Below are 288,358 nucleotides of genomic sequence, written 5' to 3' on the forward strand. Positions count from 1 at the left end.
TTTTAAACAAATGACTTTTTAGGGTAGGTCATGGATTAATATTAGGCACCAATTTTCATTAGTTTTTGTGTGAATTATTCTCTCAATGTTATATTTTTGTGACTATCATTCCACATTTGCATACTCCAAGACTCTCTCTAGATGGGAGTCAGTCACACCACCAGTGACTAACCTTTAATGTTGAGAAGTACCCTAAGGGAATAACTTCTATTGCAAAATTTAATGTCATGGGTACAGTTCCTTCAGAGAAACCTCAAAGTATAGGGCACTTAATTTCAACAACTTAATAATTATCTCTCTTTTGCTAAAGTTGCAGATCCTTTATTTTGTCAGATCTCTTTCTCCCTATCTCATGCCACTCCACCCCAACAGCTACACTGCTAGCAAGGTGCAGGGCAGCTGACTTGATGTAATATCTTGTATGAGAAACAAATGATTATAAGGCCTAGCCCATAATATCACTGGGAGAATCACAATGGAAATGGTTTTATATAAAGTAACATCTTAATTTCTGTTTTTTATAAATGTATTTCCACACACCTTTTCTTAAAACAGGTTTTTTTCAGGCGTGAGTTACATGCTATAAAATTCTCTCATTTCGAATGTACAATTCAATATCTTAGTAAACTTACAGGATTATAAAACCACCACCACAATCCATTTCTAAAATGTGTCCTTCACCACAAAAGCTCCCTGTACCCCTTTGTCATCAGTTTCTGATCCTGCCCCAGCCCAAGCCTCAGGTATGTACTGATCTGCTTTCTGTCTCAATAGATTTGCCTTGTCTAAACATTTCATAGAAATAAAAGGAATCATACTGGTGGTCACCTATGGCCTGGATGTGTAGAGTGGGAAGGGGACTGGGGAGATCAAACTGCTTTTTAAACAGGCTTCCATCCAAGCCTCCTCATTTTAGCACCTGCCCTGCTTTTGCACTTACTTCCCAAGTACCCGGTGTTGCTCACTCCTAAAGCTGCAGAGGTCAGTCATTCACAGCTGAGCCTGGAGTCAGAGTGGCTGGAACTGAGTCCTGGCTATAGCCTTAACTGGCTGTGACCTTGGCAGGTTACTTAGCTGCCCCATGCCTCAGTTTTCTTATTTGTGAAACAGGGATAATGATAGTACCTACATCATTAGCGTGAAAACACATTTAAAGTACTTAGAAGAGTACCTGGCATATAGTTTTTGGCTATTCCTATTATTTTGAGGGGTTCTTGGTTTAAATTCTTGGCTTTTTAAATTAGGATGTGACCAGGGCTGGGAACTCTGTTGCAGAGGGACTTTGTGTCACAGGGTTCTCCTGAGCTCCATGAAGCTGCCGTGTCAGCAGCTCCACTAGGATTTTGTCTTGCTAGCCCTCTCAAGGCTGACCATCTTGCTGTTCCCCAGATTCTGGGCAGGTGGATATGTTCAGTCTATTCTATCCTATGCTTGGAATGTGTCCAGAAATTTTGTTTTCAGTTTGGAATTACAGAATTGCACAGTGGCTGAGCGGTCAGAAGGCCTTGTTTAGGTGGGAATCAACTGAGTGTCACTGCCATCACCTGGGAGCCACCCATACCTACTGAGTCAGGAACCCTGGGGTGGTACCAGCGGTCTGTGAGTAAAGAGCCTGCTGGAGCATTTGGAAACTTGCTTAGGTTTGAGAACCACAGAACATGGAATGGCTGCTCATGGCTTGTAGTGGGAAACACAAAGTCTTGGTGGTCTCCGCCTCTCTAAGTTCTTCAGGTGGGGAAGGCCTTTCTAGAGTGTCTGCTATCTACAGACTGACGCCCCTGTGTCACTGTTACTGATTCTCATATGAAAGACAAATAGAACATATGTAAATATTGTACCAATGTAGGCTTTCTTTGCATATGAATATATAATTATGCACATAAATTAACCACATGAAAGTAAAATAATACATATAATTAATTTACATAATTATTATACCAATATAGGTTATGTGTAAGTATATATAATTATGTATATATCCTAATGCATAGCATGTTATATGATATGTATAAATTATATCACATAATGTAGCTATATTATACATAATTATATGTGCAAAAATATTTTATCAAGAAAGATAAAAATGGTAAACATTTGACAACTATAGGGAAAACTCACACAGAATCTAGCAGAAATGATCTAATTAAAAGTAGCTTAAACATTACTGTGTCTCCAGAACTGAGACTCAAGTTTAGAGCAGGCCACTAAAAATTTTTTTGTATTTAAAAGAATTTAAAATATATATTATATAATTATAAATTAATACGTTTATCTAATTATAAATTAATATATTTATTCATATATAATATTATATAAATATATACATAAATTTAGAGGCAGGCTGTCACTCTGTCACCCAAGTTAGGTTGCAGTGGGGCAATCATAGCTCACTGAAGCCTCGAACTGCAGGGCCATTTGTTGATGGAAGGTGTAGGTAAAGTTAAGCAAGTTTCAAGTGTACAGGCAGACTGCCTCCCACTGAGGTCTGGTAAATCTCAACACTTTTTATTTGGAGCCAGCCAGTCAGAAGGTAGTCAGAATGTAGTCAGAAAGTTGACATTCCTTCCACCAATCAGAAGCCACAAATTCTTGAATAACCATATTACAACTACTCAATATGAAACACCATTTGCAACTATGAAGATAGCAAATATAGCAAAAACCAAAGCTGCTGAGGTTGCAGGAAGATTAATATGCTCCTAGTGATTACTGCCAGTGGTGAAAACTGACAAAACATTTAGCAACATCAATCGAGAGTTGTAGAAACGTTCATTTCCTTGTGAATTAGCTTCAGAAATAATTCAGTGGATATACTACAAGCTGCATGCACAAAGGCTCTCTTTTATGTCAACATTTGCAGTATTGATAAGTTACAAACAACCAAGTGTCCAGTGATAACAGAGGGTCTAAGGGAATGATCATGTCTTGACACCATGGACTATTATTCAGCTGTGAAATATATTTGTGGAGATTATATTATACAACAAAAAGTCTCTAAAAGTAGGTCTTTTAGAGGGAAAATGAGGAACAGTAAATTGTTTCTACATGAAACTAGACACGCATATAGTCAAGGAACTGAAAGGAATACAGAGTCTCATTTAAATTTTTCTAAATGAAGCAATTCTTCTTCAGGAAAAACTGTAATTTATTGTTTTACAAATGACATAAGGTTCTTACATACTTCAATCCAGCAACTATTTTTGAGCACATAGTGGCCTCCTAGCTACACCGTATAGTGCAAATTCTTGCAATTCCCTCTTCTTTTTCTGAGGAATTGTCCCTTGGGATTCTCCTTTCTGAAACAAGAATTGATTTCCTAGCATTGTCTGCTTTACAGTGTTTCTGTTTTCTTCCTCTCCTCTCGTATCTCCCCTAACTAGGCCAGCGTGGGCCTGGGGATGGACTTTTCCCAAGGTTTATTTCATCCCTTTTCTATATATGAAGTAGGCAGTGACTTAAATGTTAAATATTTGAGGTAGTGGATATGTCGTCTAGCTTGATTGAAATATTCTACATTGTATTCATAAATCATAACATCTCTTTGTGGCCTGTACATGTATACAATTATAAATTATTACTTTACAGTAAAAAAGTAGGCAGTGACATGTCCATCTTTCCCCAATAATAATAAAAATACCTCATGCTGAGCCCACGTGGCTCTTGTGTTCTGCTCTCTGATAACCATGGCAACAGTGTAAGGCAGTGGTAGGCTGTGTTTTTTTTCTCCCTTCATAAGGGTGGGAACTGAGCAGTGGCAGAGCTGGAATGAGCACCCTCTTTGTGTGATTATTTTTGTGGGAGCACTGGGTCAGGCTGGCTTTGGTGTGACTCCCTGCTCTGTTGCCTGCTAGAAAGCCACCTGGCCTCTACTGGCCTCATTGTTCTCATCTGTAAAATGGGGTGATAATAGGACTGCCATCATAGGGTCATGAGGAATAACGGACCCACAGGAAGTGCTCAACTTGGTGCCAGGCCCAGTGAGCAGTAGCCTTTGAGGAACTGTGGCCCCCACCCCAACTCTCACATGTGTGTGGGGGAGTTGAAGCTGCTTGGAGGGAGGGATGATAATTTGAAACTTAGATCATTGGAACCTTAGAAATACAGAATATGGAGGGCGATGGGGGCTGGTAAGCCAGCGCTCTGACCCATCCTTGGAGCTGGCTGAGGCTCAAGGCCCTTCTCTGAGGACAGGGAGCCTGGCCCCTGCCTCCAGTTGTGAGGAGCTCTCCTTGGTGCTGAAGCATCAGGTTCCACTGTTGGGAGCCCTGTTCCAGATTATTCTTAACCACAGGTATTCCTACATCCAGTCCTGCTCTCCATTCCCGCAGCAGGGAATGGGCATGTGATCACCTGAGGGTCCCTGCAAAGAGTACGTCTGCCCCTCTGCCTGGGAACCCTTCCCTCTACTGTCAATATGAGGTGTGGCTCTTCTGTCTTCTAAACAACTCGTGCCCTCATTTGCTGTTCCCTGAATGCCCAGCCATCTCACCCTTCCCACATTGTCCTGGAGAAGCTCTCTTCTGTTTCAGCTTTCTCCCAGGATGACTCCAAACTCTGGCTTCAACAAAACTGGAACTCCTCACCCCCCAACACTGTGGTGAGGCTTGTCCTTCTCCCCACCTACACCTCAAGAGGCACTATTAGGGACCTGCTCCCATGCACCTCTTTGTGATGTGCACCCCAAGACCCCAGGCTGCAATCTTTCCAGGGCCTTGAGAGCACTGTACCTGCGTTTGATCCTCCTTCAGTGGCCATCCTATCCTTCTCCATCCCACATCCATTCCTGACTCCTGCTGGCTGTGTCCTCCAGGCCCTCCCTCCTGTGCCTTCATCCTAGAATGGACTCTGTAGCTAACAATTCACTGTCTTCCATTTCATACACAGGCAAATGGATGCCCATATCTGGGCTACCCATGGCTGGTTCATGGTGCCGTGCAACAATCCCTTGCTTATCCTGACGCATTGGCAGCACCTTTTGCCCCCGTCAGCGGCCATTCTGTACCTTCAACTGCAACTCAAATGACTTACAGAAATGAAATCATCTCACTTTTTAAGTACAGCCCTGCCTTTTATTCATGGTGAAAATCAGGTGTAACGTACAAATCAGACATAAAAGCTTTGAGCTTCCTACCATCGCCACAGACAAATTGACGTGCAGGCACACTCAGCATGCACTTCCCCTCAGCCTTCCAGTCTGCTCTGTGCCTGGGGGCTGCCTCTCCCCATGGTCCCATCACCAGGCTCCCTGGACCTCTGGCTTCCCATGGATTTGGCCAGTGGGAGGCACCAACAGGAGATAAGAGTGGGGAAAGAGACAGTCTGGGTATTTCCTCTCTCTGGCCTCCTCTCTGCAGTAACTTTTGCCCTCTGAAACTTCAGCTGCCTCTGACAGCCTCCAGTCCAAATTTCCAGCTGGGATTCTATTAGCTCCAGTGACTCAATTCCCTTTCTGTTGCTTTGGTCCTAGAAGTGGAGATGGCCTCTGAGTCTTGTGACTCAGAGGTGATATATCCCTGGTATATCACCATTCTTTGGTGCTGTGTTAACCCCACCTTTATGTCTGTTATATTAAAGTCTCTGCCTTTGAACCACTTCAGAGGGGAGGGACTCCTGTTTCCTACTTTGTACCCTGAATGGTCTGCTCATCAAGTCCTCCCTCCCTCCAGAGGATGAGATATCCCACCATCCCCACAGGGCAAGAGCTACCCACGCTCTTGACCTGTCTCCTTCCTGCATTGATTTCTCCCACTCTGCTCTGCTCCCTGCCCCTAAACACACTCCTAACTCTTCCATCCCCTGCTTTGTACTCTCTGCTCTACTGCTGGCTACTGCCCTATGTCCTACCTTTCATTTCGTTCCATCTTTTGGAAAGTATGATCTTTTCATTCATTTCTGGTCTCATTCAGCTGGCACCATCCTGTTACCTAAGTGGAAGCCTCTCCATCCCCATTGTTAAGATGTCCGGTGATGGCTGATCACCACCTGCCAAGGATGGGTCTCAGCAGGTACCTTACACAAGCTGTCTGAATAGGGGAGGTGCTGGGTCATGAACGTGGCTTTGGAGTAAGACTATTCTGTCAGTTCCTCACTGTATTAGTCCATTCTCACACTGCCATAAAGAAATACCTGAAACTGGGTAATTTATAAAGAAAAAAGGTTTAATTGGCTGACGGTTCTGCAGGCTGTATGGGAAGCATGGCTGGCGAGGCCTCAGGAAACTTACAATCATGGTGGAAGGTGAAGGGGAAGCAGGCACATCTACATGGCAGGGGCAGGATGAAGAGAAAGCCAAGGGGGAGGTGCTGCATACTTTTAAACAACCAAATCTTGTGAGAATCCTATTATGAGACAGCACTGGGGGACAGCTAAACCATTAGAAACTGCCCCCATAATCCAGTCACCTCCCATTAGGCCCCACCTCCAACACTGGGGATTACAATTCAACCTGAGATTTGGGCAGGGACACAAGTCCAAACCACATCACACACCCAGTGTGGCTCTGGCACATTTTGTAACTCCTCTGATCCTTGGTTTCTTTTCATTCAAAACAGGCTGTAAACCATCTATCTATATCTCTCTATAGCAGGCATGCATTGGTGCCTAGGGACACTCAGTCAAGGTGGTTATGACTGTCATCATTGCATTTATTAACTATCACTGGTTTTTCTCTTGAAACTCTCTTCCATGACATTCATCAAACCAGGTTTCCATATTTATCCTCCAAATTCTGACCATTTTTTTTCTTAGCTCCCATCTGGGAAGTCTGGCATTTGCAAGTTTCCACTTCCAGACTTGACTGCTCTTCAGCTCTGGCCATCTCTACGTGAAAGATCCCCAGCCCTCACACACGTTCAAAGCCCAGCCCTTGCCTTTCCCCATGACCTGCCTGTCATGGGGATGCTCCTCATCCTCATGGCTAACACTCAGCTCAACCCAATGGTCCAAGTTAGAAACGTGGGCTTTGCTTGGCATTCCTCTCTTTGGAAGAGGCTGGGCTGCAGGGTGCCATGGGCACACAGCCTTCACATCAGCTTTTTCTGGGGGTGCTCAGCTTCAGGGTGCCACCTGCTGGAGGCTGTTCCTCCCCGGGCAGCCCACACTAAGGAGGTGAATGTGGGAGAGAGTGAGGGAGTGTGTGAGAGTGAATGAGGAGCCCTGCAGGCCAGGGGATACTCTCTGTGGATGGCACTCTTTCTCCAGAACTCTCGGCAGGACCGAGGTGTGTGGGGCCTGGGTCAGGGCCCACTTCTGCCTCTGCTCCATCCTGCAGCCTCCCCTGCTTTCTGTGGAGCTTGATCTCTAATAAGCATCTTGCATTCCAAACTCTGTCTTAGCTTCTGGCTGCAGACAGCCTACCCAGCCTCGCTCTGTCTTACACGTCCTCATCACGGAGACAGATCCTTTACCTTCCCAGCTATCTTGAATCCATCCCTCTCTTTCCAGCCCTGCTGCTCTTGCTTTCATTCAAGCCCTTGTTCTTTTTAACTTGTCCTGTTTTCTTCCACTCCTCTCAACTTCCCAGAGCCACCCCAAGTCACTATCAAAGTGGTCTCCATAAAAGGCAAACCTGACTGTGTGACCTTCTCTCAAGCCCCTTGTGTCCAATTGTTCTTGCATTGTTATGAAGGAATGCCAGAGGGTAATTTATAAAGAAAAGAGGTTTAATTGGCTCATGGTTTTGCCGACTGTACAGGAAGTATGGTGCTGGCATCTGCTTGGCTTCTGGTGAGAGCCTCAATTGTGGCAGGAGGTGAAGGCGGAGCAGGAGTGTCACATAGCATGAGCAGAAGCAATAAAGAGAGTGAGAGGGGAGGTGCCACATTTTTATTTTATTTTATTTTATTTTATTTTATTTTATTTTATTTTATTTTTATTGTTTTTGAGACAAAGTCTCGCTCTTTTCGTCCAGTCTGGAATGCGATGGCGCGATCTCGGCTCACTGCAACCTCCTCCTCCCGGGTTCAAGCGATTCTCTTGCCTCAGCCCCCCGAGTAGCTGTGATTACAGGGGCCTGCCATCATGCCCGGCTAGTTTTGGTATTTTTAGTAGAGATGGGGTTTCACCTGTTGGCCAGGCTGGTCTCGAACTCCTGACCTCAGGTGATCCATCACCTCGGCCTCCCAAAGTGTTGGGATTACAGGCATGAGCCACCACACCAGGCCGCCACATTCTTTTATCCAAGCAAATCTCATGTAAGCTCAGTGAGAACTCACTTATCACCAAGGTAATGGTGCTAAGCCATTCATGAGGGATCCACCCCCATGATTCAGTCACCTCCCACCAGGCCCCACCTCCAACACTGAGGGTCACGTTTCAACATGAGATTTGGAGGGGACACACATCCAAACCTCATCACCCCTCTAAGCCTCTTTGAGTGCCCAGCCTCCTGACCTCCTCACCAACCCAACCAACCTACCAGGGATTCTGGGAAACTCTGGACTGCTCAGGCCTGGAGCCCTTGCCCACACAGTCTCCTCCTGTGAAGTCCACCTGGAGGATGCCTCCACTGGGGTCAGGGGTCACCTCCACATCCTCAGGACAAGCTCACTTCTTTGGTCAAGTTTTTGTATCTCACACATATTACAAAATTCACGTAGCCTTAACTAGGTTATAGCATTAATTTCAGATTTTCTGCCTTCCCGAAGGCAAAGCCACCTTCCCCAGGGCCCAGCTCATGGCACCTTCTCAGAAATTTGTGGATTCTCCCTCAGAGTCTCCAGAGGAACCAGCTCTGCCCACACCCCTGCTGGATCCCAGCATGACCCATTTGGACTTCTTACCTACAAACTGGAAGATAATAAATTGTGTTATTTTAAGCCATTGATTTTGTGGTCATTTGTTATGGCAGCCATAGAAAGCAAATACGTGTTTAAGCATTGATTTAAAAAAGAAAAACCACAACATACCGGAAAGGCTCTCATTGTAAACTACCCCAGACTGCCTGGCTTTGGTGAATCTCAAGGCTGACTTTAAAATGGAGTTTTTTTTCCTGCTTCCTTCCATGGCTATCAAGCAAGCCAGCAACAGAAAATTTCATTTACATTTAGCATTTTCTGTCCCAGTGGTCTCCTCTCTCATCTGTCTCTATGTTGATCAAGCAGATATGTGGGCTTTCTGGTACAGGGTCTAAAATAAACATGAGCAGCTGCCCAGAAAGGGCAAAGGGTTTTCTCATGACTAGAGTATGTGAGCTTCTGTGTGGGCTGCACAGCCTCCTTTTGATGCTGAGAGGCCTTTGGGTTTTTCTTTTTCCACCTTTCTGCTACGTTCCAAAATGTTGATACTATTTTCCAGGTAAGTGAGGTTTTACCATACTATTGTGTTCTTGGAATATTAATTTCCGTCTTTGATTATATATCTTTTCATATATAGTAAATTTATGTTGCTATTTATATTTTAAAATGACCAATTTCCCTCCACTGGCCTCATAATAAAAGAAATAAAAGTCTCCGTTGGCTAAAGGTTAAGTACATAGCTTTAGATTTTTTTTCCTCCCTGGAGCCTCAGGACGTGTACAGGTGTTCTACATGCTTTTCACAAAAAAAGAATCAAGGGCTAGGAACCTAGGTTTTGAACGTGCATTCAATGTACATTCATAATAAAAGCTGAACGACTGGCACATTCATGGTTGCTCCTTGATGTAAATGAACGGCTGAATGAAAGTTTAAGGGCACAGCTCACCTCCGAGACCCTCTTCACACTTAGACCTGACCAAGGGATCTTGAATTCCCTTGTAAAAATAGCTTTTCCTCTCCATAGCAGCTGGCCTCTTCCTCCCGGTATCTTTGTAATCCGGCTGGGTGTTTTTTCTTTTTCTTTTTCTTTTTTTTTTTCCCACACTGCCGTTGGATAAAAGATCCCGCCTTTGATTGAAATGGAATCTTCCACTATTGAGCAAGCCTTTGTTGAATGAGTCATCGGGGCGGCCGCTCATTGGCTGAGGCCGCTGGAGCCCAGGGGATTGCCTGGCACCGGCTGCAAGGCCCTGCTTCATTCACAGAAATGCTGGCTCGCTCGCTAGCCTTTTCATTCACACAAACAGCATTTCATTCACATTTTGCTGTTTTTGTCTGCATCTAATGAAGATCTCGCTTTGGGAATGATAGGGCTGTTTCGCTACAGATCTGGGGAGGACTCTGATAACCACCAAAATCATCTATGGGGTGTGCAATTGCTGTTGCTATGCAAGCCAGGGAAAGGGAACAAATGAGTGCCGTGTGGCTGTTCTGCTAGGGCTGCGGCACAGGAGGCGAGCCGTGGGGACGCGTTTCCTGTACCGGGGACGCCGCGGCTCCTCTGCGCTCTTGCGTCCTAGGAGTTGGTCTCACCCGCTCGCCCGCCATGAGTGGCGCTCATTAAACTCTGCTCCGTAGAGCAGGGTTCAAGATTCAGGACCTCACGTGCACCACATGTTCGGTCATGGGCGTGAGAGGACTCAGGGTGACCTGAGAGTGTGCTAGAGCTGAATTTATTCGCTTGCTCAGAAGTTGCGGGGAAACTGATAGTGAGTGTGTCACTGTGGAGCAGGTGATCCTAATGCATGAGGAAGCCTGGCAGAGCCCACTGAGGTCAAGAGTCAGAGGGCTTCAGTCTCGGGCAGACCTCTGGGGACAGCGAAAGCCTTGCTCTCCTAACTGAGAGGAGGAAGGCCTGTGCATTTTACTTGCAAGCCCGAGCCTGACTCCTGAAAAGAAGGCATATTTTCCTCCCTGTGGATTTGATGTGCAATAAGAACAGCTGCATTTTTTCCTTCCTGACTGCAGGGTTGCAAGCAGCAACTGAAGGAACACTGAAATGTATTTGTAGCATTTCTTAGGCGTTTTTCCAGAGCTTAAACACATTCAGCAGGAATAAAGCTTCAAATGCAGCCCCTTTTTTGGAATGGATTTCTGGAGCCTGTTGCCACTCGTGAAAGAAGCACTTTTCTTCTTTTTTGGAAGTGGATATTCAACTTAACCCTGGCTGAGAAAGACTGCTGTAAATTAGCAGGGAAGACCCCTTGATTGGCACTGTGCAGAAGTTCATATGCAGATTTTTTTTTTTTTTGAGGAACTGCATTGCCACAAAGACACTTGTCATCGCTGCTCTGTTAATTTGAAAAGAAAAAGCAAAACCCAGGAAATTGGTATTTTACGTTCACCTGGGGGTGAATATCCTTTTGGTTTTTTTCTATTTAAAAATTCCTGCTGCCTTCCAAGTCAAGATTCATCAGGATTCGCTGAAGATCTGATTCTTAAAAAGCCTTCGTCACATTTTAACGCATCGCTGTTAGACACTTTTACAGGCTCACACAGATGGGCTGAGCAGGGACGAGCAAAACCTAACAGAATAATGGGTTTCAGAAAGTTCATTTGACGATTTGAAGGAACTGGATTGGATTTACCTTTGGCACAAATGCAGATTGCGGGGGATGGGAAGGTGAAAAATCAAAGGTTGGAAGGAAATATCTGGGAAGGTAGAAAAAGGAAATTTGAGAATTGATTGGCTCTAGTGTGCTGTCAGCGGGTGGATGTCGTGTTTTTCTTCTTTTTTTCCTTTTTTTTTTTTCTGCTACAGGAAGTGATTTGCAGTGCTCACCGAGCCTTTGTTGAGAAGGGTCTCCTCTCAGAGTGAGTCATGCTTTTGCTGTGAGCAGCCCCAAGCAGCTGGGCGCTCCATCAGAGGCAACTATGACTTTTGCAAAGCAAACGTGCAACCCCAAGCAGCGGTCTCCCCGGCCGGGGCTGCGCGGCCGCTGCTGCGCTGGCTTTTAATGGTGGGAGGGCACCATCCTCTTGCTCTACTCTCGCTCTCCAGAAGGCTGTCCCGGGGCCCCCACTCTCCGTCCCGCTCCGGGGACAGTGGCTCGCCTGCTATGCGCGGCAGCCCGCGCCGGGGCCGGCACCAGCAGCGCCTGGGCGGATGCAGCGAGCCCACGGAGGGGCATGCTTCCACGCACCAAGTACAACCGCTTCAGGAATGACTCGGTGACATCGGTCGATGACCTTCTCCACAGCCTGTCGGTGAGCGGCGGCGGAGGCAAGGTTTCGGCGGCGCGCGCGACCCCGGCGGCGGCTTCCTACTTGGTGTCCGGCGAGGCGCTGCGCAAGGCGCCCGACGATGGGCCCGGCAGCCTGGGCCACCTGCTCCACAAGGTGTCCCACCTGAAACTCTCCAGCTCGGGCCTCCGCGGCCTGTCGTCGGCCGCCCGGGAGCGGGCGGGCGCGCGGCTCTCGGGCAGCTGCAGCGCGCCCAGCCTGGCCGCCCCGGACGGCAGCGCGCCCTCGGCGCCCCGCGCCCCGGCCATGAGCGCCGCCAGGAAGGGCCGGCCCGGCGACGAGCCGCTGCCCAGGCCCCCTCGGGGGGCGCCGCACGCCAGCGACCAGGTGCTGGGGCCCGGAGTCACCTACGTGGTTAAGGTGGGTGCGGACGCGGGCCGCCCTGGGGGTTGGGGATTCTGGGGCCAGGGTGGGAGCCAGTTCAGGGCAGACTCCTTCATTCCCTGAAGCCCAGGGTGCGGGGCGCACCCGCGACTGTCACGTTAGAGGCAAGCAAATGCGCACTCCTTAGCAATCAGCTCACTTGAGAGCGGTGAGGAGGGAACTACAAATGCGCTTTTCCCTCATCCATTGGGAAAAGGTTTACCACTCGGGTGACCCGCTCCGTCCCGGTTTTCCCTAGGCTCCACTTTTTTGGCACGCCTTTGCCACCTGGCTTACCAGATGTCTGGCCCGTGTCATGGGCGCCCAACCCTGGGCAGTGGGGGTCCGGCCTGCCTAGTATCTAGGAAACGCGCTGGGGAGACCTGGGCAGCCCCCGGGAGGAGAGATGCACGGAGTGGCGGCCCTACTCCTGCTGTGTCTTCCCCGGCGGGAGGGTGGGCATCTTGTTGCCCCCCGCAGCAAGAATTCCCAGCTCCTTGCAGAGCAGGCCAAATGCTGTGCTGCTTTCTCTTCGACGGGCTTTACTTTCTCACTCAGGCCAGGTTTTCTTGGGGTTTGTCTTTCATTCCCTAAGGAAAGGTTCTGGTTTACAGCAGCGGAATGAGAATTCTGGGACTATTTTTCTGGTGACTGTAGTCTTCCATTTAAATGTGCTAAAAGGGAACTAGGGCGCTGCGCTTGGAGCCACAGGCTGGAAAGGAGTTTTTTCCTCCAACACAAAGATGATAAAATCACGATGTAGTCAATAAAATTCCACCCTTATGCAAGCATGTTATGATATTTAAGGAAAAATGCTCAGCACAGTTCAAGTAATCTGCCACGCGGTTATTTCCTTCTGCCGGTTGGGCAGCTCAGAGCTTTAACAGCCTCCACAGCCTAGCAGACACCCCCTACACAAGGGATTAAGGATGGAAGTTGCAGTATTTCAATCCTGCCACTCCAAGGCATGGCTTTGTATTGAGAAAGAAATGAGACACAAACTCTATCTCTACGGTGTCCTCAATAACACTGAGAAACCCCCAGGATGTCTGTTCCGTAAATATTGGCTGCAGATTCCAGTGTAAAAATTAAACAGAACACATCCTCAGGTAAAATGCAGTATCTGGTAATTTCAGAACCAAAATATTAACAGAAATACTTAACTTTGTGGATTGCCTTTAACTATATAAAAAGTACTTACAGATGAATGTGGCCATTGTTGTTAAAAGAGGGCTTCTTCACCTTTTCAGTCTGCTTTTTAATTTAACCTTCATTTTAGCTTCTAAGTATGGATTATTAAATTTTCCAAAGGGATATAGATGAGCATAATATATGCATATTTGGTTGAGTTTATTTTAAGAGATACTGAATATTCTTCTTGTTTTGCTTACTTAAATTATATAACCAGGGGCCAAAAACAAAAAGAAAAAAACAAACCAAACCAAAAATCCCTGACAGCTTTGAGGTTGTGTTTACTTCTGGGGTGTTAGCATAATTGCTGTTTTAAAAAGCCTACATTTCAAATAGACAAATAGACCTTGGCAAAGCTTTTTCTACCTGTCATATTAAACAGAGTAGTTTTCAAATTGAGGGAGAATTCTCAAACTTACGGCTTTAAATTTTTGTTTTAATCACTTTGCTTAGAACTTTGCTTTTGCTTTTTAAAGAAGGAAGGCGAGCATCCAGTTTGAAAGGTAAAATGTGGCAAAATAATGATGAATGTACGAAAATAAGGCGGCTCTGCATCGACAATCTGTTGCTGTAAGGTTTGTGACTTACTGGCAGCATCAGCAGTAGTATTCATAGTCAAAGGGCTGGATCTACACAGAGCTTGTCTGTGTCTTGGGTTACTTTGTGTTGCCTCAAATTTAAGGGGTTGCAGTGACGGGTTGAGGGGTGCGTGGCATGGCTAATTAGGGCTCTGTACCATCCATGTTTTGGTTCCTTGTTCATTAGCAGCCATGAATGGTGCTGTGATGTGAACATAAACGCAGGCATTGTCCTCTGCTCTCCTTGAGAAGTTTGAAATCACGCAGAAAGAAAACCAGATGCTAAAGTGTGTGTGCATGTTTGATTCAAATTATCACATGGCCCTCTGTTGGTGCACATGTGCAAATTCCCGCATTGCCCATGTTGAGTTTAAAACCTCGAACTTATTTTATTGAAAAATTATTAAACTGAAAACAATCTTAATTTGGCGTTATTTAGAATTTTTGAATAGTTCTACTGGTATCCTTACTTTAAAAGATTTCTGGTAGATAGAAATGGGCCATCTTTATCATATGACTAGGTACCAATCGTAAAATCTAAAGGTTTAGGGTTTGGGAAAGGATGCATTATTCTCTTTGATGTAATTTTTTTCTAAATTAAAAATAAAGCCCCCAAATGTTTTCTAGTTTCCTGGAAAATTTATATACTGTATTACAGATTTTCACCTCTCAAAGAAATACCTACTTACAGGTGATATTAGGATATTGCACATATGAATTATAATTCAAAAATATTTCAACTTAATCTGAGAACAGGGACTGTAAAATACAGAAGTCTGGTGAATTGTGATCATCTAGGAAACATTAAACTATTTGAGCAACAGCTTAGAATGTGAATTAATGAAGGACTTAAAATTTAAACATGGAAGAAGTTCCTGAGCAACAGTAGAATTCAAAGCTCAGAGCATGTCTAATTGGTCCATCACTGAGTTTGCTGCTAAATAACAGAATGGGGCTATGCACACAGGAAGGCTGCAGCTTACTCTGCGTGGAGGTTTATACTCTTTTCAGCTGGGCCTCATTGGCAGCACCTTTTTACTCCCCTAAGTATCTTGATATTTCCTTTTTTCTTTTGGTGACGTAAAAGAAAGAACAACAGACTATGCTCTTGATAGAAAAGAAAAATCCAACAGCAAAGAACAATGACTATTTTCATTAAATTTCCATTTTAAAAGTATTTGATATTTGGACCTAAAAGAAATGCAAAATGAGTATTGATTACGTTGCTGCCCACCTTTAAATTATCTTATCCTAAAGTCAAACCTGGGTAGGACCCCAATCACTCAAGGAGGCTGCTGGTCTTTAGCAGGTTCAAAAGGCAATATCCTGGTCCTCCACCTTCTCCGTCCTCAGATCCACGGTGGGGAAACTGTAGGAAGGAATATGAACAGTGCAGGGGACAGGAGGCAGGGGTTCAGTTTTTAAAGAGCTAGTGGGCCATCTGAAGACAAGCACAGCCTTGACATTCAGCTCTGAAACTGCCTGCTGGAGGGGGTGAGACTGGAGCAGGAAGCAATGCTGTGTGGGCTGCACCGGGTTTGCCTTTGGCCCCAGCGTGGTCCCCAAAAGACAGGCTCCTTCTTAGAGCACATCACAGCACAGACTTCAAAAGGATAAGAAGTGACCATATTTAGAACTGACCCAAGTGCCAAGAGCAAGAATCAGGAGGCCCAATGTAAAAGCAATGGTTTTAAGTGCCCACTGCTCAGAGCTATTCCAACAGAGTCAGCATTCAGTGAGCCAGCAGATTACGCCATTCATAAACACCTGTGAAGGCTCCAGCGAAGTTATATAGGTTTCAGCTTGTGGAGTGTTGTACCCTTTTGGAACAAAGCTCTGTTTTTACAAGGACTCTTTAAAAATTATTTTATTTCTCCCATTTGTGCATCTAATGATATTTGGGGTGGTATAAATAATTTGCTTTATTTGTAAATTACTGCCTTTTATAGGTGGTCTTCATAAATTACATTTACTCAAAAATTTATTCTTAATTTTTTTTCACTTGACAAAGTGTATAAAAATATCTTAAATTTTCGTTTTCTCAGAGCTGTATTCTTTTGGTAACTGTGAGCAAAGATCATACAAAAGTTATTTTAACTATATTAAAATAACTATATCAATTCTACTATAATAATATAGAATTTTATTTTACCTCTAGACTGAAAAATTGATTTTGATGTGGAGTTGAACTTTAAAAGTTCACTTTTTTCTCAAAATTGTTTCAAGATCTTATGATATGGATGGCTTACATGTAAACATCTAAATGGTTTGAAAAATAGTTTAAGAATTTCTTTTGCCATTAATAGATAAATTTATTAATTTGATCTGGATAGTGAGTTGTCTCTTTTTATGTGACACAAGCATAGATGTGTTAAAGGCACACACACACGACACACATACAAACCACACACACACCTCACATATACACACACATATGCACATACACACCATGCACCCACACACGACCATACAGACACCACACACACACAACACACACACACCCACAGCCCACAGGTAGATGACTTGTGATGACTTTGGATGGGGGCTGTTTTCTTTCTTGTTAGAAAATAGGAAATGTCATATTTCTAGAAATACCCAATTATCTCAGTCATTTCTTTTATATTCATGTTTAAGAAAAAGATAAGCTACGACAAAACTTCCATCCTATAAAGAACAGATGGCTGCTCCTCTGCCTCCACACGGTGTCTTACCTTTGAGTATATGTCATAGTTTTGAGGAATATATGATTACTATCACTAAAGCAGAGTCCTGGGAACAGAAAGTCTGGGCAGCAAACACATGAACCCACTTGCAAGACTGGCTTTCCAGCCAACAGGCTGGCCCTGCAGGATGTGCCGGTGCCGCCGGCCTGCAGTGCCTGGCCTGGGGAAAGATCCTGGACTGGTGAAAGGCAGGACACCTGGGCTGCAGCTCCACCACCACCTTAGTGTGGGGCTAGAGCAATCAGCTCACCTCTCTGGATCTGGCTGTCCCCGGCTGCAGCAAGTTGAAGGCAGGGTTGTGCTGGGGTTGGTCTCTATGGGTTGGGGGCCTGGCCGAGGCAGAAATGGTGGCATCCGTATCGTTTTTTGCACCAGCATCTAATGTAATTGGAAGAGATGGGCCCAGGGAAGCACACTGCAGTATCAGGAGTGTGCTCACCTGGTGGACACCTGCTGTTATCACTGGGGCCAGGGCCAGACCCTGCAGTACAAGGACCCAAGTCCATGGTGGGGCTCAGAGGAAAGCAACAAGGAGGAGCCAGCATGTTCAATGAAAATACCCAAGGGTAATAGAGTTAGTGAATTATTTAATTCATAAATAAAATGGTTGCAGATGGAATGGAAAGAAATGACCAGTTATGTGTGTTTCCTGGGTAAAGGACAAGAAAACAATTTTGCAGTGTATCATAAGAGTTCTACAATATGTGGTGGATAAATAATATCTTTAAGGTGGGAGGCAGTGAGCATAGGAACAGCCTACTGAGTGGGTGGATGTTGACCATCGTGTGTGTGTGTGTGTGTGTGTGTGTGTCTGTATGTGTGTGTGTCTGTGTGTGTGTCTGTGTGTGTGTGTCTGTGTCCTTGTGTATGTGTGTGTCTGTGTCTGTGTGATGGGGTGTGGGGATGTGAAGCTGCACAATATGCCTTACAAGTTGGTTTGGGTCTTACAAGTTCATAATTACTCATTTTCTGTTGAGTTAAAAAACAAAACAAAACATTTTGACCCCACTGTGATTTCGCCTCTCCCCTCCCAACCAAAACAACAACAGCGTGACAAGGATCCACTGAGGGTCCACTGGGAGTCATTAGTCCATGTCTCCCAGTGCTAGAATTGGTGAATTTTCCCTGAGTGGCCACTTCAGAGTTGCAGAGCAGTCATGGTTATAAATAAGCAGAGTGACACCAGTTACACTGGGGTGAGAGGGATTAGGCATCCCTGTTTGGACCACTTGACCCCCAGTGAGATACCAGGGGCCAAAGGCCATGTTTCCATGGTTACAGGCCATGCTGGTCTTTGTCTTTGTGAGGAGAGTTAGTGAGAAGGTGCCAGATATACCTAAGCTCTCCTGTACCATCTGACATGACTGGAAGAGGCACTGCTCTTCTTGGCTGGCGAGCATCTTCTCAGCTCTGGATGGCACCTCTGGCTGGGGTCTCTTTTTGAGGCAGTTGACAGCAGTTTAGTAGATCCATGGATTCTATGATCTACAGATTCTGGGTTCAGACATGCCTTGCTCTGCACCTCAGCTGGCCTGGCAAATACCACTGCCATCTAGTGAAGATTTGGGTTTCTAGCCATGAGCCCAGGTGCCTGTGAGGATCTGCAGTGAAGCCTAGATGCTGGAAGAAGCTGCCGAAAAGGGAAGTCGAGGAGACAGCTCAAGCAGGTGCCTTACCCCGTCCATTGGAGCTTCCAGGTGCCTGATGCTCCAGCAGCTGTATGGATATCTGAAGCTCCTCAAAACCAAGAAGAAAAATGTTCAAAGAGCTGATTGTTATAATGCTGCTTACTTCAGACTTGAAGCCATCCTTGGATATCATCTGAAATGCATGGTTTTCCCAAAATGGAGAACCCCCCAAAAGAGGCTTTGCTCACTTTCATCTATTGAATAGGCAGAAAAAGAAGCAAAGAGTCGATTCCAAATTTCAAGAATTTAAATTTGTATGAACCCTTCAAACTCTAGAACTTGGCCTTCACCCAGCCTCACATCAGAAGTGCTCTCTACTCTGAGGTCATTCTGACAAACTTCATTTTATCAAATTCCATTAAATATAATTGCTTGGCAATCTACTGACAGTAGTGCTTTTTGCTGTGCAAACATTAAAAATTTCCACTGCCACCTGCCCAAATAGAAACTTTGTTTTTTTTTCAAAAAAAAAAAAAAAATCAAAATACGGTTCTAGTTCTGTTGACAAGGAATTTACCCCTAAGGTGGTATTTAGCAGACATACTGTATACTCTGGGCCTCTTACAGTTTTTACCAAAGCAGGAGTCATAGAAGGCTTTTATTTCTTACGATAAAATGATGAAAACCTAGTTGTTTTGAGCGTTCTTTGCCTGGAAGAAACAGCCCTTCACAATGACTTATTGTCCCTCTGGAAGATGGACAAAATGTAAGTGAATTATGAGGGATTTGTGTACAATCATCCCTTGAGATCTGAGGGGGACTGGTTCCAGGAACCCCATGGATACCAAAATTCAAACATGGTCAAGTCCCTGATACAAACTGGTGCAGTATTTGCAAATAACTTATGCACATCTTCCGTATACCGTATACTATAAATGTAATATCTCTAGATTACTAATATCTATTATAATGTAAATGCTACACAAATATTTGTTATACTGCATTGTTCGATTTGTGTTATTTTTTATTTTTGTATTGTTATTTTTATCATGTACTTAAAAAAATATTTTCATGAATTTGGCCAACTGTATTCCATTATTCCCTAGCATATGCATTTTTTTATTTTCGAGATGGAGTCTCGCTCTGTTGCCCAGACTGGAATCCAGTGGCATGATCATGGCTCACTGTAGCCTCGACTTCCCAGGCTCAAGCGATCCTCCCACCTCAGCCTCCCGAATAGCTGGGACACAGGCACACACCACCATGCTTGGCTAATTGTTTTACTTTTTGTAGAGATGGGGCTTCCCTGTGTTGCCCAGACTGGTCTTGAACTCCTAGCCTCAAGAGATCTGCCTGTCTCAGCCTCCCAAAGTGCTGGGATTACAGGCATGAGCCACTGCCAGGCCTGCACATGCATCTTTCTAGGATTAAAGTGAGTAGTGCAGGTGTCTCTTCTGGCCGTGGTGGGCCCTCCTTGCTGATTTTGACTGCATAAGCTGTGCTTCAGACTGGTAAAAATACAGGTTGGCCCGTGCCAGGCACATGGTTTAATTCCTGGATGTGCCCCTGGGCTGTACCATGTTGAATCCCAAAGAGCTCCCTCATCACCCAGCGTTTAGTGCATCCCTCCTTGCTGCCTGTCCCTCTTGAGTCTTGGTTTGGATGCCTCAGGTCTTCCCAAGGAAAAGGTCTCCACAACCCACTCAGCAGGAGAGGCCCCTAAAAACTGACAGCAGGAGAAAGACAGCCTTGAGCCCATTCATCCTGCCCATCCCTGACCTGGCAGGACGGGTGAGGGAGCCTAAACTGCCTCACACTGATCTCCACCTCCTCTGCTTGCAGCCCGGCCTGTCTTGCAAGGTCACCTGCCAACCTTGTAACATGCCTTGTAAACCACGCTTTATAAAATTTAAACATTTATTATGAGGATTTTAAAACATATATCAACATACAAAACATATAAACACAACAAAATAGAGAGAATGGTAAAATGAGGCCCCAGGGACGCATCGCCTGCCACGAAACTTCAACAGCCATCAGCTCAGTGCCATCTGCATCCCACTCCCACTGTGCACTATTTAGGAGCGGTTTCCAGACTTCCAGGTTTTGCCTGTTGCTCTTCTGTGGACTTGTGTGGGCCTGTCTTTGCCCTGGTGTGGGTCAAGCAGTGGCCTGGATGTCCAAATTCCTTCTAGACATGAAGGCACTCCTCACGTAGTGGGAATGAGGGCCTCAAGTTGGCACGTGGTGACTGTCCTTCAGGAACTAACTTACAAATGTGTTAGTGGAGCTCTAGAATTGTGCAGGTCTGGGTGGTGCCTCCGCCTCAGTGCTTAGAGAGCACACCATGTTCTTGACTAATAAGTTGCAGCCTTGGGCTTAACAGTGGTACCAAATATGGCCAAGTGGCTCAGGGTCCCGAATGTGCTCAGACGTCCTGGATTTGACTCTGTGGTCCCTGAGAAGCACTGTGAGCTGTGAGGAGGGGCAGGCCTCCTAGCCCTCAGGTGGGGAGGTGGGAGTCGTACATCCCAACCTCTGCTCAGTGTCTGGCAGGGCCTCTTCCAGCATCAGAGGAGCCTTCTGGAAATGGGTGTTCTCCCAAGTTGTTTTTAATAGTATTAGTCAGGGTTCTTCAGAGAAACAGAACCAAGAGTTTCTTATAATAAAAGAGATTTATTATAAGGAATTGGCTTGCATAATTCTGGAGGCAGGCAAGTCCCAAGATCTGCAGGGTGGGCCAGACCCAGGAAAGCTTATGGTGTCAGTTCCAGTTCTGATGCTGTCCTGCTTGAGACCCAGGAAAAGCCAGTGTTTCAGTTTGATCTGAAGGCAGGAAAAAATAGTGTCCCAGCTTGAAGACAGCCCAACAAGAGGAATTCTTATCCGGGGAGGGGTCAGGCTTTTTGTTTTATTCAGGCCCTCAACTGATTGGACAAGGGCCACACAAATTGGGGAGGGCCATCTGTTTATTCAGTCTACTACTGATTCAAATGTTTATTTTATCAAAAAGGAAAAAACTCTCACAGACACACCAGAATAATGTTTAACCAAATATCTGGGCATCTCATGGCTCAGTCAAGTGGACATACAGAATTCACCCTCCGAAATATACATAAACTCTAGACGCATTTACTAGAGTGGCCACTAGCTGACCTGAACCACTTGTAGGGATTTCTGTTTCCTAACAATATGGAAATATGGGATAAGGAATGATCAAATAAACTTGCCTGAAAGAGTCTGAGATGTTATTATTGTTCCTGTGGGCACCAAATAGAGAAACTTTTTTTTTTTTGAGATGGAGTTTTGCTCTTGTTGCCCAGGCTGGAGTACAATGGTGCAATCTCGGCTCACAGCAACCTCCGCCTCCCCGGTTCAAGCAATTCTCCTGCCTCAGCCTCCTGAGTAGCTGGGATTACAAGTGTGCACCACCATGCCCAGCTAATTTTGTATTTTCAGTAGAGATGGGGTTTCTCCATGTTGGTCTGGCTGGTCTCAAACTCCCGACCTCAGGTGATCCACCTGCCTCAGCCTCCCAAAGTGCTGGAATTACAGGCGTGAGCCACTATGCCCGACCCAAATAGAGAAACATTTTTAAATTCCTCAAATGTTTGTTTAGGGTTTACTATAGATGGATGCTAGAGTAGGGGTCTGAGCTATAAGACGGATAAACTGTGACTCTGCCCACAAGGAGAGCTGTAGGTAGGTCTTTATGGGGCTAAGTGGCAAGGGCCCATGGCTGTGGTTCGCAAGCTGGCTTAGGGTGTGGAGGCCCAGGTGGCCGCCTGCCCCTGGAATCACACCTGATATGGTCCCTCGAGGTGGGGGCAAGCCCGCAGCAGGACATGTAGCCACCTTACATTGATGCTTTTGAGTCACAGCCAGAGGCAGAGGCACCCAGGAGGGGAAACACGCTTCTGTGTCAAGGTGTTTCACCAGTAAAATGGAAAAGCCATGGGGTTTTTCCCCCTAATTTGCAAACAATAATAACATAATAATAATTTATAGATGTGATTTTTCTCAATTTAAGATTTGCTGTCACGGAAGTTCTAAAAAGTATATTGGTGCATGTTTCTATTTGGGTTTGACCAAATTAAAGAACAAATGGCAAATAAGTACTCTCAGAAAATGGAACTAGGCAGAGTAGTGCCTCTTTTGGGAAGTTGGGCTGAGAACGGAAGGTCACTGGTCAGGTGGGTGAGCTGTGAGGGCCTGGGGCATGGCAGGTGCCCCTGAGTCCCTCCTGCTTCCCACATGCTGAGAAGCCTCCTTTCATCCTCTGACTTTCCATGTCCATATGACTGATGGGATCATGGTACCCTTGCTTGGTCAGCCGCCTCACCCCTTCCTCAGGCTGCAGTTCTCCAGGGTCTCCTCTGGTCTCTGGGATAGAGAAACTGTTTTTTAAAGGATTGTTATTTGTAAGGAGGTGATGGCTGCACTATCTAGAGAACTGAGCTGTGACTTTTTTCACTGGAAGTAGCAACTCCTGTAATAGATGAGAACCTCATTTGCAGAATGGCTTATTAACTCAGGTGAGAGGAGAAAATAAGACTCACAAATAACAGCCAGAGGGGAGAATTCTGATGTCTGGGTGTTGACCACACCCCTGTCCCCCTCATTGCCCTCCCTCTCTCCCTCCTGCTGGACCCCCAGGGCAGGGGTGTGCTGGCCAATGGTTAACATCTGGCTCTCAGGACAAAAAAGTCATGATTTGAAGTTTTGTCAGCTTTTGTGCTGTAAAGAGCCACTGCCCTGCTGCAACTGGGAGATGGGAAGAGGAGTGCAGTAGCTCAGCTGATAGAGTCTACACCACACGGTACAGTGGATTCAACCTCAAGGTGCAGACAACAGCAATGTGTAATACAATCATTAGGAGGTGCTGCGTTTTTAGTACTTACCACCTTTGCTTGTCTTATAATTACATATACAGGGAGAGGGACACACTCCTTAGGTCTGTTCCCTGCTAAATTAGCCTTCCCTGCATCCTGCCTCCACTTGAAGCCCTCTCTCTTCCCTTGTGCATCCTTTCCTTCCCACTTCACTTCCTCTCTTCTTATTCACATCAACATGCAGTGATCGGCTTCTCCTGGTCCGTGGATAGTGATCTGGAAAAGGTTCATCAGTGCCCCCTCGTATGAAATCTAAACCCCTTTTCGATTCTTTTGCAGCCTGACCTCCTTCCCCCGCAGACTCTGATGCTTTTGGCTCACAGCCTCTCCCTGGAGGACTCCCAGTCTCGGCCCTGAAGGGTTTTCTCCTTTGGTTCTTGTGCAGTCCTCTTGTCTTCCCATTTTTGTTTCTGGATTTTTTCCAGTCTTGCCCTCCCCATCCACCCATTCATTAGTGTATTCCTTCATCAATTCTTAAATCAATTGTTTCATTCAACGGGTATCTATTGAACCCCTATTCTGTGCTAGGCCTGTGCTAGGATTGGGGATAGAGTGGTGAATTTTTTGCTTCCTGCTTCTTCAGTGCCAGTTGGGAAGACGGAGGAGAGAAAATACCAGGGGCCACACTAGTCATGGTGACGTGGAAATCAAGGATGGCTTCTCCCAGGAGATGATACTGAAATGGAGCCCAAATAATGGGTGGGATTGTCTGGCAGGTGGATGGGACATGTGTGTGTAGGTGTCAGTGCATGAGTGTGTGGGCCCATCTCGAGGAGGTGACAGAAGCAGAGTGCGCCTGTGTGGCTGGAGTGTGTGGAACCAGACGGGGTGTGGGGTCAGATCTACAGCTCACTGGACTTTGGCAAGTGTGGTGGGAAGCCACTGGCAATTTTCCAAAAGATTATCTTCTGTGTGCAGAAACCATTGGAAAAGTAAGAATGAAAGTAGAGGCAATTAGAAGACAATTAGGAGTGATGATGGAAGCTGAGACAAGCGTCATGGGCTCAAGGCAACTGAAACATCTACCCAGGTCTGTGTCGCTAACTGGTGGTGCAACCTGCCCATCTACCGTTTTGGAGGCCTCTAAGTGTAGCATGTCTCAAAATAAATTCATGATTTTTCCCTCTGGCATCTGTTTCTTGTTCATGTGTCACTGTTCATCCTCTCCCCAAATCTGAGACCCCCAAGTCATCCCTGAACACTTCCTTTTTCTAAACCTCTTACATCTGTTCAGTCACCAACCTCTAATTTCCACCTCTAAAGGGTTTCAAGTTTTTCTTCTTTTCCCTTCCTTTTATTCTGATTCATGCCCTCACCATTTTTTTTTTTTTTGGCCTTGATGATTGCAATAAACTACTGATCTTGCCAGAAAATTGCTTTGGGAAAGACTTTTCTTATTAAATTAGAGAAAAAAATGATATAGCCTCACTGAAATGTTTCAAACAATACACAAATATTTGGGGTGAAAAGTGAAAGTTTCCTCTCAGCTCTCTTCCTGACACTTACTAATTTTATTCTTCTCAGAGATAATCCCCAACAATGATCTGCTACTTATATTTCCAGGGTGTGTGAAAACACACACACACACACACGAACACGTCTTTTTCTTTTCTTTCATCTTCTTTTCTTTTACACAACACAAAACATTCTACATATATTGATCTGTGACTTGCTCTTCTAACTTTATATGCTTTGGAGATCTTTCAATATTAGTACCTATAATTCTGTCTCTTTTTTTGGCATTCACTTGGCAATCAAATTATGGGTGAACTAAAATTTATTCCAACAGTTCCCTATTGTTAGACAGGTAGGCAGTTTCTAATTTCTCACAAGTTATGAAATAGTGAATATTCTTCTACATTCATCTTTCCACTTGGAGAGATATTTTTCACTGTGTGTATAATAAGTTTATTCCTTTCCTTCTCTTATTGTCTTGGCTGGGGTTTTGAGTACAGTCATCAGTTCTGTTGGTGAAGGCTACGTTCTTGCTCCTGGCTACAAAGTGAGCTCTTCTGTATTCAAATATCAACAACATTTACTATTATATACATTTTTACAAGTTAAAAAAATTTTCCTATGATCCTAGTTTTTTAGAAATCTGAAATAGTTGCTGAATTATATCAGGTTTTTTTCAGCATCTAGTAAGATAAATATGCATTTTTCATCTTTTTCTGTAAATGTGGTGAATTATTTATCTTTCTAAAATACATGTCTGTCATCTCATCTGCCTAATTAAAAGCTCTGCTGCTTGCTTGCCTTGCTTACAGAATTCAATCCAAGTTCCTTATTATGAGTGTAAAAACTTTCAGTTTGGCATCATCTTACTTCTGGAGCCTCATCTCCTGCGCCCCTACCCCGATACTCCAACCATATGGAGAAACTTGTTTTCTCCCAAACCAGTTGCACTTTTGGGCTTAGCTCAAACTCTTCCCCTCTGGGCCCCTTCTCTCCTTCTCATCTTGGCCTAAAATAATGCTCTTTGGCCTTCAAGACTCAGCTCACATAAGCAAACAGTTCTGTCTTTCCTCTCCCATTCAGGCAGCTGGTGCCCTTTGCTCAGGGTCTCCAGAGCTCTGTAGCCTTCAAGTCAATCCATATGAAGTATGACTCTACCAGATGCCCAATGCCAGAGCCCCTGAGAATCCACGATGAATTGGATGAATGGTCCCCACTCTCAGGGAAACCATAATCTAGGTGGGCTTACATGTGTGTGGCATCAGACCATGAATTTTGATATTTGGTGTGTTATGAACTGAGTGTCTGTGTCCTCCCAGAATTCATCTGTTGGAATCCTAACCCCTAATTCTATGGTGTTAGTAGGTGAGGCCTTTGGGAGGTGATTAGGTCATAGGGGTGGAGCTCTCATTAATGGGATTAGTGCCCTTATAAAAGAGGTCCCAGAGAGCTTGCTTGCCCTCCTTCTACTATGTAAGAATGCAGCAAGAAGGCAGTCTTCTGCAACCAGTGAGCGAGTCCTCACCAGACACTGAATCTGACAATACCTTGATCTAGGATGTCCAGACTCCAGAATGAAAAATAAATGTTTGTAGTTTAAGCCACCCAGTCTGTGGTATATTTGTTATGGCAGTCTGAGCTGACAAGAACATGATGTAAGGCCATGGATTGTGGGACGGGTGTTCAGCCGATGTATTAGCCCATTCTTGCATTGCTGTGAAGAAATACTAAAGACTGGGTAATTTATAAACAAAAGAGGTTTAACTGGCCCTGCAGGCTGTGCAGAAAGCATGATGTTGACATCTGCTAAGCCTCTGGGGAGACTTCACAGCAGAAGGTGAAGCGGAGAGCACGCACATGGCAGAAGCGGGAGCAAGAGAGAGAGAAGGAGGGCGCCTACACTTTTAAACGACCAGATCTCACGAGAATTCACTCACTATCGCGAGAAGAGCACGGTGGGGATGCACGAAGAGGGTGGTGCTAAACCATTCATGAGAAACCTGCTCCCGTGATCGTATCGGGTCCCACGAGGCCCCACCTCCAACACTGGGGATTATATTTCAGCATGAGATTTGGGTGGGGTCCAGATCCAAACTCTATCAGCCAGCCTCTCCCAAGGCTTCCCTGGAGCAGGAGCCTGTGTTGAATACTTAATATGCGACGGAGTACAGAGGAATGGGAGCGGCTGCAGGGCACTGGGGGATGTGCCTGATCAACAGCGACTGGTCCAGAAGGTGACCTGGAGCCTATTTGTATACTACTGGGGATTACGAACATAATTCCATGCAGGCACATTTTGAACTCTGTTCTATTAGTAAATTCCTTGGTAATTGTTCCTTCCATGAACTATGTATGCCACAGCCCACCCAAAATCTTTAAAGGCTGTTTGGTAGTTGGAAAGCATTATTAGCAGACCCTTGAATTCTGTGTTCTCCTGTCCTTTCTCTTGACAGCTAATTACAGAAAGGTTTCCGTAAGAGACTCAACTTTAATGACAGCCATGAGAGATCATTATTAAGTCAAAACATTGTATAGCCAAATTTTACCAGCACATTTCCAAACAGAAAGCTAAACTCCTTAACACTTTCACTTGTCCCCACCTCTAATTAAAATTACATGGATTTATGAAAAAGAAAGGGGGAAGTGAATGGATCAACAAGTATTTTTTGAAAGCTCAATTACACGTCTTGTTCTGTGGAAGGTATTGTAGGTTGTTAAAGAGGTGCAGGGTGATTGCCTAAAAGGAACTTTTAATTCAGTTGAACGGGGGAAAAAATCTATGTTCTAAAAAGGTGTTAATTATGTGGTAAGAGATCAGTGGTGGGCTGGGGTTATCAGAAAATGCCTCGCCAAGGAGGTGGGATTTATTCTGGGTCTGGAAGGACTATCCAGATCTGGGTAGGTGGAGGAGTGGAGGGTATTCACAGCAGGAGAATCAGAGTGAGAAGCTCTTTGGAGGTGGGAGGGTGCACAGTGTTTGCCAAGGGGATGGGGAAGATGTGCCACTGAAGGATGGCTGTAGTCAGGGACACCTGACACTACATATCAGCTGTCATTTGTCTGTAACATGGGCTGTAGCCCCTTAGAGCTGGAATGCACTCAATCAGGGTTAAAATCCTTGAGAAGCAGGCTCTGTGTGAAGTCCTCCCATGGCTGGGATTTCCCTATTAAATGAAGTGACCAGTGTGTTGCTGGCTATTGAGCCTTGCACTCCATGACCTCTGTGATGGTTAATACTAAGTGTCAACTTAATTGGATTGAAGGATGCAAAGTATTGATCCTGGGTGTGTCTGTGAGGGTGTTGCCCAAGGAGATGAACATTTGAGTCAGTGGGCTGGGAAAGGCAGACCTTAATCTGGGTGGGCACCATCTAATCAGCTGCCAGCATGGCTAGAATATAAAGCAGGCAGAAAAACGTGAAAAGGCTAGACTGGCTTAGCCTCCAAGCCTACATATTTCTCCCGTGGTGAATGCTTCCTGCCCACGAACATCTGACTCCAAGTTCTTCAGTTTTGGGGCTTGGACTGGCTCTCCTTGCTCCTCAGCTTGCAGGCAGCCTACTGTGGGACCTTGTGATCGTGTGAGTTAATACTTAATAAACTCCCCTTTATATATATGTATCTATTCCATTAGTTCTGTCCCTCTAGAGAACGCTGACTAATACAACCTCCCTCCATCTGGGTGACATTTGCCCTCTCAAGCCTGGCAGAATGGAGCTCCTTCCTTACCAGAAGACAGTCCTTGAAGTAGCTAGAGGTGTTTTTCCTTAGCCTTCTCTTCTCCAAGCCAAACATTTCTCACTTCTTCAACAGTTGTGATCCCACTATATCTAGATTCTCTTATTGTTTATATTCTGCTTTGTAAATTAAATTTAAGACACCCTGCTCATAGTAAGGAATAAGGTTGAATTACTGTGTTGGCCAGATTTGGCCTATATTCTATCTGTAGAGTTTTGTCCTATCCTAACAATAATTTGGGTCTTTAGTTCATATGCCTGCATGACTAAGAGATAATTTAATCTTTGTCTAAGATATCACTACTCTTTTTTAAAGAAAAGATGGTAGTGCTTTCTTTATGGCTTATTATGACCTACAAGCAGAATTATTGACGGTTTTCAAAGTCACACATTCTTTTCTCAAAAGGCTGAATACAGACTCATGTCTACCCTGCACCCTTCTACCCCCTACTATATGCTATGGTCCACTTAACTACTATGAGTTTCCAACTCTCAGCCTCTGTCATGAAAATTCTGGCTTGTAATTGAGAAAGCCGGTGGAATTTTCACTGGGGATTATGTCACCCACCCAACAAAGCAAATGTCGCACTATAGAGTGATAGGGTAAATTCTGGTACATTTACACTATCAGGAATAGTACTAGGTAGCCATTTCTAAAAGTGAACTAGAGTCCTATTACAGTTGATTTGAAAAGATTTTTACAAGGAGTTGTTGAGTGAGAACAGCATGATGAAACAAAGCATGTGTATGAACCCATCCTTGTAACAGAAGCAATCACAAGAAAGCATGTATATATCCACAATTATAGTTGGAGACTTCAACAGCCCACTAGACAGAATAATCTAGTAATTGATACTACTAGCGATTGATGGAACTGCTAGACAGAAAATCAACAAAGATGGACAAAAGCTGAACAAAATAACCAACAGGATCTAATGGACATACATAGAGCCTTCCACAAAATCACAGCAGAATAAACATTCAAGTGTCCATGAAACATTCACCAAGATATACCATGTTTTAGGTCATAAAACAAACCTAACCAAATTTAAAAGAAGTAAAGGCATACAGAGTATGTTCTCTGATCACAATGAAATTCAATTTAAAATGGAACTAAATTAATAATTGATAATAGAAAAACAATAAGAAAATCTCTAAACTTTGAAATTAAACATGGCTGCAAATAACTAATGAGACAAAGGAGAAGCTTCAAAGGAAATACAAAAAAATGCATAAAATTGAATGAAAATGAAGCCACAACATGTCAAAATATATGGGACATAGCAACAGTGCAAAGAGGAAAATTTATAGCACCAAATGCTTACCTTAGAAAACAGAAAAGTTCTTCAATCAGTAATCCAACTGTCTACCTCAAGAAACTAAAAAAAAGGGTTAAAGCAAGCAGAAGGCAGGCAATAACAAATATAAAAGCGGAAATCAATAAAATTAAATATAGGCAATCAATTGAAAAAAATCAATGAAAGCACAATCAGATTTTTTGAAAAAAAAATTGATAAAATTGATACACCACCTGGGCGTGGTGGCTCACACCTATATATATCCCATGCACTTTGGTAGGCCAAGGTGGGAGGGTCACTTGAGGCTGGGAGTTTGAGGCCAGCCTGGGCAACATAGCCAGATCCTATTTCTGAAAAAAAAAATTTTTTTTTAATTAGCCTGGCATGGTGGCAGGATGCCTGTAGTCCCAGCTACTCAGGAGGCTGAGGCAGGAGGAGCACTTGGACTTGGGATTTGGGGGTTGCAGTGAGCTATGATTGCAGGACTGCACTCTATCCTGGGCAACAGAGAGAGATCCTGAATAAAAAAAAAATTGTTAAACTTAGGAAGATTGACAAAAATTAAAAAAACATTTTGGCAATATATTAGTTTCTTGTTGCCAGTCTAACAAATGACCACAAATTTAGTGGCTTAAAACAACAAAAATTTATCTTACAATTCTGGAGGTCAGAAGTCTGCCCTGAGACTTACAGGACCACAATCAGGGTATCTGCAGGGCTCATTTGTTCTGGAGGCTCTGGGGGAGAGTCTGCATCTTGTCTCTGGAAGCTTCTAAGGCTTCTAGCTGTGAGAATGCTTGGCCTGTGGCCACATTAATCTCTGCTTCCATTATCACGTCGTCTTTTTCTCATCTGTGGTCAGATTTTCCTTTGCTTATCTCTTATAATGACCCTGTGGTTACATGTATGGGCCACCCGATAATCCAGAATGATCTTTCTATCTCAGGATGTTACTGAACTGAACTGGGGTCTGCTCACCCGGTGCAGTAGGGCCAAATATTTATTGAGGGTTGTAGTGGGAGAAAGGAGGGTGTTAGTGGGAGGGTATTTAAGTGTAAACCTTACTTGTAAGGGTGCCAAGTAAGGAGAATTGGGTTGCTTACGCTTGAGACCCGACCTCCCAGATGGCTTAAAGGTAAGGGTTTATGGAGACAGGGAGGCAAAAGTTATAGGCAAGGTCATAAATCAACACAGGGAGGCTATACATTGGTTTGACTTAAAAAGACAGGACACCTCCAAGCAGAGGCCCGCAGATCATAGGTGGATTCCAAGATTTTCTGATTTGTGATTGATTAAGGAGGCAAAGCTTTGTCTAAGAATGCGTGATCAGCAGAAAAGAAGGTGAGCTCTGGTTCATAGGCATGATCTTCTCCAGGCCCCTCAGGAAGAAATTTAGAACAAAGAATAGCAATCAGAGTTGAGTCCTCAGCTTCTCCTTATCTGAGATCTGTGTGCCAGTGGCTCCGTTTGGTGGGGTCTAGGTTTATGGAAAACAACTCAGGGACATATTTTAAGATGCTGTCTTTGGTTTTTACAGGGAACCAAACATCCTGTGACTTCAGTTGGTTTGGCTATTATTTTTTTGTTGTGGTGGTTTATTAAGTTTTTATTTACTTTTTTAGGACTAGTTAAGTGCCTGGAATTTTTTTGAATGCACCTAAGATTAAAAAAATTATGTCTGTGGGGGCCCACAGGCTCCTGAGAGGGGTTCCTGCTCTGTTTTAAGGATCCTTAACTTAATCATATCTATGATGTTTCAGTTCAGTTTCAGTTCAGGGTCTTCCGTGAAGTTATTAGATGTCAGCTGGGACTGTAATCGTCCGAAGGCTTGACTGGAGCTGGAGGGTCCACTTCAGGATAGTGAACTCCCAGGACTGGCAGGTGGTATCTGGCTATATGCAGGAGGGCTCAGTTCCTTTCTACATGGCCTGCTCCATGTTTTTCCCATAGGGATTCTTCAGTGTCCATATGACATTGTGGATGGCTTCCCCCAGAGTGTGCAGCAATCAAGGCAGTAATACGTTTTATGACCTAGCCTTGGGAAGCACACACTGCCACCTTCACAGTATTTTACTGGTCACATGGGTCAGCCCCATTCAGTGGGGGAGGGCACTCTATAAGGGCACAGATGCCAGGAGGCCTCAGAAACATAAATGTTTTTGCTATGGGTATAGATTCGTGGGTTTTAGGCTGGAAGAAACCACAAAAATACCCTGGTTGACAGTAAGAATCAGTCCCATTGATGATAAAAGATGGAATCTAAAAGCTTAATAGGGACAATTTTCTTCTGCAAAGAGGTAGATGGGGTGGCATGAATTTCTTGTGTTAGAGACAGTTTTAACAGATGAACCCTCAGGTGCCAAGTCAGTTAACCAGAGCTGGGTTGACAATCAGTAGGGATTTAGGAGGGAAAAACCCAAGGCAAGGAAAGTCCTTGTGAATGTGACCAGGTGGAGAAACAGGTAGATGATGATTTGCCAACTACATGTTCAGGAGCTGAGCTGAGGCCAGAGTCGGCAGCTGGTATTTCATCTCCAATGGGCTACTTAGGGTGGCTTTTTGGGCTCAATGGCACTCAAGAACAAGTCCAGCATATTGGCTGGTGGTAGCAGGACCTTACTGACATTCCATATGGAGTGGAGCTGGAAGCAGTCCTGTGAGGTCTGGGTGACACTCACACATCCTGTAAGGATGGAGAAGCAATGGACTAGGGAGCTGAGACCCCCAAGACCATCATTCTTGCCCAGGCTTCAGAGACAACTGGACTTCTTCTTGGTCATTCACACCAGACCGGAGATGGCTGAATGGTTATTCTGTAAGAGCAAGGAGAGAGAAGCCAGCTCCAGGAATTAAGGGCATGTGGCATGGGATAGAATGCAATTCAAGCGTTCAGAAATGGTCCAATCCAGTGAAATGGAGGCTTGTATTGAGACTGAGGCCCAAGGCTGAGAGAAGGCTGTCTCTGTCGAACCAGAAACAGCACTGAGAACCTGGCTGGTGGCACTGGCTTCAGCTGCACAGAGAGGGGGTCAGCAGGCCACACAGGGTCATCCTGACCAGCAGTCTTTTTTGTGGGGTGTGGTGAAGAAAAGCAATGCTCAAGGGTAGATAACAAATTTTCTAAGACCGAGCAGCCAGCTTAGTGGCAGAATGAAAATGAGAATAGAAATGGAAGGATACTGGAATGAAGATGGCTGCTTAGTTTTATCTACCTCACCCACCAGCTAGAACGTGGCTTTAGCCGTAATACCAATATGTATTTTTGGAATATTCCTTTGCTCTTTTCCTCTGACTTTGGATAGCAGATGTGGTCTATTGCATTGCTGTGATTTTCAGATGAAATCAAGCACCGTGGTTTACTTTTAACCAAACCCCAGTCATACTTCCTCTCTCTGACTCAGCTTCCTTGTCGTACATAAGACTGATGACACACGCCACCAGCTCACATTTACAAAGGCGTCCTAGGTCTTTTGATGAACACCTATATGGCATTTATATTAATATAATTTTCTCTGTGAGAGGAGAGATTTAAATGAGAGTTGTCTTAGTAGCTGAGGAAACAGATACATGATTAGGGGAATAGCTAATTTCTTGCCTGATGTAACGTATGGAAGCTGAGAAAAGCTTGGAAAAGGAGGTTGGAAAACTGAAAGTGGGTGGGCACCGCTTTTCACACCCAACCCTCTTTCCATGCCCAAAACACCATGGGGCATCCCCTCCTCACAGGGCCTGTGTGCCAGGCTGGGCTAACATGCATTCCGGCTCAGAGTTGGCTTCACCCTTAGCAGCAGGTACTGGGACTCTGTGGACACATGGACAACTTTACTTAACTCTAAATCGGGGTGTCCAATGTTTTGGCTTCCCTGGGTCACATTGGAAGAAGAAAAATTGTCTTGGGCCACACATAAAATAAATACATTAACACTAATGATAGCTGATGAGCTAAAAAAAAGAAAATTCACACACACAAAAAATCTCATAATGTTTTAAGAAACAGAACGGCTTCCAACCAGTTAGTAAGCTCCCAGAGGTAACCACTATTCAAAGCCGTCCTGGGCCACATATAGCCCATGGGCCAAGGGTTGGACCAGCTTGCTTTAAGCCCTCCACTTCTCTTGGATGATGCCTGTCATATGGAGGTGCACCTGCACCTCAAGTTCTTTATATGTAAAATGGTTGTAACAGCAGCACTCTGTGAGGTCGTCAGGAGGAATGCAGGGAATGTCTGTGAAAGGCTCTGCGGAGTGCCTGGCAAGTGGCAGAGGCTCACTGAGGGTCCGCAGTCTGAGCCATCCCCGGTCCTATTGTTAAACCCAGAGCTCACTTCTCCAAAGCCCCATGAGTCAGGGCCAACCTCGCCTTTAGTCATATTTCCTTTATTCAAGAGGGAGTACTGTAATATCACATGATAGTGACTCCAGCCGTGTGTCAGCTCAGCCTCTTAGCTCAAGTGAAATTTGTTCTGCTGAAGGCGATGTCGCAGCACCGTTCTTGCCACCCCCGAGGTGGACAGGAGGTTGAGACTTGCTGGGGTGAAAGCTGGAGTGACTGAGGACCCTCCCTGGCCCGAATGAGGGTTCTTAGCTTTACAGCTTTGGGAAATGACTTTTGGGGCCACAGCAGTAACAGCATGAGCCAATCACAGAGGGCAAAGGACAAGGTGATAACCAGGGAGGAGTTTTGAAATGCTCTGAGTGAGAGCAGTGTGGATGAAACGCTGTGAGTGAGAGCAGCGTGGATGTTGGGGTAGGTGATGTTTGTGGTGTTAGTGCTGAAGTAGGCGATGTTCATAAAAAGCTCCCAGTGGCCGCTGCCTTATAAGTAGGGCATCAGACAACATTCTCATAATACCAAGTTATTCTGGGGGGGATTGCCTATGAATGATTTTAATTTTTTGATGCTTGTTTGTATTTTCCAAAATTTTCTGCAATGAACATACATTATTTCCCAGGAAAAGGTGAGTGTTAGAAAGAAAATAATTTCAAGGGACCCCTTAAAATAAATGATTTTTTAATTCTTTTTTATTGAGCACAACATACATAGTAAACCACAAAAACTTAAATAATCAGCTCAACGAGTACATATTTATACACACATCACACCAGTGCAGACATCAACAGACTAAGATCTAAAGCAAATTTCCAGTCCCACCCCCTGAGTTCTTTTGTATTTGATACCTCCCAGGGGTATCCACTATTCTGACTTCTGTCACCATTGGTTAGTTTATGGCAATTATCTTTTAAATTAAACAATACTAATAATATTTGGTCAAATTAGCACTATTAAGTATACCCCATTTTTTCTAAGTATGGATTGTATCTTTTAAATCAATTCAAGGTATTATTTAGAAGGGAGTTCATAAATATACAACTTTGATGGTGCAAAATCCTGTATAAAGTAAATTAGACAAATTAATTTATGAAAAGTAGAGTTTCACTTTGCTCAAATACATATAAATGCTTGTAATAAATCATCTTAATTTTAACATTACTAAATCAAGTCATTTTGGAACTTCACATTATTCCAATGCCAATATCAGACGGATGTGCCATGTTATATAAGCTGGAGAGTGGGCAGTGGTTGACTTTAAAGAATTGTGAGAAGGTGCGATTGCACACAGGCATCTAGAACATGTGTGCTGGACTTGCTAAGACAGTTGGACATAGATATTGAGGATGTCTATGGTGGACACACTAAGACGGCCAAGACACAACTAACTTGAGCAATTCCGAAGGATTTTAAAAACGTAAATATTCTGGAGCAGAATTTTGCTTGAATTTCAAATGGTCCTGTAAATTGATTTCATTTGACCTCTGTTTTTTATAGTGCATGGTAATTGATCTATGCCCGGGCCAACTGGGGAGAGGAAGAACAACCCATAGGATTCGGCTTAAAGAGATCCCCAATTCACAGGGCTGTGAATTTTCCCATTTTTATCAAGTGACAATTCACTAAGTCAGAGTTAAGACTTAGGAGCTTGATTGCAGTGTTAGTTTACATCCCATATCTTTAACTCTAATTTTCCAGAGAGCAGTATGTAACATATGGCCACTTCCCCTGACATAATCTGAAGCTACTCAAATCACTAGGGGCTGGCTCCGCTAACAATATAATCCTAGAAAGAGAATCATCAAACATTATTGCAAATCCAGAAGTCTGGGCACAACCTTACTGAATCTGAATACCTTTAGTTAATAATATTTAGCTTTCTTTTATTAGGGCAATACATGCTAATTGCAGAAAAAGTAGGACATAAAGAAAAACATAAAGAAGAAAATTAAAATCACCTATAATCATAATCCTCCATGATGACGTCTTAAAATTTCCATGAATTATTTTAGCCTTTATTTTTATTTATGCAAACATGAGATCAGGCTCAATGATTCCCCAAATCATTAATATTATTGGCAGACATAATTTTTAATAGCTGCATAATACTCTATCCTGGAATATGTAAATAATACTTACAACTCCACAATAAAAAGAAAAATAACAGAATTTAAAAACAGCCCCAAATTTGTCTTAGTCTGTTCCTGCTGCTATAACAAAAATACCTTAAACTGGGTAATTTACAAACAACAGAGGCCTGAAGTCCAAGATCAAAACACCAGCAGATTCAATGTCTGATGAGGGCTTTCTGCTTCATGAATGGCTCCTTCTCATGGCATTCACACATGGCAGAAGGGGCAAGCGCTCCCTTCAACCTCTTTTATGAGGCCACTAATCCCATTAATGAGGACAGGGCCCTCATGACTTTATCAGTTACCAAAAGGCCCAACCTCTTTATATTATCACATTCAGCAGCAGGTCTCAATGTATGAATTTTGCAGGGACACTAACATTCAGACCTTATGAGGATTTGAATAGACATTTCTTCAGAAAAGACATACACCAGCCTGGGCAACATAGTGAGACCTCATGTCTACAAAACATTTTAAAAAATAGCCAGGCACCATGTCACATGCCTGTAGTCCCAGATACTCAGGAGGCTGAGGTGGGAGGATTACTTGATCCCAAGAGGTCGAGGCTGCAGTGAGCAGTGACCACAGCACTGCACTCCAGCCTGGGAAACAGAATAAGACCATGTATCAAAAAAAGAAAAAAAAAAAAAGACATGCAGATGGCCAATAATCACATGAAAAGATGCTCAACATCTTTACTCATTAGGGAAATGTGAATCAAAACCATAATGAAACCCCACTTTATGCCCTTTAGGGTATAATAAAAAATAGCTATAATTTAAAAAGTGGACAATAACAAGTATTGGTGGAATTGAGAAATTAAAACCCAGCTTAAAATACACAGCTGGTGGGAACATAAAATAGTGCAGATGCTTTGGAAAACATTTTGGCAGCTCCTCAAGTTAAATACAGAATTACCATAAGACCCAGCAATTCCACTCACAGGTATATACCCAAGAGTACTGACAATGTATATTTACACAAAAACTTGTACACAAATGTTCATAGCAGCTTTATTTACAATAGCCCCCAAATAGAAACAACCCAAATGCCCATCAATTGCTGAATAGATGAACAGAAGGTGGTATATACATACAAAGGAATAGTATTCAGCCGTAAGGAGTGAAGTACTGACCATGCTACAACATGGTGAATCTTGAAAACATTATGCTAAGCAAAGGAGCCAGACACAAAATGGCACATATTGTACTATTCTATTTACACAGACTGTACAGATTTGGTAAACCTATAGAGACAGAAAGTAGATTAGTGATTACCAGGGACTGAGTGTGGGAGAGGATGGGGAGTGGTTGTTAACGGGTATGGGTTTTTCTTTGGGGATTATGAAAAAAGACTATAGAATTAAATGGTGATGATTGTACAGCATTGTGAATACAATAGTCTCCTCTTATCCCTGGTGGCAATGTTCCAAGACCCCCAGTGGATGTCTGTAATCATGGATAATACTGAACCCCATATGTGCTATGATTTTTCCTATACATACATACCTTTGACAAAGTTTAATTTATAAATTATTCACAGTAAGAGATTAACAACAATAACTAATAATACATCAGAACAATTATGATGACAAGTCAGCATCACTACTCTTGCACTTTAGGGCCATTATTCAGTAAAATAGGGATTCCTTGAACACCAGCACTGCAGTACCATGACAGTCAGCCTGATAACTGGGATTGTTACTAAGTGACTAAGGGATGGGTAGTATAGGCAGCCTGGAGATGCTGGGCAAAGATTCACGCTGCGGGTGGAGCGACTGGGGCTTCATCACGCTGATCAGAACAGTGTGCAATGGAAGACTTATTAATTGTTTATTTCTGTAATTTTCCATTAATATTTTTGGACCCCAGTTGATTGTGGGGAACTGAAACCATAGAAAGTGAAACTACAAATAAGGGGGAACTACTGTATACTCAAAATCACTGAATTGTACACTCTTAAATGGTGAATATTTATGACATGTGAATTATACCTCAATATAAAATACTTGTAAAAAGTACAGCCATATTAAATAAAATGAACCAGAGGTATGTGGGAATTTGACTTCATTAGCGTTCTAGGCTCTAAAGGTAGGTAGCAGTTATCTAGATGAAGAGGGGAGGAAAAAAAGACTAGATGACAGGATCCTAGTGTGAAAAGGTCTTAGGAAGAGGGGTGCAGACAGATCGATCATGCCTCTTCTTCATGCATTTTTGATTATTTCGCTAGATTAAGTGAAAAGGATGGGACATTAAAATTTAAATAAAATCTAATTTCTGAAGCATTTTATAATGCTTTATTTTACATTGAAGTTCATTGTAAAAATTAACAATATTCAGAGAAGTAACAAAATGAAAAGAAGCTACCTTGTAGTCACATCCTGCAGAGCTGGCAGAGGGAGGAGAAGGAGCCCTAGTGCACTATGAGTGGATGTGTAAATTGGTGCAAGTTTTAGGAAAAGCGAACTGAAAATCCTTACCGCACCAGTGTGCAGTGGAGACTAGTCATTGCTTAGAATGCAGCATGTCTAACTTGCTTTGATTATGCACACAGCGATGCTACTTGTCCAAAATCCATGCCCTCTCATGTAATTCTCACCATACTCCATTCTTCAGGCGAGTAAACAGAGACTCCACAAGCTCAAGTAATTTGCTGAATGTTCACACATAACTCCATGAAGTGGGCCTTTAACTGAGGGCTGTATGACTCCAACTTCTTTTCTTACTAAAAAGCAGAACGCAGAAATACATGCAAGTTTTATAGGGCTTTGTCATTTGCCAGCCCAGGGAAAGTGACGTATGCCTTTCATAAATCTGTAGTCTCAGGCTTTTAAAAGAACAGAAGATAGAGTGAAATTTGGAGTCAGTGACTTTTTCTTCTTCTATGTGAGTGCTTGGCACGTAGAAACAGTTAATCAATGTTGAATGGTGTAATTGTGGTAAATTCAGCTTGAAAGTGTACTGCCAGGTAATATTTACACTTAGAGATTAGGTCATTAACTCATAGAATATCCATTCATCTTACATAACCTGTGATTCAGTTTGGAAAATGTCAACTTATTGATCTATTAGGAAATACATCTGAGCCCCAGTTGAATGTTACCTGTATCCTTTTCAGCGTATTGCTCTAGACAGGAAAAAATGGACACCCAGGTAAACTGAGAGAAAAAGTTGAAATTTATAGCAATGGTGCTATAGTAGTCTTCTTTTCTCCCCCAAAATCTGTGCAGTTTTTTCAACAATGTCTTTTGAAATAATTACAGACTCACAGGAGGTTATAAATAGAATGCACTTTTTACTCCTTTCTTTCTTTGCTAAGATCAGATTCCATTTTTTAACCCTCATTGTTCTTGAACTACAAGGTACAAGTTCTCAAACATCCACCTGAATTCATATAGCTGAGGGGAAAGGCCTATTTAATCATGAAATTTTGAAATTCCAGACTGATTTCACAGAAACACAATCAGACAATGTTCAAGTTCATCACAAATTGCAAACCAATACAAATTGGTGCTAATAAGTGAAATAAAAAGTTAATGAAGAAATTATGATTCATGAGATTCCTGCATTATCAAATGAAGTACTATCAGCTTTCCAGTCCTACTCACTAGGGGTTTATCAAAAGCGTCTTTAACTTCATTAGCCCTTAGTGAATACATTCAACAACGTTTATTTTGTACCCATTACATGTGAGGCCTTAGTCATAGGCAGAGGAGCGAAGGCACAGCCTGCCCATGTGAGTGACAAAATACACACCTGGGTTCTGGAGCCTGTGCTGGGTGTCTGGGTGATAGGGCAAGGCTGACACCAACTCAACATTTCGGAGGTGAGCTGGGGTGTCAGGGTATCATCAGGGAGGAAGGGGATGTCAACACCAGAGAGCCTTAAAGCTTTAGATTCCCTTTGTTTTGAGTTTCAGCAGCATGATTTTCTTATATTCTTGGTACCTAGCTTTTTGGCGTAATAAAAGGGGAAAAAGGCATCATGCAAACTGGCAAAGAAGTCAATGTTAACAGCACACAGAGCATTCTCTTTCAAGATCAGAAAGGTTTTTACTCGAGGAGTGAGGAGGGCTTTCTTGGCCACATGATATTTGATACAGATCATTAAGGATTGAAGAGATCTGAGAAGTGGAGAAGGGGAAGCAGGGAGGGAGGGAGGGAAGGAAAAAAGGGATTCCAGGAAGGAGGAATTTCATATGCAGAAATGGAAGGGGCACGATGTTGCTGAAAATTCAGTTTGGCAGGAGGATGGGTGGGGAGTTGGCACAAGAAAGGCGGAAGGGGGCCGGGCGCGGTGGCTCACGCTTGTAATCCCAGCACTTTGGGAGGCCGAGGCGGGCGGATCACGAGGTCAGGAGATCGAGACCACAGTGAAACCCCGTCTCTACTAAAAATACAAAAAATTAGCCGGGCGTGGTGGCGGTCGCCTGTAGTCCCAGCTACTTGGAGAGGCTGAGGCAGGAGAATGGCGTGAACCTGGGAGGCGGGGCTTGCAGTGAGCCGAGATCGCGCCACTGCACCCCAGCCTGGGTGACAGAGCGAGACTCCGTCTCCAAAAAAAAAAAAAAAAAAAAAAGGCGGAAGGTGGGTGAAGCCAGGCCAGGCCGATTATTTATTCATGTTTATTACCTACTTTCCTGAGCGAAGTGAATTATCAGTGAATGTAGAACCTCACTAATTTTGTTCACTGGTGCCCTACCAGCACCAAGATGAGTGTGGCACAGAGTGGGGCTTGGTCAACATTTACTGAATGAATGGTGAGGGTTGAAGGGCTTTTTTTTTTTTTTTTGCCAGTTACAGAAAGGCTGTTGCATGCAGTTGAGGCTCTTCTATTCTCATTTCTATGTGATATTATATTTCATGAACATATCACAATTTGTTCATTCATTACACTGTTGATTGATATTTGCTTCTTTTCCAGTTTGAGGCTATTATGAGTAATGCTACTATGAATATTTTTATACATTTGTTTTGGTGGATGTACGGGTTAATTTCTCTTGGAGTGGAGCTGCTGGGTCATAGGACATGCACATGTTCAGCTTTGGAAGAAAATGCCAAACATTCGGAAAATGGTTTCCAAAGTTTTTACCCAAATTTATACCCATGCTAGCAGTGAATGAGAGTTCCTATTACTCCACATCCTCACCCACACTTGATAGTGTATATTTCACTTTACCATTCACGTGTATTTTTGCCACTACAAATGACCTCAAATTTTAATGCACACATTTAAACTAGTATTTTTCTGACACTAGTTCTGACATCTGAAGGTAGGCAGGACTCCAGCCCAAAGGAGATGAGGGCCTCCACCTCCTTTCCCTTCCCCTCATTGCCATTCTCCCTCTCTCATGTTCACCCCACCTTCTAGGTTAACGTGGGATTTTACTTCCGGTCTATTCCTATATTAAAACACAACCACAGCACTTATTTAGACCTAATTAATTTCATTGATTATTCAACATTGCTTCTTGCTTTCCATTTCTTTTTCTTGGATTTATGTTAATTCTTGCTTGAGTACAGCCTCAGTTAATTCTTTCAGGGAGTGTTTCTGGGTGGTCAGGTTTTGTTTTGTTTTGTTTTGTTTTTGGAAACGAAGTCTCGCTCTGTCACCCAGGCTGGAGTGCAGTGGCACAATCTCAGCTCACTGCAACCTCCACCTCCCAGGTTCAAGAGAGTCTCCTGCCTCAGCCCGCCAAGTAGCTGAGACTACAGGCGCCCACCATCACCCCCAGCTAATTTTTGTATTTTTAGTAGAGACGGGGGTTTCACCATACTGACCAGGCTGCTCTCGAACTCCTGACCTTGTGATCTGCTCGCCTCAGCCTCCCAAGGTCACCTTTTTGAATCTGAAAATGTTCACTACTTTACCCTCATCCTTGCAGTATATTATAGCTGCATGCTGAAGTCCAAGTTCAAAATTCATTTTCCCTCAGAATTTTGAGGATGTTGCTTCATTGTGTTTCGTGTTTAAAGTTGCTAATGAGAAGTTTGTTGTCCATGTGCTCATTCTTTTTAAAACAGTAATATATTTTTTAAAACTGTGGTAAAATACACATATAAAATTTACCAGTTTAACCATATTAAATGTAAGTTCAGTGGCATTAAGTACATTCACACTGTTGTCTCTTTCTTTCTTACTTTATCTAATACTAATCCCCTATCCCCGAGGACTTTAGAATGTTCTCTTTATCAGTGTTGTTCTAACATTGCACCAAGAATGGAAGATTATTTTCATTTATTTAAAAAAATCTTGTTAGGCACTTAGTGCAACTTTTCAAATGAGGACGTGGGTCTTCAGTTCTGGGAAAGTTTATGTATTCTTACTTTTGTAACTTGTATTTGATGGACACTGGAACAGCTGAATCTATCTTCATATCTCTTACATTTTCTTTTACTCATCTTATCGTTTTGTCCATTTGTGCCGTTTAGCGTTCACTATGGTTGATTCCTCGAGGTCCATTTCCCATTGTGTAGCAGTAGCATGTTTTTGGAGTTATGCACTGTCTCTAGGGGTGGTCTTGATTACTTTAAGCGAATCATTGTAATCACTTTCCCCTTGTAAATAATTGGTTCAGGAAGCAGAATGAAGTCCATCTGTACAAGGCATTCTCTTGGCAACTTTTACTTTCGGTCTCTTGGTGCTCTCTATGCTAATGCATCAGTCCGCTGATGTATGCATGGTGTTTGTGAATTTCCTATTCAGTCCTATCCTGATTGGCTTTCCCTTTTTCAGGGATGCCTTAATATAGCTGGTCCACCAACATGCCGCTTCTTCTGTTTTAGGGATTTGCTTATTCTTTACAACTCTTCTGTACTCCTGGGGATGTGGGTGGAGGGAGAGGCTGCTGTGTGCATGCAGACTGCCAACATCATCCGGAACCTTCAGTTGATTTTTAAATGGAAAAAAGAATTCTCTCCATCATGATATACATGTATTTCCTTCTTGATTTCCTTGGGTTGGTGAAACCTATTTGTATTTTAGGATGCTGCCTTTTGTTAGAGAAAGGATATATCCTCGCCAGCCCCGTATAGTGTGGAGTGAGAGGGCATCCCCACATCCTGGAGTCCTGTTCAGATTCACATCAGAGTTGTCATCTTGGGGATACACTGCATTGAGACCAAAAAAAAAAGGCTCATGACATAATTAACAAAAAGTACCAAAGCAATAAATACTTAACAACTTTGAAAAACTACAGAAAGCATAGTTGTAGAACTTTCAGGATGAGTTGATGTTATATTTAAAAATCCAATAAATACATTAAAAATATATTTTAAGAAAATCATCAAAAACCAAATTCCCCTTAATTCCATCACACAGAGGTAGCCCTGGTCAGCAGATGGTTGAGGTCATGAGTTAGGTCTAATGTGATGTAGTCTGGGCTCAAATCCTGGCTCCTCCAGTGAAACCTGAAGCTGAGAATTCCACCTTTCTAGGACACTATGTGGCCTCTGACCAGATCATTAGCATTAGGCCCCACCCAGAGCTACTGAGTTAGAAATTCTGGGGTGGGGCCCATCAGCCTGCGTTTAACAAGCCCTCCTGGGGTGCCAGTGCATGCTCCAGTTTTAGAGCCATCCTGTTAGGCATCAGTTTCTTTTACTTGTTCTTTCTAATGCATAAGTAACACATGAATACGTTCCTGTTGGAAAAATTTAACACTGTCAGACATACATAAAGCAAAAAAGCAAAAGTCACTCTTCACCACACCAGGCATGAATCCTTCTGACAGTGCGGTTCCTAGCCTGGTGTCTGTCCTAGTAGACTTTTCTGTGCATATGCACACATATTTTATTATGACATACCCTACCATTTCTCAGGTTCATGGAACTTCAAGCTATACTTTCTCTTTCTTTTAATAAGACCTTTTATGGATGGATCCTTGTGAAAACTCAGAATCAGGCCCTGATATTGAAGAGTGAACAGTAGGGCTCAAGAGACAAACCACACCACCATCCTAAGGCCCCCAAGAAGGGTGCAGGACACTTTGATGGAGTCCAGACATATACCAGTGGCCTAAGGGTTTAGTGGTACTTCCCTCTCACCTGAAAATGAGGGATATATATTTTGAGTATGACCTTGCAGTTTACAAAGCACACTGACACACTAACCCTGAAAAAGTCCGGTCTGCCCCTTGGGTCCCTGGAGGTTCCAAGCAACAGGCAATAGCAAGATCAATTTCAGAGTGGCAGCGTTCATTCAGCCCTAAAAGCCATCTCTGACCAACCAGTTCTCCTGTGACTCATGAACACGAAAACAATTTCTGTTATACTTGAACCCCCGTCCCTCCGTCTGTAACTTTTCAGATTCCATGGAAGCTTCTGCAGTTCTGCCTACAATAATGTGTTTCCCAACTCCCTTCACCTTCTGAACCTCCTGGGTGGAAGTGTCAGAGGCATTTGAACCAGAGCAACTCCATCTTGAATAGGGGCTGGATAAAATGAGGCTGAAACCTGCTGGGCTGGATTCCCAGATGGTTAGGCATTCTAAGTCACAGGATGAGATAGGAGGTCGGCACAAGATACAGGTCATAAAGACTTTGCTGATAAAACAGGTTGCAGTCAAGAAGCCAGCTAATTCCCACCAAAACCAAATGGCAACAAGAGTGACCGCTGGTTGTCCTCACTGCTACACTCCCACCAGTGCCATGACAGTTTACAAATGCCATGGCAACATCAGAGAGTTACGCTTTGTGGTCTAAAAAGGGGAGGCATTAATAATCCACCCCTTGTTTAGCATATCATCAAGAAATAACCATAAAAATGGGCAACCAGCACCCTTTGGGCTGCTCTGTCTACGGAATAACCATTCTCTTATTCCTTTACTTTCTTAACAAACTTGCTTTCACTTTTCCCTATGGACTCACCTCGAATTCTTTCTTGTGCGAGATCCAAGATCCCTCTCTTGGGTCTGGATCAGGACCCATTTCTGGTAACATCTTTCTGGCAACCATGGAAGGGACAATACTGAGGAAACCCCTGACCCAAAGGCTAATTTGGGGTAAGTGGTGGGGTCCGGTGACATCTTTCTGGTGAACTCCAAAGGTACGATACTGAGGAGACCCTCGACCCGAAGGAAAATTATCTGCACACACACCAATTGGCTGACTTTGGGTAAGTGGTGTGCATATACTTGAGTAAAGGATGGGATTGGGTTAGAGGCCAACTTAGGGAAGTTAGAATCTCTCCTAAGACAGACTGGGTAAAAGACACCCCCCACCTTTTTTTTTTTTTTTTTTTTTTTTTTTGAGACAGAGTCTCACTCTGTCGCCCAGGCTGGAGTACGGTGGTGTGATCTCACTGCAACCTCCTCCTCCTGGGTTCAAGTGATTCTCCTGCCTCAGCCTCCCAAGTAGCTGGGATTACAGGCACCCACCACCACATCTGGCTGATTTTTCTATCTTTAATAGAGATGGGGTTTCACCATGTTGGCCAGGCTGGTTTTGAACTCCTGGACCTCAAGTGATCCACCTGCCTTGGCCTCCCAAAGTGCTGTTATTACAGGTGTGAGCCATCGCACCCAGCCTTTAAGGCCCCCTTAATAAAAGGCAAGGACACTCAACTAAACTTGGGTTCAAGGCCCAACTTAAGAAGGTTAGAGTCATTCCTAAGATTTAGAGGGTTGGAGGCCCCATTTAGTAAAGTCCCTCTGGGCTAAGAATGGATTTGGCACCACGGGATGTTAACTGCTATTCTTTTTGAATTAATCTGCCTTACACTCTTTGCTGATGGCTGTGGGTGACAGAATTAGACATGTACAGGATGAAGGGACATGAGGAGCTTTTTTCTCCCTCAAGGGGAAACATGAGAGCTGATGGAACTGCTAGAAAAGATCTCTCCTATGACCGACAAATGGCCACCTGAACTTTTCAGTGTTGCTGCAATAGATGGGTCTTTCTCTGGCCTCCCTGATCTCTTCGCCTTCCCCACCCTGCTGCAGGCAATGCATTTCTCTCTCTCTTCCTCCTGTCCTATATTTTTTATTACTCAGGGTGATCATCTTGCCCTGAGACCTCAAGTTGAAACTGCTGGTCAGAGGTTGGATTAACGATGACGGGGACCAATCCGGAGCAAGTTTGAGCCATAATAGTTTGATATTGGGTGCTAAGCAGGGCAGCTAGTGTCTGCTTTGTCACATGTATTTTTCTCTGGCCAGAACAGAAAAAGACAATTTTCCTTTATGATGTGGCTTGGCCCCCAGGGCTGTGGTGCAGCCCACAGGTCACTAGGGCTGCTCACTAGGGAAAGGGAACCCAGAAGCCTGGCATGCTGACAAAAGGGTAAAAATTTCTTACCAGTCAGACTTCTGGCCTCTCTCTCTGTGCAAACCAGTTGAATGAATGGTAAAAATCACTGTTTATCTCCTTTGTAAAGTTTTGATTAATGGAAAAAAGATTTGTGAGGCTAGTCTTAAGCTGTGGTGAATCTGGTGTGATTTGTGTGTCTTTCTGTATTGTTTTGTCATAAAGAAGGGTACCTTAGGATAGAACACGGCCCTAGGACTCCACAAGCCTGCTGTTCAAGACAGCCCAGCGAACTGGTCAGTTATGTCCTTGAGAGCTTGACCTTGTAAATACATGGCAGTACTTTCTCTTGGTCTCTGCCATTACAATGGCATCCCGACTTCAGGGTTCAATTCCCTGGTTAGGGAATGAGTTCTTTCTTGTTTGATATCTGCATGACCATTACCATTTGTTATTCTCTTCTCCTCCAAAAACTGTCTTGTATTTTCCTTTCTCTGAGCCAGAAATATTGGCTGTTTGGCCTGGCTAAAGTCTGGTAATAAGAAATTTACAATGACTTTTTAAAAGAGCGCTATGGTTAAAAATCAGCTTAATTAATTTAAAATATAGATATCCAAACTATATATATTTAAAAGGGCTTTATCTTTTTCCCCTTCTTGAATCTTGTTCTTTCTGAAAAAAGTTTTTCTCCTCAGTTGACTGAACTGTTTTTCTTCATTTTGTCTTTTTGCCATTGTTAATGCCAACGTAAGAGAACCTGAGATAATTACTAACAGCCTGGAACTCCTGGAGAAAAACAGAGGAAGTGCCATGGACCCCGTTTTGGGAAAATTCTCTTTTTTTCCTCATGAAACCCCAGGAATTAAAAGCAGTTAGTTTCCTCTCAAAATCTAAGGCTTTGTTCTGTTTTGCATTGCCTTATCTGATGTTTTTGACTTTTGCAGGTATCAGAAATTGTTTTGCATTATGAGAGAGTTTGGTGTGTAATAACTAGGTAGGAAATATACTTTTGGGGATGGCTAATGGCAGTTATTGGGAAATACTCAGCTGTGCATGCTTGGATCACAAATGCATGCTCTTGGCCACCTAGGAAGTATGGAGATGTCCCCCCACCCCCACCACCACCGCCACTGAGAGATAAGACTTCCATGGTGAGGGGCTGATTCCTTCTTTTTGGGATCCAAGATCTGGTATAAAAGCGGGACCCTTAATCTGGGGGGGGGGATCTGTTTGCCTTCCAGCTGTGCCTGCTTATTAGCCCTAGAAAATGCATGCTTTCCTGGCTCTGGGCTCCACCCTGAAGCCAGTAATCCAATTAAGAAACTGGTAAATGAAAAATCTTACAACTACTGGGTCTTCTTCTGTCATGTATTTATGTGTGTTGTGTGTTTGTGACATAAAAAAAAAAGCTTTCATTGGTTTAAAAATAATGACTGCTTAAATCAACATTTTGTCAGAAAAGTAAAAAGTCTAATGCCTTTTAGTTCATGTGACTTTAGCACTCTTCAAGAAATGACAGTTTTAAAGATTATTGGTAAAATTAAAATGTCTTCAAAATTTAAACATTTGGTCTAAATTACTCAGGTCAGATATTAGGCTTGCTAAATGCTTTAAGGTAATAAACTGTTTATTTAAGTTTTGAAAATTGTTCAATTTACCTACTTTAGAGCATTAGATTCTAAATAAGGCCTAGGGACATGTGGAGAGCCATGCTCCCTAGCTAGGCTCAAAAGTCAGCCCTTATTAGCCCTTTTGCAATAGGACAGAATTGGAGAAACTGGTAATTTTACCAACGCTTTGACTGTAATGGTGTGCTTTCCTTCAAGGAATCAAACTTGATTTGTAAAGCTAATAAAAGCCCCTTGAAGAAACTGGCCTCACGCCTAGTTTAGAGCAGTCTCTGTACAGAATTCCTGACCTGTGTGATAAGTAAAGAATGTCACTTATCTTAGGCCCAGGAGCCCCAAGTTATCTTGGGATTTCAAAAGGAAAGGAATTGACACAACTCATAGGTATTTGAGGGTACAAACCTATGGCAGGGCTCAGCTTTATAAAAGTCTTATCTGAGATTCCTTCTATGGAACAGAGTTTCATGAAAGCCAATTTAAAAACAGCTTATGTGAAAAATAATTATTCTTGCTGCACTTTATACAAGTAATCAGGCCAAGTGTAATAAAGCAAATCAGTCTTACCATGATTTGTCCTTAGTAACAGTGGTAAATTGGGTAGAGAAAGATTATGTTTCAAGAACTATGGTACATTTGTCATTAGATTCTAGTCTCACTGGTTGTTTTTGAGTTTTTTCTTCAACTTAGGCTGATCTGGCTCATTCCTGTGAACGAACCATAATCTCTGACTGCTGCTCAGAAGAAATAAGAGGGATGGGTAATGTAAAAAACATCTGGGTAAAATCAGTATTCTAATTCTGGGTGCATTAGAATCAGCTAACAATCCCATATCAGCCTGGTTCCAACAGTTTCTCAATTCATGGAAAGACTTCTAGTTTAGTTTACTTGAAATAATTGTACTTATTTTGCTTTACTGTTGTGGAATATATTACTGTTGTACTCTGCATGTAGGAATGCAGGATAAGCTTACTCAATGTTTTCTTAAATTGAATACTTATTAATCTTCCAGATACCACCTTTTCTCAGAACTCAAGAGTCATGAATGACCCTTACTATACTGATCCTTCCTGACAGAACTCCTTTCTACCCCTAATATAAGAGACCCTAATAGGCAGGAATATCATCACCTCTAATCATCCTGAAGAAGTTACAGAAGATGGATCTTTGTCCCTCTGCAACCCTTAGGATTAAGGGTTCTCTTAGAAAAGGGAGGGGGGAAGTGTCAGAGACATTTGAACCAGAGCAACTCCATCTTGAATAGGGGCTGGATAAAATGAGGCTGAAACCTGCTGGGCTGGATTCCCAGACAGTTAGGCATTCTAAGTCACAGGATGAGACAGGAGTTTGGCACAAGATACAGGTCATAAACACCTTGCTGATAAAACAGATTGCAGTCAAGAAGCTGGTTAAATCCCATCAAAACCAAGATGGCAATGAGAGTGACCTCTGGTTGTCCTCACTATTACACTCCCACCAGCTCCATGACAGTTTACAAATGCCATGGCAATGTAAGGAAATTACCCTATATGGTCTTAAAAGGGGAGGCATGAATAATCCACCCCTTATTTAGCATATAATTGAGAAATAGCTATAAAAATGGGCAACCAGCAGCCCTTGGGGCTGGTCTGCCTATGGAGTAGCCATTCTCTTATTCCTTTACTTTCTTAATAAATTTGCTTTCACGTAGTTCTATGGACTTGCCTCAAATTCTTTCTTGTGTAGATTCAAGAACCCTCTCTTAAAGTCTGGACTGGGAACTCTCTCCATCAATAGGACAGATCTGCTGTCACCCTTGCCCTCAGATGCATGTTCTTTGTCCCCCAAATCTCTGTAGCTGGCAGCTCACAGCTTTCCAGGGCAAGGCGAGAGGCATCAGAGTCTACAAAGGGTGACATCTATGACTAATCTTTCCCAACTCTGGTTTGGCTTCCTGCCCTTTCAGTGCGTTTGCAGCCTGCACAGACTCATAGTTGCAGAGGAAGGTCTTTGTGAAGACTCTCTGTTACAAAATAATGGCTTTGTCTTTGTACTATGGGCTGTTATCGTTCTTTTCTTATGGATTGAAGGAGCAACGTGTTTCATTTATTTTCCTCTTGCTCCTGATGAATTGAGTTTGCTTTTGGGGTCTTTGTAAGTTGCAGCTCTTCTGATAGCTCTGATTTCTTGCCTACACACTCTCATTATTTCTTTGAATTCTTTAGCAAGCTAGCTCAATTTATTCTATCAGTGACATTCTCATTTCTGTTACAGGAACTCTGTCTCCACCACTAGATGTTTTTGCTTTTAACATTTCTCATTCAGAAAGCTAATTTTATTCTGTACCCTTGAGTTATTATTTTTAATAATAGTGCAGTTTGTTAATATTCCTGTTTCCCAATAAAAAGTTTCAGAAACTTGATTGGAATTTTTTTTTTAATCATGAACTTGAGTTTTCACAAAGTCTGTCTGCCACAATTGTACCATCAATTTCTTAAGATTTGGGATTTTTTGGATGCCCTAACTGGAAGCTGTGTATCTAAGGCTTATTGCAGGAAACTGGAGGTGCCAAAAAGCCATAGTGTGTTGAGATCCTCAAGGTAATCTTGAGTTTGAGAAATAAAACACACTGAAACTTAAGCCATTTTTAGCTAAGTGTGAACTGTTGCTGAGCCCTTAGCCATGTGTATAAAGATGCTCCTGAGAATCTGGACTAAAGTGGAAAAATAATAATGGTATCTCCAAGACATGGTTTAGCTTTGTATCCCCCCCTAAATCTTATGTTGAATTGTAATCCCGATTTTGGAGGAGGGACCTGGTGCAAGGTGATTGGATCCTGGAGGTGGATTTTCCCTTTGCTGTTCTCATGATAGTGAGTACGTTCTCACAAGATCTGGTTGTTTAAAAGTGTATCCACCTCCCCCTTCACTCTCTCTGCATCCTGCTCCAAGCATGTAAGATGTGCCTGCTTCCCCTTTACCCTTCTGCCATGATTATCTTTGCTGAGGCCTCCCCAACCATGCTTCCTGTACAACCCATGAAACTGTGAGTCAATTAAACCTTCTTTCTTCACAAATCACCCAGCCTCAGGTAGTTCTTTATAGCAGTGCAGAATGGTCTAATACACTCCAGCCATATTGTTACCTGAAAGGGGTCCCAATCCAGACCCCAAGAGAGTATTCTTGGATCTCGCACAAGAAAGAATTCGAGGCAAATCCACAGAGTAAAATGAAAGTAAGTTTATTAAGAAAGTGACAGAATAAAAGAATGGCTACTCCATAGGCAGAGCAGCTCCAATGGCTGCTGGTTGCCCATTTCTGTGGTTATTTCTTGATAATATGCTAAACAAGGTGTAGATTATTCATGAGCTTTCTGGGAAAGGGGTGGGCAATTCCAGGAACTGAGCATTCCTTCCCTTTTTATATAGGGTAACTTCCTAACATTTCCTGGCGTTTGTAAATTGTCATGGTGCTGGTGGGAATGTAGCAGTGAGAAGGATCAAAAGTCACTCTCGTTGCCATCTTGGTTTTGGCGGGTTTTAGCCAGCTTCTTTGCTATAAGCTGTTTTATCAGCAAGGTCTTTATGACCTGTATTTTGTGCTGACCTTGTATCTTATCCTGTGACTTAGAATGCCTTAACTTCCTGGGAATGCAGCCCAGTAGGTCTCAGCCTCATTTTATCCAGCCCCTATTCAAGATGAAGTTGATCTGGTTCAAATGCCTCTGACATGTTTCTCCTCTCCTTTTTCTAAGAGAACTCTTAATCCTAAGGGTTGCAGAGGGACAAAGATCCATCTTTTGTAATTTCTTCAGGCTGAATAGGGGTAATGATATTCCTGCCTAACTACTAGGGCTCCTCAGGGTAGAGAGGAGCTCAGTCAGAAAGCATCAGTTTGGGGAGGGTCATTCATGACTCGAGCTCTGACAAAAGGTGATATCTGGAAGATTAATAAGTGTTCAACTTAAGAGAATATTGAGGAAGCTTATCCTGCATTCCTACACAAGAAGTACGACAGCAACATATTCCACAACAGTAAAGCAAAATAAGCAAAATTATCCCAAGTAAACTAAATAAGAAGGCTTTCTATGAACTGGAAAATTGTTGGAAACCAAGCTGATATGGGGTTGCTAGCTGATTCCAATATATGCCGAGAATTAGAATATTGATCCAGATTGTTTCTACATTACCCATCCGTCTCAGTTCTTCTGAGCTGCAGCCAGAGATCACTGATTGATTCACAGGAATAAACAGTCAGTCTAAATTGCAGAAAAAAAACCCTCAAAAACAACTGATGAAACCAGAATTTTATAACAGGTGTACCATAGTACCTGAAACATAATTTTTTCTCTCTCTCTAGTGTCCCATTTTTACTCAAGACAAATCATAATAGACTGATTTGTTTGCAAAAATAAGCCTTAGTCTTATACTTCACCAGATTATTTGTATAAGGTGCATCCAAAATAATTCTTTTTAAATACGCTTTTTAAATTGGCTTTGACGGAATTCCTTTTCTATAAAAGGAATCTTAGTTTTTTAAAGCAAAACCCAGCCATGGGTTTGTACCCTCAAATACCTGATTTAAATAAATTCTTCTTCTTTTGAGGTCTCAAGGCAACTTGGGGCTTCTCAGCCTGTCAGAAAGTGACATTCTTTACTTACCACAGGTCAGGAACCCTGCACAGGGACTGTTGTAGACGAGGTATGAGGCCAGTTTTCCCAAGGGGCTTTTATTCGCTCTACAAGTCAAGTTTGATTTCTTAGAGGAAAGCACACCACTCAAGTCAAAGCCTTGGTAAAATAACCCATTTCTCTAATTGTTTCCTGTTACAAAAGAAAACATGATTGTTGTACTTATGCAAATATTTATTTATATTGCCATAAATTAAGATTACTCACAAATAATTTCTAAATTCTGGAGAAACCATGTAAAGAGAAACAAATATGCTCTGAATTTTGTTTACAGGAATATACTTTACTCAATTGCCAAAGGCTGTAAATAGCTCAAAAGAAAAGTTTCCTTAACTCTGGAAAACAAAACAAAAGATCAGCTACATTTTAAGCAAAAGTCAGAAAGATTACTTTAGTCTTCTATTAGTTCAGCCCATGCAGTTAATTTCTGTTCTGCTTGATATTAATAAACATTTCAGCTCTCCATGAGAGCCCTTAAAGATTTTTCCTCTATTCTAATGTTACAATCTCCAAAGTTATCAGAAACCTGCATTCATTAGTACCTGCAAATTCTAAAGCTGACTATAAGCCACCTTTTGAAGAGGATTGAAACAAGAAAACAATTGTCTGTGGATGGCAAAAAGTCTTAGGACAGCCACTATTAAAGTCACAATTGACAAGGAAATTTTGGTTACATCTATGGCACACAATAATTTAACATAACAACTATAATTATTGGACAAATCTATTCAATCTTAATCAGTTCAACTGTAAGGTAAGATTCTTATAAACCCTTTATAACCCCTTACAATTTTCAGTAAAGAGCAGATCAGTACTCTGAGAAAATCCTGTTGTGCTTTTATTTTAGTGTTCAACTATTATTCAGAAAAACTGAATAATACCCCCTTTAACTCTAGATAATATGTTCACACAAAGAGTCTTTTTAATAATTAATTTTTTAATAAACTTTCCACAACTTGTTCAAACCTTTAATTTTTTTCTATCTCACTTTAAAAGAATCCTTTTACCCTTTAAACTTAGGCAAGAAATCCACATTCCCAGGCCTTATAATCTTTTACCAAAAGTATATTCTACTTTCCTTACACTCCTTGCATATTGTAGAACTCTTTCTTTAGTAGTCTCAAACACATATTGCACTGTTAACTTTTAGCAACTTTTACTTTTGGTGAAAAACCTGGTTCATAAGTGATTGTAATTATGTGCCACGTGTGGAGCCTAGGACACAAAACAGAAGTGTGGATAAGAGCCGACTCTTTCCAGCATGGCTAAGGGGCATGGCACTTCACATGTCCCCAGGCCTTATCTAGAATCTAATGCTTCAAAGTAGATATTCTGAACAATTTTTTTATTATACTTTAAGTTCTAGGGTACATGTGCATAACATGCAGGTTTGTTACATATGTATACATGTGCCATGTTGGTGTGCTGCACCCATTAACTCATCATTTACATTAGGTATATCTCCTAAGGCTGTCCCTCCCAGCTCCCCCCACCCCATGACAGGCCCCAGTGTGCGATGTTTCCTACCCTGTGTCCAAGTGTTCTCATTGTTCAATTTCCACCTGTGAGTGAGAACATGCAGTATTTGGTTTTCTGTCCTTGTGATAGTTTGCTCGGAATGATGGTTTCCAACTTCATCCATATCCCTACAAAGGACATGAACTGGTCCTTTTTTATGGCTGCATAGTATTCCATGGTGTATATGTGCCACATTTTCTTAATCCAGTCTATCATTGATGGACATTTGGGTTGGTTCCAAGTCTTTGCTATTGTGAATAGTGCCACAATAAACATACATCTGCATATGTCTTTATAGCAGCATGATTTATAATCCTTTGGGTATATACCTAGTAGTGGAATCACTGGGTCAAATGGTATTTCTAGTTCTAGATCCTTGAGGAATTGCCACACTGTCTTCCACAATGGTTGAACTAGTTTACAGTCCCACCAACAGTGTAAAAGTGTTCCTATTTCTCCACATCTTCTCTAGCACCTGTTGTTTCCTGACTTTTTAATGATCGCCATTCTAACTGGTGTGAGATGGTATCTCATTGTGGTTTTGATTTGCATTTCTCTGATGGCCAGTGATGATGAGCATTTTTTCATGTGTCTGTTGGCTGCATAAATGTCTTCTTTTGAGACATGCTTGTTCATATCCTTCGCCCACTTTTTGATAGGGTTGTTTGATTTTTTTCTTGTAAATTTGTTTAAGTTCTTTGTAGATTCTGGATATTAGGCCTTTGTCAGATGAGTAGATTGTAAAAATTTTCTCCCATTCTGTAGGTTGCCTTTTCACTCTGATGGTAGTTTCTTTTGCTGTGCAAAAGCTCTTTAGTTTAATTAGATCCCATTTGTCTATTTTGGCTTTTGTTGCCATTGCTTTTGGTGTTTTAGTCATGAAGTCCTTGCCCATGCCTATGTCCTGAATGGTATTGCCTAGGTTTTCTTCTAGGGTTTTTATGGTTTTAGGTCTAACATTTAAGTATTTAATCCATCTTGAATTAATTTTTGTATAAGGTACAAGGAAGGATCCAGTTTCAGCTTTCTACCTATAGCTAGCCAGTTTTCCCAGCACCATTTATTAAATAGGGAATCCTTTCCCCATTTCTTGTTTTTATCAGGTTTGTCAAAGATCAGATGGTTGTAGATGTGTGGTATTATTTCTGAGAGCTCCATTCTGTTCCATTGGTCTATATGTCTGTTTTGGTACCAGCACCGTGCTGTTTTGGTTACTGTAGCCTTGTAGTATAGCTTGAAGTCAGGTAGTGTGATGCCTCCAGCTTTTTTCTTTTGGCTTAGGATTGTCTTGGCAATGCAGGCTCTTTTTTGGTTCCATATGAACTTTAAAGTAGTTTTTTCTAATTCTGTGAAGAAAGTCATCGGTAGCTTGATGGGGATGGCATTGAATCTATAAATTACCTTGGGCAGTATGGCCATTTTTACGATATTGATTCTTCCTATCCATGAGCATGGAATGTTCTTCCATTTGTTTGTGTCCTCTTTTATTTCATTGAGCAGTGGTTTGTAGTTCTCCTTGAAGAGGTCATTCACATCCCTTGTAAGTTGGATTCCTAGGTATTTTATTCTCTTTGAAGCAATTGTGAATGGGAGTTCACTCATGATTTGGCTCTCTGTTTGTCTGTTAATGGTGTAGAGGAATGCTTGTGATTTTTCACATTGATTTTGTATCCTGAGACTTTGCTGAAGTTGTTTATCAGCTTAAGGAGATTTTGGGCTGAGATGATGGGGTTTTCTAAATATACAATCATGTCATCTGCAAACACGGACAATTTGACTTCCTCTTTTCCTAATTGAATACCCTTTATTTCTTTCTACTGCCTGATTGTCCTGGCCAGAACTTCCAACACTATGTTGAATAGGAGTGGTGAGAGAGGGCATCCCTGTCTTGTGCCAGTTTTCAAAGGGAATGCTTCCAGTTTTTGCCTATTCAGTATGATATTGGCTGTGGGCTTGTCATAAATAGCTCTTATTATTTTGAGATATGTCCCATCAATACCTAGTTTATTGAGAGTTTTTGGCATGAAGGGCTGTTGAATTTTGTTGAAGGCCTTTTCTGCATCTATTGAGATAATCATGTGGTTTTTGTCTATGGTTCTGTTTATATGATGGATTACATTTATTGATTTGCATATGTTGAACCAGCCTTGCATCCCAGGGATGAAGCCAACTTGATTGTGGTGGATAAGCTTTTTGATGTGCTGCTGGATTCAGTTTGCCAGTATTTTATTGAGGATTTTTGCATTGATGTTCATCAGGGATATTGGTCTAAAATTTTCTTTCTTTGTTGTGTCTCTGCCAGGCTTTGGTATCAGGATGATGCTGGCCTCATAAAATGAGTTAGGGAAGATTCCCTCTTTTTCTATTGATTGGAATAGTTTCAGAAGGAATGGTAACAGCTCCTCTTTGTACCTCTGGTAGAATTTGGCTGTGAATCCATCTGGTCCTGGACTTTTTTTGGTTGGTAGGTTATTAATTATTGCCTCAATTTCAGAGCCTGTTATTGGTCTATTCAGAGATTCAACTTCTTCCTGGTTTAGCCTTGGGAGGGTGTATGTGTCCAGGAATTTGTCAGTTTCTTCTAGATTTTTTAGTTTATTTGAGTAGAGGTGTTTATAGTATTCTCCGATGGTAGTTTGTATTTCTGTGGGATAGGTGGTGATATCCCCTTTATCATTTTTTATTGCATCTATTTGATTCTTCTCTCTTTTCTTCTTTGTTAGTCTTGCTAGTGGTCTATCAATTTTGTTGATCTTTTCAAAAAACCAGCTCCTGGATTCATTGATTTTTTGAAGGGTTTTTTATGTCTCTATCTCCTTCAGTTCTGCTCTGATCTTAGTTATTTCTTGCCTTCTGCTAGCTTTTGAATGTGTTTGCTCTTGCTTCTCTAGTTCTTTTAATTGTGATGTTAGGGTGTCAATTTTAGATCTTTCCTGCTTTCTCTTGTGGGCATTTAGTGCTATAAATTTCCCTCTACACACTGCTTTAAATGTGTCCCAGAGATTCTGGTATGTTGCATCTTTGTTCTCATTAGTTTCAAAGAGCATCTTTATTTCTGCCTTCATTTCGTTATGTACCCAGTAGTCATTCAGGAGCAGGTTGTTCAGTTTCCATGTAGTTGAGCAGTTTTGAGTGAGTTTCTTAATCCTGAGTTCTAGTTTGATTGCACTGTGGGCTAAGAGACAGTTTATTATAATTTCTGTTCTTCTACATTTGCCGAGGAGTACTTTAATTCGAACTATGTGGTCAATTTTGGAATCAGTGCTATGTGGTGCTGAGAAGAATGTATATTCTGTTGATTTAGGGTAGAGAGTTCTGTAGATGTCTATTAGGTCCACTTGGTGCAGAGCTGAGTTCAATTCCTGGATATTGTTGTTAACTTTCTGTCTGGTTGATCTGTCTAATGTTGACAGTGGGGTGATAAAGTCTCCCATTAGTGTGTGGGAGTCTAGTCTCTGTGTAGGTCCCTAAGGACTTGCTTTATAAATCTAGGTGCTCCTGTATTGGGTGCATATATATTTAGGATAGTTACCTTTTCTTGTTGAATTGATCCCTTTACCATTATGTAATGTCCTTCTTTGTCTCTTTTGATCTTTGTTGGTTTAAAGTCTGTTTTATGAGAGACTAGGATTGCAACCCCTGCTTTTTGTTTTGTTTTATTTTCCATTTGCTTGGTAGATCTTCCTCCATCTGTTTATTTTGAGTGTGTGTGTCTCTGCAAGAGAGATGGGTCTCCTGAATACAGCACACTGATGGGTCTTGACTCTATCCAATTTGCCAGTCTGTGTCTTTTAATTGGAGCATTTAGCCCATTTACATTTAAGGTTAATACTGTTATGTGTGAATTTGATCCTGTCATTATGATGTTAGCTGGTTATTTTGCTCATTAGTTGATGCAGTTTCTTCCTAGCATCGATGGTCTTTACAATTTGGCATGTTTTTGCAGTGGCTGGTACCAGTTGTTCCTTTCAATGTTTAGTGCTTCCTTCAGGAGCTCTTGTAAGGCAGGCCTGGTGGTGACAAAGTCCTCAGCATTTGTTTGTCTGTAAAGGGTTTTATTTCTCCTTCACTTATGAAGCTTAGTTTGGCTGGATATGAAATTTGGGATTGAAAATTGTTTTCTTTAAGAATGTTGAATATTGGCCCCCACTCTCTTCTGGCTTGTAGAGTTTCTGCCGAGAGATCAGCTGTTAGTCTGATGGGCTTCCCTTTGTGAGTAACCCGACCTTTCTGTCTGGCTGCCCTTAACATATTTGCCGTCATTTCGATCTTGGTGAATCTATCAATTATGTATCTTGGAGTTGCTCTTCTCGAGGAGTATCTTTGTGGCATTCTCTGTATTTCCTGAATTTGAATGTTGGCCTACCTTGCTAGGTTGGGGAAGTTTTCCTGGATAATATCTTGCAGAGTGTTTTCCAACTTGGTTCCCTTCTCCCTGTCACTTTCAGGTACACCAATCAGATGTAGATTTGGTCTTTTCACGTAGTCCCATATTTCTTGGAGGCTTTGTTCATTTCTTTTTACTCTTTTTTCTCTAAACTTCTCTTCTCACTTCATTTCATTAACTTGATCTTCAATCACTGATACCCTTGCTTCCACTTAATCAAATCAGTTACTGAAGCTTGTGCATGTGTCACGTAGTTCTCGTGCCCTGGTTTTTAGCTCCATCAGGTCATTTAAGGTCTTCTCTACACTGTTTATTCTAGTTAGCCATTCATCTAATCTTTTTTCAAGATTTTTAGCTTCTTTACGATGGGTTTGAACATCCTCCTTTGGCTCAGAGAAGTTTGTTGTTACTAATCATCTGAAGCCTTCTTTTCTCAACTTGTCTAAGTCATTCTCCATCCAGCTTTGTTCTGTTGCTGGCGAGGAGCTGCATTCCTTTGGAAACAAAGAGGTGCTCTGATTTTTAGAATTTTCAGCTTTTCTGCTCTGGTTTCTCCCCATCTTTGTAGTTTTATCTACCTGTGGCCTTTGATGATGGTGATGTACAGATGGGGTTTTGGTGTGGATGTCCTTTCTGTTTGTTAGTTTTCCTTCTAACAGTCAAGACCCTCAGCTGCAGGTCTGTTGGAGTTTGCTGGAGGTCCACTCCAGAACCTGTTTTCCTGAGTATCACCAGCGGAGGCTGAAGAACAGCAAATATTGCAGAACAGCAAATGTTGCTGCCTGATCCTTCCTCTGGAAACTTTGTCTCAGAGGGACACCCAGCTGTATGAGGTGTCAGTCGGCCCCTACTAGGAGATGTCTCCCAGTTAGGCTGCTTGGGGGTCAGGGACCCACTTGAGGAGGTAGTCTGTCCATTCTCAGATCTCAAACTCCGTGCTGGGAGAACCACTACTGTCTTCAAAGCTGTCAGACAGGGACGTTTAGGTCTGCAGAAGTTTCTGCTACCTTTTGTTCTGAACAATTTTTAAAAGTCAAAGTAGCTATTTATGACTTTAAAACCATTTAGCAAACCTAATATCTGACCTGTGTAATTTAGACCAAATGTCTAAATTTTGAAGACATTTTAGTTTTACTAATAATCTTTAAAACTGTCTTTATTTCTCAAAGCTTACTAAAGTCATGTGAACCAAAAGGCATTATATTTTTTCTTTTTCTGATATTTTATTTAAGCTCTTATTATTTTTAAATCAATTAATCAAAGCCCTTTCATATGTAGACATCACACACACAACACATATAAAAACACTGACAGACAGAAGAAGATCCAGTGGTTGTATTTTTCAATTCAATTAAGTTTCTTAATTGGATTACTTGTTTCAGGGTGGAGCCCTTGGAGGAAGAGTGCCAGGAAAGCATGCAGTTTCTACAGCCTAATAAGCAGGCACAGCTGGAAGGCAAAACAGATCTCAAAAATTAAGGGTCCCATTTTTATACTGGATCCTATATCCCCAAAAAGAGGGAATCAGCCCATCTCCTTTGGGAGTTTTATTTCCCAGTGGGGGGGTGGAATGGGGACATTGCCATACCTTCTAGGTGACCAAGAGCATACTTCTCTAATACAAACATGCGAAGAGGCAAGTATCCCCCCATAACTGCCATTAGCTATCCCCCAAAGTATATTTCCTAACTAATTATTATACACCAAAGCCCTTTCATAATGGAAAGTAATTTCTGACACCCCCCAAAGTCAAAAACATCACATAACACAATACAAAACAGAACAGAGCCTCAGATTTTAAGCAGGATCTATCCACTTTTAATTCCTGGGGTTTCATGAGGAAAACAGAGGTTTTTTCCAAAACAGGGTCTGTGGGGCACCTCCTGTTTTTCTCAAGGAGCCCCAGGCTGTTAGAGCTTGAATATCCACTTTAAATTAAGCTGACTTTTAACCATAGCACTGTTTTAAAAAAAATTCTTTTAAATCTCTTATTACCAGATTTCAGCCATGCCAAACTGCCAATATTTCTGGCTTTTGAACTGTACCAAAGGTAACCTCCCAGGTGCTTAGAGAAAGGAAAAATTCAATAAGGGAAGCCAGAAGTTGTTCATCATGGAGGGAAAGAGAATTTAAAAAATGGCAAAGGTCACACAGATATCAAACCAGAAAGGACTCATTTCTTAAGTCAGGAATGGAACCCTGAACCCAGGCCACCATTTTGCAAAGAAAACCTTTAGCTACTGAGCTATAGCACTGGGCAGTCTCCATTGCTTTTCCCAGAAGGAGTCTAAAGCAGTGAATTTTGCGCTTGCAAAGGCTTTTAACTGCTTAAGACAATTTTTAGGGCTAACTATGATGTGAATTCCAAAATTCCTGTTCCCTGGATGGCAGAGACTAAGAGAAAGTACCACCACATGATTACAAGGTCAAGCTCCCAAGGACATAACTGACCAGTTTGTTGGGTGATCTTGAACAGCAGGCTTATGGGGTCCTAAGCCCATGTCTATACTAAAGTACCCCTTTTTCATAGCACAAACTACAACATATTCACGACAGCTTAAGACTAGCCTCGCAAATCCTTTTTCCAATGAATCAAAACTTTATAGAAGAGATAAACAGTGATTTTTATCATTCATTCAGCTGGTTTGCACAGAAAGAAAAAAAGGGAAGGGATAAAAATATTGCCTGCATCAAGGGTGGGGAAAGTGAGGACCCCAGGGAGACCAGAGAAAGACCCACTCATCTCAGAAATGCTGAATCAAGAGTTCAGGAGGCAACTTGTCCATAGCGAAGAGATCTTTTCCAGAAGTTCTATCAGCTCTCAAGTTTCCCCTTTTGGGGAGAAAAAAGCTCCCCATGTCCCATGATCTTGTACATACTTAATCCCATCACCCAAGCCATCAGCAAAGAGTGCAAGGCAGATTAATTGAAAGAGAATAGCAGTTAATAGCCTGTGGTACTAAACCCATTCTTAGCAGAGAGAGACTCTACCGAATGGGGCCTCTAACCCACTAAATGTTAGGAAGAACTCTAACCTTCCTAAGTTGGGCCTTGAACCCAAGTTCAGTCACTCATCCTTGCCCTTTATTAAGTGGGGTCTTTAACCCACTTTGTTTTAGGAGAGTCTCTAGCTCCTCTAAGTTGGGTCTCTAACCCTATCTCATACTTTACCCAGGTATGGGCACGCTGCTTACCCATAGTCAGCCAACTGGTGTTGTGTGCAGATGATTTTCCTTTGGGTTAGGGGTCTCTTTAGTATAGTCCCTTCCATGGTTCACAGGAAATATGTTGCCTGAACATGGTCCTGATCCAGACCCCAAGAGAGGGTTCTTGGATCTCGCACAAGAAATAATATGAAGCAAATCCACTGAGTAAAATGAAAGCAAGTTTATTAACAAAGTAAAGGAATAAAAGAATGGCTATTACATAGGCAGAGCAGCCCCAAGAGCTACTGGTTGCCCATTTTTATGGTTATTTTTTGATTATTTGCTAAACAATGGGGAGATAATTCATGAGTTTTCTGGGAAGGGAGTGGGCAATTCCTGGAACTGGGTTCCTTCCCTTTTAAGACCATATAAAGTAAGCTCCTAACGTTGCCTGGCATTTGTAAACTGTCATGGCACTGGTGGGAGTGTAGCAGTGAGGACGACCAGAGGTCACTCTCATCACCATCTTGGTTTTGGTGGGTCTTCTTTACTGCAAACTGTTTTATCAGCAAGGTCTTTATGACTTTTATCTTGTGCTGACTTCCTATCTCATCCTGTGACTAAGAATGCCTTAACCTTCTGGGAACGCAGCCTTTTAGGTCTCAGCCTCATTTTACCCAGCTCCTATTCAAGATGGAGTTGCTCTGGTTCAAACACCTCTGACAATATGGTGTGCCAGGAGTTGTGTGAGATACTTAGACTTTAAATAAATCCAGGAAGTAGACACCACCATCACTATTCTCATTTAAGAAAAATGAGGCTCAAGGAGACTTAACTGAAAAAAAAAAACTAATATTAAACAGTTAAAGAACCAAGAGTTGAACTTATCTGGCCTGAATAAAACACTGATAAGACAAAGCAAGCTCGGAAATTTAGATGTCTCATACAGGCAGATCTCACACTTGACTGGACATCAGAATTTCCTGGAAAGCTCGTGGGAGGTTTGGGATTTGTGTTCTTAACAAACTCCTGGTTGATGTTGATGCTGCTGGCCTGAGCACTTGGAGACCCACTGCTGCAGACCCACAGCTCCCATGTAAGTTGTTCCATGGTACCCTTCCTTGAATCCCAGAAGTTTATCTCTAATTCTGGCTTCTGTGTATTTCTTTTGCTGCCCCACGTGTATTTTTTTTGCTGCCCCACATGATGACTTTCTCGGGCATGACTAGTAAATTCTAAGGTCTTTGAATGCAATGCAAGATTTAGTTCCTGCCTACCAGAACATCCTAACAGGTGCTGATACACGTTTATTAATTGAGTGATGAGGGAGATATTCTTTTCCTTTTTTCAGATTTCTTACTTTTTTTTTAATTTTACTCTAAGTTCTGGGATACATGTGCTGAATGTGCAGGTTTTGTTACATAGGTAGACATGCACCATGGTGGTTTGCTGCACCTATCTACCTGTCATCTAGGTTTTAAGCCCCGTGTGCATTAGGTATTTGTCCTAACGCTCTCCTTCCCCTTCCTCTCACCCTCCGACAGGCCCTGGTGTGTGATGTTTCCCTCCCTGTGTTCATGTGTTCTCATTGTTCAACTCCCACTTAACAGCGAGAACATGCGGTGTTTGGTTTTCTGTTCCTGTGTTAGTTTGCTGAGGTTGATGGTTTCCAGCTTCATCCATGTCCATGCAAAGGACATAAACTCATTCTTTTTTATGGCTGCATAGTATTCCATGGTGTATATGTGCCACATTTTCTTTATCCAATCTATCATTAATGGGCATTTGGGTTGGTTCCAAGTTTTTGCTATTGTAAATAGTGCTGCAGTAAACATACTTGTGCATGTGTCTTTATAGTAGAATGATTTATAATTCTTTGGATATATACTCAGTAATGGGATTGCTGGGTCAAATGATATTTCTGGTTCTAGATCCTTGAGGAATCGCCACACTCTTCCACAATGGCTGAACTAATTTACACTTCCACCAACAGTGTGAAAGTGTTCCTATTTCTCCACATCCTTGCCAGCATCTGTTGTTTCCAGACTTTTTAATGATCGCCATTCTAACTGGCATGAGATGGCATCTCATTGTGGTTTTGATTTGCATTTCTCTGATGACCAGTGATGATGAGCTTTTATTTTTTCATATGTTTGTTGGCAATGCAGGAGTTTTTATATGTAATTAGGAAACAAACACTTCTATTATTAGCTACAATTGAATGATTGCTTAAATATTTTAAAGTCATTTAAGAGACCCTTTTTGCCGAGTACCAGATGCCTAAAAGGCAAATTAGTCAGCATACTAGCAATAAAATGTTCGTATTATAATAGATTTTCCGTCAGGTCTAGCATGGATGACATTCCCATTTATGGGCCCTGCTTGAAAACAACAGGCCTGGGCACACCATGATTCCAAATGGACCTCAGAAGATGGCTCTAATAGACACTGAAGGTAGAAATCACCAGGGTTAATTACCCATGAATTCTTATAAATTCCTCTGGCCAGGAAAGTTTGGTGGCTGAGAAACAGGAGGATGGAATGATGTGTAGCTCTCTGAAGCTGGGTTTGACTTTGTCAAAAACAAAAAGCAGTAGGTGCTCCAGGCAGTTCTAGTGACACCCCCAGATCTTGACACACTGGCTTGGCTGGGATCACACACCCATCCCTGAGCAATTCCTGAAGCCAGGAGGATGGATTTCAATGATGAACATGGACAAGCCCACCTGAGTCTTATCGGAGGAAGAGGGCTGGCTGGTCTCACTGCCTCCCCTTCCCTCTTCCATCTCTCATCAGAATGAGATGACCCTCAAGAGGATCATTGAGGAGGGAGGTTCCAGATAGTTTCTAATTGGAGTCACCAGACATCTGTTGGTTGCCCTGTGAGCAATTCTGATCACACCATGGAAGTCTAATTTTATTAAGCATGGTCTTTTTTGGTGGAAAATATTTTTAGTTTTTTTATTATTTGAAGTTGTGCAAGCAATTAGTAAACACGTTCTTGTTACAACATGTTTAAACAAAACAGAAGTATAACCACAGGACCAGCTGAAGCTGATTAACCATTGCTTAAGTTGTTAGCAACGGTGGAGAGCCGAAATTGCATCATATAGCCCATGCATGTGCAATAGGGAAAAGCTTCACACTCCTAATTCGTAACATCACCCACCTGGCAGATCGGCTGCATTGGTATCACCTGGGACTAGTTAGCAATGCCATAAAAGCATGACCCACTCCCAGTATGGGGAGTCAGATTTGAGCCTTGCCTCCTGTCTCCTTGCCAGTTGACTTGCCATAAAGCCTTTCTTTTCACAAAAGCTGGCGCCATAGTACTGATATCTATGCTGATCGGGAAGCAAGCCCATCCCTTGGTAACAGAAGGATTTAGAGGTAAAAGGCCTCCTTCCCACAATTCCTACTCCTCCACCTGACTTCCCACCCTGGCAGCACTTGCTCCATCCAAGTCTCCTCTCTGCTCACTTGTCTCCAAAGGTTGACTCAGTGAGCCAAATCTTCTCAGGTTCATACCCTTAGGTGGCCCTTTCCCATGAGTCTGGCTGACCCCATGACTTGCTTTAACTAATAGAATGTGAAGGGAGTGCTGGTGTCTTTTGGAGAATCTAAGTGTGCATCATTTTTAAAATGGCTGCATTTGGTCTAAAATCCCCAACATTTAATTGAATCCCTAAGCCATAATGGTAGATTTGGAAATAGGTGTTGTCAAGCCTTCTAAAAGTGAATTTCAGGGTATTACCAATAAAGGTTTTTTTTCCATTCAGCCCAATGCATTTGGTAGACAATTTAGATGAGTGGATTGGCCACATGATATGGCAATGACGACAATTTTTAAAATGCATCATTTCTCTGCATTGGCATTCCTGCCAGCTAGTGACATTCCAGGAGCTTTTAGTGAATTAAAGCTTCATTTGCTTGAAGAGGGTAGCAAAGTTACTGACTGCTTCAGAAATAATTATGTGCATGATAGGATAAGAGGACATTTATGCAATGGTGTTGCTGTTCTATTATTTTCACCAATAATGGTCTGTGTATGAGTACATGTGAAATGGATTTCCAGGTGTCCAAAACAACATAGAAGCATGGCTCAGAAGATGAAAAAATTTAATAGGGAGTGCTTGTGTTGGGGTATATAGAATTATGGAAGAATTTCAAGAGCATCACCATGGAGAAAATGAATGTGAATTTATTCTCCAAGGAGAGCCATGACCTAAAAGAAAAAAGCAGTAGTTTCTCATGATGCAAGACTTCCAAATATAGTTAATGATAGTGAAAGTTGGCCAGCTCTTATGGACTACCTCTGTGCAATGGCTGTAATTTATCCTTATGATACACTTCTTCATGTCAAATTTTCTTTTTAGGTTTATAAAGTCTTTAATATCTTTTCCCCCACTACTTTAAATTGTTAGCATTATTTGTTTATAATTCACCATGCTATGCATTTCATCTTTGCATCATTTCCAATACTGGAAGTATAAATTGTATAAAGACTTTTAGAGAGTTCTAATTCTTTTTATGCATTTTCATGCAAATTTGACTCTACACGAGTGCAGTATCACAACATTGACTTTGTGTGTAAACATTGTGTGTGTACTTAAAAACATTGAAACTTCCAGCCAGCGCAGTGGCTCACACTTGTAATCCCAGCACTTTGGGAGGCCAAGGTGGGCAGATCTGCTGAGGTCGGGAGTTTGAGACCAGCCTGACCAACATGGAGAAACCCCATCTCTACTAAAAATACAAAATTAGCCAGGCATGGTGGTGCATGCCTGTAATCCCAGCTACTGGGGAGCCTGAGGCAGGAGAATCGCTTGAACCGGGGAGGCGGAGGTTGCGGTGAGCTGAGATCGTGCCATTGCACTCTAGCTTGGGCAACAAGAGTGAAACTCCATCTCAAGAAAAAAAAAAAAAGAAATGGAAACTTCCTCCTTTTTGTACATTTGCATTGGTGAAAGAATTTCTTGATCTCAGTTCTTTGGGTGACTGCATATGTGGTAGTGACCCATCACAGTTTTTGATTGATCTCATTAAAAGACTTAGGTTGTCCATCACAATAGTTCAGATGACAACAGTCATATAAGCTTTAAGAATATCAATATGATTTGTAGGCCCGTAACTTATGCCCATGTAACTGTTGTTAGCATACCTAAGTGTTTATGCTTGCAAAAATATGTATGTTATTATTGCCTACTTTATTGTGTAAAGTGGGCTATGAAGTGTTCAGTGGTTTTTATTTTTCTCAAATAAATCCTCTTTTAAAATGTAAATAAATTTCTTTTAAATAATTTTTAATTTTTATTTTAAATAATTTTAAGTTTTAAATAAATTTTATGATTATTTTATTTTAAATAATTAATTTTTTCCAGAATTATATCTTTGGGATTTTGATCTTTCTGGGATTTTAACATTTGGGGTTATGGCATTCCAGATTGTGTCTCTTGGAATTATGGCCCAGATTCTAAAATTTCACTCTATGTAGGAAAGAAAGTAACAAATATCTTTACGGTTTTATGCACTTACACATGAATAGAGTTCTACAAATAAAGTTAGTGGGTCAGAGGGCAAGTGCATCTTGTACATCCACAGATACTTCCATATAGTCTCCCAAGAAGGCTTCATCAAAGTACATTTGCTTGAAGAATATGTGAGAAGGCACATTTTCCTGTGTTCTCACCAAATTTGACCATTCTTCTGGGTGAAAAATTCTATCTTTTTCAGTGTTAATTTTAATTTCTCAGATTACTAGTCTTTACAGATGTATATTGGCCAATTGCCTTTCTTCTGTGAATTTCCTTTTTGTACCCTTTGCCTATTTTTTTCTATGGAGTTGATGGGCTGACTTAATGACTCACAGAAACTCTCTGAGTACCCTGGATATTCAAGTTTTTGTTTAATTTATTACATTTTTCTCAGTCTTTCACTTGCGTTTTCATGCTACCTATGTCATTTGCTTTGTTTTACAAAAACTATTGATTTTCATGACTTCATTTACGGCCTTTGAGTTTTAGGTCTTGTTATAAAAATATTATTCTCTAGTTTCTTATAATGCTTTTATATCTTGTTTCTTAGGTTTGGCTCTTTAACCATTTTAGCCTTTATATTTGTGTATGGGGCATGCTGGACCTGCTGGGGAGAATATCCCATTCTACACCACAGTAACACATGCCGTACACAACCTTGCACAATGGCACTGGGCTAGGCTGGGTTGCTCCATGGATTCTCTTCTTAATGTACTAGCTAATCACAGCATCACCTTATGGCTCATCTTTTCTTCAGTGGTTCCCATGGATATGTGTGCTCTTTCTCCTGGACTGTCTTCTAATTCCTTGTATGACTCGCCTGTTCCCACATTATTTTCACCAGTTCCTTTTTATCTTCTTCAGAAATTTGTTTGTGTTCTTAAGGATCATCTTTTATTATATATGCTTTAGAATTAATTTCCCATGTTCTGGGGGAAAAGTGCTGTTGGAACTTAATTGTCATTACAGTCAAATTGTAGATTAATTTGGGGAAGAATTGGCATGTTTTCTATTGAATCTTCCAATCCAGAAAGCATGGCATGTCTTTCCACATAAGCAGGTTTTCTTTTATTCATTCATCTTTCATTAAAGTTTTCTTCAATTTGATTTTATACATTTCTCATTAAATTCATTTTATGTTTTTTCTTTCTTGCTATTGTAAACAAGATATTTCCCCACATTAAACCCCTGTTTTCTTTTGCTAGCATTTGTCTGATATAGAATATGTTTTATGTATCTAGTATTTCCTTTGTCTTCTTTTCATCACTTTGTTTAACCGATACATATTTTTAACCAGTGTGAAGGGCTTTGACTTTTAATTGGCAGGTTTGATGCATTTATGGTTATTGTAATTACTGAGGTATTGGGAACTATTACTGATGTTTATACTTTATCTTTGCCTTTCATCTGTGCATATTCTATTTGTATCCCTTCTTTTTCCTGGCTGGGCTATTTTTGTTTCTTTTGTTCTGTAGTAGTTTGAAGGTCTCTTATTCTATTCTTATTTTTACAGTGGTATATAATTTTTTACACACATATATAAACATAATTTTTTACTGCTACCTAGAACTAATCAGTTCTGGATCTACCTCCACAAAACTGAACAGTGCTTGGCGTGCTTTACCTTTTCTTCTCCCACCTCTCCTTGCCATCGTTCCCTTACCATCCATATTTAGATCTCCTGAGATACTAGTTTCTGATCATTGTAAAAAATACATATTTAAAGTTACGCATCAATAATTATTAAGGCATAAGGTGTATCTGTAACTTTTACTGATTCTTTTATCATCATTGTTTCTTGCGGCCCACATCCTCCTCTTCTTTGTATTCATTGTTTTTCTGGAATAATTCCTTCGGAGTGTCTGTGGGTGGTTAACTTTCTGAGTCCTCGCTTTGCCCTCCTACTGGGATGCTAGTTTGGGTGCATATAAGATTCTTGGCTCAATATTTCTATTCTTCGTACTTTTGATGATGTTATTTGTCTTCATGTATTTGGTGCTGAAAGAGAACATTAACATTATTCCACACCTCCTTCCTTTTTAAGTAACTTTTTTTTTTTTTTTTCCTACTCCTCAAAAACTTTTAGAATGTTTCTGTCTTGATCTGTGTGTCTGAAATTAGGCAACTGTGGTCCATGAGTGCATCTTTCTTTGCATTTCTCCTGGGAGCCGTGAAAATGTGACCACCCCTGTCTCTAACACTAAACATTTTGTTTTGCTGATATTTGAATATTTCTTTTCTTCTTTTTAAGATTTTCTTTTTCTGGAATTCCTATGAGGCAGATGGATCTAAACTCTAACACTTTACATTTCCATTTGTGTTTCAGTCTTTTTGGCACTAGGAGATTTTCTGGGCTCCATTGTTTAGCTTTCATAATCCCGTTTTGTACATCTCTGGAGCCCACTGCTTGAGTTTTCTCTTTTTACCCTAAGTCAATAGATTTTGTCTCTGTTAGCAAAAAAAAATAGGTAGAGACGGAATGTAAAAAATTGAACTCTCACTCCCAGTGGTGACCAACGCTTTAAAAAAAAAGTGCCTTGGAATACAATGTAGAAGAAAAGTATAGACTGTAATATGAAATTTCAATCAGAATCTACATCATTTTTGAGGGGTAAGGAAACTTCACAAAATGATTTTAAATCTCTTCAGAAAAAATACATACAAGAGACAGCAGTTGACAAATGAAGAGAATAGAATTCAGGTAAAAGTCCATACAGAAATAGGTATTTAATATACTGTCAAGTTGGCACCTCAGTTCAGGAAGAAATGGATGACTTATTAAATAAATAGTATGAACATGAGTGACAGTCCATCTGGCAGCTAAATATCATAACTCTTCCCATATCCTATGTAGACAAATGCATTCCGAATGAATTGAAAAGCTAAATGAAAAACATTAAATAAAACAAATGAATGCATAAATAATAAATATTATTAAAATAAAGTTAGAAGAATATTAGTAAGAAATTAAGGTTAAGAAGACCTTCTTAAGCAAAACAAGACTCTCAGAAGCCATCTAGAAAATGACCAACATATATGATTATTGTAATTACTACAGTCATAATTTTCTTTTTTCCCAAAATACCTCTAACAACTGAAAGCAATAATTTTTGTCAGATAAAATGTAGATGCTACCAAAAGAAAAATGATTGAATAAGAAGTTAACATCAATTAATCTAAAAGAAAAAGATAAATAACTGAATTGAAAACTGGGCAGAAAGATATGAACAATCAAATAACAGAAAAAGAAATGCAAATGGCCAATAAGCATGTGAGAAAAATCACCTTATTAGATTTGAGGGAAATTCAAACTAAAACAGAATGAGTTACTTTTGCTCATCCTTGGCAAAGATTCAAAAGATTGACACTGCAGTACTGAGAATGACAGAGACCACTATGCTTGCTTATGCTGGGTGATGAGAAGACAAATTGCTGCACATCCTTGAGAGGGCAATTCAGGTCTGCGACGTTGGTGCTGGTATTCACATTCACTGCAAAGGTGGTGTTGCTGGTAATATAACTCCAAGAAATTAGGCCCAGGCTACACATAACTCTGTAAAAGAAGTGGTGGTATTTACATAATTCTGTGACTATATGTTAGTGGGTGGTAACCACATCACTCTTCAATGTACATTGTGATATTTACATAAATCTGCAACCTCAGTTGTGATCTTAACATAACCCTATGACAGAGGAGCAGGGCATCATCCCGAAAATCTGTGATGCTGATTATGGTCATATTTACATAACTCTGCAATGTTGATTGTTATTCATGTGATAGTGGTGACGGTGGCATTTCCTTGATTCTGTGCTGGTGGATGTGGTACAAACAGCACTCTGTTATGGTGTCGGTGGTACTTACATAACTGTAGTATTGTCATGGTATCCACATAATTCTGCCATGTTGTTCATGGTATTCATTTCACCTTATGACATTAATGGAGGTATTCACATAATTCTGTGATGTTGTTGGTGATATTTACATAACTCAGTGATACTGCTCACGGTATTCACATAGCTGTGACATGGGAGGTCATAGTATTCATATAACTGAGTGTTGATATTGACATAGTTTTGCATCATTGTTTATGGTGCTAACATAACTGTGACATGGGAGGTCATAGTATTCATATAACTCTGAGTGTTGGCATTGACAATTTTGGATCATTGTTTATGGGGTTCACATAACTGTGATGCCAGTTGTGGTTTTCACATCTGTGTTGTGGTGTTGGTGTTTGTGGTATTCACATATTTCTGCAGCTTTGGTTGTGGTATCCACACAACTCTGTGGCATTAGCCACAATATCCATAAACTCTGGCGGTGGTGGTAGTTGTACTCACATAACTCTGTGACGGTGGTGGTGGTGTATCCACATCACTCTGTGATGTTGGTTGTATTCACATAACACCATGATGGTGGTCACAGACTGCAAAGTTTGTCATGGTGTTCACATAACTCTGCAAAGTTTGTTGTGGTGTTGACATAATTATGCAACACTGTGGTACTGTTAGTCTCATAACATGGTGACATTGCTGTTGGTGATGTTTATGTAATTCTCCACTCATGGTTGTGGTATTTACATGACTGCAATATTGGAGTTGATGGTGGTGTTCACATAACTGAAATTTGTCGTAATAGTCCCATACTGCAACCTTCATCACAGTATCACGTAATTTTGCAACATCGATGGTGGTACACACATAACTGTGCTATGGTTCTGCTGCTGATAGTCACATAATTGTGACATTAATTGTGGCACTTGCCTAACACCGTGACATTGGTGGTGGTGGTATTTACATATTTCTGCAATGTTTGTGGTGCTATTCACATAACTGTGATATTGATCATTGTATTCACATAGTTCTGTGATGATGGTGGTGGTTGTGTTACTCTAAGTGCAAGAGTGGTGGTTGTATTCAGGTAAATCTGTGATATTGTCATTGCTGTTCATATGACACTGTAGTGTTGTTGCTGGTGGTCATATAACTCAGTGACATTACTCATGGTGTTCACACAATCTTTTGAAAGTGGTCCTGGTATTTGCATGACTCTGCAATGCTGGTGGTAGTAGGGTTGACATGCACTGTGCAGTTCATCATGATGTGCATGCAACTCAAAGATGATTGCCGTGGTATTCACAGAACTGAGATTCATCATGGTGTTAACATAATTATGCATTGCTGCTGCTGGTGGTATGCACATGGCACTGTGACATTGCTGATGGTGGTATTTACATAATTCTCTATTGGTGGCAGTGGTATTCACATGAACCCATGACATTTGCCATGATAGTCACACAATTTTGCAGCATTGGCGGTTGTGGTATTTATAATATCTCTGACAGTGAACGTGGTGTTCCCATAACTCCCTTGCTGGTTATGGAATTCACATAATTTTGCATCATTGTTGTTGGTGGTATTCATGTAGCTCTGTGGTGTTGGTTATGGCGGTATTCACAATATTCTGTGATATTGGTCATGGTTGTAAACAGATAACTCTGCAAAGTTGGCTGAGTCATTCCAATAAATCTGTGAAGTTATTAGTGGTGGCACTGACATGACTCTGCAATGACAGAGAAGACAGTACTCATCTAACTCTGAGATGTCAGTCATGTTATTCGTATATTCTGTGAAGTTGATGCAGGTGGTACTCTACTCTGGTGGTCATGATATTCATATAACTGTGATGGTGGTCATGGTATTCAAATAACCCTGTGACTTGGTTGTGCAAGTCACATAACCCTGTGATGGTAGTGTTGGTGGTATTCCCATAACTGTATCATTGGTTGCTTATTCACATAGCTCTGTCATGTTGAACATGGCATTCATATCACGCTGCGACATCAATGGTAGTGGTATTCACCTAACTTTATGATACTGGTGGGGATTATATTCACATAACTGCAGTGTTGCTGCTGGTGGTAGTCTTACAAACATGTAATGTTGGATGAGGTTGCAAATCATAACTCTGCAACAATGGTGGGGGTATTTATATAACTCTGCAACATTGGTCATAGTTTTCACTTAACTCTGTAATAATGGAGTATTTGCATAATTCTGTGACTCTAGTCATGTTATTTATATAAATATACTCATCACCTAGCATCCACAGAGTGGTTTCAGGACCCTCTAGGATACCAAAATCCATAGATGCTCAGATCTCTTATATAATATGGTATAGTATTTACATGTAGCCTGTGCACAGCCTCCTTTATATTTTGAATCCTCTCTAGATTATTTGTTATACCTAATATAATACAAATGTTATGTAAATAGTTGTTATTATATTGTTTATTTGCATTACTTCTATTTTTTTTTTCTATTTTCAATCCACAGTTTGTTGAATCTGTGAATGTGGGACCTGCACACATTTAGGGCTGACTGTATACGTCCATGGTGGGGCAGATATTTACACAACTCTGTAATGATGGTGGTAGTGTTAACATAACTCTGAATTGTTCATAGTTTTCAAATAACTCTATGGCATTGGCATGATATTTACATAATTCCACAATGATAGTGGTGGTATTCGCATAACTCTGCCACGTTGGTTTTTTTGTGATATCTTCATAATTCTCATAATTCTGGAACAGCATGGTGGTAGTGGTATTCCCATATTCCCACAATTCTATGACATTTGTGTTCATGGTATTCACATAACTCTGTTGTCAGTTGTGGTATTCATATAACTTTGTGACATAGGTCGTGGTTTTCATGTACCTCTGCAATGGTGGCTCTGGTATTTGGATAATTCTGTGGCTTTGATGCTGGTGGTATTCATATAACTCTGTGACATTGGTCCTATTATTCACATGAACCTGTGATGTTGGTTGTTGTAATCACATAACTCTGCAATGTTGATGGTAGCCTAATTCACATTTCTCTGTGACATTGGTCATGGAATTCACATAACTGTGATGGTAGTGGTGCTATTCAAATATCTGCCTTGGTAGTGGTATTCTCTTAATGCTGCCACAGTGGTTGAGGTATTCAAGTAATTCCATGATGATGTTTTTGTGGTAGTCATATAACTCTAATGGTGTTAGGTATGGTAATCCCCTGAGTCTGCAAAGTTTGTTGTGGCCTTCACATATCTTAGTGACAATAGTGATATTGGTGCTGGTGCAATGGTGGGGGTAATAATCACATTTATAGGTGTACAGACAGGCTCAGATAAATTTAAAGGTTTATAAGAAGATATGACAAAGCCAGCCTCCAATTCACATTTTCTAAATAATTCAAATGCAGTTTTTTCTTTTTTTCTTTTCTTTTTTTTTTTGAGACGGAGCCTTGCTCTGTCGCCCAGGCTGGAGTGCAGTGGCATGATCTCAAATCACCAAATGCAGTTTTTTCTGTACCATACCATGAGATCTCCTTCTGCTAAATCTAAGGCATTTATCTAAAACATCTGTATCTTCAAACTCCCCAAGGGCTTTGGAACATAACTATTGGATCTAGTTCTTTATCCATAACTTTAGCTATGTCCATATACTTACACATATACATTTTCATCTGTGAAACTGATCAAAATTTAGCTATGCATTTAGATGTATAAATCTGAGCTTCTAAAAATTTGTGATCATGCAGAAGATCTAGTAAACCAAAGTAAATCACCTTTGAGGGTAATCTATAGTTCATAGAACCCAAAACATGTTTATCAGATAATGACATTTAATGTTGATGAAAATGTTGGTCATTTCATGTTTTCATTCTTTCTCTAAAAATTGTAAACCTGTAGAAGCCTCGTAAAAGACTAGAAATGCAATGTTGAGGTCTGGATGATGGTTTCATGGCAAATATATATTTAAACAATCATTGAATTAAACATTTAAGATCCCTGGATTTCACAATATGTAAGTTATACTTCCATAAAAACTTTAAAAAGTGTACATCCAAATAAGATGAAAATACTAACAGGTTTTAGAAAAATCCAGTGTAGTGCCAATCTAACCACTCATGATATTTTCTTGTGGCTGTGAGTTATTGCTTTTATAGAAACAAAACAAAGCCTCACCCTAGAATTTAAAGTTAAAATGTGATTTAAGAAATGTGTATGGCTCCCAAAAATGCCCTTGTATAGTTAGGAGTTGTCTCTTTATCTCAAATCTCAGGGCTCACGATTTACATTTTTTCCCCTTGCAGTACTTGGGGTGCATTGAAGTTCTGCGCTCAATGAGGTCTCTTGACTTCAGTACAAGAACACAAATTACCAGGTAAGCCCTCTTGAAAATGGACTCCTGTGATTTTGCTTCAGAAGGAAGGATCTCAGAGGTTAACAGCTGACACATTTTTAGAAGAAAAGACAGGCCCTTGGAGGGTTAGTGGCTGGTGACAGTGAGTCAGGACTGTCCTCATCTCAAGACATGTGCTTGTTCGTCCATGTTTGCGATGTATATCTCTCAACCAAAGTACCTTGAAGGACACTCTGCCCTTGCACGCTCTTTTTATAATTTAGCTGCAGACATATGGAGCAGCTGAGTATTTATGTTTGTTTCTTTAATGTGTGAAACTCTAACACAAGATTGGTATTTTAAAATGTACTGAACCATGTTCTTTTTAAAAAAGAAAATCAAGATGTCAAGAGAGACTTTCCAACAGTATACACAGAGAGTAAGATGCATAGAATTGGAAGCAGAAACAGCCATGGGAGTAGGTCATTCAGCAAGCAGACCAATTATTTAAGGTGTCTGTGACTTTGAACAGGTTTTATATATTCTCCACCACCAAGTAGAATCAAAGCTTCTTGGGGGGCAGTATTTAAGCACTGTGTTTTTAAAAATAAAATCTTATACTCTAGTATAGCTCCTAGTAGAGTTTACACCTTTAGAAAAATGCCAGTTTCAAGCCAGCTTGAAGAGGAGAACTGGAAAGCTAGGACAGAGTCTGTGAAACTGCTACATTTCTGTGGTCAAGGAGCTTAGGTTGCTTTGGCACTTATGCAGTAGCTTAATTTAAATAGTGACCTGAGAAAATGCCTCATATTTACTTTATTCAAATCATTCTATTGTATATGTTTGGATTAGCATGCCAAGTCTAAAGATTGAGCTTTAGAAAGCAACTGGTTGTAGTCATTAGCTGCTAAGAAACATACACACCTCAATTCTGTTGTAAGTACCATAGTAATACCTCTTCCTCCTCGCTGAAGAAATTCATGGTCAGAGAGTTAATGTTTTGTTTTTTTTTTCTCTTTCCTAAGTACCTTGAGACATGTAAGTTGTGAATGTACCAACATCATTAATCTACCCAAAGGAAGGAATCCACCTCCACATATTTGTAGAAAATGGTTTATGAACATTTCAAAGACAATGGAATGGTGTTTTGAATAGACAGCACTGTGGTTAAAAGAAAAGCTTGAGTGTTTCTTAGTCAGTCATTTATTCACCTTACTCATGAAAAGGTATGCCAGTGGCATCATGGTGGGCAGAACACTGTGCCAGTGACTGGAGGAATATGGGAACTGTGTGAAATTGGTCATGTTCTTCTGTGTGGTGATTGTTTTTAAAGGAATGACAGTCAATTGGGAGAGAACTGTCAACCATTCCTACTGGGTTTCCTTTCTAGATGCTAGGATTTCTGAGGTGATTTCATGCCATTTTAGTTCTCCTGATGTAATTATTAAGCATCTACTGCTGATTGTACACACACAACACACTGGATAACGTGGCTGTCTGGCTTTGCTAGGCCTCTCAGTGTTGGAGAAAGGTGTATACATAAATGATTGAGGGGTGTTTGAGGGGCACAGAACAAGTCCTGCTCCTTGGGGTAGTGGTGGGGTGGGGGAACAAGTGAATAATTCCAGTTTGCTCTTTGATGAGGGTACAACTCCTGGAACTCTCTGGGGTAGAACCCAAATGGGCAGAAGTAATAATAACATTGTAGAAGAAAGCAGTTGGAACAGACATTGATGGGTTTGGAGGTTTTGATGTCTTTCTTCAATCCCATTCCATTTAGATTTTCGGGAAGGTGAAGCAGCATAATGGGACAAGTGGAGCATGATTCTTGTACTTAAGAAATTTGGTGTTGAATTCTAATTGTGCCAGAATTGCCTTGGGTTTTATTAGACCTCTTGAAAGCTAAATTTGCTTGTCTCCAAGATGCTTTCTGTCTCTTGCATCATTTTTAGCATGTGACATGTTTCTTACTTTAGCTAACAGCTGGAGGTCACTCGAAGGAAACAATTTGACAAATCAACTTCAGAATAAGCCCTTTGCATCCAGTTGAAGAATACACAGCAATGTTTTGTAGATGTAGCACACTGTGGAGCTTTTAAGGTCTCCGTGGTAACTAAGGGTTAAACATACCTGTGATTAAACTCCACTGCCATGGTTTACTTTATATACTAAAGAAATTCTTGGAAGTTTATAGGGAAATCTAATGTCCTAATTAAGTTATATTATACAGGCACCAGGAAAACTGGTTTCCAAAGGCACTCCAGTCACACCTTTTATTAAAAAATGTTTTTATAAGCAGATAATTAATCCCTACTTATCTGTTTAATTTAAAATTTTGCACCTATGGCTGGGCTTCACTCCCAGCATTTCACTTTGTATACACAAATGTGAGGACTCCACTTCAGAATTGAGGTGATTTGAAAACTCCCCAGGAATATGTATAAAATCTTCTTAGTTTGAAAGCCAAGTCAAACTTGTGAAAGGAAAACATCTTTCTTTTGGAAAGGTGTTTCCTTTTTGTTCTTTTTCAGTGTATTGGCTGGGTTCTGAGGAGACATTTATCACTCATGTCAGTGTGTGTGTATATTGCAGTTCAGAGTGTTACCTGCTTACCTTAATAAAACAATGAAGCATAGGTATAAATGAAGGAACATGCGGATCAGCCATCAGTGCATGAGTGGACTGAATGCTATGAAATTGCATACTTTTCTGTTGGATGTTTCATGGGAGAGACTTTGCTTAGAAGTTAGCTGAGTAATCATGTGATCTTGGTATAAATGTTAAGCATTCAGTATGGCTTTGAGTCTGAACAAAAGAGCAAACAAGCCCTGGTGTGATGAAGAAGGGAGCAGGAGCCTGGAGATGCCTGAAGATGTTGGTGAGAATCACAACCTGGTGTGCATGGGGGTGGTCTCCTCACCAACCCTTGGCACAGTGGGTTTCATCTTCACCTTGAAGGAGAGCAGGCCAGACAAGACCTCAGCACAGCTTTGCAACTGTGTCCACCCTCTCTTCTCTTCTAAGAGTTCACTTGGAAGGCTTGGCAATACTCAGCTTTCACGTCACTTCTGGCTTCCAACATTCTATAAATGCTCTCAGAAAACAAAAGTCCAAGGTAAAAACTTTTACCACACAATCCTTTCACTCCATCATGTCTCTGAGCATCCTTATACATGTGCCTTCCATCCCAATTCTATGTATGTATTCTGTGGGCATGAGCCTGAGTGTGCACCGTTGCTGGACTTCCTGAAAGGGAGGGGCCAACCAGACTGCATGCTGGGCACCATGACCCGAGGGAGGGACCTCCTTCACCCATGCATCCTCTGTGAACCCTCTATCTCTCTCTTCAGACATTTCTGGGTTGCATGGACATTTAATCACAAGTTCATTTGGGGATGGAAACAATGCATATTGTACAGTATTAAGACAGGCTGCATTTACTAACAAGATATTTGTGTTGCTTGTAGAGGATTTCCTATCCCCAGGACCTGGCCCAAGCTGAGAGAAGCTGTGTGGAGTGGAAGATGGACATTGAGGAAGAAGGGCAGGTAAGGTCAGGCCTCCTTGGAACCTCCGAGAAGTCGAGGAATGCTTTGAAGTTTCCATTACACCTGCCCAGTTAAATGATGTGTATTCCCAGATGCAGGGCAGTGGGATCTGAATATTTTTTGTTCAGATTTTGTGGTAATAATTTCTTTGAGAGTGGGTAGCATGAACTCTACTAAGTGGGCATGAATTGGCTGCAGCTGTTCTATGCTAATGAAGGGCATCCTGTTAGTGTTAGGGTGACTTTCTCATTTTTGCAAACACTGGGATGTAACTCTGAAGAGTCCTATATTTGGAAATCCATTGTATAAACCATGCTAAGATATTTTTACAACTGGTGCAGGGTATAGAAAACAAAGTAGACTTTTACTCATGGGCTTCCTTAGATCTGATAAGAAATCTTATCCATAGATTAGATTTCAATTAATCTTCAATTAGACTTTAGTCATGCATCAGGGATAGGTGTGTATGTGTGTATGTGTGTGTGTGTGTGTGTGTGTGTGTACGTACATGTATATGCATTTTTTTTGAGACAGTGTTTCACTCCTGTCATCCAGCCTGGAATGCAATGGTGCAGTCTTGGCTCACTGCAACCTCTGCCTCCCAGGCTCAAGTGATCCTCCCAGCTCAGCCTCCTGAGTAGCTGGGACCACAGGTGCATGCCACCATGTCCAGCAAATTTTTATATATATATTTTTTTTGGTAGAGGTGGGGTTTTGCCATGTTGGCCGTGCTGGTCTCTAACTCCTGGGCTCAAGTGATCCATTTGCCTTGGCCTCCCAAAGTGCTGGGATTACGGGCATGAGCCACTGTGTCTGGCCAGGGATAGGTTCTGAGAGATGCGTCATTAGACAATTTTGTCATTGTGCGAACATCGTCGAGTGCACTTAGGCTAGATGCTCTAACCTACTGCACACCAAGGCTATATAGCATAGCCTATTGCTCCTAGGCTACAAACTTGCACTGCATATGTGACTGTACCAAATTCTGTAAGCAATTGGAACACAATGGTAAGTATTTGTGTATCTGTCATATCTAAGCATAGAAAAGGTAGAGTAAAAATACACTATTATAATCTTATGGGACCACCTTGATATAGTCGGCTCATCATTGACTGAAATGTTTATGTGGTACGTGTACTTGATTATGATATTTCAGAATTCCCTTTTCACTGCAAAATAAACACCTTTAATGTTGATTTAAATTAAACATGCCAGGGAAAGGGAAAGGAGTGAATCTATTTTTGTAGATTCTCTGAGGCTGGTTGAATCTCGGAATTAGAACAGAGAGCAGTCATGTGAATTCCCCACCCCCCCACCCCACCCCCAACCCTGATCCTTGTGCATTTGGGTGGTGCAGAATGGCTAGCTTTTGGATTTTAGCCTTACAGGCTCTTACTAAATGTGCTTATTCTAAACATGTTTCATGGCCAAACCTCTCTCAGCCTGCACCTGCAGAGGGGTGAGGCCTGGCAGGAAGGGGTTGATGCTGTCTTGGTTTAGAGTCCTTTCTGAAAACACCAGCTTGCCTGTGTGCATGTGCATCCTGCCTTTGGAATAAAGTAGGCTGGATACCTCCACTTCACTTCTGCACTATTACTCTGATTTTAACACCAGCTAGAATAATATTTTACCCTCGTGTCAGCTTCATGGGCATTTGTGTGCAAAAATGCATTAGACATATAGGGGTGCAGGGATTATGAGTCCTCAGGGACCACAACCCAGGAAAGAAGCCCAGAGTCACAGGGCAAGGGGCCACATACTCACTGCAGTCATGGGATACTACCCCAGAAACATGGAATAGGGTCCCTGCGGGCCTGGGAGACTTCCCAGAGGAGGGAGGGAGCATTTAAGCCAGAGTGAATTTCTCCTCCAACAATATGGCAGGTGTACAACTTGGGCCAAGTTCTCCAGCCAGCCCATCAGGGTGACTGGAGTGTAGGTGGTCACTCCTGACAGTCCCTTAGCTGGTCCAACTCTGTGCAGCAGTTCTAATGCTTGCCAAAGAGTAGGGACCTGAGTCAGGCTCAGCGAAGGACCATGGAGACAGTCTGCACCCATTAGGCTGGAGCCTTCCTGCCATTAGAACACCAGCAGAGCCCTGAAACAGGGATTGGGGCTCTGCTTCCTCCAGGCCTCATTCTGCTCTATTTTCATGTTCAATCCCTCAACCATAATGCATCTAGTAGGTTTATTTTCATTTGTGAAGTTAAACAGACATCACTGTGGAAATGTCTGATCCAGCTGTGGTGCAGGGAAGGGACCCACAAGCCGTTTTCTTAGTTAGACCGAAGGTGTCTTCAGTTGCATTCCCCCAGCAGCCCCTGAGACTTGGTGCCAGGAGGCTATTTGGGAGAATACCTAGGGAGCAGTGGCAGGGGTGGGCACAGCCAGTGGGAAGGGAAACCACCCCCAGAACCATTTGGAGCAGGGTCCTGCTGTGGGCACTGGGCTCTTTGGGGAAGCGTGTAGGAACTGGGGAAGCTAGGATGTCTGCTCACCAACTGCCTCCCCTCACTATTGAAGGACAGTCCCCTGCTCCTCCAGGCTGCCCTGTGTGGGCTGAGAAAGCTGGAGAAGCCACCACTGAAGGGGCGGAGACCAGGTGCAGGCACTCCCAGGAGCATGGCAGCATTTACAGGACTGTCCATGTGGCTCAGAATGTCAGGGCCTGCCAGGCGACAGTGCTGGCTGGAGCCACACAGTGTCAGAGCACTTGGCTCCCATGTCTGACTCTCTAAATTAGACTTTTTGGTTGAGGTGCCTCTGAACAGCTGCCTGGTCCAGTCTTTGGACAGCAAACTCCTGACCCCTTGGAGCAGAGCCTGTTGATGTAGGGTGAGCTTCCTACTCTAGGGTGTGAGGAAAGGGTTCCTGGGTACTAGCCCACACTAATACTCAGCAGAGACATTCATTCCACCAATGAGATTGACCTCTCTAGGGCTGGGGTCCTCACCCAGAGAATAGGGATGACACCCCTGCTTTGAGGCTTGTTGAGAGACATAGAAATGAGACCTGAAAGTGCTGTGGCTGCACCTGGCACATAGTAGATGTTCAATAAATCTGCACGGGGTTATTACCATGAATATCCTTTTGCTACTCACTCCTGATAAAATTCTGTGTATAATAATATCAATTGCTGATTGGTATTGTTATTATTAATATCAACCAATTCAATCCAGGGTGTTTTCTCTAACTGAAGGGAAAGATTGGTTTGATGCAACAAACTGAAGTTATTGAAAATATGTGGCGATGTGGCATTAATTTTCACTTGAGCTGATATTGTCTAGTATTTCATTCTGTGTTTCTGCTTTACTAATTCTAATGAAGACGATGAAGATGACACTAGGATAGAATACTTACCCTGCTCCAGACGCTGCACTAAGGTGTCATTCATACATTCAACAAATATTTATCAAACACCTACCATGTCTAGTCACTGTTTAGATATTAAAGATAAAACACTAAGTAAGTGCTTACCTTCTGTTGTGGGGAGAGGGAAATACACAAACATATACATAAGTAGGGTATCAAGGTGAACCATGTGAACATGCCATTTTTATAGATGAAATGATCCAGTATTAGCAATTTTATATAGTTCAGCACAGTAATTTCAGATAGCAGTGAGGGTGTGTGTGGTCTTTTCTCAGTAACCTTGGGAGGCAGATTGTGTGTATTTTGGGGATGAGGATACAGGATCCGAAAGTTTATGCAAATTGTCTAAGACCAGATAGCTAGGAAAAAGCAAAGTCAAGATTTAAGCTAGAACAGTCTGAACCCAGAGACTACATTCAGGAGTAGCAGTTATACTGCTGCTTGAGTAAGGGGGCTCACATCCTTCTGGCAAACCCCACAAAAGGTACAGAGGGGCATCATTACAAGACCATCAAGATGCATTTGCTGACCACTATGGTGTGATGGTCTTGAGCAGGGTACAAAGAAAACGAGTGTAAGGGTAGATTCTGTGAGAGGCACTTGCAGTCGGCTGGGATGCAGCAGGCAAGTGTGTGTAAGGAGAAGGGTCAGCTGTGGGGGCAGCGTGGCCTCTGTGAAGACTGCACTGCCCACATTCACCTGACTGTGCTCATCCTGGGCATGGTGACGTCCCTCCTTTCTGTGCTTCAGAAACTCTTAGTTGAATTTCCCCAAATAGTAAAAGGATATGTAACAACATAGAAATCTTCTTTAAAAATTGAATATGAATAATTTATAGAAAAGATAAGGCCCTCACTACCTCAAATAGCAAATGAAGGGGGGGATGGGGTGGAGAAAGGTGGGACTGGTGGGTGAGAGGATAGATAACCTGAGGAAGGATGGGCTTGGTGTGGGGATGAAATGGGCGACCTCCAAGGTTGCCCTGCTACCTAGCTCGAGGTGGTGACAGCAAAGTACAGACGATCACAGCAGAGGGAAAGCACTTCTCACCTAATGTGGGCTCTGCTGCAGCACAAATTCCTTTAAGAATTCATCAGGTTGGTTGCAGAGGGGCCACAGGGCTGGTCTGTGTTTTGTGGGCACTCTGACTTGGGACAGGGCCCTCAAAGATTTGCTACACATGCTTAAATCATTTCATTTTTTAGAATAGTGGTTCTTGGACTGGAGCATACATACATCAAAATCACCTGCAGAGTTAGTTACAACACAGATTGCTGAGCTGACCCCACAGAGTTTTGTGATTCAGTAAGTCAGAGGTGGGGTGTGAGAATGTGAACTTCCAACTAGTTTTCAGGGGTTGCTCATGCTGCCCATCCAGGTACCCCAGTTTGAGAACCCGTATTTCAGAGTTCTATTTTTAACTTCGGAACCATTTGCAACTACCATCTATGAAAACATAGCTTTGAAAACGAGTCTGTTTATTTTTTTCAATTGATCCCACTCATCCAGAAATTTTAAAAATGGAGAACATAGATGACTTGGTGACTGAGAATGGTTTAAATAGAATCCATAAAATGAATCCATGGTGTTCATTCCCCTACTCTCCTTGAGAACCATCTGGCATGGTGCATTTTTATAATCCTCATGCCAGAAGCACATTTGTGTCAAAATGTACCTCTCTGATTGCTCCTTTTCTGTCTCTTCCTCTGAGTTCACTTATCCCCCAAACATACCATTCCATAGGGATCCCTTTGCTCTTGACAGAGGCAGCCTCTGGTAGTAGGTTTAGAGTCTGACTATCTGGGTTTTTGTCTAGGATCCACAGTTTTCCAGCAATGTGACCTTGTGCACGTGACTTAAGTCCTCTATTTCTCAGTTCCCCCATCTTGAAAATGGGATTCACAATGGCATCTCCATCATAGGGCTGAGAATTAATTGAGGTAGTATCTGAAAAGCATTTAACATGCTGCCTAGGAAATGCGAGAGCTCAAACATGTTGACAAATATTGATATTCTCATTTTTATTTTATCCTCTCCATATTGGTAATCTCATTGCTTCAAACAACACTTCCAGGTGTATAAGTCACAAATCTCTATCTCCACATCCGAATTTTCTCTTAAGGTCCAGCCCTGGGCTATAGTAGCCTACCCTGCTGGACATGTCTTTTTGGAGGTAGCCAAGCAGCTGCTGAGTCCTGAGTCCTGGCTCTGCAACATTACTTCTCATAACTTCACCCATTCTCCCCTCCATTACTGGGGTCAGGCTCAGCTCCCATCTCTAAATTCTTCTTGTAACTGCAATCCACGTGGTCTCCCAAACTCAAAAGCTTGGAGTTGGTTTCATCTCATCTTTCTCCCTGTTCAATTACGAATACCTGTTGATTCTCCCTTAGAAGCTCCCTTGTAATTTTTCTCTTTTTCCCGTCTCTCTCTCCTTTGGTTTCCTTTGTTCTTGTGAATAGGTTAATGTGCCTCAAACATATGACTCCCTGTTAAACATTGTTGCTTATCCATTCTTTGCTGAACAAATGAAAACATTGTTAACTTAGCATTCACTGTTAAGTTCTGCTTGCTTGGCTGCAGCACACCTTTCCAAACATTCCTCCCAACTCCCATTCAGTGTGTCCTCCACACTGAATTCCTGCTGTCCATTCTCCTAGTCCACAGTCCATGCCCCACCATCACCCTCCAGGCTAAATATTGAGCCACAGTTGGATTTACTTTTCTCCTGAGCTACAAGGCCACTATGTCCATATTCATCTAGAGACGTTGATTTCATTGCACATCATATTGAACTTTTAAAAACACAGAGCATTTTTCATCTACTTTTAAAGACAGTAAGTCCTCACTTAATCTCATCAATAGGTTTTTGGAAACTGCAACTTTAAGTGAAGTGGCATATAACAAAACCAATATTTTTTTCTCACCAATAGTATAACTAAATGACTTGGCTGTACATTGTTTAGCTTAAAGCCAAAATTTCCAAGAAGCTATACATGACATTAAGTGAGGACGTACTGTATCATCTGCTGTTAAACACTTCATTGTTTTATAACCACAAAAAAAATATGACACAATGCTTTCATATCACTTAGAATCAGTTCATATATATTGAAAACGCTATTTTGGGTTATTACAGACACAGACTTATGTCATTATAACACTTGTACATCTCTTAAAAGGAAAATACAAGCAATATAAAAAAGGTATTCCTAAAATTTTCTTCAAATTCAGAGTCTGAATATACAGAATCATTTCTTGATCCAGAGTCATTACCATCTATTTTTTTCCTAAGTTTTATTGTCTATTAGGTCATTCGAAGAACATTGGAAATGAATAAATTTGGAATCTGAAAAAAGATAGAGGAAATATTGAAAACCAAAGGTGGCTTTTAAAATGATCAATGCCATGATAAACTGCTAGTTAGACGGATCAAAAAGAGAGAGAGAGTTCAAATGACCAATATCAGGAACAAAGGAGAGGCCATCATCCTTTTAGATGCTGTAGACACTGAGAGAATAATAAGGGGCATTAGGGAAAACTTGATGCTAATGCATTTAACAACTTAGATGAAATGAACAAATTCTTTGAAAGATACAACTACCAATGTTTGCTAAAGAAAAAATAGATAATCTGAATAGGCCTATATCTATTAAATAAATTAAATGATTGTAAAAAAAATTTTAGAGAGAAAACTCCAGGGTCAGGACCACTAGTGAATGCTACCAAACATTTAAGGAAAAAATAACATCAATTCTCCACAATCTTTTCCAGAAGATAGGAGGGAACACTTTCCAGTTTATTTTAGAGGCAGTATTATCCTGATACCCAAACCAGACAAAGGCATTACAAGAAAAGAAAATTTATGGACCTAGACACAAACCCTAACAATATATAAACAAATTGGATCAAGCAATATGTCAAAAGGAAAATAATGCATTATACCCTGTAGGTGTTTTTCAAGGATTGTAAGGTCGAGTCAACATTAAAAAAAAATCAGTGTAATTCCCCATATTGGCAAATTAAAAAATATATATATATATATGAAAATCTCAACAGATACAGAAAAGCCTTTGACAAAATTCAACATACATTCATTATAAAAACCGTCAACACACTAGGAATAGGAGGAAAGTTCCTCAATCTGATAACAGGGCATCCACTAAAAATGTACGGCCAATATCATAGTTAATGGTAAAAACCGAATACTTTTAAGATTGAGAACAAGGCAAGTCAATGCAATAAGGCAAGAAAAAAATAAAAGCCATTCAAATTAGACGAGAAGTAAAAACATCTTTTTTTCGTATAACATGGACATCTACATAGAAAATCCTGACAAATCTACATGAAAGCTATTAGAACTAATAAGTGAATTTAGCAAGGTTGTAGGATACAATGTCAAAATACAAATATCAATTGCATTTCTATGTACTAACAAAGGTCAATTGGAAAATAAAATTGAAAACCGACCATTTACAATAGCATAAAAACATAAAATATTTTAGTGTTACATTTAACAAAATATGTGTAAGATTTATATGCTAAGTACTATTGAACATTGATGAGAAAAATTAAAGATCTAAATAAATGGACAGATATACCGTGTTCATAGACTAAAGACTCAGTATTGTTAAAATGTCAGAACCTTTCCAAATTGATTTATAGGTTTAACACAATTCCAATAAAAGTACCAGTAGGCTTTTAGTAGAAATTGACAAGCTGATTCTTAAATCTAGAATAACCAACAAAAGAATTTTGAAAATCAGTTCAAAGAGAATTCGCAGTGTAGAATCAGCATGAGAACAGACTTAAATGAAATAATTCTAAGCAATAAAAAACAAGTAATATGTACAACAATGTGGATGGATCTCAAAAACACTACGCCAAGTAAAAGAAGCCAGATACAAAAAGCTTCATACTATGTGATTCCCTTTATATTACATTCTAGAAAAGGTAAAACTATAGAGAAAGAAATTAGATCACAGGTCGCTAAGATCTGGAGGTGGGGAAAAGAGATATTGGTTCCAAAAGGGGCATGGAGAAACCTTTCGGGGATAAAAGAACTATTCTATCTCTTGATTTGATGATAGTTACGTGACTATATGGGTTTTTCAAAATTCATAGAACTGAGGATGGGCATGGTAGCTGTCAGCACTTTGGGAGGCTGAGGCAGGATCACTTGAGGCCAGGAGTTTGAGACCAACCTGGGCAACATAGTGAGACCCCTATCTCTGCAAAAAATTAACAACAACAACAAAAAACCCTCATAACTGAGCATCTAAAAAAGGTTTATTATACCTCAATAAACCTGACTCTTAAAAAAGTTCTCAACTTTTTGGAATTCTCTTTCAAACTAAAGATACCCATTCTGCAAGTTTTGATGCGTATGTGCAGGAAATGGTAACTACCTCATGACTGTTGCCTGGCCCACAGCGATTTCATAAATGTTAAAATATGAAAAAAAAATTTGCATCTGGGATCAGTTCTAAGTGGTACCTTCTCTTTCTGACCAGACTTTAAGACCCTTGATGGCACCATCTGAGTTTGGCTTTTCCTTATGTCTCATGGGCTTTTAATTAACATTTATTGGGTCAATTAATGAATTCTACAGCAGAGAAGCTCCTTAGACCTGAACTAATAGATGGATGAGTTTGTGCAATGGGAAACATAGGAAATGCACAGGTAAAAATCAGACACGAAATTTAGAGGAAATAACTATGTCTTGTGAATCAAAATGTATTCATTTTTTCTGATTACAATAACACCAACAAATTAATATGTGCTTATTGATACAAAATTGGAATGACCTCCCATCCACAAACTCAACACTGTTAAGATTTTTAAATATCACGTTTTAATTCCAGGATGCACCCTTTTCACATGTTAATATCTCTGAAATCTGGATGCATTTTATATTCACGGTGTCTTCACAGCTGCTTCTGCCAGGCCCATGGCAGTTGTGTGGTTGCTGTCAGTCCTGGGCATGGGCACACTTGGAGCTGTTTGTGTCGGCAGAATTAGGTCAATGATCAGTACACCAGCATTTCAGGGAACGACAGTCCTCACTGTTGGCCAAAGTCCTTTCCCTGATCCCTTCTGGAAAGGTCAAGCATTAAAGCTTGGAGGATAGGCTTCAGTAGCTTGGAAGAAAATACTGGAAATAATCATGGAATATTCTTTTGAAAAGCTGCTGTATCACCTACATTTTTGATGGCTCAGAGGATGATATTGCATAGAAAAGCACAAACATGAACAATTCTGAATCAAAGGGTTCAGAAGTGTTGAAATTGGCATGTGAAGAAGTTGGAGGATAACTTTAACTTATTTCACTCACCTATTTGTTTGTATATGTACAAAAGAGTGATATAGAATAAAAATTGATGCATTAGCAAGTCCAAAAGAGTTCTGTAAAAGTGTAAAGAAAAAGCCTAAGTGATAGGAAAGTGTTGTGTCATCATCTTATTGGCTATATTTTTTCTTTACTTGTGAAACATAAAATATGATCTATTTTACAATCACTTGCTACTTCAATTCTATTAAATATAGCTTGTAATTTCTTCATTTTTTCTGTGCATTTTCAAACTTTCTGTATGATTTTAAACTAATTAAAAAGATATAAGAATACGACAAAGGAATCCTGCATATTTCTTTTTTATTTATTTATTTATTTATTTATTTAGAGACAGAGCCTTGCTTTGTTGCCCAAGCTAGAGTGCAGTGGCACAATGTTGGCTCACTGCAACCTCCACCTCCCAGGTTTAAGCAATTATTCTGCCTCAGCCTCCCGAGTAGCTGAGATTACAGGTGTCCTCCACCATGCCTGGTTAATTTTTTTTTTTTTGAGACAGGGTCTCACTCTCGCCCAGGCTGGAGTGCAGTGGCACAATCTCGGCTCACTGCAAGCTCCACCTCCCAGGTTCACGCCGTTCTCCTGCCTCAGCCTCCCAAGTAGCTGGGACTACAGGCGCCCGCTACCATACCCAGCTAATTTTTTTGTATTTTTAGTAGAGACAGGGTTTTGCTGTGTTAGCCAGGATGGTCTCGATCTCCTGACCTCAACTGATCTGCCCACCTCGGCTTCCCAAAGTGCTGGGATTACAGGCATGAGCCACTGTGCCCAGCCTAAATTTTTTTCTGAACTATTTGAGAATAAGTTGGAGACATCATACCTCTTCAGCCCTAACTAGTTAAGTGCACATTTCCTGAGGACAATGTTATTTTCCTACATACAGCACAATGATCAAGTCAGGAATTTTAACACTGACAGAACACAATTACCTAATTTAATAGTCTAAATCCAAATTTCATCAATTGTCCCGTAATGTCCTTCATTGATGGTTTTTTTTTCCCTCATTCCAGGATTGTTTAGAATCATACATTGCATTTTGTTGTCACATCTCTTTCGTTTCCTTGAATCTGGAATAGTTCTCTAGCCTTTCTTTGTCTTTCTTGACATTGACATTTTCTGAGAGTGCATGCTAGTTATTTTATAGAATTTCCCTCAATTTTAATTTGCCTATTGCTGTCTCATGATTAGTGTTGGGTTATGCATTCCTGGCAGGAGACAATAGAAATTGTTGTGTCCTTCCCAGTGCATTATCATGGAGGTACATGATGTCACTGTGGCCCAATATTGATGATGCCAACTTTGATGATTTGATTAAGATGGTTTATTTTTATGTGCATTTTTGATATAATAATGTTCCAACTGTATAGAAAATGTCAGATTCATCTTTCTTCCTTTAGAATCAATCATAAGCATTTTCTCATCATTAAATGCTGTTAATATTTTTTATTTATTATTGAAAAAACACAAAGTCTAAAGTGTCTAAAAGCAATGGAGATTGAACCCCATTACTTTGCAAACTTGGGTTTGAGATTCCTTGATGAACCCCACTGGGAGGCATCCTCTGGTGGCCCACAGAGGTGACAGGCAGCCCTCAGAAAAGGCCTGTGGGAGCTCCTGGCCCAGCACATAGTAGGTGCTCAATCATTATTTGTTGAAATCTTAAATTTTCAGGAATCCAGGGGAATGACTAAAAATGAAGCAAGCTGCTAAGAGCACCAGATCAGAAGATGTGACTCATGAGACAAACTCCATGCGAAAAAGTTATATTCGATAATTCCTCCTTCCTTTCTGCCCCCAGGGCCTTTTAAAAATGAAGATTAGTACATCTGCATCTGCTTAGCAGGATGGAAGTCACTTATTTTTGAAAACACAGCTTCTTTTGTTTGGCATAGTGCTTTTGTATAAAGTCCTTTCTCTTCATGTTTTCATTTTACTGCTTATAACCTTGAGAAATGAAGACTTGTTATATAAAGATTAGGAACTTATAGTTCCTTTTGAAGTAAAGCCTTTGAGCGCTGAAAATTAAATTAAATTGGCCAATCTGTAATTTCCTATAATTTAGTTAAATGCACTTTTATACCTAAAATATCTGCTAAGAGAGATGTACTTTGTTGGATGTTGGATCTGATCCTGCCTCCTCTGAGGAGATGGCTTGTGGCCTTGTTTTTTTTTTGTTTTTTTTTTTCAAGAGAGCGAGCGCCTTCTGGGCACTGCCCACTGGTGTCCAGGGCTGGCTAGTGGCCTCCTCATTGCTGAGATCCTCTCCAGACATGGTCTCTGCAGCGCCCTCTCTGGTGGACCCTGGCTGGTCCACGCGGTTGAACACGTGCATGGGTTGAGTCCCTACCTCCCATCACGCATTCTCTCTGGTACTTTTATGAGGTTCTGGCCATTCTGTCTTGCTCTCTTCTGTTTCAACAAAGCAATCTTCACTTCCCCATCTTGGCATGGTCGACCTTTGGGACCAGCTGTCCTGTGCATTTTAGGATGATGAGCAGCCCCTCTGACTTTCACTCTTTAGATGCCAGTAGCACGTCTCCCCCTAACATTGTGACAACCTTCAGACTTTGCCAAATGTCTGCTGGGGGTTAAAACAGCTGCACCACACTAACCTACATTCTTTAGAAATAAATTGTATTGCATTATAAAAAATATATACATATGCACTAGAGAAATTTTAGAAAACAAAGAAATGTACAAAAAGAGGGCTTGGGTTTTTCAGTTAATTTTCCACATATTTGCAGTCACACTTTATACAAAATCGCGTGCCCTTCATTTTCCTCTTATGAGTAATATTAAGTAATTATGTCAATACATTAATTTAATTGTATGTTGTATGCATATATGAATATTATCACTGTCCACCCCTCCAATGCATTTGCTTAGTGTTCATGGAAATTAGCTTGTAAACCCTTGTACATTTAGTGGGAGCTGAGTCAAAGCACAGATCTCCCTTGGTGGCACATTGGATGGAGCCTGCCTCATGTCTCTGGGCTCTTGGAACCCCAGGGACCAAAGCAAGTAAGGATTTCCTGGCTTTCTAGGAATCTCCAATCATCTCATGCCTACTTAGTAGAAGGCAAAATTTTAACATGTTTGGTTGAATTCTTGTTTTTATCTGAACAAGCCTCTCTCATGCGTATTCAACGTTTGTGCGGGTAGTTGAAGAGAACCGGCTCCTTGAAAATCTATGTGCATAGCTCTCTATGTGTTATTTGTTATTTTATAGCTGTGGTTTGTTTACATCTGAGGCAGCACTTTCTGACATGTGGCCAGACGCCCACAGAGCCTTTTAATAGCTGCGGAGGACAGGGAGTGCTGAGGGATGCTGCCTCGGGTGTCCCACGAGGAACATGTTATCATCCAGGTTTGGAAGTGTCTTAGCTCAATTATTTATAGCCTCAGGCAGGAATTCTATCATTACAGGCATGAAAATGCATCGCAAAATGATGATGAATTTGGAATACTGGAGGTACTAATTTTGCTCGGAATGAAGAAAAAGAGGAAAATCAATATGAAAGTCAGTCTGTCTGTCCTTGCCCTGGAGGTGGGGGTGTCAGGCTGCAACTGAGCCCTGTGACTGTGCCCATAGCTCTTGGTGTGTGGCTTTCCTGGGAATAATCTTTTTTGGCTTTTACTTAGTTGCTACTTATTTTTAAGTTGTGGTAAAATGTATACCACATGAAGTTTACCATTGAAACCGTTTCTCACAGTGGCATTAGGAACATTCACATTGTTGTGCAACCATCACCACCCTTCATCTCCAGAACTTTTCATTTTGCAAAACTGAAACTCTATCCCCATTAGACAACAACTCCCCACTTCCCCCACCCCCTCTAGTCCAGCAACTCCCACTCTGCTTTCTGTCTCTATGATTTTGACTACTGTAGCATCCTCATCTGAGTGGAGTCATATAGTATTTGTCCTTTTGTGACTGACTTATTTCTGTTAGCATAATATCTTCAAGGTTTATCCATCTTGTAGCATGTGTCAGAATTTCATTCCTTTAATATTCCATTGTCTGCACAGACCACAGTTTGTCCATTCATCAGTTAAGGATTTTTGGGTCGTTTCTACCTTTTAACCAGTGTGAATAATGCTTCCATGAACATGGTGTACATATATGTGTTCGAGTCCCTGCTATCACTTATTTTGGATATGTACTCAGAAGTGGGGTTGCTGGATCAAATGGCAATTATATGTTTAATGTTTTCAGGAACCGCCATGCCGTTTTCCACAGTGGCTGCACAATTTTATACTCCAGCCAATTCCTAGTTCTCCACATTCTTGCCAACACTTGTTGTTTTCTGTTTTTTTTGTTTTGTTTTGTTGTCGTTGTTGTTATTGTTAGTGGCCATTCTCATGGGTATGAGGTGGTATCGCATCATGGCTTTATCAGGAATGATCTTTTGCACTTGAATCATGTTTTGCTTTACATCCCGAAGTCCCTGGGCATGCAAGTTGACATTGGCTCTCCTCTTGAGTGGTGGGTGTTTGCTTGTGACTGTAATGCCAGGCATCCCAAACTGACCTCACCATCTTCCTTCCAGTATGCAGGGCTTCTGTTGCAAACACTCTCACCCCCACCTCCCTACTGTGTGACCTCAGACAGGCTACTTACCCTCTCTGGTTTCAGGTTCCACTAATGAAAAGGAAATCATAATGATCCCTACAATATTAAAAGATTAATATGTGCAAAGTTGTAGAAAAGGGCCAGACACTTAGTAAACACTCTGTAAATGTCAATTGTGGCTGTTATTACTTCTACAATCTTCCTACCTTTTGCATGTCATTGAGTCATCATCTTCAAATTGTGTGTGCTCTTCTTTGAAATGTTTCTTGGGCCCCTGCCTTCCTTCCACCCCACCTTAGGCCTTCCCAGGCCTTGTCACTTCACCCAGTGGCTGATGCTCATATTCACCCCCTGAGAACATGGTCAACTCTTCTTCCCTGACCAGGGTTTCCTGAAAAAATGGCCAATTCCTGTTCTGAAATCACTTTCGACATATTTTTCCCTAGCTTCAAAAGCTACAATGGCTCCTAATGACACAGCAAGTTACATCCCAAGCCTGCTGCCTGGTGTTTTTGTTTTCATTTTGGGATTTAAATATGAATTTGTTGAGGTCTCATAGAGTGCAAAAATCTTTTTTTTTTTTTTTTTTTGCAACGGTTTCTTACTCTGTCCCCCAGGCTGGAGTGAAATGGTGCAATCTCGGCTCACTGCAACCTCTGCTTCCCAGGTTCAAGTAATTCTCCTGCTTCAGCCTCCTGAGTAGCTGGGATTACAGGTACCTGCCACCATGCCCAGCTAATTTTTGCACTTTTAGTAGAGATGGGGTTTCACCATATTGGCCAGGCTGGTCTCAAACTCCTGACCTCAGGTGATCCACCCACCTTGGCCTCCCAAAGTGCTGAGATTACAGACATGAGCCACCGTGCCCGACCAGTGCACAAATCTTAAGTGTGTTGCTCATTGGAGTTTTATGTATGCATTCACCAAGTAATAGTCACCCAGATCAGAATATTCCAGACCAAAGAAAGCCCCTGTTCCCCACCCCATCAGTAACACACCCCTCCCCCAAGCCCCTGTCCTTTCCTTTGAGTGCTTTTGTGTACCAGAAATGTGAACACTTTTTCACATCTATGTGCTGGCTGGTTTAATTTCCTTTCTTATGAATTATCTGTTCACATCACTTACCCATTTTTTTTGGAGTCTCTTTACTTTCTTATCAATTTGTGGGAGCTTTTTGCATATTTTATATGTGCTGGAAATATCTTGCCTTATCATTTTAAAGATGTTTATTAGACAGTAACCAAATTCTTGATTGTTGATTGCTTCATCCATGTAGTCAAGAACATTTCTACCACTCCCAAAAATCTCTTGTGCCCTTTTTCAATCAGCAGCCTTTTCCAAATCTTCCCGAGGCAACCACCTTTCTGGCACTATTATTCTGCCTTTTCTAGAATTTCCTATAAATGGAACCATTCTATGCAATTCTGTACAAATGGAATTATTCTGTACAAAGTTTTATGTGTCTAGCTTCTTTCACTTAGCTTAAGGCTTTGAGGGCTACCTGTGTTGTGTGTTATTGCTGGTAGGAATGCAAAATGGTACAGGTGCTTATGAAAACAGGTGGACAGTTTATTATAAGGTTAAAGATAAATCTACCATGCTATTCAGCAATAAAAACATATGTCCACAGTAAGTCCATGTTCATAGAAGCATTCTTTGTAATAGACTCAAACTACAGCCCAATTATCCATCAACTAGTGAACAGATAAACACATTTTGATATGTGCATGGTACAAATACTACCCAGCAATAAAAAGGAATGAACTACAATGAACAACTGATGCATGCAACAACATGAACTATTTTTTTATATTAAAACAATAGATGCTTTTCATAATGAGTCAAATAAGATAAAGGTATAGAAAGAAAAGATAAAGATGACCAGTGTTAATAGCTTTCCAGGTTTTTTGGTACACACACACACCTTCCTTCTTTTGTGTTAGAAATGGGAATCATACCATCTTCATCATTCCACAATCTACTTTTTCCTTGAATGGATCAGTAGATTGGGGCCTTAAAACCTGTTTGTTTTTTTTGTTTGTTTGTTTTGTTTTGTTTTTTGAGATGGAGTCTCACTGTGTTGCCCAGGCTGGAGTGCAGTGGTTCAATCTCAGCTCACTGCAAGCTCTGCCTCTGGGGTTCACACCATTCTCCTGCCTCAGCCTCCCGAGTAGCTGGGACTACAGGCGCCCGCCACCACGCCCGGCGAATTGTTTGTATTTTTAATAGAGACAGGGGTTTCACCGTGTTAGCCAGGATGGTCTTGATCTCCTGACCTCGTGATCTGCCTGCCTTGGCCTCCCAAAGTGCTGGGAGTACAGGCGTGAGCCACCGCGCCAGGCCAAACCTGATTTTTTATAGTTGCAAATCATATGGCTATATGATAATATAGTCAACAATTCCTGGTTTTGCTTTGTTTTGCTAGACAAAATAATGCTGTGAGGACCATCAATGTCCCTACACCCTACTGTGCTGAACCACACTCCAACAGGTGGGCCACTGCAGATGACTCCTGAAATTCATGTATCACATGCAATTTAGGAAAGTGGCCCTTTCTTCACAACTATGCAGCACTGAGTGCTAATAATGCTATCAATTTTTTTTACCAGTTTTGTCATCAAAACAATAGTTGCTATTGTTTTCCTTTGAGTGTTTTTGCATACCAGAAGTGTGAACACTTTTTCACATCTATGTGCTGTCTGGTTTCATTTTCTTTCTTATGAATTACCTGTTCACATCACTTACCCATTTTTTTTATTGGAGTCTCTTTACTTTCTTATCAATTTTTGGGAATTTTTGCATATTTTGTATGTGCTGGAAATATCTTGCCATATCATTTAAAAAATGTTTATTAGACAGTAGCCAAATTCATGAAGACAGAAAGTAGAATAGAGGTCTCCAGGGACTGGCCAGATGAGGCAGTGGGGAGTTATGTCGAATTATTATTTAATGGGTACAGAGTTTACTTGGGGAAGATGAAAAAGTTCTGTAAACAGATAATGGTAACGGTTGCACAACAATGTGAATGTACTTGATGCCACTGAATTGCACACTTAAAAATGGTTAAAATGGTAAATTTTATATTAAAAAATGTTTATTAGCATTCACCCATCAGCCATTCTTTTATGGCTTGTAGTTTTCCTGTCTTGACAATCTCCTTCACTGTAGATCAAACTAATCTTTTAATATTTTCATTCATTTTACTTTTTATGTATGGATTTTTAGTTTACCTGTAATAAGATAGCCAGTTAGGCCCAAATCTCCCCACTGTGTTGAAATGCCATTGGACTGTATGTTAAATTACCACATACTCTGTTTCTGAACACCTAATTTCAGTCCACTGGTAACATTTATTTTCTGCTGATGCATTTGTTTGTGTGCCACAACCATGCTTTTCATCTGGCAGAACATATTTCTCCTTGCTATTCTTCCTCGTTGTTTTAAAATTTTTTTTTACAATTTTTGAAATTTCTTACGCACTGTAACATATTGTTCAGTGCAAAAAGATCTCAATTAGGATGACAATTATAATTCAATTAAATTGATAAATTAATTTAGGGAGAATTTACTTCATAATAATGTTTCATCCATATCTCTGGGAACATAGCATGAGTTTTCATGTGTTCAGATCTTGCATTATGTCTCCCAATAAAATGCTATGCTTTTCTTCATGCAGGCTATATCTGACTTGTTACGCTATGTCTTACACAGTTTTGTCCTAGATGTGCCTGGGGGATCCCCACCCTCCCCTAGTCATTTCCATTTCTATTAGAGGGAAAAGGTTCTTCCTCATTTCGCTGTGCATCAGCAAACCCTCATATTCATTTCCTTGTAGTTTTCACTCCTTAAATCTTTAGGAAAGTCCTCTCACCTGGCATTCATAATACCACCCATGTTGGTTTCTTGCCTGTTTTCTTGGGTTCCCTGTTGTGGGTCCTTCTGCAGGCCACTCACTCCCCTTTCTCTGTGGCTGCACCCTGGTGCACCCCCAATCCGCATAGGCTCAATTGACCTCTCTCTTCATCATTTCTGTGTGCTCAGCTCACACTCTCCTCTCTCAAAGTTCCTCAGCCTCCAGGGCCCTGTGCAGCCTCACCTCCTGGGGGTAGCCTCCCATACCCCCCAATCCCCTGGAGTGACAGAAAAGTGGCAGTCATTGATCTCACTGACCTCAGCATTCTACTTAACAGAGCAGCCGGCCAAAACTACTGGGGTGGGAATCAGCTTGCATTCAGGTGCAGAATTACTACCCAACCATAACCTTACACTGGGAGGCCATGGTCTTGCCTTTCTCCAAAGCTGTTGCCACATCAGGTGGCATGATCTTTGGCTGGATAATCTTCGTCACTTCTCTCCACTCCGTGCATCTAGTCTCATGTTCTCATGTCACAGAGAGCCCAGTTCAAGAGCTTTGTGGTCTTGGCCAATGTCCTGGACTCTCTTTGCCTCTGGAGGAGAGAGAAATGGGTGGAGATAAAATTTTATATATAATATATGGGTGGAGATAAAATTTTATATATAATATATGGGTGGAGATATATTTTATCTCCACCTTGGAGTAAGGGCAACATCCACATCTCCTTCGGTCATAGAAATCAAATGAGATGCTGTCTGCAGGGCCTCGCTGACTGTGATTTATCCATGCTGACGCTCGGGGCTCTGTGTGTTTGCTCGTGAGCCTGAGGATGTGCATGGGTGGTTTTTAAAGGCAGGATAGGTAAGTTTAGTTTAGTGTTTTTCTTCTAGAGCTGGGGGCCCTGCCCGGCAGGCCTCTGGGTGACGCACTCTGCCTTGCCTGAGCCGTGGCCCTTGGGGGCTTCCTACTCCTCACTCCAAGAAGGGACTGGCTGTGGTGTGACCTCCTGGGTCACTGTGTGGACTGCTGAAGTCAAAGCAGTCAGGGGCTCCTGTGGGCTCTGACCCCTCCCCATCCTCATGCCCCCAAGAAGACTTGGGACCTGGGAAAAAGTGGCTCTGAAGCCTGGAAGAGCTCAATTCAGATTTTGACTCCACCAATATTGTGTGATTCTGGGAAGAGTTAAGAACCTCCTCTGAGTGTATTTCCTTTTATTTTGGTTTACTTTTTCCAAATGGGAAGGATCACTCCTTTGTCTTAGGTATGGTGGTTCAGTGTGTCGGGGGGCATAAAACCCAGCAGCTGCCCCCTTGCCCAAGGGTAGTGCTGGCTTCTGGTGGTGTGTGAGCTTTAAGGTCTGGAGCTGGTTCTCAAAAAGCTGGACACTCTGCCCCAGGTCCCAGTTCCCTCTTGCTCCACTCCCCAGGCTCCAAGATCAGCTTTGCACATGGCACCTCCAAGATATACTTCCTAGAAATTTTATTCTGTCTCACTCAGGCCCTTTCTAAGGTTTCCTCTTTCTTTCTCTCCTCCTCCAATTCTATCAGTGGGGCTTCTTTTCACATGCACATAGAAATACACAAATATTGATAGAAAGAGGTCAGAGATAAGGACTAAGATGGGACAGACGGCTTCTGGTGCACCCTCCAATAGAACTGCCCTGGAATGGACAGGCTCTGTCCAGTGATCAGAAAGGGGAAATGCCTCTTGAAGGCAGATTCTGCCACAGAACAGTGCCACCGAGTCGATAGCACTGTCTAAATAAATACTTGCAGGATGTGCACCTCCAGCAGGAAGCTTTGCAGATGAGGAACACCGTTCACTGTTTGTGAAGAATAAACCAGCATCTTCTCTCTTGCCTTGCAGGTGTGGTCTCACCCAGAATGGTTCCTGCTGCTTCTGCGGTGCCCAGGCTTTTCTCACAGCCTCTGCTGGGTCCTCCCCTGGGCGCTGTGGATGCATCCTGCCTGCTGGAATTTCTGTGATCTCTGTTCCCATCCCTTTGTTGTGATAATGACCCTATGCCTCTCCCCTATACCCTCCTCTGCCTGCTCTCCATGCAGGCCCCTCTCCCTCTGGTTGTCCCATCAGCATTTCCCCACAGCTCGTTGTTCCTCCTTCCTCTTTTCTGGTGGCCTTTCCGCTGATTGCATTGTACCTCTTTCCCTAATATTAAAGATGTTTTTAAAAACAACAGACCCATTATGTCCATGGGGTTTTTATTTCTCGAAGCTTTCTGTTGATTTCTTGTATTCTGTGTTTTTCATCTTTTTGACAAAAACAGTCAAACTCTGTAAAACATTTAAAGAGGTTTTTTCCTGAGCCAAATATGAGTGACCAAGGCTGGAGACACAGTTTCAAGAGGTCCTGAGAATATGTGTTCAAGGTCATTGGGTTATAGCTTGATTTTATATATTTTAGGGGAACAGAAGTTACAGACAAACATCAATCAATACAAGTAAGGTGTACATTGGTTCAGTCCAAAAAGGCAGGACAACTTGAAGCTTCTAGACCATAGGTGGCTTCAAAGATTTTCCTGATTGGCAATTGGTTGAAAGAGTTATTATCTAAAGACCTGGAATCAATTGAAAGGAGTGTCTGGGTTAAGATAATGGGTTGTGGAAACCAAGGTTCTTAGTATGTAGATGAAGCCTCCAGGTAGCAGGCTTCAGAGAAAATGGATGGTAAAGGTCTCTTAACCAACCCTAAAAAGTGCCAGAATTGTAATTAAATCTCTCCTGGGTCAGGAAAAGACCTGGGAAGGGAAGGGGATTTTCTACAGAGTGTAGATTTTCCCCACAAGAGACAGCTTTGTAGGGCCATTTCAAAATATGTCCTAGAAATGTAATTTGAGGTAAAATACTTTCATTTCCTTCAGGGCCTACTATCTGTCATGTTGGCATCTTATTGCTACAAAGAGTCTGATCTATCAATCTTAAGGTCTCTGTTCTCATCTTAATGCTGGTCTGCCGTGCCTGAATTCTAAGGGAGGAGTGTATAATGAAGCATGTCTGACCCCCTCTTCCCATCAGGACCTGAACTAGTTTTTCATGTTTACTTTGGAATCCTCTTGGCTTAAGAGGAGAGGTCAATTCAGTTGGTTGGTGGGCTTAGAATTTTATTTTTGGTTTATATCATCTAGAATTAGTATATAATAATAATAATCTGCCATTGTCATATAAATGCCTAAAATAAAATGTCAGTCAACAAGGGAGGAACTTTTTGAATGGGCAAAGTGGACCACCACAAGAAGCAGGCATGTGGGATCCCCTGGCCCTCCCTCCCACACTGATTGCCTGGGCTCTGTGGTGGACCTGGTCCCCCTGCAGGCACCCCAAGGGCAGGGGGAGGAGCTCCTTAAAAGGGCCTCCAAGCTGCAGAGAGGCCATCTGACATCACACTTCTGTTTTCCTCTAAGCACTGCTTGGTGAGGGGAGGGGAAAGTTCTGATTTGTTCTGATTTGCTCTGGTTAGTCTCACAGAGTATTTCCACATTATTTCCTCCTAATGTAGGGGCCAGTGTTGGAGAAACTATGCCGTGGCAAGGTGGTCTTCACCCTAGGAATCAGGGAAACATAAGTTAGGTTCCTTGGATGAAAGAACTTACAGTATTTTCTGATTGACAATGTTTACTATTATGTGTTTGACTTTGTTGCCATCAGTTTCCTTGATTGGAAAATAGGAAAATTAGTGTTTTTTTGTTTTGTTTTGTTTTTGAGACAGAGTCTCGCTCTGTCACCCAGGCTGGAGTGCAGTGGCACAATCTCGGCTCACTGCAAGCTCCACCTCCCGGGTTCACGCCATTCTCCTGCCTCAGCCTCCGAGTAGCTGGGACTACAGGCGCCCGCCACCACGCCCGGCTAATTTTCTTTGTATTTTTAGTGGAGACGGGGTTTCACCGTGGTCTCGATCTCCTGACCTTGTGATCCGCTCGCCTTGGCCTCCCAAAGTGCTGGGATTACAAGCATGAGCCACTGCGCCCGGCCGGAAAATTAGTTTTAATTCCAGTTCTCCTGTGGACTTCCTGAGGGTTTGTGCTTCATAGCCAAGGACATCTGGAGTCTCTTGATGCACATATATGTGTCACGTGGACAGATGGGTGTGCGCATGCACAGTGGAACCCACGGTGGTGAGGAGGACGCGCAATCACCCCATGGCCACATATGTGTATGTGTATATATTTATTGTGTATATGTGTATATATTTATTTGCATATAAAATCTATCTTAGGATCAGTGCATGTGCCCCCAACAACTAAAAGATAACATGCACAAGCAGCTTGGATATGGATACTGTGTACTGTGAAATATACTTTTGGTCTTTGTCCTGTTTGCTGGAATACAACTAAAAGATTCTAAAATCCTTGGAATCTTCAAAATAACGTGTCTTTTGTATGCTAATGAGGTGACTGGTGGCTGGGGGCTTGTCACAGGAAAAATCAAAGCAGGGTTAGAGGGTTGGGACTTCTAGCCCCATACCCAATCTCTGGAGAGGGGAGAAGGGCTGAAGATTAAGTGATCACCAATGGTTAATAATTTAATGAATCTTGCCTATATAATCGAAGCCTCTATAAAAACCCAGTAAGACTGGGTTCAGTGAGCTGCCAAACAGCTGAACATGCAGAGGGTCCTCTCTAGGACGTCACATCCTGGGAGGGCATGGAAGCTCCACGCTCCTTCCCCCATACTTCATCCTATGCATCTCTTCATCTGCATCCTTTGCAATATCCTTTAGAATAAACCAGTAAATGTGTTTCCCTGAGTTCTGTGAGCCATTCTAGCAAATTAATTGAACCCAACCTGGGGGTGGTGGGAACCCTGATTTGTAGCCAGTGAGTCAGAAGGAGAGGTAAAATAAACTGGGACTTTATTTTACCCCAGTGAGATTGAGATTGGCATTGGAAGTGGAGCACAGTCTTGGGGACACTGAGCCCTCAGCCTGGGGATCCAAATTGGAGGACACCCAGCTGGCATCTGCTGCAGAATTGATGCCTCATTCAAGCGGTGGTATGACAGCAGAGGAAAACAGTTTTGTTTCTTCCATGGAGATCTTGATAATGGTAACATTAATGGTTAATTTGCATGTGCCCCACACCAGGCTCTATTAATGCTAAGTTGTATAGATTCGTAGATATGTCATTTAACCCTCACAGAAAGCCCCCAGTGCAGGTTTGGTTGTTAATCACTCATAGAGCTCCAGGGCTGGTGGCCTGGGCAGAAGCCACTGTGCTGTAAATCTGGAAATGTGGGATCCCGAGGGTTTTATTGAGGAAAGAACTTGTGTGGCTACTCACTGGGCAGTCCTCGCCAGGTTGCTGAGGAGGCGTTTGGAAAGCATTTCTAGAACTCTAATGCCTTGAGGGTTGATGAGCCCTGTGTCCTTATTTTGGAGAGCCAATGTGTGTCTTTGGGAGGTGGGTTCAGTGTTACCTTCTGCAGGGTTGTGCCCCAGGAAAGCCTTGTATGAAGCTGAATTAAACAGAAACTAGATGGAAACCATTAGGTCCCGGAGTGGAACAATTATGGACAACATGTCTGTGTAGCTCAGGACTGCCCATCAGGGCTGCATTCGGAATTCTGTTGTCTCAGCCCATTTTTAGTGGCCTCTGAGACCTGTGTCTGTCCACCTGCAGAATCCTATGGAAAAAGACTTTACTGGGAAGATTTTATTGCCACATGTCTTCACTGCTTCAGGGATCTGGCATGGGGAACTGCGAGAGCACGGGGGACAGACTGGCCTCTTCATCTTAGAGCTGTCTGACTGCCTTGGCTGAGGAAGGCACCTGAAATGATTTAGCTGCCGTTTTACAAGGAAAAGTGAACAGAAGGCTGAGGGAAGAGACCAGGGATTCAGCCCAGGTTTACATGGTTCAGTCAAGACTGGTGCAAAAGGGAGACGCTGTGATGGAGACTTGCCCTGAGCTTCATGGGACACACGCAGAATGCCTTCAGAGCACTTAGAACAAGTCCCAGCCTGGTGTCAGGCCCCACGGTGGTCCCCTTTTCTTTTGTGTGTGTTTCCAAAGGGCAGAAGCTTTGGGGCCAAGATTGCTCACTTCACCTGTATTCATGCTTTACGACTAAGGAAGCAGATTTCAGTGGAACTGAGATCTTTAAAGCCTGTGGTATTTGATCTCACAAAATGCATCTTTCCCAAAAGATAAGTAATTCCTAAAAACCGGCAGTGAAGACAGATGTGCGCAGGGTTCCATGGATCTCCGGATTCCACACTGTATTGGGCAGCCCCGTCCAACCCAGTCCAGCCCCTCACGGGTCCAGCGCCTTGGTGGTCCAGCTTCTCGATGGCTCACCTGAGGGACATGGCACCATCTCCCTCAGGGTGCAGCACAGATTGGAGGCTTCTTCCTCATTGCCTGAGAACTTGGCTCATTTATGAAATTGTGGGAAAACTGAGGAGTGTGGATTTCTCCCCTCGATTGCCATATCAGCATCAGGAAGCAGTCAATTTGAGAGCAGAAGACTTATTCTAACCCAACTGTTAGAATTCTAAAGGAGAAAAAATAACTCAATGAAAGTGTTTGTAAGAATAAAGCAAGTCTCTGATCTGTCCATTGAAGATGCCTGTGACATGACCTGTGACCTCAAGTGAACTTTATTAATTAGTTACTTAAACCATGGAAGGAAAATTAGCCTCAATTTTGTCTCTGTTGGGCTTTACTTTTTTGGTCAATACATTCTTAGTAATCCCAAGAGCTTATCTTTCACTTTGTGAGATCTCTTTCAGCATGGTTTAGGAACCTCTTTTCTAGTTTCATTATTTGGGCTTTTATGTGTATATATAAGATACTTTTTTGGCATCTGTTTAATAATTGCCAACCAGTATTCTTTTACACCTGTGTGTATATTTAAATACCTTTCTGGAGTAAACCAAAGGCTGAGGCACAGGACGAGGTCTCAGGAGAATGCTGGGATTATAATGGTACAGGTGAATTGCTAAGGTGTAAAGGAGGTCAATTTCTCCAGTGGTGTGCAGATTCTGAAATCCATGGCTCTTTCATTATGGCTGCAACATACAAGATTGAAGTGATTTCAACACATCTTTGTCAAATGACTTTAAAAAATCAAGCTTATGGTATTTTTGATGCCTATGATTTCTGACTCTTAGTTTCTCCGAATGGTTTGGTTATGGCTGGACGCTTAGTATGCAGGAGCTGGGAAACTAATCTGCTTGGCTGTGGATGAAACTGGGAAGAAGCCATTGGTTCTGTGTCCCTCTGCCCTTCAACTCTCACTCCTGGTGCCTGGGCTCCTACGTGCCCTCAGCCTAGCCGGCAGCCTCCCAGCTCTGTCCCTACTGCAAATCCAGCTCTCAGACATGGCCCACCTGGCGTCAACAGCTTCAGGATGGAGAAGATGACCCATGGGAAAAAGAGAGAGGCCGTCCCCAAGATGAAAGAGTGAGTCATCTGTGGGCCCGCCCTCAGCATCAGTCTCTGTCATGAAGCAGGGCTGTGGGCTTCTTCTCCAAATGGTCTTCTTTTCGTTTTCACTCTCACCATCCAAGTCTGGCCATCACAACATCAGTAACTTCCCAGCTCATCTCCCTGCCTGCAGCTTCTCAGCCCTTTCTGCCTGTCTACACACCACCGCTATTTCTATCACATCAGGGTCTACTAAAAAGGCATTGGTTGCTTCCTGCTCCTTGGCATGTCCTGAAATGCCTCTAAGACCTGAATCAGAAACCTCCATGGTTCTGCCTGTATCTCAGGATTCTGTACACCTGGCCCCAGCCAGCTGGCGCTCCTGCACGTCCACAGTCCTGCTGTGCTCCTTCCTGGTCTGGGCTCCGGTTTGTATTTTTATAGGATCTTCCTCCACTGCCTCTTTCAGCACCTGCTTCTTTGGCATTGAGGCTTCTTTGCTGACCAGGTAACTGACCTCTTGCTCCTCTGAAAGGTAGAATTGCACACTCCAGTCCTTCATAGTACATGTGTTATCCTGTCTCCTCCACTACTCTGAAGGCTTCTGGGGAGCGCAGCCTGGCTTACCTTCCCCATGGAGGCAGGGCGGTGATGGGTTTGGTGGGTGGCTGGTAAGGGAGAGACCCAGGACTGCTACCTTGTGTGGGGTGAGAGCTGCTGGGTGGACCACGGTGCTGTTTTCTGCCCTGGGAAGGCTGGAGAGAAATATTTTTGGTGGGGAAATTTAAGGCTGGGTTTGAAAACATCGAGTTTGTGATGATTTTAAGACACTGAAGTGGGGCTAGCAATTGGGTGTGGTATCTATCTATAAAATTCTGGTACTCGGAGATGAGTGGGACAGTGGGGAAGGTGGGTGAGCCACCTGCCGCTGAAGCATTCAGAGTCCAGAGACTATGAGGCCCCTTCAGACAGGAGGGCAGGAGGCAACCGCAGGTTAAAATGGGACTCTGGTTAAGTTTGCCTGGAATCCATGGGGCATAGGAGGACTCCAACAGTTCAAGGGAGGGCTGGCCCTCCTACAAAGGGCTTGGGAAGGGGGGTGAGAATCTATTTTGCTGCACTTTGCCCAACCGTCACCCTAAAGTTATAAGGAGAATAAGAGCAAGTCCTTAGTGCCCTGTGAGTCCTCCCATGGAGGAGGGGCGATGGTTCCCTCTAGCTTCAGAGTCAATGAGGGGCTTAGGAGATGACCAAGACTTTGACACGTGTCACCAGGGCCTAGGTGGCCCCATGGACCAATGTCCAACTCACACAGGGAAGCATGCAGCAGGAGTGGCTGTGTTTGAGGAGAAACTGCCCTCCTGCTATAGCCCGGCAGACGGGCTGGTTCCAGGGAGAGGAACCATGTCACCAGCAAGAAGCTGGAGCTTCCCACTGATGTGGATGCTGGGAGGGAGTGGGTGTGTGGGGTGAAGAACAGACACTATCCGTTTCACCCATGGGCACCTTCCTGCTCCTGGGGAGGAGTCTTCAAATAAAAAAGGAAAGTGTCCCTGAGAGGAGGGGGGTTGGATGGAGCCCTGGAGAGGAGGTGCTCTCCATGGCTTAGAGGCTGGAGATTTAGTCTCAAGAGTCTCAGAGGAGACAAATAACTTACACAGGGCATGGGGGCGGGAGGACATCCAGGAGCACCAAGGGGGTCGCCTGTTTCCCTGCAAGGTACTACGAGCCTGGCCAGAGGGCTCAGCATTGGGGCTGTCAGTGTCACTTCTCCACCCCTGACCTCTCTGTATCCACCCCTGCAGTCATCCCTGCAAGGGGTGGATACCCCTGCAGTCATCCTGCATCACCCCTGCAGTTATCCTGACCAAGGGGTCAGGAGCCGCAGCTGGAAGGTTAGGAGGCACTTTCTTCTGTGGCCACCTGGAGGTTCCCTAGGCAGGCCTTAGGGAGGGAGGAGGAGAGGTTTAAATGAAGGTCAGGGTTTTTACTGTTCTGCTGGGCCTGGACATGTTTATTACTAAAAATAGATAAATAGGGTTACGCTTAAGTGATGGAAGACTTTTTCTTGTGTGGAGGTGAGTGGATTAGATTCAAAGCTCCACCCAGCCCAGGGAGGAGCAGGGCCAACTGAGTGCATTGAATTAGAAAGGACTAGGGGAGTGGGATATTCTTATTGTACCAGCACACACTCACTCAGGGTTCTGGTCACACGGTGGCCAGAAGAGGGGACGAGCAAGGGAAGGTTTAGAGGCTGGAACTTTAGAGTCTCAGGGTTCTCAGAGGAGGCAAGAAACTCACACAGGGTGTGGGGGTGGGAGGGTATTATGGAGCACTGAGAAGGGTGCCTGCCTCTCTGCAAAGGACTGTAAAGCTTCAATCTTTGGCTATGAAAATAGAATTTCAGTATAGGCTTTAATCTGCATTCTGGTTGCGATTAAAGTTGAGTATGTGTTTGTGTTTTTCCGCACCATGTGTATTGCCTTTCCTGAGAACTCTTTATCCTTATCCTTTGCTCCGCCCTCTATTGGGCTTTTGATAGTTTCCTTGCTGACTTTTATTAAGACAATTACTTTGTTGACTGTGAAATGTTACATATTTTCTTGTCCATAAATTTTTTATGCTATTGAGTGTGTCGATATTTTTCTTTTATGGCTTCTGGATTTTGTAACATCCTTCCACTAAAAGATAATTTAAAAATATTCTTCCCGGCCGGGCGTGGTGGCTCATGCCTGTAATCCCAGCACTTTGGGAGGCCGAGGTGGGCGGATCACAAGATCAGGAGATTGAGACCATCCTGGCTAGTATGGTGAAACCCCGTCTCTACTAAAAATACAAAAAATTAGCCGGGCGCTGTGGTGGGCGCCTGTAGTCCCAGCTACTCGGGAGGCTGAGGCAGGAGAATGGTGTGAACCCAGGAGGCGGAGCTTGCAGTGAGCAGAGATAGCACCACTGCAGTCCAGCCTGGGCGAAAGAGCAAGACTCCTTCTCAAAAAAAAAAAAAAAAAAAAAAAAAAAAAATATATATATATATATTCTTTCCAGTTTTCTTTTACTACTTTCTTCATTTCATTACAAATGAATTCAATTTGTGACCTATCTGTAATTTGTTTTCATATAAGGCAAGAGATAGGAGCCCAACATAATTTTTTCCTGGGTAGCTGCCCACTCACTCAAATGCTGCTTCTTGGTTATCTCTTTCTCTACTGATGTGCATTGATCCATGCCAGTCACATAGACCATTCCTTGTGGGGCCTTGGGATGGGATGTAGTGAGATGGATGAGGAGGGAGAAAGATGCTACTACATGATTTCAAAGAGTCCAGTTCTGATGGGAAGATGGTGAATTCATGAGGACAATGAGGGTTCACATCTGGCAGTTGGGCTGGCTTCCGAGACTTTCAGATGACCACGGAGGTTGCCAAATGTTCCATTTTCAAATTAGCCAAGTTCTGAGGTCATGATTTGGCTCACAGAAACAGGGTCATACTGAACAGAATGTTAAGAAGCAATACCTATGATTAAAAACAGGGCAAAATTGGTACCTGAGACTCAAATGGGGATTAAGTGGAATTACATAAAGCTAAATAATGATTGCTAAACGAACAAATTGAAACAGTACTGCTTACCAAAATGTACTGCACTTAAACAGCAAGAAGGGGAATTGAGAATAGTTACATTTAAAATTAGATTTTGGAGTTAAAGTAACTCATTCCAGGCATCTAAATATTGCAGTTATTAATAGCTATGCTGCATTTCTATTTCAAACAGAAATAGATACCATCAGCATGGTTGAAATGAGAATTCAAACACACGTGTTATCATATGAGCATTAGGAAGGAATTTATGCCAATGATGAAAAGAGAACATTTTTCTAAAAAGCAGTTTCATTTGAAAACTCCTTTGGGGATTCTAAAGGCTCACAAGTGGGATCCTTAGGATTTTCCCTGAGTACACGAGCTCTGAGAAATTTTTGGAACTTCTTCTATCTGCGAATGTGCCCTGAGACCCGTGCATTCCGTTCTGTGTGAAAAGGTATTGGAAAGAAATGTTAACTATTTTCAGAGCTTTGTATTTCCTTCTAACTGGTGATGTGTAGTTTCTACCTGCCTTCCCCAGAAGTAGCACAGAAGCAGCAGAGTCCTGTTGCAAGCTCCAGGACCTGACTAGATGAGACATTTGATACTATGTGTCTTTTTGGATAACTGTCCTTGGAGTCTGATTTTTTTTCTTTTAGACTTCATGTTGGTGGATGGTAAAATAAATACGGTGCTTATTAGGAATATTTATGGAGTGATTAAAGGGAGACACTTCTCCATATAGTATCTTTCTACCCTGCTGGAACCATCAGAGGTTTAGCTGCCTTGCTCAACTAAGTATGTCACTTAATATAAGAAATACAATGCAGAGATTCACTGTACTGGTTTTCTAAAAATTAAACAGATAAAATATAGATAATGGGTTTATATAGTTCTGTAAAGAGACAATTTGACCTTCTTTAATACGAAGTTAGCTTTTAGAAAGTACTTTAGATGATACGTGATTGGTCACTTTGATAGAACCACAGTTAGAATATTATTATAAAGTGAATAGGAGTAAGCATAAACATCAAAAACATTTGTTTCTTGCTTCACTTTTTCCATGTCATGATGATTCATTGCCTACGGTTTTCCTGGCATCTGAGCTTTTAGGAAAATGTTTCCTTCCCTGCTCTCTACAATGAATTGAGTGGCAAATGGGAAGCTTGTCCTAATAGTCTGTCACCTAACTGATATGGACATATTTCTCTTAAAAGCACTGTGTTGTTATGGTGATTATTTTTCGCCCACACGGTAGAAATTAATTTGAAGAAGTATTGAGCTTAGAAAGTTTATAGAATGTTTCTGAGGACCTATTATCTTCTCTTATTCACCGTGTCTCCAAGTCCCTGTTGATTTTTTTCTATGCACTAGTATTTTCTCCTCCATGTGTGAGTGGGAAGGGTCACCAGCTCCTTTCTGGACCCCTGACTTGGAGCCACCTTTGCCCACCTCCCAGGCATTTCTCACTTAGGCTGGGTCATGAGGTTGAGCTGTGTTTCCTCTCCAGCATCCCCTTCCTGCCACCCTAGCCCTCAGCTGGGACCATCCTGTCTTGCTTCCTCACCCTCTGGGGTCCTCCTGCCCCATGCAGAACCGTGTGTTGGACTCTTGCCCCCTGGCCGCTCAGCACCACGACACTCTGCCTCCTCCACCAGGACCATGCCTGCACGTCCCAGCAGCCTCACCAGTGCTGTTCCATGGAACTGCCCTGCACATAACCTCACTGCCGGCTCCTTTATACACCCTGCAGTTCCTCTTCTCCTTCCAACCCCTCTTGATTTTGTAAGATTCACTAACCGCAGAAACTGGGAATAAAACTCAGATGACCACGTTTCTTTTAATTACATTCTAACTCACTTAAGAAGGATCTTGATTAATCAAGGTGGTTGATTAGGTTTGGGCCTGATGTCCTGACCAAAGCTACGGAGATAGATAGCATCACAGTGTCGGGAAGAGTATATTTTAGGGTGCTGACTTACAAAAATAGAATCTTAGCAAAATGTAAAAAAAAAAAAAAAGTGTAGCTTTGACACAGATAACACTGTTAGTATCCAGCCACCACAACAAAGAGAACTAGAATATTGCCAGGAGAGGTTTTACGATGACCTGTTTGCATTTTGTTTAGTTTTGTGTTTTAGAAGAAGAATTGGATGATTCCCAAATTGGCAGGTCTGTTTTCTATACTGAAATAAACAGGCAGTTATTTTCTTTGGATGTGCAAGTGTAGCATCTCTGGGTTCCATAATCCCCACTGATGCATAATAAAATTGCTTTTTCTTCCTGTCCTAAGGGAAGCCATCAGCCGTGTCTGTGAAGCTGTGCCTGGTGCCAAGGGAGCCTTCAAGAAGAGAAAGGTACTGTCCTCAATGCTCTGTGTCTAACTGTGTCTCCTTTACTTCCTCTTTTTCACCACTCAGTATCTTCAGTCACACAGAATTATTCATTGTCCTCTTTCTGTGGCCCGGCGCTTGCTACTTCTAAAAGCAGAAATGGCTTAGATTGCTTTCTTTCTCACATAGTTGAGGACGGTTAGCTGTCCCTGTCTCAGAAGTAGACACCCTGGTTACTCACTCACTGTGGCTTAAACTCTGAAGGCAATGATAACAACAGACACTTAAAACAGGGTCAGGCTTTCCTTTAAGCACTTTCAATACATCAATTTACTTAGTTACAACAATTGAGGTAGATCTCCCCAGTGGTGTGCTGGTAAATATTTAACAACCAGCTCTCCAGGTTGGGCAGGGGAATGAAAAAGAGAGTTTGTAGCATTTTCTGATTTCTGTGATGTCAATACTTCTACTGTGGCCGATTTCAATTTCTCAAAATTATATCCCTTGAAAACAGGGTCGGGAAGAGATATGTAGTAGCTCATGGTTGTATAATGTTTCTGCCATACAGGTACTGTGGGCATAAATAACTTGAAAAGCAGTTAGTAGTTAATGCAGCAAAAGAATTAGGAAGTGATGTGTGTTGAGCATTTATTGTCTGTTTTGTTGTTTTTTTTTGTTTTTTTGTTTTTTGTTTTTTGAGACAGAGTCTCGCTCCATCCCCCAGGCTGGAGTGCAGTGGCATGATCTCGGCTCACTGAAATCTCTGCCTCCTGGGTTCAAGCGATTCTCCTGGCTCAGCCTCCTGAGTAGCTGGGATTACAGGTGCGCGCCACCCTGCCCAGCTAATTGTTGTATTTTTAGTAGAGATGGGGTTTCACTGTATTGGCCAGGACGGTCTCAATCTCTTTACCTCGTGATCCACCTGCCTCGGCCTCCCAAAGTGTTGGGATTACAGGTGTGAGCCACCATGCCCGGCCCTATTGTCTGTTTTTTAAAAGGTAATTTATTTAATTGTAAGTTTACATACGTTCATTTTTAATAGCAGCTGTGATTAATAGTCAGATTATACAATTCTGAAAAATTTAATAATTGGCTCCCATCGGTCCGGCCAAGCCAGCACTAGAATACCACTGGATATCCCCGTATTACAGATGATGACAACTGTGAATGGAGGGGATAGGCCGCAATGCAGGCAGATGTTGTCTGAGAGCAAGCTCAGAGGGCTGGGCTCCACAGGCTGCATGTTCAAACACTGCACCAGGGCTTTTCATCCTGAAGATATTTGAGCCAGAAGGAAAAACAAAAAAAGCCTGGATTAGGAGAAACCGTGAAAACCTCTTCAGTTAAGTTGTCTGGTGAATACCCAGCTAAATCCACAATCAAGGCTTTTCTATGCCTAACCTGAATTGTGGAGAAAGCATCCTTCAAAGAACCTTTGAATCTGCCCTGAGGCTGCACATTCCTGATTCCAGATCATCTGGGCAGCTGCATGTGTGGCTCTGCTGATCCCAGGCTCAAGCCTGTTTCCGTCTTCAGAGGTGGGGACTTTCATGCACCCACAGGGCAGCTGGGTTTTGGAAGAGAACTCTGAATGAAGACTCAGATGTGCCAGCCTGTGTTCTGGCCAGTCCATGGGGAACCAAGTAAGGCTCCAGAGCCTCCACTACAGGAACTAGGATGGCGACTGAGAATAGAGAAGGGGAATCTCATCTTCCAGGTCCCAGCTCATCCTGGGGCATCCTCATGGTTCTCTTGGTGGAAGTAATGCCCATTTCTTGGCCCCACCCAGAATCTCATGGGTGGGGCCTCAGCATCTCTGTTTTTAAATAGCTCCTTCAGGAGATTAAAAAGGGTGTGCACCTGGTTAGGAACTAATTAGCATATCAAAAGAGAGAGTGTTCTAATCCAAAAATAAAGGATGGGTTGGTACCAAAGGGCATTGCCCACCCAGGTACCTAGGAAGAAGGTCCCCAGCCCCAAAACACAGCTGTCAGTCCCCTGTAAGGACATTTCTGACAGGGTAATGGGTACACCAGTTACAGCCAGGCCATGTCTATCTATCCCTGTGCTGGCTCCAGGCCCATGGGTTTCTAAGAGGACAGTCCATGAGAACCTTGACTAGGGAGAGTGTTTGCTCCAAAAAATTTGTAGTCTGTTCCCTTCGGCCGTGAACATCCTTGCAGCTCTCTGGGATTCTTATAATCCCCTAGAGCTGGACTGCTTTAGTCTTCCTGTAAGTTAGTTTGACTCTTTCTCTGAAGTAGGTGTGAGGATACCAGGTTGCTGAGCCTGCAAAATGCAATGGAATTTCCCCAGGTTTACATACGAGGACTTCCCCATGAGACACTTCCCAACAGGGCCAGAGAAAAGGCCTGGAAGACTGATGCCTCTGCCGGCCTGCAAGAGTTCTCACCTCAGCATTTGCATATTACATGGTTTATAATTTGCATGTTGCACATTCTAAAATTTGCATATTAGCTTTGGATCCCCCTACTCCCAGCTTACTCATTTCACATTTTGTTTTCCTATGCCTAAGGAGGGGGGAAGAGTTAGTGAAAGTTTGGGGGTATGGCGAGCATCCACATCCCCATTCTTTGAGATGGAAATAAAACAGCTAAATAACACTCTTTAATTTCACAGCCTCCGAGCAAAATGTTGTCCAGCATCTTGGGAAAGAGCAACCTCCAGTTTGCGGGAATGAGCATCTCTCTGACCATCTCCACGGCCAGTCTGAACCTGCGAACTCCGGACTCCAAACAGGTACGTGGGTGCTCAGATCCCCTGTCCCTGCCCACAGCCCCAGGTGATGAGTGTTTCACAGTCTTCTTCCTTGCAGCTTTACTGAGCTCACATAGCATATGTTTGTGTCAAATTTTTACTAGAGTATGAACTTTGGCCACTTTGAAGGATCACCAAGAGAATGATAAATGAAATTGGCTCTCTTTAATTCTGCTTTTTATTTCTTTGGAGGATAATGCATGAAATCATTGGTTTACTTGCAACGTAAAAAAAAAAATGGTGTGTGTGCAAAGTCTCTTCTTAATGTCCTTGCCATTATTTTTTTCTTTTACACCATATTTAATTGGTTTTACAGGCCATATTTTATTTTATTACCTTTGAAGTGGACTGCATGTCAAGGACTAATTGGTGATTTTTTTTTTCCTTTAGTGGCTCATTGTTTTGGAGCATCTTGTGGTAGATAGTGTTGTAGGGGTAATAAAAAGTGGTGTTGTCTATGGAATAGCCAACGTGGAGTGAATTTGGAGCTGACTGAGACACCACAGCCACAGTGTTAATTAAGGCTAATTTTATTGCAGACGGTTGCATTCCTGCACAGTGTCTCTCTTTTAGACTTCTCTGATCTAGTCATCATTAATTTCTTTACCTGGAAAAATAGGTGTTTGAGTAGCTATTTTAGCTACCAACAAGGCACTTCAGAAGGTCAAATGAGGCGCAGGAGGTGAAATGCTTGAGCAGTATCCAGGGGGGTGTGGAGTGTGGACTCTCCTCCCTTGCTCTGCCCTGGCTCAGCTTCTGGAGCTGGCAGTAGGAGCTGGAGCTCGAATGGGACCTCTCTATATAATACTCTGCCTGATTCTGACATTGTCACCAGGGGTGCCCGCAGTGACCTTTATGTTACTATACAAATTTCTATTGATTGACTTCCATATTCCCCAGGTTAGTGAGCAGCATCTCCAGCTTCATTTATTCCTCCACCTGCCACCCAAGATGTTGAAATAAATCCTAGATGTAGCACAGAAATGGGAAGCTAAACCCAGGCTTTGTGTTGACATAACTAGATACCACTTCTCACTGCCTCCTTTTGTTCTTACAGGACTGATAATTCCTTGTGTCTTTTTATCTTAACTTGTCTAAGGGACTCGTTCACTAGCTCTGGAGGTTGTGGATTCTGAATATTCACTAGGCTCAGTCTTTCTCTGGCATGGTCCGAGACTGAGCTGTTCATGAAGGCTTGTTGGCTGGGCTCACCTCTGCACTCTCCTTCATGCCCGGAGCTGTTCCTTTCCTATGTCTCCTGGACCTTTTGTTTGGTCCTCAGACTTCTTAAATCTGTGGGATCTTCTCTATCCCAACATAACCAGGTTTAGTTCTGCAGAGTCCCCTTGGGCCCTTGTCCTCAGGCAGGCAGTCAGAATTTATATAGCTATAATCATACGTCCCAGGGATTTGTCCAAACATGCTCCTGTAAAACTTGAAATAAAATATAATTGAATTATAATAGAAAATAAGATAGTTTTAAAAGCCTACTTTGGTTATTGGCACTTACAACACCTCAGGATCTCATTATTCTCTTAGGAGCCCTCTACCTTTGCGCCAGAGGGAAGATTCCAGAGGCTGCAAGGCCACTATTTTTAGTTTAACTCAGCTGGGGCTTGGGTGCAGCCTCTGTAGCCAGCCGCATTTGATGAACTCCTCTCCCACCTCAGTAAAATAGAAAACAAACTAAGAGCAGTGGGATGAGACTGGGCTGGCCCTCTCTGTCCTGGAACATGGCAGCCAAAGCAGGTGTCCAGTTCATGTTTTCCTGCCCTTGGTTTGGGCGGATGGGGCAAAGTGGCAGGTTTTGGACACCCAGGGGACTGGTAGTTTGGTTGATGAGTGTGTGAAGTTTGGGTGGGGGGCAAGCACACAGGGTTCTGACTCTCCCTTCCAGCTGACTTTTGGGCCCAACCGTAGCAAATTGAGAACAGCCTGGCTAGACACTCCCTTCTCCGTCCAGTGAGACAGCAGCAAGAAAACAGCCGCTCCCCTCTACAGAGTTCCAAGTGGAAATGAGATGCAACACCCTCAGGGCAAAACATGTGATTTAGGTCAATTAGCTCTAATTTTCTTACCCTGATTTTCAATTTCTGTCTTACCCAAAGAGATAACATACAATCACACAATAAGTCTCACGCATCATGTCGACCAAATATGACTTTCTTTTTTTTTTCCAAATCATAGTATCCAATTTAATTTCCAAACTCCAGTTTTAGACCTGCCTTATAAGCAAAAATTAAATAAGCAAAAATGTAAAACTTTGGGAGCCATAGTTTATCATTTCCTGGTGATTGCTATTTCCTCATTATTCTCTTAGGAGCCCTCTACCTTTGCGCCAGAGGGAAGATTCCAGAGGCTGCAAGGCCACTATTTTTAGTTTAACTCAGCTGGGGCTTGGGTGCAACCTCTGTAGCCAGCCGCATTTTCTATTCACTTATGTACTCAGGGGTTTCTAGATCCTGAGGTGTTGTAAGTGCCAATAACCAAAGTAGGCTTTTAAAACTATCTTATTTTCTATTATAATTCAATTATATTTTATTTCAAGTTTTACAGGAGCATGTTTGGACAAATCCCTGGGACGTATGATTATAGCTATATAAATTCTGACTGCCTGCCTGAGGACAAGGGCCCGAGGGGACTCTGCAGAACTAAACCTGGTTATGTTGGGATAGAGATGAGCTCTGTTCTCACCTCTGGAAATTTACTTCAATGTCATTACATTGTCTTTAAAAAGATAAAATTAGCATGGAAGACTTATGTAGCTTTTTAAATTTAGGGCAGCTTCTAATTTACTCAGTGTCTACTAACTTCCACTGTACGCTGCAGTTTATAAAGCTAATGGAAATTTCCCATTTTAAAATTAACATGGATTGTCTGCTCTGGATTTTACATTGATAAATTACAAGAGTGCTTTAGATGGCACCGAGTTGGAATCTTGGATGCTGGCTTTCTAATTTATATACACATGATACAAATAGGATAAAATGGAAGATGGGCCACATTTCCCCCCGTTCTAGCTGTGGGTTCTGTATCAGAGACCCCAGTGTGTTTTTGGAAACATAATCTATAAGTTGAGATGTTTTGGTGTGTGGGTGAGACAGGTTCCTTCTGGAAGAGGCATGGTTGTTAAGACCCTGGCCTCGGGGTGGGCCTCCCTGTCCTAAGCGGCTCAAGGTCAGACATAACCAGGTCCATGCACATTTGTGTCTTTCCACAAGGTCAGACTTTTATTGATGCTATTTTAATAATAAAAACCATGAGCTACATGGAGTTCACTCTGTATCAGAGCTGTGGGCACACAGGCTGACGCCACTCCACAGGTCAGTCAATATTGCAAACCATACATAAGAGTATACTTAATCAGTATATAAATGTTACAGATTAAACATTCCACATCAAACCAAGTAACATTTAACATCAAGAGAAAAAGAGATAGGAGTAGGGATTAATAAACCAGTCTGAGGCAAGTGACGTGGACAAAGAGAGTGTCCTGGCTTGATCCAGATGGACGACAATGTCCTGCAAGGAAGAGTCTTTGATGTGGGCAGAGCCTTCGTTGGCAGATGCTGGCTGCTCATCACCAGTGACAGCAAGACGGTGTCTGTTAAGAAGGCTGTTTCAAGCTGGTGAAGTCCTGCTTTTTATGACCAGAGTCCTCTGGTGAGGACTGATAGTAAAAGAGTCTGCCTTTTTATGTCCTGATCTTGTTGGGTGCCATCTTTATTAATTAGGCAAACATCTGGTACCTGTTGGTATGTTGCTTCTTGAAATGTAAGATGGAGTCTTTTTCTAAGATGGAGTCACTTATGTTAAGGGTGCTCTATATGCCCCCTGTGTTAGATCACAGCTCTGCTAATCACCAGCTGTCTTAATTTGAGCAAGCCACTTGACTGCTCTGGGTTCTGGCTCCTCACCTGTAAAGTGGGATGACGATAGTTCCCACATCACAGGCTGCAGCGAGGCTTCACGGACACTATTCTAGCAAAGCAGCTGGACAGCAGCCATCAGATTGTGAAATATGATCTATTGCTATTACTTTTATAATCATTATTTTTATATAGATACCAATTTTCAGGAAAACATTGTCAATTTGTAATGCCTGCCAACAGACAGTTGCTTTTCCAAAATGTGGAAAGGGCGATAACAGCACATCTTGTTTCTTGTTTTGGGCCTGGCAGATCATAGCGAATCACCACATGCGGTCCATCTCCTTCGCCTCTGGGGGAGACCCGGTAAGTACCCTTGGGGTTGGTCTCTTGCTCTTGTTGGGAATTTCTGAGAAGGGACCCCTGCTTCAAAAATATGCCTTGCAAGACACTGTAAAAAAAAGTTAATTGTGACGGCAACTAATTTCCCCCTCCTGATTTCCATAAAAGATCTTCTAGGCCATCATTTTATTTTTAGGGGTAGCTGTGACAAGGACCCCACCATTAGTTTTCATTTCATTAGCCAAAAGCTGTCGAAAATCCTGGAGGCACTGGCATTCTTACGAGATGATGAAATAGTCCCCCTGGCCCCAAAGTTGCCACGGGCTTCTCACGCCGTCACTCGGCTCTTGCCCTACTTTTTTGTTTTTTTATTGGACCTCCATATTAATATTTTAAGTCTGCCTGAAGAATGTGAATTTACTTGGTCTGCTTTATTCATAAGCATTTAAAATCAGCATTTTTCTCTCCCAGTGTAATACTGCAGCCTTTAATAGCTTGCTTTACCAACAAGGAGGGAGTTGCAGAGAGAGAGAGAGAGTAAGAGGGAGACTCAAGAACAGAATGAGAATGTTCTATTTTTGCTTCACATCTTTAATGAAGAAGGTGGAATAACAAGGGAATTTGCTACCCACCTTTGGGCAGGAATGCTACAATAGGATGTCAGCATTCAGCTTCAGAGTGGCCATGTCATCTAAACTGTACTGTCACGAAGTTGAACTCAGAAAACCACCTCCTGCTCCTGGGGCAGGGCGGAATCCACACACAAATTGGCTGCTCACTGTGGACAGCCCGGGCCTGCAAAGAAACCAGGTAGGAAATTGGTCACAAAGGAGCGAGGCACAGAGGGCAAAGGGAAGAAAGCAAAGTCAGCCCTTTCCAGAAGGGAGGGGGAAGAAGGCTCACCCTCCAGAAAGTTCTCATCTTAATTTTTATGCGTCTGGGTAAAGTCTCCACCAGTTTGGAGAAAAGTTTTAAAAATAGGATAATAGAGTGAGTTTTTCCTGGAACTAAATTTATTCAGTTGAAAAAATGATCTTATATCCTAAGAAGATGTCTTTTTTACTTTTTTGGTGTTCAATAGCCTTTTAATATAAAATAATGTCCTAGAGGTGGTGTTTTTGTTATTATTGCTGTTGTGCATTCTTTAGCCAAATTATGAGTAGGCAATCTTCAGGTATTACATAAAAGTTTACTGGTTCAAGGTCTCTTCATTTCAAAGTTGAGGACCCTGTGTTTTACTAGCACAAGTAAGGACTTTTCCCTGTGACTTTTCTACCTTTTCTTCCCATACCCCTTCTACCTTGGAAACTGGATTAGAAAATTGCTGTTGGCACACTGGAAGCCAAATTGAAGGAGCAGTGTCAAGGATACACTCCAGAGCCTTGATATTTCCAAAGGACAGTACAATTGGGCCACCAATCTCAGCAACAGGGAAGTGGTACTTCTCCCTGCCCTGCTGTGGCAGCTGCCAGAGGCAGGCATCATGGCCATGCTGGGCATCACTCCTGCCTGGGCCAGCACGAGCTGCTGTGGAGAGGCTTGGGCCCCGCTGCTTCTCAGCAACCCCATCTCAGACCCTTGAGCCAAGGGCACTCTGCAGGGGAAGGGATTTGCCCACTCAACAGATGGTTCTTTGCCCTTATATCTCTGCTTAATTGTCAAAGGATGGTCAGAGCACTGTTCAGCCCTGAGATCTGCCATTCCATAGGGTCAAGTGGCTTGGGCCTTTTTGTCATACTTCGGATCTTCTTGTCAAAAGTCAACCACAATGGCTTTCTTTTCTTTTTTTTCTTCCCTTCCCTTGCTATGCCTTTCCTTTCTTTCTAATCCTTATAATTTCTTACGTTTTATTGTAAGATGAAAGTCCTCATTGAGATGCATATTCAGAAAGTGGAAGTCTTCCCCAACTGAACTCACCCAGTGGGGTCTCACTCTGTCACCCAGGCTGAAATGCAGTGGCGCCATCACAGCTCACTGCAGCCTTGACCTCCCGGGTTTAAGTGATCCTCTCACCCCAGCCTCATGGGTAGCTGGGACTGCAGGCACGCGCCACCACGCCTGGCTAACTTTTTGTACTTTTAGTAGAGACAGGGTTTCACTGTGTTGCCCAGGCTGGTCTCAAACTCTGGGCTTAAGTGATCCACCCGCCTTGGCCTCCCAAAGTGCTGGGATTACAGGCATGAGCCACTGCACCTGGCCCAAGGTGCATTTCTTCAGATGCTATCTATATGTATATGTCCACCTATTTGCTACCTAATTTGCAGTGGTTGTCTAATTGCTTGCCCCTTGTGATGTTTGGACCCATAGTTTCTTAAATTTGGAGGATAACCCAGTTTGACATATAAAAGGCAGATGTCTTGTACATCTGCATTAACAGCTTCCTTCGAGGGCTTTTCTTAAACCTGTCTTAATGTTGATATTATGAGTGAAGACACACATATCTAGATCGTTGGGAGCCAATTACATTGGTTTGTGTCAAAACTATTCTATTTTCAGTATGCACATAGGACTATACATTTTTTTCGGATTTCCTCATCACATCTTATTTTTTAAAAAAAAATGGAAATATTTAGTAATCCTTAAAGTAATCCACAACCTTTTATATTTTCTGTGATTTCTTTTTTCTGGTTTATAAAATGTCATAACACAGGACAGGAAGCCTAGTTACTTTCCATTTTAACCAGTCCAAATGCATTTTATATTGTGCATGAGATTACATTCCAAATTGATTTGTAACCATGAATTTAGCACATTATAATTGGTAGACATTTTTAATAAAGCTGACAATTCTATGTTCTAGTCCTTGTTCTCCTGCTAAGTGTACATGTCACTTATTGCTTAGTGCCTTAGTTTACCCAGTAGGAAAATGGTATTTTGAAATAGCAAACAAGATAGACTAGAAAACTTCATTAATTCCTCTCTAAAAAGGGCATGCTGTGATTATAATCTACTGTAATTAGCAGTGTTAAAAGACCACCACAAGAATGCCAGAACAATGGCCAGGCATAGGGGGTCTTGGGGAGTGGGAACAGGTATGGAATAGATGCAGAACAGCCCTTCGCAGCTCTGTCTTTGGAACTTAGTGTGCTTCCTGATGACAAGAATATTGTTTTGGTTGGTAATATATTTGCCTGCTCCACCAGAAAAGGATCAATATTGGCATCAGAAAAGCTTGGCCATTGACCATCTGAGAGACAGAGACATATTATGTCTCTCTATTCTCCCTCCTTCCCCAACTTTGAGTCAGAGTAAGAATGTAAAAAAATATATATTCCTTGTATTCATTACTAATGCTGACTCTAATTTTGTTACCTGAATATGTGCAAAAATAAATTAAAAATAAACTTCTTATATTTATACTTTTTATTTAACTCTAACCCCTACTTAAATTTGAAAGTTAAATACAAGTAAACATTGTAAGGCCAATGACATTCAATGTAATATTACTTTGCTATGATGGACAAAGTTCGCTGAAACTAAATCTCCATTCTGAATGTGATGCTGGCCTGGCCACCATGGGGCAGAATTTTTTAAGTTCAATGTCTCTTCATTACCATGGGCACCTGGATGACTCAATTCTTCCACTAATTTCTTCTCTTCAAGCAAAAACTTCAGTTGTACATCATGTACAAATATAATGTCAATTTGCTTTATGTTGGCAGAGAAATCCACCCTGTGTCCTTTTCTTTCTAATTCTTTGAAAACCTAGCAATCATAATGTTGGAAATCCAGCTGCAAATCCTGGCATTGAAGTTGTGTGCCGAACTTGATAACACAGTGGTCATCTAAATGATCCCAGTTACTCTTATATTAATTTTAAGATAATCATGGAAATGAAAATAAAATTTTTTTTTAATGCTGGTGACACCTCAAACACTGGAGAAGACACCTGTCCAATCCTAGGGTTCTATGAATTTCAGCTTGAAATCTAGTGCTGTCTTAGATGCTCTCTAAGGATCCTTCTGACATTCATGTCTTGTGAGTTCAAGAAGTATCTATGATTACAAGCTGTCATCCTTGTTTTTGCCGATAACTTCAGATTCTGACTGGATCCTCCTTGATGGAAATGACCAAAAGCCAGTTTGACCAGGTGGACGATCTTTCACTTCCCTTCCCTAGTCAGCCTGTGAATACACCAGGGAACAGTGTCCTGAGCAGAAAAGAAAACAGCTTAGCTGAGCCACACCCTGCAGAATGACCGGGGAAGCAGCACCATTGTCTCAAAGGCTGCCGGAAGAATTCTACACTGGTGTGGTCTTGTTGGGCTGTGTAAGATCCAGCGGGATGGGGTGTGGAGAAGTGCCCAGCACCACCCACCTGAACCTACAGCAGATGTCCCACAACAGTGACATGGCTGCCCCATACTCACTCTCTCCCTCATCTCTCTCTCCTTGGAGAGCTTTTGTAGGGCACTGTTGAGGGAGAAGGGGATGTCTCCTTTGCCCATAGAGAAAACAGTGGAGCAAGTCACGACAGAGCCTTTTAGGTGCTGGCAACATTGGGAGCGTATCAATAACCTGGAAGCCCTTGAAAGCAATGACATGTGGGAAATGTCTGCCAAAATGGGGTAGACTTTTACCAGTTGCCCCATGGAATCTTGAATGTTGAAAATATCAGCTTTGCAGAGGAGTCTTTTCTGTTTTCAAGAGTTAAGATAATTATTGGTTTCTCTGCTTATTTGTTTATAAAGTAAAATGCACGTGTTTGCCGTGGTCTACTTTTGAGGTCATCATTTTCCCTATGCACTGATTATATGAAAAGGCAGGCAAAGAAACTCACATTTCATACAGAAGGATGAGACTTCTCAATAGAGCTCATATTTTTAAAACATATTAAAGTATTAAGATCATTACTTATGTCCAAGAAGAAAATAACCATTATATCTCATCCACCACGAAGGCAGCATTTGCAGTCAGCCTTTGAACATCCACTCTGGTTTTCTTCTAGCCTAGTGGTTCTCAAAGTGTGGCCCCCAGAGCAGCAGCAGCTAGAAACTTGTCAGAAATGCAAATTTTGAGCCCTTACCCTAGAACTACTACCAAATTGGAAACTCAGGGGTATGGCTCAGCGTTCTATTTTAACAAGCCCTGCAGGGGATTCTGATACCAGCTCAAATTGGAAAACCACTGGTATAGACAAAGCTGAGAGCAGTGGTTCTTGACTTGTGGTTCACATTACAGTCATCTAGGGAGCATCTAAAAACTAATGCACAGGCCTCACATCCAAACCAATTAAATGGGATTATCTGCACGTTGGGACGCAGGTATCAGTGTTTTTAAAGCTTCTCAGGTGATCTAACGTGCCTTTTCTCCTTGCTGCTCAAAGTGTGAGTGGACTTCTAACCAGCTCCCGTGGGATACTGAGACACTGCAGCCTCAGTATACATGGGAGCTGGTTAGAAGTGCAGGACCTCAGACCCTACCCCAGACCTGCTGAGTCAAAGTCTGCAATGTGAGACCTCTCGGTGGTTGCTACCCACATTATATAGCTTGAGTCCTCTGCGGGCTGTTTCTTAGGCAGCATTTGATTATTTAGCTGTTTGGTGGTTGAGTCCTTCTAAGCTCACTAGTTTGTGCCCTGTGTCCCTGACTGTATGGTCTCTCACTTGTGATTAGTGATATAGACATCTCTTTTTTCTTTAACAGGACACAACTGACTATGTTGCATATGTGGCTAAGGACCCTGTTAATCGCAGAGGTAAGCAGTGCTTGACCCCTATAATCTTTCATTTGTGTACAGCCAGGCTTCACATTCCATACGAGCTGGTCCTCATTATCTCAGCCCCCTCCCAACAAATGAGCAGTGCCATCTTGTATTACTAAGGATGAATGAGGTTTGCAAGGGTTGTAGATCGCCTGGCTGAGTTAGGAGGTACTGGACCTCTCGGACCACCAAACACACACCTGTATCTAGAGAGCTGGTTTGGTACAATTGATTTACACACAAACAGCCCCTGCCCATATTCTGACAGTGGCCTCAGTTACTCCTGGAAGACCACCTGCTGCCTGTCCTCCTGCCCAGCTTCAGTTACTGGTGTGTGCCCAGTGCCCACTAAGCCACCCCTAGCTACTTCACTCTGCCCTGCCAGCCCTAGAGGCCAGTGTCTGAGCTCAGGTGCTGTCTGCTTATACCCCTTTCAGCTTCTAAGTCTTCAGGCACAGGCTGGATGGGGGAAGTCATTGATAAAACCAAAACCTATTGGATGGTAGCATGCCTGGGGTGGGTGGGACTGACCAAGGTGCACTACCCTGGAGCCCCAGGCAGCTATTGATGCACCACACCACAGCTGCAATTTAAAACTCATTGATGAAATAATAAATGGAATTAATAACAGCACAAAACAGCACTTCCTTCCACTACCCCCCTACCCCAGGTACCAACTAAGATTTTCTAGTTTGCTTTGCATGATGTTTATCCATATACATACCCTCTCTTTTTTAACATTTTCATACAGATGAAATCCTAATATTCTGTTTTGCTACCTTACCCTCCAATGCTATATCTTGGACATATTTTTAAGATAGCCCATACAGAACAGATGAACTGATCCATGATGCAGCTTTATGGAGAACCATCCCCTACACCACTGCCTGGGGAGCTTAAAAAAATCTCAATGCTCAGGCCTCAGAGCATGGGGCCCAGACTGTAAAATTTTCTAAAAGCTTTTCAGGTGATTCCAAGGTACCGCCACGGCTGGGAAATAAGGCTTAGGTCCAGATCTTGAAGGAGTTTAGCCCTGACTCATTGACTTCATTTCTCAGGGGCAAACCAAGAGTACTTTCTGCCCACAATACAGTTCCTGTCCAGTGACATGGGAATCAGGATCGATTCCACATGTCCCGTGGCTGCCTCACCAGACTCTCTCAGGTTTGCGTGCGGTGATACTGTGAAGACAAGTGCCAGACCTGTGATGCAGAAAAGGATCTCCACCATTTTTGGTGCTTGAGGGCACCACCAACACAGGGGCCCTCTTATGGACTGAATATTCACTTCACCCCCAAATTTACATGTTAAAATAGAAACCCCCAATATGATGGTATTTCATTAATTAAAGGCCCCAATTGAAGGTGATGTCTTTGGGAGGTCATTGGGTCATGAGGGGGAAGCCTTATGAATGGGTTTGGTGCTCTTGTCAAAGAGACCTTAGAGAGCTCCCTCACCCTCTTCCACCCATGTGAGGACACAGCAAGAAAATGACGTCTGCAAACCAGGAAGAGGGCCCTCAGTAGACACCAAGTCTGCTGGCACCTTCCAGCCTCCAGAACTGTGAGAAACAAATGTCTGTTGTTGAAGTCACCCAGCCTGTGGTGTTGTTACAGCAGTCCCGGCTGACTAAGACAGGCCCTTTGTTTGAGACAGTTAGTCGGAGATACTCACTCTGTATTCCCACCTATCTATTGCCTGTAACAAACTACTTCAAGCTTAGCAGCTTAACAACAACCATTTTATTATAATAGAATGTGGGTCAGGAATTCAGGCAAGTGTCAGCTGGTCAGTGTATCTGCCCTAGTGGCATCGACAGGAGTCATCAAGTGGCCTTTAGAGAGTCTGGGCTGGTCTAGGAGGTCCAAATTGGCTTCGCTTCCACACCTGGGACCTTGGCAAGGATGACTAGAGGCTCAGCCCTCTCCATGGAGTCTCAGAGACTCTCCGAGTGGCCGCTTCATCCCTCTGGGAAGGAGGGCTTTCTGTATGGCAGCTCTAGGTTCCCTGAGACCCAGAGTAGATGTGTCCAGTGCTCTGAAGGGCCAGGCTAAGCTTCGCTTCTACCATAGATTTACTAGTCACAGCTGTCAGCCAGCTGCAGTGGCTCACGTCTGTAATCCCAACACTTTGGGAGGCCGAGGTGGGCAGATCACGAGGTCAGAAGATCGAAACCAGCCTGGCTGACATGGCGAAACCCCATCTCTACTAAAAATACAAAAATTAGCCAGGCGTGGTGGTGTGCACCTACAGTCCTAGCTACTTGGGAGGCTGAGGCAGGAGAATCGCTTGAACCTGGGACACAGAGGTTGCAGTGAGCCAAGATCGCACCACTGCACTCCAGCCTGGCGACAGAGCAAGACTCCGTCTCAAAAAAAAAAAAAAAAAAAAAAAAACTGTCACAGCCAGCTCAGACTCAAGGGGAAGGAAGCCACATGTACCCTTCAAGGAAAGAATGTCAAGGAATTTGCAGCCATCTTTACCCCTCAACCCTCCTTTCACCATGTATGAGGAGGCCCAGCCTACCGGATGACAGTGTGGCAGGGAGGGTGGATCTAGCTGCATCCCTCCAGCAGCCCAGCTGTGAGCATGTTCTGCTCCATCTCATCAGTGTCCTTACCAGGATGACTTCCTCCATGAAGGAGCCAGTGGCAGGGCTTTCTCCCAACTGCTCTGTTTTCTTTCTTCCTTCCCTACGCCATGTAGAGGGGTTAATTTAGGAAGACTGGCCTCTACCACTGGGCAGAGTAGCAAGAAATTCTGGGTGTGAATGTTCTTATTTGGGCTCTTAAATGTCCAAGTCCCCACAATGGGGCTTCTAGACCTCTGTGTATGAGCAGACCTTGTAATGTTGTGGCTGCAGGCACAGCCCCTAAAGACCATCAGGTACAGAACGCATCCCAGAAAGTCTTCTGTAAAATTTTACAGTTACGGGTTCAAGTCCCTCGATGCTGTTACTGTTTGTCTTTTTCCGTGCTGATTCTTGCTTCTATATTCTTGTATGTGTTTGTGGTTAATCTAGAATAATTCTAATGAGAATCTATATTTGCCTCTCTGGTATCAAGAATCCATGGCTTCTATAGTTAATCCAATGAAAGGACAAAAGGTTCCTGACCCAAGTCATTAAGTTGGATGGTAATCACCACCACCACCATCTCAAAGAGATAAGGGTGGAAAATGAGCCGTGTTTCACAAGGTTGGTAAATTATAGCTAAAAGTCAGGACCATAGGAGGCCTAGGCGATGACTACTGGCACCTGTAGGGATGCAATTCCCAAAAAGTCAGACTTTGCTAAATTCTAACATATCATTTTCTTTTTACATTGGAACTTTCATTACTACTGGGTGACTCCCATGCCCTGCAACCTTACGTATATATTAGACAGTTCCAAATGGACTGTTTAGGTCACAAAAGTAGCTACCAAATGATGCTCAAATTAGGCATACGACTGCCTACAGAAGGCATGTAATTCGTATACTTTATAATTGTAATAGTATCCCTGATCAGGCGCCCTCTGGTACTCCCTGGACCGAGACATGGAAAGTTGTTTCCTATATAGTAGTTCCCCCTTATCTGCAGGGGTATGTTCCATCCAAGTCCCCCAGTGGATGCCTGGAACCACAAATAGCACCAAATCCTACACATACTGTGTTTTTTTGATCTGATAACTGAGTCAGCTACTGTGCGTACTAGGCAGGTAGGATATGCAGTGCGAATACTTGGGACAGAGTGAGGATTCACGTCCTGAGAGGGACTGGACAGGATGGCATGAGATTCCATCACACTACTCACTCAGAATGGCATGCAATTTAAAACTTATGAATTGTACATTTCAGAAATTTTCCATTTAGTGTTTTTTGACTGAGGTTGACCATGGGTAACTGAAACTGTGGAAGGCACAAACCTCGGATAAACCGTGATGACTATGCTTAGGTGCTGCTGACCCAATGGGAGAGAAGCATATGTAACCAGCCTGAACAGCGGCTCCTAAGACATCTTGCTGCTCTTTTCCCAAGATTTTCTGAAGAACAGGAGGTCTTAGGAGTGAGTGGGCTTGAGTGGGAAGCCCACATGGGAAAGACGATGCTTCACACAGCCAAGCTTGCCTCTTCTGGGCTTCTCGAATATGGTGGTTTCAACAAAAGGAGTTTCTGTTTCCTTTGGCCCTGGACTGCTGTAGGCCCCAAGAGGTGACTTTCTAAAAGAGGCCTTAAATATTTTGAACTCATTGGTGGAAGTAACACAGCACTGCTTCTAACTTTTCTTTCCCTTGGCAGCAAAGCCTCAAGTATATAATGAGTGAAAGCAATGGCTTATTTTTTTTAACCAGGTGGTTAAATATGCCATCGAATGACACTGTGGCAGGAGGTGAATTTTCTGATGGATGGATGTTTCCCACATTTGGCTACTATGAGCAGTGTTTTTACAAACAAAGCCAGGCTCTGTGCTTTACATACCATGCCTGGGCTGAGAATGCTGAACATATTTTTCCAGCCCTGGCCTCTGCCTGAAAGCCAGCTCTGTATCTCCACTTGGGAGTCTCACAGGCCTCTCAAACATAGGCAGACACAGATAGGTCCAGCACTTTCCTCCTGCAGAGCGCCTGCTGGTCTCTATCAACAGCAACTCCTCCCCGACTTCCCCAGTTCTCTGCCTTCTTTCCTTCACCTGCACCTGCCGGCAAAGCCTTCCATCTTACCAGTTCTTGCCACTGCCCTGCTGCCCCCTGACAGGCTCCATAATTAATCGTCAGTCACTCTGTGCCCGCTCTTCCACTCTAAAGTTTTTTGTCCACGTGGCAGCCAGAAGGATCCTTTTAAAATGATGCAATCTTGTTCCTCCTCTGCTCACTCCAGATAAAATGTCCCATTCCCCCAACACCCACAGGACCCTCTGTGAGCTCACTCCCACTCCATCCCGTCTCACTTCCTATGATCCCCTCTCCCTGCCACTCCAGCTACACTGGCTTCTGGGTCTTCCTTGACCCTGACTGTGACAAGCAAGCTCTTGTCTCCTAGGCCCTGTGCCTGGCCTTCTACCACCGGCCTTCCTGGACTTCTCTCCCTGACTCGCTTCAGGTATCTTCTCCAGTGCCGCCTCTGGGGCTGCCTCCCCTGATCATCCTGTGTACCATCCTACACCAAGCGTCTTCCAACACATCTTCCACCACCATCCTCCACCACGTCCTCTACCACATCCTCCACCATCATCCTCCACTACTGTCCTACACCACGTCCTCTACCACGTACTACACCACTGTCCTCCGCCACTGTCCTCCACCATGTCCTCCACCACGTCCTCTACCATGTCCTCCATCACTGTCCTCCACCACGTCCTCCACCACCACCCTCCAGCACCACCCTCCACCACGTCCTCCACCACCTCCTAACACCATCATCCTCTGCTACTGTCCTCCACCATGTCCTCCACCATGTCCTAACACCACCATCCTCCACCACATCCTCCACCACCGTCCTCCGCAATGTCCACCACTGAATCCTCCACCATCGTCCTCCACTGCATCCACTAGGTCCTCCACTACATCCTCCACCACGGTCCTCCACCACTGTCCTCCACCACCATCCTCCACCACATCCTATACAACATCCTCCACCACTGTCCTCCACCACCATCCTCCACCACATCCTATACAACATCCTCCACCACTGTCCTACACCACCATCCTCCACCACGTCCTCCACCACCGTCCTGCACCACCATCCTCCACCATGTCCTCCACCACCGTCCTCCACCACTGTCCTCCACCACTGTCCTCCACCACATCCTCCACCACATCCTCCACCACGTTCTCCACCACCGTCCTCCGCCACATCCTCCACCACCATCTTCCATCTTCTTTGTTTTACGTTGCCTTCCTTGCTGTGTTCATTTCCTAGGGCTGTTATAATAAAATGTCACAAACTAGGTGGCCTGAAACAACAGAAATTGATTCTTTCACCATTCCAGAAGCCAGGAGTCTGAAGTCAGGCAACAGCAGAGCCATGCTCTAGGGGAGACTCCTTCCAGCTTCTGGTGGCCCAGCCATTCTTTGGCTTGTGGCAGCATCACTCCTCTCTCTGCCTCCCCTTCCTATGTGTTTGGGCCCCTCTTCTTATCTATTATAAGGACACTTGTCCTTGGATTTAGAGCCCTCCCTAATCCAGGATAATCTCATCTCAAGATTCTTAACTTAACCACACCTGTAAAAACTCTTTTCCACAGGTTCCAAATGGTCAGGGGGCATGAATTTTGAGGGGGGGCACCCTGCAATCCACTACAGAGGTATTTTTTTTTATTTATTTTCAGTGTCCACTGAAACTCTCCCTAGATCCTAGGGCAGGGCCTTGTGCACAGTAGATGCTCAAAAAATGTCTGCTAAGAAAAGTCATCAGTAAATATTTTGTATTTTTTTTTGTGCTCTCGTCCAAGAATTTCCCTAGGGTATGTACCTGGAGGCCAAATCACTGTTTTGGACATCCTCAACTTTTCTGAAATGGTCATTTTACTTTATAATTCCACAGGTAGTATATGAGGTCTCCTTTTTTCAACAATTGGCATTTTTAGACTTTTAAATTCCCACAAATCTGATGAGTGCAAAATGCTATATCCTTATTACTTTAATTTGCCCTATCTGGGGCTAGGACATGTGCTGAGAAACTCATCATAGCAGGGTGGCTGAATGTTGGATTTCTTACTCTTCTCTGATTAAAAAAAAAAAAAGAAAACTGGATCAATTCAGAGTGCATGGCTACATTGAATAAACAAACTAAGGTTGTCTGACCAGTCTGAGATTGAGGAGCCCTCATCTCTCCGGTAGAATTCATTAGTTTTTGATATTCCTTTTAAGGCATTTGGATTATCAGCTCACTAAGATGAAAAGACAGCCGTCCTTGTTTAGCAGGACTTTTTCTCATTTGAGTAATGACTTCGAGTGTCTCCAAGGTTCCCCATGCCCTGGCCAGCTGCTCTGGAATGTGGCTGGATCTGAGGCTACTGGTGTCTGGATGAGCAGCCACTGGAGAACCCCAGATAGACTGTGGGAGCCAAGCCACCCTGGAGAGGCTGGTGGACGGCACCTGGGACCCGTGAAGTGTGGGGCTGGAGTGTGGCTTCCTGAAAGTGGGGCATGGATCCTGTTAAGTTTTTTGCCTCGGCAAGGGCAGGGTCTTGCTCTTTGCACAAAGCTTGCCAAGGCAGTGGCCTATGCCAGAAGTGTGCAAATAGCCCACTGTGTGGGACATGAAGGCTGGAGCATTGGCTCACAGTTCTAATCTGGAAACTGAGGATGATCTTAGCCCGTAATAGCAGAGGAAGGGCAGGATGGCTGCACAGCAGGCAGGGCTCTCTGCTGCTAGCCCATGTGCCGGGATGTGGGGTGCAGTGGCAAAGCGAAGTGGGTTCTCAGCTGTGTGAACTAGTTTTAACTGAACTAAACCTCTCGGAGAGAAACTGTATATTAGGGATTATACTCATCATGGCAGCTCAAACAAATAAGAAAGAAATGGAAGAGCTGGCTGGCATGGTGGCTCATGCCTGTAATCCTAGCACTTTATCGCTTGAGGCCAGAAGTTCGAGACCAGCCTGGCCAACTTGGTGAAACCCTGTCTCTACTAAAAATTAGCTGGGCGTGGTGGTGGGCGCCTGTAATCCCACCTACTCGGGAGGCTGAGGCAGGAGAATGGCTTGAACCCGGGAGGCTGAGGTTGCAGTGAGCCAAGATCGCGCCATTGCACTCCAGCCTGGGCAACAAGAGCGAAACCCCATCTCAAAAAAAAAAAAGAAAGAAAAGAAAAGAAAAGAAAAGAAAAGAAATGAAAGAGCTAATAACATTTACTTCCATTTTGAACACTTCACAGGCTGCATTTCACAGTAAGAACACTGATCATCTACTCATGTAAGATAAGAAATCAGCCCTTCCACATTCAAGATGATAAAGAAATGTATTTCCAGGATGGAAAGATGAATTTTTATCCATCGTAATAACAATGGATCACACCTAATGTGGTTGTGTCTTGAGATACTGACTGACAGTGTAATGCTTTCACAGCTAACAAGACAGCTTAAATTTTTATTTTTCTCTTTATTTTATCCTTTTTGAAGACAAAAGATATCTTTTAAAATATATTTTTATAATACACATAATATTAATACAGAAATGCGTGTTAATAATTTATAAATAGACACTTACTGGGAATGCATGGTTGGAAAGTTCCTTGTGGTAGGCATGAGTGAGAAGCAGCATGGATACCTGTGACTTAGAGAAGGGGTTCAGTGGGTGTGATGGGCATTCCTAATATCCTGTTCTCCTATCCTTCCAAATTTGCAAAAGATGGCGTCTGCTGGCCCCCTCCTGCTTGGGAGAAGCCCATGACAGTTCTGTGTGATGGGCTGAGAGCAGAACAGAAGGTGCATTTGGTCCTGGTGCAAGGCCCTGCTGTCTGTTTCTTCTGCAGGTTGTGGGAAAGGCCTTGCGTTGAGTTCCAGGATCAAAAGATCAAACCAGCCCGGGCCACTGAGGCACCACGAGAGGATGGCTGCCTTAGAGAGATGCCCAGAAATGAGTGAGCAAGAATGAAATGATTGTTTTCAGCCAGAGACGTTGGGATTGTTTCTTGCTGTGGCATAACTTGCCCACCCTGACTCACAGAATAGGTGTCACAGGGAGGGTGTTGAGAGCGTGCTCAGATGAACAAGCCTTGCACCAGTTTACTGGATGCCCTGTTGTGGCAGGCAGATGGCCGGGGGCCAGCCCTGAGCGCCAAGCCGGGAGCAGCTACTAGCCTCTGGATTTACTTGGGGAGATGAGGAAGCTGAGAACTGGCAGTCTGGTGGATTGGGATGCATCTAGGCACTGCCTTCTCATTCACCACTGTTAACCATTCTTCAGGGAGCGGGAGATGTGAGTTGACATGCCAGGAGCTACCATATGGCTGAAAGCCACCGCGTCCCCAGCTACTACAGTGTGACTACAGAGCCACAATACATTCCTAAGGGAGTGGTTTGCTTTCAAGTTGCCCATCTCAGTTATGGAGTAGTCCTTGTGGTGTGAGCTGCCCAGAGTCCCCTTGCTGATTTCATGGCTCACGTGGCTGCTCCGGGGCAGCTTGGGCTAGTGCTCTTAGAGAGTGGCTTCAGCCTTTTTTTATCGGTCAGGGCTAAGCAAGAGAGAAACCAGTGTCAGCAAAGGATCCCTGCTTTTAAGTAAATGAACTATTGCAGGCTGTTGGTACAAGTTTCCCCAATGGGCAGTTTCCCCAAATGAGAAGGACTGTGGAATTCCCTGTCTTGCTGACCTCTGTTTGCATTGAGCTATGTTTTAGATTTTGCATCATTTGGAATCTTGATTCTGTGCACGAATGCTCTGCACACCTCTCTCGGTTTCTTCTCCATTGCTTGTGAATGGCATCTTTGGTTTTGTTGTTTCCTCAGGGAGAGGTGAAGCCCAGCAGGCTGGATGACTGCCTTTGGGGAAGGCATCATTATTTGGTGCACACATCAAATCACACAGGGCAGACTAGAAGACAGTGGCTTTTCGCTAAGTGTCAATACTCTCAGAAGAAATACCAGGCCCAGAGAGACAAAGTCCAGGTTTAACTTTGGATTTGGAGTGAGTTTCTGGAACATGTAGAGGCCATTTTATAGAAGGAATCCCCAGACCAAAGCAACAGGTGACTTGTTTTCTCCATTCATTGAGGACTGTGGCAGGTGCCAGGAGCTGCAGGCATGAGTTAATTTCGGAGAGTCCATGGATCTACTCGTGATCTGCAGGGCCCACCCCGCCGATTAGTCACTTAGAGTAACATGCCCATTTCTCAGCATGCTAGAGTGCTTTTACCTCGAGCCCTGACCTGCTCCAAATGTCCTGGACCTTTCCCACAGAGGCCTCTTCCCAGGCTTCATGCTCTCAGGTGTGTAGAAGGTTAGTGGCATGTGGATGAGATTGTACAGCCCACTCTCAATAAATCGTATTCTTCATTCTTCATCTTAAAGGCTAGGGTGCCTATTTTCTCCTTAAAAAAATAGGCTACCCTTTCTGACCCTTTTCCGGTCTTTTTTCTGGTTCTCCAAAACACCAACCAACCAGTCCTGTTGGCTGGTGCTGATGCTGGATGGCGGGGCCGGGAGGGGCATGGCACAGGACAGGTCAGGGGAAGGAGGTGTCTCACTGGCTTTCCCTCGCTCAGGGCTGGACTCCTACTTCCTTCTTAGCTGGAAGATGGTTGCATTTGTATCTGTCAATGACCTGCACAACTGTAACAGCTGCTTGGTATTGCTTTGTGACTACCTGGGGTCAATACTTAGTAAATAATAATGTCAATACTAAAATAATATCAATAATCGATCATCAAAAGACAACCAGGATGCATGAACCTTTGTAGACACATCCCTTGGCAATATCTAAAATAACACTGCTGTATCCAAGGGGTTGCATTGCCACCCAAAGCAGCAGTACATTCGCACTTGCTCTTCCGAGGAAATACATTTCCTGTGTCCACAGAAGTCTCCCTGCCCTGGAGTCTGGGAGAGAAGGAACTGAGGCCCCAGGTCCTAGCTGGCTGCCTCCGGGGTAAAGTCCCAGTGCCGTGTTATGCTGAGAGGGTCCACACTGTGCAGAGGCAGCGGTGTCTGTCTCTCTGTCCTCTCCCTGACAGCTTTCGTCTTTCCAGTATGTACTGGCTTCTCCTATAGGGAGGGCACAGTTTAGTGTCTCCCTAATCACTGCCAGGGCTGAGGAACAACAACTGATGAAGAAATGCGTCCTCCTCACTGCAGGGACCAACGTGGCTTTTGGAGGAAGCCTCCTTGGCATACGATTGTCGGCAGGAGAAAGGTGGGGTGTGATAAAGGCAGCTGTCATTCTTCCCAGGAATTCCTGATAATTCGTTCATCCCATTGGTAAAAAGATCGTGCTAGGCTCCTCATGGTGACAACCCTGTGGCTCCTTCAGGAGGGACATGTGGACACTTATGGTAGGGCACGGTGGAAGTGGGTCTGGAGAGTAGAGGTATTTTCCAGTACCTTGGAGAAAAAGTACTACTTCCTTATGAGGCAGAGGCTGGCCCTCTTTTCTCTGAAGGTTTCACAGAGATAATCCTGCAGCCTTGCCACTAGGACAGCATGTCCTTGTGTAACAGCTGGTGCCTGCTTCAAGCATAAGGACTGCTCCAGGCCTTACCACCAGCCTCGGAGTGGCCTCATTTTGGCCTACCTCCACCCCTAACTTTTATCTACTCTTTACACAAGCTGCTTTTCTGAGAATCTGCCTGAATAACCAGTCTCAAATTTATGTAGATGCAAGTGTCATGTTATTGGCATGGTCACACTGATAATTAATATCTCTTTATATTCATCTTCAAAGGTTTCCTTATTGTTTTGAGTTGCCACATATGGTGGTCAACACTTTACCCCCACTAAGAAGTAAGTGAACAACTTGCTCTAAGTCCACTGAATAAATCAAGATTCACTCAACAGATGCTGGTTTCAGTCCATTTTTTAAGGCCTCATGGGTTTAAAGGGACCTAGTTCATGTCGAGATCAGGCTCTTTGTCATGCTGAAGTCTCCTTCTAAACAGTTTTCCCCCATTGATGTCAGAATTGATGCTTTATAGACTAAAGAAATTGAAGAACATCAAATTGAACTTGAAAATTCTTTAACTTATTTAAAAATGAAACCTATAATTTTGTAGTCAATAGGCTATTAAGAAATGCATGCCTATTGTGAAATGTTATAGCTGTAGGATTCCCTACCCGGAGATACAGCTATGGTTGGATCTGCTAGGACATATTATGGAAGAAGCATGCACCTCTCTGTCCCTCTGTCCTCAGCAAGGGCTCTTTGTAGAGGAGCCCAGGTAGCACCAGTGTCTGTCTCTAATAGGCCCATGTCACTTGCTTTCCCAGCTTGTCACATTTTGGAATGCTGTGATGGGCTGGCCCAGGATGTCATCGGCTCCATTGGACAAGCCTTTGAGCTCCGGTTTAAGCAATATTTACAGTGTCCTACCAAGATTCCCGCTCTCCATGATCGGTGAGTAGTGCTGTGACACCATTTGCAATAGTCCATGTGGGTTTTATGACCTTTCCTCTTAAAACCACATCCCTGAGCTGTGCTCTGGGCAGGCACAATTAATCACAGGGCTTCCTGGGCTCAGAGACACCTGGTCGGTGCCGGGATATGGCACAGAAAGCCAACAGATGGAAGCCAACATATGGATGATGCTTTGAATGTGTAGAAAAACATTTTCTTGAAACTATAGTGACGGTCGCCAAGGTTACAGAAAAGCAACTTCATTATAATTTTTTTGTTCTGTTTCCTCTGCAGCCATGTGATGCTTCCATATGTCACCTCTTTGGGTCTCTGTCACCACCAGTTTTGTGCGTCCCATTGTCCTTGTCGTTACGATTAGCCAAAGTCGTGCTGCAAGAGGTCCCCTCCGTGAGGCACTGTGCTGGCTACCAGCATAGTTTCGGCTTCACTGGCCTTTGCAGCTTAACAGCTTGGTTGTTTGTTTACCTTCCAGGCGGCCCTGAGCAAGTTCTGTAAACTCCTTGAGTCTCAGCAGCTTTATCTGTGAAGTAGGAATAAGAATGGCACCTTAGGTTTTTTTTTAAGTGTTCAACAAAATAGTGAGTGTGAAGAGGAATTGGGAGATGTTTAGTTTATTATAAAAAATGTTCAGGTTCTATCACTGAGTTTCCTTAGGATGTAAGAATATTCCGTACAGCATCAAGCATTAAAAGAAAAGTAATATGGGGCATATTGGTCATTCAATATTCTGTCCTTGATTGAACTTGCATAATGAAAATCTATTTTAATGGTGTGTTTGCTATAAACAAAACTTTACTGTTCCTAAATTTACTCTATACTTTTTTCAAACTTCTAAAGCCACATTCTTCTATGCCTTAGTTCTAGAGTCAGACTCTACCTTTGCTTTTATGATTATGAAGGCTTCTTTCATCTCCCTTCTCAGTCTTTGCCTTTCTTCAAAGAGACTTTTCATTTCTTTTCCACTTTCCCTGGAAAATTCCATTTAAGACATTCATTTTGGAGGTGCCTCCACAGGACCCACCATTTCCACGTTGCTAGAAGCTTCGCTCCAGAGGCTGAAAATGCTAGAATTCAATTCTCCCTTATGGTCATCACATTAAAAAAAATAATAAGAAAGAAAGAAACTTCAGCAAGCTGGGACAGGAACATATGTATAGAAGAGTTAGAGGCAGATAGTGACAGCAACCCAAATGTAGGTAGGAAAGTGAGGAAACAAATTTTTTATTTTGTGTATAATGGGACATAGTAGTTAATAAGAATTCACCAATATACATGTACTAGCAGCATAAATCTCAAAATTTATAATGAAATAAAAAAGAGCAAGTTACAAAAGGATATGAACCATTTATGAAAATTTTGAAAACATAAATGACTGCATATATAGTATATGGATAAATAAATGTGTGGAAAGAGCATAAAAACATACACAAGGCTGGGCACAGTGGCTCATGCCTGTAATTCCAACACTTTGGGAGGCCAAGGTGGGCAGATCACCTGAGGTCAGGAGTTCGAGACCAGCCTGGCCAACATGGTGAAATCCCATCTCTACTAAAAATACAAAAATTAGCTGGGCATGATGATGCACGTCTGTAGTCCCAGATACTTGGGAAGCTGAGGCAGGAGAATCACTTGAACTCAGGAGGTGACAGTTGCAGTAAGCTGAGATTGTGCCATTGCACTCCAGCCTGGGTGACAGAGCAAGACTCCATCTGAAAAAATCAAACACACAAACAACAACAAAAACTGCAAAAATACTATACACAGCTCCAGGATATCTGAGGACAGGGCAGGGGTGTGGGTGGATGGGTTGTGTTTGACTGTATTTGTTAAGCATATCCCCCTGCACCATTTCATAATAAAAATGTTCCAATATACACAAAGAACTGTATAGACACCATCTAGGTTCTACCATTAACATTTTACTTATAATATCACATATCTATGTATCCATCCAACATAAGTTTGACAAATTTTATTAAAAAGAGAAGCATGTAATTGATAAAAGAAAAATTTCAGCTGAGTTAAATTTAAAGGAGTTTAATTAAGCAATAAACAATTCGCGCCCAGAGCAGCCTCCCAGCCAGAGTAGACTCGGGGACTCCAGGGCAGCCATGTGGTGGAAGATTTATGGGCAGAAAAAGGAAAATGGCTTACAGAAAATGGAAGTGAGGTTCAGAAACAGCTGCACTGGTTACAGGTCGGCGTTTGCCTTATTTGAACAGAGTTGGAACAGTTGGCCGCATTTGATTGGCCAAAACTCGGTGATTGGCACAAGAGTAGGCTACGGTCTGTTTACACCTCCACTTGTATAGTTCAGGATGTACAGAGAAACCTTTAGGCCAAACTTAAATATGTAAGGAGGTAGCTTTAGGTTAAATTTGATTTAACATAATAGATCAAAAGGTTAACACTTATTTAATCTCCATGGGGGATGCATAAGTATATTTCATATTAATTATTATGCTAGCCTTTGTTTCTGAAATGTTGAATAAAAGCCAAATAAATGCTATTAAGATAATACATACAAAAATGAATGGAGGGAGTTAGTTTAACTACCATACTCCTCTGGCAGCATATGTAAAGTATGAAGTTCTGTACATGTTTGTATATAGTGAAGTTTGAAGGACTTTTGGGGAAAGAAAATGTACTAGACAGGATCTTATCCACTGAGAAAAATGTCGCCTCCAAATGCAAGTATTGGCATATCATTTCTGGTTTTTTGTTTGTTTGTTTGTTTTGTTTTGTTTTTAAGATGGAGTCTCGCTCTGTCACCCAGGATGGAGTGCAGTGGCGCGATCTCGGCTCACTGCAAGCTCCGCCTACCAGGTTCGCGCCATTCTTCTGCCTCAACCTCCCGAGTAGCTGGGACTACAGGCTCCCACCACCGCGCCCGGCTAACTTTTTGTATTTTTAGTAGAGATGGGGCTTCACTGTGTTATCCAGGATGGTCTCGATCTCCTGACCTCGTGATCCGCCCCTCTTGGCCTCCCAAAGTGCTGGGATTACAGGTGTGAGCCATCGCGCCCGGCCGGCGTATCATTTCTAAAGCAGAACAGTGACAAGAGGCCCTGCCTGTAGCTTCATACTGTCGGTGACCTGACATCCGCCTCACTTTATCCTGTAGAGGCTCCTGGTGTCCGCAGGGTATTTGTCTGAGAGCGGAGCGAGGGCGATCTCCTAGGCTTGCCCTGCCTTCCGTTCCAGCTGCACTCCTCCAGCTGGGTGCAGCCTGGGAACATGAGAGAACACACACTGCATCCAGCTGTTCCAGCCCCATTCTCTGCGGACACTGAAAAACAAATCAGATGCCACTAAGACTCCATTTATTATTATTTTTAAAATTGATAATTAATTCATATATAATCAAATTGCTCCTTTAAAGTTTACAATTGAGTTGATTTGTTATATTCAAAAGTTGTACAATTATCACCATTAATTCCAGAACGTTTTCATTACCCCCCAAAGAAACTCTGTACTCATCAGCAATTACTTCCCATTCTCCACTCCCCGCTCTCCCACCAACCACTTTCTGTCTCTATGGATTTGCCCATTCTGGACATTTCATATAAATGGAATCATACTGTAGGTATCTGGCTTCTTTCACTTAGAAGAATGTTTTCAAGATTCACTCATGTTGTAGGATCTGTCAGCATTTCTTTCATTTTAGAGTTTTTGGTTTTTTTTTTTTTGAGATGGAGTCTTTCTCTGTATTTGAATGTATAGATATATTACCTTTTGTTCATCCAGTCATTAGTTTATGGACAGTTGGGTGCTTCTACCCTTTTTTTTTTAATGGAGTCTTACTCTGTTGCCCAGGCTGGAGTGCAGTGGCATGATCTCAGCTCACTGCAACATCCACCTCCTGGGTTCAAGTAATTTTCCTGTCTTAGCCTCCCGAGTAGCAGGAACTACAGGTGCGTGCCACCACGCCTGGCTAATTTTTGTATTTTTAGTAGAGACAGGGTTTCACCATATTGGCCAGGCTGGTCTTGAACTCCTGACCTCATGATCCGCCCACCTTGGCCTCCCAAAATGCTGGGATTACAGGTGTGAGCCACCGCGCCCGGCCCTACCTTTTAACTCTTATGAACAATGCTACTGTGAAGATGCATACAAGTTTCTTTGTGGACATATGTTTCAATATTCTTATGTATAAACCTGGGAGTGAAATTCTGCAGTCATATGGTTATGCTGAAACTACAAAGCTATTTTCTAAAGTGGCTGCCTCATTTTACAGTCCCATGAGCAATTTATGAGGGTTCTAATATCCCCAGGTTCTTATCAACACTTTTTCTTGTCCATCTCTTTGATTATAGCTACCCTAGTGGGCATGAAGTGGTCTCTGGTTGTGGTTTTGTTGTTCATTTTCCTGATGACCGATGATGTCGAGCATCTTTTCATGTGCTTATTGGCCTTTTGTGTATCTCTGGAGAAAAGTCTGCTCAAATCCTTAGCTCATTTTTAAGATCGGGTTGTCTTTTCATTGTTGAGCTGTAGGAGTACTTTATATATTCTAGATACATGTCTCATTTAAGATATATGTTAGCAAATATTTTCTCCCATTTTGTAGTTTGTATTTTTACTTTCTTGTTGATGTCCTTTGAAGCACAACAGGTTTTTCAAATAGCAGAAGGGAGAATTTTGAGAGGTTCATATTCTACCATTTTCCCTCATATCACTAAATTTCCATTTTGTAGTTGGTTTTGTTTGGGATCAATTTCATGGCTTACAAAAATGTGTGCTGTCCCTTGAGGAGCTGGCTATCCTTAGGCATAATTTCTTTCTTAATTAAAATGTACTTTTACAAAAGGACCTCCATCAAGCATGACTGAAATGTTCCAATGAGTGAAACTCTGAATATGGCAGAGATATTTTGCTAAACCACTCATCTGCTTTTCATCTGTGCATGAGACCTGGACGGCTGAGGAGGCACTGACTAAACTCTCTTTTCTTGATAACAGGCGCTAACATTAGATTTGTTGATTTTGGCTGCAAGCTCAACTTTTGGCTAAAGCCCTTGGAAATCTTCCTTTAACAGAATGCAGAGTCTGGATGAGCCATGGACGGAAGAGGAGGGAGATGGCTCAGACCACGCGTACTACAACAGCATCCCAAGCAAGATGCCTCCTCCAGGGGGCTTTCTTGATACTAGACTGAAACCCAGACCCCATGCTCCTGACACAGCCCAGGTAAGTCTTATATTTTTTTCCTTATATAAGGAATGGAGGCTAACTCAACTTTATTTCCTTTTGTTTTCTTTGGTTTTATTTCAGGCTGATGTTCTGTTTCATTTTTGACATGGTAAATCATGAGCTTTCTCTCACTGGATTTCATGAGGCATGCAGATGAGGAGAGGCTTTGGGTTAACATCATAAAGCATTAGCCAAATGCTTTGGAACTGTGTTGTGATTCCTGGGATATGAGTCTGGGGGTGTCCTCTGTACCCTCAGACATATTCCATCATACTGTGATCTCAGTGAGGGAAAGAGAGAATTTAAGATTTTAAAAAGGCTTGGGAGGCATTGGGTTCTCTGAAAAGAGTAAATATAGACCCTTAAAATGATGAGAATTTTATGAGTTTTCTATTTTATTCATTCCCTTGTTTTATGTCCAACTCAAAATTCTAGTAAGGCAATTGCTTTCTAGAGTTATGATATTTCTATTTTGTTATAGGAAATTTTTAACATTACTACCTTATGTGAATGATAATGACACAACTAAAAATGGCAAAATAACATTGAGCTCAGGGATCTGACACTGAGAGGGAATTTCCTGATTTTTTGAAGGAAATTTCCTGGTTTACAGAGTGGACTTGCCCAAGTGTGAACGATCATGGGCGTATGTGTTATGTGGGAAGTGTGTTCTGACACATAGATACTCTGTAATTGAAATTTATTTTAGGACATACATATGGAAGAGCTTGATTTACAGTCACACTTTGGGAGGGGTGGGGGGGGTAATGAAAACAAGGGGGGCTATGTGTAGTTTTGATGGAGATGCAGCCTTTTCCTCACACCCACACGAACTTATTTCCCATATCTTAATGCCAACCATGAGGCATGAAGGGAAAATTGGGTGTAACACAGGATGCGAAGCACCTTAAGGATCAATTTGCCAACTGTCTTGTGGCTTTCAAAAGTGGGGAAATGAGGAGAAAATAATTTTTTCATTCAGTGTATTTACATGTGTCTATAGTTTGCAGGAAAAGAGCAGACTTATTACCAGGGAAGACACTTAGGAGACACCTTTGGCGAAGACTGGCAGCAAACACCTTTAAGGCAAGGTGAGAGGCAAGGTGAGAGGCAAGGTGAGATGGGTGAGAAACACAAGACACTTTTCAAAAGTAACATGCTCACCACTGGGCCGCCTATTTTCTGTGGACTGACAGAGTGACCCCTGGATATATTTGCTGTGTGTGTTGCTATAGAATCCTGACTAGACCATAGAAATAGAAGCAACAGTGTGGTCGGGCGCAGTGGCACACGTCTGTAATCCCAGCAGTTTGGGAAGCCGAGGCGGGAGGATCACCTGAGGTCAGGAGTACGAGACCAGCCTGACTAACATGGTGAAACCCCAACTGTACTAAATAAAAAAATTAGCCAGGAGTGGTGGTGGGTGCCTGTAATCCCAGCTACTCGGGAGGCTGAGGCAGGAGAATCACTTGATCTGAGGAGATGGAGGTTGCAGTGAGCCGAGATCATGCCATTGCACTCCAGCCTGGGCAACAACAGCAAAACCCCGTCTCGAAAAAAAAAAAAAAAAAAGCAACGGTGTTGCAGACATCTCCTGGCACCAATCAGGTGGTGCCTCCCTGCAGCTCCAGGACCATTCACACCCCGTCTGCAGTCACTGCTTCATACCCCTGAGACTGCACACCTCCAGGCTGGGAGAGCTTCTGTGCCCAGGGGTGCTGAGAAGCTGACATCTCAGGCGCACTTTCACCCCGGTTTCCTGTGGGAACTCGTGAGGCAACTCTAAGGTTGAGGTTGAGCCCCAGTGACTCCTACAACAAATTTGTTGCCTTTCCTTCCTTGTCCCATTCTCCTTCCCTTTACTCAGGGTCAGCTTTGGGGGGAATGTGCAGCCCCCTACTCTAAGCTGGGGATTGAGGCAGAGGTGGCACCAGGGATATATGTCTCTCACAGGCCCTGGATACTCTCAGAGAACACTTCTGCATCTTACAATCATAATAACATGCACCTACATCACACATTAAAACTAGTGTCAATATAACTGTTTATAAGTCAGATATCTGCAAATAATTCAAATATATTTGGATACAGCCATAATAATTTAGATACAACTATCTAAGAAGTAACTGCTAATTGCTCACATAAGTTTTTATTCTCTAGACAGTTATATATACACATACAAATATGTATGATGTATTCATATCTCAATCTAATCCTTTAAGAATGTCTTTTAATTTTAACCTTGTTCCCTTCTCAAAAAAATTTATAACTCTTTCAATAGCTCTGGGATCCTGGCTACTAAATCTATAAGATCTGAAGGGGATGGATGCAACTGATGCTTCTATGTATCTAAGTTTCAACATTATTGGTTTAATGTTGAGGCTTATTCCTTCATTATAGCTATTTATGCCAGGAAGCAAATGACAATACATTTTTAAAATGTCCTCTGTGTAAGAGAATTTCATGTCTCGCCTGCCCCAGATGCAGGAAGACCCACAGTGCTGGCCCAGTCAATAAAACATAAGGCCTGGCAGAAGCCACCAGATGTTCTGCCTCAGAATAGGCTAGAAATAGCAAATCAGAGTCATAACTTTGCCAGAGGGACATTTTCATTATGGGCTATTTATCCTTGTTCTACATACATTTAAAATGCATTTCCATAACATGTGTGTGCATAGACATATAATAACTGCTAAAGAATAAAGGAGACACATTATTTCTGTTAGATATTTACTTTATTGTAAAATATGTCAGGTTTATTTTAAAATAGGTCTTGTTTTTGATATATTCAAGTTATTCCAGCCAGATCGAGAACAGATGATGTCGCAGAATGAGTTCCTGGCCTGGAACTTGAGACTCAGAGCTCTCAATAAATTTCCAGCTCTTCTTTGAAAACAATAAAGAGGCAGGGCATAGTGGCTCACGCCTGTAATTCCAGCACTTTGGGAAGCCGAGGCAGGTGGATCACCTGAGGTCAAGAGTTCGATGCCAGCCTGGCCAACATGGTGAAACCCCGTCTCTACTAAAAATACAAAAAATTAGCCATGCATGGTGGCGGGCACCTGTAATCCTAGCTACTCAGGAGGCTGAGGCAGGAGAATTGCTTGAACCTGGGATGTGGAAGTTGCAGTGAGCCAAGATCATGCCACTTGCCCTCCAGCCTGGGTGACAGAGTCAGACTCTGCCTCAAAAAAAAAAAAGAGAAAAAAAAAGAAAACAACAAATATCTTTTACAGAACAAATTAGAATGTCACTTATTAATTTGCTGGCAGATACTGTCCCCAATGGACGTGAACTCCAGGTATCACCATGGCACGTGTCCTCCTGCCCCGGCTCAGCACCTGCTGTCATCTATGGTGGGAAAGGGCAGTCAGGAAGATTATGCATTTGGGCTCTTGATCGTCTCCTTTTAAAATTTTGTTTGTGAAATTCTTTTCTAAAGGCTGATTTGTTTGCAATGTACACAAAGGTGTAAACTGCAAATAGCTGTCACTAAGCAAGGATGCGTAATCTGACTAGACTCTTCAATGTAGAAAGCATGTTGAGAAATAGGAGAGTAGAAACACAGTCCGTGATGTTGCAGGTGGTGCTCCCCAGTGAGGGAATGTTAGCATGACACTTCATTCTCACACCTACAGCCTGGGAGACAGTGGTGTGCTGGCAAACGTCCAGCCACAGGCTCTTGGGAACGCTTTTTAAAAAGCCCTGAACCAACTCCTGCCAGCTGGATTGAGCTGGCTTCAACACACCACCGCCCATAGGGTATAAAAGACACCCTCTTTCCAGAGATGTGAATACCACAGGGTGTTCTTGCGAACATGTTTATGTAAGAAGATTGGAGACAGGGCGCACACGCAAAAAGACTCCGAGAAGGATCTGAACAGGCATTCTCTGGCAACTAGGTCTGGGTGTCACTTTCACCCAGGGTCTGGGTGACAGAACAGCCCGGGCCCAGCCTCAGCACACCCACTGGCTAGCTGTGAAGTCCTGTCAAGGCACTAGGTCTTTCACACTAGGTCTCGGTGACAGAGCAGCCTTGGCCCAGCCTCAGCACACCCATTGGCTAGCTATGAAATCCCATCGAGGCAGCGTCACTGCCTCAGCAGAGGGGGCTCTTCACTTGCACACCCACCCTGGGCTTCCTTCACAGACCCAGGGGCAGTAACTGCAGCCCTATTTTATAAGGAAGGAGTCTCTCTCAGTTCCTTAGGAGGTACAGAGCTTCTATTGTATTGCTTGAATGAAATTAATTTATAAAGCATTTGCTTATATTTAAAAAGAAAGCAAGAGCAATTAATAATTAATTATAAGGCTTGTGGTCCTTCTGCTCAGTTACTTGATCTTTGAGCATTTGTCAGGGAGAGGAGGAGACCAGGCATATTCTGCCTGCCAGGCTCCTGCCGTCTTGGGGCAGCAAGGGCCAGAATCTTTGCTAAGGCCATCACAGTGGAGCCATCAAGATGTCCACCCTGACATTGGCTGGCAGACCCCATGTTGATATGAAGGACTGGAAAACATCCTAGCCAGGTCACAGCAGTGTGTGGTGACAAGCTCAGAAGAGGAGAATATCACCGATAGGAATCCAAAGGAGGAGTTTTCCCATTTGCAGGCAGAAGAGCTTCTCTGTGAAAGGCTGGTGGCTTGAATAGTGTCACCATCATAAAAGAAAAGGGGCTCACTTTCTTGTTGCAGGGTCCTTGGACATCTACAGCATGCCAGAAGGGAAACTGCACGTGGCCCCCACGGGAGAAGCACCCACCTACATCAACACTCAGCAGATCCCACCACAGACCTGGCCGGCTGCGGTCAGCAGTGCCGAGAGCAGCCCAAGGAAAGACCTCTTTGACATGAGTGGGTTTCTGTTTGTCTCTGGTTTTCTTCTTTTGAGGTTGCTTTTTATCCTGCCTTTTATTTGAAATCTGTGTAATTACTGAATTTTCTGATAGCAGGGTTTTGATTAATGGTGATGATTAGCTGTACTTTGCTGGGTGATGATTGGGTTTGTTTAAGGCTTTAGGATTATAGCCCTCTCTGTAGTCAAGAGACAGAGCAATTTCCCCCTTTTTGGAATTGACGTTCCTCTTGAAGATCTGCAAATATATTGAGACAATATACATACACAAATGTTTATTTATTCATTCACATAGTAATTGGCTATTATGTGCCAGCTACTGTATTAGTTGCTAAGGATGCAAAGATGAAATGGCATGGCCCGTGTTTCCACAGAGCTCTAGGTCTATGAAGCAGACCAACATTTAACATATAGGCAAGAAATTGCAACACACCTCTCTCTTATGAGGGTTTTCTCTCTCTTTCTCCTCTCCTCCCACTTGTGCTCTCATTTTTTCCTCTCATTTTTTCTCTCTTGCTCACCTCTTACCTCCCTCCAAATATTTACTGAACACTTACCATTTGTCAAATACTATTCTACTTGATGGAGATATACAGGAAAACAAAACCAGCAAAGTCTCTACCTCGTGGAGGTATCTATTACCAGGTAGTGGTAAATGCTCCTCAGTGATGAAAACTAAACAGGATAAGGAGAGTAATAGCAATCTATTGCAGATAGCAACATAGTGGGATGTGTACCACAGACTTTCTGTTTGTCATATAGACTGAGGAAATTAAATCATTCATGAACTGATTAATGAAAGTGAAAATTTTTGTTAAAGAATTTTGAAAGAGCATCACAAGCTCACAAGAGCTTTATATCCTAAAATTTGCTTTTCATATTCCTTGAGAATTTTATAGGCTGAAGAGGGAGGGAATGGAGACTAGTTCTGAATGATTTTCTACCATGTGCTAAACACCTATTTTTAAATTTTTACAGGTAGATATTATGATAACTACTGTTATCTTTATTTCACAGAGGAGGAAACGAAGAATCCTAGAAGTTAACTAACTATCTTTTGTGAAAGGCAGCCTTGCTGGTCCAACCTGTGATTTGTGGTATTTTGTATGAGTGAGGACAGAGTTAAGTGCCTTTATAATTAGGCAGCCTCATGACAACAACACTGTTTCTCCCCAGCAAATTTGACTTCCCAGACACACTGGACCCCCATTTGACTTACAACAATAATCTAAGCAAGAACTGTAGAATCTCAATGCTTGAAGCCACCTTCAATGCTAGATCACCTAATTCAGTCCCGCCAGTGCCTTTATTTTTAAAAATGTGAAAACAGCTTGAGAAATGTGAAGCCACTTTTTCAAGATGCAAAGCACAGTGGTGGCTCTCCAGGCTTTTTCTGGAGTTGTTATAGTACCTCCAAACTGCAGTGTAATAGTTCCATGTTTGGTTAGACCATTTTTACTGTTTAATATAGTCAATTTACCAATGACTCCTTGCCCCAGACCCTAAGGAAAGTTAGATTGGCTGGTGTTTGGGATGAAAAAATGAGAACCAGAGCTACCCTTTTCCCATCAGTTAATTTCTCCTTCTGCTCTCAAAACCTAAGGAGGGGAAACAGAATGTAAAAAAAGCCTTAGAAAGGCTGGTGCCTATTGAAAAGCATGGAACTAAATAAAGCCAGCACTCTGTGTAGATCTAAATAATAGTGGTGCTGATGTGATGATGGTGGTGATGATGGTGCTGCTGCTGATGGTAATTTTGATGGTGGTGGTGGTGGTCATAATGATGGTGATGGTAATAATAGTGACGATGGTGCTGATGGTGATGGTGATAATGGTGAGGTGGTGATGGTGCTGATGGTGATGATGATGACGATGGTGGTACAAAGATGGTGATGGTAGTGATAGTGATGATGGTGCTGATGGTGATGGTGATAATGGTGAGGTGGTGATGGTGCTGATGGTGATGATGATGATGATGGTGGTACAAAGATGGTGATGGTAGTGATAGTGATGATGGTGCTGATGGTGATGGTGATAATGGTGAGGTGATGATGGTGCTGATGGTGATGATGATGACGATGGTGGTAGAAAGATGGTGATGGTAGTGATAGTGATGATGGTGCTGATGGTGATGGTGATGATGGTGGTGATCGTGATGATGCTGCTGCTGCTGATGATGATAGTGGTGGTGGTGGTGGTGGTGACAGTGATGATGATGATGGTGATGTTGATGGTGGTGGTGGTAATAATGCTGCTATGGTGGTGGTGATGATGATGATGGTGATGATGCTGCTGATGGTGGTGGTGTTGATGGTGATGATGATGGTGATGGTGGTGGTGATGCTGCTGCTGATGATGCTGGTGGTGGTGATGATGGTGATGGTGATGGTGGTGGTGATGATGCTGATGATGGTGCTGGTGGCAAAGGTGGTGGTGGTGATGGTGATAATGATGGTGATGATGGTGGTGATGACGATGGTGGTGGTGGTGGTGGCGATAGTGATGGTGATAGTGCTGATGATGCTGATGCTGATGGTGGTGATGCTGCTGCTGCTGCTGTTACTACTGCTCCTGTTGCTGCTGGTGACAGTGATGGTGATGATGATGGTTATGCTGGTGACAATGATGGTGATGATGATGACAATGGGGATGATGGTGATAATGTTGATGATCCTGATGATGCTGATGGTAATGGTGGTGGTGATAATGGTGAGGGGATAGTGATGATGGTGTTGATGGTGGTGATACTATTGCTGCTGCTGCTCTTGCTGGTAGTGACAGTGATGGTGGTGACAATGATGGTGATGATGGTGGTTATGCTGGTAAGATGGTGATAATGGTGATGATGATGGTGATGATGGCGGTGATGCTGATGGTGGTGGTGGTGCCAATAAAAGTGAATGTGGGGATGCTGGCAATGGTGGGGATGATGCTGACGATGTTGATGATGTAGATGATAGCAAAGGTGGTAATGGTGTAGAAACAGTATAACACAAATGACAATTCCAGGTAATCAGGAAAAAAGTCAGATGAAAAAGAACATCCACAGACATAATTCTTGCCAATGGTTCTAACTTATTTTTATCTCCAAATCTGTCAAAGATTAATAAGCATCAAAAAGAGCTAATTTTAGTTTCATTTACTCACCTCACTTCTGCCCACGCTGTACTAACATAGAACAAGTTTGGCTTATTTTAGAGCATTTGTTGACTATACTGAATGAACTGTGTCCCAGTAGCAATGCTGGGCTCTGAGGGTGTAGTTATGCTCAGGAAAGAACCATTCCTGTTCTTGTGTTGCTTATGTTGTATGTATGTATATGCTTATGGGTAGACAGTGTAGTCTGAAATAATCATTGCACTACCTTCCACTTGCATAGCACTGTGCATTTTTCAGAGTCCTTTCATACACACTACCTTATGTGAAAATCAAACGTCAGTATTTAGTTAGACATGCCTGGCTACTTCTTTTGCTGCTGGTATTTATTGTTAGAGCAGCAGTCTCACCATTCATACATGCCTTGCACTGAGAAGTGTGCTCTGAAGGGGATGAAACCACATATGGTCTCAGGCACTCATGTGAGAGCCTTGTTCCACAGGGAAACAAGTGAAGGTTAAGGGGAGGTGGAGCTCCTAGCCTGGGGCCATTCACACAAGAGGAACCCAACACCCATCAGCTTTCTCTTTTAAAAATTTGCCTGATGCAAAGATTTTGAAATAAACCTTTGGTGGATTGGGCTCAGGTTTTGCATAAAAGCAAAGCTTTGTAGCTTGTCTTTCCGTTTGGTATTGGCAGATTTTTGTTCAGAATTTGTTAAAGAGGCTGGCTGAAGTTCCAGAGAAAGTACATGGCATGTGATATTCATGGCCTCTTGCAGCATGCAAAAATGAAGTCATTCCAACTAGCTAGACAAAGGGTGTGCTTGACTCCTTGGCACACAGCACAACTCCCAGCTGTCTTGGGAAAGCAGACTCATCAGAAAGTCATGCCAAAATTTGGGCTGTGCTTTTCAATGCTTGTTATGATGGCTGTTGTTATATTACCAGCCAGTTAGTTTTCTCCATTGGTTTTTGTTTTCCCCTTCTGGAGGAGTTGCCCTTGCATTTCCATCTCTCTCACTGTATTTTTTTTTTAATCATTTGCTCTTCTTGGGATTGACTTGTTGCTGGTCAATATTGTTGATGACAGAACCTTTTGAAGATGCTCTCAAGAACCAGCCCTTGGGGCCCGTGTTAAGCAAGGCAGCCTCCGTGGAGTGCATCAGCCCTGTGTCACCCAGAGCCCCGGATGCCAAGATGCTGGAGGAACTGCAAGCCGAGACTTGGTACCAAGGAGAGATGAGCAGGAAGGAGGCAGAAGGGCTGCTGGAGAAAGACGGAGACTTCCTGGTCAGGAAGAGCACCACCAACCCGGGCTCCTTTGTCCTTACGGGCATGCACAATGGCCAGGCCAAGCACCTGCTGCTTGTGGACCCGGAAGGCACGGTGAGCACCCAGTGGGGGTGGGGCCGGACCTGCTAATGGGCGCAGACCTGCCTTAAACAGTCTCCACTTTGTCAAATGCCCTCCACATTCCCACCTCTATCCACAAGTGCCTACCGAGTCCTCCAGGGGAACCCAGGGACAGACAACTCCTGTCATCAGGCCAGAGCCAGGAGCCAGTGGTCAGGGCCCCACACAAGTTTTAAAACTTTTAGAATTATGGCCTAGGCTGAAAGCCTTGACTTTTATGTCCTTTAAAGTACATAAATACAGAAACTGAGAGCATTTTCCTTACAAACACATTTCTAGTAGACAAGGAAGTACAGGCTCCTAGGCTTTTAATATTTATCTTGAATGCTTATCTAGAAAAGTTGAATCACTGAGGATTTTGTTCTAAGGCTGTAAAATGTGATGATCAGTAAATGAAACCCCCATTGCTAAGTCACTTGTTTTCCCATTTAGAGAAGTAACTCCTAGTGATGTTGGCCACCCCTGGCACTACAGCTGTATCTGAATAATCCCATAGGTTTGGCTGAATTTTTCATCTTCCCATCAAGAAAGACATTCATCTTTACCTGGGGCATAGTCCAAGAATTGCTAAGTTTAATAAATGCAGTTAAATCAACCTAACCATAGAGTGAAATTCCAGGATTGTTTAAAACCTTTTATCCAGTGAAAACAACAAAGCAGGGTAGAGTTATTTAATAGGAGTTAAGAACATTGCATTTTCTGATTGACAGGGAGGGATGAGGCCTTTGTCTTCAGTTGGACTGGAACACAATTAAACTGCAAGTGTCGGGGGTGGGAGTGTTACCCAAGACAGTTTATTACCTCAGGTGCCAAGACTCAGTTGCCTGAACACCCCAGCTCCTGGCACTCTGAACAGTTCCTCTTTCTGTCTCTGCGGAAGCAGCCATTTCCCACTTCCAGCCAGTAGCTAGTTCCTCTTTCCCTTCCGCGGAGACAGCCACTTCCTCTTGAATGTAACGTATGTCCTTCCAATCCACCTTCTTTTTTTTTTTTTTTTTTACATATATGTACTTCTGAGAAAACATACTTTGTGTTTGTGCCTTTTAGAAATTTGCAAATTAGCCAGGCGTGGTGGCGACTGCCTGTAGTCCCAGCTACTCAGGAGGCAGAGGTGGGAGGATTACTTGAGCCCAGTAGGTCAAGGCTGCCCTGAACTGTGATCGCAACTACTCCACTCCAGCCTGGGTGATGGAGAAAGACTCCGTTTCAAAAAAAAGAAAAAAGAAGTTCACAAACATGTTATTGTTCCACAAATGTCATTTTGTTTCTTCCTTTTCCACCACCATATATGTTGCTGAGATCTGTCCTTGGTGGTTTCTGTTTATCAGATCATTACTGTGGTGGGCTGCCTGGGGCCCATCACGTATGCAGTCCACGTGTCACTGACTGAGCTCTCTTGAGAAGGATGACTAAGCTGCTACAAACTCTCATGCATGTTTTTCTCTGTACCCGGAGACGGTATCTCTGGGACAGGAGCCAAGAGTGGCATTTTGGTCACAGGGTACACATACATTGAATTTCACTAGGGCTTGCATTTGCTTTCAGAATGGCTGAGCTACTAAGGCGCACACCAGCAACATCCTTGCTCTTCCTTGAGGGAGTCTCTAGGTTTGCTAGTTTGTGGGAGTAAGGAGAAAAGGAATATCTCATTGTTTGATTTGTAATTCTTTGGTTGCACTTCATTAGTAAATTAGCAGATTCTTCCTGTAAATTTTATGTTCTTATCTTTCTCCATGTTTTTCTTTTGACTTTCTGATTGGGCTTTCTTGTTGAGGTTTTCAGCAACAGAATTTGTATTCTCTTGCTTTTTTCATCTATCTGATAATTTTGTCTGTCATACTCTTCATCAAATAGAAGTCTTTCATGGGATGCATCCGAATCCATCAGTTTTCCCCTTTGTGCTTGATGGTTTTGACTTTTAAAGTTTTTCTCCTCCACAAATCACAAATATGCTGGATTTGAATATATATTTTCTTTTGTTAGCTTTATAGTTTTATCTTTCACATGTAGGCTTTAATTCCAACTGAAGGTACTTTTGAATATGAAATGAGATAGAGACCCAATACATACACACACACACACACACACACACACACACACACACATATTTTTGTTTGTTTGTTTGCTTGTTTGTTTTTGTATTTTTAGTAGAGACAGGTTTTCTCCATATTGTCCAGTCTGGTCTTGAACTCCTAACCTCAGGTGATCCACCTGCCTTAGCCTCTCACAGTGCTGGGATTACAGGTGTGAGCCACCATGCCTGGCCGAGGCTCAGCATGTTTTTAAATCTCCAGATAGTAAGCCAGTTTTTCTGTCACCATTTACTAAATCATTCATCTCTTCTCTGCTGTCCTGATGTTCCTTCTAAAATATACTAATGTTCCTTGCATCATAGTCTGTTTCTGGATGCTGGATTCTATTCTACTGATCTGACTGTTTAGTCCTTGTATAAGTACCATGCTGTTTCCATCCTTATGGCTTTGGAACTCTCCTAACATCTGGTGGTGTGAGTCCTTCCTCTTGATTCTCCTTTTTCTAAACTGTTTTACCAAGCTTCAGATATATATTCTTCTTTATACTGATTTTAGAATCAGTTTTTCAAGTCACCAACAATACGTGCTAGGATTTCAATAGGGCTTGCATTGAATGTATATAGATTAATTTGAGGAAGAACAGACATTTTTGTTGGGGAGATCAGACCCAACACCAGGTCGTGGGGGTGAAAAAGTCTGGCAGAGTCAAAGGATTGAGAAAAAGACAGTTTGAGAGAGAAAGGTGGGACACCAGAGGGCCATCGCAATCTTGGAGGCTGCAAAGGCCCGGAGCTCTGGGAGCCCACGCTATTTATTGGTAATCCAACAGAGAAACAGGTGGTGAGAATGTGGAGGTCAAAAAGGATACGTTGCATTAAGCACATGATTTACAGCTGTGATGGTTTAGCATTTATATGGAACATGTTCTGCTACTTGAGATAATGGGAATACAATCGATCTAGGAGCCTAGGAGGGCTAGAAGCAAGGAGCCAGCAAGTCTAGACACATCCCCAAGGACATTATGCAAGCCCTTCCTCAGTTTCCCTCCCAACATGCAGCTTTTTCCCAACAATTTTTCTGTATTGGATCAGTACAACCATGAACATGGCATAAGTCTCCAGTAACTTAGTTTTTAAGGTGTCTTTTGGTAGAGTTTTAAAATTTTTCCCACAAATTCTTCTGTCTCCTTTGTTAGATTATTTCCTACAGTGTCTAGATTTAGTTCCTGTTGTAAGTGGCATGTTATTTTGAGTTTCTTTTTCTCAACGATTTTTGCCAGAGAGAGAAGAATGTGGTGTGATCTTGTGCCTGGACACTTTGCTTCTTCCAGTAGTTTTATAGGAACATTGGTCCTGCCATTGCAGACCTGGACAGTTTCACCTCCTGCCCTCTAGGGCTCACCCTTACATGATATTTCACCCCATTGCTCTGACTAGGGGCGCCTACAGAGGCTGACCAGGGGAGAGTGTCCTTATCCACCCCAAACCTGAAAAGGAATGATTGCAGTAGGCTTTGGGGAGATTATCTTTTGGATGATTGTCCTAAAAAATTTCATTCATCCATTTATTCATTCATTCAACAAATATGTACTGAATGCCTAGTATGTCCAGACATTGTGTTTTGGCAGCTGGAATATGTCTAGGAATCTGTTTAAAAAGAAAATCTCTGCTGTCATGGAACTTACACATATTATTTAATTACTTTGATTATATATAGGTGTTGAACTTTATCAACTACTTCTTCAGCACCTTTTGAGATAATAATTGTTTTTTAAATTGTTAATATGGAGAATTACACAGCTAGATTTTTCTGATGTTGTAATCCTGTCATAAACTCTACTTCACCTTGCCATAGTTCTTGTGAAATACATTATTGGATTTGGTCACCAAATGTTTTATTTAGGATTTTGTTGAATCTCTGTTTGTAAGTAAAACCTGTCTTGTCTTTGCTGCCTTTGCTTGTATATGCTCATCTGGTTTTGGTATCAAGATTTTGCCATTTCACTCACCTCTTAAGATGAGCTAGGCTTCCTACACATCAGAGAAGTCTTTTCAGAGAAGCCTTCCCTAACCTTTTTATCCCAAATAGGATCCCCTCTATACCCCCTGTTTCTGCATTCTGCTTTGTTTTTACCTTAAAGAATTTACCACAAACAAACATTTGTTTCTTTGTTAATTTCTTCATTATGTGGCTAGTTTCTTCTACTAGACTGTATTCCCTATGAGGGTAGCAAACTTGTTTAGTGCCATAGTGCCCAATGTGTAGAGTGGTGCCTGGCACATAGCAGTGTTCAACAAGCATTTGATGAACAAACACAAAGATTGGCCTGGTCTTTTACAGGTTAAGAGTTGAGAGCCTGTGGAGGTGATGGGATGCGGAGGGTCACATGCTACTAGCAGATGTAGAATCAGAAACGAAATTTTTAGAATCAGCTCCTACTTCTTCCCGTTTGCATACACTAACAGTTGTGGTTATCTAAAAGAAAATAGGGGAGAAGATACCCAAGCAATTCTATGGGAATATAAATATTTCAGTTCAAAATTTTAGATATTTAAAAAAACAAAAAGCTAAAATCTAGTTAAATATGTCATCTTATAGAAAAAAGATTATTGAATTTGTTCACTTAGTCTGTATAGATCAAAGAATGACTTAAAAAAGAGCTGTGTACTAATAACATATTTATTATACATTAAAAATCAGTATCATAATGTAGCAGATAAAGAGGGTATGAATTTGTGGAAATATGATTAAACCAGGTATCCAAGCAAGCCAATGCCCAAAGCTGTGTTTACCATACAATTTTAATTTTGGAGGAGAAACTTGTAGTACTGTTGAGAAAATTTGTCAAGTCATACCTACTAATGACTGTTCTTTGGGGGGGCTTTTTTGTTGGATTTAATTTTTTAGTTAAATTGATCCTATGGAGGACAGCTTTAGCTGAAAAAGAAAATGGAAATGAAAGACTTAATTAAAAATGTAACATTGCATTCTTGCTGTGGGGACACCAAAATAGGCAATGAACACATTCTCTTCAATATTTATTCATCTGATTTTCATGGTAATTGGTTGGTCCCTGACTATAAAGGGGGAAACTTGGCAGAGAACAGATTACTCAGAGAAATAAGGATGCAAAACAGTTCTGCATCTAAATTTACTCCAGAGTATACTAACCTTTGTGCCTTCCCACCATTCACTGAGATCACTGGAAACGTGGTGAGAAGCTGCCTGGGGCATCTTCTGAGCCCTGTTCATAAGGTATCAAGAATATTGACTCTAAAATAGTATCTGGAAAGTGCCAGTAGCTGGGTCTCTAAGAGAAGCCTCAGAGATGGAGTCTGGAACACTTTTCAACATCTTCAGAATTATTTAGTCAACCCTCTTATGTCTAAAATTATTCCCTGAGTCATTTATCATTGATTCATCTCTTTGGTCTTGAAGGACCAGATAAGTGAGGTGGGCACTGTGCTTGCATTTGAATGCGTTGCTACTGCCGGTGGGTGGGTTTCCTGTGGGCGTGATTCACATGGTGTCTGGTCATTGCACATTTAAGAGCACATGCTGGCAATTTTGTTCATAAAATCACAAAACATTGATGACAATCCAACACCCCCACATTCACTAGTTTTTGAGAGTAGCTTTTAAATGTTCCCTAATCCTCACTTTATAATGCTCTGTTGTTATTTTTAAATTCCCTTTGTATCAGTCAGTCTAGGCTGTTCTGCAATAACAAATAAAATCTGGATTCTCAGTGGCTTAACCCAGCAGAGCTCAGTCCCCTGCATGCCAAGTCACTTGTGTGTTTTGTGGCTCTCCAGTTCCCGCAGGTCCTTGGGTGACTCGGGATCCAGATGAACTCTTGTCCATCTCCTGGGCTTACCTTCTCAACATGGGAGCTCGAAGGAGAAGAGAGGCTGGAGGAAACTCATAGGCTCTCAATGGCTGTGCTGTGGAGGGGACTCACATTAACTCCCTCTAGTCCATAAGTCCCAGCCTCACTCCAAGGAAGCTGAGAAATGCTGAGAAACATGGAGCATTTGATCCAAGAGCCTGTCTCAGCAACATACCTTTTACATTTTTATCAATGTAACACTGAAAAATATAAACAAAGGAGACATAACAGAAGGCTTTTAAAGAAAAACACTGATCTCCCCCAAACCATTTCCACCCTCACCCCATTCCCACGCAAAAACTTGTGCACACATAGTTATAGTAGCATTATTCATAATAGCCAAAAGGTAGAAACAATTCAAGTGTCATCAACAGATAAATAAGAAAGTAAAATGTGGTATATCCACGCAGTAGAGCATAATTCAGCTATAAAAAGAATGAAGTATTGATACATGCCACAACTTGGATGAACCTTGAAAACATTATGCTAAGTGAAAGAAGCTAGTGACAAAAGACCACATATTATTCTATTCATAGTAAAGTTCAAGATGGAAAAATCTACAGAGACAGAAAATAGATGAGTGATTCCTAAGGGCTGGGTGAGAGAAAGGGATAGGAGGACAGGGAGGTGATAGCTGAAAGGTATGGCATTTCTTTTTATGGTGATGAAAATGTTCTAAGATTGACAGTGGTGATAATGAATGTATCTGCGAATATACTGAAACCCATTGAATTGTACACCTTAAATGAATGTGGTGTCTAGATTATATCTCAATGAAGCTGTGTAAAAAGAATCTCTGTATCTGCCAGTTTCTAGAAAAATACAGGTCAGGTGTGGTGGCTCACATCTGAAATCCTAGCATTTTGGGAGGCTGAGGTGGGATGATCACTTGAGGCAGGGAGTTCAAGACCAGCCTGGGCAATATAGTGAGACCCCATCTCTAAAATAAAAAATTAGCTGGGCATGGTGGTATGCACCTGTAATCCCAGCTACTTGAGAGGCTGAGGCAGAGTTCAAGGCTGTAGGGAGCTATGATCATACAACTGCTCTCCAGGCTGGGTGACAGGTGACTCTGTCTCAAGAAAAAAAGAAAACAAATTACAGGGGACAGAGGAACAAGTTATACAATGCCATAAGGAAGCAATAGCCAAATCATAAGGTGGGATATTCCACAGACAAGTATCTTGTTTTTCAAACAAATCACTGATATGAAGGAAAAATGGAAGGAAAATATAAATAGAATAGAAGAGTGTTAAGAGAAATAATGAAATGCAAATGCAGACTACATCTATTTGGGTTCTGATTCCAAAAAACAGGTAATAAAAAGAACATCCTTGAGACAATTAGAAAAATTTGATGGTCTGTTATTAGGTGTATATGTGTTTATAACTGTTGTATCTTCCTTATGGAGTGACCCTTTATTAGTATGAAATGTCCCTCTTTATCTCTAGTAAGTTTTTTAAATTATGAATTATCTTCACTTGTTATAGGTCTATTCAGATTATCTATTTCTTCATGAGTCAGTGTTGATATTTTGTGTCTTTCTAGGAATTTGTCCATTTTACCTAAGTATCTAATTGGTTAGCATGTATAAAGAATGTCGTTGGGTGGAGTTCTTTATAGATATCTATTAGGTCTAGTTGGTTTGTGGTGGTACTCACGTCTTCTGTTTCCTTGTTGGTCTTTTGTCTAGTTGTTCTATTCATTATTAAAAGTGAGGTATTGAAATCTCTATTATTGTTGAATTGTCTATTCTCCCTTTATTCCTATTAATTTTGCTTTATGTATTTTGGTGTTCTGTTATTAAGTGCATATGTGTGTATAACTTTTGTATCTCCCTGATGGATATACCTTTTATTAATGTGAAATGTCCCCCTTTATCTCTAGTAACATTTTTTGCTTCTTTTGTTTTAAAATCTATTTTATCTGATATTAGTATATGTACTCCAGCTTTCTCATGGTTGCTATATATGAGACACATTCTTTTCTCTCCTTTATTTTCAATCCGTTTGTTTTATTTTAGCCACTCTGAAAATCTCTGCCTTTTGATAGCATTTTTAATTCATTCATATTTAATGTTATTTATGATGTAGTATGATTTATAGCTGCCATTTGACTTTTTGTTTTTATGTAATATGTATATTATAGTTCTATATGTTAGGTATAACATTACATTACATATGTACTTTTTTATACAGATGCTTTTAAAATCAGTTTATCTTGAAGTTTCTAATTGCCCTATTCTTGAGAGAAGACAGCTATGTTTTCCTCACAATGTCTTTACCCTTAACCAGTGCCTTGCACATTCCATCTATTACTTAGGACACATGGACAGATAGACTTCCTCTTCTAAGGTGAACTAATAAATTTCCAGAGCAAACTCATCATCCCAGGGACATATTTTCATTGGACTCTTGGACTTGTATCCTATATCTTCCTCTTTCTTGGCTTTCACTCACTTTTTACTGGACTGCTTCCTTAAGTGCCTTTCTCGGAAGAGGTTCATGAGCCTAAATTTTCTCATCCTTGCATGTCTGAAAATATGTTTTTCAGTCACTTTTGATTAAAAGTATGGTTAGTTGTAGTATGACTGGTGTGATTCTTCATCCCTTATGGTTATTTTTTTCTATAAATTTTTAATTTTTTCTTTTATCTTTATGTTCTGTAATGACATAGGCATGAATCTACATGTGTGTCTTTTTCTATTCATTGTTCTAGGAACTTGATGAGCCCTTTCATTCTGAAGACTTGTGTTTTCCTTTAAATCAGAACAATTTTCTTATATAATATTTTTGATAATTTCCTGCCTTCTATATTTTTTCATCTCAGAACTCCTGGTTGAGGGAGTAGACCTTCTGGATTGACCCTGTCTCTTGTCTTTCCAAAAAGTTTCCAGTTCTTTGAAATTATGTTCTATGTTCTAGGAGCTTTTCTTGACTATCATACAAACTTATGTGTGTATAATATGGATATAATCTAGATCTATATCTAGATTATCTCTATAGATATCTATATATAGAGATAATCTAGATCTATATATAGCATATATATACACACAAAATGTGTAATATATATATCTATATCTAGATTAGATATATATCTAGATAAAATCTGTATCAATCTATATTAATATAAGTTGTTTAACTTTTTTTTCTGTTTTCCAAATTATCTTCTGAGGCAGGTGTTGGTTTGCTCATCATGATCTTTCTCTTCATGGTGCCGGTGTTTTTAAGATGTCTGGCATTCTTACACCATGAGATTTCAGAACAAGAGGCTGGATGGAGTTTCCTGGGGTTGTTCTCTTCTGCTGTGATACATATAGCTCTCTTTCCCTCTAGTCTGTCCCCAGTATCAGAAGACTGACTGAGATTACATGTGAATTGTGTGTGTGGAGGTGATGTGGGCAGAGGATAGAGGGAATGACATGTGTGGGCATGGTTTTGTCATCTGAAGGTTAGACTTTAGGTTGAGAATGGGAGGGAGCTTGGACTTTTAGCCTGGGTGCCTCCCAAGAGTTCTTTACTTAGGGTCACCATCCTTCTCCTACTACCTTAATTCTCCCCAGGCAGCATGTTTAATTTCTTTGGATAAATGTTCCCTAGATTTCTTCCCTAAAGGCAAAATGCTAGTTTGGCTGTAAGGAGTTGGGAGCAGCGGGAGCTGCAGGCTCAGTTACTGAGGAGTGGTCTTTCTGCAGCCTGGCTGTCCTCCCTCCCACTGTTGCAAGGGTCCTCCACTGCAAGACCCCCCTGCCATGCATTCTAGGCTGCCCTCCTGCTCACTCTCTTTTATCCTTCAACATACTTCCATCTTTTCTGTTAGTCCGTAATGTGTTGAGATCACTGCCTCCTTCTCTTTTGTTTTTAGAAGTTGTTAATTCCTGCACTGTTCTTTTTCTGGGTTCGGGGAAGATGGGATAGGGCAATTCCTGTACTCATCCTAACTGCTATAAAAAATCAGCATTTCGGCCAGGCGCGGTGGCTCATGCCTGTAATCCCAGCACTTTGGGACGCTGAGGCGGGCGGATCTCGAGGTCAGGGGATCGAGACCATCCTGGCTAACACGGTGAAACCCCGTTTCTACTAAAAATACAAAAAATTAGCCGGGCGAGGTGGCGGGTGCCTGTAGTCCCAGCTACTCGGGAGGCTGAGGCAGGAGAATGGCGTGAACACGGGGGGCAGAGCCTGCAGTGAGCCGAAATCGTGCCACTGCACTCCAGCCTGGGCAACAGCGAGACTCCGTCTCAAAAAAAAAAAAAAAAAAAAAATCAGCATTTCACCCATCACTAGTTGTCTACTGTCAAAAACCTCAAAATCAAGCAAAATTAAAGAAATGAAAACACATGGGTAAATTTTAGCATGCTCACTTAATAACTGGTAAGGAAGTTTCCTCTCTTTTCTGTGTAAATACACAAATGACCAGGAAAATGAGTCTAGCCCCAGGGGAACTCAGAGCTGTGTCCACAGCTTCTCTGCTCTTCTCTGACCAGGCTCTGAAGAAATCCTGACTGGGAACAATTTCCTACACATTTCCTGTTTGGTCATCACGGTCAGTTCTCTACCATTTTTTCATTTCTATTGTCAAGAACAGACTTTGCTGACTCTTGGACAACCTTGGAGGTGACGAGGGACTTCTTAGTTACTCAGAACTAGAAAAGTAAGTGAGATCCAGAAGCAATAGGGCCAGGGAAGACCAGGAGTCCCCTCCTTTCCCTGGACAAGGCTGGTCCAGAAAACCACAGGAGCAGGGAAGAGAGGACTTGTCCAAGGGCCCAGGTGTGCAGGTATTCAAGGTCAGGCTCACTCCTCAGGTGGAAAGTGAGTGCTCGCCTGGGCAAAGGGGTTGCTTGTGGGCATGTAAGCCCTGGGCGGACATGGTTCCAAGCTGGGCTCTTGGCATTTGTAAACCAAAAAATATCTGAGACAAATCTCAATCATTTCAGAAGTTTATTTAGCCAAAGTTAAGGACATGCCAGTGACACAGCCCCAGGAGATCCTGAGAACATGTGCCCAGGGTGGTCAAGCTACAGCTTGATTTTATACATAAGATATTAATCCATACATGTAAGATGTACATTGGTTTGGTCCAGAAAGGCAGGACAATGTGAAGTAGGGGGCTTCCAGGTTGTAGGTGGATTCAAAGATTTTCTGATTGGCAATTGGTTGAAAGAGTTTATCTAAAGACCTGGAATCATTAGAAGGGATTGTCCGGGTTAAGATAAGGGGTTGTGGAGACCAAGGTTTTATCATGCAGATGAAACTTCCAGGTAGCAGGCTTCAGAGAGAAAAGACTGTAGATGTTTCTTTTTCTTTCTTTTTCTTTTTTTTTTTTTTTTTTTTTTTTGAGATGTAGTTTCGCTCTTGTCCCCCAGGCTGGAGTGCAGTGGCTCAATCTCAGCTCACTGCAACCTCCACCTCCTGGGTTCAAGCGATTCTCCTGCCTCAGCCTCCTGAGCAGCTGGATTACAGACATGCACCACCACGCCCAGCTAATTGTGTGTGTGTGTGTATATTTTTAGTAGAGATGGGGTTTCACCATGTTGGCCAGGCTGGTCTTGATTTCCTGACCTCAGGTGGTCTGCCTGCCTTGGCATCCCAAAGTGCTGGGATTACAGGCGTGAGCCACTGTGCCCAGCTGATGTTTCTCATCAGACTTAAAAAGGTACCAGACTTTTAGTTAATTCTCTCCTGGATAAAGGAAAAGACCTGGAAAGGGAAAGGGATTCTCTACAGAATACAGATTTTCCCCACAAGAGACAGCTTTGCAGGGCCATTTCAAAATATGCCAAAGGCATATTGCCAGACATATATTTTAGGGTAAAATACTTTAATCTCTTTCAGGGCCTGCTATCTGTCATGTGATGCTATGCTAGAGTCAGGCTGGAATTGGGTGTCTTATTGCTACAGAAGTCTTAAGGTCTCTGTTTAAATGTTACTGCTGGTCAGTTGTGCCTGAATTCCAAAGGGAGGAAGATATAATGAGACATGTCTGACCCCCACTTCCCATCATGGCCTGACCTAGTTTTTCAGGTTGACTTTGGAATGGCCTTGGCTGAGAGGATGGGTTCATTCTGATGGTTGGGGGGCTTCAAATTTTATTTTTAGTTTACACATTGCAGGCCTGGGGGCTGATGTGGGCCCAGCTCCGTGGCTCAGCCTTCAGGTTTGGGATGGACCTGGACCACATCTTAATTTCAAATGTAGGAGAGGCTTGGGCAGCATGTCTGTGTCTGGGACAGGTCTACATCACACCTGGGTTAGGCTGGATCCAGGCATGAGCCTACAAGCCTGGAGGTGGGGTGGGGTCCCTCAGTGGATCCAGCAGAAGTGAGAAAGTGGGCAAAGGTCAGCCCCTGTGTGTGTGTGTGTGTGTGTGTGTGTGTGTGTGTGTGTGTGACCTGTTCCAGGGTAACTCATATTTTAATCACGAGATGTCCCCATCTGACGGCTTTGCCTCTTCTACGAGTGTGACCCTTTAGAAGGGGCAGATGTAATCATTTTGTCATTGATGGAGTGTCGTCATTAATGGAAAAATTTTAACCAGTATTTCTAACTGCCCACAGGGCAACTCCACTTACTCGTTTCCCAGGCAATTGAAGCCCATGGCGTCTGCAGTGGAGGGTGTTGTCCCCACCTCCTCAGCCCCAGCTGCCCCTCCTGGGTTCCCCGTCACACCACACCTCTCTTCTCATACTCTGCATTCAGATGCTGAACAAAGTCCCCTAAATATCCCTGTAAGCTGCCTTTTCCTCCTGACCCACCTGGGCTCCCAGTGACAGCCCCAGCCCACCCTGCAGGAGGCTCTGCTGATGTCAATTTCCTGCTCAAAATCCTTCTGGGATGCCATCACCTCCAGTGTAAGGTTAAACTGTGCAGCATGGTTAAGAAAATAGGAATAGCAAACGTTCCCCATCATGTCCTTGATGCCACGCACTGTACTAACTACTTCACTTGTATTAGTCCTTTCATTCTGAAAACGGTCCTGTGAAGCAGGACTCGTGATAGCCATTTTACAGAGAGGTCAGTAACTTGCTATAAGGCATGTCATTAGCAGGTGCCAGGCCAAGTTGTGGCAGGTGCTCAAAACTGTCTTCTCCTCACTTGTCACTGCACAGGACAGGCAGTACTTAATAAGGCACACAGGGAGTGGTGGAGTGCACCTGTAGTCCCAGCTACTCAAGAGGCTGAGGCAGGAGGATGGCTTGAGCCCAGAGTTTGAGGCTGTAGTGAACTATGATCATACCATTGCACTCCAGCCTGGGTGACAGAGTGAGACCCTGTTCCTAAATAAATAAATAAAAATAAACAAATCCATAAATAAATAAGATGCACAGGATGCTGCTTGTGCACCCAGGAGAGAAAGGGCTTCAAGGGTAGTGGCTTGGGATGACCATGCCCTTTACACATCAGGGGAGCATCCTGAGAGGGGCTGTGTGTTTCTGATTGGACAATGAGAGGGGGCTGAGTGAATTGGTAAGGCATTGTTGCATTACAGGTAACTTACGAATCACACCCACAGCTGGAGCTGCTGTTCTAGGCCAGCTGTTAATCTAGCCGCTTCAGCATCAGAGAGCTTGCTTAGAAATGAGATCCTCAGCTCCCATCCCAGATCTGCTGAGGCAGGAACTTGGAATGGGGCCTGGGGGTGTGGGATGGAGATGAGGCAGTAGTCTGAACTTTCACAAGCCCTTCAGGGGCTAGAGTTGGGAACCACAGGTCTAGGCAACATATCCTTTTAAAAATGAGGAAGAGTATGTTAGGTAACTTGTCAGGCAAACACAGCACATTAGCAGTAGAAATAGGATTTGAACTGATGACTTGTGATATCTTGACCAGTGGTTTTTCCTCTACGTGGTCATACCTTCTGATTCTATTCTGCTGTCTATGGCCAGTTAAACACAGAAGTGGATCATCTAGATGCTTGGATGAATAAAATTTGAAAAATTAATTTCTACTGAATTTCTGGAAAGTAGGTAAGAATAGACGGTAAAAGAAGTAGCCAAGAAGAAGTTCCACCTCCCGCAAGCCAAGCGGTTTTCTGGAGATTGTGGCAGAGAAGAGAAACAGTAAGATTGGTTATGGCCTCAATGGCAGATTTGGGAAATCAGAATACGCTGCATATTTCTTAATGATTTTAATTTCCCACACTTTTGAGTTGCTTCTCAGGCTCCCAAGCATCCTTGGGCCTAAATAAACCCAGCCTTTCTGAATGCATGGAGCTTGATTCCTTCCCACTGAGCTGCTGGCAGCTTTGATCTGTGGGATCTGATTTTCTTCTACTCTTAGACTTTCTCAGATGATTAAAAATATTGTAAGCAACTCAAAGAGACCTTGTTGATAAGGCTTATCAAACTGGCCTCAGATTTTATTGTGGGCTCCTGACTCCTGAAGGGTAATCAGCTCTCATGCTAAGATCAGGGTGGGCCTGAGGCCCCAGGCTGACCTCTCTCCCTGAGTGTTCACTTCTCATAGAGGAAGGCTGCGCCTGCCCTCCCTTCCAAAGAAGGCAAGGCCAGGAGTGGCTGACTCACTCAAACCCATCACATGCCTGGAAAAACCTTCCAAGCTGTTTATAATTGTTGTGAGACCTCAGTTCTTGTCTTCTTGATTTAGAAGAATTTAAGCAAGAGACACACAGCAAGGGAGATGCAAAATAGTGCAATTTATTACAAAGGAGAAAGAACATTTTGAAAGTTAGGTGCAGAATAGACAGTACACCCTGAGAGAGAGAATTCAGGGCAGGCTTCGGGGTAAGGATGAGACAGCAAAGATGAGCACTAGGGGAGACTCCCTTTATGGGAGGCTTTCGTGATTATTCATAAGGAGGTGTTGCTATAAGCATGTTCTGGGTGGTCCTCTGGGTGCACATGCGCAGTAGCTGTACATGCTTGTTCATAAGTCACGTCTCATTAGCATCTTAAATCTCCACCCAGAGTTGTGGGTTTTTTTTGCTATTATAATGAGCAAAGGGTCAGTCTGAGGACAAGTAAAATTAAAGTGTGCATGCTCTCTAGAGGGGGAAATTCCCTACTGAAGATAGCTGTGCTTGAATTAGCTGGACTGCAGTGTGAATGCTGAGGCTTATTGTGTTGACTGTACGTCCCATGGTTGCCACATCCCGAAAACTTCCTTGACTACCTATCCTGCCCCAAAGCCACAGGTGACGGTGGCCAGACTGGTGGAGCAGGCTTCGGAGAAGGAAGTGGGAGGTCTGAGCTTTCCCCACTGTGGTAGGTTCCCACCTCCCCCAACCCTCCCTTCCTGCACTGAAGTGTCCTTGAATCTCTTTCTAGGCCCCTGGAGCCCCAAGGGGACCGTCAAACTGTTTAAATAATGCCCGAGGCTCTTCATGTTCCCTGGGTCTTGGCTAAGATCATGGTCCAGCCCTGCTGGGGTGTGGGGTAGGGCGGAGTTCCCTGCTCAGCAAAATAAACTGAGGCCTCCGTTCTGTTTGCTGGAGGACCAGCTGACTTCTCTCATTGACACTGTGCCTTTGTTCGCTACAAAGGAAATATGGAAATTACGCAGCCCATTCAGTCACCTCTGGCTCGGGCAAGTCGTGTGACTTACCCATCCCGTGGAAGTTCTGAGTAGGAAAGACCACCCCATAGTCTTGCTCTGGAAGCCGCCAGGGGCAGGCAGAGTCCTGAGAGTGCTCCAGGGCTGGCCTTCTCCCATTTTATTCCCGAGTCATATATCCTGGGTATCCAGGTAGGGCTGTGTGAGACAGAGTTGTTCCATGGCTAAGAAAGAAATGTCTTAGAGGGCAACACCAGGCAATGTGGAAGGAGCCCTCCAGCTCTCAAGGTTCAAATTCCTAGCACTGTGTTCTACTGGCCCCAAGGGGTGCTGGAAGCACTCAGTTTCCACCTGGTGCAGGACAGAGGAGCCTCACCTGGGATGGCCCAAGGCAGGTGAGCCCCGGCATCCAGGCAGGGTTCAGGGAGAGCCACTGCTCACTTTCCTGCGGTACTTCCTTCTCTCTGCCTGCTTTGCTTCTGGTTTGTGGGTTTTTACACAGGTTTCAGGTTAGTTTTGTGGGACAGCTGTGCTTTCCCAGAGATGACCTGGGCATAGGCCTTCCACTCTGTGAGCAGATCTGGTGTTGTCTTTGGTCACTGAGGTCATGGCTGTGGGGACATTGAGTGCGGTAGTGTTGGCCTCCCTACTCTGGCAGCTGAGTGAAGACTTCTTTGTGGTTTCTTGAGCAGTGACTCATCAAATGCTGTCCTGGAGGTCTCATGGAGATGGCACAGTTCCCAAGGTAGCCTGGGCTTTTCCCTGAGGCAGAAGGAGACTACCCCTCTATCCAGCTGCAGAGCTCCTGAAAAATAATTTTTAAGGTAGAATTGGCAGTGATAGTCAATACTAACATGAGTGTACTTTCCATACAGTTGGAAAAAAAGTTTCAAACCTGATTCTGCTAGAATATTAGTGTTCCAGAAAGCTGGTGCAACTGGCGGGCATCTCCTGTGTGGGCACTAAAGCTCAGTGCGAAATGTCCCTGTGAGGTCAAACTGGGGCTGCAGCTCAGCAGATCCCTACCGCTCCCCTGGGCACCTCCCCAAGCCCTGAGTGTCTTCATGAGGCCCATGTGTGCCACCATAGGGCAGGAGGCTCTCCCCTGCATCCTTCCGCTACTGGGCACTTTGGAGGATCACCAAGGTACCACACCCAGTGGCAGAGCTCCACCGAGACAGACAACCCTGCAAACAGACATTTGTGCCCAGCTTAGTCACTGCTGATGGAGGAGACGTGGAGAGTCGGTGAGGGGGACTCACCTGTGTCCTCTCCCCTATGCCTGTACATTCCACTCACAACACCCACATACTGAGGTTGGCCTGCCCACTTTGCTCTCCTCCTGGGCCTGCATCTCCTACTGCACATGAGGGTGGTTTTGTGCCAGCCCCTGCAAGGGCTTCTGTAAGGATGATTTATCTGTCTCATTCTGTTGCTGGTGATAGTTTAGTGTCCCCCTAGATCCTGGCACTAGAAACTGTCCCTGTTTTGTCCTGCTTTGACTTGGAAATACATCACAGCCAGAGGAGGAGCCCTCACCTTCCCACCAACCACCTGGGGACCTGAAGGAGGCCCAGAGGGAAGGATGAATATGACAAGTCAGACCTGCTGTTGTCCATAGACCACAGAGGCCCCCACACCCACAATGTGGCACAAAGGAGCCTGCCCCACAACTGGCACCCCACCTCCCTGCCCTGCTGCTTCTCACCCTCCACCCTTACCTCTCACCCCCATCCTTCCTATCTTCCACCTTCCAACCCCCCGTCACCTCTCCATCTTTCACCCCTTAACGTGACCCCTACTCTCTTTACTTTTGGGCACTTGGGGTGATACCTGCTGACCACAGGCCACACAGAGCCAAGTGTGCATTTCTGCCCTAGTCTAGGGAAGAAGCATATTTTAATTAAGCTGCTGTGAAACCTTGGGGATCTCTACCTAAGAACAATACACATTTTTAACAGTAATGGTCTACAAAAATCAAATCAAAGAAGAAATTCCGTATTGTGAACCAGTCCAGAGGCTCCAAAGTGCCCTTGTTTTAGGAGTAGGAGATGTTGCTTTTGTTTCTTTGTAAAACCTCACCTCCTCCAGCTTCTCTCCCTGAAAACTGAGTCCCACCCAGTGCTCTCAAGCTGAATATTCATTTATTATTTTTGTTTCTAAATAGACTTTATTTTATATTATTTAATAAATATTGTAAAGAACTGACATCTTGACAATATTGAGTATTCCTATCCATAAATATGAAATATCTCTTCGTTTATTTAGTTCTTCTTTGATTTCTTTTATCGGAGTTTTGTAGCTTTCCTCATATAGATCTCATAGGTATTTTGTTAGATTTATACCTATTTCATTTTCAGGGGTGCCAATGTAAATGGTATTGCATTTTAAATTTTAAATTCCACATGTTCATTGCTGATATATAGGAAAGTGATTGACTTTTGTATATTTACCTTATATCCTGCAACCTTACTATAATCACAATTAGTTCAGAATTTTTTTTTGATTCTTTCAGATTTTCTTCTAGACAATCATGCTGTCTGTGAACAAAGGCAGTTTCATTTCATCCTTCTCAATCAGTATACCTTTTTTTTTCTTTTCTATCTTACTGTCTTACTTTTGGACACTGTAGATGATGCCTTCTGACCACAGGCCACACAGAGTCAAGTGTGCACTTCTTCCCCAGCCTAGAGAAGAGGCATATTTTAATTAAGCTGCTGTGAAACCTTGGAAATTTCTACCTAAAAATGACAACATATTTTTAGCAATAATGGTTTACAAAAATGAAATCAAAAAAGAAATTCTATAGGTTTTCTTTGGAATATTAGGACTTCCAGTACAATATCGAAAAGGAGTGGTGAGAGGGAATATCCTTGTCTTGTTCTTGATCTTTGAGTTCCTCAGTATCAGATATGATGTTAGCTGTAGGGTTTTTTTGTAGATATTCTTTTTTTTTTTTTCCTGAGACAGAGTCTTGCTCTGTCGCCCAGGCTGGAGTTCAGTGGCATGATCTCAGTTCACTGCAGCCTCCATCTCCCAGGTTCAAGCAATTTTCCTGCCTCAGCCTCCTGAGTAGCTGGGATTACAGGTACCCACCACGACATCCAGCTAATTTTTGAAATTTTTTTGGTATTGATGGGGTTACACTGTGCTGGCCAGGCTGATCTTAAACTCTGACCTCCAATGATCAGCCTGCCTTGGCCTCCCAAAGTGCTGGGATTACAGGTATGAACCACCATGCCTGGCCCATAGATATTCTTTATCAAGTTGAGAAATTTCCGCTCCTACTTTATCAAGAGGATTTTCTTTAAAAAAAGAAAAAAAAAACTACTTTATCCAGAGTTTTTTTTTTTAATACCTTTTTTTAAATTACAGTTTAAGTTCTGGGATACCTGTGCAGAACATGCAGGTTTGTTACATAGGTATACACGTGCCATGGTGGTTTGCTGCGCCCATCAACCTGTCATCTACATTAGGTATTTCTCCTAATGCTATCCCTAGCCCCCCAGCCCCTGACAGGCCCTGATGTGTGATGTTCCCCTCCCTGTGTCCATGTGTTCTCATTGTTCAACTCCCACTTATGAGTGAGGACATTTGGTGTTTGGTTTTCTGTTCCTGTATTAGTTTGCTGAGAATGATGGTTTCCAGCTTCATCCATGTCCCTGCAAAGGACATGAACTCATCCTTTTTTATGGCTGCATAGTATTCCATGGTGTATATGTGCCACATTTTCTTTATCCAGTCTATCATTGATGAGCATTTGGGTTGGTTCCAAGACTTTGCTATTGTGAACAGTGCTGCAGTAAACATATGTGTGCATGTGTCTTTTTAGTAGAATGATTTATAATCCTTTGGGTATATACCCAGTAATGGAATTGCTGGGTCAAATGGTATTTCTGTTTCTAGATCTTTGAGGAATCACCACACTGTCTTCCACAATGTTTGAACTAATTTACACTCCCACCAACAGTGTAAAAGCATTCCTATTTTTCCACATCTCCTCCAGCATCTGTTGTTTCCTGACTTTTTAATGATCACCACTCTAACTGGCGTGAGATGGTATCTCATTGTGGTTTTAATTTGCATTTCTGTAATCACCACTGATGATGAGCTGCTTTTCATACGTTTGTTGGCTGAATAAATGTCTTCTTTTGAAAAGTTTCTGTTCATATCCTTTGTCCACTTTTTGATGGGGTTTTTTTTCATGTAAATTTGTTTAAGTTCTTTATAGATTCTGGATATTAGCCCTTTGTCAGATGGGTAGATTGCAAACATTTTCTCCCATTCTGTAGGTTGCCTGTTCACGCTGATGATAGTTTCTTTTGCTGTGCAGAAGCTGTTTAGTTTAATTAGATCCCATTTGTCAATTTTGGCTTTTGTTGCCATTGCTTTTTGTATTTTAGTCATGAAGTCTTTGCCCATGCCTTTGTCCTGAATGTATTGCCTAGGTTTTCTTCTAGGGTTTTTATGGTTTTAGGTCTTACATTTAAGTCTTTAATTCATCTTGAGTTAATTTTTGTATAAGATGTAAGAAAGGGGTCCAGTTTCTGTTTTCTGCATAGGGGTAGCCAGTTTTCCCAACACCATTTATTAAATAGTGAATCCTTTCCCCATTGCATGTTTTTGTCAGGTTTGTCAAAGATCAAATGGTTGTAGATGTCTGGTGTTATTTCTGAGGCCTCTGTTCTGTTCCATTGGTCTATATATCTGTTTCGGTACTAGTACCATGCTGTTTTGGTTACTGTAGCCTTGTAGTATAATTTAAATTCAGGTAGTATGATGCCTCCAGCTTTGTTCTTTTTGCTTACAATCGTCTCGGCTATGTGGGCTCTTTTTTGGTTCCATATGAAATTTAAAGTAGTTTTTTTCTAATTCTGTGAAGAAAGTCAATGGTAGTTTGATGGGGATAGCATTGAATCTATAAATTACTTTGGGCGGTATGGCCATTTTCACGATATTGATTCTTCCTATCCATGAGCATGGAATGTGTTTCATTGTTTGTGGGAAAAAAAGACTTTTTTTTAAAGAAAAAATCTCTTGGTAAGAGGTGTTGGATTTTGTCAAATGCTTTGTCTGCATCCATTGATACAATCATGTGATTTTTCTTCTTTAACATGATGGATAAAAGTAATTGATTTCTGAATATTGGACCAACTTCGCATACCTGAAATAAATTCCACTTGGTTGTGGTGTATAATTCTTTTTATACATTGTTGGGTTCAATTTGCTAATATTTGTTGAGCATTTTTGCATCTATGTTCATGAGAGATATTGCACTATAGTTTTCTTTTAATGTCTTTGTTTGGATTTGGTATTAAGGTAATGCGGGCTTCATAGAATGAGGAAGTATGTTCTCTGATTCTATCTTCTGAGAAAGACTGTAGGGAATTGAAATAAATTATTCCTTAAATGCGTGATAGAATTCACCAGTGAACCCATCTAGGCCTTGTATTTTCTGTTTCGGAAGGTTATTAATTATTGGTTCAATTTCTTTAATACATATATGCCTATTCTGATTGTTTATTTCTTCTTGTGTCAGTTTTGGCAAGTTGTGTCTTTCAAGGAATTTTTTAACTTAGATTATCAAATTTATGAGCATAGAGCCATCCATAATACAGACGCTCCTCAACCTAGGATGGGCTTGCATCCCAATAAACCTATCATATGTTGGGAATATTGTAAACCAAATGCAAATAAGACCCTGATAAACTGGTCACAAAGTTGAATTCCGTTATTCCTGTATTTCTTTATTGTCTTTTTAATGTTCTTGGGATCTGTTGTGGGGTCCCCTCTTTTCTTTCTTATATTGATAATTGGGCCTTATCATCTTTTTTTTTTTTTTTAGCCTGGCTAGAGGTTTATCAATTTTATTGATATTTTCAAAGAGCCAGCTTTCGGTTTCATTTACTTTTTCTACTGATTTGCTGTTTTCAATTTATTGATTTCTGCCCTAATTTTTTTCTATTATTTCTTTCCTCCTGCTTACTTTAGATTAATTTGTTCTTTTTCTGGTTTCCTAAGATGGAAGCTTAGATGATTGATTTTAGACTTTTCTTAATTTCTAGTATATGCACATTTTAGTCTCTTCTGTAGCCTGACTAGAATGAAGGCTTTCATCTTGATTTTTATTTCCTCTTTACGATGCACAGCCTCAACCAGTTGTCTGGGGTTAACATTCCATGTGTCTTCACTGTGGCAGAATCCTTGCAGGTGTGTCTGGAGTCTAGGTTTGTCCTGGCTGCCCAGTGGTTTTAATCAGCCATCAGCATTTCTAGTGCATAATGGGTGGGTCCACACAGAGAGTTCTGTTGGCTATAAGTTCTCTGGGCAGAAGCCAGACTTGAGTATTTATGGCAATGAAGTGAACTGGCCTCTCTATTTCCTTAGTCAGTAAATACATATATGTGTGTTTATGTTGGCGAGCCTGTATACTGAAATACGCTAACTGGTGGTTCTCAGCTTTGGCAGCATATTGGAATCACTGGAGGAGCCTAAGACACTTGGTGCCCAGGCCCCACACTGAGCTCCTTATGGAACTGGCCTGGGGCCTGGGCTGTGGCTACTAAAAGGTCCTCAGGAGGTTTGGAGGTGAGACCACGTTGAGACTATTGTCTCAGACACTTCCCTGCCCTAAATCACTCTTCACCCATTCCAGTTCACCCAGAACTTATGTGAGTGTCAGTCATTAGGGAATGAGAGTAAGGAGTCAATGTTAAGGCAACACCCCAATAGTGGTCTCAAGCTGAGTTCCTGGATGCCCCTGGCTTCCAAATGCTTCTTGAGTTACTCAGGGGGTCTTTCTGGGGCAGGAATGCTGAGGAGCCCCGAGAGAATTAAACAACCTCAGTAGAAAGATGCTGGGAAGTCTTGCAAAAAGCTTCCTTTTGAACTTGCCCAACAGGTTACATCCTTAGTGAGGCTTAGTGCCCAACAATCAGGAGACCCTCTGGTCCAGAGAGCTCTTCTCCCTCTGGTGCTTACAGAGATGGGTGGAGAGGGTTCCTGCAGGGGGAAAACATTCTAATTTCAAAGTTTTTCTCTTCCTTCAGGTGCTAATTGGTAGAGCCATGAGCAGATGGTATGAGCTTCTCAGAGCACCTTGGGTGGGGATTTCCAATATGCACACCTGAAGTATAGATTTGGGATGGGAGCAGGATGGGGGTTGAAAGTCCAGAGGCTGATGTTTCTTTGGTAGGTTGATGGAGGGGGAGGGGCAAGAGTGGCCACATTAGTGGAAGCAGGAGTCACAATGAGAATTTGGGGAAAAGAGAATATTGGGGGAAACAGGAGAATGAACACTGCCTCAGGAGTCCCTGCAGTAGGGCTAGGAGAGCTGGGTGTCCCATGAAAGGATGGGCTCCTGGAAACTCATTTGCACACACTGATGGAGAGGAGACCCCTGCTAAGGCTGGAGAGTGAAGCCAGGGAATTCAGCTGACCCTCGATCATAGCCGCGAGGGTGGCCTGTGAAGGTGAATGCACCTAGCCAGGTGGCTGCTTTCTGCCCCCATCTCTCACTTCTCAAACATGCAAGTCCCAGGAGACTGTGTCCAGAACTCCTCGAAAGATTGCTCCTGACAGGCCCCACCCCACCTTTTTCAAGTGTGAGCGATATCTGTGAATGTGCCAGCTCAGAGTGGAGGCGGCTGATGTACCCCAGGGACCACAGTGCAGGCCAGCAAACAGGGCAGAGTGTTCAACCTCCTCTCCCCTAACATGGCATTAAAAGTTTATGGGCAGGCTGTAGAATTCAAAGCCCAGGAACACGGACCCTGTACCTCTGACCCAGCCTGGCTCACTCTCCAGTGAGGGACTGCAGGGGCAACAGGAGCTCCTCTAGGAACTGTGAGGCTTGCCCCTGACGGGTGCCCAGGATACCTGGAGAGGAAGGAAGGCTGCCTGGAGGTGCTGGCATTGAGGTGGGGCCAGGCTCAGGTGGAAGACAATCATTCTGGGCTGGGAGATGGCCATGCAAAGGCCTATAAGTGGGAGGGTCATGGGAGCCTGCAGAGCCCAGTTCAGGGCTATCCTGAGAGGGCCAGGGAGGGAGCAGGAGAGACAGGTGAGGTGGCCTTGGTTGGTGAAGGTGGGGGAGGCCATGCCTATAGGACAGTGGGCTGGGACATTCCAGAGCTCAGTCCCAGGGGCCTGGGCTTATGGTTACTGAAAGGTCTTCAGGTAGTTTGGAGGTGAGCCCAACCAGTGAAATGGATTGGCCGTTGCTAGTGACCAGGGTCTTTGCTGACAGCAATTCTAAAGTGGGGGAAGCCCCTTGTCCCTTCCTCCTTTCCTTCTGGGCCAGTTCAAATGGTCTGGCTGATTCTGAGCAAAGCATGTTCTCTTTTTGCTGCCTGTGAGATGTGCTTAACCTTTCCTTTGCTTCATTCATAGATCCGGACGAAGGACAGAGTCTTTGACAGTATCAGCCACCTCGTCAACCACCACCTAGAGAGCAGCCTGCCCATCGTCTCTGCAGGGAGTGAGCTGTGCCTCCAGCAGCCAGTGGAGAGGAAGCAGTGACCCAGCCAGCGCTGCTCCCAGCACTGCGCACCAGGTCAGGAGGACCTGGAGTGAACTAGAATCGGGGCTGCAGGAACTGGGACAGCTGCTTGTGGCTCAGAGCCTTCTTCAAAAGCTTCAAAAGGAAGGCTTCCTTTAAGGTCAAGTTTCATAAACTTGGTTCTGAATTTCCCATATGCGTATTAAAGGTGTACATACCTATACATCCTATACAAATTATCCCTCTATATTTATATTTTTTAAGACTAAGAAAGATGTAAGACTAATGTTCTGTGCTGTATGTTTTTACTGAAAAAAAAAAAATAAGTTTTGACTGTAGTTGTCCAGGCAAAAATTTAATTCAACTGACCCATCCCACTGGGAAATGCCACTAGGAAGGTGTAGCCTGCAGTTTTACCTAATAAGCACAATTGGAGTGGAATAGAAACACAGAATTGTGAGGGAATCGCAAGGCATGCTGCTCAGAGCATGCCTAGCCCTGCACTGAAAGCTATGAGATACTGGTTCTGAGGCATGGCTGTGCTTGCTGGTGGGAGCGGGCATCCTCCCTTGGCCTCCCTGGGACACCTCCTGTGCTCCCTGCACTGCACTCCACGTGCCTGGGGTATCCAGCACCACACGACTCGCTGCAGCTTCACTAAAGAACAGGTGGCACTCCAGCTCCTCTGGGTCCTGCTGAGCACAGGACCCCGCCACCCTTGATCCCAGTTGTGCGAGGAGTACTTGGGAATTCATCTCATGCCAAAATGGCACAAAATAAGCTTCACCAACCAAGATCTTGATTGACAAGTGCTTCCCTGTTCTCGTGTATCTAATGCTAAAATGGGTATTTGTAGAAGGGTGGTCGGAGCAAATTCCTGGTTTGTGTCTCCCTCTAGTCAGTGGTTGACTACAGGCTGCTTGTGGTAGTTGCTAGTAAAGTCCCCCTCCCGCCTTATACAATAGGGGAGAAGCCTGTGTGACAGCAAGAGCAGGCACCCATCCCAGAGCTCAGTCCCGAAGACTCAGGCATTGAGGCTCCTGGGGCTGCATGTGCCAGAAGCCCAGGAGTCACTGGAATCCATTTGAGGTTCTGCCTCTGGCATGAGGGATGGGGGAAAGGCCTGCTGTCCCAACAAGAAGGTTTCTCAGTCGCTGCAGGGAAGAGCATGTGCCCACCCCCACTCTTTGTCTTGACTCCCTTTCTTCCAGGTAAAATACTGTCATTTCCTGAGGAGTCATTTGGTGTTAGAAAGCTGGCAATGTTTATACCTTTCAAATACTATCTGGGCTGAGACTCCCCTGTGATTTTCACAGATACCCTTTAAAGAATAGATGGATCCATTTGCTTGTTGGCAGCTTGGCTCTCATTCTGGTGAGACCCCACAGGGTACAGCACCCTGTAGGGTACGGGTCAGCAGAATAGAAAGACACACTAAACACGCTTAGAGTTGGATAGTGATAAATCTGATCCTGTAAGGAGAGTTATGAGGAGACTGAAAAATCTGCCAGATAATAATACTGCTAAGTTCTAATGCCAATAGTATGAGCTCCATTTCTGCCTTGGGGTGTGCGTGTGGCCAGATGGAAGGACAGGTTAGAGCTAACCAGTGAGGGTGAGTCAGGGCAGGCCCCAGCCTTCATGCATGGCCTTCTAGGGAGTCCTTGCCTTTGGAGGTACAATGAATTTGAGATGACAGTGAAGTCAGTGTTCTAGAATGTTCTGCAGTGGATTGAAACTCTGGAGAGTCTGACACTAACGTAGACTGTGCTGCTGTTTCCTGGAATGGTTTTGGCTTCAGGCATCATGTGGATACTCTGCTTAGTGATCCAGAAGCAGACGGCTGCACGGGGATGCTGGCAGCAGCTGCATCAGGCTCCTGCCCCAAGACAGCGTACACTTGGGTGCTCTGAGAGCTGCCCTGCACATCTGTCCTCTGGGAGGCTGGGAGCCCTGGAGAGACACACACGGCTCTGACCCACCTGTGCGTGAATATGCACCACATAGAAAAATGTGCGAAATGACCTTCTTTCAACATTCGTGCATTCCCCACTTGTGAAAGGTCAAAATGCTATTATAACATTCAGGGACAATAGCAAAGTAGGAAACGCAAGTTAGGAGCTGTGAATGCTGTAACATTTGATTTACTTTATTTTTCTCTTGGGGGGACTTGAATGGTAATCTGCAGCTTTAGTAGCTCTTGCTGTGAAGTCAGTGTCTGGTTCGATGGTGATAGAAAATATATATAATATTTTTTGCATGAGAATCAATTTAGAAAATTCAAAGTATTGGAGTCAAATTTTTTCTTTTTAATATTAATTCAAAATATACATTTTTAAACTCAGATTATATATTGGTTACACTAGAATAGTGCCAGTGAAGTGAGCAGGCTTCAGACTTAGCAGATGGCAGCGATTTTCTAATGTTTGTTCCCTCCCATTTGTAAAGTGGGTTAGAGCACACATTAGTTATCCCAACTCTTCCCTCCAGCACCGTGTGCTGGGCCACTCCTGTGAGCCTCACAGACACATGGGGAAACTGAGGCTGGGGCTGGTGCCGCACCTTGCTGGAGGCCATGTTGTCATCTGGCTGCAGAGCTCTTCTGCTCACTCAGCATTTCCTGAGCCCTGCTGTGTGCCAGCCTGTGTTTTGAGCTCAGGATTCCAAGGCAAAAGCAATGGAGCCTCCTCCCTGTCTAGCCTGGTCCCCTCTTCCCCACGCTTTCTCAGGCCACATCTCTGCCTGGGCAGGGCAGGGAAGCTGAACAATGAACGCAGCGGGAACGGCACTGTGCCTTGCGTTCCAGGGCCTCAGGCTTCCAGGGCACAGTCGCTGCTGCTGTGCTGGGCCACCCTGGCCCTGCAGAGTGCACCTGGGCCCTGCTGCCCCTCCAATGGGCACTCCCAACACTTAATCCCAAACCTATGTCTTCTGGGAGTACAAGGTGGGGGCCAGCAGTCCTAAAACGGCCCCTCAGCCCTTGCCGAGTGGCCCTAGAGACCCCTACCCACCTCCCCTAACCCCACAAATGAATCAGCTGTGCTTCAAATGACATCTCTGTCCCGCGGAGGCCGGCTGGGCCTCTCGTGGGGGTGCTCATTGTGGTTTAAATCAGCTTTGATTCTTGACCTCCAAGGCTGCCTCTGAGTAGCTCACTGGAGAATCGGGTGGGGAGGTGAAAAACACCGCAGTCAAATGATTCAATCTTAAATCCTGTGCTTAAGACACCACTGTTGCTGCTTTTTATATTTGAAGTGCCCAAAGACTGGGCGTCGCTCAGCCTTGATGAGCGAGCGGCTATTTTGTCAGGCCATCTCTAATGTTGGGATAATGGACAAAGGCCTGATTGGGCCATATATGGCCTTCTTTAGGGCCTCCTGGAGGTGGAGGAGGTCGTGGGTAATTTCTAATACAGGCAGGAAATGACAAGCTGTGTATGTAGGTAAAGGCCTACCTTAAAAGGAAGGACAGGCCCAGGGAAGAGTGGACCCTAAAGGGCTCATGCGCCAGGGGAACAGTGGACATGTGTGTCCAGCCCAACCTCCATGCCTGGTGCTGGGATTCTGAAGGTGGCCCCCAGCTCCTGAAATAAAGCTTTCCTTTACAGTAGCATCCGACACTTGGATAGCTTCTTTCTATAAGCAATGCTTGAAGATGGACATCTGGGTCCTCATTTCCTCCAAACTGGCTGCCACCTGAAGGCAGTCACACATTTCTTTTCTGTTGGGCTGAGCCGGGCAGAAGCCTCAGACTATAGGCCTTTCCGGGGCAGAGGCAATGCGGGCCACGAGTAGATACCTCCATCCAGCCTCCACCCTGACACACCCAGAACGGCATGGACTCAGGCGGGTTGCTGGATTTCTCTGAGCCTTGGCGTGCTCCACACTGCAGGGCTATACGTGTTCCCAGCTTGAGGGAGTGCTGGGGATTGACAAATATATGAAACATATAAAGCGCAATGATTTTCTAAAATTTTGCATTCCCAACGTGCCCATTGGTTCTCTCTCGCTGGCCCAACTTTGCCTGCTGTCCATAAATCCCTTTCTGTGGACGGTGACAGTAGGATTGGGAGTGAGTGGGAGGATTGTGGAAAGATTGCAAAGAGGTCATTGCAGGACTCAGACAGACCTTGCAGTGGGTTTCAGAGTAATACTCAGGTTCTCCCGTGGAACTTTCAAAGCTGGCTCTAAGAAAGATGAAGAGGACAAACCCACTCCTGGACATAGTGCCAACCTAGAACTGTCAGCTCCACACAAGGATCACAGGAAAGGGACCTTGGTAAGACAGCCCAGCAGGGGGGCCCGCTTTTCAGAAGAGGAAACTGGAGCCATGCAAGGGGCTGGGGATCAACTTAGGAAAGAGCACAGGACTCACAGTCCTGGGCCTGCACGTAAAGCTCGCCCCCTGCCCCATGGAAATGGCAAGCAGTGCTTCCCTCCAGGGGTTCTACATCTGTGCTCCATCTCAAAATGCATAAAAGCCTGAGTCATTCAGATGGGAGAGGCAGTGTTTCTATTTCCTCTTAGTTGGGGTTCCTCCAGAAGGAGACCCTGAGGGAGGACTTGAGGGCATGTAGTTTATTTGAGTGAAGATCCCAGGAGTAGGGAGAGAAGGAAGCTGACAAGGAAGGCGTGCATTATCAAGTAAGTTACCATCATGTGCACAACTGGAGCCGAATTCCACTGGGGAACCCCGAGAGACAGAGCTGACACCCCAGAGTTCAACCAGCAAGGTGGGGAGACAGCTGGGGTATTTATGCACCAAGTCTATCACTTATGAAAGGCTGTTTCTGGAAACAATTTGTGACTGGCCCTGCACACACCTGAGCATACTTCCTAAGCCGGGGATGTCCCTGGGACGAGAGACAGGCGTTCATGACAAGAAGACTTGGAGTGGAAGGCAGGCATCAGAACCACCCTGCGAGCTGGTTCAGACAAAGATTGCAGGCCCTCCCACCCCCCTGGCCCCACCAAGTTCCTGACTCCCTAGGTCTGGAGTGGGGCCCAAGAATTTGCATTTCAAAAAATCTTGAGGTGATGCTGGTGCAGCTGCTCTGAAGTCTTTGAGAACCACTCACTAGTGAGAGTTTCTAGCCCTTACCTGTCTCTTATTGATGGCTTTCCCCCCTCTAATTTATAATTATGTTTTCATACCACTTTGTGTCACAGATCCCAGGGTCCGTGCTGTGAATTTAAAAGTGGAGAATTAATAAGCATTTATAACTCCATGCAACCATTGCTGGCAGCTTAAATGCCATCTGCCAGCCACAATTTATTTATAATGGGGTTTATACATATTTATAAGTTTGCAAGCAACAAATGCACAGTTTTAAAACTGGCACATTTTATAGCAGCCAGAAAAATTGCAACTTTATACCAGGACTTGTGAATGTGAATTGCATATGTATATACATATACGCATATACTTACATTGATTAAAAACGGATCTGCATCTCTGTACACACGCAGATTGGCTCTGTGTTGTGCACCTTGGGACTCCTCCCTGGGCCTTGGTTTTTCAGCTAAGTAGGAAATCAGACAAATGTGAAGAATTTGGGAATTGGCAGGCTGTGGCATCAGCCACGGAAGATGGTCCTGGATGCTGTAGGATGTGGGATCCAGCACAAAGGGAACAAGAACAGGACACGAGGACCACAGGGGTTGGGGGAACCCACTGTGGGAAATGACAGAGAAGCCAGCAGGGGAAGACAAAGAAAGAAGAAGGTGGAGGCAGAATAAAGGTGAGAAGAAGGGAAGGGGAGGATAAAACAAGTCTAGATTTAGATCTTCCTTCGTGCAGCCATGCATAGCTGTCTGAGGCCAGCGGGGAAGGAGGAGAAAGGGAAGGCGTGGTGGAGGAGGCTGTGCTCGTGATGTCATGCTTTCGTGTATTCCCAGGTGCAGCTGCATATACCTGGCACAGTTTCTTGGGATTTCTAGCCAGCTTCTTGGCCTCATTTGTGCATTAGTTAATATGTGCCTGGCCCTGTCCTGGGATCATGGGATAGAGAAGTGAATGTATGAGGTCTCTGCCTGAGTTTATAACCTAGAAAGCAATAAAGACACACACACACAAAGGTGTTGGAGTGTGACAAGGCTTAAGGTACCCGTGTGTCCACGTAAACTAGAACCAGCAAGGGTGGAGTGCCCAGGTCAGTCTGGGGACTCTGGAGGCTTCGCACTGTAGGCATCAGATACTGAGTGTTAGTGGCATGGAGGAGAGCATGGAAGGCTCAGGATGCGGGGGGACAGCCTGGAGTTGTCACTCTCAGTAGAGATACTAGAAGGGGCGGGAGGTGATCCCAGCCTCCCTTCTTTCCTCCTCCTGGCTGTCACAGATGCTCTGAATTGATTAATCCTTCAGGCCAAAACCACACAGGCTCCTTCCCTAGGGCTGGAAAAACGGTTCTCGCTGAAAAAGCACCAGGAATAAAATCTCATACAATTTTAGGTGTCTATTTTGTTGTCTCACCTTGAAATACTGCAGACAGAAAAACATGCACATGGGGAGCTGTGGTCCTGAGCTTTGAGGTAATGAATTCCCACTCATGTGATCATTTTTACCATAACCAAAGTTTCTAACCACCAAAATCAAGTGACAATTAAAACAGGCATTAATGGATAAATCCATCTTTAAATATTAATGGGGTTAATTTTGTTAACAACTATGTGTTGGTTGCAAGTGGAATGTTCTCTGTTCATTTGACTTTTGAATATAACTTGTTCCAGAATATTGTAAAATTAAGTATGTGAATGTTTCTTTGTATTCAGAATTAAACATTTGGTGTTAAAATACCAGGATTAGGAGACAACTCCATGTAAATTTAATGTGTAATAATAAGATAATAACTTTTTAAAAAGCATTTGGATGGCAAATTATACACACTGACAAATGAATATTATTTGAAAGTTGTTTTGTTTCCATTAACTTTTGTGAAACAAAAAGAATTACTGTAACAGTCTATGTCTTGGCGTATTGCCAATTCGCCACTTTCTACTTTGTGCTGGAACAGAATTGGCTTTTCCGACATCCCTGAGGAGTGGAAATGCAAAACGAATTTCAAGTTCTCTAATCTTTGTTCTATGACAAATGAAAAACACATAAGTTATCTGGTCAATGTTTTGGAGATTTGACAACACAGCAGGTGAAGAGAATTAGCTTAAATTCCCTCCTCCCTTTCAATGAATCCACAGGGATTCCTTCACTCTGTCAGGAAATGGTGTGGTTTCCAAGCATGAGCCCTTCATGATCTGTCTGGTGCATTTCTGTGCTCCTGGGATCGCCAAGTGCAGGCACAGCATCGCATCCCCAGGTGTCATCCTGTGACCCAGGAGGGGAAGATGACACACCCAATTTAGGTAATGCTGCACTTCTTGTTATAATTGGTTATTGGAAAATGTGCCTTTATTATCAGAACAGTGGTGTGCGCATTTCTGATTATGTAGCTAACCTTTGGATACCTGACTTAGATACTAAAAACATTTGGGTGTTGCGGTTTTGCACTTGTAGATACAATTTAAAAGCATGAAACTGGTGATTTAATTAGATGTTTTCTATAAAATGCACTTTGTTACATTTCTGTGAAAGGGTCTTACCAGCGTGGAATAACTGGCTCAAGGGTTGAGAGAAACAACCATTTTCTAAACAGTTAATTGTTTAAAGGACTATACATGTAAGTCTGCAGGCAATAAAGGCTGTTGTGAAAAGTATCTTTCATTTGGATGATGGATTTTGTATTGCCTCACAAAAGAGAGGAGGGGAGCTTGAAACTTTTCTCTAAGAAGTAGGTATTGTCAGTGATTCCCTGGGAGACTGCTTAAAAAACAGTCACAACAAAGCCTCGTCCCATTCATCAAGGCTGCGGAATGAAAATGCATCCTGGCAGATGTACTCCTAGAGGACTCACCTTACCTTCTAGCACCGGGGTGGGCAGCTGTGTCCTCACTTGTGTTGGGGCATTTCATCATGAGTTGTAACAAGCATCGCTACCAGAACAGTTATGCCAAGCGCTGGCCTCCTCTTTACATAGCAAGCGGGACAGAGGCTAAAATGGACCGTTTGTATGGGAGAAAGCTAGTGTGCAAGGGTTGGCTCTGACCTATTCTCTCCTGCTGCATAAACAACAGCAAATGGGGCAGGACAAGAGGTCCCATGTCTTTGAGCTGCGCTTTTATTGCCATGGGTCTTACAAATTTCTCCCTATCAAAAGACCATTCTCGAAATAGTATGACCTACCAAAATTGGTGTAAATAGCACCCAAGGCACCGAAGCTTCATTAAAATACCACCTATGATAGTGGGTAAGAAGAAAGGGGAAAGGTTCTTTGGGGTTCTAAATGTGGTTTAATTCCTGAAATGCTGAGAAACACAGGTGGGTAGCAAGCCTGCAACAACAGTGCGCACCCCTGCAGTGGGGAGGGCGCCCGGTGAAAACAATAAAACAGCCCCATCACACGGACTCCCAAGAGTGGGTTTCCACAAAGGCTTTTGGTTTTATTATTTTTTTTTTTAACAAACATACATTGGAAATAGTAAAGGTTTCTAACTGAAAAGAGACCTAATGCATAGTTTCTCTGCAGCATAGAAGACCACCTGTTTCCAAACTTCAAGGTTAGGGTTTTGAAACATTCGCTGCTAAATTATCTCCAGCTGGCTAGCTAGTTAGGCATATTGGTGCACATTGGTATCAAAGGTGATTATTTTTTGCATTTAGCAAATGAGCACTATTACTTTTTTGATGTATTTTTAATTCAGATTGCTCAAAAGTCTTGTTATTTCAAGGGAGCCTTATGTCATACCACAAACACTGATACCTCCTAGTGGAAATGGTGGCTGTGGGCTCCCTAGTAGAGTTAATGGATGAAGGCTGCGATACTTAGATATTGGGGACATCAGGGTTATGGAGCAAAGTGTTATGAACAATAGCTACAGAGAGCTCCAACGCTCCCAAAGCAACTCATAACTATAACACAGATAAAGTTCCAAAGTCATTTCATTACCTATGTGAAAATGCAATACTGAATGTTTTGGCTCTCTGATGCATTTTGTTGTTGTTTTATTTATTTATTATTACTATTTTTTGAGACAGAGGGTCGCTCTGTCGCCCAGGCTGGAGTGCAGTGGTGCGATCTCGGCTCACTGCAATCTCCACCTCCCGGGTTTGAGCAATTCTCCAGCCTCAGCCTCCCAAGTAGCTGGGACTAAAGGCACGCGCTACTGCATCCAGCTAATTTTTGTATTTTTAGTAGAGACGGGATTTCACCATGTTGGCCAGGCTGGTCACAAACTCCTGACCTCAGGTGATCCACCCGCCTTAGCCTCCCAAAGTGCTGGGATTACAGGCATGAGCCACTGCGCCCGGCCTGTTGTTGTTTTCTTAATCCAGTACTTTAATGTTTTACTGTCCTAGAAATGCCCTGGGTTTTCTCATGCTATTTCATAACAGAATATGCTACTTTTCATTGATGTCAAGAAGGCAACAGAAATGCTCCTGGGGAAGATCTCCTTACAAATAGGTTTCATCTCATCAGTAACAAAAATTAGAAAAGTCTTTGGTCAGCCCATGGAGATGAGTTACCCTGAACCCACGAAAATGTCTCTTTATAAGAGCAACTTGCATCAGATGACAAAACAGGAATCAATTTCTCTTAGAAAAAGTTATTAATGTGTTAAGACTACTCTTTTAGGTTTTATTCAGGCAAATGCTCACTGAACCTAAAATACTTTAGGGGACTCTGATGGGAGGTTCCTTTGAACGCTGGTTGGTTCTGTCCTTGTTTTTAAAGAGAACGCAACACAGCAACTGTGTGCTTATGATAGTTCTACAAACGTGTTCGCTTTTCTTTCCATCTATTTGTATAACATGTACAATCCTTGGGGAAGAGCACGTACAAAAATGTCTTCTAAGTAATCCCTTTACAAGGTAAACAGACTGCTACGGGTTCAACTTATGTTGAAAAGTAAAATTATAGCATCACGTAGGTATTATTACATTACTCTGAAGAATGGATAAACTGCCAGATCACATTTTCTAACCTGACAATTAAACTTCTTTCACTGACAGTCACGATCAGTGCCAGCTTTCAGGACACTGTGAAGCTGCTGGTGGCCACAGCTACTTAGCTGTGATGCCACGGGGGATTACTGACTTGGTGCTTTTCTAATATAGAAACAAACTCAGCATAGAATCAAAGTGCTGTCTTGTGAATCTCTGCTCATTTTCTGGACACCTTCCGTTTCCTGAAGCAGACCCCTGCCCCATTGGCGTGGGAAGGTGAGCCAGGCCAGCCGTCCGCTTCTGCTTCTCCCTCATAGGCTCTTTCTTTGGCCCATCTGGGGGTACAAGCTCCTGGGTGATCTTGGCTGGCTTTTCTGTGATTTGCAGAAAACCTGGAAACCATCACAAAATTTGGCTTTGGAATATGATTAAAATTACACAGGGACAAATGACTGAAAGGATACAGGGCTTCACATGAATGAAACCAGCCAGCTGGGGTGGGTCAGACCCACACATCTGGGGCCAGCCTTGGACAAGCCCTTTTTGGGGAATTTGAACTTTAAGAACTTGGTTAACATTAGATTCATGTCAGTCTAAGGAGACCAGGGATGGCATGTCCACCTAGTTCAAAACAATGTCCTTGTACTGGGGGTTCAGTCTGAACCCACTTGTATAACCTGTTACCTAACTGTGTGTTGTATGGAGATTCTATGTAGGTACCACATGGCAAACACCTGCAACACAAATTCTGTGTAACATAGAGATGTATGAATATAGAAGCATCCATTCTATGCACAGGAAATGTAGTGTAAAATCATCAAAACACCATTCAGAGGCACATGGAGAATCACACAGCATCGTGTGGCCCACGACCTTCCCTCTCTGTGAACAAAAGGGAGGGTGTCTAGGATGCAGCAGAAGGCAGCGGATGATGTCAGCAGCTTAGTATATCTGAAAGACTCTGGAGCCCAAAGTGGACAAGGCACGTTGTTTACACTGAAACGGGGTGGTGATTCCTTGGGCCCCCTCTGTAAGAGACATCCACACTGGGCAGGCTGTTGGTCAAAGTAAGGTAGCTCTCCTGAGTCACAGCTCTCGAGGGGCCCTTGTGGAAGCGATGCATGCAATAAATAAGAACACAGCCGCAGAGCAGGGCGCATGGAGACGATCAGTTGCAGAAGATCCCATTCTGAAGTGCTGCGTTCTTGTCCATGATGCAGGATGAGGGGGCTGTGTGGGGCAGGTCTTCCTTGACCTTCGGAGAGTGGCTGCTGTTGTTGCTGCTGCTTGATTTACTTCTACTTGGGTCGAGCGCAGGCTGGATGGGTGAGGTGTGGGTCCCCCGTCCCCTGACCAGGCAGTTGCAGACCAGACGGAAGAAGGCCCGCCGCATCTCCTTGCTGGCCAGCGTGTAGATGACCGGGTTCATGGCGGAGTTGAGCACAGCCAACACGATGAACCACTGAGCCTTGAAGAGGACGGGGCACGCCTGCACCCTGCAGGCCACATCAATGAGGAAGAGGATGAAGAGTGGGGACCAGCAGGCGATGAACACGCTCACCACAATCACCACGGTCCGCAGCAGTGCCATGGACCGCTCCGAGTTGTTGTGGTTGGCCACCTTACGGCTGCTGGACTTCACCAGGAAGTAGATGCGTGCGTAGAGGATCACGATGGTCACCAGGATGGCCGTGAAGATGCTGATGCAGAAGGCGATGTACTTCTTGGAGTAGAGGGGCAGGATGGTAGAGCAGTCAGGGAGATTGTGCAGGCAGTTCCAGCCCAGAATGGGCAGGGCGCCCAGCGTGAAGGCAATGAGCCAGCACATCCCGATCAGGAGGAAGACGCGGTGCTTCTTGTTGGCGTCGTAAGGCCTCATTTTGATCATCGTCAAGTGCCGCTCGATGGCGATGGCCAGTAAGCTGCAGGTGGACGCCCCGAGGGCCACGAACATACTGCCCTCCCTGAGGAACCAGACCGTGGGAGACAGGCTGAACGTCTTCTTGCCAGACATCAGAATGTTGACCTTGTAAGCGATGCCGGCCAGCAGGTCGCAGAGAGCCAGGTTGCCAATGAAAAAGTACATGCGGTTGTGAAATTTATTGTTTTTCCAGATGGCAATCAAAACCATCAGGTTCTCCAAGACGATGAAGCTGCAGATGACCAAGAAGAGCACGGTGGTGAGCGTGCTGCCCTCAGAGGCCTCCTTCAGCCTGTCCGCCAGCTTCCCCACGTACTGGTAATGCTCCCGCAGGGTCTCGTTCCCCCGCGCAGGCTGGAGACGCGGCGGGAGGGCAGTAGCCATCACTTGGCATTCACAGACGATCAGCTCCAAAATCCACGAGAGGGCGCCCGAGGAACATTCATTTCAAAGGGAAGCGGGGCTGAGGTTCTGGCTTCATTCAGCAAGGCGTGCAGGCCAGACTCCCGCGAGGGCGTTGAAAAAGTGCTCCTGCCAACAGATAAAAAGAGGGAACGACCATAGATAAAACGATCGCCGCCTACGGGGCCACGGCAACGCTGTTGGAGAAAGGCATGAAAAACGTGGAAGTACTGGGATGGCTAGCCACGTCAGGCTGCAGAGAGGGTCTTTAGACACAGGCTAAATTCCTAAGTGATTGGGGGAGACCATGGGAAGCGATTTGGTGTCTAGAGTTGCCGGGAAGGGAAATTCAGTGCATGAATTATTGAATCCTGTAACAAAGATACACAGACCCAAGTACAGCTTCCATCTGGAAATCTCCAGGCACTAGAAAATGCTAACTAGTCCTCATCTAGGGCATGGGAGCTGGTGACCCATTATCCCAGTTACTCAGGGAAAAGCAGGATTTTCTCAGGACCAAAAAGCAGGATGGAATCTGAATGATGCCGGCTCAATTTCTAAGACCTCCCTGGTGAGTTTCACAGTGACATCGTGGGAAGCTCCCGCACTTCCCAGATGGCGTCCCCTGGATCCAGGCCCAGAAATCAGGTCTGAATGGGCTGTAGGTCGGCCTGGCAGAGAGCCCTGAGGCCTGACCATGCGGCCATCGAGGGACTAACAGTGCATGTCTGGGCAGTGCCCATGCAGACACCGCACTCGTGAGCAGCGAGTCCGGAGCCCAGCAAAGAAGGAACATCAACCTGCAAAAACGGGACCCAAGTCTACAGAGGATAAAGGAAGGACAGGAAAGCAGCGACCATCACACTGACTGAGTCTGGCTTGAAATTCAGAGCCCTGAATATCAAACAGAGCATGGGTGCATGTGAGCCAACAGAAGTGGCACATTTGAGAGCACTGCGAGAGAGGGAAAGTGGTGAGCGAAGGCCTCGATGGGTTCTGAATTCCAAACTCTTTCCCCACCAGACCTCAAACACTTGCACTCAGCCACACCTGGTAATATCGATCAGCCTTCTGTGATGTCGATGATGCCACACACTCAACTATCAAGGTAGAAACTGCTTTCAGTGGACTCATTTATTTTATTTTATGTTTTATTTTTATTAAAAAAAATTTTTTTTTGAGATGAAGTGTTGCTCTGTCACCCAGGCTGGAATGCAGTGGCGCGATCTTGGCTCACTGCAACCTCTGCCTCCCGGGTTCAAGTGATTCTGCTGCCTCAGCCTCCCAAGTAGCTGGGATTACAGGCACCCACCACCATGCCTGGCTAATGTTTGTATTTTTAGTAGAGACGGGGTTTCACCATGTTGGTCAGGCTGGGCTCGAACTCCTGACCTCAAGTGATCAGCCTGCCTCAGCCTCCCAAAGTGCTGGGATTACAGGCATGAGACATCACGCCCAGCCATCATTTATTATTTGAGTATTTAAATATCTAATTAAGTTCAAATGAGGTTAATTTAAAAGAGCCCACTGTGTGTATCCAGTGAATTTTTTTTAACTTTTTTACAATGTTTGAACCACAGCCCTAAATTTGCTTCAGAGACGCATGAACTACTCACCAATACTAGGGGCTCTGCATTTTAGAGTTGATAGACTCTGAATCTCATCCACCCATGAGTTTATTCCCAGGTACAAATCAGTCCCTTAAAGATCCAGGGCTTGCCTGGGTGGGGCTGAGAAGCAGAGGTGGCTCCAAATGGTTTCTGTGTCCTTGTGACCCTCCGGAGTGGTGAATGCTGTCAAAGCCCTCCTCTCCCTACATCAATTTGGGGGTCCTGGATTTTCTTAGATGGCCCCTTGCTTCTTTGCAAAGACTTTTTTTCCAGTGTCCTAGAGCTTGGTGGTGTTGGTTGTTCTGGAAACCCCGGGGGTGGGGGATTGGCCGGGGGTGGGATGTCCGAGCTGACGTCTGTGCTCTGCCTGGAACCGCCCTGACCCTTCCCAGCTGCTGCCTCCTGAAGTCACAGAGGCCTTGGGTCAAGGTCAGCTGGAATGCCAAGTGCTGGCAGAAAGGCTTATATGTTGGCCAAGGCCCTCTGCTAACTGCAGAAAGAAAAAGCAGCCAAGTTCCAAGTCCAGGCTGATGATGCAGGACGAGAGGGGGTTGCCTGCCCAGATCTCTCCCATCACTCATGAGCCATGACAGGCAGCGCAGGGCCCTGGGCCTGCCTCCTCGAGCTGTGGCTCACCCATGCCAGCCCTACTTGGCTCCCCATTCACCTGAGAAGAGACCACGTCTTGCCTGTAGGTTCTCCTGGAGGCAAACAGGACAGTCCAGTGGGCAGCCTTCCCCCCAGCCCCTCCCTCTCTACCGTTTCTGATTTTTATTTAAATCTTGCCCATCCTTCAAGCCTCAAGTCAAATTCCACTTGCTCTATAACATTTTCTGGAATCATCCCAGCCCCTGGTGACTTTTCTCTGAGGCTGCATGCCACTTCTGAAAAAGGACTGCAAACTATCTCTTTAAATGGGGCAATACCATAGTCAGCAGCATTTTCTGAGCATTGAGCTTATCCATTAACACAGGGACTTTCACCATGGGTAAGTTCACAGTACCCTCCCCAGCATCCTGTACACTGATGGGTGCTAAAAAGATACTGTCCCTTTAGTTGTTTTTGTTTGTTTGTTTTTTGTTTTGTTTTGTTTTGGGGATGGAGTCTCATTCTGTCACCCAGGCTGGAGTGCAGTGGCGCGATCCCGGCTCACCACACCCTCGGCCTCCCGGCTTCAAGCGATTCTCCTGCCTCAGCCTCCTGAGTAGCTGGGACTACAGGTGCCCGCCACCATGCCCGGCTAATATTTGTATTTTTAGTAGAGACGGGGTTTCACCATGTTGGCCAGGCTGGTCTTGAACTCCTGACCTCAAGTGATCTGCCTGCCTTGGCCTCCCAAAGTGCTGGGATTACAGGTGTGAACCACCACATCAGGCCTAGTATTGCTTATCATTTCTTTCTTTCTTTATCTGTGAACAGGGAGTGGAGAATCACTATTTCTCATTTTCACTTTGCTGGGTTTCCACCCCAATCAGGGGCCTCTCAGGGACACATGTGCTGTGCCCGGCATGCACCCTGGCATGAAGCCGGGTATGTGGACAACCTGGGCCCTCAGGCTGTCTCCCGCCACCTCCAGTACCACTGCACAGGGCTGATGGGGGCTGCAAGGGCTCTGCCATTTCCCACATGAACAGCCACTCATGCTCATGGAAAAGGCATGGAGCAAAGGCAGTCTGTGAGCAGTGCCCTGTGCCAGCATCCTTCCTCCCATAGCAACTGGGGCCAGAGCCCTCACCATGCTGCCAAACAGATGACCTGCCCGGCTCACATTGCAACGAGAGGGGCCATCACCTGGCAGACAGCCAGCTGTCCATGACACCACAGTGTCCTGGTTTATCCTACAGATCACTGGGATACCCACCCCAGTATGTTGGGTTTCTGTCCCAGAAACCGACAAGCTGCAGACAAACCTTGGTTCCAATGTCAGTGATTCCTGAGGCCCTTTTTCCCCAGCTCAGGTAGGGATTCAAGTACAGCTCCATGTTCCTCATCCTTTTAGGTAACACTGGCATGTTGTTATAATTCAGACTGTTCTTGTACTAACTCAGTTTGCCTCCTGTGCCTCAGTTTCCCCCATGACAACCTGACCCTACCATTTTATACATGTCCTGTCTCCTCTGAACTTTCTCCACACCTTTGCTTTTGCCATGCATCCAACAGCCAGATCTGGACTTGCTCCCGGGAATGGAGAGAAGAGGGTGAATAGACCTACGGCTTATACCAAATTGAGCGGAGCAGAAAACAAGCAAACAATTAAAAACTAATAACCAGCAATAAAATAACCCCAATAAACGCAGTATAAGATTTGCCAGAGACCCATCAAAATCATGAATCTTGAGGGCAAACATATTTTCCCACTAATGTTTGATTTATCATTTCCCTTATAATTAGGTATTCATCCCTCAAGAAGCATATTTGTCGAGAACATCTTTTGTTAAATATGATTCTCTGCATTTTGCATAAGTGGAAGATATCTGGCTGTCTTTGGAATCTAAAAGCTCTTTTTCTCTGGATTATCAACATTTACAAAGCAGGCCTCATCCCAAGAGTTAAGTGCTGGGCTAAAGGCCAGATTGATTTTGGATGCGTTTACACATTATTGCACACGGTTAAAAACATCTCATGGACAAGAGTTCCCCTCCGCTCCTGAGGGGTAGCAGCCACAGACCTCAAGTTTGCTAGAAGAAAGCTCAAAGCCCACCCCAGCCTGAGGCTCCTGGAGTCAGCAAGCCCTACTCAGGGCAAGAGGGGAGTCAGCCACTCCGGCGGATTGGTACTAACACTGCCAGGCACGGCAGGAGTGCTGGGCACTGCAGGCACCAGCAGGCCTGGGAGGCTGACCTGCCCCACCACACAGAGATCAGTGAGACCAGCACCCAGGCCAGCAACAAGACAGGCCAGACCCTGCAGCCTTCCTTGTGCCCCTCCTAGTCACCACCTGTCCCCAAGCATGACGACTACCTGGGATAGGACTCTCCCCTAGGTGAGTTTAGCCTGCTTCTGACCTTCATATGAATGAAACCCTGCAGGATACAATTGTGTCCATTGCTTTCCTCTCCCCATGATGCCTGTAGAGTCATGCACATAGATGCACCTGCATGCTGAATATTCTTGCTCTCATGGTGTGGGTAGATACACTACCCTCTATTCGTTCTTGTTTATGGACATGGGGTAATTTCTTCCATGGCCCATGTGTTGATTATCATCAAGGAGCACTGCTGGGATTGATTGAGGATGTTCTCTTGGCGAACACATGTCCATGTTTCTGCAGGGCCAACGTTGATTTGTGAGCGGTGTGTTGATGTCTGAGATGGGCTTTAACCATGACTCGGAGGCACTGGGTTTCCCAGACCCCAGCCAGCCCATCTTGCAAAACTGGTGTGGGGAGAAGGGGTGGCCCGTAACACAGGGCAAGACTGATGCAGTATTAGTCTTCACTCTTCGCTTTATTCCAAAAGTAAGTGTCCAGAGCTGGCAGTGACATTGTAAATTTGATCATGGCTTAAATTCCACCTGAACGCTTAGAAATAAAGCCAGATGCTGAGACATATGGCTCTTTGCAGACTAGTTTTGTATATACTCAGAAAGCTCGGCACATTACAGAAGACACAGGAGTACAGACAGCTGCAGGGTAGACACGCTCCTCCTCATTAGTGGTGGTCTTCTAACCAATACAGACGCTGACACTGACGCTGGGCTGCTCCCACTGCCCACCTCCATGGCACATCCTTGCCTGGTCGTTCCACCTTCTTCCAAGTGCTACACTAACACATCTCCCTGACCACCTGGGCAGACCCCGCCCACCACCCAGCTCTTCAAGAGACTTAAGTATTTGATTGTCTGCATCTTCAGTCTTTCCATGTTTACTGAGAGACACTGCTCACATCTGAACTTACCTGAGTTCTACTCAAGAAAGACCCCATTAGCTAAGGGTTTTCATGTCATCCTCACTAAGCTGGGATCATCCAGCCTACCTCAAAGCATTTTAATACCAACACATTTTTTTTTTTTGTCGAGAAGGAATAAGACGCCTTCTGGAAGATGAGTATGCAGTGGATGACCCCAAGTTAGACCCTGCCAAGGTCAGAGGGGCCTACCTTCCCCCGATTTCCAAGTAGAAACATTGCTGGGAGGAGGGTGAGCCAGAGGGAGGAGGCCGGATGGATTCCAGATGTGCTTTCTATACTAGCGATTCGCTTTCTCTACCCATGTCAAGTTGAAAAATAAACAAACTATAAAAGGAAGAAAAAGAGAAAAAATAAAGAAAATATTTCCACAGTCTGGTCTCCTTCCCAACACCCCCCTTCCTCTCTCCGCATAAAAGATAGGCACAATAAGATAGTAAGATAACATCTTGGTCAGATGCAGGATGCTATATTTTTAATAGGCATGTACTCCCAGGGAAATTAACTAGTTCATCCTCCAAACTGAATTAAAACACCAAACATATGCCAACAAGCAAAATTTCTTGGAAAGCAAGATTTTTTTTAAATTTCATTCAAAATAACTTGGAAAGGAAATAATGAGTCGGCCGTTACAAGGCTCCAGCAAAATTCCTTTGCTAATGAGTATTTTCCCTTGCTCTAGATTTCTTGGGTGACCTCGCTCTGCTTTTGGAGATAGTCCATTGCAAAATGCATGCTTCACACACCCGGCTGCACACGCTTGGCCCATTAATGCAGCTCCCCTGAGAAATAACAACTGTTACAGACAAACCAGGTGAGGGCTTTGTATCTTTTCTCCCTTCTCTTCTTCAAAGCATGCAAGTCAGTGCACTTCCCTGTTTAGACTTACTGCTTCCCGGTGGCTTTTCCCCAAGTCCTTCTCCAACACAAATAAGGCTGGGACGTTATGAGCTATCAGGGCATAGTCCAGGGAACCCCAGATATGGAGGCTGTGCCCCAGGAAACTCAGGCCCCGGCCCCGAGCATCTGCCTCCGTGAACACCATCCTGAGCTTCCAGACTTGCATGTGAGAAGGCAAGTGCGTCTGAGCCAGGAGGTGTTTGACCCCTTGGCCCGTCCATGAGTCTTTTTAAACCTTCTTCATTCTGCTGCTGCTTCATGACGGCATAGGATAAATGACTCTCAAGATTTCCACAGGGATGAATCCACAGGGATGTGGAAATAGGCTCTGTGAGGTGGCTAAAGGCACATTCAAATAAGAGGCATCCTGCCCACGAAGGCTACCTGAGAACCTTCCTATCCCTTCCCGAAGCAGCAGTCTCACCTGGTGACTCAGCATGTGTGCCACCTTGCACCACGGACACAGCACACATGGCCCCATGGCAGCATCTGCCTTCTGAATGTACACAGGAGGAGACCGAGGCTGGGGGAGGGGGGGTGTCACTTGTCCTTGGTCACAGAGCTTGGAAGGGGCTGGGCTGGGCCGGTGTCCGTGCCGTCTGATTCCAGAATGTCACATTAGGGATGAGCTCTTTGGGAGGCTGCCACCTTGCCACTGGTTCTTTGCCTAGGTGGTGACAAGAGATTCTCTGGCATGTTTTAGAGACAAACTGCCTCATGCTCCCATGCCAGCAGAATGTTAGCATGTCATTCTGGGGGCACTGAAATATCTGGAAAATTTCGAAGCCAGGAAAATGGAGTGGCATCTGCAAGGCCAAAGAGCACCATCCACTGCTTGAGGAGCAGACCCTCACCCCGCTGTGTGAACTGACCCCAGTCCGGCCTGTGAGCAGTGAAGATCCACTCACTGGGCACCAATCTGCACTGGACAATCTCGTCACTGATTTAACCCAACTGGCCTATTGTCTCTTACAGACACAGCTTCAATTCCTCAAAAATAGGATTCAAAAAAGGGAAGGAGACTTTATGCCCAGTAGCTATAACAGTAACAGCAACCGAAACGTGTTATTAACTGAAACTAGATACGATTCCACTCAGTCTATTCTTTTTCCTCAAACATTATATATCTCCAAAAGCTTAAGGAAAATCTTCAGGCAATTAATTTGGCAGAAAACATATGGCAGAGGAATAATAGGAAATGCCTCCAAAACTGATAAGAAAGGAATTACGAAGCCAAATATGAGGAAACAGAAAGGTTCATAGAACCCACAGCACAGCACCCTGGTTCCAGCTACGGTAAACAGACTGCATAAGGCTGGCAGCCTGGCTCTGGTAACACTTGGGAAACAGTACAACGTCCTGGCAGTTAAAGGGTTCTACGGCAGGGCAACCTCAGATTTTTCAAGATTGTGGCATGCTCAAATTCTCTTTTTTGGTAATAAAAATATACCTACAGTATATGATAAAAATATACATACAGCACAGGTATTGAGGAAGATGAAAGAGATACCATGAAATCAAGTTAGTGTCATAATTTCCAGAAAGAGGAAACCCGGTTCCTGAATTTTGAGAAATAAGATCCTTCGGCCACTATGTAAAGTTTCTTCTATAGGAAACTGTAGTCTCTACCCTTTGCATATGGTAGAAAATCAGAGACTCATGCATTTGAATAAAAATCACAATGATAAAGAGGAAAATGGCATTTTCAAAGATGAAAACTGGTTGAGAAACCATTCTCTCTTAAGGGGGGAGGCTCTTAAGGGTTAGCTTCAGTTTGTATCTCTGGTGTTAGGTGATGGGAGTGACTTCAGAGGCCCAAAGTGAGTGCTTACTGGTTTGCTAATGAAAAAAGCCTGATGTGTGGTTCTTCTTCTATGGCAACAAAGTTATTCAACCTACCATTAAGGTCTGCATCCAAGAAATAATACTTTACAGATATGAACACTTCCACAGCTCCTCAAGCACACACACACACACACCCCGCACCATCACCACCTCCTCAACCAACACCAGCCCTGGGCATGGCCAGCTATCCTTGTTAGTCATATATCTGCAGAACATAATCCTTCCCTTGTACTTTCTAGGAATTATATTTTTCTTAACCATGCCTGCAAGATTTTCGTCTATGAATAAAAAACATTGAAAAGATAAATTATGAATATGTGGTTATATACAAAGTCTGTGACTTCTAATGTCCAGATTTTAGAATGATGCCTAATTCTGGAGGTCTCAGAGGTCCAAGTGGGAGTGGGTACCATGTATAGGGTGGGCCTCCATTTAAAAGTAACCTTCTAAAGAGCTCTCTGTTCCTGTAGCTCCCCTTTCCTTATTGGAAGGGTCAAAACGAAGTGTGTTCCCTTAAAAAATCCAACAAGAAGTTCCTTTCTTATATCCAAACATAAAAACATCACAAAGAAATATGCCATTGGGAGTGTCCAAAGCCCAGAAAGTCAGAGGAAGAGAGAGAGAGAGAGAGAGAGAGAGAGAGACAGAGAGAGACTATTGGGAGACTCAAAAAGCACAAAGCCCCTTCTCTAGCTGTTATCTCAGTTATGAACACAACGTACTGATTTTCCGTGGGAACCTCATTATTGCACTGTGGGGACTTCGTCGTCCAGCACCGATTCTGACGGCCCTAATTGCCTTGTTTGAGAAATGTTAGGAAAAAACTAATTTTCCGGCGAATATTGTTTAAAAGAATGATTTTCCCAGGCTAACGACCACAACCCTCTCCCACGTCCAGCGTCCCCAGGCCTTGGCACTGCGGGAGCCTAACTTTTTAATTGTCCAAGGAAAACGACTGATGGAACTTCTCCACGAACAGCCTCTCCACTTTCACCCAGGTATTCACCTCCTGCCCGTTGTAAACGCTCCGGGTGCGGTGGAAAAGGCCTCCTCCGCGTTCCTGCAGCGGCTCTGGGGGAGGGGTGCTGATGTGGAGCGCTCCGGCCGCCGTGGCGCGCCCAGGTCCCCGTCGCGCCCGGGATCAGTGGGAATTTTGTTGGAAAGGTGGGTCCTTCGGCCCCCAGACCCCCACCCTGGTTCTGCGTCCGCGCGCCCCGCCCGGGCCCGCCGCTCACCTCCGTCGGCTGAGGGCGCTGGGGCCACCGGCATCCTGGCGGGTGGCGCGCGGCGGTGCCGGGGCGCCCGGTCCTGCGCTCGAATGCCAGCTGGGCTGGGAGGCCCGGCAGTCTCCGGGCTCGCGACGTCGTTCCCGGGCCTGGGGTCCTGCTCGGTCGCGTCCTGACGCCGCCTTCGGGTCCCTGAGTCCCTGTTCCCTGTCCCCGGAACCGGCTTCCTCGGCCTCTGCCCGAGCGAGTCAGAGACTAAACTTTTCCAGCGGCCCGCCGGGGCGGGACCCGCGCTCCGCCCCTCCCCTCGCCGTCCCCGACTCCCGCCCCTCTCCCCCCCACTCCCCGTCCCCAGCCCGCGAACCCGGTACTCCTCCAGCTCCCCACCTACCGCTCAAGCCGCCTGGTCTCCGGGCGCCCCGCCCGCCCCTCTCCTGGACCCCTTCTCCCCGACCCCACCAATCCCCTAGGGTCCGGCTCGCCCTTCGGCCCCTGTCCCCAGGCCGGCCTCCAGACCCTGTTCTCATGGGGCGAGCTCCAGGTGCCGAACTCGGGCGCCCAGAGACCCAGCGGGAACAGGCTCGGAACCAGGACCGAGGACTGGGTTTGGGCGGGCGCCTGCCGCGCTGACAGCGAGGGTTTGTTTGGGCCGATTCTTAAGAGGATTAATACTATCATTATCGTTGTCCCGATCCTGACCATTTCCTTTTGTAACTGGCCGAGCACCGGCTTGGGCTTGTAGGTGGGCGCCTGGCGCCGGACAGCGTTTTTGTTTGGGCTTCTTCCTTCTCGGCGCTGTTCCCCTCCGGCGCCTGCCTGGTCCCTCTCTGCGCTCTACCCCCAGGCACGCAGAGGCTTGGGCTCCAGACGGGGGCAGCACTCTCCCCCAGCCTCTGCTGGTGCACCAGAGCCCACTCCCGCACAGAGCAGCGCCCCTCCTAGACCGGCAGCCGGCGGATCTCAGCCGAACCCCATGCGACCCCCTTCCTCACGCGGATTTGCCCCTTTTGTGTGGCAATAATAATAATAAATTCATATGAAGGTTTCAAACAGAAGAATTCCGAGAGAAGGAACTGCCAAATTTTCAATCAATGCCAAAGGCCATGATCGAGCGAACACAGAAACAACAGTAGAAGCTTGGGGAGAAAGGAGAAAAATAAAGAAAAAGGAGGAGGAGGAAAAGGAGAGAGGGGAGAAGCGGGAGGAAGAAGACGAAAAAGCAAGGAGAGGCCTGTTATCCGACTGTACATTCCTGGGCTGGCAGGATTGGGGCCGCTGGGGCCGCTGCAGAGAGTTGAGGATTCTTTGTGCAAAGGCCGCTCGTTACTTTCTGTCTTTTCCCCTCTTGCCTCCAGAGGATCAGCCCAGCGCATCCTTCCCTTGGAGCAGGGTGCATATGCTTATTTGGGGTGCAGTTTGAGCGGTGAAGGGCACCAAGAGTGGAAGTCGGAGGCACTCCTGTTCGCTCCTGAGAAACGCAAGCCCTCAGCAATTGAGCTGAAGGAGGCAAGTGACTCTGCCTGCTGAGGCTGCCGGCCCTAGAGTCTCTGGCCCCCGGGAGCTGGGGGACTTCCCAGCATTTTCGCCCAAGCCACTTTGCCTATGCTACTGTGGTCTCCCGGCATTGTAGCCTTCCAACTTGTTCAAAGTGCCCGGTGCACGCTTCTGAGAAGCCACTTCTGTCCCAAGTTTCATGTGGGCCTGAATGTGCATCCCTTTGTTGGACTCCTACAGCATCAAGTCAAGAAAAGAAGGAAACATGCTCCTTTGGCATTGGTCACAGCCAGGATAACAATACAGCAGGCTGTGGCCACTGTGTCTACCAAAGTGGTCAGTAGGTTCATCAACACATCTGTTCAATTAGGCGCTTCCCATGATGAAAAATTTACTGCTAGGGTACTGGCTGAGGGTTGTTTTAACGGGCACCCAAGTCTCCGTTCCTAGAGAAAGTCAGTTACCCTGATATAATAGAGCAACCTTGAGGCGTGGTGATGCCTCCAAAACTAGTCTCCAGAATCGGAGCCCAGAAGCCCTGAGGATCAATGTGGCTCTCATGCTTTATGGCAGGTTTCCCTAAGAGAGACCCAGGATCTGACCCATGGCATCACTGAAATTCCTCTTTCAGTAAGGCTCCGTTTCCCTAAAGATCCCTGTCCTCAGTGGGTCTCCCCACACATGGGCCTCTCACTCACCCACTGCCCCACCCCCATCTGCTGCCCTCTTCCTGGGCCTTAAAGCTCAGACTCTAGACTGACAAGGAGCTCTCCATGCCCCTGTAGAGACCATCTTCTCTCACCACTTCTCTTGAGAGAAACGGCCCTCCCTACAATTCTGTTGAATAAGTCTCCTTCTCTGCATCCTGGTGCACAAGTGAAAGCAGTTTAACAGAAGAATGCCAGCTCATAAACGTAGAAATGGGAGAATGAGGAAATCCCCATTCTGTAACCCTTAATGAAATAATTAAATCACGCAGTGTGCACTGGTGGGTGTCAAACCCTTAGGTGGAAATGTGCAGGCGAACTGGTGCTAATTGGAAAAAAAAGAAAAAGGTTTTCCATTTTCCATTTTTTTATGGAGACATCTGGCTGTACCTTAAAGGAAGATCAAACTCAGTGTCACTAATACTGGCTCAACCTGGCATTATGTGATGCAAAAGAAATACACAACATCATTGTTGCTGTGTGCTTGCCAAAGATGCTTCAATTGAATCAACTGCAAAGCCTCTAGAGTTTACTGCAAGTTTACAGGAAATGGAAGAGCTTGAGCCATGAGTTAAATGACACCACGGGAAAAAACTGGACTACCAGAGTGTGGGCGTTCTGCAGTACTGAGCTCTTCCAAAAAAAAAAAAATAAATGTCAAGAAAAAGGGGTGAGGGATTCTTCTGGTATAAGAACAGCTGAAAAGAAGAAGTATAACAATAAGTACAAATCCAGATTGACTCCCAGCTGGACAAATGAGCACACACACACACACACACACACAAACATTTTGGAGGAAATTACAAATTGGAGGGATTATTGAATGATAGTATAGAATTATTGTTAACGTTTTTAGGTGTGATAATGGTATAATGTTTATTTGGGAGAATGGCTTTAATTTTAGGAGGTGCTGCTGAAGTATTAAAGGATAAAATGCCTTCATGTCTAAAACTTATTTTAAATTGTTCAGCACAGTACGTGCACATAAGCTGATATGACAAAAGGTTGGTGATTATTGGTTCTAGGTGGTGGATATAGGGAAGGGGTTGTACAATCTGTTCTCCTTCTTTGTATCTTTGAACTTTTTCCATAATAAAAAGTTGGAGAAAAATAAAATGGCAGGTACTAAACAACTAAAATATTTCTCTACCTTTGCGCTTAGACTTTAAATCGAATCTAGGCTTATGGGAATAAAATTGAAAGATACTATGAGTTATGTCTGTATACTTTTGAAAATCATGTGGCCCCAAACTTAAATATGATTTGAATAAATGTATTATATATCACAATTATGTAATATAACCTTACATGCTTTTTTAATTTAAAAAATGAAATATATTCACTTTCCCAACAAATGAGCGTCCACAGCCTGGTGAGCAGGTACAGTGTGGTTAAAGGACATGCAGCTTTAAGATTCGAACTCAAAGTGAGCCCTTCCTCCAGCAGAACCAGTGCACTGCAGGAGAGCAGAATTGTCTCAGAAGAGCTGAGTAAATGCACCTCCTTTCTCAGTCTCCTCTGCCCTCCCAACCTCTGCTTCCAGGATCCCAAGGTGCCTCCTCAAGTTTCTGGGTCCGAGTTAATCTGCGTTATCTCTACTCTTAGCTCTGTTTAGCATAAAGCCTGCAACAGACAGTCAATATCTGAGTAAATGTGCATGCATGATTTTTTTTTGTTTGTCTGAGGCCTTTTCTCAGGAAAATGTGTGTTGGTCGCAGTTTGCACACATGAGCTTGACTCCTCAAGTCCTGAAGGTTTCCAGAGGAGGACTGCCCCCTGCAAGGTGGGGTCTCACAGATAGTTATGATGGTTAATTGTATGTGTGCACTTGACTGGGGCATGGGGTGCCCAGATATGTGGTCAAACATTATTCTGAATGTGTCTGTGAGGGGGTTTCTGGATGAAATTGGCACGTGAGTCAGTAGAGTGAGGAAAGCAGATGGCCCTTCCTAGTGTGGGTGAGCCTCACCCAATTAGTTGAGGACCTGAGTAGACTGTTATTGAAGACAAAAGCCAACGCTCTCCCTAGTTAGAGAGAAGTCTCTAACTAGGAGAATCCTGTTAGGACTGGAACTGGGACCTTGGACCTATAGACATTGGATGTGTCAGCCTCCATAAATGCGTGGGCCAATTCCTTATAATAAAGCCTTTGTGTACGCTATAGGTATACCTCCTGTGGTTTCTGTTCCTCTGGAGAGACCTGACTGATGCAGTGGCCCCAGGGAAAGGGCAGAACCTCACAGATATGGCCACTGTGGTAGAAGGGAGCCCGGGGCTACAGTGGGGACAAGCGGCTTGTGGTCAGTCCATCTGCACCTTGCCAGATATCTCAGAGCCATTGCTTCTCTGTCGGCTTGCTCTACACAGAACTTGGGGGAAATCACTTTAAAATATTGACCCCGATGTGGATTTGTAGAATGAAACTTGGCTTTTTGTACAATAACCCTGTCTTGACCCAAATGAAGCCTTTGACTCGTTGCTAGAGCTCTTTAGGGAGGCGTGTTCATTTGGTGACAGAGATGTCTTCCAATGCTGAGTCTCAGCACTTCAACTGTGGCTCCACAGTGATTACATCACCATGTCCCATCATTAAGCCCTTAATATGTTCCCACTTCCAACCTCATGGTCGGCCAGAAACCATCAGAAGCTTCAGGAATTTTTCTTTTTTTTTTTTTTTTTTTTTTTAAGACGGAGGCTTGCTCTGTCGCCCAGGCTGGAGTGCAATGGTGTAATCTCGGCTCACTGCAACCTCCGCCTCCTGGGTTCAAGCAATTCTCCTGCCTCAGCCTCCTGAGTAGCTGGGATTACAGACACCCACCACCGTGCCTGGCTACTTTTTGTATTTTTCAGTAGAGACGGGGTTTCACCATGTTGGTCAGGCTGGTCTCGAACTGCTGACCTCAGGTGATCTACCTGCCTCAGCCTCCCAACGTTCTGGGATTACAAGCATGAGCCACCAGGAATTGTTCTTTGTACGTTTCATATTTTGTAATGATGTTTGTAATATTCAGAAACATAACTCGTTGTGTGTGTGTGTGTGTGTGTGTGTGGTGTGTGTGTGGTTTGTATGGTCCACCATGTGTGTGCATGTGTGTGTGTGCATGTTTGCATGTTTGCATGTTCGTGTTTACTGGAGAGGCAGGGAATGTGTCTGTCCCTCTGTGGAAGACGCAAACATGGCCTCTGAGGCCTCTTTTGGTCTCCTGCTTGGCTTTCTGCTTGCTCTGAGCTCTGCCTTCTCCTTTCTTTCCCTGGTTACATCCTGCCCAGGGAGAGTTCGTGTTACCCTCAGGTGCAAGTTGCACAGCACATCTGAGTGGGAAGCACACACCCACGCCAGGTTCATGAACTTCTAGGGGCCTTAAGTCATTGTTCATGAAAAATATATTAGTACCCTTAATAACTAAAAGGCGAAGTCAAACAACCACAGCACTTTTCTGGGTGAAATATTCCCCCCAATCCCTTCCCTTGGCTGGTAACAGAATGGGAATTCACCACCACCTTGGGCAAGTGATGACTTCCTTTCCTTTTTCAACCATTATATAGTAAGATGAAACTCTCAAACGACCTGAAAGTGAGATGAAAATCACCTCAAAAGAACCAGTATTATGCAACAAGTTTACATTAAAAACAAAGAATATTTCAACAATCTGCCTTCAGCATATCCATGTGATGAAAGCAGGTGGCCCGGTTGAGTGTGGGTGGGCCTCACCTAATCAGTTGAGGGTCTGAAAAGCCTTCACTCTATCCATCTGAATTGTGAGGACTCAAGTGCAGTTAGACATATGAAATGAAAGAATTATAATAAATGGGAAAACAGGCAGGTTTAGCTCTTTTAAACACAGAAATAGTTGTAGAAAGTCCATATGGATATGGCGGGTGCAGACAAGAAATGCCCACTGAGCCTGTTGGAGACTATGCTAGGGTTGCTTCATATACCCTTTTATGAAGCAGAGAGGTTGCTGTCATTTGCAGCAATGAGCAAATAAAGGCTTGGAGAGGGGACCTCCTTCAAGTCTACACAACCCATAAGGAGGAGAGCCATTGATTCTTATAGAACCACACCCTGTCTCCTCTCTCCATTCTGTTCCCAACCTCTTGCCAGTGATATTGATGGGAAACATGCTGTTTAACCACAATGTGAAAGGCACAGGAGCAAATATCCAAATTATTGCAGCAAACAGCTGGCAGGAGACATTTGCTCAGAGATACCCCATCACTATGAATTGAGCATTGTTATCTACAGTGCATTCTCAGAGAACATACGTCAAACTCAGAGTTTGCTACCGGAAGCATCACTTTAGGATCTGGAAAAAAATTAACAAATTATTCTGGCATGAGGAATCAGACTTACATTGGGCAGGATGTAGTGTTTTCAGATACAGTGGGAGCAGACAGGGAAATAAGAACTCAACTGGCAGAGGTGATGAGGGTCTAATATGTTCTTGCACATGTGTTTTTGTTAAAAGCCTGTACATTCTGAGAGCCAGGAGAAAGATTGGAAGACACACTGCTGGGGGAGGCACTCTTGATTCCCTCTCTACTGTTTTGACTGAGGCTTACTGGAGGCTCATAGTGAAGCCTGCATCTGAATTCCACAAACGGGCAGTGCCATCTTTAGCAGTCTTGATGCTCTGAGTCAAATTAGTCCAAAAAACTTTCTTGTCTTTGTGGATACCACACCTGGGGGGTGTGGTGGGGGCTGGCTTGCTGGAGGAGTGCTCTTCACTTACAAACTGTTTATACACACTGTAAACTGTAAGTCAACAAAAGTGCCCAGTTGTGTTTGAATCGTTCATTCAATGGCATGCAGTGGATGGGGTGGTTATGCACAAACCTGTTTGCATTCTGCATAGACTGGTTCGGCGTATTCCTCCCCTGCCCCTGGCTCTTTGAACAAGTGTCGACAATGTTGTGGAATAACTTTTCTTCTTCTTGGCTACCAAAAGGTTTACTTTATGGTGGGAATGGAGAGAGGGTGGAAATGAATATAAAGGGTAATTGCCAATTTCCTTATTCTTCTGACATCAAAGGCAGTGGATTTTAAGCAGAGAGGACTGAAGGAGTTTTGATGGGGCAATAAGGGCAAATGCCAGCCAGTACTGCTGATCTAGTGCTTACACCATTCTGGACACTGTTCAGAGAGCTCTACACACAGAGACTCACTTACTCCTCATAGCAACCCTGTGAGACCAACACCAATATCATCCCATTGTTCAGATGAGAAAACCAAGGTACAGAGAAACTTTATATATTTGCTCAGAGTCACACAGCTCATAGCTGGCAGAGCTCTGGTTTGACCCTGGATACTGTAAAGATGGCTGGGGTGCCTTGTCCAGTTGAAGTTTGTTGATGTATTTTAGCCCTTTGGAGGTTGCAACCCCTGAAAGACACTGGGCTGACTTTTTTTGTGGATGACCACCACCCAGGGCACCTGCGGAGAGCCAGGGGGTCTGGCTGGAGCCCAAGGACAGAGTGGGGAGGACAGATGCTATCACAGACCCTCAGTCTTGCCACTCCCCACATCTACTCTCAAATCTCAAGGTCTGCAGCTGGGGCTGTCCAAAAGGAGTCTGGGTGGGCTCCATCCAGTCTCACCCAAACCAGCCAATGGTATTCCAGATTTGAGAGTAGATGTGGGGAGTGGCAAGACTGACTGGAATACCATTGGCTGGTTTGGGTGAGACTGGATGGAGCCCACCCAGACTCCTTTTGGACAGCCCCAGCTGCAGACCTTGAGGACAGCCATTACAGGCTGGGTGCTGCCATACGAAGAACAATGTGGGGGTGGGGAGAGGGTAGAGGGCTTGCTCCTTGTCTTGCTTTCACCATAACTCTTGGTTAATAAAGAAACTACTTAACCTTTGGGTTTGTCCTCATCTGAAAATTGTACACTCTAGTGATCAGTACAATGTTAAATATTGGGGCATTTAAAAGAATAGTAGGATTCTACAACTTTACACAATATACACATGTGTGAAAATTTTTTCTTCCATATTAGTTGAATTGAAACCATGCAAAACCTTACTTCTTAATTTAAAAAAAAAACTAAATCTGACATTTAAGAGAGAAAATGTCTCAGTAATCTAAGCTCTCACCTCAAGAAACTAGAAAAAGCAAGCAAAATGAATGTCAAGCAAGCAGAGAAGGACACAATAAAGATAAAAGCAGAAATTAAATTAAAACAAAAAAATCAATGAAACAAAAGGTACATCTTTGAAAAGATCGATAAATTGGCATATTCTAGCAAGACTGACAAAAAAAGAGAAAGAAGGCAGAGATTACTAATATAAAGAGTGAACAGAGGCTATCACTACACACCCCACAGACATCAGAAGGATACTAAAGGAATACAGTAAACAATTCAACACACACACATTTTATGACGTAGGTGAAATGAACCAATTCATTGAAAAGCACAGCAACCACAGTTCTTGCAATATGAAATAAGCAATTTGAATAGCCCTATTAACTATTAAGAAAATAGAATTTATAAACTCTCCAAAAAGAAAGTCAAGGCCCAGATTGTGTCACTAAAAAAGGCTACCAAACATATAAAAAATTTAACAACAATTCTACACAATCTCATCTAGGAAACAGAAGAAGTAGAGATGCTTCCTAACTCATTTTATGAGGTAAGTAGGATACTTACTCCAAAACCAAAGACAGTACCAAAACATGATACAGACCAGTATTCCTCATAAATATAGACACATACATTCTTAAGAAAATACAGCAAATATAATTCAGCAATATACAAAAATAATTATGTACTATGATCAAGTTGGGTTTATTCCAAAGATAAAAGGCTGGGTTAAAATTTTAAAAATCACGCCCTATAGTCTACAATACTAATAGGCTTAATGAGAAAAATTATGTGATTACATCAATTTATACAAAAAAATTTGACAAAATTCAAGGCCCATTTATGATAAAACTCTCAAGAAATTAGAAATAGAAAGGACCTTCCTCAGTGTGATAAAGAGCATCTGCAAAAAGCAACAGCTATCATCACAGTTAATGGTGAAAGACTGAACGCATTCCTTTCAGATCTGGGAAAAAAACAAGATGTCCCCTCTCTCTACTTCCATTCAACATAGTACTGGAAGTTCTAGCCAGCACAATAAGAAAATAAAAGAAAATGAAGGCATGTAGATCTAAAAGAAAGATACAAAGTGTCCCTATTGCAGATGACATGATAATCTGCACGAAAAATCTCAAGGCATTTACAAAAACAAAACAAAGTAACACAAGACAAAACAAACAAGCACATGAACAAAAACCTCCTAGAACTAATAAGCAAAGTTGCAAGATACAAGACCAACCCCATAGTATTTTTATATACTCACAATGAACATATGGAAACTGAAATTAAAAGTACAATATCTCATACAATCAGTAACACAAAATAAAATTATCAGGTGTAAATCCAACAAAACACTTATAGGATTTGTATGCTGAAAAAGACAAAGCTGAAAAGAAAAATCAAAAATAAAAATAAACACAGACATACCATGTTCATGGATTGGAATACTCAACATAATAAAGGCGTCAATTCTTCCAAACTGGTAAACAGGCTTATCACAATTACTATCACAATTTCAGTAAGATTTTTTGTGAACATAAATAAGATTATTCTAAAATCTATATAGGAAAGCAAAGAAACTAGAATGGCTAAAACAATTCTGAAGATAAAAAATATGATGAGACCTATCAGTTTATCAGACTCTGATACTTAATATGTAGGTACGTTACTCAAGACTCTGTGATACTGGTAGAGAGAGAGACACATTGATCAATAGAACAGAATAGAGAGCCCAGAAATAGCCCCACACGGGTGTGGTCAACAGATTTTTGACAGAAGTGCAAAAGCAGTCTAATGAAAGAATGATAGTCTTGTCAACAAATGTTGCTGGGTCAGTTGGATATCCATAAGCAAAAAAATGTACCTTGACCTAAACCTTACACTTAATACAAAAGCTAACTCAAAGTGGATCACAGATTAAAATGTAAAGGGTTTATACCCCCATTACATTTAAATGAAGCTTTTATATTTAAATGAAATATCCCTTTACATTTAAATAAAACTTTTACAAGATAACATAGGAGAATATCTTTGGGACCTAGGGCTTGGTGAAAAGTAATTTAAAATGATAGCAAGGCATAATCTATAAAAGAAAAACATCAATATAGAAGACCTCATTAAAATGAAACCTAGCTCTGCAAAAGACACTGTGAAGAGGGTGAAAAGACAAGCTATAGACTGGAAGAAAATATTTGCAAACTGCAGATCTGACAAAAGGGCTCATAACTAGAATTTGTAAAGAATATATTAAAAACTTGATAGTAAGAAAATCAAACAATTCAAATAGAATATGGGCTAAAGATATGAAGAGGACACATGGATAATGGCACATGACCAACCATTAGGGGAATGCAAATAAGGTCATGATGAAATTTCACCACAGATCTATGAGAACAGCTAGAACAAAAGATACTGCCAATGCCAAATGTTTGTAAGGATGTGGAGAAACTGGATCACTCTAGCAGGAATGTAACATGGTACAGCCACTCTGGAAAAGAGTTGGACAGTTTATTAAAAAATTAAACATTCAGTACGGAACAACCCAGCAACTGCTCTCCTGGGCATGCATCCCAGTGGAATTAAAAATAAATTCATCCCTGTGGAATTCCATGGAATTTGACAGAAGGTCGACAGAAAACCTGCACACGATTGACCACAGCAGCTTTACTTGTAATAGCCCAAACCTGGAAACAGCCAAAATATGCTAACTAGATGATTCACTAAATGGATGGTGGCCGTCTACCAAGGAGTTTTACTCAGCGATAAAAAGAATCCACTGTTGATACATGCAACAACTTAACTGAATCTCAAGACTATTATGCTGAGTGAAAAAAAACCAAAATCTGTATGATTTTTGTGGCAGGCCAGGTCTCACTAACAACTGTTTCAGTACTGACTGAGTGGTTAAGTTAAATATTAGAAACCAATGCCCTTATACAAAGGCTGGGATGTAACAAAAGCCCATTAGGAGTTTGGCCTAGGCCTTTCCTGGGCCTTAAAGCATGACAAAATAATGAAGGAATTCTTAACAGGGCCCATTTAGGATTAAACAAGTTTTATTGTGGGTCTGAAGAAACTCCCCAGGCCTCCACAAACAAGTTTACTGGGGGTCTGAAGGAACTCCTCAAACCTCCGTGATTTAGCAGGAGACAAAATAAGGGTAATCACCTCAGCACCTGGACCTATTTAGATTAAGTAAATTTACTGAGGCTCCAGAGGAAGGTCTTCAGGACTCAGACCTTAGTTACAGATTAAAATAAGTTAATCACTTACACCTTTAGACGAATGCACACTTACACATAGATATATAGCTTAGAAGGTATATAAGCTCTGAAAAACTTTGTAATTTTGAGTTGGTCTGGTGATAATTTACAGGCCTTCTCCCTGTAACCGGTTACAGAAATAAAAACTCTCTTCCTCCCCAGTTCATCTGCATCTCGTTATTGGGCCACAAGAAATAGCAGCCCCCCCACTCAGTTTGGTCCAGGAACAATTTCACTTACGTAATATACATGGAGATGGGAAACAGATTAGTGGTTGCCAGGGGCCAGGACGAGGGGCTGGTGGTGAGAGAGAAATGGGTGTAAACATAAAGGAGAGGCAGGTAGTTGCAGCCAAGCACTGTAGCCGAGTAAAGGAGAGAGAGGCAGGTAGATGCAGCCAGGCATGGCAGCCAGGTAAGGGAGAGAGAGGCAGGTAGACATAAAGGAGACTAGGGAGATCTTCGGGGCAATGAACTCATTCTGTAACTTGATTGCAGTAATGGTGACATGAATCTATACATGTGATAAATGGCACAGAACTACACACATCACACACACATACACACAACATGCTGTGCAATGTCAATTTCCTGGTATTGATATTACAATTATGTAAGGTGTAACCACTGGAGGAACTGGGTGAAGGGTACATGGAACTCTGTACTATCTTTACTTATAATTGCAAATTCCTGTGATTCTACCATTCTTTCTAAATAAAAAATTAAACATTTAAATAATTAAAAATCAGAAAACCCCCTTTAGTGTCTGTGGGTGTGAAAAATTTAACAAGAGATGTTCCACTAGGCAATTTAAAGGGTAAATGTGTTCTAAAGACCATACCCAAGTATTGGAGAGTAGACCCCTTAATGAGAAGGAACTGGGTCATCCTCTTATTAGGCAAGTGGGGTGGCAGGAAACTGCACATAGAAATACCGTGGACTTGGTTTGGAATCATGTTGCTGTTCCTGGAGCCTGCAGGCTCAATGAGGAATGGCTTTTTTCTAAACTATTGTCTTTCCAGACAATGCAAATACAGCACATAGAACTCCAAAACCTTGAGCCACAAATCCCAGGATCCCTTGGGGAAGCTGGAGGAAGGCTGGGGGCTGCAGGCTCTCTGTATCCAGAGAGACGTGCTCAGTGCTGGTGGCCAGCTTGGCCATTTCCTGCTTCATGGAACTGAGCTTGGCACCAGCACTTCTTGCCATTTCTCAAGTGGCTCATTGCCCTTAACTCTGACTTTTATATGACCGCATGGCTCCCAGCTGTAGTCTTTATTTTTCTTGAATTTATCCACTTATCTCCTCTTGGTTAGCCTGAGCATCTAAACTTAAAATCATAATGCTACAAAATTTTTTCCTTCCTTTTTTCCCTTTTATTTATCCTTAAATGCCTATGTACCCATTATAGTCAATGAAGCCCTGGTACATCCCGCAGTCCCCACAACTTTCATTGAATGGAATTAACTCTATTCTTTATGAATTACAGATGATTTTTTCTAGCACGGTGGCATCTACTTTCAGGTGATTATAGAGGATTCTGAATTACCTTTGGGGCTTCAGACAACAGGTTAGGCCCTGCAAGTAGGCGTTTTTTGGGGTTTATCATTTACCTCTGCTTTTATCTGGTTTTGCAAGATCCTAAGGCCACAACTAGGATCTTGCATCTGAGGGCTTTCCTGATTAGGGATTTCAGTCCTAAAGCAAAGATCAGAAGCTGTCTTAGACTCCTGGAGTTGAAGGACTCTGGTCATTTTGTTTCTTCCCTTTTTGCTTAGGACAGCAAGAGACAAGAGAGTCGGGGGTAAGGGAGGCTGGGATGGTGTTGATGGGCTTGTGTGCTGGGTTTATGAAAGACTGAGGGCATTTATAAAGAAAAGCTTTAATGTTTCTTAAGTACAATTCTTATTAGGTGACTGTATAAAATTCCATTTTAATTGTTAAAAATGGCAGTGCAGGTGGTCATTTCACATGGCTCAATGTAACACAGTCTCCTGCAAAACAGCCTTTCTTCCTCTGTCCTTTCCCTACCAAAAACACACAGTCTTCTTTCCTCTTTTTGTCCCTCGACACCCTCTTCCAACAAGCCTCCTCTCATCCCAGCACCTCGATCCTAACCAACCACAATATTTACCGGTTCCCAGGAGACAGCAGTATTTGATGTGGTTTGCAAACATCAGCATTGTAGACCAAATGGGAATGGGCTTGACAGGAAGCTGATGGGGGAGAATTCTCCTGGTGTGAACGCTTCAGGCTTCCCAGTGGCAGTAAAAGGAGCAGGAGGAGGAGGAGACGGGGAGATGACCATTAATGAGCCTTCTGCATAGCTTCATCCTGAGATTCCAGCTCAGGCACCCAGGGATTTGCTTTCCTGTGCTCCTGAGTCAGGTTTCTTATACCCAGGGCCAATGTTGTTCCCTTTCTTGGTTCTGGAGGACAATCTAGCAAGCTCATTGTCAGCAACCTCCTCGGCAAGTCCGAGTTGCAGCCTCTTCCACTTTGCTAAGCCAGTTTCCACCCCTTCAACCACTTCTCCTCTCCCAAATGCTTGCTGTCTTTCTCCCTAATGTCTCTGGTCCAGCTTTCTTCGTCCCTTTGGCCTTCAAATCTGGTAAATTTATTGCCACTAGAGTGGAGTTTCAGGAGTGTGAGAAGGTAAGAGTGGTGAATGCAATATATTCACGTGGAAAATGCATTGGGTTTTAAGCACAGGGAAATCATCTCATTTTAAACAATAATAACAACAGCACAACCCTTCATTAGACAACTTACTCCTCCTGCTGCCCACAGCTACCATCTTTCCTCACCTTCCTAGAAAAGTACTATTTCCTCTCTTTCTCCTCAGCTCTCTCCCATTTAGCTTGAATCCATTACTGCAAGCAGAGCACCTCCTGCTAACGCTGCCCAGGTCCTCGGTGCCAACACCACTGCCCTTCTCCTCCACTGTGACCACCCAGCCAACTCTGCCAGTACGAATCCTGCTTTGGGGCAGTTGTTTTTCCCTAGATCATCTCTTGATTCTCCTGTCTGCTACTCCTTTGCTCTACTTTGCAGATGCCTCTGGTTTTACTCACGGCTGCACCTGGGGCCTTCTCGTTTCTAATTTTCTTTTTAATTTCCGTAATAGTCATGCATCATTCACAACTTCACTCTGCCCAATACATGCCTCGCACTGTAGCCAAGGTGTCTTCTCAAAATGCCCCTCTATAGCTCCTCGGCTCCTGGGGTGAAGTCCACACTCTTGCACGGCCTACGTGCCCTGTGTATCCTGGCTCCAGCCATCTCTGCCTTGTCACACCTGTACTCTCTCGGCTGTCTCCTCCCCACCTCCAGAAAGCTCATTCTTGTCATGCTGCCTCCTGCCACAGGGCTTTTGCTGTCCCCCCTCCTTAAGTGTTTGCCTCCTTGCTTACCACATTACATCCCACACATGTTCCAGACAAGTGGTCCTTCCTGCAGGAAGCCTTCCGTGCTATGTCTGATTTGCTCCATATTACCTCCTGGCTATTGAAGAGGTAAATCTCCCCTAATTCCCCTTCCTTCACCCCAAATTGGATTCTGCATCTGCCTTCAGACCTTGCTCCCCACTCTCCAGAAGGCTTGGATCTCTGTTACACTTGAGCACCACATCTGTGAGATTTTTCCTTCATTCAAGCCAGTTTCAAGGCATGGTGCAGAGGGTTGTTTCTGTCCCCCCACGTGGTAGAAACATAATTTCTATTCACTTCTGCCTGCTTTGACATGATGGCAGTTCCTGACCTTTCTTGAGGAGGGGAGGATTTATCTTTTTTCAAATTACTCACATAAACTGATCTTTTTATTTTTAAAATTCACATAATTCAAATGCACGTGAACATTCAGGATGTGTAGACTATTTTCAGTCCCACCCTGGCATGCCACAACCACCCCATGCCAGGACCTGGCACTCAGGAGCCCTGGAAGATCTCCTGGGGAGTCCTGCATCCAGACCTGCCTGCTTACCTGGGGGTATCAGCTTGATGACCCTCCTGGTCGGGGCTGGAGCTGTGGAGGTGGCCAGATATGCCCAGCAGAGCCACAATGCAGAGAAAGAACAAGGTTTCATTTCACTTACAGTCTTCCAGGGTCAAGAGATTTTTATTCACCAAATTAAAATGTTTGACAGTTGCTTGCTTAATATAAGTGGGCAGGAGGGACCAGGGCGCTGGGAGAATAGACAGCCACTTTGGCTAGATTCCAAAACCTGGAGACAGTAGAAATGTAGGCTCAGCAACTCTGCGGTTCTGAAGCTCAAGAGGGCCCTGAGCAAAGGGTGGAGAAAGAAAGTGTGTGTGTGTGTGTGTGTGTGTGTGTGTGTGTGTGTGTGTTTACAGCAGGGGTCTCAGAACCTTACAAGGCAGTTTTCTGTAGGCAGGACAGGCTGATTTGAAGTGGTTGCCCTGTTTACCTCCCTCGGCTCCTTGCTGATCACTTGCTTCTGATACCTTGGGGATCTGACAATATATTTGGAATGTTTTATGCCAATTACTGCTTTGGTTACTAGTATTTTTTTTCTTTCCTTCCTTCCTTCCTTCCTTCCTTCCTTCCTTCCTTCCTTCCTTCCTTCCTCCTCCCCTTCCCTTCCCTTCCCTCCCCTCCCCTCCTCTACCCTCCCCTCCCCTCCCCTCCTCTACCCTCCCCTCCCCTCCCCTCCCCTCCCCTTCCCTTCCCTTCCCTTTCCTTTTTTGAGATGGAGTCTCACTCTGTTGCCCAGGCTGGAGTGCAGTGGCACGATCTCAGCTCACTGCAACCTCTACCTCCCAGGTTCAAGTGATTGTCCTGCCTCAGCCTCCTGAGTAGCTGGGATTACAGGTGCCCACCACCACACCCAGCTCATTTTTGTGTTTTTAGGAAAGACAGGGTTTCACCATGTTGATCAGGCTGGTCTTGAACTCCTGACCTCAGGTGATCCACCCGCCTGCCTCAGCCTCCCAAAGCACTGGGATTACAGGCATGAGCCACTGCGCCTGGCAGTTACTGGTATTTTCAATCCATTTTCTACTATGTTGGAAGAAAATTTAAGATGAAAACAGTCTTATTTTTCTCCCACTATCAATCTTATTTGATTCAGATGTCAAGAAAGCAAGGTGTTTTCTGTGTTAACCTAGAATTTTAAAATATTGCTGCTGGTATTATATTATGCTCGCCTAAATTTGCAGGACAACAGCCATGTTGTGAGCGTCCACAAAGTGGCAGATTAGATCCAGTCATTATTCAAGCAACATATATTTATATTCTTGTCACTTTTAATGAAATTTTCAACATAAACTTGCTACATTTATCAGTGTTCTTTCTGCCAAGCACTCTGTCATATAGAGAGTAAATTCCAGGGCCCTTTAAAAAGAAACTAGAATATATGGTTTGGGCAACTAAGTACTTTCTGCTCTCCCTCCCTCTCTCTGTCCCTCCCATCTATCATTCATTGATTTCTTTATTTAATCCATTAACTAATGTTGCCACGCCAGGCCCAGAACTGGCACTGGGAGCACAGTGATGAATGGGACTAAATATCTGTCCTCAAAAAGCCTATAATCTAGGAGAGAGGGAAGAACAGAAGATAGAAGTGGTGGCAAGGATGACAGCTGCTCTCATGGAGGGGCAGCAAGACTGCAAGCATGGAGGGTGGGGCAAAGGCCTCCTGACAGAGGAGGGGCTCACCCTCCAGCTTGCAGGACACACACACACACACACACACACACACACACACGCATGCGCGCGCGCGCGCACTCATGCACGTGTGTGGCACAGACCGCAGCCCCCAGCTCAGGGGCGCTGGGAAATGGAGCCAGCCTGGAGTACTCCAGCTCTCTGAGCATTGCCATCTCTGTGTGTGTGTGTGTGAGAGAGAGTGCATACACGTGTGTGTCTCTCTCTGTATTTACACGTGCATGTTTGTGCATGTGTCAGTGAGTGTGCGGGCATGTAAGAATGTGTGTAGAATGTGTGTAAAATGTGTGTATGTTTTGTGTAGTGTGTAGTGTGTAGTGTGTGTGTGTGTGTGGTGTGTAATGTGTGTGCCTGTGTGTGTGGTGCGTGTATGAATATGTGTTGTGTAGTGTTTGTATTGTGTGTAGTGTAGTGTGTGTGTTTCTATGGTGTGTGTGGTGTGTGGTTTTTGTTGTGTAGTGTGTGCTTGTGTGGTGTGCATATGTGGTATGTGTGTGGGATATAGTGTGCTGTGTGGTGTGTATGTATAGTGTAGTATTGTGTGGTGAATGAGTGTGTTGTATGTGGTGTTGTGTGCATGTGCTTGTGTGGTGTGTGGTGTGTGTCTGTTGCATGTAGTGTATATGGTATGTGTATTGTGTGGTGTGCATGTGTTTGTGTGGTGTGTGTGTTGTATAGTCTGCACGTATTTGTATTTTGTGTGTTGTGTGCTGTGTAGTCTGCATGTGTTTGTGTGTGATGTTTGTATTGTGTAGTGTGTGTTGCTCAGTCTGCATGTTTGTGTGTTGCGTGTGTTGTATGTTGTGTAATCTGTATGTGTTTGTGTGTTGTGTGTGGTGTGTTGTTTGCATGTGTTTGTGTGTGGTGTATGGGTGTGTTGTGTGTTGTATAGTCTGTGTATGTGGTGTGTGAATGTGTGTTGTGTGGTCTGTGTGTGGTCTGTGTGTGTTGTGTCATCTGTGTGTGTTCGTGTGTGGTGTGCATTGTGCAGTTTGTGTGGTGTGTGTGTGTGGTGTGTAGGTTGTTGGGTGGCTGTGAGGTGTGGTGTGTGCATGCGTTTGTGTGTGGTGTATGTGAGTGTGTGTTGTGTTGTGTAGTCTGTGTATGTGTGGTGTGAGGTGTGTGTTTTGTGTAGTCTGCATGTGTTTGTATGATGTGCGTGTTGTGTAATCTGCATGTGTTGGTGAGTTGTGTATGGTGTGTTGTGTGCATGTGTTTGCATGTGGTGTATGTATGTGTGTGTGTTGTGTAGCCTGCGTGTATTTGTGTGTGGCATGTGTTGTGTCGTCTGTGTTTGTGTGTAGTGTGTGTGTGTGCGTTGTGTAGTTTGTGTGTTGTGTGTGTTGTGTAGGTTGTTGGGTGGTTGTGGGGTGTGGTGTGTGCATGTGTTTGTGTGTGGTACATGTATGTGTTGTGTGTTGTGTAGTCTGCATATATGTGATGTGTGTTTTGTGTGTGTTGTGTAGTCTGCATGTTTGTTGTGTGTGTGCTGTGTAGTCTGTGTGTGTGTGGTGTGTGTGGTGTGCATTGTGTAGTTAGTATAGTGTGTGTTGTGTGGTGTGTGCATGTGTTCGTGTGTGGTATATGTGAATGTGGGTTCTGTGTTGTGTAGTCTGTGTGTGGGGGGTGTGGTGTGCATCGTGTAGTTTGTGTGTTGTGTGTGTTGTGTGCATGTGTTTGTGTATGGTGTATGTTTGTTGTGTGTTGTGTAGTCTGTGTGTGGGGGGTGTGTGATGTGCATTGTGTAGTTTGTGTGTTGTGTGCATGTGTTTGTGTGTGGTGTATGTGAGTGTGTGTTGTGTAGTCTGCATGTATTCATGTGGTGTGTCTGACTGTGTATGGCACATGAAAGTGTGAGTGTGTGTCTGCGTTGCAGGAGCTGGCATGGGAAGGGAGAGATGCTGAGGATCCCCGCCTGGCTCCTGGAGGTATCTTGGCCTTTTTGCAGGCTTCACAGCTGGTGGGTGTCCTGGCCCGGGGGCATTAGACAAGCAAGGCTGCAATGATGAGGCTGGAACGTCAGACCCTGTGAAATCAGGGAAGCTGCAAACCTTAGCTCCCTGAGGTGGCTCGATGAGACTTTGCTCACCCTGAGCAGTGGCACCTAGCAGAAGCAGGCGGGAGGATCCCAAGTGGACATTTCTTTAAAGCTGGTGGTTAAGGTTCCTAGACAGGCACAGGGAACTTGTTGGATAAGTCCCAATCACCCCCACTTCTGCATATATTGGATCAGTGTCCCTGCATTGATGCTGTTGCAGCGTCCTTATTTTCCAAGCGCCCATGGCCTAAGAAAAGGCCAAACAGGACCTAACAGGTGTCTGAGGAGGCTGAGAAAAGAGGCTGCAGGCTGACTGCTGGTCTTGGAGACCCCCCCGGTAGGGGGCTGAGGAGGGGCTGCGGGGAGCAGTGAGACCTCTGGAAGCTTCACAGTGGTTCACAAGCGTGGCTGCACATTTAAATCCAGAGGAACTTAAAGCAGCACGTTCACCACACTCCAGCCCAACTGAACACGAATTTCAGGCTTTGTGGTTTTGATCCCCAGGTAATTAGGTTTGTGATTAAGGTTGAAGACCAGGATCTGCCTAGTTCCTTGTGTTGTCCTGGGATCACCTGTGTCTAGACTGTCCCAAGTTACAGAGCTAGATCCTTAGGCCTAACACAGACTCGGGGTCTGAGGCTATGGGGTGGGCCTGGGAACCTGTATGACAATGCAGTTAATAGGATATTTTTACTTAGACCCCAGTCAAACCAAACAGATTGGGCTCCACATAGGGCAAGGGAAAAGTAAAGAAAAGATGCTTGGCTGGCGAAAAAGGCAGGTGGCCCCACTAGGCATCAAACATGTGGCAGGGATAAGCCTGGGTTCTAAGGGGTGTATAGCGGTGAAAAGAGCAGGCTCTGTTGTCAAAAACATGTGGGAGGCAGACAGCCTAATTAACATGTACAATAAAGTGTGCAAATGCTGCACGTGCAGTGCAGCATGAAAATGATACATGTATGATGCAGAGTATATACGCTGCATATGTGATACAGGATGTAAGTGAAACACGTATGCTGCAGGGTGTATCATACTCTGGGTGTAGGCGATGCACGTATAATGCAGAGTGTGAATGCTACATGTATGATGCAGGGTGTAAATGCTGCATGTGCAATGCTGGGTGCAAATGCTTCATGCCGTTGGGCCCTGGCACTGAGGTATGTGCTGGTATCTCCCCGGTGTAGTGATGTCTCAGAACCTGAAGGATGAAACATTGGTCAGAGTTCTTGGTTGCAGACAACAAAATCCACTTTAAAAAAAGAAAAAAACTGGATGGGCCTTAGTAAATTATATTAGGTGGCTCCCACAAGCTCTGGAACAGAGACCCAGCCTGGACACTACCTAGCCAGGAATCATGCAGCCCTGAAACCACCAGCGACATCCAGAGAGACGCTCTGGGGAAAAGCTGTTGCTGCTACCTCTGGCCCTTAGCACCCTCGACACAGAAGCCTGGTCCCCACCACAGCTTCACCCAACGCAAACTAATGCCCCAGAAGCTGACCTCAAGGGCTCAGAGGTGGAGGAGTTGTGTGAGGGCCGCGGGGAGTCGGGAATGGCAGGCACACGTTGGTTCTGGGCTTCCTGTTGCCCTTCCCTGCTGAGTTTGGTCAGTTACTTCACTCTGGTGTGACCAGGCAGCCTCTCCCTGGGGTTCCAGCGTGCCCACAGTGAGGAGGTGCTTCCTCCGCAGCTTCCATAGGGAAGGAAGGCAGAGGCCTGGGGAGGCCTGGCCTGGGCTGACCGCTGAGGCTACTAGAAACGCCACCCTCTGGGCCCCTGGAGCTCTGCGCCAGGGACGGAGGCAGACTGTGGTGGGTGGACAACACTGCGCTTACTCTTGGGGAATGTTTTAGAAACTGTAGCTTCTTTACTTGCTTTCTATAAACACGTATATTGTCCATCAATGGCAAGCATACTTGGAGGGCTGTTTGTGTGGACTGGCGTAGGCAGTCAGGCAGAAACATGCTTTGTCAAGAACACAGAAGGGGAGGCCACAGTGGGGAAAATGGCGGAGGGGAGGGCGAGAGAGGAGAAGCCTGAAAAGTTGCAGCGAGCTGGAGCAACCAGAGGACCTGAAGAGGAAGCAGAAAAACCTGTGAAAACGAAGACCGTTTCTTCTAGTAATGGAGGGGAAAGTTTCAGTCGCAGCACTGAGAAGGGTCAGCTGAAGGAGCTGCAGACCTCCCAACGGAGTCTACAAAGATCTCCACATTGGATTCGCCATAGGTAGTCAGATGACAAAGAAGACATCGGCCATGGCCATCACACTCGGGTCAAGGAGTGAAGCGGAGGAAATGCCTCCAGAAGCAAAAATGAGGATGAAGAATTCTGGAAGGGATACACCAACATTAGCCAGACCAAACTCCTTCAATAAAGGAGTTTGTGTTTTCTGATAACCAGAAGTTATGGGAGCAAAATATAAAATTTCATCTTGGAAATGTCCGTGAACAAGACAATTAAATGATGTGTTTTGAAATTGGGATGGGGGTGGGTGTAAAGTTAAAAGAAACAGTTTCCTTTTTTAAAGAATGGTATAAGGCCAGGCGGGCGTGGTGGCTCACACTTGTAATCCCAGCACTGTGGGAGGCCGAGGTGGGCAAATCGCTTGAGGCCAGGAGATCAAGACCAGCCTGGCCAACATGGTGAAACCCTGTCTCTACAAAAAATACAAAAATTAGCTGGGCATGGTGGCAGGTGCCTGTAATCCCAGCTACTAGGGAGGCTGAGACAGGAGATTTACTTGAACCCAGGAGGCAGAGGTTGCAGAGAGCTGAGATCGCACCATTGCATTCCAGCCTGGGCGGCACAGCGAGACTCTGTCTCAAAACAAACAAACAAACAACAACAAAAAGAATGGTATAAGACATTTTGGGAGCAGCTTTATTTTTTTCGTTTCCATTTTTTTTTAAAGATTGAGAGGTACACTAATAAATGAGAGCTTGAAATTAAAAAAAAAAAAAAAAAGAACACTCTCTCTAAGGCCTTGCTCCTCAAAGTACCCACAGCAGACAGCACCTGGGAGCTCCTAAGAAAGCCAGAGTCCCTGGCCCCACCCACCTGGACCTCCTGCACCAGAATCTGCATTTTAAGGAGACCCCACAGGAGTTTCCTGGGAACACTGAGGTAGAACAAGCTCTGAGCTGGAGCTGTTCTCAGCCTGTGTGCAGAAACACCTGGGGAGCTATTCACACTCCTAGGTCCAGGGCACAGCCCAGACCAGTGGAACCAGTGTGCCTGGGGGTGTGGGGGAGGGTGAATTGCAGGGACACCTATTAATTTTTCCCCAGGCAAGCAGGGCTGAGCATCTGCTCTAGGCTCACCCACCACCTTTAGCTCACCTGAGCCTGCATCTCCATCTACCCGAAGAGTTGCTAATCATGGTCTTTGCCTGACCTTCATCTCTGGACCCTGTGGATCCAGAAACTTCCACTCTACCCTCACTCTCCTGTGTGGCCTCTGCAACTCTCAATAGAGCTGCATCTTGAAACCCTCCTGCATATACCATGCTCGGGCTACTCCACACCCATTAGCCAGCACCTCTGGGTGCAGGCCCGGACAGTGTCATCTTTCAATTCATTCCTGCCACCCACGTGCTGCCATCGACCTCCCTGCATATCCTCATCTGCCATCCCCCCAGGTAAGAGTCCATTGTGCATTATCTTAAACCCCTGTCACCTGTCCCTGCTACAACTTTCACCCTCCCTCTGTCACCTGTGGAGGCCTTGGCAAATATTTGAGCTTGGTTTAATCAAACTCTGTGCTTACTTCATTCCTGCCTCCAAGCAGCCCAGTGCAGGTGGAGGAAACTCCAGAATTCTTGCTAACTAGTCTCATTTTACACTCCCAAGTCAGCATAGCCCTGAGAGGTGACGACTTTCCCTGATCCCTTCGTTCATCCTGCGCAGACACAATCACTTCACCTCTCCTTCGTACTCGAATGCCTTATGCCCTCGCCCTTCTCATCACTTGCAGCTGAGAACCTGGCTCATTTTTCACTGGGAAAATACAAGATAACAAAAGGGACCAGTTACAGGCTCCCACATCTTGTCCACCAACCATTGGCTCTGTTCCAGACAGTGCCTTCCTCCCTGCTGAAGTGGAGAGACTCCCAAAACTTCCTTGGCCAGGCTCACTATGGGCTCCTGAGCCATCTGTCACTCTTGGTCAGTGGCCTGGCTGCTGTATATCCCCTGCTCTGATGCATAGTCGCCAGCTCCCTTTCTCCTGGCTGGATCCCATTAGTGCTCAGCATGCAGGGGATGGCCCTCCGTCTGTCTGTGGACAGTAGATGCTGCCAAAACCCCTGCTGCTTCTCCTCCATTCTCCTTAGGACCCACTGGGGTCAGTCTTTCGTTCCCACCGTCCTACCAGACTATCTGACCTGTCAGAGGGTTTAACACGGGTGGCCACGTCCAGCTTCTGGAAATACTCTTCATGGATGGAGTGGCCCTCCCTCACCTGCCCTGCCTTACTGCAGCTCTTTCCAGACTCCTTGGCTGGATCCCTCCCTCATCTGGCTACTCCACTCCTGCAGCCCCTGGGGCTCAGCCTCCACCTTTCCATCCTCCATTTTCATCCCTGGGTTTTAAACCCCACCTACATCCTGCCAAATGCTACTTGGAGACCCCTAGGTTCAACCCTGAACTCCAGACTCTACATGTCCAATGGACCTCCCTAACTGAATAGACAACAGCATATATACATGCATTCAACACACGCGTATGACACAGGTATGCATGAGTGCATACTGGTAAATTCAACATAGTCCTCTCAAACCAACATATATATCAATTTACTTAGGCACATAAGCTTCATACATACGTACCTACATCTGTCTATTTCAGTCCTAAAAATTCTGCTTACTGAGTAAAGATTGTGGGAATTGTTTTGCTTATTTTATTAAAATCCAGCCGTATTTATAATTTTTTTTCCTGCCCATGATTCTTTGCAGGCGTGTGGACTGATGATTATCATTTTCAGAGCAAATAAACAGAGCCTTCACTGTGGGCTCTTTTGAAAGTCAAAGCACTTCCCATGTTTAGGTTCCTGCTTCTCCACGCCGAAGACATGGTGTGAGAATACAGGGGGAGCTGAAGGCGAACAACATAAACTTATGTTTGAGAAGCACCTTTTACTCTATGAAATAAAGTGAGTGTAAAAAGTAAATAGAACAACAAGGTTTCAGAGCCAGTGCAAGGCAAGAGCTGGGGAGGGAAGAGCTGGCTGGTCAGGGAGGATGCACTGGAGAGAAAAACCATCAAATTGGCTGGGACATTCCAGGACATCATGGAGACCACACAACAGCCCACTGCATCCTGGGGTTCTGCTTCTTACCTGAAAGTGGTGGCAACAAGGGCCCCTTGGTGCTCCTGTGACTGCAGAGGACAATTTGCTTTTTTCTTTTGTTTGTTTGTTTTTTGAGACAGGGTCTCACTCTGTCACCCAGGATGGAGTGAAGTGGCCTGATCTCTGCTCACTGCAACCTCTGCCTCCCAGGTTCAAGTGATTCTTCTCCCTCAGCCTCCCTAGTAGCTGGGACTACAGGAAACTGCCACTATGCCTGGCTAATTTTTGTATTTTTAGTAGAGTCAGGGTTTCACCATGTTGCACAGGCTGGTCTCAAACTCCTGACCTCAGGTGATCCGCCTGTCTTGGCCTCCCAAAGTGCTGGGATTACAGGCTTGAGCCACCTGGCCCAACCTGACAATTTGCATTTACAGCTACATCTTTAACACAAACATCCAAAGAAGATTTCAATGAGCGGGATCCTGGGGATGGCTGGAAATGACAGCTGGTGGCCAGAAGCCCCGGAGGAAGCCCCCTAGTGCCGGACTCTGAGCAGCCTTGAGGGCATGTGACCCAGGAATAACAAAGAGCAAACATGGCCAGACCACGCCGTGGGGTGCAGCCGTAGCAGAGGACGATGGCATGGGCAGAGGTCAGCTTGCTGCAGGATTTGGGGCCAAGTGCCCAGAGCAGGGGCTGGCCCTAGAGGAACCACATGCATTGGCAAGAATGTGATGCACCAGGACTCAGCTGTCCTAATCAGGGTGAAACATAAACTCTGAGGTGAGTTACAGGAAGGACATAACCATGAACCATGAGATCCCAGGTGATGGTGAAGTGTTTTGGCCAGCTGAGAGGTGGGGAATCTGCCACAGGGTAGCCTGGCTGTGTGAGAGCTGATAACAGCACTGTAGGTGGCTCCCAGGAAGGTGCAAGTAGAATCCTGGCCCCAAACAAAACCCATCTTGGGGCAGAGGGAAGGCAGTTCACCTCCTACACTGGATGGGATACCAGGAACTGAGGTCAAAGGCTTCCTAGAATGGCCTTGATCAGGGCGGGATGTGGCCAGCTATAGTGACTAGGCCAGTTGGTCATACTTCCAGGAGGGGTTTCCTCTCTGGAAAGATGGCCAGACATGAAAGCGTGTGGCAATGGGCAAGGCCAGTGTCCTGGCCCAGGACCCAGAGCTGGGGCTCACAGAAAGGACAGGTCTCTGTCTGCCCAGCAGGCAGGTACAATGCCGTATTAACGTTACAAATTATAACAAAGGAATGCTCAGACTGTCCTCTGACACTATGAATACCCATCCCTTTTTAAAAAAAAATTAAATTTGAAGGTACTTTGAAATGATAGATGAGAACAATGCAATCAGGAGAAGCAAACAGCATGGGAATAAATTCCATCAGTAAACTAGGATGGGCCCTATTTTGCACACTTTTCAATGATGACTCTAGAAGCAGCAATGTTAGGTTTTGGCATAGGGTTAATGGAAAGGTTGACATTCAGGTTGATCTGTGAATTTGTTTATGGGGTTCTCTCTCCTCACTTTAGTGCATGCCCTCTCTGAGATGTATTCTGCACTGGAAGGATTTATGAGTAGCATTCTCTCCTAAAGCCCTTTGCAGAAGGTAGACTGTGAAGAGTGTTCCTCAAGGTAAAAATACTGAACAATTAAGAAATCTTCCTGGCTGGGTGTGGTGATGTGTGCCTGTAATCCTATCTACTTGGGAAGCTGAGGCAGGAGGGTCCCTTAATCTCAGGAACTCAAGACCAGCCTGAGCAATATAGTGAGACCTTATCTTAAAGCAGAAAGAAAGAGGAAGAAGAAAGAAAGAAAGAAAGAAGAAAGAAGAAGAAAGAAAGAAAGAAAGAAAGAAAGAAAGAGAGAAAGAAAGAAAGAGAAAGAAAGAAAGGAGGGAAGGAAGGAAGGAAAAAGAAAAGAAAAGAAAAAAGAAAAGAAAAAGAAAGGAAAAGAAAAGAAGCCAGGCACAGTGGCCCACGCCTATAATCCCAGCACTTTGGGAGGCCGAGGTGGGCGGATCACCTGAGGTCAGGAGTTTGAGAGCAGCCTGGCCAACATGGTGAAACCCTGTCTCTAGTAAAAAAAAAAATACAAAAATTAGCCAGGCCTGGTGGTGCATCCCTGTAGTCCCAGCTACTCAGGAGGCCGAGGCAGGAGAATTGCTTGAACCCGGGAGGCAGAGGTTGCAGTGAGTTGAGATCACGCCATTGCACTCCAGCCCTCCAGCCTGGGCAACAGAGTCTAATTCGATCTTGCCAGCTGAAAGATTTCTCCCAGGGGTACAGTATATCACTCATTATTTATGAAAGTCCTCTCCAATTTCCCCCTGTATTCCAGAAACTCATATTTATTATCCAACTTGATTTTGTAGAACATTTCTCATTATTGCTGCAGGGCCTTGGGCTTCTTTCCTTGGACTTTTTTTGTTTTTTTAGGTTGATTCTGCTGTTGACTAAAGACATCAGTGCTGGCTGGGTGTGGTGGCTCACACCTGTAATCCTAGCACTTTGGGAGGCTGAGGCAGGTGGATCACCTGAGGTCAAGAGTTCGAGACCAGCCTGGCCAACATGGTGAAACCTCGTCTCTACTAAAAATACAAAAATTAGCCAGGCGTGATGGCGGGCACCTGTAATCCCAGCTACTCAGGAGGCTGAGGTGGGAGAATCACTTGAACCCAGGAGGTGGAGGTTGCATTGAGCTGAGATTGCACCACTGCACTCCAGCCTGGGCAACAGAGCAAAAACTCTGTCCTCCACAAAAAGAAGACATCAGTGCCAAATGCTTTGGAGAGTCTGGTAGGGAAGCTGGACCTCTCACTTGCCTGAGTTGAAGCCGGGGCCTCCCCTTCTCTGGGGCTGAAGGGGATAGTATTCACCAGTCAGGCGTGACTGAGCCCAGCAGAGAAGCTCTAACATCCAGGATTGGTGGTAACTTCAAAATGTATTTTGCCCCCAGCTTTATTAGGAAATAACAGGCAAATAAAAATTGTATATATTTATAGTGTACAACATGGTGTTTTGGTATATTTATACATTGTGAAATGATCAAATCAAGCTAATGACTATATCCATCACCTCATCTACTTATCAGATTTTTGTGGTGAGAATATTTAAGATTTAATGTGTTCGCAATTTTCAAGTATACACTACATTAATATGAACTATAGCCACCATGCTGTATGATAAATCTTTACAATTTTTTCTTCCTGTCTAACTAAAACTTTGTAGCCTTTGACACACATCTCCCCATTTTCCTCACTCCCCAGACCCTAGTACCTCCACTCTACTCTCTACTTCTATGAGTTTAACTTTTTTAGATTCTACATATCAGTGAGATCACGCAGTATTTGTCTTTCTGTGCCTGACTTATTTTACTTAACCTAATGTCCTCCAGCTTCATTCATGTAAAAAAGGACAAGTTGTTTTTCTCTTTTGGGGCAAAATAGTATTGCATCTTATGTAGGTGTCACATTTCTTTAACCATTCATCCAGTAGTGGACACTTAGGTTGATTCCTTACCTTGGCTGTTATGAATGAAGCTGCAATGAAGATGGAAGAACAGATATGTATTTGAGGTGCTGATTTCATGTCCTTTGAATATACACTCAGAACTGGAATTGCTGGACCATATGGCAGTTCTAGCTTTAATTTTTTGAGGAACTTCCAGACTATTTTCCATACTGGTTGCACTAATTTACATTCCCATCGAGAGTATTCAAGGGCTCCCTATTCTCCACATCCCAAGGATCACTTGTCATCTTGATCTTGTCTGATTGATTGTAGCCATCTAATTGGTGTATCTATCTTGTCTGCTTGATCATAGCCATTCTAATAGGTGTGAGGTGATACCTCTTTGTGCTTTTGGAGTCATATCCTAAAACTCTTTGCCTCCTCGATGTAAACAAGCTTTTTCCCAATATTTTCTTCTGGTATTTTTATGGTTTCAGGTCTTGTGTTTAAATCTCTGTATTACTCTCTTCTCACACTGCTATAAAGATACTATCAGAGACTGAGGAATTTATGAAGAAGAGAGGTTTAATTGACTCACAGTTCCATATGGCTGAGGAGGCCTCAGGAAACTTACAATTATGGCAAAAGGCAAAGGGGAAGCAAGGCACATGTTACACGATGGCAGGAGAGAGAGAGAGAGCGAGGAAGAGGCACACTTTAAAAACCATCAGCTCTTGTGAGAACTTCCTCACTATCATGAGAACAGCATGGGGGAAACCGCTGCCATGGTCCAATCACCTCCCACAGAGTCTCTCCCTCAACACGTGGGGATTACAATTTGAGATGAGATTTAGGTGGGGAAACACAGAGCCAAACCGTATCAGTCTTTAATCCATTTTCAGTTGATTTTGCACATGTTGTGAGATAAGGGTCCAATTTCATCTCTCTGCATGTGAATATCCAGTTGTCCCAACACCATTTATAGAAGAGACTATTCCTTCCCATTGTGTGTTCTTGGCATCTTTGTTGAATACAATCGACTATCAATGTGTGGGTTTATTTCTGGGCTTTCTATTCTGTTTCATTGGTCTGTGTGTCTGTCTTTAGGTCGGTACCATGCTGCTTTGATTATGAGAGTGTAGGAGAGACAAAACTTTACCTTTTCCCATTTAGGATTTTATTTTTGGTTAGGTCTAAGAATTACATTGACACAAGACAGATTTAACAGGAGAAAAGCATACAGGTATATGAGGAAACTTCATAAGGAAATGAAGGCTGAAAGGAGCAGTTAAAGTCAAACACGTATATACTGAATTAGACAAAGATGTGGTAAACTGAGTCAACTGGGTAGAGAAAGTCCTAGGACTAGGAAGATAAGGGTTAGTTTAACAAGATTTGTTTGTACAGAATTCCTCGGCTTCAACTTCCTGTCCTAGACGAGAAGAATTTTACTTTCCTTGTGGTATAGGGAGGACACTTTTCTACAGAAATTCTATCTCCTGCTTTTCAGAAACAGAATGAAGGTCAGAATGATCTTCTTGTACCTGCTGTGTTAAAAAGTGCCTTTGATTCTACATGGTCAACGGGCCAGAGCAGCATATGAATATGCCATTTTGGGGTGGCATATTCTTTACTCCTTCAACAGCTTTGCAGTGTGTTTTAAAACCAGGTAGTGTGATGCCTACAGCTTCATTCTTTCTGCTCAAGATTGCTCTGGCTATTTGAAGTGTTTTATAGTTCCATATAGGTTTTAGGACTTTTTTTTATTTCTGTGAAAAAAATATTATTGGAATTTTGATAGGGATTGCATTGAATCTCTTGTAAGACCAGGAACAAGATAAGAATGCTCATTCTTACCACTTCTATTCAATATAGTACTGGAAATCCTATCCAGAGCAATTAGGCAAGGAAAAAGGCATCCAAACTGGAAATATAAAGAAGTAAAATTGTCTTTGTTTGCAGATGACATGATCTTACATTTAGAAAACCATAAGGATGCCACCTAAAAGCTGAGAATCAATAAGTTGCAGGATAAAAAAATCAGCCTGCAAAAATCAGTAGCATTTCTTATATGCTAACAACAAATTATTCAAAAAAGAAATCAAGAAAATAATCCCATTTACAATAGCAACAAAAAATACTTTGGAATGAATTTAACCAAGGAGGTGAAAGATCTGTAACTAAAAACTATAAAACATTGATGAAAGAAATTGAAGAAGACACACGTAAATGGGAAGATATCTGTCAATGAATTGGAAGAATTAATATTGCTAAATGAATTTTATGGCATTAATTACAAGGCAGCAGTCTCAACTATGGTTGTTACAAGATTAACCATCTCTGGGAGGTAAAACAATTGTGTTTCTAAAACTATACCCTTGAAATTTTAACTGCCCCTCTTCTGCTTCTGGGAAAATGAGGTCTGTAGGGACCACCAGGGACCTCCAGGGATCCATTGTCCTGGACGTTGTCCTGGAGGTTCTATCTCAGCCCATTTTGCAGCCATGCTAAATACGTGGAATGTTACAGTGTAGCTGGGAGCTGAGGGGCTCCTGTCTTTACCAGGCTCAGGTATTAGGGAGCCGATGAAACTAGGCTTAGGTTTGAGTTTCAAACCACCAGAGTAAAAGGGAAAAGTACAAAGAGGAAAATAGTGACTATGACAACAAGGATGGCAAATAGAAATAAAAGTAACCAGGAGTGACAATGTTTATATCTGCACATGTGCAGGTCTTTGTGACATGTGGGATGGGTTGGCCTGGGAAGGTGCCTTTTCCCCAAGTCATATCAAGTCAGAACTGGAGCTCTGAGACCAGCAGTCCTCCCCTCCCCACCTTCTTCTTCCACACCTTGCCTCACTTCTGCAGGACAACGCCCTGCCTCGGCAGAGACATTATTTTAAGCCATTGATTCCCAAGCGAGATAGGTATTTTTTCACAAGCAAAGGGAGATTAAAGTATATTACTGCTCATGACATGGAATCATGCACCTGTAGAGCTGGAAGTCACCCTTAGTATATTCTGCCTTTTCACTTGATTCCAGCGGGAAGATCCATTTATTCCATAACCATTTATTAATGGTTATGCAAAGTATGGAAAGCAAAATTCATCTGATCTAAACCATTCCACTTGTCCCTACATGAGGCCGGTGAGGTTGTTTAAAGTCTATCAGGGAGGAACAGACAAAATAGCAACCAAATAAAAGATGGAATTAACAAGAGCACATCCAGGTGAGGGAGGCTGATGAAAGCGCCTGAGAGGTACTGAGCCTCGAGCCGGTGCTGTGTCTATTCTACTTCCCCTGCCAGCTTGTGGATGCTGTGAGGAACACACCATCATGGCATGAGGACAGTGACTGAGTGGCACCTTAGCTGGGAGATCAAGGAAGACACGTCTGAGGATGTGCTCACCTGTGATTGATGGATTGGCTAGGAGGTTGAGCCATGCAAAGATAAGGGATGACCAAATGGTGAAGGCAGAAAGAACAGCCAGTGCAAAGGTCCTGAGGTAGCAACCAGCCTGGTATATTGGGGAAGAGTGAGAAAATCAGTCTGCCCAGAGCATGTGAAGCCAGGGTGAGAAGGGCTCAAGCCAAGGTCAGGATCAAATCCCACATGCTTTGTATTGGCTTCCTAGGGCTGCTGTAACAAATGACAACAAACTTAGTGAATAAAACAATATAAACGTATTACCTTACAGTTCTGTAGATCAAACATCTGACACAGGTGTCACTGGATTAAGACCAAAGTGTCTGCAGGGCTGGTTCCTTTCTGGAGGCTCTAGGGCAGTGTTCGTTTCCTTGCCTTCCCCAGTTTCTGGAGGACTCCTGCATTCTGCGGCTTATGGCCCCTTCCACCATCCTCCAGCTCCAAACCAGTGACATCCATGTCAGCCCAAGCCTTTCTCAGGCTTCCATCTCTCTTGTTCCCCCTTCCCCTTCAATGACTCTGTGAGGACCCAGGGCCCACATGGATAATCGGGGATGATCATCCTTTTTCAAAGTCAGCTGATGAGTGACCTTAATTCCATCTGCAATCTTTGCTATGTAAGATAACATCTTCGTGCCTTCTGGGGCTTAGGATGTGGACATCTTTGAGGAGTCATTATTTTGTCATTGTTAGTCCGGAAAGGAGTGTAGGTTTTTATCCTGCATGTGGCAGGATGCCATTGGAGGGATTTACATTGGCAAGTATTCTGTTTAGGGAACCCTCAGGATGTTCCTAGTGCCTGCCATGGCCCCTCTCACAGGAGCAGCCCCCCGGCTGCCAGACCCTCGCTAGGGCTCATCCCAAATCACAGCTGCCCCTCATGTGTCCCTCCACATGGGGAAGGAGAGTTGAGTGGCTGCTGTCTGCCATACAGCTGCTCCTGGCCAAGGCCTCTCCCTGATTCAGCCTTACCTGCATTCCAGAGATATCTGAGTTATTTGTTCAACAAGAGAGTGATGTAGTGAAATGTCCACCTTTTGGGGATTTTTAAATAAGAAGAGAAACCAAAATACCTTAGAATTGATTTGGAGTTAGGCCCCCTTCATTTCTCAAGAGAGAAACACATAGTTTGAGACTCCCATCTTTCTTTTCGGTAACCCTGTCTCACTTGCCTTCCCACTCATTTAAAAAGTCATCTTCAGTGTCATCCCTAAGTTATTTAATCATTCATGTTAAGGGATCTACTTGCTGTGATCAATAGTCTTACATAATAGTCTTTAGGAAGGAAGTGGAGCTGCCATCCTATTTAACTGGTTATATAGGCTAGCACAGAAAGTTCCAGGAAATGACTATAATCACAGTAAATTGTGTAAATTAGCACAAGTTAGTAAAACTGGTGAAATTAGAAAATCTTTGTTTTAGGGATAAACTTCATGAAAGCCTGAAAATTAACTCTTTAGCAGCTTGCATTCCAGTTACCTTCAAAACTGTCAGATTCTGCAGAAGTGATTACAGCACTTGACAGCAACCCCGGACCAGGAAGAGTGAGGGGAAGCAGGGCTCTTCCCAAGGCGGCCAGGGGTGTGAGATGGAGTTTTGACCCTAGTGAATATCTCTTCACTGTTTTCAGGAGTGGAAGATAAACTTGCTGGCTTGGACACACCTGAAAACACTGACTAATGTGTATTTCTTTTTTTGTTTGTTTGTCTGTTTAGACAGAGTCTTACTCTGTTGCCTAGGCCGGAGTGCAGTGGCACGATCTCAGCTCACTCCAACCTCCACCTCCTGGGTTCAAGTGATTCTTGTGCCTCAGCCTCCCAAGTAGCTGGGATTACAGGTGCTGCCACCACACTTGGCTAATTTTTGTATTTTTAATAGAGATGGGGTTTCATCATGTTGGTCAGGCTGGTCTCAAACTCCTGACCTCAGGTAATCTGCCTGCCTTGGCCTCCCAAGTGCTGGGATTGCAGTCGTGACCCACCACACCTGGCCTAATGTGTATTTCTTGAGCACTGTAATAGACTGGTCTCTCAGGAGACAAGTTTGTTCTGATCATGTGCCAGGTGGCAGATCAGTGGAGCAACTATGGACAGGACTCCCTGCAGACACCAGCAGTGGGTGGGCCACCCTGTGGGGCTCACGGTGTCAGACAGTCATGATGACTCATGGATGGTGCAAAAGGCGAGAGATTTGGGGCTGTGATTTTGGATTCTCACTTTTCCCTGGCAACAGTGCTCACAATAAGCCCTCCCAGGATCTTTGTTTTGTGTTATCACAGTGGAAACAAACAGGAATTACTGTTTGTTAAACTGGAAGAGGAAGTCTCACCTAGTTGACTGCAAGGATGAATAATAAAATGTCTTTAATCTTCTCCTGGTACCTTGCTATGTTTGCAGCGCTGATAGTTTAATATGCATTTCTTTTGTTCTGCTCTTTAGCATGACTGATAGTTTGTTGCTGATTTATATTTTTGTTTTGTTTTGTTTTGCTTTTGACCTACGTTCTTCTGGTTTTAAATGGTTTTCTTTTCATTTTTATTTATTTATTGATCTAATTTTGTCATGTGAAAATGTCGTATTGGTCTTGTGTATTTGTCCTCCAATATTTCCTTCCTTTTCAATCTTTCTTTCATTGCATTTCAGGCATTTCACTCTCACACCTTTGATTAGCTAAACAATTGCTAAATATTCACAAACCAAGTAAAGAAATGCTCAAAAATGCACATGATTTTTATACAACCTTATTCATCTTAGTGTTCAAAATAGTGATACATGTTTAACAATACCTATAGAAATGAAAAGTTGAACTTCCAAAATAGCAAGCAAGTAAATTCTCAGAAGCTAAAGTCCACACTGGTGAGTTTTCAGTGCAGCTTTTGTGGGCACTGTCTCCTGATATGTGGGACAGCAGGCTTTGCCAGGAGTCCACAGCAGGAAGGCACCTCATTTTGCCACCAACCTCTACAAGCCTGAAAGTCAGGAAACAAGGTTCTGCTAGAACCATGCTGCCTATAATGTTCTCACTGGTAGGACAAACCCTCAAGGGCTTTGAGGGTGGACACGAAAGTGGCTTGGCTGTGGGTGGCTCTGGAAAACGTTTTAAGCAACTTATAACTTTTTACATCCATACCATGTGACCTGCAGGGAAGTTTTCTCAAAAAAGGTCAGTTTTTTTCAAATCTCTTTGCCTGCTTTCACTGCCTTTGACATCTGTGGTGGAACCTAAAGACAGAGGGAGGGGTAGTTGGGTGGATGGCAGGTGCGTGTGCAGAGACACCTGGGGGAAGGTGACCAGGGTAAAATCTGGATGGTAGGATCTTGGGGTTGGGTCTGTTGGTGCTCACTGCAGAATTATTTTGGCTTTTCTGTATGTTTGAAAACACAATAAAATGTTACAGCTGAGGGGGAAGACAGAGGTAGATGGGATGATGGCTCAGGATCTTTGGAATCCCTATGATTTTGATTTCTTGCTAGTGACTTCTGTGCAAAGAGCAGCAGAGTTCAGCTAGAGCAGGGTTCCCCAACCCCTAGGCCACAAACTGGTACTGGTCCATGCCTGTTGGGAACTGGGTCATACAGCAGGAGGTGAGCAGTGGGTGAGGGAGCATTACCACCTGAGCTTCACCTCAGCAGCAGCATTAGATTCTCACAGGAGCATGAACCTTATTATGAACTGCACATGTGACAGATCTAGGTTGTGAGCGTCCTCTGAGAATGTAATGCCTGACGATCTGAGGGGGAACAGTTTCATTCAGAAACCAAATGCCCCCACCCCACGCACACTCCATGGAAAAATTGTCTTCCACAAAACTGGTCCCTGGTGCCAAAAAAGTTGGGGACCACTGAGCTAGAGAACACTCACTGCTCTAGCCGGGGCTGGCTGTTTTCTCAGTCTGGCAGATGTGGGGTTGAGTCTTTGCAGTCGATACCCAGGCTCTTGGGTGGAGATCAAGCTCTTTTCTTTTTTCTCTTCCTGTCCATCTGGATCAATGCTGAGCACAGAGGGCATTTGCAAATACTATTTTTGAGTGCACTGGCTAATTGGCTCTTGTATGGGTGTATTTCTCATTATGTTGGCAAACCACAAGGGGCAGTGAAAACTGAGTAACTGATGTGTTTCTCAGTTATAGATATTTTTTTGAAGCTTAGCAGGTGTCAGGGTCTGGGAAGACGAAGCTTAATGACAAGAACACTGCTTTTAAGCAGTTTAGAGAGAACAGTGATCATTGCAGTGTGATGTGATGCTGTGGCGTAGAGGTTTGCTCAGGGGGCTTCCAGCTCACATTGGTCAGCTGTGGGAGCTGTCGACCACTCCTGGCCTTTACCCCCTTGGCCTCTCCAGTGGCCTCCCTCAAACAGCCCCTGAACGGGCCCAGCCTCTAACCTTCTGGGCCCCAGAAGGACTGGGGAGTCAATGCCCAGGATCAGCTTTTATCAAAGAGGAACTGACAGTGACAACCATGTCCCTTGCTCCTTGAGAGGCTAGTACTGAAGATGACCTACGGAGGTCCTCAGCAGGACTGAGTCCTGAGCCCCACATATCCACAGCACCTCATCAACACACCCTTCCTTGGTTCTCCTCCCTTCCCTGGTTCACTTCCTCTCTCCCCTGGAACTGCTTCCTAGAATCATCTTCCAAATAAACCACTGCAACAAAACTTTGTCTTAGTGTCTGCTTTTGGAAAAAACCAAACTAGGACACAAGCCTTCAGAGCCTAGAGCAGGGAAGTGTCGCTCGTGGTGGGCTAGAGCTTCCAAAAATGTGGAGACAGGGGGAAGGGCTGCATGTTTGGGAAATATTTTTAATTGAATTAAGAAAACACCCAGTTTTAAAAAATCATCTAGAGTGGAGTTTTCTATCCTTGGCACTATTGACATTTTGGGCTGGAGAATTCTCTCCTGTGGGGCTGTCCTGGGTGCACCAGGAGGTTGAGCAGCATCCCTGGCCTGGTCCCTTTAGTTGCCAGTAGAGGCATCTCCTCCCAGTTGTGACAAACAAAAACATCTCCAGAGGTTGCCATGTGCCCCCAGGGGGCAAAAGTCACCTCCAGTTGGACTGATATAGAGCTTCTGGAGGAGTTTCAAGGTACATCATCCTTCCCAAACATCCGTGAAGTGTGGGGGGCTCATGTGAGGTAATGACATACTTCCTTTTTTTCTGGGGCTTAATTAGATTTGAGTAGGGTGAGCCCTGCTCCAATATGACCAGTGTCCTTATGAGAAGAGGAGAGACACAGAGAAAGAAGGCATGTGACAATGCAGGGAGCAATGGGAGTGAGGTGCCTCCAAGCCAAAGGTTGCTGGCAGCACCAGAGGTGGAGGAGAGAGGCATGGCACAAATTTTGCTCTGAGCCTCCAGGAGGAACCAACATTGCTGACTCCTTGATTTTGGACTTTTGGCTTCCTGAGCAATGAGAATAGAGTCCTGTTGTTTTAGGCCCCTGGTCTGTGGTCATTCGTTACAGCAGCTCCAGATCATGAGCCCACCTGCCTTCCAGCATTCTCACCTCTGGACTCTAGTTAGTTTCTCAGAGCCTTGGCTTCCTGTGTGTGGTGGAGGAAGCTGAATCACCAGAATACGTGGCGTGCTACCTGACAGCCTGAGAGTAATGCCACATTCTTTCTTTGCTTGGATTTAATTAGAGTTGGCTTGAGGCACTGCTAGCCAAATGTAGCAGGAAGCCATCATCACTAACTTTGAGGGGCTGTGGTCCCTTCCTATGGAGGATGCTTTTACCTCAAGAGCATCCCTTCTGCAGTCCTGAAGATGTGTCTACCAGGCTTTTGTTCTCCATTGGGAAGAGCCCTCCCAGCTCAGCCAGGTTGCAGCTGTTGTGGCTGCTTCCTAGGGGCCACAGGATGTGGCTATCCATGGCTGGCACCTGCAGGAGCTGGAGTCTCCCATGCAGCCAGCTCTCTGCCCTGGTAGAGTTGGACCAGGGGAACTCTCCCTCCCCACTCAGAGCGCAGCTCCTCAGATGACAGCCCTGGGACCCAGCTGCCCTGGCAAGGCCCCTGAGGGTGGTACACCACCCAGGCTTTAATCCCTGTCTCCCAGGGAGCCAGAATCTTGTCTCCAAAAATTCAACTCTGACCACTTTCACTTTCAAACTCTGACACAGAAGGTCCATCGTTCAACTTCCTGGGCAGAGTTTAGTTCTCAGATGAGTTTAGTAGATATCGAGGCACAAGGTCCAGTGTCCATTTTCCTTAAGCACAAAGGCCGATTCCTGCCCCTGGAAGAAAGGAGGGCCAGACCTGGAACTGCCCCACTCTGGGGAAATTGCTCTCCTTCCTTCCTAAGGAGTCCACGCAGCAAGGGCAGCATCCTTAATGCAACACAAGCCTGTTTCCTGTTCTGACAGAGGCCAGAAATCCCACGAAGTCAGAACGGGACGTCGCTGGGCAGGACTCACATCCCTCATTCCCTCTGATGCGCAGCAGAAGATGGACTGTGGGTCCCTAATGTTGTGGTTAATCTGTGGGTGAAGCTGAACACTGAGCAACATAATTTGCTCCCACTGTTCCCGACTCACCAGATGAACACGGTTAGTTTGAGTGTGGAATTGGGTGGTGTATCTACCCTCAAGGGCTGCTCTTTTGTGGCCCCGACCACACTGTCCAGGGCACCTCTGTCCTCTGCAGGCGGGTCCCTATCTCCCGATGCCCACTGATCCCACTGACTCAGCACTGTGGGCTTACAGGGCGTCCCTTACAGGGGCCAGGTGAGGTGAGAGCTGCCCTGAGCAGAGTAGCTGGTGCATTGAAGGGATGTGTACAGCAGCCTGGTGCAGAGTGGCGGGGAACTGTGGGCACCAGACCCCCCAAGAGGAGGCTGAATAGGGCTGGGTCACAACTTCAGTCTGCTGAATGTGAATGGGGCACTGTTAAATGCAGGTTCTCAGGTTTGAATTTGGTGGTCTTAGGAGTAGCTTTTAATCTGTGTTTTAAATTAATATTTCCAGGTGGTGTATGCACAATGCCCTGAGAAGCAAGAGCTTCTTATGTTTTTGGGGGGGACAAAGGAATGGATACTTAATTGTGCAACCTCACCCTGGTGGGAGAGCTGAGGGATTCCTTTGTACTCCACGCCCACTCCATCCTGGTGTGGTGGTGAAGACAGTGGGAAATGAGAAGGAGCTTGCTTGTGCCTTCCTGCTCTTTTCTATGAAAGGCTGGCACTAACAACCCCATCTTTTCTTGGGTGCCCCTCTTTTGGGTTCTGAGCACTATCAAGCCAATGCAATGGCCTGTGATGGTTCACCCAATCCCCCATTCTATGAGGACCACGGGTCCTTAAAAATCTATCCTGGTAGGACAATGGCTCTCAAAGTGTGGCCCCAGGATCAGCAGGGCCAGCATCAGCTAAGAATTGCAAATTCTCGAAGCCCACCCTAGATCTGCTGAGTCAAGAGTCTCTGGGGTAGGGCATTGTTTAAAGTCCTCCAGGGGATTTAGCTGTATGGGAACCACTGCAATAAAGAATAATACGTTTTGCACCAATGCAGACCAGCTGAGGGAAAATTCAGCTCATGTTCGCCAACACCAGAATTGGTGGCCTTGTTGCATCATCATTTTGATGCCCATTTTCCAGGGAAACCAGAAGGCATCCCATCTCTCTATCTCTTTCCAAGCTGGCTTGTCTCCCGCCAGAAACTTTCTCTGACCTCCTTCTTCAAGGCTGGATGATGAAGGCCTTGTCTCAGCTCCCAGGGCTCCTTCTCTCACTAGCAGACCCCAGAGAGCAAGCCCCATGCATCATAGCACAGGCCAGGGAACAAGGTGATGACCCTCCCATGATGGTCTTCATGATGGCCATGAAGTTGGCCAAATATCACTGCCGGCAACATTGCTTGACTTCCACCCATAGAAAGGTGCTGAGTATTAGTCAGGGTCCTCTAAAGGAGCAGAACCAATAGGATGCGTGTGTGTGCGTGTGTATGTGTGTGTGTGTGTGTGTGTGTGTGTAGACAGAGATACTGATTTCTTTTAAGGAACTGGCTCATGTGATAGTGAAGGCTGACAAGTTCAAAATCTGCAGGGCAGGCCAGCAGGTTGGAGACCAGGGAAGAGCGGAAGACTTGATGCTGCAGCTGGAGTCCAAAGGCAAAGACAGTCTGGGGGCAGAATTCCCTCCTCTTAAGGAGAGGTGAGTGTTCCCCTGAGGCCTTCAACTGACTGCATGAGATCCGCCCCCATTACAGAAGGGAACCTGCTTCACTCAAAATCTAGTGATTGAAATGTTAATCAACTCTTAAAAATACAGCAGGTGTTTGACCAAACATGTGGGCACCATAGTCTAGCCAAGCCACCACATAAAGTTAACCATCACATCAGTGACACCATGGGAGCAACACAACTGTGCAGCTATCTGGAGAAGTGTTAGGTGGGAGCCATTGTTCAACTGTGTTGGATGCATGTATCTGCTCAAGGACATGCACGTGTACACACAGGTGTGCACATGCGTTCACAATCACATGTGCACATGCACATATACACACACATGCACACACACGCACACACACACAATGCGTGGATCACAGTGTGAGGCAATGACCACCCAACAGTGCCCATGAGGTGAAATCATTAAACTGAGGTCTTGATTTGACCATCCTCCAAACACACGTTTTTCTATGCAACACAAAGCAGGTCAAAAGCCATTCTGCATCTGACCAGAGCCCATCTCCCAGAGGCCAGGTCTGTAACTCACAACCCAAGGACTTTTACTGGTTTCTGTTTGATCCTCCTCTCTAGGAAACTAGCCCTTAATGCATGAGGAATGAAATTCTCACTATCTGCAGCTAATCAAGCCATGTTTGTTATCCCTAGCTAGTATGACTCATTAATTTTCTGCCATGGTGTCTACCTCACAAAAAGTATTCTAAGTAATCCGTGCCTGCCGTGAAGAGTTTAAATACAGTATTTTGGCCTTTAGTGGACAGTGATGTCTTTTTCCCGCAATCCATTTCTCTCCATTCTTAAAAACAATAGGGATAAAAATCGAAGTGTTCAAAGAGCTACTCCTTAAATACTCTGACTCAGCCTGGACGATCTCACTGGTGTGTGCTTCTTGCAGGCAAAATAATAGAAGAGTCTCCATTTCCCTGGGCTTTAAATTCATGATGTTTTCAATAATTTTAAACTTATGACAGTGAGCACATTTAAGTGAAAGTTTTTGAAACTGTTTTTGTCTTGTTTGCCTTTGTCTGTGGTGTGTTTATACAGGACTGTTTCACAACTGTGCTATTGTGAAAGACATAAACAGTGAAGACGTGTGAACAAGCTCTCATGGCCCAGTGGATTATAGCTGTGCATGAAGTAGTGAGTGGAGAAGGGGGGCAGCCCAGCCCTAAGCAGGGGCTGCAGAGAGCCCTGCGGACTTTGCTGGAAAGCCTGAGCCTCTCTGGGAACAGGGCACATCTGTTGAGCAGAGTCAGGTCATGGAGCCGCTCTGGTTGGGGAGGAAGGGGCAGCTCCAGCTGCTAAGCTTGGCTGAGAAGATGCCACTGGCCATTCTAGGGCAAGTGTGCCAAATGCTTCCGTGAGCAAATGCCTTTGCTCTTGGTTGCTTTCATCAAAGTTTCAAAGAGATCTGTGACCCTCTTCGTTTGGGTGTTTTGCTGGAGTGTGATGAAGTTGTGACTGCAGGGCCTTGTGGTGGAGGCAGGAGTGTGGAAACAGCCCCACTGGGTGTGGATGATGCATAAAGATTCTCAGTTGTTAGTTGAGTCACCAGATTGGTGGCTGAAAGCTTCTTCAGAATTGGGCAAGCACAGTAATGAGATTGATTCCCAGCTTTTATTGGCCTAATGAGCTGGCACTAATTTGGACATGCCACTTCACACTCAAGTTTGCATATCTATAAAATCGAAAGGGGGCAAAGTAATCCCTTAATAGTAGGCATTTTAGCATGGACACACTCGAGTGCACAGAGTGCCAAAGTGTTGGCCAGGCACGTTTGCAATATGAAAGTTTGAACTAGATTTCTCTTGGGGAATTCATATACACATTATAAAATACGTGGTGTATTTATATGAGCACTGGGAAAAGAAGTGACAAGCGATTTGTGGAGTGTAGGTGAAGCCGTTGAAGAAATCCAGTCTGCATTCAGCTCTGTACTTGGCAACGTTTCTGGAAGGACTAGCAGCAAACGCTTCTATTCTGGGAACAGTCTCTCCCACCTTTGCACTTTCCCTATCAGGCGAGTGTGGGCCTTGGTGATTAGCTGAGTCTCAAAATAAACGGCGCCTGTGTCTCCAGGGTCAGATTCCAGATGCTGAACAATAACCTGCCAGCATGGGGGAGACTGAAACAAAAGCCCCTCAGGAAGTGATGCTCTATCTTGGTTGAGGAGTTGGCACGTTTCCAGAAGGGATGTCTCCCGGCTGTCAGGCCATCAGGACCTTCAGCGTTCGCACGTGGCTCCACTGCAGAACACACACACTCAGAACAGCATCAACACTGTGTCAGCACCCCATTATAACTTCTCTTGTTTTCCTTTCCATAAACTCAAGAATTCTTCTCTGGCAAACTTCATTTTATGGAGATGCTATTATTCTTCATCTAATTCAATTTTCCCGCACCCAAGCCTTCACCCATAAGAGACAATATCACAGCCTGAGAGAGGAGGCTGGCTCTGTAGGAATGGCTTTGAGAGCATTCGAATCTTCTGATCATTATTTCTGATGAATTGAGACTGGCAGGCATTAGCCAAAGTCAGAGGAAATCAACTAACACCTCTCTCCCATTACAAAGGAGAAGTAACTTAAAAAGTAACTTAAAAATGTTGAAAGATGTCATGTGTGGTGGCTCACGTCTGTAATCCCAGCACTTTGGGAGGCTGAGGAGGGAGGATCACTTGAGGCAAGGTAAGGCATAGGCAACATAGTGAGAACCCATCTCTACCAAAAATTTTAAAAAACAGCAGGGTATGGTGGCACGTGCCTGTTGTCCCAGCTACTTGGGAGGCTGAGGGGCCAGAATTGCTTGAGCGTCAGAGTTTGATGATGCAGTGGGCCATTACTGCGCCACTGCATTTGGGTTACTGAGTGAGATCCTGTCCCCTCCACCCCAAAATATAACAAAAATTTTTTAAAAATTTAATGTTGAAAAAGTAGATAGAAGAATCTATTAGCCAAATAGAAGGTAAGTTTTGATAGGAAGAGATGCAGCAAGTGACATCCTGCCCCTCCCCCACACTGTGCGCACAGACACAGACACATGCACACAGGGACACACATGGATATACATGCACACACATGCATGCACATGCACATGGACACATACACACACCCAAACACATGCACGAACACACATATACCCACAGGTACAAGTCTTCACACATGCACACATACTCATGCACACAGAGACACACATACACACATGCACGTGTCTGCACACATGCACACATACTCATACACACAGAGACACATACACACATGCATACACATGCACACACACACATCCAGGCACACACACGGACACACATGAGCACACATCTTATGGCAAGAGCCCCACAGCCCTCTTTGCTCATCTTGCCCTGTTTGGATTCCTGCCCCATGGGACAGGGTTAGTGACTGTCTACTCATAGTGATTTCAGGACCAGGAGAAACTATTCCCCCACCATCCCCACTGTCTCCTACCTCCTTCACTTACTTCTGCTGACTCATGCCTAAACTAGGTGCTCATTTTGTTTGAAACCAAGTAAGACGTTTATGATTTGTTAAAAATCCCCAAATCTCTGAGCCCAACAGTCATTAAATCTTCGTATGATGTATTTGCAAATCCCCTCCTGAGAACATGTACAAAAACCCCTGCAGGGGCAGGTGAGTTTGGGAGCTGTGAATGCATCTTTGCCTTCTCATCTGTGATACACCCAGGGAATTTTTATTACAAACAAATGAAAAAACTTACCTAATATGTAATCCCTTTGTCTCAGCAATTCTCCTTTCAGGTCTGTTTCCTAGAGAAATTCTATGACTAAGCAGGAGACACACACAAAGAGATTTGTAGCAGCAATTTTTAAATGCAGAAAGTTAGAAACAAGCCAAATGTCCATCAACAGGAGATTGGATAAATAAATGGTAGTATCGTTCCAAAGTAGTAAAAACACAAGTTCTTAGATTTACTTTTAATAATGTAGATAAGTCTCTCAAACAAAATGCTCAAGGATAAAAGCAAGTTGCTGAAGAATGCGTGTGTTATGACACAATTTATAAAGCATTAAAGACATACAAAGCAAACACGCAGAACATTCTAGCAAATTTCATGGGAAATGCAGCATGAAAAATGGTTGGGAATGAGGGACCTGACAATGGGGACATTGTATAATTATATTATATTGTTATATGCCGTAAATACTAAATAGAATAAATAAGAAATAATTAAAAATCAAAAGAGGCAAAGTGTGCTACAAGTATTAATTTTTCTACACAAGTCATGAGTGTTAAATGAACACAATGTTATATTCTGAAAAAAAAAAAAAAAAAAAGACTCACTAGCCACCCCGCTGGAGTGGAAGGTGATTGCTGGCATTAGGGTGGTGTTTGTCTCACCTATGCTCTTCCTGTCCAGGCAATGAATCCTGGAGAATTTGCCTTTCAGTTGGTTGGTTTTCATTCTTTACGTCACCCCTGCGAAGTCAGGATTCCCAGGCAATGTAGAAATAAGCTGGACCATGAAGTGGGCCCAACTTACCTGGAAAGTGCTCCGCGTGCTCCTGTACCCTGCGTGTGTTGGGAGTGCCTGGTGCTGCAGGCTTCCCTGCTTTCCAGTGTGGATAAGGAGCCCCTGGGCATGTGGTGGGCCTGTCCTTCAAGGAATACTGCAGGCAGCTGCCCAGGAGGCTCTCACAAGGAAAGGAACAGGAAATATTTGCTGAGATCAATGTGGTTTATCCAGCATTTTCTCAGGAAACCTATGTTGGACTTTCAAGGAACGATCAACCCCTATTTGAATAAGGGTTTTATACAACTTCAAGTTTCCTCTAAGTCCACCCCACACCCCCATTTTCTTTAAAAAGCACAACCTCCCTGAAGACTACAATGGTTAAAACTTTGCGTGACCCCTGACCTGCTTTATTCTCTCCCAAACAATCGAAAGTTTACACAAAGAGTTCTTTTGGGGGAACATTTTATTGTTTATCAACTATTTTTGTTCGGTCTGGTGGGCTTCTATTTGTGTCTACAGTCTGTCATCAAACATAATTTTATTTTAGTTTAGTATGTTTTGGCAGAAAATAAAGATCACCATATCAGAATAAAGGATCAATCTAATGACAGATTTTTGTACCAATGCTCAGTGCCTTTGTGTCCCCAGTAAACTCTCCGATGGATCCATCATGATCCCACACTGCGGGGAGCAGGTGCCAGCCTCCTCCATGCTCAGGCACAGCAGCCCCCTTCTACCCCAGGACCAAGTATTGGCAGGGCAGGGACTCTCAGCCACGTCAGCCTCAGAGCAGTTCATAGTGAAAGCTGATTTTGACTGATCGACACAATATACACGTAGTAGCCAAAGGATATGTTGGTTTATTTCTCACAATGACTCGAACAAAACACTATAAGCATTTCACCATCATCCCGATATTTCCTATTTTGCTATATTTTTGTAATTTGCATGCTTAACTTTCCTGCCTTGACTGCAATAGTTATCAGGTGGGTTTAATTGCTTATGGGAATAACTAACATCTAATTTCTTCAATAATTCAATCACTCATCTTATAAACCACTTCCCACTTACTCTGTGCAAAACTTTGAAGGCAGTCATGACAGAGCAGATGCTGACATCACTGTCCAGAAACTTGCGATCTAAGAAGGGAAGAAATGTGGGAAAAGAAGTTCTAGTAAGAAGAAGCACTGTGAGCAATGGTCCTTAGATGGGAAAAATGGAAACATATGGATAGATCAATAATTAGAGCTGATTAGAGAATAGAGGATGAGTATGCAGTGAGTGCCAAACTGGAGAGGGCTCCAGTATTTATTTGTGAGGCAGGGACAGCTTCCAGTTGGCCAGTGGTCTCCAGTGGATTTTGATCCAGCATCCCATCAGAACAATATTGTTAGTACACCTTCTCAGTATATACCATTTATCTTTTTATAATGTCTAGACTACGTGACTGACATATATTATGTGCATGATCAAATCATTACAAAAAACAAGAATAAAAAAAGATGAGATGGAAAATAATGTAAGCAGAAGTTTGAAGATCTTGTTTGCTTATTGAGTGCTCTTTCTTCTGGGGACACAATTTTAGGCAGTGGTGACAACTGAGGATTAAATCCCACACTATGACCCTTCTCTGAATGAAAGTCCTGAGGCCAAGGAAGCTCAATGAGGTACAATGATTAATTCTCATAAGGTCAGTTAAAAAGCGAAGGAAGTGGAGACCTGAAACTATACAAATTCTGGAAGATAACATTGAAGAAACCCTTCTAGACGTTGGCTTAGGCAAGGATTTCATGACCAAGAACCAAAAAGCGAATGCAGTAAAAACAAAGATCAATAGCTGGGACCTAATTAAACTAAAGAGCTTTTGCACAGCAAAAGGAACAGTTAGCAGAGTAAACAGACAACCCACAGAATGAGAGAAAATCTTCACAATCTGTACATCTGACAAAGCACTAATATCCAGAATCTACAATGAACTCAAACAAATCAGTAAGAAAAAAACAAACAATTCCATCAAAAAGAGGGCTAAGGACATGAATAGACAATTCTCAAAAGAAGATATATGAAAAATATAACATATGAAAAATGAAACATATGAAAAAATGCTCATCACTAATGATCAGGGAAATGCAAATCAAAACCACAGTGCAACACCACCTTATTCCTGCAAGAATGGCCATAGTCAAAAAATCAAAAAACAGTAGATGTTGGCATGGATGTGGTGATCAGGGAACACTTCTACACTGCTGATGGGAATGGATACTAGTACAGCCACTATAGAAAATAGTGTGGAGATTCCTTAAAGAACTAAAAGCACAACTACCATTTGATCCAGCAATGCCACAACTGGGTATCTACCCAGAGGAAAAGAAGTCATTATACCAAAAAAAAAAAACAAAAAAAAACAAAACTTGCACACGCAGGTTTATAGCAGCACAATTCGCAATAACAAAATTAGAGGCAGAAAGCTGTCGTCCCGAACTCCTGGCACTGGCCAGTTGAGATCATGGTGCATCCAGAAGTCTCTACTCAACAGTTGCCCGTGTGTGTGCCCCTACCTCTCCTTCTGACCCATACCTCCTGGGTCCCAACCGTGACTTTCTTAAAAGTGTAGCCCCAAAATTCTCCTTACCTCTGAATCTACTTCCTCCAATCCCTGCCTCCTAGATACTAGTGTTGCAGAATTTCACTCCCTCTGCCAAGTATTAGAGAAGGCTGTATCTCCAAAGGGATCTAAGGAAGCTCTACGCTGTGTCCTTAGGCACCTAGGCTATGAACCCAGGGAGTCTTGTCCCTGGTGTCCCTCCCAATTTAGGCATACAGCTGTCAACATGGGCAGTTACGTGGGACCCGTTCCCCACCATCCTTGCCAGGGCTCCAAGTCTGTAAAGAAGAAAAAGAGAGAAAAGGAAGAGGGAGAGAGAGAAAGGAGAGAAATGGGAGAGAGAGAGACACACACAGAGGAGAGAGAGAGATAGAGAGGAGAGAGAGAGAAAGAAAAAGATAGAAGTAGTAAAGAAAAAACAGTGTGCCTTATTCCTTTAAAAGCCAGGGTAAATTAAAATCTATAATTGATAATTGAAGGTCTTCTCTGTGACCCTATAACACTCCAATACCAACTTGTTGTCAGGTAAGCAAAGGCGTAGCCTGAAAGCACTGAGACCACTGACAACCCGTAAACTTCCTATCAAAAATCCTTAACCCAGTAACCCGCGGATGGCCCAAATGCATTCAATCGGTAGCGGCAACCACTTTGCTAAAAGTAGAAAAATAACCTTTAGAGGAAACCTCATTGTGAGCACACCTCACCAGTTCAGAACTATCCTAAGTCAAAAAAGCAAAAAGGTAACTTACTAACCCAAATCTTAAAGTATGGGGCTCTTCTGTTAGAAAAAGGTGATTTAACATTAACCACTGAAAACTCCCTTAACCCAGCGGATTTCCTAACAGGGATTTAAATTTTAATTGCCATACAAAGGTCTGAACAGAACTAGGAGGAAATCTCTTCAGGACAGGACGATAGATGGCTCCTCCCAGGTGACTGAGAAAAAAACCACAATGGGTATTCAGTAATTGATAGGGAGACCTTGTGAAAGCAAAGTTAGGAGAATTGCCTAGTAATTGGTCTGCTCAAATGTGCAAGCTGTTTGCACTAAGCAAATTAAAATAGACCTAGGTAAATTCTCAGATAACCCTGATGGCTATATTGATGTTTTACAAGGGTTAAGACAATTCTTTGGTCTGACATGGAGAGATATAATGTTACTGCTAGATCAGACACTAACCCCAAGTGAGAGAAGTGCCACCATAACTGCAGCCGGAGAGTTTGGCTGTCCCTGGTATCTCAGTCAGGTCAATGATAGGATGACAACAGAGGAAAGAGAACAATTCCCCACAGGCCAGCAGGCAGTTCCCAGGGTAGACCCTCATTGGGACGCAGAATCAGAACATGGAGATTGGTGCTGCAGACATTTACTAACTTGCATGCTAGAAAGAGTAGGGAAAACTAGGAAGAAGCCTATAAATTATTCAGTGACGTGCACTATAACACAGGGAAAGGAAGAAAATCCTACCATCTTTCTGGAAGAGACTAAGGGAGGCATTGAGGAAGCATACCTCTCTGTCACCTGACTCTATTGAAGGCCAACTAATCTTAAAGGATAAGTTTGTCACTCAGTCAGCTGCAGACATTTAATAAAAACTTCAAAAGTCCACCTTAGGCCTGGAACAAAACTTAGAAACCCTATTGAACTTGGCAACCTCAGTGTTTTATAATAGAGATCAGGAAGAACAGGCAAAACGGGACAAACGAGATAAGAAAAAGGCCACCGCTTTAGTCATGGCCCTCAGGTAAGCAGACTTTGGAGGCTCTGGAACACAGAAAGGCATGGCAAATCAAATGCTTAATAGGGCTTGCTTCCAGTGTGGTCTACAAGGACGCTTTAAAAAAGATTGTCTGAATAGAAATAAACCGCCACCTCATCCATGCCCCTTATGTCAAGAGAATCACTGGGAAGCCTACTGCCCCAGGGGATGAAGGTCCTCTGAGTCAGAAGCCACTAACCAGATGACCCAGCAGCAGGACTGAGGGTGCCCGGGGCAAGCGTCAGCCCATGCCATCACCCTCACAGAGCCCCGGCTATGCTTGACCATTGAGGGCCAGGAGGTTAACTGTCTCGTGGACACTGGCACGGCCTTCTCAGTCTTACTATTCTGTCCTGGACAGCTATCCTCCAGAACTGTCACTATTTGAGGGGTCCTAGGACAGCCAGTCACTAGATACTTCTCCCAGCCACTAAGTTGTGACTGGGGAACTTGACTCTTTTCACATGCTTTTCTAATTATACCTGAAAGCCTCACTCCCTTGTTAGGGAGAGACATTCTAGCAAAAGCAGGGTCCATTATACACTAGAATTAGGAGAAGGAAAAAGGGTAAATATTTATACAGACTCTAAGTATGCTTACCTAGTCCTCCATGCCCACGCAGCGATATGGAGAGAAACGGAATTCCTAACTTCTGAGGGAACATCTATCAAACATCAGAAAGCCATTAGGAGATTATTATTGGCTGTACAGAAACCTAAACAGGTGGCGGTCTTACACTGCCGGGGTCATCAGAAAGGAAAGGAAAAAAGAAATAGAAGGGAACTGCCAAGCAGATATTGAAGCCAAAAGAGCTGCAAGGCGGGACCCTTCATTAGAAATGCTTATAGAATAACCCCTAGTATGGGGTAATCCCCTTGGGGAAACCAAGCCCCAGTACTCAGCAGGATAAATAGAATGGGGAACCTCACGAGGACATAGGTTCCTCCCCTCAGGATGGCTAGCCACCAAAGAAGGAAAAATACTTTTGCCTGCAGCTAACCAATGGAAATTACTTAAAACCCTTCACCAAACCTTTCACTTAGGCATTGATAGCACCCATCAGATGGCCAAATTATTACTTACTGGACCAGGCTTTTTCAAACCTATCAAGCATATAGTCAGGGCCTGTGAAGTGTGCCAAAGAAATAATCCCCTACATTACAGACCATACATTTCAATCCCTGTATATTTAACCTCCTTGTTAAGTTTGTCTCTTCCAGAATTGAAACTGTAAAACTACAAATGGTTCTTCAAATGGAGCCCCAGATGCAGTCCATGACTAAGATCTACCGCAGACCCCTGGATCAGCCTGCTAGCCCATGCTTTGATGTTGGTGACATCGAAGGCACCCCTCCTGAGGAAATTTCAACTGCACGACCCCTACTATGCCCCAATTCATCAGGAAGCAGTTAGAGCGGTCATCAGCCAACCTCCCCAACAGCAGTTGGGTTTTCCTGTTGAGAGGGGGTACTGAGAGACAGGACTAGCTGGATTTCCTAGGCCAACTAAGAATCCCTAAGCCTAGCTGGGAAGGTGACCACATCCACCTTTAAACACAGGGCTTGCAACTTAGCTCACACCAGACCAATCAGGTAGTAAAGAGAGCTCACTAAAATGCTAATTAGGCAAAAACAGGTGGTGAAGAAATAGCCAATCATCTATCACCTGAAAGAACAGGAGGAGGGACAATGATCTGGATATAAACCCAGGCATTCGAGCTGACAATGGCAACCCCCTTTGGGTCCCCTCCCATTTTATGGGAGCCCTGTTTTCACTCTACTAAATCTTGCAACTGCAAAAAAAAAAAAAAGAAAGAAAAGAAAAGAAACTGTGGTATATATATATGTTCAATGGAATACTACTCAGCCATAAAAAGGAATGAATTAACAGCATTTGCAGTGACCTGGGTGAGATTGCAGACTATTATTCTAAGTGAAGTATTCAGGAATGGAAAACCAAAGATTGTATGTTCTCTCTAGTATGTGGGAGCTAAGCTATGAGGAGGCAAAGGCATGAGAATGATACAATGAACTTTGAAGACTTGGGGGGAAGGTGGGAGAGGGGTGAGGGATAAAAGGCAACAAATAGGGTGCAGTGTATAGTAATCTCACAAATAACCACTAAAGAACTTACTCATGTAACCAAATGCCACCTATACCCTAATAACCTATGAAAAAAATGAAAAAAATTAAATTAAAATTTTTTAAAAAATTAAGGAAGTGGGAGGGAAAACTTCAGAAATATCTGTAGGAGGTGAAGTCAGGGAGGAAGTAGAGAACTCCTGGAGGCCCTGGGCTTGGTGGCCTCTTCCATCCAAGCCCAAGGCAAGGGCCCCTTGGACTAATGTTTAAGTGTAGAATGGGATCCCTGCAGCCATTGCCAGTCTCACTAAAGCTGCTTCTAGAGAGGGTGGACTGCCTCCATGCATCCCTGTACATGCACCATCTCAATTCTCCATTCCCAGGAACCCTCAAACCTGAGGCTTAGAATAGCTTAGAGAGCCTCCCATATCACTCTTACAAACACAACATTTGCTGTAATTTTCAAGAATGGGAAGTTCCTAGAAGATCTGAAAATATGGATGAACAAAAAGAAGTCAATAGCAATCACTTTGTTTCCACTACCCAGATTTGTGAATTTGTTAGCATCTTCCCTTTTCCAACATTTTTCTCTGTGGAGTGTGTGTGTGTGTGTGTGTGTTTACAAAATGGCACATTTTAAGTAATTTTTGCAACTTGCTTTTTCCATTTAACAATATATTATTACATGTTTCCACGTGATGCTGTGTTCTTGAACATCTTTTTTTTTATTGTGGTGAAACACACATACAATTTATCATCAATCATTTTTAAGTGTACTGTTCAGTTGCTTTAAATATTATACATTCATATTATACAGCTATCACCACCATCCATCTCCAGAACTCTTTTTTATCTTTCAAATCTGAAACTACACCCATTAAGCAACTCCCCATTCCCCCCTTGCTCTGCCCCTGGCAACCACCATTCTACTTTTTATCTCTATGGATTGGACTGGTCTAGGTGTCTCACGTGAGTGGACTCATCCAATATTTGCCTTTTTGTGACTGGCTTATTTTACTTAGCATAATGTCCTCAGGTTTCACCCATGCTGTAGCATATGTCAGAATTTCTTGTCTTTTTAAGGCTGAATAATATCCATCGTACTTCAACATACTTCTGAAATGACTGCATAGTATTTCTTTTGCAGACAAGCTATGATTTACTTAACTCTTTTTTCTTAGGTGATCACTTGATTTCCATTTTTGAGTATTATAAACAACACAGTAGTGAATGTCTGCCTGTCTAAACATTTGCACATATATGTGATTCTTTTCTCCCCATGGAACACATTCCTAACTGGAGGTGGAATTGCTAAATCCATGGTGGAGCCACACCCTTAGTCACCACACACGGCATGAGCCTTTCACTTTGGCGAGGTGGCCCCTGCTCTAATTGGTCTCTGACACTTGAAACTTCACCTCTAACTCTTTATTGTACTTAAAATGGCTCTCAAATTACAGTCACAGCCCTTCTTAGGGGAAAAAAAATGCATCTAAATGGCTACCACGTTGGATTGAATTGGGTGCTCATCCTGTTTCCTCAGCAAAGGAAAGGCCTTAGGATGTGAAGAGAGGAACCTACATTTTTTCAGTATTTTGTATATTACCAGGCCTTTTCATGGTTGTTCCTCCATAGCCTCTCATTCTCCAGCATTTGAAGGTCCACCTTATTCTAATTCATTTTTTAAAATTTTGAGATAATTTTAGATTTATGGATGAGTTGTAAAGATAGTGGAGTGATTTCTCATATTCACTAATGTTAAAATCTTGCATAACCACAGTATATTTGTCAAAACTAAGAAAATAGCATTAGTGGACAGGCGCGGTGGCTCACGCCTGTAATCCCAACACTTTGGGAGGCCTAGGCAGAAGGATCACCTGAGGTCAGGAGTTCGAGACCAGCCTGGCCAACATGATGAAACCTCACCTCTCCTAAAAATAAAAAAATTAGTTGGGCATGGTGGCATGCACCTGTAATCCCAGCTACTCTGGAGGCTGAGGAAAGAGAATTGCTTGAACTTAGGAGGCGGAGGTTGCAGTAAGATGAGATTATGCCACTGCACTCCAGCCAGGGCAACAGAGCGAGACACCATCTCAAAAAAATAATAATAAAGAAAATAAAATAAAGAAAAGAAAAGAAAATAGCAGTAGTGGCTTGGAGTGGTGGCTCACTCTTATAATCTCAGCACCTTCAGAGGCTGAGGCAGGTGGATCACTTGAGCCCAGGAGTTTGAGACCAGCCTGGGCAATGTGGTAAAACTCTCTCTCCACCAAAACATAAAAAATTAGTCAGGTGTGGTGGTGGGCTCCTGTAGTCCTAGCTACTCAGGGGCCTGAGGCAGGAGGATCGCTTGAGCCCGGGAGACAGAAGCTACAGTGACCCGAGATTGTGCCACTGCACTCCAGCCTGGGTGACAGAGACAGCCCGTCTCAAAACAAAACAAAACAAAACAAAGAAAATAGCATTTGCACTACACTATTAACTACACTACACTATTAATAGGTCTAGCTAAGACCTATTTTTTCTGTGAATGTCCTCCTTCTGCCCAATAATCCAATCCAGGCTTCCACACTGCATTTAGTCTTCATGACTTCTTACTCCCCTCCAATCTGTGGCAATTTTCAACCTTTTCTTGTTCTCATGACTTTGATGGTTTTGAAGAGCACTGGTCAGGTATTTGGAAGAGTGTCCCTTCATTTGAGTCTGTCTTATGTTTTCTCCTAGTTACACTGGGATTATGGATTTGCGGGAGAATGAGACGGAGGCAAGCGTCTTCACCACCTTCCATCAGTGGGTGCATGATGCCAGACGACGTCCTTGTTGATGGAAACCTACCACGTGGTTGAGGAAGTGCCTGCCAGATTCCTCCTCCGTGAAGCTGCTATTTTTCTCTTTCATTACACAATTGATGAGATGAGAGTCACCAAGTCCAGCTCATACTCAGGGGAGGGGAAGTAAGATCCACTTCTGGAAGTGGATCAAAGCATTCATGCATCCATATTAAAACCACCATGATAATTAAGAATTATTTTGGCGTAGATACTTGGAGGCCATGCCAATTACCTGCCTCTTTTTCAAGTTTTACTCACTAATTTTAGCATCCATCAGTGGATTTTGCCCTCAGCAATTACCACTGTGTTGTTCTAATGGTGATTTTCTATTCACTCATTCTTTCTACATTAATTATTTAGAAATTATTAAGGAAGATTTCTCTATTTCCTCATTTATTTATTTTTCAATCATTTATTTATATCAGTATGTACTCACAGATATTTATTTACTCTCTGGGTCACAAGCAAACAATCTCCTCATTTACTGTGTTGCTCAATTTGTTCTGATTTTGGCCATTGGGATTTTTTTTTCGGGTTGGCCCTTATGCTCTTTCAAAATGCCTCTGACTTGTTATTTTTTATTCCTTTTTTTGTGAGCACTTGCTTAATTGCCGGCACTGCAAGATTTTCCAGGCTCATTTTGTAGTTTCTCTGCCCCTGTCCTAGAATCAGCCAATTCTCTGGGGAATCGTGTTTTCATTTATTGGAAAATGGTTTTTAGATAATAAGATTTGGGTGCTGGATGAACTTGTTGCCCTGGGATGTTGTGCTTCCAGACCCTCTTGGCAGACAGAGCCAGTCAATATATTCATGTGTGTGTGCAGTCACCCTTGAATGTCCACACACTGACATTTATTTCGATATCTGTCTATCCCTATCTATAGCAAAATAAGCATGAATTCATACCAAAGTTTTCAACTTGATTCCATCATCAATTTAAATTGTAGTCAGATTTAGAAGATATATATATATATATATATATTCATACAAATGATTTTTCTCACAAATTCTTTTGTTTCAGACTTGGTCTGAAACAAGTCTAAAGTCCTAAACCACAAGAAAGGTCAAGAAAAGCCTAAACCACAAGAAAAACTCATATGTGTGTTGATAAGTAGTGGATACAAGCTTCAGACCCCAACCTCCATTAAGCAAGACATATCTATTTCTTTATTTTTCTTGAAATATGACTACATCTTTATGTTTTCAGGATGGTGGAGAATTGGATCTCAGGCAGTCTTGTAATCTCTTGCTCTCCCGGATTACACCCCGAGGGTCATCCAAGTGATAGGAAGGGCTGCTAGACTGAGATTCATCATGGAGGCTGCAGGCTTCCTCACTGTCTTAGCTGGCAGTGTCCCAGTGGACCTGGAAGCTCTCTACTCCCATGACCCGAGAGGGATACAGGAATTTTAGCCAAGGCTGAGAGCCCCAGTGCTTGGGTTCACCCTCTATTCCTTGTCTGGTCTCACTCCTCCTCTGGGTTCTTTGTTTCTACTCCCAACCATCCCTCTCCCTGGCTCCACATACTTGCTTAGCCTCTGAGAAATCTCTCTCTTTCCTCTTGTTGCCAACAAAGACTCTTAAGGTAATCTCTTTAATACAGTCAGATTTTAGGAAAGCAAAGGCCAGAAAAGAAGAGCCTAGGCCTGCTATTGCCTCCAGTGGTTACTCCAGTGGAATTAAGAGGAAGAAGGCCAACACACCTGTGTCCAAGTTCTCATCTGGGTGGCATTTCCAAAGCCCTCATCTGGTAAATAGAAATGTTTATCAATTTTGGCAGAAATAATTGTACTTGTGCTCCCTGTCTTTGTGAATCAGACAACATCAGTGATGTTGGGTCACAGGATGGTGTGCGATGAAACACGAAAATCACTGATAAAAGAATGCTCCTCGAGAATCTGGGTCTTGAAGGATGGTCTCCACTCTCTTGGAAATTCCACCCAGGCTCATTCCAAACTGTCTTGGATGATTGAACAACTAGTGGTTTCGTTACTGGACTCTGCTGCACTGTGAGGCTCTTTCATAGGAGGGAAAGCCACTACTGTTTTTTGGATTTAGACTCAACCCAACTGTCCTGAGGGAGGTGATGGAAGGGACAGGTGTAGTGGCTGGCCATACCTGGGACCATGGTACCACCTTGGTTGGAGCCATAGTTCTTTAATAACAGCTATTTTCTTTGGGTTATAAACCTTATAAACCTAAGATTTTGTGTTCACTATAAAACTAAGAAAAACAAAAATTATGATGAAGAAGATAAAAGTAATCTATTGTTCAACTACTCAAAATAAATGCTGAAATATTTTTTAAAAAATTTTCCTGTGGAATTTTCCAAAAACTGGGAGGTAGTATGGCCTGTGGTTCCAGGTGTCCCTGGGAACCACCTTGCTGTGTTTGATTTGTGTTTCCTCAGTGAGGAACTGTGTGGCCTTTGGTAGTTTTCTGAATTCTACTGATCCTAATTGTCTTGATGTATCAAATGGGGATAAATATACCACGTATTCGTTTTCTAGAGCTGCTGCAAGAAAGTACCACAAACTAGGTGGCTTAAAAGAACAGAAGTTTATTCTTTTACGGTTCTAGAGTTCACCAGTTTGAAGGCTCTAAGGGAGGAGGCCACCCCTCATATTGTCTTATGCCCAATTTCTGCCTCCAAAGAAAGAAGAAGTAAAAACTAAAAGGCAAAAATGAAATCCACAGGCAGACAGCCCAGCGCCACGCCCTGGGCCTGGTCGTTAAAGAACGACCCCTGACCTAATGGGTTATGTTATTTATAGATTCCAGACATTGTTTGGAGAAGCATCATGAAAATCCCTGTCCTGTTCTGTTCCGTTCTGATTACCGGTGCATGCAGCCCCCAGTCACTTACCCTCTGCTTGCTCAATTGATCAAGATCCTCTCACATGGAACCCCTTAGACTTGTAAGCCCTTAAAAGGGACAGGAATTGCTCACTCGGGGAGCTCGGTTTTTGAGATGTGAGTCTTGCCAAAGCTCCTGCCTGAATAAAGCCCTTCCTTCTTTAACTCAGTGTCTGAGGGGTTTTGTCTGTGGCTCGTCCTGCTGCAGCTCTAGGGGAGAATCCTGTCTTGCCTTTTTGCTAGCTTCTGGTGTCTGTTAGTAAGCCTTGGTGTGCCTTGTTTTCAAGGTGAATAATCACCTCAATCTCTGCCTCCATCTTCACACAAACCTGTCCCCTATGTGCCTGTGTCCAAATTTCCCTCTTCTTATAAGCGCACCAGTTATCAGGTTAGGACCCATTCCCTAATCCATCATGAACTTAACTTGATTGCTTCTGCAAAGATGTCATTTCCAAGATCATAGTCACAGGTCTGCACAGACATGAATTTTGGGGACACTAATTCAACCCAGTATATACCTTCCTCATAGGGTTGTTTCAAGAAATAAATGAAATGCTTGTTCCAAGGCACCTAGCACTGTGCATGACTGGACATAAAATAGGCACTCAGTAAAAGACAGCTTTAGCCAGCTGTGGTAGTTCATGCCTATAGTTGGGGGGCTGAGGTGGGAGGATCGCTTGAGCCTAGGAGTTTGCGGTAGCCTGAGCAACATAGCAAGACCCTGTCTCTAAAAAGAAAAGAAAACAAAAAAAAGAAAAGTGGAAAGGAAGGAAGAAAGGAGGAAGGAAAGAAAGAAAGGAAGAAAAAAATGTAAACAGCTCTATATCCACTGAATAGAGCTCAATATTTAAAAAATAAATAAATGACAGTTTTTTAAAGCATTCCAGTTAAAAATATCTATCTATATATAACCATCTCTATAGCTATATTTCCATAAAACATGCCAGAGGTGTGGTGTGGTGTTGAGACAGCAAAATGCCCAGGAAGATAAAAAGGGGTCCCCTGAGAATCTCCGACCAGCCCCACAAGTGTTTGCATGGATGCTTTTGTGCAGATGAGGGAACCTGCCCAGGGCTTGTCTGAGCATGCTCCCAGCAGACCAGAGCCCAACATGCGCACTGGGGGAAGTAGGTGGAGCCACGGGGAATTCCGCGCGGTTTGCAGCGGGGAGGAGCCTGGCCTCTCCTGTTCCTGTGTGGTGACCCGGGATTCAATTTGTGAGGTGGAAAACCTGCTAGCAGGGCTCTCTCTTGCTTTGCTGAGAGTTATTTTTCCTTTTCGCCAAGTGAATTCCATTCCCCTCACCTTTCAAAGTTTCTGCATGCCTAACTTTTCCTGTCGTGTGACAAGAACTAGTTTTTTTTTTTTTACAACAGTGTGAACTGGAAAATATGATACCTATGTATGTATACACTGTATAGTACTAATTAGAGCTGTGCTTCATAAAGCCTATGCCTGCTTGTTAGAATAACTGCTCTGTTTTTCCTTATGCCATTGAAACATGACATAAAATATCAAACACCTGAGTTTTGATGGCTATTGTTTCCCACTATATGAATGCACAGTCATTTACCTAATGGTTCCCCTGCTGTCTGACAGCTGATGTGTTCAGGCCCTTTCTAGATATCACTGCTTCTGCAATGAACCCATCAATGCTAAGCCCCATGCAGATACATGGGAGGCACATTTCTGCCCTGGCCATCCCCAGAAAGGCAGCAGCATGTCATGTGCTTCCATTCCTTGCCTGTGCCTCTTATTCTGCTTGTCTCCACCCTTTGTGACATTTGCTTCACCTGAAGGTTTTTATTCTCACCCCCTCTCCAGAATAAGTTTTAAAGGCTCCCCCTCAGCTGGACGACCACGATTCCTACTACATTTAATGTCTCAAATTAACTTTGTCTAAAATGTCACTTGTCCCTGAATTTATTTCTTGGTAGAAGTTGAGGATAAGCCGCTTTGATCAGGAGTGCTTTAAGGCTTTAGGAGTTGGGCCCTGGTGTTCCTCAACCCTTCTGGGTGCCAGGCAGGAGCCGCGAGGGCCCTTACAGCACTCTGGGTTCACGCTGCTCCTGTGCTTTAAGCAGGTCCCCATGTGCTCACTCAGAAAAGTTGGGGGTCTCCAGAGAGGCACACCCTCAGCCACCTGCTTCTGAGCACACATGGGAGACTCTTCAGGAGAGGTGTTGCTCCTACAGCACATCTCCACAGAGGCTGATCGCTTCTTGATAAATACATCAATAGTATAGCAACCAGAGCACAAATTACACTTGTCTAGTTTCCTATTACCATGTAACAAATTAAGGCACCAGACAGTGATTTAAATCCACATGAAAAAACAATGTGCCAGTAGAAGTAACTATACGGGTAATTTCAAAGATAGTAAAATGTCATATTTCTTCTCCTTCTTTCACCTGACTGATTTGAGAAACAATTATATAAAATTACTCATCTATCTATCTGTATTTTGGGGCCTATAACACCTGAAATAAAATATATTTGACAATGAAAACAAAAATGAGGTGGTTGAATAAACTCTAAAAAATGCTATACTTAGTAATCTTTTTTCTCCAAACTTCTTTAAAAGATACAAAATTATATAAAGTAAAAATTATAGCAATATATTATTGGGTTTGTAACATTTATAGACATGATATTTATAACAATAATTGTACAGAAAAGGGAAGAGGCAATATACAAATCCCACTGTAATTATGTTTAGCAATACTTTAGAATCAATCTGAAATATATTATAATACATTGGTATGTATATTGTAAGCTCTAGAACAACAACTAATAAAATAACTTTTAAAAACAGTTAAAAATAATCAAAGAAATTAAAACATTACACTATAAAATGTTCACTACATGCAAAGAAAGCAAAGGAAGAGAAACAAAAAAGCAGGACACCGGAAAACAAAAGTAAAATGACAGACATATTAAACAGCCAATTAAAGGCCGGCATTATCCAAATACTAAAACCATAAAAAGACACACAAAGAAAAAATTCTGCAGAGCAGTATCCCTTATGAATACAGATGTAGAACTTCTTAACAAAACACAAGCAAACTGAATTGGGCAACATATAAATGGTATTATTCCATGACCATGTGGGATTTATTCCAAGAATCCAAAGTTGGTTTAACCATTCAAAAGCAATTTGTGTAATGCAATATATTAATGGAATAAAAAAAAAAGTGATCACGTCAATAGATGCAAGAAAAAATCACTTGACAAAATCCAAAATATAAAACCAATCAACAAACAAGAAAAAGAAGAGAACTTCCCCAACCTGATAAAGGCCGTCAAAGAAAAAGCCACAGCTAACATTATACTTAATAGTGAACACTGAATGATTTTCCCCTAACATCAGGAACAAGACAAAAATGTTATTATCACTTTTATTCAACCGCGTACTGGAAGTTCCAGCTAGGGCAATTATGCAAGAAGATAGAATGAAAAGCAGCCAGTTTGGAGAAGAGGCAAAACTACATTCACAGATGGCATGACATTGCATACAAAAAATGTCCTAAGGAATCCACTATAAAAATCCACCATGAGAACTAATAAATAAGTTCAGCAAGGTCTCAGAACACAAGATCAATGTACAAAGTCCATCATATCCCTATACATTAGCAATGAATATTTTGAAAAAGAAATTAAAGGAAACAATTTTCAATAGCATCTAAAGAATAAGAGACATAGGAATAAATTCAATAAAAAAGTGCAAAACTTTTATACTGAAACTATAAAATATTGTTGAAAGTAATTATAGTAGATCTAAATACATGGGAAACTATTCCATGTTCATAGTTTATGAGAGTTAATATTGGCAAGATTGTCATGCTCCCCCAAATCATCTACAAATTCAATGCAATCTATATCAAAATCTCAGTTGGGTTTTTTGGCAGAAATTGACAAGCTGATCTTATAATTTGTACAGAAATGCAAGGAACTCAGAATAGCCTGAACAATCTTCATAGTAAAAAACTAAGTTGAAGAACTTACACTCTAATTTCAAAACTTACTACAAAGCTGAAGTAATCAAGACTGTGTGGCACAGGTGTAAGGATAAGCATATGTATCAATGGAATAGAATTGAGAGTTAAAAAATAAATCTTTACATTTACAGTCAACTTATTTTTACAAGGGTACAAAGACAATTCAATGGGAGAAAACACTGTCTTTTCAGAAAATGGTACTAGGAAAAACGAATATCAACTGCAAAAAAAATGAAATTGGTCTCCTACCACACACAATACACAAAAGCAAACTGAAAATGGATCATCTATCTAAATGTAAGTGCTAAGTCTGTAAAACTATTAGAAGAAAGTATAGCAGTAAATCTTCATGACGTTGTGTGAGGCAATAGTTTCTTAACTATTAACAATAGTTAACTGTTAATAATAGTTAACAATGACACCAAAAACATAGGTTACAAAAGAAAAAAAGATAAATTAGAATTTATCAAAACTAAAAACTTTGTGCTGCCAAAGATGCATCAAGAAAGTGAAAAGAATGGGTGAAAGCATTTGCAATCATGTATCTAACAAGGAACTTGTTTTTAGAATATGTAAAGAGTTCTTACAACTCAATATTAAAAAGATAAATGACCCAATTTAAAAATGAGCAAATGATTTGAACAAACATTTGTCCAAAGGAGATAGACAAATGTTCACCAACTTATACATTAATAAATAAAATGTATTATACTATACACATTTTATGTATGTAATATTATTAATCCATAAAAAAGGAATGAAGCCATAATACATGCTACAACATGGATGAACCTTGAAAACAATATGGTAAGTGAAAGTATGTAGTCACTAAAGGCCTCATATTATACGATTCCCTTGATATAAAATGTCCAAAATAGACAAGTCTATGGTGACAGAAACTAGGTTTGTGGTTACTTAGAGCTGGGCAGGAGAGAAAGCGAAATATGGAGTCAGCTAATGAGGACTGAGATTCTTTTAAGAGAAGTGAAAGTGTTCTAAAATTAGATAGTGTTGATGATTTCATAACCCTGTGAATACATTACAATATAATATGTTGGATTGTATACTTTTAATGGGTGAATCGTATGTGTGTAAAATATAGCTATTTTTTAAACACACCCACACACACAACTACCCATCTATTATCTCATGGTATCCAGGAGTCAGAAGTCTGGGCATGGCTCACCTGAGTCCTCTGACAAGGGACTTACAAGGTTGGGGTCCGTCAGACTATGTGCTTATCTGAAACTTGGGGTTCCCTTCCAAGCTCGCTGGCTGCTGGCAGAATGTGGCTCTTTGTGATAGTAGGATTGAAGCCCAAGGCCTTCTGCATTTCCCAGCCACACCACATGGCCTTGTCTTGGTTACAAGATGGCATTTGCTTCTTCAAGGGCCGCGACAGTGTCTCCCTGTGTGCACAGCAAGACAAAACCTTACACGGTATATATTCATACTGCAACTTCATCTCGCAAGGGACAGCCCATCACCTTGCCAGATCCCATTGGGAGGGTCACAGGTCCTTCCCACACTCAAGGGGAGGCAATCACATGGGGGAACACACCAGTGGGAGACCCCAGGAGCCATCCGGAATTCTGCCTAGCCCCCATCTCTCTCTCTCGCCTTACAGTTGTTCATTCTGCAGAGAATTTTTTTTTCTTGAGTTGAGCAACTTATTTTTAAAGCTGATTTTCTGCCAGAAACTTCTTAAAGGAGCCGATTTCTCTTTTTCTCTCTTGTTCCTCTCTCTTTCCTCATTAAGCTCTCCCTCTCAACATTTTAAGCCCTTCAGAATAAGGTACACTAGTTTTAAACAGGTATGGCACAATCTCTTCATAACAGCTCATTGAGAATGTGTAGAATTTTCAGCATTTTAGAGCAGAGGTAGCCTGCTGAGAGACCTGTGTGTTTAAAATTCTAATAGTCTTGAGGGAAATAAGATGCCCTCAAAGCATTTCCCATCGTATGCTCCTGTAAAAAGCTCCCCCACAACCTCTTAAAGACTCCTTGCAGTTAATTTGGAAAAGTTATCTCATGGATTGTTTAGTGTGTATGAAGACCCGAAATGATGGTGTGAGTTTCAGGGGACTCACAGACAGTCTTCATTCTGTACCATTCCTCACCTCAACTGCTGACACACAGCTTGCAGACCCACCCCACAGCTCCTGTCCAGGCTCAGTGGCCATGCTCTCTACATACCCCTGTCCCCCAGGAGATGGGACTGAGGCAGACACTCTGAAGCAATGGTTTTCATTGTGTTGGCCTGCTTGATTTTTTTTTTTTTTTTGAGAATGAGCTTAGGCAATCCTCAATTTGAGGGGACCACAGATGCTATGGATTTGACCCTGCATAGATTGGTGTTTGGTAGGGTTAAGAACAAAAGAAAACGCCCCTCAGAAACTCTGAAACCCAGTGCCACCTGCGTGACAGACAGCAGACCCAGGGCCAGTGAAACTGCCCTCTGTGGAATGCAAGCATGGGGGTGACTTCTCTTGTTCCTGGACACCTGGCCCATGACCACACTATTCACAGCAGGGCCTTTTCCTCCTCTGCCCAGGAAAGATGCTGGGAAAGGCCGTGGGGTTGATTTACGATGTTTTCAGGACTGCTGTCACCAGGAAGCCATGGCCTTTGGCAGTGTGGCCCTGCAGGATGTGAGGGGCATCTGGGCAGCAGGTGGGTTGGTGCTGCCGGGGAGTGTCCCCTGCACAGTCCACTTGCCTCCAGCCAAGGGGAGAGCCGATCTATTGGGAGCAGGAGAAACAGAGTTGGGGGGCACGTGAGGAAGTAGTCCATATGTCGGGGCATGAGTGTTGGTCAGTCACAGGGAGGTTTTGGAAGATTGGGGGTTTGTTAATAATGATCCAGTCTTCCCAGGAAGGGTATGAGATGGGGATTGAGGCCATTGGTCAGATTAATGTTTCCCAAGAGAAGAACAGGCTTGTTAGGTTTGGGACACAGATGGAGGAAGGGCTGGGGCTGAGAATGAATCGCTTGCCCAAATGACTCTGAACTGCCAAATCATCTCCCTGAAAGGATGCTCCAGTGAGAGTAGCGCCCTTGCTGTCCCAGTCAAATGCCATTGAAAATGTTTCTAAAGTGCATTATTCCAAAGGCTACTTAAAGTTATGTATCTTAAGGGTTCCAAATAATTCTATTGACCAAGATGCTATTGATCTTGACAAGAATTGGCTTAAATCTGAAATGAAAATAAAAGCTGGCTTGTTGAAGACCTGAATGAGGTTCCCTCTCCTGCATGAAGGCAGGCTGTGGGTGCCCCCGGCCAGGAACGGGTGAGGAGTATACTACCAGTGCCTTCTACCAGAGCCCAGGGGCAGAGGCCCGCTCTTGGGGGTTCATGAGAGCACTGGGCTTGGGACCCTGGTTGGCCCCTGATGTGGTGTCCACCTGGCATTTAATGCCTGTGTGTCCTTGGAGTTTGAGTTCACCCATGAATGAAATGACATGTATGAACATGCTTCATAAACTAAAATACTTCTGGGCTCTCATACTCAAAATACCTGTGGAGCATTCCCCACGCTGACCATCAGTCATGGAAGGAGTGTGCAGCCTATCAGAGACACAAGCTCCTGCGTCACACGTTATGACCTTTCCCCCAGGAGACAGCCTGAGTGGGTCCTTTTCATTTGCGCAATAATGGAGTGAAGGGCCTGTGAGGCAGCCTGACCCTCCAGGCTGGTGATGGCAGCTACTCAGCTGTGGAGCTGGTTGCAACTGCTCATTCTTCTACAGCAGGAGTCCCCAACCTCCAGCTACCGACCAGGATTGTCTGGGGCCTGTTAGGAACCAGATCACACAGCAAGAGGTGAGCATTGGGCAAGCAAGCGTTACCACTTGAGCTTTGCCTGCTGTCAGATCATCAGCAGCAGAAGATTCTCATAGGAGCATGAACTCTATTGTGAACTGTGCCTGCGAGGGATCTAGGTTGTGTGCTCCTTATGAGAATCTAACTATTGCCTGATAATCCAAGGTGGAACAGTTCCATCCTAAAATCATAGCCACTACTCACACCGGCTGTGGAAAAATTGTCTTCCAAGAAACCGGTCCCTGTTGCCAAAAAAGTTGGGGACCACTGTTCTACAGCACTTTCTCTGAATTTCAGATTCATCCTTTCTAGTTCTTGTTTCTGACCAAAAAAGGCCCAGACATCCCACTAAGTAACCATCATCAGCTTTTAAAATGTGATACCCTGGGAGTCACTCTTAGGGATTTGTGCAAGACCAGCATGGGAAGCTCCTCGGAGGTCATGTGTGTGACCCCCCGGAGGTTGTGTGTGTGGCTCCCAGCCCCAGGTCCCCTCCACCCCCACCCCAGAGGCCATGTGTGTGCCCGCCTGGAGCACAGGCTCTGGGTTCATCCCTCTGCAGCTCCAGCTGGCCCATCCTGGGCAAGTAGATTAACCACTCTTGGCTATCTAAACAGAGAACACGTGCTGTGCTTATTCCTGGTCTTGTTGAAAGCCATTTTTTTCACAATCAGTCAAGTGGCTTCTGACTATGACTTGGCTTCCCGTGTAGCATAGCCACGGAAACCCATGTGAGTGGCCCAGTGAGCCCAGTGAGCTCCAGGTAGGTGCTTCAGTCTCAGGAGCATTGAGGAAGGGGGACCTTTTCAGAGACTGAGTCTGGACCCTGGCAGGGGTTGACCCAACTGTCTGAAGGCAGCATAGACACGGCTGGCCCTTGGTATAGCCATGTCATTTCCTGTCTGATTGCCACATCCACTGGTGACACTGTGCACTTAGACAATGGCCTCATCGGCCACCCACAGGCACAGTGAAGCCACAGTGCCAGAGGCTGGCCTTCAATATAGCCATGTCATTTCCCGTCTGATTGCCACATGCATTGGTGACACTGTGCACTCAAGATGATGATGGCTTCGTCGGCCACCCGCAGGCACAGTGAAGCCACAGTGCCAGGGTCGCTGCAGCCCCCACTGCATCATTGACAAGCCAGGACGCACACAGTCAACTCCTCGGGCCTAGAAAACAGCAGAAAGGGAAAGACATGTGGAGCACAGCCTGGCCTTGGTCTGTGATCAATGGGGATGTCCAGCTGCAGAGATGTAGGGCTGCAATGAGGTTCCTGAGGGTGAAGAAGTCTGTTCTCTGCAGACAGCTGAGGAGAGAAAAACAGAAAGCGGTGAAGTATCTGAAGGAGAAGAGGAAAGGAGCATGGCTGCTTCGAGCTCTGTGTGAGCAGATGAGGAACACACTTAAACACATGCCTGGGAACACCTGGAGGAAAAATGGCTTCATCAACCAGAGTCTTGCAGGTGAAGTGTTCTCTCTCATCCTGTGTGCTATGAAGCTGCAGTGGCACTGACGAGCCTGAAAGCTACAGTGCAGAAAAGGCAAGGGTTCAGAACTCAGGCTGCTGTGGTCCCCAGGATTAGCAACTCTGGTCAACAGTGAGTGATGCCATGTGCACGACTATGTCTTAAAACCACCTTCAGACTAGAGATCCCACACTTCCTAATGTCCTAAAATTCTGTCACTGCATGGACCACATGTAGACAAGTGTATCAACATTTATAATCCAATGAGAGAGAGCACACTAGGAGACCAAAGAGAGAGAGAGACAGAGAGAGAGAGAGACAGAGAGAGAGAGAGAAAAGACCCATCCTGCTCTGAATTTTAGTGGGTGTTTTGTTGGAAGAACGTGAAAATTGAACATAAGAATAGAGAGAAAACGCAAAGGTAAGAAACCTAGAAAATAAAAAAAAAAATCTGAAAATCAGAGAAAGTTAGCAACATAAAGCAAAACCACACAGGAGAAAGAAGAAGAAAAGGGGAGTAACCAAAGCAAATGAGAATATCTGAGAGACAAGAAAATCCTTTAGGCACAGCTAAAAATAGAAAAAGTAGCTCTTTTTATAAATCTTCATTTAGGAGATTATCTGAACATTGAGATTCGAGGCATCTGACTTTGAGGTATCATGTGTACATGAAAATAATCAAATGAGCCATATTTAAGCATGTTTCCTTGAAATAAAATGTTAGTTTTCAGTTCTTCCTTTGAACTGACGAAAGATATGCATTCTCATAGAGCCCCACTTTATTATTTTAGTATAAGATTGGAAAAAGCATATTATATGTTTAGTAAATTGGATTCAAATGACACAATGTATCAGAAAATGGAATTTTTAATTTGGTTTTAAAATGTTCCTATTTAAGAGATGGTCAAACAGGTGTGAGACAGAAGAAAAGAACATCAAAGCGGGTGGGGCCAACGAACCCTCACGTCTCTGCAGATGGAAACAGGCCGTGGTTATTGCGGTCTCACGTGCTGTGCATCTTCAGGGCTCTTGCCTGTGAACTTTCTGGCCTATAACATTGCAGCTAAACCTCAAAGATCAAGGCTCAGGCACTGTGTTTGCCTGGAGGTCATTTACTACCTCCACCCAGTCAGCTCTTGTGGTTCATTAGTTTTGCTGCAGCAGAGGAGAAGGAAGGAGTTCGATTGTGCAAATGGTGACCGCAGAGCCTCCAGGCACACACAGGGCAGATCCTTTCTAGAATTTTTTACAGCTTGGATCATTCAATAGCTCCAGGCTGTCCCCAAGCCCCATCTTTTGGGTTTGATGGGTTGAATTGTGTCCTTTCAGAATTCACAGGCTGAAGTCCTAACCTGCATCCACACCCTTCTTCCTTTCACTGGTGTGTGTATCACTTTCTGGATATTTGTAAATGTTTAGGCTCCTAGGCCCTCCCCATGCCCACTAATCCCTAGCTGGCCCCTCAAACAGGTGGCAGATGCTGTTACAATGCCCATTGTGCTTAGTACATCGGTGAGCCTGGATGATCTGAGGCCATCAGTCCATGGTCACTTTGGGGGTTCAATGTTAACTTTGGTGCTGAAAACACAGTCTGCAGACCTTCAGCACAGGGATTGCCCAGGAGCCTTTTAGATGTGCAGAATCTTAGGTCCCACCCCAGACCCACTGAATGAGACTCTGCATTTTAACACGATGCTGGAGTATTTCACATGCACTGTCCTTAGACCATGTGAGGGCCTAAGTTCCTAAGCAGCCAGTCTCCTATTATGCCACCCAAAGGAGAACTCTGCTCTAATAAAGCAACTGAATTCTACAGAATCTCTAGAGTCTTGAGGCTATTTTTTTCCTATTAAAAACTATCATCAAATTTTGTTCCTTACATTATCACCCTCCTCCTCTGCATCATCATTTTCTGATCCATACAAAGAAACTTTGCAGTGGAGTAGACCCTACAGTTGGGAAGTTGGCTCTAGCACATCTGCTAAGAATTTGCTGGGAATGTATACCTTCCCAATAACATTCCTCTTTTGCTGATGATGAAAGTTCTAAACCTTTCAGATGTGTGTGTGTGTGTGTGTGTGTGTGTAGAAGGTTAATTGATGCTTTTTAAAAATTTGGCCCATTTGAAGCTTTGAAAAGACATGCTTCTTTTCCCACTAAAGTGATGGCCAACCCCTCTCTGCCATCCCAGAGACTGGCTCCCTGTGACACTTGCAGAATTATTCCACTGTGTCCCTCCTTCTGCCAGACACAACCAGCCACCTTTCCCTCTTGAGTCTTTGGACTTACCTTCCAGTGGCTGAAAGGGCCAAGCTTACGCGTGTTCCTAGGAATAGTCTGCCTACAAGTTGTCACCTCTATACCCCAAGAATGAGCATCTGCTCCCTAATCCCCCCATCCAAGACACTGGAAATTTCTTCAATGCAGGGAAAAACATTTAACTTCATTATTAGGAGATGGACTTGAAATCAAGGTAGACCTGTGGTACACTGACAGGCCCCACCAGGTGGAGGTAATGAGATGTTGGAAAGCAGGGCTGGGTCTTTGGAAACAGGAATACCAGGATGTGGGGCCTCCAGCAATGCATGAGGAGGTGAAGCTAAGGGTGTCAAGTTCAGCCTCACCAATTTCTTAACTGTACTGGAGCATTTGGGACTGTTCCAAGATGGGATTTCTCTTTGCCGGTTAGGAGAGGAGTGGCCCTCTTCTCAGCAATGCCTTCCTATCAGGGTGGTCTATTCATGAGTCACAGCCTTAAGTGAGGTCAGGACACTTGCTGGACCTTCATCCTCCACATAGGACTTTGGCAGACCCTTATCCCTTCCCAACCCAGGTTTCTTGATCAATGGTGCACATGATCACACCTGCCATGGGGTTTATAACTGGTAGGACAACTCTGATGAAAATGTCTGGACTTTTCAAAACACACCAGCTTTATTCCAAGATGGCCCCAGAATTTCCCAGAGATCCAAACAGAATCCTGGAAATCTGTTAAGCTTTGGATGCCCAGGACTGCACAGGTTTCTTAGTAGCATGAGAACAAGGAAAGCACAGTTCGTGAGGTGAAAAAAATGCAAGAAATAAGGCTTAGAAATAAAAATAATGCAAGCAACCATTTCTGAAAGACTAGATGTACTCTGGAGATGGCCTGCTCTGTACAAACACATTCATAAAATATTGCAGAACTTGGCAGTGGGTGCCATCTGTGAAGCTCCTGAGTGTCAGTCTTTTCCTCTATATAATGGGGATATTAACATCATTTGGATTTAATGATTTGGTGCCACCACCACCACTGATATGCTTTGCTGTGTCCCCACCCAAATCTCATCTTGAATTTTAGCTTCCACAATTCCCACATGTTGTGGGAGGGACCCAGTAAGAGGTAACTGAATCATGGGGGTGAGTTTTTCCTGTGCTGTTCTTGTGATAGTGAATAAGTTTCATGAGATTTGATGGTTTTATAAGGGGAGATATCCCTGCACAAGCTCTCTCTCTCTGCTTGCTGCCATCCATGTAGGACATGACTTGCTCCTCCTTGCCGTCCACCATGATCGTGAGGCCTCCCCAGCCACATGGAACTGTGAGTCCATTAAACTTCTTTCTTTTGTAAATTGCCCAGTCTCAGGTATGTCTTTAACAGCAGCATGAAAACGGACTAATACAGTAAATTGGTACCAGTAGACCGGGGTGCTGCTGAAAAGATACCCAAAAATGTGGAAGCAACTGTGTAACTGGGTAACAGGCAGAGGCTGGAACAGTTTGGAGGGCTCAGAAGAAGACAGGAAAATGTGGGAAAGTTTGGAACTTCCTAGAGACTTGTTGAATGGTTTTGACAAAAATGCTGATAATGATGTGGACAATGAAATCCAGGCTGAGGTGGTCTCAGATGGAGATAAGGAACTTGTTAGGAACTGGAGTAAAGATGACTCGTTATGTTTTAGCAAAGAGACTGGAGGCATTTTGCCCCTGCCCTAGAGATTTGTGGAACTTTGAACTTGAGAAAGATGATTTAGGGAATCTGGCAGAAGAAATTTCTAAGCAGCAAAGCATTCAAGAGGTGACTTGAGTGCTGTTAAAGGCACTCAGTTTTATAAGGGAAGCAGAGCATAAAAGTTTGGAAAAATTGCAGCCTGACAATGTGGTAGAAAAGAAAATCCCATTTTCTGAGGACAAATTTAAGCTGGCTGCAGAAATTTGGGTAAATAATGAGAGGCTGAATGTTAATCCCCAAGACAATGGGGAAAATGTTTCCACGGCATGTCAGAGGGCTTCACAGCAGCCCCTCCTATCACAGGCCTAGAGGACTAGGAGGAAAAAGTGGTTTAATGGGCTGGGCCCAGGGTACCCTTGCTCTGTGCAGCCTAGGGACTTGGTGCCCTGCATCTCAGCCACTCCAGCCATGGCTAGAAGGGCCCAAGGTATAACTCAGGCCTTTGCTTCAGAGGGTGCAAGCCCCAAGCCTTGGCAGCTTCCACATGGTGTTGAGCCTGTGAGTGCATGGAAGTCAAGAATTGAGGTTTGGGAACCTCTGCCTAGATTTCAGATGATGAATGGAAACACCTGGATGCCCTAGCAGAAGTTTGCTGCAGGGGTGGGACCCTCATGAAGAACCTCTGCTAGGGCAGTGCAGAAAGGAAATGTGGGGTTAGAGCCCCCACACAGAGTCCCTACTGGGGCACTGCCTAGTGCCTAGTGGAGCTTTGAGAAGAGGGCCACTATCCTTCAGTCCCCAGAATGGTAGCTCCACTGACAGCTTGCACCATGCACCTGGAAAAGCTGCAAACACTCAACACCATCCCATGAAAGCAGCCAGGAGGGAGGGATATACCCTGCAAAGCCACAGGGGCAGAGCTTCCTAAGACCGTGGGAACCCACCTCTTACATCAGCATGACCTGGATGTGAGACATGGAGTCAAAGGAAATTATTTTGGAGCTCTAAGATTTGACTGCACCACTGGATTTTGGGTGGGTCTTTCCATCTCTCTGTGCAGTCCTGGCTTCTCTCCTCTAGATGAAGCTTCTCTTCATTGTCTCTCTGCAGGGTGTCTCCACCAGGGAGCCCTGCTTCTTACAGCATGGTTCAGGGACCCCAAGAGCACATGGCTTGGGCTGCCAGGTCTTCCTAGGGTTTATTCTGGAAGTAGCATTACATTATTTATGCCACCTTCCATTGAAAGCAAGTCCCAAGCCCAGCCCAGATTCAAAGAGAGGGGATCACTCAAATGCATGGATCCTGAGATGGGTGGCCACTGGGGACAGGAGACTACTCCTACTCATATCTTCACTTCCATCTTTGTACCCCATTGGAGTTAACACAAAGCAGGGTGAGCATTGTTCATGAAGGAGGGAGGGGTGAGTGACCCATAACCAATCTAGCATTGTGTGTGTGTCAGTACCAGCCTCTGCCTCCCAAGGTACTAGGTTTCAAAGGCTTGTTTCCAAGTTTGTTGTTTGGGGCTTGGGTCCCATCTCATTGAAGACATAGTTGTCCCTGTGGTTGCTTTCCTAGGCTGGCCACACAGATGGTTACTGAGAGAACTGTACTACCGTTCCCACATCTGATGTGAGAAAAAAAGTTTGTGGGCGGGTCTGGAAGCTGACTGCCTCTTTTCAGCAGTGATTGTATGGGAAGATGGTTCTGGGTTTGTCTGTGTAGGAGCACCTGCAGCTCACCTTCCGGAGTGGTGGGCCCTAAGCTCTGTGGCCTCCCCTGCCTCCACAGCTCTGCTCCTTGCTGTGTCATGGGCCTGGTGGCAGCAGGCTTGGGCTGGAAGTGTGCCTCTGCCACTCATTCCCTGGGCAACCTTTGATCCCTGCGTTCTGTGTCTACACAGAGGGGAAAGAACAAGGAAACACACAGTAAGTGCCAGCTCCTGTACGCTTCCACCCTCAGCCTCCACACCACATCAGGCTCTAGGCTCCTGGGGCGAACACTTGGGTGCCCTTGGGGTCTCCATTGTGCCAAGTTTCTCTTTTTTGAAATACCTTGAGACTGAGTTTAAAATCTGGCATTACTTTGAACTTTAATTGACCAGTGGAGTCAGTTTGAATGTCCAAGGCTTTTTCTCCAGATCCTCAATGATTTTAATGCTTTCTTTAAGGCAAGCTGTCCGACTCGCCTTATTTTGTTGTTGTTCTGTTTTGTTTTAGGCTTTTAGCAATATGAAGCCATGGTTTTTAGTTTCTGTCTCTAGTGATAAGTGGACAAGAGGGTGAGGAAGGGGCTTTACTGGCCCCATCAGAAAAAGAAACTAAGAACCCATGACTGTGTTCTCTCCCTTGGACACCCCGGCAGGGAGTGGAAATTATTGAACACTAAGGTAAGCTATAGCTTTTTATATTAAAATCAGTTATACATATGCAAAAAAGCAATAACATGTACACTATTATACACACTCCCACAGCAGAGCTTATGTGGAGATATGATGTTGTTTTTGTATCTACATTTTGTTACTTTTCTATAAGGAATATGTATTAATCTATTATGTCATTTTATTTTAGATAAATGGAGATCACTATAGCCTTGAGACTAAATTTTACTTGCAGAAGAATGCGGAGGACCTCTTCCAAACAGCCTTAGGAAAAGGGAGAGCTCCTCCCTCCTTCCATTATCCACCAGCCTGCGCACCTGGTAGGAACTTTACCACCTGCAAAGTGACACCTCCCCACCCCTCTACACCGGAAATTACAATATCTGCCTTATCAATCCTAAATGATTGTTGTGTGTCTCAGAAGAGATCTTATATACTAAAGTATAAGCTATCTTGGGTAAGCAAAAGAGGGGGAAATCGATTATCCCCTGCAAACTGGGGAGATGCAGGCCTTCAGAGTAAAGCAAAACTGCCTTCCAGAGAACAAGGGAAGGGTTTGGGTTTCATAGCAAAAAAGAGTTCCCACCCAGGTTCCCAGTCGGGTCTGTATATGCAAGTGAAGGATTGAAACTTGCTTAGTTCTGATTGGTGGATTGCAGCTGAGTTTGATTGGTGGATTGCAGGTAAGTTCTGATTCGTTGGTTCAGATGAATCCTGAAAGTCCCAAAGCCGAACTGCAGTGTGGGTTTTGGGGGAATTCAGATGACCTCTAATCAAGAAATGGCTACTATTTTAAATCTAGGCCTACTAGCCACTCCAGATCCACCCCAAAGGACTCCTCAGGTTCACATTTGTTTACACAGCCTAACCTGAAAAAAACAATCTGGAGTGACAGAAGTTACTTTATTATCTGCCAGCCGACCTACTCCTTGCAGAGAAATCATATTGCACAGATGGCCTCAGAGTCCACCCACCCCTAACATTTGCCAGGTTCACCAGTGAAGTTCAAAAAGAAAGTATGATTATCCCCAATTTAATGAGGAAACCGGTCTGCCCAGAAAACACATCTCATGCCTCCCAGCTCTGTCAGTGTCTCAGCTTGGAAGTAAATACTATAGCAAACTGTTTAACACTATCAAAAATATCCTCCTCTGATAAAAGCTAGTTCAGCTGCTCTTCTGCAATGAAAAGAGCCCAGGGTCTTTGCCAGGGCCCAAGGGTGCTGAGTCCAGGGGCATTTGCCTGAGACCTGAGCTCTGTGGAATTCAGAGCCCACACCAGGGTGAGCCCAGAATGAGTCCCCTGGGCAGATTGCCAGGTGGAATCTCTAAGCTACCACACATGTAGCAGCTAAAAACAGTGTCAGTCCCAGATCCCCAACTCCATGACCAGTTTCCAAGGCTACAGTGATTTATCTCCCATAATAAACCCTGAAATACTAGGAATTAGTCCATAGCCAGACTGGTTAAAAGTTGTTTTAAAATAGCTAAGATCAGATTAGAAAAATCTAGTTCTCTTTCCTTGGAAAACATTCCGATTGGATTGAGAGCCCAATAGAGTAATTACAGAAGTCAGAGTACCATGTGGTGCCTTGAATCTTGAGAAAATGAGAAAATGAGGCAATAGGTCCCAGGCCTCCTTTATTTCTACCTGGGAAGCTACAAAATTATTTAAAATGTGAGAAATCTCTGAGACCCCATTGGAACAAAAATAACTCTACGTCCCATAAATAATTGAAAGCAGATATTTACTTTTCTAGAGGAGGTGGGAGGAAAGAGATGTAGAGAAGTCAGCAAAAGAAAGAAAAGGTTCTTTTTGGAAAGTGGACAAATAGGAGATGAATGTCCTGAATCATTTTATTGCTGGTAATAATGCCTTGGGTTTATAGGGTGGCTTTCTTCTGAAGATCTAAAGACATTTTTTATACCTATTATTTTGCTTCTGTTCACGGCGACCTGAAAAACAAGACAGTGTTGTAAAATAAACATCAAATGTGGAAATCCTGCTGAAGAAAAAGACAAAAAGGCCTGAGAACGCTCACAGAGCTGTATGCCCACAGGAAAAGGAGCAGCCTCTCCTCACTCACTCCACAGTGCGAAGAGGGCAGAAGTTGAGGAGGCAAATATCTCCGATGCAGCTCCTAGTTTCTACAGAGGCTCAAACGCCTCACCAGACCAAGCCGCTTCTCTGTTTCCACCAGAGGAAGCCAGAGAGCAGGCGTAACAGGTATAGGGGTACTTTTTATTTCTAAACATCTTTTTTATTTCTTTTTATTAATAGGCTTGATTTTTTAGAGCAGTTTTAGGTTCACAGCAAAATTGAGAAGAAGGCACAAAGAGTTCTCATATACTCCCCACCCCCCCAACCATATGCACAGCCTCCCTCACTATCAACATCCCACATCAGAGTGGCCCTTTTATTAGAGGTGATGAACATGCAAACATCACTATTAACCCAAGGCCATAGTTGACATTAGGGTTCACTCTTGGTGCTGTATAGTCCATGGGTTTGGACAAATGTACAATGACATGAATCTACCATTACAGTATCATACAGAGTAGTTTCACTGTCCTAAAAATCCTCAGTGCTCCATCTACTTATCCCTCTCTCCCTTCCCCCAGTCCCTAGCAACCACTGCCTTTTTACTGTCTCCCTAGTTTCACCTTTTCCAGAATGTCCTATAGTTTGAATCACACAGCATGGAGTCATCATTTTACCTATGGATGCACAGTTGTTGCAGTATCATTTAATGAAAAGGCTGTTATTTCTCCATCAAGTCGCCTTTGAAACTTGGTCAAAAATTAGTTGTTCATATAGTGTGGCTTTATTTCTGGACTTTCTACTACACTCCATTAATTTTTTTGCCTATATTTTCACCAAAACAACACTACCTTGATTACTGTAGGCTTTTCATAAGGTAATATTCATTCTCCAAATTTGTTTTTATTTTTTTAAGTTGTTTTGACTACTGTAGGCACTTTGAATTTCTGTATGAATTTTGTAAATTCTAGATTCAGTTACCAAATTTTTTTAAAAGCCTACTGTAATTTCTGTTTGGATTGCATTGATCCTATAAATCAATTTGTGGAGAATTGACATCTTAACAATATTGAGTCTTCCAAATTATGAACATAGTATATTTTTTCCTCCATTTAGATCTTTACTTGTTATCAACACCACTTTACAGTTTTCAGTACACAGGTGTTTTACTTCCTTTGAAGCAGACTAATTCCTAGGCATCTCATTTTTATGCTAAAGTAAATGTTACTTAGTTTTAAATTTCTAATAGTTTGTTGTGACTACATAGACATACAATTGATTTCTGTATATTAATCTTCTATACTGGAAACTTGCTAACCTCACCTGTTAGTTCTATTAGCTTTCTTTGTAGATTCCATTGCATTTCTACAAAGATGATCATGTCATATGCAAATAAAAGGTTCTACTTTTTCCTTTCCGATATGAATGCCTTTAATTTCCTTCTTTTGCCTGATTGTACTGGTGAGAACCTCCTCCAGGTTGAATAGAAATGTGTTATTTCTAATCTTCAGGAGGAAAGCATTTTGTGATTTACCATTGAGTATGATGTCATCTGTGGGTTTTTGGTAGATGCCCTTCTGGTCTTTGCTTGATGAGAGCTTTTATGTCAAGTACATGTTGAGTATTATCAAATACATGTTTGTGTCTATTAAGGAGATGATACAATTTTTTTCTTTTTTAGTTTATTAATAGGATGAATTATAGCGATTAAATTCTGAATGTTAAGCCAACCTTACACACTTGTGATAAACCCCACTTGGTCACAATATCTTCTGCTTTTGATATATTGTCAGCTAGAGTGCAAAAATTTTGTTTAGATTTTTTGCATTTATGTTCATGAGAGATACTAGTCTCCACTTTTTTGTCCAATAAATTTGTCAAGATTTGGGGTCTGAGTAATGCTGGCCTGAGAAAGTGTTGGAAAGGATATCCTCCTGTTTAATTGTCTGGAAGAATTTTTGTAGAATCAGAATTCATTCTCTCTTAAATGTTTGGTAGAATATACTAGAGAAGCTACTTGGGAATGGAGATTGTGTGTGTGAGAAGGTTTTTCATTACAAATTCAATTTCTTTAATTTAGAGTTATTCAGATCATCAATTTCTTCTTCAGTAAGAATTGGTAGTTTGTGGTTTTTCAAGGGCTTTGTACATTTCATCTACGTTGTCAAATTAATTAACATAGAACTGTTCTTAACGTTATCTTATTTTCCTACCATTATCTTTTGATTCTGATGTCACTTTGCTTTTCTGATTTTGGTGATTTATGATTTATTTTCTGATCAATCTTGCTAAATGTCTATCAATTTTATTGATCTTAAAGAAACAGCTTTTGGCTTTATTGATTTTTTTCTATTGTCTTTCTGCTTTCTATTTTATTAACTTCCATTCTGACCTTTTTTACTTCCTTTCTTCTACTTACCTTGTGTTTATCTTTTTTTTTTTTTTGTACTACTAAGGTGGAAGCTGAGGTCTTACATTTGAGAACTTCATTTTCTAATATCAATGTTTTGTGCTCCAAATTTCCCCCAAATGCTTTAGTGAGAATCTAATAAATTTTTACTTGTTATGTTTTAATTTTCATCCACTTTAAAACAGTGTCTAATTCCCCTTCTAATTTCTTCTTTGACTAATGGCTTATTTAGAAATGTGTTGTTTAGTTTCCATGTTTGAGGGATTTTCTAGAGATTTTTCTGTTACTAATTTTTAATGTAATTTCATTGTGAGTAGAGCACAAACTTTGTATGACTTGGAATATTGTATACTTTTTGAGGCTGGTTTAATGGCACCAAATTTGAGATATCTTGGTAAATATTATGTGTACACTTGAAAATAATGTACGCTATGTTATTATTGGGTGGAGTGTTCTATAAATATCAACTAAGTCAAATTAGTTAATCGTGTTTAAATACTCTATTCCTTACTAAGTTTTTGTTCACCTGTTTTATCAATTATTGAGAGAGGGTTACTAAATTCTCTGTCTATAACTATACAATTATGTATTTTTCCTTGCAGTTATATCAGTTTTTGCTTCAATTATTTTGTTTTTTTTGGTTGATATTTAGGAGTGTTATTTCCTCTTGATAAATTAATCTTTTTGTCATTAAATCTCTTTATTTCTGCTTATTTCCTTTGTTTAAAGTCTAATTTGTCTGATATTAATATAGTAGCCCCAGCTTTATTTGATTAGTGTTAACATGTATTTTCTAATTATGTATTTTCTATGGCCAGCATATAGTTGGGTCTTGCTTTTGCAACCAATTAGACAATCTCTGCCTTTTTATTTGAAGTATTTAGAATATTTACATTTAATGTGATTATTAATATGTTTGTTGATATGAATATGATCATCTTGGTATTTGTTTTCTGTTTGCCCCTTTGTTCTTGTTTTCCTTTTCTCTTGGTTTTTAAACCGTCTTTTGGATTAATATATTAATTTTGACTATTATAATTCTTTAACCGGAATTATTTGGTAAATGTTCATTTTATGTCCCTTGTTGGCTTTTGTTTTGTTTTGTTGTTCTAGCGGTTACCACTTCCATATCATATGAGAACCTAAAAATAGTACATTTATATTTTTCTTCTCCCCAACCTTGTTCTATTATTGTCATACATTTTACTTTTACATACACTAAAGACACCACAGAACATTGTTATTATTTCTGTTTAAATGATCAATTATCTTTTAAATATATTTAAATAATAAGAACAAAACCTTGTATCTTTACCCATACAGTTACCAATTCTGGTACTCTTCATTGATTTGTATAGATCCATATTTTCCTGTGGTATCATGTTATATCTGCTTGAAGGACAACCTTTATTGAGCATTTCTTGCAGGTCTTCTGTGGTTGAATTCTTTCAGTTTTTGTATGTCTGCAATGTCTTCACTTTGCCTTAATTTTTAAAAGATACTTTAATGAAACATACGTATTAGGTTAATAGTTTTTCTTTTTCATTTCTTTAAAGATGTTGCTATATTGATTTGCTGCTGGCATTATTTCTGACAAGAACTCTGCTGTCATTCTTATCTTAGTTCTTCTGTGCCTAATGTGTCTTTTTTTTTCTCTGGTGGATTTTTCATATTTTTTCTTTATCACTGGTCTTGAGCAATTTGATAATAATATTTCTTAGTGTTTCATTTTTTTTGTGATTGTGGTTCAGTGAGATTCTTGAATCTGTGAATTTATAGTTTTTTCATATTTGGTAAATTTTTGCTATCATATTATTATTAAATATTTTTTCTGTTCTACCCTCTCTTTCAAGGACTCCATTTATTAGGCTGCTTAAAAATGCCTACAGTTCACTGATGATCTGTTCGTTAAAGAAAATTCTTTTCTGTCTGCTTTATTCTTCATAAAAGTACGATGTTCTAGTCTAGCTGATAGGAACAGGCACTTTTCCTGGACGTCCATGTGCTTCTAGCACTGTTCCCTTTATCCTCTCTGGTGGTTTTTACCCCAGCCTCAGGTAGTTTCTTCACATATATATACTGACTAGTACTCAGCTGAACACTGGAGGGAGACCCTCTATGGAACTCCAAATTTCTCTCTCTATGCATTTATCCTTTCCAGTACTCTGTTCTGTGAACTCTAGCCACCCAAGACTCCTAGCTCCGTCTCTTTGACTTGGGAGTTCATTGAGCTCCACATAGGTTGCTCTTCCCTGTACCCTAGCATGAAAACTCTATTGAGGCTGTAAGCTTGGGTAACTGTTCAGCTCACTTTGCTTCTTGTCTCTTAGGAATCACTGTCATTGGTTACCTGATGTCCAGTGCCTGGAAAACAATTATTTCATATATTTTGTTAGTTTTTTTGTTGTTGTTGTTTCGTGTGTCCTTGTATTTGTGCGTATGTGTGGGGAGGGACAGGTCCAGTGACAGTTACTTTATTTGACTAGAAGCTTATGTCTTCTCAGCACTTGTATTTGAAAACCTAGATAAAATAGATAATTTCTTAGGAATATATAACTTACTGAAACTGTCTTGATAAATACAAAGAGACTAATTTCCAGAAAAGAAACAGAAAAAGTTACCAGTTGAATCTCCAGAAATCACTAGGTTTTATGTTTTCACAAGATAATTCTATCAAACCTTTATAGAATAAGAATCCCAACACTACTAAATAGTTCTCTAGAACTTAGAAAGAGAAGGGTAGCCTCCAAATCATTTTATGAAATGACCATCGTAATTAAATTAAACGAAGATGGCACAAAAGAAAATAACAAATCAATGCCAGTTATAAATATTGATTCAAAAATTCATGAATAAAATATTACTAAATAGAACTTTGCAGCAAATTAAAATAATAATTCACCATGACCAATATGTTTTATTCCAGAAATATAAGTGACTCAATGCTTGGAAATTATTAATAATCTCATGATGTTAATAAAGCTGAGTTGAAAAAGCATGTGCTTATTTTCATGGATGCTAAGACCTTCATTCATGATAAAAACTGCTTAAAAATGAGACTATATATATGCTACATTAGTAAAATAAAATACACCTATTTCACTGTCAAAACAACAGCTTCTTTCTTTTTTTGTAGTGTACATTACTTTTTGACTTTTTAAATTATTTATTTTTTAAAATTTTTTTATTATACTTTAAGATCTTGGGTACATGTGAACAACGTGCAGGTTTGTTACATATGTATACATGTGCCATGTTGGTGTGCTGCACCCATTAACTTGTCATTTATATTAGGTATTTCTCTTAATGCTATCCGTCCCCTCTCCCCCCACCCCATGACAGGCCCCGGTGTGTGATGTCCCCCACTCTGTGTCCCAGTGTTCTCATTGCTCAATTCCCACCTATGAGTAAGAACATGTGATGTTTGGTTTTCTGTCCTTGTGATAGTTTGTTCAGAATGATGGTTTCCAGCTTCAGCCATGTCCCTGCAAAGGACATGAACTCATCCTTTTTCATGGCTGCATAGTATTCCATGGTGTATCTGTGCCACATTTTCTTAATCCAGTCTATCATTGATGGCCATTTGGGTTGGTTCCGAGTCTTTGCTATTGTGAATAGTGCCGCAGTAAACATACTTGTGCATGTGTCTTTATAGTACCATGATTTATAAGCCTTTGGGTATATAACCAGTAATGGGATCACTGGGTCAAATGGTATTTCTAGTTCTAGATCCTTGAGGAATCGCCACACTGTCTTCCAGAATGGTTGAACTAGTTTACAGTCCCACCAACAGTGTAAAAGTGTTCCTATTTCTCCACATCCTCTCTAGCACCTGTTGTTTCCTGACTTTTTAATGATCACCATTCTAACTGGTGTGAGATGGTATCTCACTGTGATTTTGATTTGCATTTCTCTGATGGCCAGTGATGATGAGAATTTTTTTCATGTGTCTGTTGGCTGCAGAAATGTCTTCTTTTGAGAAGTGTCTGTTCATATCCTTTGCCCACTTTTTAATGGGGTTGTTTGATTTTTTCTTGTAAATTTGTTTGAGTTCTTTGTAGATTCTGGATATTAGTCCTTTGTCAGATGGGTAGATTGCAAAAATTTTCTCCCATTCTGTAGGTTGCCTTTTCACTCTGATGGTGGTTTCTTTTACTGTTCAGAAGCTCTTTAGTTTAATTAGATCCCATTAGTCTATTTTGGCTTTTGTTGCCATTGCTTTTGGTGTTTTAATCATGAAGTCCTTGCCCATGCCTATGTCCTGAATGGTATTGCCTAGGTTTTCTTCTAAGGTTTTTATGGTTTTAGGTCGGACATTTAAGTCTTTAATCCATCTTGAATTAATTTTTGCACAAGGTGTAAGGAAGGGATCCAGTTTCAGCTTTCTACATATGGCTAGCCAGTTTTCCCAGCACCAGTTATTAAATAGGGAATCCTTTCCCAATTTCTTGTTTTTGTCAGATTTGTCAACGATCAGATGGTTGTAGATGTGTGGTATTATTTCTGAGGGCCCTGTTCTGTTCCATTGGTCTATATCGCTGTTTTGGTTCCTGTAGCCTTGTAGATTGTTTGAAGTCAGGTAGCGTGATGTCTCCAACTTTGTTCTTTTGGCTTAGGATTGTCTTGGCAATGTGGGCTCTTTTTTGGTTCCATATGAACTTTAAAGTAGTTTTTTCCAATTCTGTGAAGAAAGTCATTGATAGCTTGATGGGGATGGCATTGAATCTATAAATTACCTTGGGCAGTATGGCCATTTTCACAATATTGATTCTTCCTATCCATGAGCATGGAACGTTCTTCCATTTGTTTGTATCCTCTTTTATTTCATTGAGCAGTGGTTTGTAGTTCTCCTTGAAGAGGTCCTTCACATCCCTTGTAAGTTAGATTCCTAGGTATTTTATTCTCTTTGAAGCAATTGTGAATGGGGTTCGCTCAAGATTTGGCTCTCTGTTTGTGTGTTACTGGTGTACAGGAATGCTTGTGATTTTTGCACATTCATTTTTTATCCTGAAACTTTGCTGAAGTTGCTTATCAGCTTAAGGAGACTTTGGGCTCAGACGATGGGGTTTTCTAAATATACAATCATGTCATCTGCAAATGGGGAAAATTTGACTTCTTCTTTTCTAACTGAATACCCTTTATTTCTTTCCACTGCCTGATTGCCCTGGTCAGAACTTCCAACACTATGTTGAATACGAGTGGTGAGAGAGGGCATCCTGCCTTGTGCCAGTTTTCAAAAGGAATGCTTCTAGTTTTTGCCCATTCAGTATGATATTGGCTGTGGGTTTGTCATAAATAGCTCTTATTATTTGGAGATACGTCCCATCAATATCTAGTTTATTGAGAGTTTTTAGCATGAAGCACTGTTGAATTTTGTCGATGGCCTTTTCTGCATCTATTGAGATAACCATGTGGATTTTGTCTTTGGTTCTGTTTAAACGCTGGATTACGTTTATTGATTTGTGTATGTTGAACCGGCCTTGCATCCCAGGGATGAAGCCAACTTGATCATGGTGGATAAGCTTTTTGGTGTGCTGCTGTATTCAGTTTGCCAGTATTTTATTGAGGATTTTTGCGTCGATGTTCATCAGGGATATTGGTCTAAAATTCTCTTTTTTTGTTGTGTCTCCATGAGGCTTTGGTATCAGGATGATGTTGGCCTCATAAAATGAGTTAGGGAGGATTCCCTCTTTTTCTATTGATTGGAATAGTTTCAGAAGGAATGGTACCAGCTCCTCTTTGTAACTCTGGTAAAATTTGGCTGTGAATCCATCTGGTCGTGGACTTTTTTTGATTGTTGGCTATTAATTATTGCCTCAATTTCAGAGCCTGTTATTAGTCTATTCAGGGATTCAACTTCTTTCTGGTTTAGTCTTGGGAGGGTGTATGTGTCCAGGAATTTATCCATTTCTTCTAGATTTTCTAGTTTATTTGCATAGAGGTATTAATAGAATTCTCTGACGGTAGTTTGTATTTCTATGGGATTGGTGGTGATACCCCCTTTATCATTTTTTATTGCGTCTATTTGATTCTTCTCTCTTTTCTTCTTTATTAGTCTTGCTAGCGGTCTATCTATTTTGTTGATCTTTTCAGAAAACCAGCTCCTGGATTCATTGATTTTTTGAAGGGTTTTTTGTGTCTCTATCTCCTTCAGTCCTTCTCCGATCTTAGTTATTTCTTGCCTTCTGCTAGCTTTTGAATGTGTTTGCCCTTGCTTCTCTAGTTCTTTTAATTATGATGTTAAGGTGTTGATTTTAGATCTTTCCTGCCTTCTTTTGTGGGCATTTAGTACTATAAATTTCCCTCTACACACTGCTTTAAATGTGTCCCAGAGATTCTGGTATGTTGTGTCTTTGTTCTCATTGGTTTCAAAGAACATCTTTATTTCTACCTTCATTTCATTATGTACCCAGTAGTCATTCAGGAGCAGGTTGTTCAGTTTCCACGCAGTTGTGTGGTTTTGAGTGAGTTTCTTAATCCTGAGTTCTAGTTTGATTGCACTGTGGTCTGAGAGACAGTTTGCTGTGATTTCTGTTCTTTTACATTTGCTGAGAAGTGCTTTACTTCCAACTATGTGGTCAATTTTGGAATAAGTGCAATGTGGTGCTGAGAAGAATGTATATGCTGTTGATTTGGGGTGGAGAGTTCTGTAGATGTCTATTAGGTCCACTTAGTGCAGAGCTGAGTTCATGTCCTGGATATCCGTGTTAACTTTCTGTCTAGTTGATCTGTCTAATGTTGACAGTGGGGTGTTAAAGTCTCCCATTATTATTGTGTGGGAGCCTAAGTCTCCTTGTAGGTCTCTAAGGACTTGCTTTATGAATCTGGGTGCTCCTGTATTGGGTGCATATATATTTAGGATAGTTAGCTCTTCTTGAATTGATCCCTTTACCATTACGCAATGGCCTTCTTTGTCTCTTTTGATCTTTGTTGGTTTAAAGTCTGTTTTATCAGAGACTAGGATTGCAACCTCTGCTTTTTTTTGTTTTCCATATGCTTGGTAGATCTTCCTCCATCCCTTTATTCTGAGTCTATGTGTGTCTCTGCACATGAGATGGGTCTCCTGAATACAGCACACTGATGGGTCTTGACTCTTTATCCAATTTGCCAGTCTGTGTCTTTTAATTGGGGCATTTAACCCATTTACATTTAAGATTAATATTGTTATGTGTGAATTTGATCCAGTCATTATGATGTTAGCTGGTTATTTTACCCATTAATTGATGCAGTTTCTTCATAGCATCAATGGTCTTTACAATTTGGCATGTATTTGCAGGGGCTGGTATTGGTTGTTCCTGTTCATGTTTAGTGCTTCCTTCAGGAGCCCTTGTAATGCAGGCCTGGTGGTGACAAAATCTCTCAGCATTTGCTTGTCTCTAAAGGATTTTATTTCTCCTTCACTTATGAAGCTTAGTTTGGCTGGATATGAAATTCTGGGTTGAAAATTATTTTCTTTAAGAATGTTGAATATTGGCCCCCACTCTCTTCTGGGTTGTAGAGTTTCTGCCGAGAGATCAGCTGTTAGTCTGATGGGCTTCCCTTTGTGGGTAACCCGACCTTTCTCTCTGGCTGCCCTTAACATTTTTTTCTTCATTTCAACCTTGGTGAGTCTGATATTTTTGTGTCTTGGGGTTTCTCTTCTTGAGGAGTATCTTTGTGGTGTTCTCTGTATTTCCTGAATTTGAATTTTGGCCTGCCTTGCTAGGTTGGGGAAGTTCTCCTGGATAATAACCTGAAGAGTGTTTTCCAACTTGGTTCCATTCTCCCCATCACTTTCAGGTACACCAATAAAGTGTAGATTTGGTTTTTTCACATAGTCCCATATTTCTTGGAGGCTTTGTTTGTTTCTTTTTGCTCTTTTTGCTCTAAACTTCTCATCTCACTTCATTTCATTCATTTGATCTTCAATCACTAATACCCTTTCTTCCAGTTGATTGAATCAGCTACTGAAGCTTGTGCATGCATCACGTAGTTCTTGTGCCATAGTTTTCAGCTCCATCAGGTCATTTAAGGTCTTGTCTATGCTGTTGATTCCAGTTAGCCTTTCTTCTAATCTTTTTTCAAGGTTTTTAGCTTCCTTGCGATGGGTTTGAACATCCTCCTTTAGTTCGGGGAATTTTGTTATCACCAATCTTCTGAAGCCTACTTCTGTCAACTCGTCAAAGTCATTCTCCATCCAACTTTGTTCCGTTGCTGGCAAGGAGTTGCAATCCTTTGGAGGAGCAGAGGCACTCTGGTTTTTAGAATGTTTAGCTTTTCTGTTCTGGTTTCTCCCCATCTTTGTGGTTTTATCTACCTTTGGTCTTTGATGATGGTGACCTACAGATGGGGTTTTGGTGTGGATGTCCTTTTTTGTTGATGTTGATGCTGTTCCTTTCTGTTTGTTAGTTTTCCTTCTAACAGTCAGGACCCTCAGCTGCAGGTCTCTTGGAATTTGCTGGAGGTCCACTCCAGACCCTATTTGCCTGGGTATCACCAGTGGTGGCTGCAGAACAGCAAATATTGCAGAACAGCAAATGTTGCCACCTGATCCTTCCTCTGGAAGCTTCGTCTCAGAGGGGAACCCAGCTGTATGAGGTAACAGTAGGCCCCTACTGGGAGGTGTCTCCCAATTAGGCTACTCAGGGGTCAGGGACCCGCTTGAAGAGGCAGTCTGTCTGTTCTCAGATCTCAAACTCCATGCTGTGAGAACCACTGCTCTCTTCAAAGCTCAGTTGGAAATGCAGAAATCACCTATTTTCTGCATCACTCACGCTGGGAGCTGTAGACTGGAGCTGTTCCTATTCAACCATCTTGGAACTGGAAGCACTTCTTTCTTATTTAGAAGTACTTATAGTAAATTAAATCATAAGGCCACGATGTCCACTTTCATCATCATTATTTAGATTTGTTTTGGAAGTGCCAGCTAGTACAATGAGAAGTACTAGTAAGAAATTCAAAGTATAAAAATTGGAGAAGTAAAAATATTATAATTAGTTATACGCAATATACAAATATTATTTTACTTTCATTATATACCCTAAAATGAGGGTATCTTCTGAAAAAATATTACAAACAATAAGTTAATTCAATAATGTGACTTGGTACACAATCAATATACAGAATTCTACAACCTTTATTTATAAAAAGCAATAGTTATTTGGAGGAGCTAAATTGAAGAAAAAAGTCCATTAAAATATAAAGAAAATCAATAATTGCACAAAAAGTATGGAAAATCTATAAGAAAAACTGTACAGTTGTAAAATTCTTCTGAAGATAATTTTTTAAAGACCTGAACAACTGGAAAGACTGCCTATATACTCAACCAGAAAACTCAATATTACAAAGATATTAATTCCCTCAGTAAGTTGAACTCTAACATTATTTGGAATCCAATTAAAATATCACTGAAAATTTTTTCTAACTAGGCAAATTTCTTATGGAAAAAATAAATAAGACAGAATAGGCAGAAAATATGTAAAGAATAAAAATGATGACCAAGACTAACCCTGCTAGATGTTTAAACATATTATGAAGCAACAATAATTAAAATTACATAGTATTGGTGCATGAAAAAATAGATCTATGCCATAGAAGAGAATGTCTAGATATAGCTTTGCGGACTTGTGAAAATTTGCTAGATCACAGAACTGGCATTTCATAAGTGCAAAAGTGGATCATTCAATAAATGCTTTAGGATAAATAGGAGGCCAGTTGGAAAAAAATAAATCTATATGTATATATCACAGTTTATACTGAAATTCCAGATGGATAAAAGATATCAATTTTTAAAAAAGTGTTAAAAATACTAGAAGAGTCAGTCCAAAGTGTAAGGAGCTTACAAGTCACAACTTCCATTCATTCTCACAATTTAAGAAAGTTGAAAAACTGAAAATTAACAACTCTTTTTAGATCCACCAGAGAATTTAGATCATAGGATAAACCACCACCCTGAAAACTGGAGACACAGACAGACACAGAGAATCTGTTTACCTGGAGTGGGAAACTGAAACCTACAGTGAACCCAGCATCAGGTAAAAGTACTTATTGACTACTTGCTGGAGACTGTGTGTGAACTAACTTGCAAGGAAAAATAAAAACAAAAACAAAAACCCTAAAGGCTGAACATTGTGTGCAGGGAGGCACATTTTCTTAAGTTTTGTCTCCCAAAACCCCAAGAGGCTCAGGGTGAAGATAAAAGGAAAAATCCCCCCATATCTCCAGCAGAGAAAGGTGGAAAGGTAACTATTTTGAAATACTCCCAGGGCATTCTCTCCTTTTAAAAAGCCTACTCTCCAAGAAGATGGTTCACCAGAACCTAACTGACTTGTATTTTACCAGAAGCTAAGCAGCCCCAGGGAAAGGTCATGGTCAATTCCAGCCTGTTCTAAACTCCATGTGAAAAAGAGAAATACCTAACCAAGCCTCTTCCAGCTTTTCTGACTAGAGGAAAAGGGAGAGGGGAGAGGAGGTGCTGAGCAGCACTTGTGAAAGTCACCATCCAGGACACAGGCTCTCTAAAAGACTGAGACTAATCATGGGATTGTAGAACGCTTCCCATTACTCCACATACCTTAGTGCTACATCACGAAAAGCCTATTTACCACAATTGTTTTCACCCAGTACATTATGTCTGGCTTTCAGTGAAATATTACAAGCCATACTAAAAGTCAAAAATAAATAAACAAACTCCCAAATCACACACATGCACACACACAGAGTATGAAGAGACAAGGCAAGCATCAGGACCAGACTCAGATGTGGTGGAGAGGCTAAATATCAGACCCAGAATTTAACCCTTTTCCCATTTAGAAAAAAAAAGGGCAGCTCGCTACCAGCATTCACTTAATTTTTACATAAACACACTCTTTGAAGCTGAAGCAAATCTGACTGATTTTCACCGTGAAAATAAAATATAAAAACTTTTCATGGAATTATTTCTAAACAGAATTAACATCAGAATCATCTGAATCATCAGAATCATCTATTTCAGAAAAATCAGATTCATCAAATGAATTTTCAGGCAACAACTATTTGAGAATGATGTTAACATCACAAGTAGGATTGCTGTTTTCTAGGATTTGACATTTTCAGCAATTGAGAATTACTATATTTTGTAAATGGAAATGCCACTACTAAAAACAATGCTATAAATGGAATGATGTCTTTTATTTCCAAAGTTAACATGCTAGAGCAATGTGAAAATAATAATATTTCATGGCAAAGTCATCTCAGGGTAAACATTGCAGTCACAAGCACCACCAGCAAGTACTCTTGGGGCAAATGGAAAAAGGGGTTAAAAGAACTATGATATATATTATGATAGCTGTAATGGAAAAAGTAAGCAAAATGCAAGAATAGATGGGTAATGTAAACAGAGAGATGAAAATTCTAAGAAAGAATTAAAAAGAAATACTAGAGATCAAAAACACTATAAAGAAATGAAGACTGCCTTTGATGGTCTCATTAGTAGTCTAGACATGGCTGAAGAAAGAATCTCTGAGCTTCAGGATATGTCAATAGAAACTTCATAAACTGAAAAGCAAAGAGAAGATACTTAGAAAATGGAGCAGAATATCCAGAAACTGTGGGACAGCTACAAAAGATGTAACATACGGATAATGGGAACACCAGAAGGAGAAGAGAGAAAGGAACAGAAGAATTATTGAAGCAATAAAGAATAAGAATTTTCCAAAATTAAGACAGACATGAAACCATGGATTCCAGAAGCTTAGAGAATATCAAGAATGAAAAATGCCAAAATATCTACTCCTAGGCATATTATATCCAAATTGCAGAAAATAAGTACAAAGGAAGTCTTGAAAGGAGCCAGGGGCAGAGTAAACCATCTTATCTGTAGAGGAGTAATGATAAGAATTAAATCCGACTTCTCCTCAGACACCAGGCAAGCAAGAAGAAAGTGGAGTGAAATACTTAAAGTGTTGGAAGAATAAAACCTATCAACCCAGAATTCTGTGAAATTATCCTCCAAAAGTGAAGGAGAAATAGACTTTCTCAGACAATAAAGAATCGAGGGAATCTGTCAGCAGTAGACCTACCTTGCAAGAAATGTTAAAGAAGTTATTCAGAGAGAAGGAAAGTGATATATAGGTCAGGAACTTAGATCTATGTAACAGGAAGCATGTTAGAGAATGCACAAATAAAGGTAAAACTAAGATCTTTTATTTTTCTTATTCTTTTTTTTTTTTTTTTTTTTTAGTGGAGTCTCGCTCTGTCACCCAGACTGGAGTGCAGTGGCGTGATCTCGGCTCACTGCAAGCTCCACCTCCCAGGTTCACGCCATTCTCCTGCCTCAGCCTCCCTAAGTAGCTGGCACTACAGGCACCTGCCACCACGCCCGGCTAATTTTTTCGTATTTTTAGTAGAGATGGGGTTTCACCGTGTTAGCCAGGATGGTCTTGATCTCCTGACCTCGTGATCTGCCCTCCTAGGCCTCCCAAAGTGCATTTTTCTTATTCTTAATGGATCTGACAGATAACAGTTTGTTCAAAATAAGAGCAACAATGTGTTTGCTGATTTTAGCTTGTAGATAAGTAAAATGAATAACAGCAATGATATAAGAGATAAGAAGGAAGAGTTGGGAATATGCTCTTAAAAGGTACTTGAATTACCCATGAAGCAGTATAGCGTTATCTAAAAGTGGACATAGAGTAGTTGTAAATGTATATTGTAAGCTCTACACCAACCACTAAAATAGATAAAAAGTGTAATTTATATGCAAAGAAAGGAGAGAAAATGGAATCATATAAAATAAAACTACAGAAGGCAGAAAAACAGTGGAAGGTGAAAATAGAAACAAAGAACAAAGGCAACAAATAGAAAACAATAACTAATATGGTAGATATAAATCCAACTATATCAATAGTTAAATGTCAATGATCTAAATATAACAATTAAAAAACAGAGACTGAGTGGATAAAAAACAGGACTGAACCATATCATCTACAACACTGGTCCCCGACCCCCTGGCTATGGCCTGTCAGAAACTGGGCTACACAGCAGGAGGTGAGCGGTGGGCAAATGAGCATTACTGCCTGAGCACCACCTCCTGTCATATCAATGGAGGCATCAGATTCTCATAGGAGTGAGAACCCTATTGTGAACTGCACATGCAAGAGATCTAGATTGCATGCTCCTTGTGAGATTCTGATGCCTGATTATCTGAGGTGGAACAATTTCAGCCCAAAATTATCCCCCACCCCAAGTCCATGGAAAAATTGTGTTCCACAAAACTGGTCCCTGGTGCCAAAAAGGTTAAGGACCACTGATCTACAAGACATCCACTTTAAAAATAAAGACACATGTAGAAGAATAGTAATGAGATGGAGAAAGATACACAACACTAATAGTAATCAAAAGAAAGCTAGAGTAGATACATTAATTTCAGACAAAGTAGGTTTCAGAAAAAGGAAAGTTACTAAGGATAAAAGGGTTTTAAATAATAATAAAGGGATCACTTTTCTAAGAAGATGTAATAATTCTTAAAGTGTATGCCTCTAACAACAGAGTATCAAAATACATGAACAAAAAAATGATAAAGTTGCAAGGAGAAGTAGACAAATCAACTATTAAAGGTGAAGAATTCAACATCCCCCTATCAGTAATTACCAGATCCAGCAAGCAGAAAATCAGTAAGGATATAGTGAACAGCACCATTAGTCAGCAGGATATAATAAACTTTTTTTTTTTTTTTTTTTGAGGCAGAGTCTCACTCTTTGTCACCCAGGCTGAGTGCAGTGGTGCAATCTTGGCTCACTACAACCCCCGCCTCCCAGGTTCAAGTGATTCTTGTGCCTCAGCCTCCTGAGTAGCTGGGATGACAGGTGTGTGCCACCATGCCTGGCTAATTTTTGTATTTTTAGTAGAAACGGGGTTTCGCCATGTTGGCCAGGCTGGTCTCAAACTCCTGTCCTCAAGCGGTGTGCCCACTTCGGCATCCCAAAGTGTTGGGATTATAGGTATGAACCACTGCACCCAGCTCAATAAACTTTTATAGAATACCTCATCTAACAAAAGCAGAATATAATTCTCAAGTTTACATAGAACATTCACCAAGATAAACCAGATTATGGGCTATAAAATATTAATACATCATAACAAATATAAAGAATAAAAATCATAAAATGTATTGCTCTCACACTACAATGAAATAAAAGTAGAATTTAATAACAGAAGATAGATGGAAAATCCTAAAATACTTAGAAATTAAACAACACAGTTTTAAATAACATGTGAGTCCAAGAAAAAAATTTTAATGTTTTTAATTAAATGAAAATGAAAATACAACTTAATTAAAACTTGTGTGCCAGGCGCAGTGGCTCACACCTGTAATCCCAGCACTTTGGGAGGCCGAGTTGGGCAGATACCTGAGGTCAGGAGTTCGAGACCAACATGGCGAACATGACGAAACCCCATCTCTACTAAAAATACAAAAATTAGCCAGGCATGGTGGGGCGTGCCTGCAATCCCAGTTACTTGGAAGGCTGAGGCAGGAGAATCTCTTGAACCTGGGAGGTGGAGATTATAGTGAACCAATATCCTGCCACTGCACTCCAGCCAGGGCAAAAGAGTGAGACTTCATCAAAAAACAAAGCAAAAACAAACAAATAAACACAAACAAAAACTTGTGGGAAGCAGCAAAAGCAATGTTTTGAGAGAAATTCATGGCATTTAATCCATATAATGGAAAGGGAGAAAAATTTTTAAAAATAATCAGTGCTTTTGCCTTAGAAAATTAGAAAAAGCAGAGCAAGTTAACTCCAAAGAAAGCTGAAGAAAAGTAGAAAATAAAAGCAGAAATCAAAGAAATTAAAAAAATTCAAAACAGGTAATCAAGTGAAAAATTAATGAAACCAAAAACTCATTCTTTGAAAAGATCAATAAAATTGATAAAGCTTGAGCCAGGGTAAACAATTAAAAAAGAGAGCAGATACAAGCAACTCATAACACAAATGAAAGACATAGATCTTATACCTTTTACAGAAAAAGAAACCCTCAAATGTATCACAGACCTAAATGTAAAATGCAAAACAATAACACTGACTATATACAAATAACAAATTACAACTATGAAGTGAGTTAAGTCAAGATTATACATTGCATTGTAGTGTTTAATAGCAAAGGATCCATGAAACGTTAATTAATGGATAACATAGGAAAAGATCTGGATGACTTTGCATTTGGCGATGACTTTTTAGACACAACACCAAAAACATGAGCCATGAAAGAAATAATTAATAAGTCGGATTTCATTAAAATTAAAAATTTCCATCCTGTGAAAGACACTATTAAGGGAATGAGAAGACAAGCCACAGAATGGAAGAAAAAAATGCAAAAGGCATGTGTGATAAAGGACTGTTATCCAAAATGTAGAAAGAACCCTTAATTTTCAACAATAAGATAACCAAATTTTAAAATGAGCAAAAAACATTAATAGACACCTCACCAAAGAAGGGAATTGCAAAATAATACAATGAGATATCAGTTAAAATGGCTGAAACTCAAACTATTAATAATATTAAATGCTGGTGAGGATATGAAGCAACAGGAACTCTCATTTATTGCTGGTGGGAATGCAAAATTGTACAGCCCTTTGGAAGACAGTTTGGTGGTTTCTTACAAAACTAAATATACTCTTACCATATGATCCAGCAGTCATACTTTTTGGTATTTATCTAAGTGAGTTAAGAAATTATGCTGATGCAAAACTTGTGCATGGATGTTTAATGGCAGCTTTATTCTTAAATGCTCCAACTTGGAAGCAAACATTATGTTTTTCAGTAGGTGAGTGAATAAATCGTAATACATCCAGACAATGGAATGTTATTAAGTACTAAAAGGAAATGAGCTGTCAAGCCATGAAAAGACATGGAGGAATCCTAAATGCATATTACTAAGTGAAAGAAGTCAGTCTGAAAAGGCTACACACTGTATGATTCCAATTATGCAACATTCTAGAAAAGGCAAAACTATCAGTGGTTCCCAAGGCGGTAAGGAGCCAGTAGGGATGACTAAGTAAGGCACAGATTTGTAAGACAGTGGAACTATTGTGTATAATACTATAATGGTAGATACATGTCATTATATACTTATTCAAATCCATAGAATGTACAACACCAAGAGTGAACCCTAAGGTGAACAATGGTCTTTGGATGACAATCGTGTGTCAGTGTAGGTTTATCAATTGTAAAAAATGTACTACTCTAGTCAGGGATGTCAATCGTAGGCGAGCTGTGTGTGTGTTGGGGAATAGGGCATATGAGAAGTTTGAGCTTTCCACCCTATTTTACTGTGAACCTAAAACTGCTCTAAAAATGCAGTGTAATAATTTTAAAAAAACTAATGGAATGGCTTACTGGGGAATT

The 288,358-nt window shown here is 43.1% G+C and overlaps 4 protein-coding genes, 1 long non-coding RNA gene and 1 pseudogene across 8 annotated transcripts; 3 read left to right on the top strand and 3 right to left on the bottom strand.

Moving 5' to 3' along the window:
* Positions 1 to 9,930: 9,930 nt before the first annotated feature.
* Positions 9,931 to 181,588, top strand: SHC3 (SHC adaptor protein 3). 3 transcript variants are annotated; one of them, XM_030807514.1, is made up of 12 exons: positions 9,931 to 12,398; positions 75,627 to 75,697; positions 110,605 to 110,668; positions 113,285 to 113,404; positions 117,604 to 117,657; positions 123,279 to 123,330; positions 135,238 to 135,364; positions 140,424 to 140,574; positions 141,581 to 141,692; positions 145,270 to 145,428; positions 149,617 to 149,912; positions 173,771 to 181,588. In XM_030807514.1, the coding sequence occupies exons 1-12, from the start codon at positions 11,925 to 11,927 to the stop codon at positions 173,897 to 173,899; spliced, it is 1,809 nt and encodes a 602-aa protein (XP_030663374.1). In that variant the 5' UTR covers positions 9,931 to 11,924; the 3' UTR covers positions 173,900 to 181,588. The 3 variants fall into 3 exon arrangements, with proteins under 3 accessions (XP_030663374.1, XP_030663406.1, XP_003281605.1); XM_030807546.1 differs by having other exon boundaries at positions 141,581 to 141,680; XM_003281557.4 differs by having other exon boundaries at positions 141,581 to 141,668.
* LOC115833581 lies at positions 75,704 to 99,268 on the top strand. The gene is made up of 3 exons (XR_004028975.1): positions 75,704 to 78,770; positions 79,123 to 79,203; positions 99,220 to 99,268. It is a non-coding gene; the product is annotated as an uncharacterized LOC115833581 (long non-coding RNA).
* Positions 174,107 to 184,899, bottom strand: LOC105738495. Its single transcript, XM_030807686.1, has one exon. The coding sequence runs from the start codon at positions 179,834 to 179,836 to the stop codon at positions 179,177 to 179,179; it is 660 nt and encodes a 219-aa protein (XP_030663546.1). The 5' UTR covers positions 179,837 to 184,899; the 3' UTR covers positions 174,107 to 179,176.
* On the bottom strand, positions 182,348 to 195,944 carry S1PR3 (sphingosine-1-phosphate receptor 3). Its single transcript, XM_003281558.3, has 2 exons — positions 195,694 to 195,944; positions 182,348 to 186,327 (listed from the first exon to the last, which is right to left on the bottom strand). The coding sequence occupies exon 2, from the start codon at positions 186,178 to 186,180 to the stop codon at positions 185,044 to 185,046; it is 1,137 nt and encodes a 378-aa protein (XP_003281606.1). The 5' UTR covers positions 186,181 to 186,327; positions 195,694 to 195,944; the 3' UTR covers positions 182,348 to 185,043.
* On the bottom strand, positions 191,236 to 196,514 carry C1AH9orf47 (chromosome 1a C9orf47 homolog). Of its 2 annotated transcripts, none has more exons than XM_030807860.1 (3): positions 196,201 to 196,514; positions 195,694 to 195,919; positions 191,236 to 195,529 (listed from the first exon to the last, which is right to left on the bottom strand). In XM_030807860.1, the coding sequence occupies exons 1-3, from the start codon at positions 196,384 to 196,386 to the stop codon at positions 195,393 to 195,395; spliced, it is 549 nt and encodes a 182-aa protein (XP_030663720.1). In that variant the 5' UTR covers positions 196,387 to 196,514; the 3' UTR covers positions 191,236 to 195,392. The 2 variants fall into 2 exon arrangements, with proteins under 2 accessions (XP_030663720.1, XP_030663649.1); XM_030807789.1 differs by having other exon boundaries at positions 196,144 to 196,514.
* Positions 196,515 to 216,960: 20,446 nt separating this feature from the next.
* Positions 216,961 to 217,415, top strand: LOC115835559 (annotated as a pseudogene).
* The last annotated feature ends 70,943 nt before the right edge of the window (positions 217,416 to 288,358 follow it).

The sequence above is a fragment of the Nomascus leucogenys genome, chromosome 1a (genome assembly GCF_006542625.1).
Source record: "Nomascus leucogenys isolate Asia chromosome 1a, Asia_NLE_v1, whole genome shotgun sequence".
Taxonomy (NCBI): Eukaryota; Metazoa; Chordata; class Mammalia; order Primates; family Hylobatidae; genus Nomascus; species Nomascus leucogenys.

Coding starts and splice junctions, on each gene's coding strand:
- S1PR3 (XM_003281558.3), bottom strand. CDS start 186,180: ATGGCTACTGCCCTCCCGCCGCGTCTCCAGCCTGCGCGGGGGAACGAG.
- SHC3 (XM_030807514.1), top strand. CDS start 11,925: ATGCTTCCACGCACCAAGTACAACCGCTTCAGGAATGACTCGGTGACA. Junction 12,399..75,626: donor GAGTCACCTACGTGGTTAAG/GTGGGTGCGGAC, acceptor TTCCCCTTGCAG/TACTTGGGGTGCATTGAAGT. Junction 140,575..141,580: donor ATGCTCCTGACACAGCCCAG/GTAAGTCTTATA, acceptor ATGTGTCTATAG/TTTGCAGGAAAAGAGCAGAC.
- C1AH9orf47 (XM_030807789.1), bottom strand. CDS start 196,386: ATGGTCAGGATCGGGACAACGATAATGATAGTATTAATCCTCTTAAGA. Junction 195,920..196,143: donor AGCCGGACCCTAGGGGATTG/GTGGGGTCGGGG, acceptor TCGCTCGGGCAG/AGGCCGAGGAAGCCGGTTCC. Junction 195,530..195,693: donor AGCGCCCTCAGCCGACGGAG/GTGAGCGGCGGG, acceptor CCCCTCCCCCAG/AGCCGCTGCAGGAACGCGGA.
- LOC105738495 (XM_030807686.1), bottom strand. CDS start 179,836: ATGAGGCCAAGAAGCTGGCTAGAAATCCCAAGAAACTGTGCCAGGTAT.